Genomic DNA, 286,803 nt, shown 5'->3' on the forward strand with positions numbered 1-286,803 from the left:
TCCCGACCTGCCAGTATAGATGGCTCCCAAACTCCTCTGTGGAACAAGTCTTCCTCTTCTTCTTCTTCTTCTTCTTCTTCTTCTTCTTCTTCTTCTTCTTCTTCTTCTTCTTCTTCTTCTTCTCCTCCTCCTCCTTCTCCCTCTTCCTCTCCTTCTCCTTCTCCTTCTTCTTCTTTTTTTTTTTTTTAATAGAGTCTCACGCTGTCACCCAGGCTGGAGTGCAGTGGCACAATCTCAGCTCACTGCAACTTCTGCCTCCCAGATTCAAGTGATTCTCCTGCCTCAGCTTCCTGAGTAGCTGGGGCTACAGGTGAGCACCACCATGCCCTGCTAACTTTTGTATTTTTAGTAGAGATGGGGTTTTGCTATGTTGGCCAGGCTGGTCTCAAACTCCTAGCCTCAAGTGATCTGCCCACCTCAGCCTCCCAAAGTGCTGGAATTACAGGCATGAGCCACCATGCCCAGCCTGTTCTGGTTCCTCTCATGGCAACAGATGGAAGGTTCAGGACTCCAGACTCAGTCTTGCCAAACACAATGTGAGACAGTCTCAGCTTCCCACTGTGCCACCTTCAGCCTCCAGCCCAAAGACGGGCAGGAACCTTCACTTGCAGGAACGGCCTGAGGAAAGGGAGCCCAGAGCCAGTGGAGGCGGGGGTCTGCCTGCGTCCCAGAGCCAAGCCCCCTCCTCTTTCCTGTATCCTTGTTGCAGCAAACAGATTGGCACCTGAACCTCTCTATTAGCCCTTCTGGGGCTTAGGCTGTGGGCGCATGGGGCCATGCACTAAAAATGTCTTTCACCTTAGTTGGGATGCAAAGAGACAAGTTTGCCACCAATCTTTCGGTGGAGACACACATATCAAAAATCACAAGTGAGCACACAAGGCTTCCTGCAGGGAATTGCAGCCTTCCTGCTCCTCCCTCGCTGCAGAGGCTGAGCCTGACTTTCAAAAAAGGGCACGCAGCCCTTGGCAAATCTCGGAGGAAAACTCACTGCGAGTTGGTGCCAGGGGCCTCAGGCCCCCTTTGGGGATTTCCCCCATGGCCTCTCAAAACAAGAAGGAAGTCTGAGTTAAAAATGGAAAATGGAGAGAATGTCAAAGGAATGCAGCGTTGTTGATTCCTAGTGGTGCCTGCCTGAATATTAGATGCAAATAAGTGCTAATAAGTACAGTTGGGAAAGCTAATGGAAAAACCATCCTTCCCAGGAGGATCGCGGCACACAGATGCACAGTGTTGCTGAGATGGCTTGGCTCGCTCCACTCACTGGTCACGGCAAAGCCTGTATAGATGCATCCCAGGGAAATAAAGCCTGTGTAGACTTGTCACATGGAAGTACTCATGGTCCAGAGCCCCCTTTCCAGCTTTGAGGCTGGGCTCTGGAAATGGGAGCTCCTATTATCTCCCCATTGCAGTTAAGTCTCTCTTTCTCTCTCCGTGTGTGTGCATGTGCATGTGTGTGTGTGTGTGTACATGCATTTGCCCTCTGGAGTGTTCATGGTACTGAAGAGATTCTCTTGACCATCAGGCCTCTGTGGCAAAAGTTGTGTGCTCTGTTCCAGGCCTAACTGCAGACAGGGAGCTCATGGGCAGCTGCCCAGCCAAGCTATGGTCAGGACCTTGGGTGGCAAGAGGGGCTGCAAGTGTGGGGTAAGGGGACCACAGGGACAGGGATGGGGTCATTGCACTGTGAGCTAGTCCGGCAAGTGACTTTCTGCTCACTCTACTCTCCCCTCTCTTTGTTCCTACCTTCTCTCCTCCTGCTCTGCTCCAACAGCTTTGGGATGTAGGATGAATAAGGGTTCCACTGCCCTGTTTTTCCTGATGCTTGAGTCCCCTGGCCCTTGCACTCAGCTCCTCCAATCTGCACCTGACTGAGGTGGAGGAGGGTGATTTCAGACACACACACACACACACACACACACACACTCCCCTCATGCGTGCAGCCAGTGGAGTGTGCCTGGGTCCCAGCGCAGCCCCGGGCCTGGGTCACTCCGAGCCTAAAGTCCCGGAAAGGGAACCCCAGAACAAAGCCTATCCCAGTCTGGAATCATCACACCTGGGCCATTCTCCAGATGCGTGGAGTCCAGCAAAATGGTGGCATTTTTGCATCTCAATTCACTCATCTGTAATACGGGAGTGATAATGTCTACTCTGTTGCTGCAAGAATTAAAGGAAGACCATGATTTCTTTGTCATGCTTCTATTTATCTTCTTATCTGTCCGGTCTATTTTTGGATGCTCTGAGCTTACCTGGGGCATTAAGGAGGCCTCAGGGCCCTGGGGCTGAGGGGCTCCCTGGCCGTCCCCAGGAGTGGCTCTGCTCTCCGCCTGGTGTCCCCCACTCTGGTCAGTCAAGACCCATGGGCCCAGCTCACTCCCCAATTCCATCACTCACTCTAGGTCAGCTGGTAGGAGTCAGGCCAACCAGCCAGCAGGTACCATTAGAGAGGAGAGAGTAAGGGTCTTTCACTTTATTAAAGGCTTCTCTGCTGTTGTTTGAAAATACTGAGTGTCCCTTCAAGACTAACAGGTGACTGTGTGCACAGTTTCCTCCAGCTCCTGTGAGAAAGCAGTTGCCCCCCTTCCCAAGGCCTGCTTGTCCCCTGCAGGCTGGGGCTGCCTCTTCTTAGGAAGAACAGGGACCCGAATCCAGGGCCCCGTGTTCCTGTCCCTACTCTGTCCCGGTGCTGTGTGGCCGTGGGCCGGTTCCACCCTCCACGCTGTTTTCCCGAGTGTGTATGAAGAGGGTCGGTTGGCCCCGCTCTCAGGCTGGTGACCCGACACAAACTTCCAGGATGAAGTCCTGAAGGGAGCACCTGTTCGCAGGGCACTTTCAGCAGAATCTAGAGCCCCAGGGATTTGAGGATGGATGCGGACACCCGGGCCTGAGGCAGCTCGCGGCCTTGACCGAATTCCACGCGAGCTGAAGCCCAGGGATATCCCAGAATCTTCCTCAGGATCAATCTTCCGCCTTTCACCGGCCCTGCGCCCCCGCAGCATCGGGTCCTGGGCGCGCGCCCCTGCCCCGCTGTGGTCAAGGCCCGCCCCGGTGACGCCTGGTCCTTTTCCCGGGTTGGCGCCGCGTGCGACCCACCGAGGCAGTGGCAGCACTGGCCGCGGTCTGGAGCCTAGCGTCAGGCCGGAGTCCGGCTCTCCTGAACCGGGAGACCGGCGCAGCCCCAGCCACGACCGCTCCCACCCCCGCCGCCGCCGGACCGCGCCCAGCAGCGACTCTTTCTGAGAGCGCTGCCAGAGGGGCCGCGGGAGCCGCAGAGCGCGCGTGGGCGCGGCGCCCGCGAGCCCCCGGGAGGGCCGAGTGCATCGCTGGAGCGATCCCCGCCCGGACCGGCCACCGCCGTAGCCGCCACCACGGCGGGGCGGGGCACGGGCCGGGGGCGGGGCGCCGGGCGGGCGCGGCGCTATTTCCAGCCTCGCCGGAGGCTTCGCTCTCACTTCGCTGGGAGCCTTCCCGGCGCGCAAGCCGGATCCGGCAGTGCTGCGGGGAGGAGAGAGGACGAGGCGGCGGCGGCAGCAGGAGGTGGGGGACCGATCGCGCCGGGGGCCGAAGAGGAACGCCGCCCCGCGCCCTCTCGCTCCCGGCACGCTCCGGCTGCCGGCCCCACGCTGCTCGCCCACAGATCGCACTGGGTTCCGCTTGGAGCGGGCGGAGGCACCGGGCCCGAGCTGGGTCGGAGGTCCTCTCCGCCGCCTGCGCGCCCCAAGCAGAGGATCCGCCGCGGAGAACCGCTCCCGGACTGGAGGCGCCCGCGGCCTCGGGTTCGTCCGCTGCGCCAGGTAAGTGGCTGCGCCCCTGCCCCACCCCTGTTCCCGCCCTGCGCAGGCTCCTGGCCTGCAGAGACGCCAGGAAGGGGTCCCGAGCGGGCCCCGGACTGCACCGCTCGCCATCCCCGCCACCGCACGCGAATGGGAGTCCGAAGCTGCGGGCGGAGGTGGGCGCGCGGGGCTCGGGTCTGGTTGCACTTTGGGGACCGGCCCCGGTAGCGGGAACTTTAATTAGACTTTCTCTCCTTGGATCTCACTCGCTGCCGCGCTTCTGGGAACTGCCGTCCCTCCGGCCCTCTTGGTCCCTGCGGACTCCCGCTCCGCCTCCTGGCCCTCGGTGCTGCCCGCGGGGAGGCGGCGTCGGGCGCTGAGCAGCGAGCGCCGAGGGCCAGGCAGGAGCGCTCGGGGCGCTGGGGCTTCCTGGCGCGCTCGGAGCCGGGACTCCGGACGGGTTGCGGCGGGCAGAGACTATGGGGGAAGTTTAAGTGGCCTTGGCTTCCTACCCAGCGGCTCCGTCGCGCGCGTCCCCGACCCGCGACTCTCCAGGGCACCGGCCTGTGAGTGCTGGAGGCGAGTGTGCGTGCGTCAGCGATGGTGTGAAGGTGTGTGCGTGCGTGTGTCGGGAGTGCGGGAGTCGGAGCCTGGGGCGGCTCCAGGGGGCGGGGAAAGGATCCGTTTGGCCGCGGGACCGAGCCGAGCTCTGACGGCGGCTGCAACTCCGGCTACCGACTCTGCAGACCCGCTCTGGCCTCGCTGGAGGCCAGCCGGGCCAGGAGGGCGATCACGGGTTTTGGCAGTGCCCGATGCTGGGGCTTGGGTCTGATGTGACCCCGATTCCTTCTCCAGTGCGGGACTCCCGCCGCCCTAACTTTCGCGTACATCTTGTCTCCAGGCCCGCGACCCCGACCCGGAGTTGAAGCGGCTGCGGCGCCCTCGGCTGTGGGCGCTGCTGCCCGGCTGGCTGTTTTAACCCAGAAGTAGGCGCCGATCCTGGGGCTCTCTGTCCTGCAGTCGTCTCCGGCGTCCCAGAGGACTCTGCGTCCCTGGGCCACTCCCGCTGGCTCAGGAGCCGTGATCAGCTCCGTTAAGGGGAACGCGCGTCCCGGCCCCTCTCCATCTGCTTGGCGCGATCTGGCGCAGCAGCAGAGCACGTGGGAGAGGCGTTGGGTGCAGGGAGGTAGTAGCTGCTTTGGAGTGGATGGTGGAGAGGGGCGGGGGACAGAGGGGTAAGAGGCAGATCAACCCCCTTTTATTTCCCACCGCCGCCCAAGGCCCCCAGGAGCTACAATACCAAGCCCACTTTCCTGGGTAACCTTTCTCTTCTGAGTTCACCTTGACCCTTGCCTGCCTGTGGGGAAGTCTTTTCCTAAGTCCTGCCCTAGGACAGGGCACCCGTGGAGCAGGTGTGGCAGAGCCCTTAACATTTTCCAGCTGTCATGACCTTTCCTGCCCACCCTGTGCCCTGTCCCAAAGGCAAGGCAGACAGGCCACAGGAAGGACACTCATCCCAGCAGGAGATCCTCTTTTAATTTTAATCAGGACACCCCAAGCACAGAAGGCGGCGTGGGAGTTCATTCAGGAGCGTTCAGCAGACTGGCCTCTGTGAAGTGACCCACGGGAGGAATAACATTGGAACCCTGAAGAGAGGGACCTTTTGAGGGTCTGAATGTTGGTTCCAGTGGGATTGGCTGATCAATTATCCAATAGCATTTGAACACAGAAAAACCTCAAAGCCGGAACCTGACCCATTGCCTGGCCCAGTCACCCTGGGACACACAAACAGTGCAGCTCATTTATTTACTTATTTATTTATTAACCTGGAATCAGACTCGGCAAAAGTGAATTATGTTTCCCGGGTATTGATTTTTAAAAAGACCCCAAATTAAAAAGTCAAGGCTTTCTTAAAGCAAGGTCAAGGATTAATTATTTATCGAGAGGCCTCCATCAGGCAGCGTGGGGGCTCATTTATAAATTGCCTGAGCAGGCAAAATGAGCATCTTTTGATTTTCCTTGGCTCCAGTTGGGAGAGGAGAGCAGGCTCGTCTGACCTCTTGGGCTTGGTAGAACATCCCCCTCGGACTGTAACCAACGACAGAGGATGCTTTGTAACTCAGCCTGCTGTTAGAGATGCCTTTTTAATCTTGTAGCCAGAATATCACTTGGGAAATTTCATGCATATTTGCTGTGTTTCCATAATGAACATTTACTGATTACAGGGTATCCAGGGAATTTCATTTTTTAAACATTTATTCAAATCTCTGTTTATGTAAGCTAATAAGTCTGGGAAAGTTCAAAAACGACTTTTTTGCCGTATGGTTGTTGAGAAAGTGTGTCTGGTGGGCTACTCTCAGAATTTGCCTTCAGTTCTATTAAAAAGGGGAGAGTCAGATTTGCCTGATTGGAAACCCCGCGCAGGCTGCTCCCCTGCTCTGAGCTCTGAGTTCCTGCCAGAGGCAGCCTGATAGGCTTTTTGTGGTTTTGCTGATGGAAGAGAGGAAGGGGAGCTTTGATCATTGCTGATGCGTCTGGCTGGAGAAATTTTTAGTGAGTGCGGCTGTGCTTGTAGGGGCTGATGGGGAAGGTGTGGCCCAAGCTGAGGTCCCTGGCTGATGTCCCCATCTCCTGCCCGCTGCCTGGCCTGGAATCTGAGATCCCTGTCTTAGCTACATCTGCTGCTTTGCAGCTTGGAAAAACCTCCCTCCCTGATTTACTGGTGCGTGGCAGCCACAATGGAGAAACGTGGGGCAGCGGGGAACCTGTGAGCGGGAAAGAGGACACAGGATTATGGCAGCTTTCTTTCTTTTTTTTTTTTTTTGAGATAAAGTTTCACTCTTGTTGCCCAGGCTAGAGTGCAATGTTGCGATCTCTGTTTGCCACAAGCTCTGCCTCCTGGGTTCAAGCAATTCTCCTGCCTCAGCCTCCCGAGTAGCTGGGATTACAGGCATGCGCCACCACTCCCGGCTAATTTTGTATTTAGTAGAGACAGGGTTTCACCATGTTGGCCAGGATGGTCTCGATCTCCTGACCTCGTGATCCGCCCACCTTGGCCTCCCAGAGTGTTGGGATTACAGGCGTGAGCTACCGCGCCCCGCATGGCTGCTCTTTAGTGAGCAACCGTGGCAATTAGAGCCAATAAACACCATGTGGAATGAGTGGCCAGCCTTTCAGCTAACCAGAAGGTGACGAGTTATAAACTGGAGATTTATATAGTGCTGGCCCAAGGAGATCAATGTGACCCGGCAGTGGCACAGCAAAAAATGAAATAAATAAGTAAATACGTTTTTAAAAAATCGGCCAGACACGGTGGCTCACGCCTGTAATCCCAGCACTTTGGGAGGCCGAGGTGGGTGGATCACTTGAGGTCAGGAGTTTGAGACCAGCCTGACCTACGTGGTGAAACCCAGTCTCTACTAAAAAGACAAAAATTAGCCGGGCATGGTGGTGCTCACCTGTAGCCCCAGCTACTCAGGAGGCTGAGGCAGGAGAATCACTTGAACCTGGGAGACAGAAGTTGCAGTGAGCCGAGATCATGCCCCTGCACTCCAGCCTAGGCGACAGAGTGAGACTGTGTCTCAAAATAAATTTTTTTTTTTTAAATTGAGGTTGGTGCCTGGATGTAGATATGGCATCAGTGTCCTGCAACCTCAGAAAGTTGGCTGGGCATGAGCAATCTGCATGGTGACAGCGTGGTGACAGTAGGCTGTTTGGCGCTGTCTTTGGCGCCATATTCAGGGCTCATCTGACTCCAGAGCGGCTGTGTTCCCTCCAGAGGAAACCCATGGACCCAGACAACCCGGGGACAGAGCTGCATTAGCTCAGGTGCCAGAGGATGCGGCAGACGCCATCTCATTTCTTATCAGCTGGAGGATGTGTGACCCTGTGGTCAGTAAATCAGCATGGCAGATCGTGAGGCTTACAAATTGGTCATGGAAAAAAGTTGTGACTTTTACCCTGTACAAAACTACCTGTCATTTGTGATGTGGGTGTTCTAGCCTGCACTGGCTGGATTCATTCCCGGACCCTTAGAAACTCAGCAATGCAGCCTGGGCCACCGAGAGACTGGGGAAGCCTCCGTGCAGGTGGGTTGACACCAAGAAGCAGCCCTGGCCCCATTGCCAAAGCCACCTTTTAGGAAGTCAGAGAGTATCTGTGCAATAATTTGGATGTTTGTCCCCTGTGAATCTTACCTTGAAATGTGATCCCCAGTGTTAGAGGTGGGACCTGGTGGGAGGTAGGTCATGGGGGTGGCCCCTTTATGAATAGATTAATGCTGTTGTGAGGCAGGGAGTGAGTTCTTGCTCTATTAGTTCCCACAAGAGCTGGTTGTTAAAAAGAGCCTAGCACCTACCCCCCACCTCTGTGATCTCGGCACACACCGGCTCCTCTTCTCCTTCCATTTTAAGTGGAAGGGCACGAGGCCCTCACCAGATGCAAATGCAGGTGCCATGCTTCTTGTACAGGCTGCAGAATTGTGAGCCAAATAAGCCGCTTTTTTTTCCTTTTTTTTTTTTTTTCTTTTTAGAGACAGAGTCTTGCTCTATTGCCCAGGCTGGAGTACAGTGGTGCTATCATAACTCACTGCAGCCTTGAACTTCCAGGCTCAAACAATCCTCCTGCTTCAGCCTCTTGAGTAGCTGGGACTACAGATGCACACCACCATGTCCATTAATTTTTAATTTTTTTTATAGAGATGGGGTCTCCCTATGTTGTCCAAGCTCATCTTGAACTTCTTGCCTCAAGCAATCCTTCTGCCTCAGTCTCCTAAAGTGCTGGGATTGCAGATGTGAGCCAGCATGCCTGTCCTCTTTTTTTGGGGGGGGATGGGCGGGTGGGGTGACGGAGTCTCGCTCTGTTACCCAGGCTGGAGTGTGCAGTGGTGTGATCTCGGCTCACTGCAACCTCTGTCTCCCAGGTTCAAGCAGTCCTCCCACCTCAGCCTCCCAAGTAGCTAGGATTACAGGCATGCACCACCATGCCCAGCTAATTTTTTTTTTTTTTTTTTTAATATTTTTAGTAGAGATGGGGTTTCACCATGTTGGCCTGGCTGGTCTTGAACTCCTGACCTCAAGTGATCCGCCCATCTCGGGCTCCCAAAGTGCTGGGTTTATAGGCGTGAGCCAGCACGCCCGACCCTTTTTCTTTATATATTACCTAGCCTTAGGGATTCCTTTACAGCAACAGAAATGGACTAAGACAGTCCGTATGCAGGCCTGGGGCTGGGGGCAGCAGACACAGCTGTCCTCCCAGGTTGGTGGCCTGGGTCTTACATCCGCACTCCGCACGTAGAACACCATACATTTCTGGGAAATAGTATTTATTGGTGCTGGTGACTGAGGGCAAGATGCCCTTTCCCTGCCAAGCCATGGCCAGTGTTGGCCCTGATGAGTGACATTTATTTGAACTAAATTAGAATCATCAACATTGAAACCTGGAGCCAAATGATTCTCAGTCCCACACTCCTGGTGCCAGGCCCGTTGTCACTGTCCCTCACCCTGCCCCTGAATGTTTATGGAGCAGGTATTAGGTGTCTTGCACTGTACCAGGCCCTGGGGACATGAGGTGAGCAAAGCTAAGGGTGGTCCCTGCCCTTGTGAGTTAGATGGAGACCCTCCTCATTTATTCCTCATTCACTAATTCATTTTCTGCCAGACAAAGACATTAATAAAAAGAATGACTAATGTGTGATTCTAGGCTGTGATAAGGATATAAAGAATATAAAGAAATAAACACTCAGGTACTATGAGACCTACCAAAGAGCAATCTGACCTGCACTGAGAGGTTAGGAGGACTTCTCGGAGGAGGTGGCCCTTCAGCTGAGGTCTGAAGGAGGAGTGGGAACTAAGCAGGGTTGGTGGGGAGTGTGGGAGGAAAGGATGGAGAGAGAGAATCCAGCATGCCAGGCAGGCACAGGCAAGAGCATGCAAAGGGCTTCCTGTGGAGGGAATGTGTGAGAGGGCATGAGGAGCACCATCTGGGAGCTGTGGGAAGGCCCATGTGGCCAGCAGAGTGAAGAAGCAGGTGACATGTGGCTGGAGACCCATCTGTGTAGGGTCTTCACAACCAGGGAGGGACTTGGGACTTTATCCTATGAACTGCTGCAGAGTAGGAAGACCAGCGAGGACGGAGCTGCAGGAATCTTGCAGAAAGACCACTGTGGCCTTAAATAGGAGTGAATGGGCTTCCCCTCAGACATTGGTCTGGTCCATCAGGCTCTGTCTCCCGGAGCCGGGGTGGTTGAGCCTAATGTGCAATGGAGTCTGTCTACACTGGTTGACACCAGTGTGTGATGTAGGCAGTGCATCTACGCTGGTTGAAACTAGTGGGTGGTGTAGGCGGTGCGTCTACGCTGGTTGAGCTAGTGCACAAAGCAGGCACTGTAACACTGGTTGAGCCCCTAGTTCATGATGCAGGCCATCTGTTTATACTGGTGGATCTCAGCACACCATTCACGCCATCTGTCTACACTGGTCGAACCAGTGCATTCTGCAAGTCATTCTGTCTAAACTGGTACCCAGCTGGATTAGGTGTGGGAGGGGATGTGGTAAGGAGTGGTCAGGATGGTTACCCGTGGGACGCTATTGGGAGTTGTCTACTCCCTGAGACAGGGCTGCCCCCTGGAGTGCTAAGCACCTGTCCACTCTGGCTGAGTCACATCCTCCTAGGACTGGGTGGCCAGGCTGCTGGTTGTGTGGCCCCACCGTGCTCTGAGCCCTTGGTTCTTCCACTGCCTTCCTCTCTTGTCTGCTCACCATTCAGCCCTAGCACGTCCAGGGCACTCGGCAAGTGACAGCCCAGTGCCCATAGCTCCATGGTGGGGACAAGCTGCTCGACGGCCAGATCCATGGTCCTGGCCCAACTTTTGCCTCCTGACTCATTGAGGATGGGCCTCCACTGGGGGAATGGAGCTGACCACCCACTGTGGCTCGGATGCCCACTTCCGTCTGGAGCTGAGTGCTGGCCAGTGGTGGTCTCCATGTGTGTTTCATCCACTTAGCTTCCTGGACCCCTAGAGTTCCTTCACCTGCCACCTGCCTGATGTAACCTGGCAGCTGGCTGGCACCTGCCCCAGAAAGAATCCTCTCTTATACCCTTTTCTTGCTCTCAGCCCTCTCTCCTTTTCCTCCTCCCCAAGGGAGCCAGTCTCTACCTGCTGCACCCTCTGTGAGGGGCTCTGCCCAAGGCTGGGAGCTCCGCAGTGCCCTCTGATGTTGGTGAATTTCCTGTGGCTGTCTGCAGCACAGGTCGGGCCCTGGGTTCCCTGCAGACATCGGCCCTATCTACCAGGCTCTGTCCTCCAGAGCTGGGGAGCAGGGAAGCAGGTCTGTGAGTCACCCCATTTCCCGTTGTGTCCATGCTGCTGGCTGCAGGCCCTGAGCTGAGTGGCCACCGAGCTGCAGGCAACAGCCCAGGTCGCTGTCACCTTGTCCTCACTGTCTGGGCCTGAGCCAGCTCCTCCCTGACTGGGCCAGACTCGGGGACAGGAGGGAAGAGAGCTAAGCAGAGGATGCTAGGAGCTGCACACTACTCCTTGGTCCCCTAGGCCCCCTCCCAGGGCTGATTCCTTGCCCAGAGTGCGGCCTCTCCAGATGAGCCTTCCTGGGCTGGCCTGGCCACTCCATTCTGTCTGTTGCCTTCACCACTGTGGACCCCTGGACATGCCCAGATGCTTATCAGTGGGAAGCTGACACAGGAGAGTCCCTCTGCCAGCAGCCCCTAGCCCGGGCACAGACTGACTCGCACTTGGCAGACAAGTCGTCCCCACCTTCGAGGCTGCCTCTTTTGGGGGCTGACTCATCTCTTGGGACAAGACTCATCAGCCTAGGCTTGCAGCACTGAGACCCTCCTCCAGCCTTGAGCTGCAGGAGCTTTGCTTCCTGTGCCGCATCCAGGCACCCAGCGAACACTGACCCTGACCTGCCATGTGCAGAGCCTCGTACACCTGGCCCTGGAGAAGTTGAGCAAACACAAGCAGGTTACAGTGTTGGTGCAGATGCTGCTCTTTCTGGTTGTGTTGGCCAGGAGGAGCTCAGCATGGAGAAGGTACTGAGCGATTGCTTGTGGGCAGGCAGAGTGCATTAAACTGTGCAGTCTGTCTACTTTAGCATAGCCGGTGCGTGGGGAAGGCAGTCTGTCTACACTGGCTGGGCCAGTGTGTGGTGCAGGCAGTCTGTCTACACTGGTGGGGCCAGTGCATGGGGCAGGCAGTCCGCCTACACTGACGGAGCCAGCACGTGGGTCAGGCAGTCTGTCCACACTGGTGGGGCCAGTGCGTGGGGAAGGCAGTCTGTCTACACTGGCTGGGCCAGTGTGTGGTGCAGGCAGTCTGTCTACACTGGTGGGGCCAGTGCATGGGGCAAGCAGTCCGTCTACGATGACGGAGCCAGCACGTGGGTCAGGCAGTCTGTCTACACTGGTGGGGCCAGTGCGTGGTACAGGCAGTCTGTCTATACTGGTGGGGCAGGCAGTCTGTCTAACTGACGGAGCCAGCGCATGGGTCAGGCAGTCTATCTACACTGGCTAAGACAGAGTGTGGGGCAGGCAGTCTGTCTACACTTGGTTGAGTCTAGGGCATGAGCACTAGAACATTCCATGTAGTCTGTGCTTGCCCCACTCTCTGTGGGGTCTTTGCGCAAGGTTCAGAGCTCTCAAACTCTGTAGATTCAGTGGCTTTTCCTGTGGCTGAGCTCAGCCCGGGTCCGGGCTTCCCTTCAGATGTTGGCCAGGTCCATCAGGCTCTGTCTCCCAGAGCTGAGGTGCTCAAGCCCAGTGTGCAATGCCGTCTGTCTACACTAGTTGGAATCAGTATGTGATATAGGCAGGCTGTCTACACTGATTGAGCCAGTGCAAAAAGCCGGCGCTGTCTATGCTGGTTGGGCTCAGCATGTGATTCAGCAATCTGCCCACACAGGTTGAGCTGGGGCAGCCAGCCTCTCTCTGGCTTGCTGAGGCCAGAGCTCTTGGTTCTTTCTGACACCTTCCCTTTTTCCTATGTGATTCTTTCTCCCGGGAATATTCCTCCTTACACCTCCTATAGACATCTGGGTCTGATTTGATTCTGACTTCCAAAGACTCAGCTTTCGTGTGTCTGTTTGAATCTCCTTGGCAGAGGCTGACATGGGCTGGGAGTGGCACCGGGATCGCACGTGGATTTCCCCTCCCTGTTGCTGTGCCTGGGGCTGGGCCTGTGCTGGCGCAGAGGCTACCTGCTGTCAGTGGTCATCACTACCTCGCCATCCCTCGCGACAGCCACTCACACGCCTCTTTCTCACAAAAGTCATTTAGCGAGGATTACCACCTTGGTGTGTGTGGTAAATTGCATTTCTCCTGGTTGGGGCCATCTTGCTGTTTCCTGCTTAGATTTGGGGCCTCATGAGGTTTGGCCTCATCTGCAAATTTAATTTCATGACCATTCATCCCTGTGAAAGCGCAATCTATGCCTATTATCTCACTCTTCTTGATTCCCTCTTCCACGAGTTAATGTGTCAGCGCACAGCCATGGCAACCACTCCCCGCCCTCCCTCCGCCCCAGGCAGCCACCTCTAGGTTGCGGCTGAAGCTGGGACCTGGAGTCAGACCACCTGGGTTCAATCCTAGCCTTACCACTCGGTCACTGTGTGGGCTAGGGACCCAGTTTCCTCATCCACAAAACGGGGTTAACAAGAGAATCCACCTCCTAGAGCTGTTGTGCCTAAGAGTCCACAATCAGTGGCAGCTGCTACTGCTATTATTACTATTATTATTACTACTCCCGTTTTATCTTGGGTGTCAGGAAGCATATTGGTCAAGGGCCTTGCCTGGTGATGTGACAGAGGCTTAGGGGGCAGGCAGCCCCACTGGCCAGTGTCCCCTCAAGTTCTGCTTTTTCTTTTCTTGTCTCTCTCTTTTTTTTTTTTTTTTTTTCAGACAGGGTCTCCCTCTGTCACCCAGGCTGGAGTGCAGTGGTGTGATCTCAGCTCACAGCAACCTCCATCCCCCGGGCTCAAGTAATCCTCCCAGCTCAGCCTCCCGAGTAGCTGGAACTACAAGCTCCCATCGCCATGCCTGGCTATTTTTGTTTGTTTGTTTTTTGGTATTTTTAGTAGAGAAAAGGTTTTGTCATGTGGCCTAGTCTAGTCTTGAACTCCTGAGCTCAAGCCATCCACCTGCCTCGGCCTCCTAAAGTGCTGGGATTACAGGTGTGAGCTGCCACACCCAGCCAAATCATTTTTTTCTAAGCAGTTTGCTAATGATGTCTTCTTCTTGTCCTGCATGCACCATTGTACATATTTAAGCCTTTTATTCCAAGTGTAGTACACATACAGAAAAGCGAACAGATCCTACGTATACAATGCAGTGAATGTCTGCAAACTGAGTGTGCTGTGTACCTAGCACTGGAGCAGGGATCGGAACATGACCAGGACCCCAGAATCCCCCCATGACCTCTTCCAGTCATTCCCCTCCACCACAGAAAACCGCTCCCCTTACTTCTAACGATATGGGTTGGTTTTCCTTGTGTGTGTGTGTGTGTGTGTGTATGTGTGTGTGTTTGAGATACAGTCTCACTCTATCGCCCAGGCTGAAGTGTAGCGGTGCAATCTCGGCTCACTGCAACCTCCGCCTCCTGGGTTAAAGTGATCCTCCTGCCTCAGCCTCCCGAGTAGCTGGGACTACAGGTGCACGCCACCACACCTGGCTAATTTTTGTGCCTCAGCCTCCCTAGTAGCTGGGATTACAGACACGCACCACCACACCCGGCTAATTTTTGTATTTTTAGTAGAGACGGGGTTTCACCATGTTGGCCAGGCTGGTCTTGAACTCCTGACCTCAGGTGATCCACCCGCCTCGGTCTCCCAAAGTGCTGGGATTACAGGCATTAGCCACCACACCTGGCCCCTTGTTTTTAAACTTAATAGAAATGGAATCATGCAGTATGTATGCTCCCATGTCTGGGTCAGCATCTGGTTTCTGAGATTCATCCATGTTGTTTTGAGTTGTTGTTATTTGTTCCTTCCTCTTTGTACAGGATTCCATCATGTGGGTAGACCCTAATTTATTTTCCAGTCTCTTGTTGATTGGCATTTGGGTTAGAGTTTTTGGCTTTTAGGGACAGTATTGCTATGGATATTCTTGTGTGTGTCTCTTAGTGATATGTACACATTTTTTCCTTTTTTAGAGACAGAATCTTGCTCTGTCATCTAGGCCAGAGTGCAGTGGCGCAATCACAGCTCACTGCAGCCTTGAACTCCTGGGCTCAAGCCAGCCTCCCGCCTCAGCCTCCCAAGTAGCTGGGACCACAGGTGTGCACCACCATGCTGACTAATTTTTTATTTTTATTTTTGTAGAGATGGGGGGATCTCACTTTGTTGCCCAGGCTGGTCCTGAACTCCTGAGCTCAAGTGATCCTCCTGCCTTGGCCTCCCAAAGTGTTGGGATTACAGGCGTGTGTCATCACGTCCAGTTCCTGCACATTCCTGATGTACTTAGAAGAGAATTGCTGGGCCCCAGGGTGCAGGTACTGTCGAACAGTTTTCTTTTTCGTGTGTGTGTGTGTGTGTGTGTGTGTGTGTATTTAAGAGAAGATCTCACTCTGTTGCCCAGGGTGTAGGGTAGTGACGTGATCATGGCTCACTGCAGCCTTGACCTCCCATGTTCAGGTGGTCCTCCTGCTTCAGCCTCCCAAGTAACTGGGACCGCAGGTGTGCACCACCACCACTCCCAGCTTTTTGTTTTGTTTTGTTTTGGTATTTTTTGTAGAGACAGGGTTTCCCCATGTTGTCCAGGCTGGTCTCGAACTCCTGGGCTTAAGCGATCCTCCCGCCTTGGCCTCCCAAAGTCCTGGGATTACAGGCATGAGCCACCACTCCCGACTCCATTGCTGGACTGTTTTCTAAAGGGGTTGTACTGATGTTTCCACCTCCTCACCAGTATATGCATGAGTGTTCCATACGTAACTCTCCCACTCCACGTCCTGTCCAATACTTGGCATTGTGAGTTTTTCCCCATTTTAGCCATTCTATGAGTATGCCGAGGTATCACACCGTGGTTTTAATTTTATTTCTCAGATGACGAATGCAGTTCATTTTTTTACCAAGGATATTTTGGACCTGGAAACATTATTCAACAAATTTGAAAATTTCCTTTCGTCCCCAAATTGTAGAACTCACTTCCATCCCCACATTGTGGAAACGTCTGGCGGTGCTTCTGATTTCTTCTGGGCGGGTTTGAATCTCCCAGGCTGGAAGCCAAGGGATGGAGTAGACAAGAGTTTCTCTGGATGAGTCTGGGGAACTGGCCACCTGCCCCAGAATCACGTGGGTTGCTGGTCAGAGATGCAGGTGCTGAGCCCTGGCCCAGCCCCGGACTCATCAGACAGCCCTTGACCCATTGGTCCTTCTAGGGCTGTTTTTTTTTTTTCTTGTCACGAAACCAAAAAAAAAAAAAAAAAAAAAAAAGCATGGATGCTGCCCTTTCTGTCATGTCCACGGCTGTGTCACAATGCCCAGAATAGTCCTGCACAGGGCAGACCTGCTGGGTTGAAGGGTTTCCCATTGTTGTCTCCATCCTCTCCCACCCCAGCTGACTTGGCGGGGACTCGTTAGTCAACTGGGCTGCCGTGGTGAGGGCTCTGGAAGTTGGTTTCTCGCTCGCTGGGGGGTGTCCCATGTCTGAATGACCTCCTCCTTCTCCAAAGCCAACTTCCAACAGAGCTGCAGCCGTGCCCCCAGCAGCCTTGCTCACCCCCAGTCCTCTAGGCACTGGCCATTTGAGAGCCTCCTTGGGCGACCTCCTCCCTGATGATGCATGTGTTATTGGGTCCCTCTGGAGAAGCTTAGGAGCCCCCTGATCCCCCTAAAAGAACAGCAATCCATCCCTGCACCATGCGGCCCCCTGAGCTTTTCCAACACCGTCTTTTCATAGATGATGTGCCCTTGGTCAAACTAAGGCAGAAGGGCCATGCCTATCATCAGCTGCTCCACTCCTGCCCCTCAGCGTTTTCATGAAGACCGTGGTGAAGCCTCCTTTCTTTGGGTGTGGCTTGCCCCTCCCTCCTCAAGTTTAGCAGAACTACTGGGAAAGCAGGATGGCCTGGGGGAGGAGAGCTCTGGGTCAGACCCTTTGGGTGGTTTTGAGACCCAGTCACTGCCACAAGAGGAGGGAGGCAGTTTCGTATACACAACCCTGACTTAGCTAGCAGGGAGGGAGGGCAAGGGATTCTAGCTGGGATTCCTCCTGTAATGCCAGCTCTTTGGGAGGCCCAGGCAGGAGGATCTCTTGAGCCCAGAAGTTGGAGGCTGCAGTGAGTTATGATGGCACCTCCTCCACAGAGGAGGGAGGCCCAGGCTAGGCCTCAAAGATGGGTGGGGGGGTGACAACACCTCATGGACCACTCAGCATGAGCTCCGTCCCTGAGGGCCAGCAGTGGAAAAAATGCGGGCTTAGTTCCCCGGAGATACTGCAGTCCAGTTGACCCACCACACAAGGGCATAAGGCGATGGTCAGGGTTCACTGGAGAGCTATGGAAGGCTTCTTGGAGGAGGCGAGCTGGGGATTGCTTACCTCAAAGGCCAGGGGTGAGAACTTTATCTTGGTACAGTGGAAATTCTCTCCAAGCTTTGGGACTACGGTGCATGGACAGTGTGAGCCAACTACCGTTTGCTTTAAAATAGGGCAAAAATGAATCCATGGCACACACATTGTTTATGCGATGTGGAGGCGGGGGCGCAAAGACGGAAGAGCTAAAAGCAGTTTGGGAAAAACAACACTTTTTTTTTTTTTTTTTTTTGGTGGGAAGACAGATTAGAGAGGTTTATGCTTTTCTGTGATAACTAATATGAAAGGTTTATCAAAGTTAAAAAAAAAAAAACCTCTTGACGCTTTCTCCAAAATTGATTTGAAGACTTGGCAGATTTGAGGAATCATTCAGTAACGTTTTACGGGTCGATGCTAATTTGATGCAGCAGACCTGTGCATCGCGCCAATTTACTGCCAAACCAACATTAAGCACGGACCTCTCGCGCAAGGTTTATAGGCAGACAGCTCATAAAGATGCATGCTTGACAAGTATTCTGCTTCTCTTAGGATGTGGAATATGAAGTGTTTATCAAAAACCACCTAAATCGCCCTTGCCTTGACTCGTAAACAATCTGGCGGCTTCAGGCTTGGGTCCTATGCAGTATTTCACGTCTCACCACTACGGGTCCTGGTATGTGCGTGAGTGCCTGAGTCTTTGTCTCCAGAAGCCACAGTTAGAGGTAGAAGTGTTACAGGAAAGGGGTCCCGATCCAGACCCCAAGAGAGGGTTCTTGGATCTCGCACAAGAAAAAATTCGGGCAAGTACATACCGTAAAGTGAAAGCAAGTTTATTAAGAAAGTAGTCCGGGCGCAGTGGCTCACGCCTGTAATCCCAGCACTTTCAGAGGCCAAGGCAGGCGGATCACCTGAGCTCAGGAGTTCGAGACGAGCCCGGCTAACATGGTGAAACCCCATCTCTACTAAAAATACAAAAACTAGCCGGGCATGGGGGCTGGCGCCTATAATCCCAGCTACTGAGGAGACTGAGGCAGGAGAATCGCTTGAACCCGGGAGGCGAAGGTTGCAGTGAGCCGAGATCGCGCCATTGCACTCCAGCCTGGGCAACAAGAGCGAAACTCAGTCTCAAAAAAGAAAGAAAGTAAAGGAATAAAAGAACGGCTACTCCATAGACAGAGCAGCCCCCAACCACTGCTGGTTGCCCATTTTTATGGTTATTTCTTGATGATACGCAAAACAAGGGATGGATTGTTCATGCCTCCCCTTTTTAGACCATATAGGGTAACTTCCTGATGTTGCCATGGCATTTGTAAACTGTCATGGTGCTTGTGGGATTGTAGCTGTGAGGGCGACCAGAGGTCACTCTCATCACCATCTTGGTTTTGGTAGCTTTTGGTTGGCTTCTTTACTGCAGCCTGTTTCATCAGCAATGTCTTTATGACCTGTATCTTGTGCTGACCTCCTATCTCATCCTGTGACTTGGAATGCCTTGACCATCTGGGAATGCAGCCCAGTAGGTCTCAGCCTCATTTTACCCAGCCCCTATTCAAGATGGAGTTGCTGTGGCTCACACGCCTCTGACAGAAGGATCCCTGTGGGGTGTGAGATACCTAAAGAAAGGTTCGCTTTCTTTTTTTTTTTTTTTTTTTTTTTTTGAGACGGAGTCTCGCTCTGTCACCCAGGCTGGAGTGCAGTGGCGGGATCTCAGCTCACTGCAAGCCCCGCCTTCCGGGTTCACGCCATTCTCCTGCCTCAGCCTTCCCAGCAGCTGGGACTACAGGCGCACGCTGCCACACCCGGCTAATTTTTGGTATTTTTAGTAGAGACGATGTTTCACCCTGTTAGCCAGGATGGTCTCGATCTCCTGACCTTGTGATCTGCCTGCCTTGGCCTTCCAAAGTGCTGGGATTACAGGCGTGAGCCACCGTGCCCAGTCGAAAGTGAACCTTTCACTGGGTGTGGTGGCTCACGCCTGTAATCCCAGCTCTTTGGGAGGCCCAGGCAGGAGGATCACTTGAGTCCAGAAGTTCGAGGCTGCAATGAGCTATGATGGCACCACTGGACTCCAGCCTGAGCAAGACCTTATCTCTTAAGAAAAAAAAAGAAAGAAAGAAAGGTCCCAAAGTGTAGGATCTGAAGCAGCATGCCCTCTCTTCCAGGAAGGCTCAAACATCCCCTTCCTAACAGATTCTCCAAGGCTGCCCTAAAAGGAAATAAAGGCTGCGCCCAAATGAGATCTTTGGCCCCAAGGAGATAGATTTCTTGCTCTCATGTTTGTTTCCTGGGCGACTGTGTGATGGATCTTCCCTGCATAGCTCTCTCCATCCAAATATGCTGTCAGAGCCTCACCAATTTCAGGATATCACTCGAGCTTTGTTTTGCTGGTCGGAAAGTGTTTAACAATAAAAATTATCAAAACTCCTGTCTTTCACCACCGAACACCACCGCTGATGTTTTCCTCAAAGGAAAAGTGGACTTGTGTGGCATTATTCTACTGTATCTGTGCCTCCAGCCCCTCCAGCCTCCTCCCATGGCAGTGTTAATTACCCAAGCTTAAACGAGGAAGGTGGCAGGTGGGGGCGAAGCGTGCAGACCGCTGTCAGCACAAAGCCTCGTGGGTTTTCGCAAGGGGAAATTTGATCTCGGGCAAATGTCAAGGCGTTTTTGAAATCTGTGTTATGATATCAGCTCATTGCCAGTGTAGGACTTCATCTGAATTTCATAAATATTGTATGGGACTCCCTCATTGCCACCTTGGCCGGCCACAGTGCACGACAGCCACCCCTCAGCACACACACGCTCTCCATAGCAATTGCAATCTATCGCTGAGTTGTCATGAAAAGCCAATTGGTGATATTTCAATCACAATGTTCTTGTAACCAATTCCATTCAAATTCCGTCGGAAAGGGAGTTAAGGCTTCATCCTGCTGCTGGGAGAATGATATGCTAAATGTAGCTTCCTGGGGCCCTGGCAGCCAGCCAGGGCTTTGTAATTTATAGTTCACCTTCGTGGTTCTCCAAGTGACCTTGGAACCTGCATGCTGGTGGATTTTTTAGGTTCACAGGTTGTCCTCCATCCCCTGGTGAGATTGCTCCCCAAGTGAGTGCTCCCTGGTCCATCAGGCAAGAGCATGAGGGAGAGGATGTGGATGGGGGGCACCCAGAGAATGCATGGCTGGGGATCAGAAGATTTCTTGTTGCTGCTGACCTTTCTTCTAAAATTGCTGTCAGCCAGGAAACAGTCAAATATTGTGCTTAAAGGTGGCTTGCAGGTGACAGGAGCCTCTCTCCAGCCCCAGCACACAGCAGGTGATCCTGACAAAAAAAAAAAGAGGAGGTACAATATGCGATTACGTTCATCAGCTATTTTCGGCTGAGGAATAAACAAAATGGCCCAAACTGCTGCCGTTCGAGATTCTAGCAGGGGAGTGGCATGTAGAAGAGATTAATGTACAATTAAAACCCGTGTACGGGTAAATTACAGGGTGACAGCTATCTAATGCAAACACTGCAGATGTGTAATTAAGAGGAGTTACAGCGCTCGAGGATGCATTTGCTGAGGGAAGTGCTAGGGTGCTGTCTGGAGCCCAGGGGCAGGGGCATGGCACTGGGATGGTGTGGGGGCTGCAGAGGTGGCCAGGAGGAGCCCCTCAGCATCGGGGCAGCCTTGTAACCATAACAGGTCCATTGCCTGATGCACGCAGCAAGTCAATGTGCTAAGATGCCAGGTTGCGGCAGAAAAAGAGGATTAATGGTAAGGTCATGGAACGAGGAGATGGCAGACAACCTCAAATCCATCTCCCTGGGGAATGTGGGGTTAGGATTTGTAAGTTTTGGAGTGGGTGAAGTGTGGAGATCGTTGATGGGTGGAAGAGTGCAGGGTAAAGTCTTGGGACCGGGAGAGGAAGAAGCTGTGTTCTCAGGCTGATCCCCATCCTCTGTAGGGGGTCCTCAAACTGTTGGGGGCAATTTGGGGTCTTTTCAACATCTTAAGTGAACAAAAGCCTTATGATTCTAAAATCAGGGGTCCTGTCTATAGGGACAATGGAGAAGCAAATCAAATTTTTTTTTTTTTTTTTGAGACAGAGTCTCACTCTGTCTCCCAGGCTGGAGTGCAGTGGCGCGATCTCGGCTTACTGCAACCTCCACCTCCCTGGTTCAAGTGATTCTCCAGCCTCAGCCTCCCAAGTAGCTGGGACTACAGGCATGCACCACCATGCCTGGCTGATTTTTTTTGTATTTTTAGTAGAGACAGGATTTCACCATGCTGGCCAGGCTAGTCTCGAACTCCTGACCTCGTGATCCGCCCACCTCGGCTTCCCAAAGTGCTGGAATTACAGGCGTAAGCCACTGCGCCCAGCAAAGCAAATCAATTCTTACACCATTTTATGACCCTAATGTCAGAAATCTTACCTATAGGAGCAATGGGGGTGACCACGGCCAGGATCTAGCACCACGTGACTCCTTGCCAAAAGGAACTGGGCCAGAGTGCAGCCTGATTACTGCTTAATTATAACTATATTTCTGTCCAGAACCTAGCGTGCAATTCTTGCCAACCCTGTGAGGACGGTTTCAATCTGGGATGTGGTGGAAGCCATGGCTCCTTTGGGTGGCTCAGCCCACCTCTCCAGGTCTGTCCATTCCTGTTCCAAGCCTCCAGCCCTTTCTGGAGCTGCCCTGGTCTCCCCGACCTCTCACTTACCTTTGGCTCTGTGGCCTTGAGAGCCCATGGATGTCTTTTATGTTTTTAATTTCTCCTGCTTTGTCAGCTTTTTAAGGAATATGTTACATTATGTGGAAGTTGGATGCTAACAAGATTTGTATGAATAAATTAGACTCTTAACTTTTTTATGTTATTACAAAATTGAAATGGACTCTAATGACAGTTGGAATTAATGTTCTGTTGCCAAGAAATGCCGGGGATGTGACTGAATCTTCAGCACACTCTCCTCTTGCATCTCTGGCCCTTCCTGGGTGGTCTTGCCCAAGAAGGAACCTCCCTCCTCCTTCCAGCGAAGTGGGGTGCTCCACGACGCCTCCCTGCTGGCCCCTGGGTGATGGCCAAGGTGCTGCTCTGCCCAGGTGTGGGGGCTGCTGGGAATATCTGCTGCTGATGCTCCCAGGGGCGCCCCGGGATGGGAACTGCCCTGGGCCCCAGGGAGCTCCTTGCCCAAAGTCACACCCCATCCCACCGCCAGGGACTGCTACTGCTGTGGGATCACAAAGGCCCAGCCCCTTGTCTCCATTTGGGACTGCCCTGAAGGTCCCTCCCAGCGCCAGAGCACCTATGGGATGGGCTGAGTCCTCAGCTGAGAGGCACTGCTGTCGGCTTCTCTCTCTGCCTGCTCCTGCCCTCCTCAGCTCCTCGCAGGTGGCTGTCCCGAGAGCCCTCCCCTACAAACCTGTCTGCACCATCCATCCCAGAGCATCCAGGGAATTCAGCCCAAGATCCTGGCTCTTAGGGACTTACCTGTTCCTAAACCCATGGTAGGCTGGGTGAGTCCTCTTCTGCCAGGATCAGAGTCCTTGGGGAACAGGATTGCTGTTTCTGCCCTGAGACCCCTTCTTGAGGTCAGGACTGGGGGTGAGGCACTGACCAGGTTCTCAGTCTCAGCCTAGATCTCCACCCCACCACCCCCTGGGCAGGGTTTGAGAAGCAGCAGGGTTAAGGGCTCCCCCAGATCTGAGCTGCCACACCTCAGCGTGCGGTGGGCCAGGCTTCCGGCCCCGGGTGAGGAGTTTTCTGCAAGGAAACTTCTATCTCCCCAGGGGGCAAGGTGGAACACCCGCTGGGGATTGGTGGTATATTGAACTGGTTCCCATAGCTGAAGATGGAAGGGAAGAAGGGGGCTGGTAAAGTAGGGAGAAGGAGCCTCAGATAGCCCAGAAATGAGGGGGTTCTGGACAGCCCAGGGTGGAAAATTTAGCTACCCTTGGAGTCAGGCCTCAGGGCAAAGGAGGGGTGTGGTCTGGGATGTCGGGGGCGGTGTGTGGGGAGGGGGGACCTGCTGCTTTGGAAGGGGGCAGTAGGACTCCCGCTGTCATCGCAGAAAGGGATGAAGGTTTCCAGGGTGGCCAGGTATTCAAATATTCAAGAACAGAGGTCGATTTTTATGTGAAATCGCTTCCCCTCTGAAGTCTGAAGACTAATTCAGAATTTAAAACCAAAGTCCTACGCTGACCAAACCATATGTCTCTATATTACTTTGGCCTCTGGGCCTGAAGAATTTGGAGTCCAGAACTTCACTGACAAGGTGGATGATTTCTGCCTGGAGGATGAGGGCCTGGGGCCTAGTGTCTCACCAGAGCCCTGGAAAGGGACAGGAACCACCAAGACCACAGGCCATGGCTGCAGGGCTGTGGGGCTCAGCACCCACTGACTGTGGCCTTTGTTCTGGGACATCCTGTCTGCTGGGAAGGGGTCAAAGCCCTCGCCTCTGGGACTGCAGATGGGTGGGCGACTGGCTGGGCTCTGTGTGCCTCTGGAGTCTGGCCCACTCCCCCAGGACCCCGTGGATGAGTGGGCAGCAGAGGGGGCCTATGGAGGACCCCCCCACTCCACCTCCCACTTCCAAGGAATCTGGCCTCAGCATTCTAGCTTCCACCTTCATAAGTCTTTTTTTTTTTTTTCTGAGACAGGGTCTCTGTCGCCCAGGCTGGAGCGCAGTGGCACGATCTCGGCTCTTTGCAACCTCTGCCTCCTGGGTTCAAGCAATTCTTGTGCCTCAGCCTCCCTAGTAGCTGGGATTACAGACACGCACCACCACACTCGGCTGAGTTTTGTATTTTTAGTGGAGATGGGGTTTCACCATGTTGGCCAGGCTGGTCTTGAACTCCTGACCTCAAGTGATCTGCCTGCCTCAGCCTCCCAAAGTGCTGGGATTACAGGCGTGAGCCACTGCGCCCAGCCAGGAGTCTTAAAGATTCCCTGCGGAAATGCCTTTGCAAGAGCAAAAAGAAGATTAAAGTCTTACCGTCCTTTGAATCCTTCTGGCTCTGGTGTTGGCATACATTGTCCCAGAGAAGGGGCTACCTTACGTCTCTATCGCTTTATATACGTAAACTCATAAATCATTTTCATTTTATCAAAATGCAATAATCTTTATGCCTACCGCACATAACCTGTTTAATCACTTTGCATATCATGAATTCTTTTCCATGGTGATGAATCTGTTTCTGTCTTGCTTTTGACACCTACACGGCATCCCTTCCCATGAATTTATCATAATTTATAGAACCGGTTCCCTGTTGGACATTTTGGGGGTTTTCGTTCTTGTTTTTCAATTTTAAAACATGTTGACATGAACCTTCTTGCAGTATACCTTTGTGCCATCCCAGCATAAATTCCTAGAAGTGGAATAGTTGTCTCAAAGGGTATGCCCATCTAAAGTGGAATAGTTGTCTCAAAGGGTATGCCCGTCTTTAAAACTTTTAGTACTTGCCAACAAATCACCTTCCAGAAAGACCCAGCAGTGCGTAAGCGGGCCTATTTTTTCTCATAATCACAACTGCACTGGGAATCTTTGTTTTTTATTTTTTAAATCTGTGTCAATTAGATAGGTTAAAGAAGGGTGTGATTATTGCCTTTTTAACATACATTTTATTTTTACCAAAGTCATGCATGTGCATAGCTTAAGAAGGCATAAATAATAAAAAAAGGCTTTTAACAAATCTACCAGTTCTCTGCTCCCTCCCTCCCCAGCTCTCCTGAGCCCGTGTTCTGGAGGCAGCCACCTATGACTCTTCTAGCCATTTCCCCAGCAGGCACTGCAGTTCTGCCTCCATATTTCTAAATAACACACATACGCCGCAGGTGCGAAATGGCCAGCCAGTTGTACCAGCATCATTTATGGAACATTCACTCTTTGCTTGCTGATTTTTAAATGCCACCTTGACCATTTGCTTAATTCCTGTGTTAACTAGGGCCTCTTCCATACTCTTCTGTTCTAGCCTGACTCTTCTAGTCCCAGCACCCACGATTTTAATTATCGTAGCTTAGGAGCGCATTTCTAGTATCTTAGGAGGCAGATCCCCTCTATTATGATTCTTGTGTGATATCACATTTTTATGATTTTGGATGTAGGGCATCACATTTCAAATAATATCTAGCGAAGATTAGTGTTAGGATAGTGTTTCACTTACACATAAATTTAGGATAAGTTTACAATTTATCCTTACAAATCAGGATAAATTGGCTCCTTTACTTTATTTATTTATTAATTTTTTATTTTTTGAAACGGAGTCTCGCTCTGTCACCCAGGCTGGAGTGCAGTGGCTCGATCTCAGCCCACTGCAACCTCCGCCTCCTGGGTTCAAGCCATTCTCCTGTCTCAGCTTCCCGAGTAGCTGGGACTACAGGCACCTGCCACCACACCTGGCTAATTTTTGCATTTTTGGTAGAGATGCGGTTTCACCATGTTGGCCAGGCTAGTGTCGAACTCCTGACTTCAGGTGATCCACCCACCTCAGCCTCCCAAAGTGCTGGGATTACAGGCATGAGCCAGTGTTCCCAGATTTACTGTATTTATTATTATACTGGGTCTTCTGAGCTGATCCATGTACTCAACAAATATTTATGGAGAACAAAGTGTGTGCTGGGCGTATGTCAGGTACTGTTCTAGGCACTGGGGGATACAGCAGGACGTGAAGCAGAGGTGAATCCCAGCCCCCATGGAGTCAGTGTTCTGGTAAGGGCAGCAGACAGTGAACACTAATATACTTAAGTATATGATGGCCGGGTGCGGTGGCTCATGCCTGTAATTCCAGCACTTTGGGAAGCCGAGGCGGGAGGATCCCTTGAGGCCAGGAGTTTGAGACCAGCCTGGGCAACATAGCAAGACTCCATCTCTAAAAAAAAAATTTTTTTCTTTAATTAGCCAGGCATGGTGGTGTGCACTTGTAGTCCCAGCAACTTGAGAGTCTGAGGCGGGAGGATCAGTCGATTCCAGGAGATGGAGGCTGCAGTGAGCCTTGACTGTACCACTGCACTCTAGCCTGGGCAACGGAGCGAGACCCTGTCTCTAAAAAAATAAAAAATAAATGAATTATGTAGTGTTAGAATGTGGCACTTGCTTTGAAAAGCCAAGTAGGCTAAGAGGGATTGGAAGTGTGGGGTTAGGGAGGAAGGGAAGGGTCAAGGTGGGCCTCCCTGGGAAGGTGAGATGAGATTAGAGGCTGGGAAGATGTGGACCATACAGATGGTCTAGGCCAGTGGTTCTCAGCCTGGGCGATTGTATTCCCGGGGGAATTTGGCAACAGCTGGAGACATTTTTGATGGTCATGACTCAAGGATGCTCCTGGCATCTGGTGGCTACAGTCCAGGGACACTGCTAAACACTCTACAGTCTATAGGACAGCCCCCATGACAGAGGACCATCTGGCCCCAAATGTCCGTAGTGTGGAGGTTGAGAAATTCTGACCTGGGTGAAGATGAGTGTGGGCAGAGAGGGCACCCAGTGAAAGGAACGGCGAGGAAGTCAGGAGTTGGGGGACAGGGCCCGCTGGAGATGAGGCTGTATGGGGGCGGGGGACAGAGATGTGGGCCCTGCAGAGCAGAGTACAGAGTAGGAAATTCGACTTTACTCTGTGTGCGTGGGGAGCAATGGCAGGGTTTTGAACAGAGAAGTGCAATGATTGAAATTATATTTTAAAACAAGTTCCCTGTTGCTGCCATGGTAAGGGGCAAAGAGGCCTGGCAGTGGGAGAGGATGATCCAGCCAAGATGCTGGCAGTGGACGTGAGCAGATGGGTTGATTCTAGATATATTTGAAGGCAGAGCCAACAAGATTTCCTGATGGGTTAGATGGGGTGTGAGGAAGAGATAGCTTGGTCTGAGCGGCTAGAAGGATGGAGTGACCCACAGCTGAGGTGGGAAAGAGTGGGTGGAACAGCTGTTGGAGGGGCTTAGGCTAAACATTTGGTGAAGGACATACAGGATTTAGGATGTCCAGTACACATGCAATGGCAGATGTTGAATATTTGGTTGGATATACAAGTTTGGAGTTATGGAGAGAGGTTAGAGCTGGAGATGTTATACCCCAATGGGTTCTTCTTATTGGCTGCCCAGAAAAGCCAATACACAGAGAAGAGCAGGAGTATTACAGCAGAAAAAGAGTTTAGTGAGGGCCAGGTGTGGTGGCTCATGCCTCTAATCCCAGCACTTTGGGAGGCCATGGTGGGTGAATTGCTTGAGGCCAGGAGTTCAAGACTAGCCTGGGCAACATGGCGATACCCCCTCTCTACAGAAAATACAAAAAATTAGCTGGGCATGCTGGTACATGCCTGTGGTCTCAGCTACTCAGGAGGCTGAGGTGGGAGGATTGCTGGAGCCCAGGAGTTTGAGGCTGCAGTGAACTGAGATGGCATCATGGCACTCCAGCCTGGGAGACAGAGTAAGACTCTGTCTCAAAAAAAACAAAAGTTTAATAATTGCAAGGCAATTCTGGCAGTAGTTGGGAGATAAATTCTTAACCTGCCTTCCTAAAAATTTGGAGGCTAGAGTCTTTCAAGGATAGTTTGGTGGACAGGGGACTAGGGAATGGGGAATGCTGGCCGGCTGGGTTAGGGATGAAATTATAGGGGGTAGAAGTTATAGCTTCTTCATTTATTGTGCTATGACAGTTTCCAGGTGGGGGTCACAAGATCATTTGAGCCAGTTTCTTGGTATGGGTTACTGGTTCAGGTGGCACCAGCTGGTCCATGGGAAAGCAAGGTCTGAAAGATACCTCAAACACTAGTCGTAGGTTTTACAATAGTGATGTTATCTACAGGAGCAGTTGGGGATGATGTAAAATCTTTTGACCTTGTGGCTAATTTGTTAGTTTCACAAAGGTGGCTTTAGTCCCTGAGCAAGGAGGGGGTTAGTTTCAGGAAGGGACTATTGTCATCTTTGTTTTCAAGTTGAACTATGGGCCAGGCACAGTGGCTCAAGCCTGTTATCCCAGCACTTTGTGAGACTGAGGCCGGCAGGTCAGTTGAGGCCAGGAGTTTGAGGCCAGCCTGGCCAACATGGTGAACTCCTGTCTCTACTAAAAATACAAAAATTAGCCAGACATGGTGGCGTACACCTGTTTGTCCCAGGTACTTGGGAGGCTGAGGCAGGAGAATTGCCTGAACCTGGGAGGCGGGGGTTGCATTGAGCCAAGATCGCACCCTTGCACTCCAGCCTGGGTGACAGAGTGAGACTCTGTCTCAAAATAAATAAATAAAAATAAATAAAATAAAGTTAAGCTATGAACTAAATTCCTCCCACAGTTAGCTTGGCCTATGCCCAGGAATGAACAAAGACAGCTTGTGAGGTTAGGAGCAAAATGGAGTCAGCTATCAGATTTCTCTCGCAGTCGTATTACAAAGGTGCAAAGGTGGTTTCAGAGATAATACATTTGGGAGTCATCAACATATAGATAGTTTCTAAAGCCTGAAGACTGATCGAGGTCAGCAAGGGAGTGCAAATAGAGACACAAAGAGGACCAATAACTGAGAGCGGGAATATTCCAACGCGAAGACTCCAGGGAGATGAGGAAGACCCAAAGCAAGGCAAGAAGGGACCAGTGAGACAGGAAGAAAGCAGGAGACTATCACGTCCTGGGAGCCAAGTGAGGAAAGTGCACCACAGAGGAATGCATGGTCCCTTTTGCCCAATGCTGGTGGCAGGCCAGGTGGGTGAGGACCAAGGGCTGATCAGTGGGTTCTGCAATGTGCTCCAGGCAAGAATGGCTTTGGTGGAACAAAGGTCTGATTTTGGTGAGTATATGATAGAATGGGAAGAGAGACACTGGAGATTGTGAATAGGGATAACTCAAGGTGTTTTGCTGCAAATGAGGGCAAAGAAATGGGGAGATAGGCTTGGTGCGGTGACTCACACTTATAATCCTAGCACTTTGGGAGGCGGAGGCGGGTGGATCGCTTGAGGACAGGAGTTCGAGACCAGCCTGGCCAACATGATGAAACCCTGTCTCTACTAAAAATACAAAAATTAGCCAGGCATGGTGGCGTGCACCTGTAATCCCAGCTACTAGGGAGGCTGAGGCAGGAGAATCACTTGAACCCGGGAGGCGGAGGTTGCAGTGAGCCGAGATCATGCCACTGCATTCCAGCCTGGGCAACAGAGTGATGGTCCATTTCAAAATAAATAAATAAATAAAATAAAATAAAAAAGAAATGAGGAGATAGCTGCTGAGGGAAGAGGGGTTGAAAGGTTTTTGTTTTGGGGATTTTTATTTTTTTTTTAGGATTGGAGAAATCACAGTATATCTGTATGCTGATGAGACTGATAGAATAGAATGTGAAAAACAGGTAGTTCAGAGGGGAGAACTGCTTGAGCCCAGTCCTTGAGAAGCTTAGAGTATTGGAGCTGGTGGATGTGGGGGATTGGCCATAGGTAGAAGCACAGACAATTCTCCTAGGGTCAAAGCCGGGAGGGCAGAACAGTGGATGCAAATATGGTCACTAGGGTCTGGAAGTCCTCTCTCTCTCTCTCCTCTGTGTTTCTCTCTCTGTTAACAGCTTTATTGAGACATAATCACATACCTCACCATTCACCCACCTGAAGTGTGCAATTCCATGGTTTTCAGTATGTTCCCAGTGTTGTGCGCCCATCGCCACAGTCAATTCCACAACATTTTCATCACTCCAGAAAGAAACCCTGTGCTATTCACAGTCACTCCCCTTCCTTCCTGCCCAGTCCTAGGCAAACACTAATCTGTTTTCTGTCTCTATACATTTGCCTATTCTGGACATTTCATGTCAATTGAATCCTACAATGCGTGGTCTTTTTTTCCGCTTAGCATAATAATGGTTTCAGGGTTCAGCCATGTTGTATTAAAAGTACTCCCATCTCTAAAAAATAAAAAATTAAAAAAATTAAAGTTGACTGGGCATGGTGGCTCATGCCTATAATCCCAGCACTCTTGGAAAACGGTCTGGCAATTCCTCAAGAGGTTAAGCATAGATTTACCAAATGGCCCAGCAATTCCACTCCTGGGTGTATACCCAAGAGAAATGAAAATATATGTCCCCAAAGACTTTGTACACGAATGTGTACACAGCAGCTTTATTAATAATCGCCAAAAGGTAGAAACAACCCAAATATCCATCAATAGATGAATGGATAAAATATAATAATAAATGTGTATATCTGTACAATGCAATATTATTCAGGCGTAAAAAGGAATGAAGCACTTTTTTTTTTTTTTTTTGAGTTGGAGTCTCGCTTTGTCATCCAGGCTGGAGTGCAGTGGCGCGATCTCGGCTCACTGCAAGCTCCGCCCCCCAGGTTCACACCATTCTCCTGCCTCAGCCACCCGAGTAGCTGGGACTACAGGCGCCCGCAACTAAGCCCAGCTAATTTTTGTATTTTTATTAGAGACAGGGTTTCACCATGTTGGCCAGGCTGGTCTCAAACTTCTGAGCTCAATTGATCTGCCCACCTCAGCCTCCCAAAGTGCTGGGATTACAGACATGAGCCACTGCGCCCGGCCTGTCTATCCTTCTGATCACAGCCATCCTAGTGTTTGTGTGCTAGTATTTCACTGTGGTTTGGGTTTGCATTTCCCCAATGAGTAATGATGTATCTCATTGGGGATGCATCTTTTCACATGCTTATTTGCTACTTGGATGTCTTTGGAGATGTCAGCTGAAAAAACACATGATTTATAGACTTAGAAAGGAGAACTTTATTTCTTAAGAAGGGGTTCACAACCTACAGGCCGGAAGCGCAGCCTCCACCTGAAAACCGAAAGCAAGCACTTCGAGGGAGGGCAGGGTGGAACAGGAATTTATGCTGAACGGGCTGGCCAAATACGCATATTCAGCAAGTTACAGGAAGAACTATGAACATTCATGAGGGGGGTCTGGACGCATACCTACTGAACAAACATGCACGTTACATGCGTCCCATGTTTACCTTGTTTACCTTAGGTAGCAGACTTTGCATATAAATGCATTACAGTTAAACTCTACATGTCAAAAGGACATGAAGGTATTCAGTGCACAGCAGCCTCTGTAAACCGGCCAGAACCAGGCCATGGTGGGTAGTCTCTTATTAGGAGAAAGTTACTGAAATCAGTCTCTTGTCCAATCAAAGCTGCAGTTATGGCTGGTAAATCAGAGGGGTAGGGGGTCAGTTAGTGCCTGGCGGTGGGTAAGCTGCAATTGTTTCAGTATTGTTTATCTCCAAACCAGTGCTTGTTTAGCTGCTAGAGAAAAAGAAACTCCTGTGGCAGTTAGAGCATAGCTTACTTTTATTAATAGTAGTATAAAAAGTGTAGGGGTGTGTGACTTTATCCTTGCCTGGCATGGCCTTAGGTAATGTTTATAACTTGGTGTCTTACTGCCACAAAGAGTTTGTTCTGTGAGTCTTATGATCTCTGTGTTAATGTTCATGCTGGTCAGTTGTTGTGTCTAAACCACAAAAGGGATGGGAGTCCTGCTGTAGTCACTCTTAGGAGACGAAGTCTAACGGTGGTTAGCAAGGGAGAGGTGTGTGTCCAACCTCCCGTCCCAGCATGGCCAGGAACCCAGTTTTTAAGGTTTCTCTGGGTTCCTCTTGGCCAAGAGGGGGACTGTTTTTTCAGTTGGGGGACTTAGGATTTTCTTTTTAGTTCTCAAAGACTATCTATTCAGATCCTTTGCCCATAAATTAATTGAGTTGTGAGACTATCTATTCAGATCCTTTGCCCATAAATTAATTGAGTTGTTAAATTTTTTAAATTATCAAGTTGGAAGGATTTTTTTAATCTATTCTGGATACAAGTTTCTTTCTTTTTTTTTTTTTTTTCTTTTTTATTGATCATTCTTGGGTGTTTCTCGCAGAGGGGGATTTGGCAGGGTCACAGGACAATAGTGGAGGGAAGGTCAGCAGATAAACAAGTGAACAAAGTTCTCTGGTTTTCCTAGGCAGAGGACCCTGCGGCCTTCCGCAGTGTTTGTGTCCCTGGGTACTTGAGATTAGGGAGTGGTGATGACTCTTAACGAACATGCTGCCTTCAAGCATCTGTTTAACAAAGCACATCTTGCACCGCCCTTAATCCATTCAACCCTGAGTGGATACAGCACATGTTTCAGAGAGCACAGGGTTGGGGGTAAGGTCACAGATCAACAGGATCCCAAGGCAGAAGAATTTTTCTTAGTACAGAACAAAATGAAAAGTCTCCCATGTCTACCTCTTTCTACACAGACACAGCAACCATCCGATTTCTCAATCTTTTCCCCACCTTTCCCCCCTTTCTATTCCACAAAACCGCCATTGTCTTCATGGCCCGTTCTCAATGAGCTGTTGAGTACACCTCCCAGATGGGGTGGTGGCCGGGCAGAGGAGCTCCTCACTTCCCAGTAGGGGCGGCCGGGCAGAAGCGCCCCTCACCTCCTGGACGGGGCGGCTGGCTGGGCGGGGGGCTGACCCCCCCCACCTCCCTCCCGGACGGGGCGGCTGGCCGGGCGGGGGGCTGACCCCCCACCTCCCTCCCGGACAGGGCGGCTGGCCAGGCAGAGGGGCTCCTCACTTCCCAGTAGGGGCGGCCGGGCAGAGGCGCCCCTCACTTCCCCGACGGGGCGGCTGGCCCGGCGGGGGGCTGACCCCCCCACCTCCCTCCCGGACGGGGCGGCTGGCCGGGCAGAGGGGCTCCTCACTTCCCGGTAGGGGCGGCCGGGCAGAGGCGCCCCTCACCTCCCGGACAGGGCAGCTGGCCGGGCGGGGGGCTGATCCCCCCACCTCCCTCCCGGACGGGGCGGCTGGCCGGGCGGGGGGCTGACCCCCCCACCTCCCTCCCGGACGGGGCGGCTGGCCGGGCGGGGGGGCTGACCCCCCCACCTCCCTCCCGGACGGGGCGGCTGGCCGGGCGGGGGGGCTGACCCCCCCACCTCCCTCCCGGACGGGGCGGCTGGCCGGGCGGGGGGCTGACCCCCCCACCTCCCTCCCGGACAGAGCGGCTGGCCGGGCAGAGGGGCTCCTCACTTCCCAGAAGGGGCGGCCGGGCAGAGGCGCCCCTCACCTCCCGGACGGGGCGGCTGGCCAGGCGGGGGGCTAACCCCCCCACCTCCCTCCCGGACGGGGCGGCTGGCCGGGCCAGGGGCTGACCCCCCCACCTCCCTCCCAGACAGAGCGGCTGGCCGGGCAGAGGGGCTCCTCACTTCCCAGTAGGGGCGGCCGGGCAGAGGCGCCCCCCCACCTCCTGGACAGGGCGGCTGGCCGGGCAGGGGGCTGATCCCCCCACCTCCCTCCCGGACGGGGCGGCTGGCCAGGCGGGGGGCTGATCCCCCCACCTCCCTCCCGGATGGGGCGGCTGGCCGGGAGGGGGGCTGACCCCCCCACCTCCCTCTTCCCAGTAGGGGCGGCCGGGCAGAGGCACCCCTCGCCTCCCGGACGGGGTGGCTGGCCAGGCGGGGGGCTGACCCCCCCACCTCCCTCCCGGACGAGGCGGCTGGCCGGGCAGAGGGGCTCCTCACTTCCTGGTAGGGGCGGCTGGGCAGAGGCGCCCCTCATCTCCCGGACGGGGCGGCTGGCCGGGCGGGGGGCTGACCCCCCCACCTCCCTCCCGGACGAGGAGGGAGGACGCTCCTCACTTCTCAGACGGGGTGGCTGCCGGGTGGAGGGGCTCCTCACTTCTCAGACGGGGTGGTTGCCAGGCAGAGGGTCTCCTCACTTCTCAGACAGGGCGGCCGGGCAGAGACACTCCTCACATCCCGGACGGGGTGGCAGGGCAGAGGTGCTCCCCACATCTCAGACGATGGGCGGCCGGGCAGAGACGCTCCTCACTTCCCAGATGTGATGGCGGCCGGGAAGAGGCGCTCCTCACTTCCTAGATGGGATGGCGGCCGGGCAGAGGCGCTCCTCACTTTCCAGACTGGGCAGCCAGGCAGAGGGGCTCCTCTCATCCCAGACGATGGGCGGTCAGGCGGAGACGCTCCTCACTTCCCAGCGGGGTGGCTGCCAGGCAGAGGCTGCAATCTCGGCACTTAGGGAGGCCAAGGCAGGCGGCTGGGAGGTGGTTGTAGCGAGCCGAGATCACACCACTGCACTCCAGCCTGGGCGCCATTGAGCACTGAGTTAACGAGACTCCGTCTGCAATCCCGGCACCTCGGGAGGCCGAGGCTGGCGGATCACTCGCGGTTAGGAGCTGGAGACCAGCCCAGCCGACACATCGAAACCCCGTCTCCACCAAAAAAATACGAAAACCAGTCAGGCGTGGCGGCGCGCGCCTGCAATTGCAGGCACTCGGCAGGCTGAGGCAGGAGAATCGGGCAGGGAGGTTGCAGTGAGCTGAGATGGCAGCAGTACCGTCCAGCTTCGGCTCGGCATCAGAGGGAGACCGTGGAAAGAGGGGAGAGGGGAGAGGGGAGAGGGGAGAGGGGAGGGGGGGAGGGGGGAGGGGGGGAGGGGGGAGGGGAGAGGGAGCTCTATCTACCACACCACAAGTTTCTCTTTTTTTCTTTTCTTTTTCTTTTTCTTTTTCTTTTCTTTTCTTTTCTTTTTCTTTTTTTTTTTTTGAGACATAGTCTCTCACTCTGTCGTCCAGGCTGGAGTATAGTGGTGTGACCTTGGCTCACTGGTACTTTCTCCTCCCAGGTTCAAACCATTCTCGTGCCTCAGCCTCCCAAGCAGCTGGGATTACAGGCACCCGCCACCACACCTGGTTAATTTTTTTGCTTTTGTTTTTGTTTTATCTTGAGACAGTCTTGCTCTGTCACCCAGGCTGGAGTTCAGTAGTGTGATTTTGGCTCACTGCAAACCTTCGCCTCCCGGGTTCAAGCGATTCTCCTGCCTCAGCCTCCCAAGTAGCTGGGACTACAGGCATGTGCCACCATGCGTGGCTAATTTTTGTATTTTTAGTAGAGATGGGGGTTTCACCAGGCTGGTCTTGAACTCCTGACCTGAGGTAATCTGCCCACCTCAACCTCCCAAAGTGCTGGGATTACAGACATGAGCTGCCACACCTGGCCACAAGTTTCATATTAAATATATGATTTGCAAATTTTATCTTGTTCTGTGGGTTGCCATATTTTCTTGATGGTATCATTTGCAGTACAAAAGTTTTCAATTTTGATAAAATCCAATTTATCTTATTTTTGTTTGTATTGCTTATGCTTTTGGTATTGTGTCTAAGAAAGTCTAAACCCACCTAAGGTCATGAAGATTTTCTCCTTTCTGTTTTCTACTGATTTATGCTTTCTATTTAATTTTCATTTCTAGGTGAATTGGCAAGTATTTTCCGGACAATGTTAAATAACAGTGGGCTTCTCTTGTTCTATTCCTGACTTTAATATTTCACCATTAATCATGATTGTATCTATGTGATGAGATCTTTTAAACTTAAAAAAAAAGCGTCCTATATTACTAGTGTTTATAAATAATTGAGGACTCTTTTACCCCCAAATGTATTTAATCTATAGACATAAACATGTTTTTTTCTCTTTTGATCTATTTATGCAGCGAACCATATTAATATTTATAATATGGCTAATATTGAGCCATTCTGTAATGCATTTCTGAATTAAATCTTAATTTGTTGGTGTACATAATTATTTCATCATATTGCTTGTTCAATAGCCAATAGGTTTTATCATTTCCTTGTGATTCTTTGACTCATGAATTATTTGGATGCAAACACTTCAAGAGCATTTTTTTCTCTTCTGTTTTTGAAAAAACAAGTTTCTAATTTTATTGCATTGTGGTGCAATGCGATAAAATTGCAGAGATTGTGGTGTGCATGCTATTGATTATTTAATTTTAGTGGAGAATTCCTTTGTGTCCTGGTTAGTATATGATCATTTTTCTGTCCCATTATGTTGGAAATAATATGTCTCCTCTAATAGTTGCGTTCAGAAGTCTATATAGATCGGTACCTATATACATTCTTTAACTCAGTCTTGTATATTGTTTGTATCTTCTATATTCTTAAATTTTTTTGGCTGCTTAATTTATCAACATCAGAGTGAGATGTGTTAAGATCTCTCAATATGGTTATGAATTTGTTCATTTTCTTTGTAATCTTACCAACTTTGACTATATTTTTTTGTAAAGCAATGTTATTAGGTGCATATAGGTTCAAGATGATTATGCCTTCCTAGTGAATTATTTCCTTTTTCTTTGTGTAATAACTCTTTTAAATCCCATCAATGCTTTTTTTGGCCTTACATTCTATTTTACCATATATTAATATTACAAAACAACTCTGTCTTTGTTATTTTGTCTTTGGTATGTTGCTTCACTTTCAACATTTCTGTGTCATCATGTTTTGAAAGTGTCCCTCTAGTAAGTTTAGTTAGTTTTCTTTTTTTTTGTGGTTACTAGTTTATTTATATTTTCTCTCTCTTTTTTTTTTTTTTTTTTTTTTGAGACAGCTTCTTGCTCTGTCACCCAGGCTGGAGTGTAGTGGTGCAATCTCAGCTCGCTGCAACCTCTGCCTCCTGGGTTCAAGCAATGATCCTGCTTCCGCTTCCTGAGTAGCTGGGACTACAGGCGCCCACCAACACGCCTGGCTAATTCTTGTATCTTTATTAGAGATGAGTTTTCACCATGTTGGCCAGGCTGGTCTCGAACTTCTGATCTCAGGGGATCCGCCCACCTCAGCTTCCCAAAGTGCTGGGATTACAGGCATGAGCCACTGAGCCCGGACTATATTTTTTCTTTTTTCTGTTTTATTTTGTGTTTCCTACTTAACTTGCTTTTTCATTGTTTCTTTTTAAAATCTATCCTGCTTTCTAAAGGATTGATTGTATGTACTTTACTCTTGTTTTAGTCCGTCTGCTGGTTTGGAAGTTACACATTCTATTTTTTATTCTCCCAGTGTTTACCTTTATGTTGCTAATATACACACTTGGTTTAACCCAATATGATTTAAATAAAAATGTCTACTTTCCTCCAAAACAACATAATGATCTTGGAACACTTTAATTCTGATCATACTCCCATCCTATATCTTTCATTGTCTAATTATAGTACCATATTATTTATAAACTCCCCAATTTTAAAAAATCATTATTACTGTTGATTATTTCAACTTACAGCTGTTTACCAGTTTCTTTTCTCACTCTTGCTTATTGCATTCTACTCTTTTTTGTATGTGTGAGAGTTCCATTTTCAACTGCCTCACATAACCCCTTAGTAGTTCTTTCAGGGAAGGCCTATGTAAACTCTCTTGGACATTGTTCATTTAAATATTATTTTTCCCTGCATAGTTGAGCTGGGTATAGAATTCTGGGATGATAGTTATTTTCCTTTAGCTCTCTGAAGCCTTATTCATTGTTTTTGGGTCCCCTCTGCTCCTCAAAGAAGATGAGAGTTAGTGTGTCAGTGCTTTGTGTATAATGTCTTTCTCTCTGGTTATTTTTGTGACTTTTCTCTGTTTCATATTCTTCAGCTTCACTGAGTTAACTCTAGGTGTATAGTTTTATTTTTCCTACTTGGAAGTTGAGGCACTTATTCACTCTTAGGACTCATGGCTTTCTTAAGTTCTGCAAATTTTTTCAGTCATCATCTCTTCAAATAGTTCCTTGACCCTGTTCTCAATATTAGCCTTTGAAATGCAAGTCACATGTATGAAGGACAGTAAAGCACGGTGGTTAAGAACACGGACTCTGGAGATAGTTTCTTGGATCTGACTTCTACTCCAACGCTTAATAGCTGGGGAAAATTACTTAAACTCAGTTCCTCAGTTTACTCATCTATATAATGGAGATAATAATATTACCAAACTCTTAGGTTGTTGTGAGAATCAAATAAGTTGATGTATGTAAGGTGTTTAAAATGGATCCTGGCACATGGTCAGCTCTACGTAAGCCTTGGTGATTAATGTTCTCTTGAGTGCCCTAGAGACTCTGTACTGACACAGACACAGTTGCCTAGAAGTCATTAGTGTAAGTGATCCGGAAGGACCCTGCCTTTGTTTTAGTCCCTGGGGATGCATTTTGGCCAGAGTCTATGATTATCAGTTTTATTTTGGACCCTCTCATTCTATTCTCTTCCTTGGAATTCAGATTCATGTTTTTCCATGTTTGCATTCTGGGTGATTATGTTAGATTCACCCCCTGGATCACCTTGTCTCCTAGTTTACTAATCTGTTCTGAAATCCTAGCAATGAGTTTTTAATTTTAATCACTATATTTTTCATCTCTTGGAATTCTACGGAGAGTGTTGAAATCTACATGCTTGTTTCCTATAGTTTCCTGTTCTTTCATGCCTGTTTTATTATTTTACTCATTTTATAATTTAAAATATAAATGTTAACATAAACAATAGATAGATTAGCATAAATCAGGTTTCTCCCTCATCTTGGATTCTAGTCTTTCTGCTTGTTTATCAGCTTGTTTTTCCTCATGGCGAATCATTTCCTTTGGTAGATTATAATTTCTGTGCAATATTCTAGGGAAGCAAAAATTATCCAAACTAATTTAAGATTGTTGACTTTTAAACATTGGTAGCCCTGTGCTTCCTAGGTTGTGGAGATGTTGCTTCAGAACATTTCAAAAATTGTTTCTGCTGGGAGCCTCCGTGGGTTCATCAGTTTGGGACTTATTTTTCCTACCATTTCTAGCTCCATATTGGTCATGTAAATTTGAACTCCACAGCCACGGTTCAGGCTTGGGATTCTTTTCATTCCGGGAGGCTTCCCCCTGCCTCCCAGAATGAAAATATAAAAATATTTTCTTTTAGACAGGGTTTGAGTTTTCTAGGCTTCCATTTCACTGAGCCCTTCTAGAGCCCTAGCTTTGTGCAGTAACTCAGTTCTAGTTCCTCATCTTATGAGGGCCCTGACTGAATCTCCTGTGGGCACCAATGCCCCAGGCCCTGACCTCTAGGGTCTGCCATCTGTGTTCAGGACTTCTGGGGCACCTGCTGACAGTTCATTGTTCCAGCTCATGCCTGAGGATTTCCTTTTCTTTCCTGAAGTATAGCTTTGTATCTAATGATTTTTATCTGGTCAGACATGGTAGGTCAAGCCTGTAATCGCAGTGCTTCTTGAGGCTGAGGTGGGAGGATCACTTGAGCCCAGGAGTCTGACAGGGTCTGGCTCTGTTGCCCAGGCTAGAATGCAGTGGTGTGATCTCAGCTCACTGCAGCCTCCGCCTCCCGGGTATAAGCAATTCTCATGCCTCAGCCTCCTGAGTAGCTAAGACTACAGGTGCTTGTCACCATGCCTGGCTAATTTTTGCATTTTTTGTAGAGACAGGGTTTTGCCATGTTGACCAGGCTGGTCTCGAACTCCTAATCTCAAGAGATCTGCCCGCCTCAGCCTCCCAAAGTGCTAGGATTACAGGCATGAGCCACTGCGCCCAGCCTTCCATGTCCTTTTATTTAGGATTTTTGCATCTATAGTGACAAGCAAGATTTAGTCTGTGATTTTATTTTTGTTTCATCTTTGGCAGATTTTGGTACCAGGGTTATGTGTTATTCATAAAATTAATTAGGAAGTTTTTCTCTTTTCTTTATCCTCTGGAACATTTTAAATAGCATAGAAAATGTCTGTTCCTTGAAGGTTTGAAACTGTCTGAGGACAGTGCCTTTGGGGGTGGGGAGGACTGTTTTCCACATATATTTTCCATTCAGCTTCTCTACTTCTTAAATCAGTTTGTATCACTTTGCTTCCCTAGACTATCATACATTTAATCAAGATTTTAAAATTTATTAGCAGAGAATTCTATGTGGTATTCTTATATTTTTATAAATTTTTTTTGCATCTCTACTTATCTCTCTTTCTTGTTAATGTTGTTTTTTTTCTCTTTTCTTGGTTAGACTTTACCAGAGATTTGTTGATTTCATTGGCCTTTTCTAAGAAGCAGCTGTCAAATTTATTTATTCATCCTGCTGTTAAACTCTTTTAAAAATCAGGACTTCCTCCTATTATCTTTAATGACTTGTTAAGGCTTATTTTCTTGTTCTTTTTCTAATTTTTTAAGTTGAACGTCTGTCCAGGTCATGTATTATCTTTCTTCTTTACGAATAAAACATTTAAACTGATGACGCTTCCTCTGAGTACAGTTCTGGCCACATTCCGTAAGTTTTGGTATGCATAAATTGTCATTAGCATAATTTTTTGTAGTCTAAAATTGCTCATTTTATTTCCTCCTTGATGCAAGAGAGGTATTCAGGAGGGTGCTTTAAAGCTTTTTATTTTTTCTTTTGTTATTAATTTCTAGTTAGATAGTAATGTATCCCATACATTTTTTAAAAACTACCATATTTTTATAAAATCTAAAATGCTGTTGATTGTAATGGACTCCAATTATTTTTTATACCACTAAAGAAGGGAAAAAGAAAAAACCCATTGCTCATTAAACTGTAACATCCCATCAGTTATAAGAAGCATTCTGGTTTCAGAGATGATGTGAAAAAATAAAGTACATCTTAGAATGTGTGAAATAGGGAGATTATTTGTCCATCAGTGTGAGGGCATCGTGGTCAGAGAATGTGATCTGTATTGTAATAGTTCCCTGAAATACATTGTAACCTGGTATTTGATATGTGGTCAGCTTCATTTTTTTGGTTTTTGTTTTGTTTTTTGAGAGAGGGCTTTGCTCTGTCACCCAGGCTGGAATGCAGTGGTGCAATTATGGCTCACTGCAGCCTTGAAATCCAGGGCTCAGGCGATCCTCCCACCTCAGCCTCCCAAATAGCTGGGACCACAGGCGCACACCACCACACCAGGCTAATTTTAAAAATATTTCTGTAGTGACGGCATCTCCCTGTGTTGCTCAGGCTAGTCTCGAACTCCTGGGCTCAAGTGACCCTCCTGCCTTGACCTCCCAAAGTGCTGGGATTACAGACATGTGTGGTTAGTTTTTATAAATGTTTTATAGGTGCGTGAAACAACGTTTATCTATTTATAATGTATCATTATTTATCATTTATAATGTATCTTCTATATTTGCTAGTTACAGGAATATGTATATTTCTATGCATTCTATGTTATATATGCATATCACACACAGGCCTATGTAAAATCAGTGTTGAAATTGTGCTTTTCAGGTCTCATTGCTTGGTTTTCCATTACTGCACTGAGACCTGTTAAAACCTTCCATTTTGATGGTGGATTTGTTAATTTTCCTTGTGATTGCCACTTTTTGCTTTATTACACACACACACACACACACACACACAAACACACATATAGTTATACACACATACACATACACACATACATATACATACACAAACACACACGCATATACCCATACACACACACATATATATACACACATACACACACACACTTTTTTTTTTTTTTTGAGATGGACTCTTGCTCTGTTGCCCAGGCTGGAGTGCAGTAGCACGATCTCAGCTCACTGCAACCTCCACCTCCCAGGTTCAAGCAATTCTCCTGCCTTAGCCTCCCAAGTAGCTGGGATTACAGGCACACACCACCACGCCTGCCTAATTTTTGTGTTTTTAGTAGAGATGGGGGGTTTCATTAAGTTGACCAGGCTGGTCTCGAACTCCTGACCTTAAGCAATTCGCCCACCTCAGCCTCCCAAAATGTTGGGATTACAGGCATAAGCCACCACACCTGGCCACACACTTATTTTTAAGGGACAAAGTCTTGCTCTGTTGCTCAGGCTGGAATGTAGTGGTGCAATCATAGCTCACTGCATCCTCATCCTCCTAGCTCAAGGGATCCTCTCACAGCAGCCTCTCAAATAGCTGGGAATACAGGCACACACCACCATACTCAACTAATATTTTAATTATTTTCGCAGAGACATGGTCTCACTATATTGCCCAGGCTGGTCTCAAACTCCTGGGCTCAAGCAATCCTCCCACCTTTGCCTCCCAAAGCACTGGGATTACAGGCATGAGCCATTGTGCCCAGCCAACATACATACTTAACTATAAATTTTTTAGCAAGTCTAAAGTTATTATCTCTGTTATCCTCCAAAACAAGCAAGGACCTTTGCACACCAGAACTGTACACTGAGCATTCTCTCTTGTCTTCCTTATTGTTATAACTGAGAATTTTTCCCACCTTAATACAAAAAAGTATCATTAATATTTACAGTAGGGCTGGGTGTGGTGGCTCACGTCTGTAATCTCAGCACTTTGGGAGGCTAAGATGGGTGGATCACCTGAGGTCAGGAGTTCGAGACCAGCCTGGCCAACATGGTAAAAGCCTGTCTCTACCACAAATCCAAAAAGTAGCTAGGTGTGGTGGTGTGCACCTGTGATCCCAGCTACTTGGAAAGCTGAGGCAGGAGAATTCCTTGAACTCGGGAGGCGGAGATTGCAGTGAGCCAAGATCACACCACTGCACTCCAGCCTGGGTGACAGAGTGAAACTCCGTCCCAAAAAAACCCATATTTACAGTAGATAGTTAATTAAATTTACTTATAAATTATGCCAATGTTCATGTATTTTAAATCTCACTCCTTCTCTGTGAGTTCATTTTTCTTCTTGCCAAAATGTATCCTTTAAAATTCGATTTCAGGGCAAGCCCTCTTAGTTTTGGATGTCTGAAATGTCTTTAGTTTGCCCTCATTCCTGAATAATTGAGTAGGATGACCTTTACTTTCCCGCAGCACTTTATAAAAATATTATATTACTACATTGTCTCCTGGGCATCTCTTGATGCCAGAATGTTTACAGCTGTTCTAACTGTTGGTAAGTCTCTTTTCTTCCTGTAAACTTTGAGGTTTTTCTCTTTGTTTTGATATTCTGGAGTTTTACCAAGATTACGAATTTATTTTTACTGTTTAGCAGTTTATGTACATTTTTCTGGAACGTTCTCAGCCATTATCCTCTCAGTTTATTACTTTTTCTACCAGAACCCTGTTCTCTTCTTTTAGGACTCCATATTTGATGAATGGGGTGCTTTTTAACAATTGCGTCAGATTCCAGAGTGTGGATTTATTCATTTAAACATTTATTATTTTTAATAGTTTGACTATTCTTCTTCTAATGGAAATTTATACTTTTCTACTAAAAACAATGCTATAGCCAATGATTTTATTTCTCTCTTTTTGCTAGATTCTATTTTTATTGCTTCATGGTTAGGTAATGACTTTTTTTTTTTTTTTTTTTTTTTTTTGAGATGGCATCTTGCTCCTGTTGCCCAGGCTGGAGTGCAGTGGCACAATCTCGGCTCACTGCAGCCTCCGCCTCCCGGGTTCAAGCGATTCTCCTGCCTCAGCCTCCCGAGTAGCTGGGATTATAGGCAAGCGCCACCACACCCGGCTAATTTTGTATTTTTGGTAGAGATGGGGTTTCACCATGTTGGCCAGGCTGATTTCGAACTCCTAACCTCAGGTGATCCACCTTCCTTAGCCTCCCAAAGTGCTGGGATTACAGGTGTGAGCCACCACAACCAGCCAGGTAATGACTTCTATTGAGATTTTTTTCCTGTAGTCCAATATAAGCCCATTTTGCTAAATAATCTGTAAGTAAACTATATTCTGTTTGCTGAGCACAAAAATGTGAGAGGGAGTGCCAGATTTTGTCTGTTGAATCCTTAATAATCTCAATTTTGTTTGCACAATTTGTTCATTTAAAAAGTGTTAAGGCCAGGCACAGTGGCTCACACCTGTAATCCCTTTGGGAGGCTGAGGTGGGAGGCCTGCTTAAGCCCAGGAGTTGGAGAGATCTTGTCTCTACAAAAAAATTAAAAAAATAACCAGGAAAGGTGGCTTGTGCCTGAAATCCCAGCTACTCAAGAGGCTGAGGTGGGAGGATCACCTGAGCCCAGGGAGGTGGAGGCTGCAGTGAGCCGTGATCGCACCCCTGCACTCCAGCCTGGGTGACAGAGCAAGACCCTGTTTAAAAAAAAAATAAAAATAAAGAGTGTTAAAAACTTTATGTGTCGGGATTTATCAAGTCCCCTTCTTTTGCCCTAATCATTTGTTTTGTAGACTTGGAAGCTATGTTGTGAGACGTACAGGTTTCTGTTCATGGCAGTCACTCCACGGGGCTGATCCCTGGAATCCTCCTGAAGCTTTTGGGGACCTCACAACTGGGCCCTGGGCTCCACCAGGCTTCCTGGCCCCTGAGGGGCTGCCCAGCCTTCCTCACAGGCTGTCTGTGGTGGCCTGCAGGGCTCCTTGCTGTGTCTGACCAGCCTTCCTCTGTGGATACGGGCCCCACCCCTCACCCCATTTTTATATCTTTTTGCTCTTTTTGGTGGAAATTTGGGAGGGAGAGCGATTCAATCAATGATGCTAGTTGCCATTTGTACCATCTCTTAGATCCTCTCTACAGCTGCTTTTTAAGGCATGGAAGTTCTTTTCCTGACTCCTCAGCTTAACTTCCTTCCTTAGCTCCAGCCTCACGCTTACTGGAGGTGAATGTTGTCCATTCCTGCGCCGCTCTTGGAAGGAAAGAATGTTTCCAGCCTCCTTGATGCCGTTCGTGGTGGGGGCAGAGAGCTGGTGGTGCTCATGAGGTAGGAGATGGGCAGGACTCGTTTCTGGTCACAACCTTGCTGACCAAAACAAGATCTGGTCCAGACAGGATGAAGTGAAGAAACTGGTGGAAACCAGCAGATGGTGATGAAAGCAGTCCCGGGCTGCCCTCATTGCTCATTAGCATAAAACACACTTGCCAGCGCCATGACAGTTTACAAATGCCATGGCAATGACCCGGAAGTTGCCGCCCCTTTCACATCAGCAACCCGGAGGTTACTGCCCCTTTCCTGCAAAGCTCTAAATAACCCACCCCTTGATTTGCATTAACCTGCCTCCTTTCAATTTCAGTTTGCATGCAATCGAAAGTGGGTATAAATGCATATAAATACGGTTGTCAACAGCCAGTGCCTTGGGTGCACTGCCTGTGAGTTAGCCCTGCTTCACAAGGAGCAGTACTGTTCAATAAGATTGCTGTCTAACACCATCTGTTTACCTTTAAATTCTTTTCAAGGGTGTGTGAAGCCAAAGACCCTCCCAGGCTAGGCCCCAGGTTTGGGGCCCACCTGTCCTGCATCACTAGTAGCCTGGCCTGTGTGTTTGGTGGCCTGGGGTTGGAGATTGGGTTCTGGAGGGAGACTTCTTATGCCCCCTCTTGTCTGCGAGGCACGGGGACTTGGTGCACTGACTGGCTGGCTGACATGCCCAGCACTGGGTTGGGTTGGGCCCAGGAGTTCAGAAGACCCTGTCTCTACAAAAATAAAATAAAATAAATGAGCTGGGTGTGGTGGTGTGCACCTGTAATCTCACTTTCCAAAGTGACCTGTGGACAAGGGATCCCCTTTCCTGGGAAGAAGGAGAGCAGGTTACGGATGCTCAGATGTTTGTGTGCATTGAAATTGGACTTGGCAACACCTGCACCTTGGAATATTCTGGGCAGTTAAACATCACTATGTTATCTCATTCAGTTCTCACAACAAAGCCCTGAACTGAGGTTGAGCTCATGTATGCGACCCAGTGGGATTTTCACCCGAGTCCTCTGTCTCTGGTCCCCTGTGGAGGTTACCTTTATGGGGGTAACTTCTGTAAGCAAAGCTCCGCACTCACAGAACCCCTCTGTCTTTCCCCATGGAGGGTCCATCGAGCCCTTTGCACGGTGGTGGCCTAGCCCCCCATGGCTGGGCCATCAGGAAAGGGGTGATGCCCACTGCCTCACCACATTCTGCCCTGCAGGCTGCTCAGTTCCTGCCCCCACTGCACGGGGGACCCTTGCTCCTTTGGCTCCCCCTGAATGGGCAGAGGAGCTGCCTCTCACCTGTTCTTCACCAGCAGCTCAAGAGGTCTTTTTAAAAGGACAATTTCAGCCATGCACGATGGCTCATGCCTTTAATCCCAGCACTTTGGGAGGCTGGGGTGGGTGGATCACTTGAGGCCAGGAGTTCGAGACCACCCTGGGCAACACAGGGAGATTTCATCTTTACAAAAAAAAAAAAAAAAAATAGGCGGGTATGGTGGTGTGTGCCTGTAGCCCTAGTTACTCAGGAGACTGAGGCAAGAGGATCACTTGAGCCCAGGAGTTTGAGGCTGCAGTGAGATGGGATCGCACCACTGCACTCCAGCCTGGACAACAGAGTGAGACCCTGTCTCAAAAATAAATAAATAAAAGGATGATTTCTTTTTTTCTCTCTTTTTAAAATTTATTTATTTTTGAGACAGAGTCTCACTGTGTCACCCAGGCTGGAGTGCAGTGGCATGACCTCGGCTCACTGCAGCCTCAACCTCCTGGGCTCAAGCAGTTCTCTCGCATCAGCCCCCAGTAGCTGGGACTAAGACGCGCGCCACCATGCCTGGCTACTTTTTGTATTTTTAGTAGACATGGTGTTTCACTATGTCGCCCAGGCTGGTCTCAAACTCCTGGATTCAAACGATCTGCCAGTCTCAGCCTCCCAAAGTGCTGGGACTACAGGTGTGAGCCACTGCACCCAGCTTGAAAGGACAATTTCATACATCACTCCACACCCAGCTACATCCTTGCCTGGAAGTGCCCTCCCCTACCTACTGCCTTTCCACTCTAGGTCTCACCTTGATTGTCCTGGCATGGGGGCCTTCCATGGCACGGACCAGGGCAATGCTGTGGTCCCTGGCTCAGGGACTGTCTTTGCCCCACGGGGAATGCTGTGAGGGGGTGCCTGGAGTCCCAGCGTTACGCATTGACCAGCACATAGTGAGTGCTCAGTGAGGGTTCCTGGAACAAACGGATGAGGTAAAGGTGGAGGGGCAGGAGGAAGGAGGTGGTGAAGGGAGGAGGGGAAGAAGAGGAGAGGAAAAGGTGGTGGGGAGGATTGTTCCTGAGCCCAGCTCTGGGTTCTGCCTGTTCCCGAACGCCAACCTTTGCTGCACTGCTCCCAGTGGGTGCCAACTCAGAATGCCTGTCACTCCACAAAACTCAGCTTCTCAATCTGTTTTATATTTGCAAGGGCCAGATCCACATTCCTTTTTTAAAAGTCAAGCTTCTGAGACAGTCATTTATATTCACAGTGATTCTCCTTTCAAAGACTGCTTTGCATGGGGCGTATAGAGTCATGGATCTTAGGGACTCTGCCAGGAAAGGCTCAGGGTCACACAAAGACCCCGTGATGGTGTCTATGTTGTAGAGGAAGACCGAGGAACTCTCATATACCTGGGTGGAGGTATCTTCAAATGGACGGGATGCGTGGCCGGAGCCTGCCGTCCATCCACTGAAAAGTCACTTTCTGAAGTGACCCATGGACAAAGGATCCTTCTTCCTGGGAAGAACAGCTGGTTATGGATGCTTCAGATGTTTGTGTGCATGGAGATTGGACTTTGCAACACCCACACTTTGAAATATTCTGGACAGTTAGTTAAAAAGCATCAGGTGGCCCACACCTATAATCCCAGCACTTTGGTAGGCCGAGGCAGGAGGATTGCTTGAGCCCAGGAATTCGAAATGAGCCCCGGCAACATAGCAAGACCCTGTCTCTACAAAAAACTTAAAAATTATCTGGGCCTGGTGACTCGTGCCTGTGGTCCCAGCTACTCAGGGGGCCAAGGCGGGAGAATCACCTGAGCCCAGGAAGTCAAGGCTGCAGTGAGCTGTGATGGCACCACTGCCTCCGGCCTGGGGGACCTAGTGAGACCCTGTCCCCCAAAAAGGTTTAAAAAGCAGGAGGGGCCAGGTACAGTGGCTCACGCCTGTAATCCTAGCACTTTGGGAGGCAGAGGCAGGCGGATCACTTGAGGCCAGGAGTTCGAGACCATCCTGGCCAACATGGTGAAACTGTGTCACTATAAAAATACAAAAATTAGCAGGACATGGTGGCAGGTGCCTGTAATCCCAGCTACTTGGGAGGCTGAGGTAGGAGAATCGCTTGAACTCGGGAGGTGGAGTTTGCAGTGAGCCGAGATCCTGCCACCGCACTCCAGCCTGGGTGAGAGAGTAAGACTCCATCTCAAAAAATAAATAAATACATAAAATAAAAAGCATGAGGTAGGTCCATATGCACTGCTGGGAAAGATGTCTAAACAGTGTTGTTAAGTGAAAAAAAGCAAACCGTAGCACAATATGTACACATATACACCATTTATGGCGAAAACACACACAAAGCCACACTGTATGTCCTCTATTTACATATTTGTAAGCTCATATCTGAAAGTCTGAAAGGAATTATGCCAATGATCGCAGTTCGGAGTGGACTGGATTGGGGCGACTTTCAAAGGAATCTTCACTTCCACTGTATTGTTTGAAGTTTTTTCCTGTGAGAATGCATTCCTGTGTACTTGTGTAATTTAAAGAGATACATGGATTTAGAACTGGGAATCTATATGGTTTACCCTGAGCTTCTGGGATTTTCTTATTTATTTATTTATTTATTTATTTATTTATTTATTTATTATTATTATACTTTAAGTTTTAGGGTACATGTGCACAATGTGCAGGTTAGTTACATATGTATACATGTGCCATGCTGATGCGCTGCACCCACTAACTCATCATCTAGCATTAGGTATATCTCCCAGTGCTATCCCTCCCCCCTCTCCCCTCCCCCCTCCCCACAACAGGCCCCAGAGTGTGATGTTCCCCTTCCTGTGTCCATGTGTTCTCATTGTTCAATTCCCACCTATGAGTGAGAACATGTGGTGTTTGGTTTTTTGGGATTTTCATTTTTATTTCTTTGAGTGATTATGTTAAGTGGCTTACCCAAAAAAGTTCACTGGACATCTCAAAAGGTTATTTGACAGATGATTTTAAAAAAATTCTACTGCCATTTTTATGCATGTGCTTAAATATCTCAAATTGTTTTCTAAAATTGGTTGGGAATATATTTGCTTTTTTCCCCCCTTTATCTTGCCCCATCCCCTTCCCAGCCTCTGGTTACTGCCAATCTTGTCTCTGTCTTCATGAGATCCAATTTTCTGGTTCCCACGTATGAGTGAGAACATAGCGATATTTATCTTTCTATGCTTGGCTTATTTCACTGGACATAATGGTCTCCAGTTCCATCCATGTTGCTGCAAATAACAAGATTTCATTCTTTTTAATGGCTAAATACTATTCCATTGTGTGTATGTACCGTATTTTCTTTATCCATTTATCCACTGATGGGCACTTAGGTTGATTTCACATCTTGACTATTGTGACTAGTGCCGCAATAAACGTGGGAGTGTAGATATCTTTGTAATACGCTGGTTTCCTTTCTTTTGGATATATACCCAGGAGTGGATCATATGGTAGTTCTATTTTTAGTTTTTTTGTGGAATCTCCATACTGTTCTTCATAGTGGCTGTACTAATTTACATCCCCACCAACAGTGTACAAGAGTTCCCCTTTCTCCATATCCTTACTAGCATCTGTTATGCCAGACAGACTATTTATAAGTGAATTATATTTGTAGTTTAGGCCAGAGGTCAGCAGACTTTTTCGTAAACGACCATGGAGTAAATATTCTAGGCTTCATGGACAAAAAGGTCACTGTGGAAATCACTCAATTGCCATCATAATGTGAAGGCACCCACAGATGATACAGAACTGGCGTGGCTGTGTTCCAGTAAAACTTTATTTCCAGGAACAGGTGGCTGGAGGGTGTGGTCCACGGGCCACAGTTTGCCGAACACTGGTTTAATGGATTGCAAGACACAGATGGGTATGGAAATGGAGGAAGATGGCAAATGGAAATGTGTTGGACATTTAATCAGAACTAGCATGTCGAAAGGATTGTTTGAGTATCTTCAAAACTGAAAAAAAAAAAAAAAAGCTTTTCTCAAGTGCAAACCTGTAGCCTCTTCCTGCTGGACCAGGGTGAGGCTGGGGCCGCAGAACCCAGGAGCAGTGTCCCCCAAGGAACACTTCCTCTGTGACTCCTGATGGGTGGAGGGTGGAGGGGATGGGCAGGCCTTCCTCAAGCCTGAGTTTGCACATGGTTCACACTCAGTGGGCATCCGGGAAAGTGATCAGGGCCCCAGTGGCCCACCCAGCTCTGGGCAGGCAGCAGACAAGGTCAGACTGGGGTGGACAAATGACAAAATGACATCCTCAGGTTTGGGAGGGGCAAGTGGTGTCCCTGCAGCTGGAGGCCGAAAGGCAGGCCTCTGGCTCCGGGACGGGGTGTCGGAAACGGCTGTGCCCCACACAGCTTTCTCGTGGATCATGTCTGTGCAGGTGCCTTGGGGCCTGAGAAAGAAGCAACGTTGGCTGCACAACAGGAAAGGCCCATTAGTGCCTGTCGATGTAGGCCACGCTAATTAGTCACGTGGCTGGAGATGGAGCAGTCTTATCTGGAACTGAGCCCTTCATGCCCCACAGGACTGTGAAAGTCAGGGGGTACACGTAGGGAAGATGGGCTTTCTTCTCCCCTCCATGCCCGTGGAAGCCCTCCAGGCTGAGTGTGAGCGTGTGTGTGTGTGTGTGGACCCTGCAAATAGATGTGGCAGAGAAACAGTCACTAGCAGACAAGGACTCCGCTGTCTCCTCCTCCCAGCCTCACGGGGAGAAATCTGTCTGCCTCGCGTTTCTAGAGTCACAGTGATGACAAAAAGGAGGCAGAGCTCACGGATCCAGGAAGAGGGGATGGGGTTACGCGGAGACCAGCAGAGTTACACTGCAGAGAAGAGAAGGAACCGGAAGGTGGGAGGGCCTGGGGCAGGTGGCCGATGGAGCCCAGAGGCTGGGCATCAGGGAAGAGGGTGCCGGGAGAGGTGGGAGAGTGGGAGGAGAGGGGTATTGATGGCATGACCAGTGGAATTCCTCTTGTTAGTAAGATTTGAAGATAGACTTAATTAGAGAGTAGTTGTTAAGTGGTATTTTTCTTTTTCTTTCTTTCTTTCTTTTTTGAGATGGAGTCTTGCTCTGTCACCCAGGCTGGAGTGCAGTGGTGTGATCTTGGCTCACTGCAACATCTGCCTCCCGGGTTCAAGCAATTCCCCTGTCTCAGCCTCCCGCGTAGCTGGGACTACAGGTGCACATCACCATGCCTGGCTAATTTTTGTATTTTTAGTAGAGACCGGTTTCATTATGTTGCCCAGGCTGGTCTTGAACTCCTGGCCTCGTGATCTGCCTGCCTCGGCCTCCCATAGTGCTAGGATTACAGTTAGGTGGTATTTTTCTGAAAGGGACCCCAGAGATGCCAAAGCCAGCCTGGGGGCCAGCCCCTGTGTGATCACAGGCGTGTGTATGCATTAAGTGCCCATGAGAAGGCACCTAGGTTTGCACATAGTGAGGCTGCAGCCATCATCACCCCATCTTGAAGAATGGGGTTTGCAGATGGAGGGTGAAGGGCACATTCATCCCCTTTGCCTGTGTGCTGGCCAACAGTGGTCAGCCACAAGTGGATGTTGCCCAGAGACCCTTTCCTTGGGTCTAGGTTTCGCTGTGGGAAGGGAAGTGGGAGAAATAACGTAGGAGAAAGCCTTCCTGCAGCCCCAAATGGAATTTCCTCCCCTGCTTGAAGTCAGATCCAATTCACACCCTCGCGCAGCCCGACGGCTGGCGCTGGCTCTGTTTGGTAACATCGCAGCAAACGGCCACCTTGTCTCTATTTTGGTTCTTGCTTTGCCACTTCTCTCTGCACCTTTCAAGAAGTGTTCCTTCCTTCTGGAAGGCTGGGGTGGCAGGCTCCCCCAGCTCCTTCCCATTCTGGTAAATTAAGGAACAAACGGTGCCAAATTGTTCTTGTCTGTTTTGCGAGATGATTCGTAACCAGCTTGTTTTCTTTTCCTCAATTGAGCGAATGCATTAAAACTAAAATTAAATCATTACCCGCAGCACAGACGACACTCCCCCTCATAATTACATCCTCTTAATGGGCATTTGAGAGCCCAGCTCATTTTAATGCTTGCTGGAAAACGTCTCAGACACATTTGTTTATTTTTTTTTAGGTTTAAAGGTCAACAAGAATATCTTACCTTAATTTGACAAGTACGCAAGAAATAATGCAAGACTCATTTGTGTTCAGGTAATGCACAAAGAAATCTATAAATCAAGCTGAGGGAATATTAGATGATGCCATATCGGAACCATCTGCCTTCATTCTCAGAAGAATCGATACCACAAAGAAAGCGCCGAAGACGTAGATTTATGCCCTTGTGTCGGGGGAAAAATATCGGCTGTTTTTAGAGTCACTTCATATCCTAAAACAACAGGGCCTGAGGAAAAGAATGAGAGTGGGCCTAACCCCGAATGAATGCGTCAGACAGCACATCTGACACTCGGTTTTCGATTGTCTCTGCTGGAGAAAGAATGGTCCTAAGGTCCTTTCATCCCCATGACTCTGCCCCGTCTGCTATTGTATTTATTTGAGAGGCTGCCAGGAATGTTGAGATGGCGTGGAAGGGAATTAACTAAATTGCATCTGTGTGATTGTTGCCAGGGGGTGGAGGCTTGTAGAGCTCGGGGACCCTGGGTTTTCCATGCCGTGCACACTGCCTAACACTCTGCCCTCCTTGGGAGAGCCTTCGCTGGCCTTCATCATGGAGCTGGGGGAACATACAACCTCCACCATATTGGATGTTGGGCTTGTCCAAAGATGTGTCAAATGGGAAGAGCTGTCTGGGCTTTGTGAGGGGGGAAAGATAGCCTCCGAGCAATTAGGGTTTGGAAAAATAGGGTAATCATCTTACCACCTACCCCAGAAGTGGTCATGAAGAGCAGCAGCTCTCCAGGGAGGTGGAAGGGAGGAAGAACAGATCAGGTGACCCTCTGGCAAGTGTATGAGAATCTCCAAGGAGGGAAGGGAAGAGTTGTAAGACTTGAATATTGAATAATTGGAGAGGCTTTTTTTGTGGGGGGCTTCAAAATATAAAGTTATATTTTTATAATCAAATGATAGAAATAAAGGCTTTTCATCTTTTCCTGGGGGTAGAGCGCTGCAGAATTTTGAATAAAAGAGATTTGGAGATTCTGAGATTTTGCTTCGTGACACTCGTATTAGGATATATGGACTCTCGTTCGTGTGTGTCGCCATTTATACTGTGGTTCCCATCACGGGTCAAAAACAAGCATTTTCTGTTTGAACGTGAGGATATGCTTAGAGGAAGAAAGTTTGATTTTTGTATTTATAACAGAGTAGCACAAAAATGGGTCCGTGAGCCTCGGGAAACGTATTTGTGTTGCATCCTTAGTTTTATCCTTTCCAGGAGTTGAAGTTGCTTCTAATGTTATGAGAGGGAAATCAAAGGGCCCCCGCTAAGCAGAATCGTTCCCATCAGCCACAGGCACCAGTGCACTGTGCTCATGACCTTTTGTGCTAAACAAACCCACAGACACACATACGCATTCCTGCTTCTTGGAGCCCAGGTGTGGATGGATGCCTGACCTGCCCCATCACCCTTTGGCTACTGGCCACAGAGTTCACATTGTCACAGAGTTCACATTGCCATCTACAAACCAAACATGAACATTAGGACTCTCGTTTTTGCTTTCTTTGTCCCTTTTGGGTGTAGCTGAAAATGATACTTGCAGCTCATATCAAAGATGGATTTATGTCTATTGCAAAGATGGCGACGTGCACCTTCCTGGAGGTGCTGGCAAATTCCAGGCAGTGAAGCCAAACCACTCTCGTGCCTTAAATAATGTTGGATCAAGATCATGTGAAATTTATTCTAAAACCTGTGGTTTTTATTTCTTCCTGCAAAGCTCCATTCTCTGCTTCACATGAGAGAAATTAGCAATGAAGCACCTCGTCAGGATCCAAAACGCCTGCCACCCATCTGTGCAAAACCCTGGCAGTCCTGGAGGAGACAAATCCTCACCTTCCTGGAAAACTTCCATGAAACCTGCAGTGAGGGCAACCAGACCTTAACTTGGCAAAGAAACTGTGAAGGCAGCCTGGAGTGCCAAACTATTAACTTAGTGAGGGTGGCAGGCTTCAAGTTCTGCAGAAGCCCAAATCTATTATTTAACTATTAGTTGTGATGAATGGATGATGAAGGGAACCAACGTAGATATGCATGAGGCATGGCCGAAGATGATATCATTGAGGAAATGCTGTTTTCTTAAGCTTTGGTGACTAACTATAGAATTGATTATGTCTTTGAACTGGAGTCAAATTTCTTCTAAGTGAGCCGAATTGGAAAATAATATTAAACTTCCATTAAGGGTGTTCCAGAAATGCCGAATTCAAGACAAGGATTGTGTGCGTTTCTGTGTGTGTGAATACAAGGGGAAACCTTACAGATATTTGCAGAATATACTCCATCATTTCCTGCCAAGCATCAGCTTCTAGTATTTCGCCAAGTTTTTTAGAAGACTTCAACCTTGTTAGCAAAGTAATTAAGCAGAAAGAAAGAAAAGAAAAAAACAAAACCCACAAAAATGAAAACAAAACCCCAATGCATTGAATGCCTTGCTGTTTTTCTGATTCTGTGAAGTTGAATATCAGTGAATTCAAATTGCACACTGGGTTCTTCTGATATGAACTGAAATTGTCAAAGATGTTGGGTGAGTCTATGGGCTGAAGTTTACCGTATTTTTAATCATCTGAGAAAAGACCAACTGCACCAAACTTTCAAAATTGATCATTCTGCATAGTGCTTGGCATACTCAGCAGACATGATTGAAATAGTTTTGCAGACACAGCGTAAACATAAAATACCAACCCCATCACCTGTCCTGACACACACCAGCAGTGGTAGCCCAGGGCCAGCGCTGGCTGCAGAGGCATGGTGCCAAGATCGGCTGCTCATTTTCCCTTCTTGATGAGTGCTTATGGGCCAGTTTCTGGAAGCCCTTTCCAGGAGCGTCACATTTTTCTGTGGGTCTGCCTGCAGCCCGAGCTCCTGAGACATTTCCTAGAGACCTCCATTAGAAGCTTCCACTGCTCCCCTCACTGGCAGGCGTTCAGCCTTTGCCAACTGCAGGTTGATGGAATTGTCGGAGAGAGAGCATGTCAGGGGGCTCTGTTCATCTCCCCCAAAGTAGTCACTGACATGAACAACACTCCCTGTATGCCAGGCACTGCTCCCTTATTGCCCATTTTGTCCTCGTAATAACCTTGCAAGGTAGCCACAAGAGATTATTACTCCCATTTTGCAGATGAGGAAACTGAGGCATGAAGAGGTTAAGTAGCCTATGTAGCTGGTAAGTGGCGGAGCCAGAGTCTGGACCCAGGCATCCTGGCAGTTCCAGCCTCCTTCTCCCAGTCATCACTATATGTTCCATTGTTCCGTTTCTATTTCACTCACATATAACGAGCAGCTAAGTTTCCTGAGTTTTTGGATATGACAACAAGCAGCGGGGGCCCAGCTTACTGAGAAGAGTGAATTACAGTTTTTTCAAGATCCAGAATATCCACATCAGAAAAACTCATGGCCGGCAAGTGTGATATCAACACATGTTGATATCACAGCATCAAAGTAAAAACTATGTAATTTTCAACATCCAAATAAAGCCTTCTTTGAAAAGCACCAATTTTCACATGAGAATGGTGGACAGATTTCCACATCCTGGCCCGAGATTTCTCACCGATCCTGTTGCTGTTGTCTCTTCCCAGGCCACCCTGTTTCTGCCTGGCCTCTTCCTCCAAGGCCAAGAGGGGTCCTGCCAAAGTCCAGGTCAGAGAGTGTCCTCCCTCTGCTCCTGTCTCATTCAGAGTCAAAGCCAAAATCACTGGAGTGGCCCACATCACTGCCCCCCATTGCTTCTCTGGCCATATCTTCTTTCGTGCTTCTTTATGTCTCTCCAGACACACTGGGTGTCAAGAGTGCTGTCACCCCAGGGCCCTTGCACAGCCGATTCCCTCTATAACCCTTGGTTCACATGTTGCCTTCTCAGTCAGAACTCCTCCCACATACTCACCTTTGGCCTCAAGCTCTCCCAGTCCTCCTCCCCCTACTGTGTTTTTCTTCTGTCCTTAGTATTTCTCACCCTCTAAGGTTATATATAATCTGCCTCTCTCCTGGTTGGAGTGGAATTCTATGAGGGCAGGATCTTTGTTTTGTTCATGAATGGATCCCAGTTGCCTAGAATAGTGCCAGGCATGTAGTAGGTGCTCATTAAATATTTACCACATGTGTGATTTACCTCCAGAGGGGAGGAGGGTTGCAAAGGGAACCCCAAGTATTGGTAATTGTTTTATTCTTTAAGCTTGGGTGATGAATGTGCTGGTTCTTCTTTATGTTATTTACCTGTATGTATGTGTATGTATGTATATATATGTGTGTGCATATATATACACATAAATATATTCTGCATATCTGAAATGTTTCATATTAAATTTTAAAAAATCAAACAGGGTCAAAAAGTAAAAGAGGTGTATGGTTTATATAAGTGGTGGAATCCTCTTCTCCATTGAAAGTATTTCTTTTCTTTTTGTGTGTGTGTGTGGTGGGGTATAGAGTCTCACTCTGTTGCCCAGGCTGGAGTGCAGTAGTGCAATCTCAGCTCACAGCAACCTCTGCCTTCCAAGTTCAAGCAATCCTCCTGCCTCAGCCTCCCCAGGAGCTAGGATTACAGGCGCACACCACCACACTCAGCTGATTTTTGTATTTTTTGTAGAGATGGGGTCTCACCATGTTGGCCAGGCTGGTCTCAAACTCCTGACCTCAAAGTGATCCAACTGCCTCGGCCTCCCAAAGTGCTGGGATTACAGGTGTGAGCCCCCGTGCCTGGCCCCCATCAAAAGTATTTTTTCATCTTTGTGTACCATCTCATGTCAGCGACGGAAAGTGCAAGTTCTTAGGCAGATGTGTTTGCGATGGGGGAAGATGCGGAGAAACAGGAAGAGAAGCTGGGCAGGAACTCTGACTGGCCGGGCAGTCGGGGCCTACACAACCAGAGGAGCTGACTGTCAAAGCAAGAGTGTTGGGGAATGATGAGAAATGAGGTGGAGAGTTAGCCAGGATGAGACGGCCCTGGGCCAGCTTCCGAGAGCAGGACGCTTGGCGTGGATGTCTGACCACCCTTGGCAGGGGAGCCTGCATCTCTCTGACAGAGGAGAGGAAGAAAGAGAAATGACATTTTCTGAGCCACCAAGAAAGAAGAGGCCTGAATGGGGAAGGGCTGAGTTCAGGGACCTGGATGAAGACATCACGTGGGGTGACGCTGTGGTTGAGGATGGACCCAGGCAGGACGCGCCCAGGTCCACCACTCCCTGTGACCCCATGAGATTCCCCAAATCCTCAGAAGGGGAGACACTTCCTGGGTTTGCAATCACCTCCAGTTTATGTATACAACCAGAAGGAGTAGGAGTCCAGGCCATGTGGAAGCTCTGACCCAGCCCAGGGCTGTGTGGTCCGTGGGCGAGGTGAGCTGACCAATGTCCGGGTGTCGTGGCTGGGAGGACACAGCTGGTCCCTGTGACCACCAAGCAGCTTCCTAGACATCGATCAGTGCCTCTGGTGAGCATGACTCCTTCTGAGGAGTCCCATTGATCAGGCCAGATGGAAAACTAGTAGCTGTGATTGGGACGAGTGAATATTCATTTGGAAATGTCAATGAGTAACTGGAGATGATGCCTGCAGTGACTTGCCTGGCAGGATCAATTCCAGACATGAGGTGAACCAGACGTTGGCGGGGACCTAAGGTGGGAGCCAGGGACCCTGGGTGGGGCAGGGGGAGTGGTGGAGGCCAGAGAATGTGTAGGACAGTGAGGTCAGACACATTTCCCTGCCTCCCCACCCCCAGTTCTGAGGCTCTCTTGTCTGTCTGGGGCTTTTGTCTTCAAGTGTGGCACTCCCTGCACAGTGGCCACCAGGACTGAGGACGTCTGTGTGTGTGTGGAAGGGGTTGAAGGGCCCCAGGACGTGCACTTGCTGGAAGAATGCATGGGTCTGCTGAACCTGCCTTCCTCCTGGGCATGCTGGGAGGAGGGGCTGCAAGAAGGTCAAGCTGGAGGGGTCTCTAGGCTCTAGCTGAGACCCTTCTCCCACTTTTTTTTTATTTTTTATTTTGAGACAGTCTCCCTCTGCCGCCCAGGCTGAAGTGCAGTGGCATGATCTCGGCTCACTGCTACCTCCACCTCCTGGGTTCCAGCGATTCTCCTGCCTCAGCTTCCCGGGTAGATGGGAATACAGGCTCGCGCCATCACGTCTGGCTAATTTTTGTATTTTTAGTAGATACGGGGTTTCGCCATGTTGGCCAGGCTGGTCCTGGACTCCTGACCTCACGTGATCTGCCCATCTCGGCCTCCCAAAGTGCTGGGATTACATGCATAAGCCACCGCACCCAGCCTTTTCTCCTCACTTCTGTCAGTAGGTCCCAGTTGTGCACAAGTCAGGGCTGGGGCCAGGGGAGGCTAGGAGATTTTGGTTAGGGTCTCCTTGCACTAGGATGGAGGGATGGAGGGATTCAGCCACTTCACCCCAGGAGCTCTGGCCCTGGCTAGAGGCCTCCTGGACAGAGGAGGGAAGTCATCGCTGCTGGCCTGTGAAGGGGCCCTGTCAGCTTATTGCCAGGTGCACTGTCACCTAGGTGTGGCCTGCTACTTCCCCCAGTCCCAATTAACCATCTGCAGGAGCTGCCATCGGCATGGGGGAGGGGCTGGGTCCCACTCGTCTCTACAGACTGCTCAGCTAATGAGGGGGTCTGTGAAATTTTTAATTACGGCTCCCATGCCTGGCTTAATTATTTGCATATGGCTTTTACAAGTGGGAAGAGGACGATTGCATGCAGCGCAGCACTTCTCCTCAGCCCCACGTTTGACTTTAATTAAAGGCAGAACCTGAGGTCTTTCCATCACTAATGATCGTGGAAAATTAGCTTCCAATTCCCAGGGGTCTCCAGAGTGATGCACCCTGAGGCGGAGAGCGGGTGGAGAGGGGATGGAGCAGGGAGAGGAGCGGGAGGCACAGATGGCAGATGGTCCTGCTGGGCCGCCACTCTGGAGTCCCCCCAACCACAGGCCACCCTCCCACCACCTTCCCTCCAGGCTGCGTAGACAAGGGAGCCTCACTTTCCTCTGCCAGGAAGCAGACCTGACCTTGGGCAGCAACTAGGAGGAAGACCTGCTGAGCTGGGGTGAAGGTTGCCAGGGTCATTCTCCCGTTGGCCAGGAGCTGGGTGTGTTCCGGCTGTAGCTGGACTGCTCCCAGCTGGTGGCCACAGGCAGAGGAGTGGGAGTTTCTGAAATGAGTATACGTGTGTGCACACATGTCTACAGCATGTGCTCACCCAGGCACACAGATACACAGGATGGAGCCGTAGAGACACACCTGCATGCTCACACATGTGTGTGTACATATGTCCACTCAGGAGCAAAGGAGTGAATGTGTAGTGCGCCCTGTGGCCATCCCTGTGTCCCCATCCCTCTTGTCTCCTACTCACTGAGCTGGGAGGAGCTGACCCCAGGGCAGTTTCATCCCGCTGTTTCCAGTAGCCAGGCCTGCACCACCCCCAGCACAGAGCATCCCCTCAGCCCCAGGCACACTGGGTCAAGAAGTTCTATTGGCTCAGGATCCAGGGGCTTGTTCCCTTGTTGCGGATGGGGCTCCCTCCCTTCTACTGGACATAATGAGGATGCCTGTAGCTTGGACTATGTCTGTAGCCATTGAACCATGAAGGGAGCTCTCAGGATGAAACCTGCCCCAAGGACAGGAGTAGAGCCACTAGCAGAGCCTGGGTCCCCAGTGACACTGTAGAGCCTCGATTTCCCTGATGAGCTGGGTTTTCTGTTTCTCGCTTCCAAAAACATCCTGGTCTAGGCAGAGTTTGTGTCCAATGCGTGGTCTCACACTGCACGTGGTTGATGGCAACCACTAAACCACGCAAGAGCTGGTTTCCTGGCAACACCCCAGCCTCCTGCCTGCCCCACTGAGGAGGCTGCCCTGTAGGTCAGGGCTGAACCTTCCTGGCACAGGGGCTGAAGTCATCAGCCAGGGCCGCCGTAACAAAGTCCACAGACTGGGGGGCTTGAACAACCATGTTTAAGTGCCATCTGGTCACAGAGCTGTAGGAACCAGCTTCTGACCAGTGAGGCTGTAGCAGCCTCTCTTCCCAGAGGATTTTTCTCCCTCAGCTGATTTTGCACAAAAGTCCTTGAACCGGGAAGCATTGTTCTCATCCAGGGGTCACGTGCCTTTCCCTAATCCAGGCTCCTGGGTTGGGGGAGCTCCAGAGTGGCAGCCCAGCAGGACCATCTGCCTTTCCCCAATCCAGGCTCCTCCTTAAGCCTCATGTCCATGCTGGATTTGGCCTGAGGTCCACCCATTGCCTCCTCTTTCATCGTAGGAGGCTGAGGCAGGAGGATCACTTGAGTCCTCTTTCATCATAGAGGGGGCAATGGGTGGTGGACCTCAGGCCAAATCCAGCATGGACATAAGGCTCAAGTAAGTTTTTTTAAATGTGCATTGCTCGCCAATTTCAGAATCAGGAAATTTCAAGTTAAAAATCCAGTTTCCAAATTGGAAGGTCTAAAGGTCTGCATTGCTACAAGGGTCATCAGATGTGTCATTTAAAAAGTAATTTTGGGTCCAGTGCAGTGGCTTATGTCTGTAATCCCAGCACTTTGAGAAGCTGAGGCAGGCGGATCGCTTGAGGCCAGCAGTTTCAGACCAGCCTGGCCAACACAGTGAAACCCCATCTCTAATAAAAATACAAAAATTAGCCAGCCGTGGTGGCACACGCCTGTAGTCCCAGCTACTCAGGAGGCTGAGGCAGGAGAATCACTTGAACCCGGGAGGCAGAGGTTGCAGTGAGCCAAGGTCGTGCCACTGCACTCCAGCCTGGGCAACAGAGAGAGACTCCATCTCAATATAATAATAATAATAATTTTTGCCCTGGTGTGATGGCTTACGCCTGTCATTCCAGCACTTTAGGAGGCTGAGGTGGAAGGATTGCATGAGGCCAGGAGTTTAAGACCAGCCTGAGCAACATAGTGAGACCCCATCTCTATAAAAATTTTTGAAAATTAGCTGGGTGTTATAGCATGTACCTGTGGTCCCAGCTACTCAGGAGGCTGAGGCAGGAGGACCACTTGAGCCCAGGAGTTTGAGGCTGCAGCGAGCCATGATCATACCACTGCACTCCAGCCCAGGTGACAGAGCGAGACCCAGACTCTTAAAAAAAGAAAAAAAAAAAAAGAAATCCAGGTTTCCAAATAGGAAGATCTGAAGGTCTTGATCTGCTACCAAGGGTCATTGGATGTGTCATTTGAAACATAATTTTTATTATGAAAGTGTCATGTGGTTATTATAGGAAATGAGCTGCTTCAAACAGCTGCTCACTAAAGACCAATGACTGACATTTTGAGTCCCACTATAAAAACGCCTGTCTTCATTCCTCTTTAGAGCAATCACATAAGAAGTCAGGGCTCCAGCAACCCCTTGTGTGATCAGCCGGCAGGGGGGGCACTGGGGCATGAGTGTGGGGTCTGTGTGGATGCTCTTTTGCTTTAAGATGCTCCCAGTTAGCCAAGTGCTGCCCACATCCCTGCCCCACCTGCCCCCGCCTGGCAGACAGATGCCATGGAGCACCATGTACAGGGATCATAATGGTTTACACCTCTTCTGCCTGTGTCCTTGAGGCTGAGCGATGAGGGCATGTGAAACCCAGGATGGTAGAAAAGAGGCTGCAGGCTTAGGGAAAGAAACCAGAGAAACCAGACTCCCTTGGATGTTGTTCAAGATAAGCAAATAATTCAGCAGAGCCATATGGAAAGATGGTGAGACTGGCCGTGGAGGAGCAGGCACCCTGCAGAGAGGACTGGGACCCAGCAGCCTATTCCACCAGACCCAAGCCTGTTCCTCCACCCCAGGGCAGCATCCCACCACTGCAGGAATCTTCTCAAATAGCTCCATGGTACCAGTCCACCAGGGACCTACTTACTGGCTGGGAAAACAGGAGCCCAGATACATAGCATGAGGATGCCCCAAATCTCCCAGTGACAACATTGAATGCTGAGTGCTGTCTCCTCTGTGTTACTCACCCACAGTCCCCTCTGTCAGATAAAAGCCGTTAGTCTCTGGAACACAAGTGAGGGTGCCTCACTTGGCCTGGGGGCCATCAAGGAATGGTGAGAGATGAGACTGGACACGGGAGGTTGGCAGAGGCAGGATATTCACAGATCTGGTGGACCATGCTGAGACATTTTAACTTGGGTCACTGGGCACCTGGAGGGCTTGGGAGTGACCACAGATGTATTGCAGGACAGGTGTTGAGATGGGGAGCTGTCCAGGCTACAGGTGCTGAATCAGAGCCGCACCGAGGGACTGGGAAAGAAAGACAGGACACATGTTCAGAAGGCCAGATCTGCACTCAGGTGTCAGGAGAGGGAGGAAGTGTTAGTCTGGACCCACATTTCTGGCTTTCCAACACTCTGTGGGGAAAAAGAAGGGCACCAAGGGGTCACTGGGGTGGAGGAGACTTGGAACACAGGACGTTAGCTGGAAGGAGACCTGAGGCAGAGACTAATGGAGAAGGGATGTTCCTGTCCCATGCACAGTCACTCATTAGTGCTTCCAGGTCATTTGAAGCCCCAGTCACTTCCTGGTGGCCTAAATAAGACCTGTTTTTCCACAGAGCATCCAGGATAGGGCCAAGAGACTTTTCTTCTGCCATATTCTTAGTCTTGAGCCTTCACATTGGGAGAGACCAGCCTGTTTTGAGATGAGCTCCAGGGAAAATTATGCTGGACTGGTAGAGGTCAAGACTGTGAGGGTTTACCTGTAAACCCAGTGCTTTGGGAGGCCAAGGTAAGAGGATTACTGGAGGCCAGGAGTTTCAGACCAGCCTGGGCAACATAGTGAGACCCCACTTCTACAAAAAATTAAACATTTAACCAGGCACTGTTAAATTGAGTAGTCCCAGCTACTCAAGAGGCTGAGGTGGGAGGACTGCTTGAGCCCAGAAGTTTGAGGCTGCAGTGAGCCATGATTGCATCTCTGCACTCCAGCCTGGGTAATAGAGTGACACCCTGTCTCTAAGAAAATAAAAATAAAAAAAGATATTGGAGGTTACCCTTTGGAAGCCAGCCTCCTTCCAAAGGGTATGGCCATGCTTGTGTGCTGAGTGGACCCACAGAGCACAACCACTGGACTCCACATGACCCCAGCCCGAAGGACCCAGCTGGCTCCAGTGCAGGAGCTTCCTTTCACCTTCGTTGTCCTTTTACTAGCTTCTCTTCATTCGCCACACATTGCCCAAGCACCTGCTCTGTGCCAGGCACTGTTGGCAGCTGGAAACACAAAGACAAGTCCTCTGGGGCCTCCTTGTGCCAGCCACAGGGAGAGAGATTCCCTGGAAGGCAGCCAAGGCTTCTTGCCATTCTCTCCTCCTCAGAAGTCTATGGACTGCCTTGTGTGTCTGCACCCTGCCAGGGGCCAGGGCATTCCAGGTTTACTCACAGACTCCTCTCTGTCCATATTATACCCCAACTTTCAATTTTGAGAAGTAAATATGCAATTTTTTCCTCCCTGTAATTTTCCCTGCTGTGGCTGCGGATGTCAGAGCCGCTGGAAAATGTGAATAGCTCAGTGCTTTCTAGAACTGAAAGGAAGCTGGCCATGCCGCATCCTACATCCCCAGGTGCTCTTGGCAGGATCCAGCAGCTCAGCTGGGGAGAGATGCTCTCCAGGCTGTACTGTCGAGGGAACTTTTAACCCAAATAATTCATGTTCCCACCTTCTTCCATTAGCAACGAGATAATTGCCAAGAAGTAAGTGTGTATCCGTGTGAGTGTGCACACGCATGCGTGTCTGTTGCAGGGACATTAGCAGAGGAGGCGAAGTGAGTGTATTTGCTTACGCAGCCAAACTTTCTGCGTGTTCCTCTGGAGACTGTCAGACCTTCGTGTCTCAGTAACTGAAGGTCAGGACAGTCTGATCTAAGCTTTTGTTTTGGAAAAGCATGGCTGGGGTGGAGAGAGAGAGGATTTGAGTCAGATCTGGGGTGGCGCTTATTTCTTGTGTGTAACCTTGGCCATATTTAGTCTCTCTGGGTCTTCATTTCATCATCTGCAAAACAGAGTGGTGGGCTTGGAGATCTGCTGCCCAGATCTTCCTTCCAAGAAGGATTTGCTGACCACCTGGGGATTGTGTGATCAGCAGCCAGCCTCTAGTCCTCAACTCCACGAGGGGCTGCCTCATCTGAGATCACGCCCTTCTCTGGGCAACCCACATCCAGCTACTGAGTAAGGGGGAGGTGTAAGGGTCCAGCCCTATCTTCCTTCTGCAGGACACTCCGACAGGCTGAATCCACTCCAGAGCCCACCATCAAGGCCTACATCCCTATTCCACTTCTTCCCACTCCAGCTTCCTCCCTTTTCCCTTTGTAGGTATTGATCCTTAATAAACATCTTGCACCCCAAACTCCATCTCAGTATCTCCTTACAGAGAACGAAACCTGTGGCAAATAGGGATCATGATTTTTACTTCAAAAGGTTATTGTGTGAAAGCTAAATGGGATGTTTATGTAGTATCCAGCATCGTGCCTGGAACGTTAACAAGTAATGATAAATACCTGTTCCTTTTTCTTTTCTTTCCCTCAAAACTGTGACTCAAAATCCCATTCTGGGCCTTGAGCAGGTGTTTCTAACCTGTGCTCTGTAATATTGGTTTGGAAAAAGCCCAGCGAGGCAAGTGGCCCTGAAAATCTGTGCTGCGGCTAAATCTGAGATCCTGGCTGATGGCTTCAGAGCCATTCTTGTCCCTGTGAAGTTCATTATCCATGGATCACGTCAGCCCTCTTCAAGGTTCCTCACTGAAAAGAAATTGAGCATGCAAATACTCTTTTATCATAATCACCACGTATCCACAGGGTAATTCATAAAAGAGCTGGAAATATATTGAAATTCAATATTGTTTTAGTCCAAATCAATATTAATAATTGTTTGCATTTTTAAAGTGCAATTTGCAATTGAAAAGTGCACAAAGATCAACCAGTAGTTGCTAACACATCAAATTTTCCTATTAAAGGCACAGTCCCTTTAAAATGTTTCTTATACAACAGGGGCTGGAGCTGATCCATGGAAATGACTATCTCTTATTTACATGCACAACATTAGAATTGGCTTCCATTCTGCATGAGCTGAAAGGCCAGTCACTTTTATTTGTAAGTTTTGATTTCTTTAATTAAATTTTTAATTTTGAGATAATTATATATTCATATACAGTTGTAAGAAATAATGCAGAGAAATCCCATATATCCCTTACACCCTTCCCCCGATTGTAACAGTTTGCAAAACCGTAGAACAGTATTAAAACCAGGATATTGACATTGATACGGTCGAGATAGAGAACATTTCCTTCCCCACAAGGATCCTCGTGTTGCTTTCTTTGGATCTTTAAAAATTAAAGATTTTTGAAGGAAAAAGGACCCTGTTAGATTTATGCCTTGAAACGATAGCTATCACTAAATGAGGCACTGTCCCAGCTGGGCTCAGTGGAGTTCACACAGAGGAATGATCCCCTAGGTCAGGAGTAGCCCAGGTGGAACTCACCTCAGCCAGGGAGGCCTCAGGGGAGCACGGCTTTGCACATCAGAAAGAACCTGAGAACAGTTTTCGGTTTGACACTTGCAGTGTGGACTTTGATCCCTCAAACAAGGACAGGGTTGTCAAGAAGGGAAACAGCTTGGCTGGGCTCATGTGGGCCACAGGGGCCCAGTTATCCCTGGAACAGGGATAACTGTTCCTTTCTAGAGTGTAGAACTCTGGGGCACAGCCCTGGCAGCCTCCCTGAGGCCATGTCATGGGACCGACCCAGTTCCCTGGTGAGGGACAGGTGGCAGGTGTGGGTAAGGGGTGCCCTTGACTGAAGCCTACCTGGCATGCTTGAAAGTAACCCTATGCAAATGAAATTCACAAGGTGCCTCCCTGTTTCAAGACATTTGTCTCACACCAGAGCTGCAGGGAACTTGGGAACTCATCTACAGCAGGTATTTTGGATGAGGACTGATTCTGAGATAGGGAAACTCAAGTCCTGAAGATCAGACTTAAGTGGAGGGGAAGTCAGGCCAGAGAACCTGGGGTGCCCCGCTCTGAGCCTGATGGCTACCCTGTGACATCCAGATGCCTTGTTCAAGCTGCTTCCACTGAGGGTTTTGGGTTTTTGGTTTTTTGTTTGTTTGTTTGTTTGTTTTTACGGAGTTTCGCTCTTGTCACCCAGGCTGGAGTGCAATGTCGCGACCTCGCCTCACTGCAATCTCCACCTCCCATTCTCCTGCCTCAGCCTCCCGAGTAGCTGGGTGGGATTACAGGTGGCTGCCACCATGCCTGGCTAATTTTTGTATTTTTAGTAGAGACGGGTTTCACTGTGTTGGCCAGGCTTGTCTTGAACTCCTGACCTCAGGTGATCCACCCGCCTTGGCCTCCCAAAGTGCTGGGATTATAGGCGTGAGCCACGTGCCTGGTATGTGTGTGTGTGTGTGTGTTTTTGTTTTTTTGTTTGTTTGTTTGTTTGTTTGTTTTGAGACAGTCTCGCTCTGTTGCCTTCACTGGAGTGCAGTGGCGCGATCTCGGCTCACTGCAACCTCTGCCTCCCAGGTTCAAGCAATTCTCCTGCCTGGAAAACAGGCATGCACTACCACATGCAGCTAATTTTTGTAATTTTAGTAGAAATGGGGTTTCACTATGTTGGTCAGACTAGTCTCAAACTCCTGACCTCTAATGATGCACCCACTTCATAATCATTTTTAAGTGTACAGTCCAGTGGCATTAAATACATTCACATTGTTGGGCAACCATCACCACTATCCATCTCCAGAACCTTTTCATCATCCCAGAGACTCTGTACCCATTAAACAACTCCCTGTTCCTCCTTCCAGTCCCTGGTAACCTGCATTCTACTTTCTGTCTCTATGAATTGGACTACTCCTGGTACTTCACACAAGTGGAATTATACAGTATTTGTCCTTTTGTGTCTGGCTTGCTTCACTTAACATGATGTCTTCAAGAGTCACCCATGTTGTAGCATGTGTTGCTATCATTGACTTTTTGATCGACACATGCAAGCTGTAATTTTTTGGGGGGGTTCCTAGCATCACAATATATTTTAAAGGTTTGGGGATGCATTAGTCCACTTTTGTGTTGCTGTAAAGAAATACTCGAGGTTGAGTAATTTATAAGGAAATGAGGTTTAATTCGCTTGTGGTTCTGCAGGCTGTACAGGAAGCATGGTGTTGGCATCTGCTCGGCTTCTGGGGAGGGCTTCAGGAAGCTCACAATCATGGCAGAAGGCAAAGTGGGAGGAGGCAGGTCACATGGCAAGAGAAACGGCAAGAGAGAGATGAGGGGGGAGGTCCTAGACTCTTTTAAACAGTCAGATTTCACATGAACTGAATGAGAACCAACTCATCACCAAGGGGATGGCACCATGCCATTCATGAGGGATCCACCCTGTGATTCAGTCCCCTCCAACCAGACCCCACCTCCAACACTGGAAATCACATTTCACCATGAGATTTGGAGGGGACACGTATCCAAACCATGTCAGGGGTCAATCAGTCAATTTTGTGGCATCTCAATGGCGTGTGTCTTTTGTGTAAACATTGCACCTGTTAATGTGTATGTATATGTAGAGGGAGAATCAACATTTGTCTTTAAAAATATATTTGTCTTCAAGCTCTGTGATCTGAAATCTGTCATACTGACATGAGGAGGCAAAAGTGAGGTCCTGGTGGCGAGCGGGCCTCGGGTATTTCAAGCTTTAAGGCTCCATTGGGCTCCCTGGGAGCCGTTTCTTCCTTGCCTCTTCCTTGCCTCCTGTCATAGGATTGGGCTACTCTTTGGACCTGATTCCAAGGCAGCTCTGAGGAAAACAAACCCTCAGCTCCCTGAAACATAGATGACCTTTTTAAAATTCCAGGTTCATGGAGTGCCTCTCTCCAGATGGCCCCAAACACTTCCATCTATTAACTCGTGCTCATTCAACGTGCAGCAGAGGCTATTGATCACCTTCCCTGTGCCGGGGACTGTGCTAGGTGCTGGGAATACAAAGATGGGGAGAGGCCCCGATGCGATTCCCGATTCAGAGGCAGGTGGCAAATGCTTTTCCCACAGTGGGGGAAGGGCTGTCACCGCAATGGTGCTCTCAGGGAACCAAGGTTCACACATTCAGGGAATTCGGGGCACTGAGTCAGCATTCTGGACTCTGCCAGGATGAGGAGGAGCAGGGGACTCAGTTTCTCTACATACAGAATGACTGTCCCCTGCCCTGCCCCACTGGCATAAAATGTCCTCAACATGTAAGAAGCCCTGGGCAGAGATAGTGTCCAGGGTGTGGTCAGTTGACGTGGCCTGTCAGTCTTTGGCCACGCTCTCAGGCCCCCCTCGCTGTGGCTGTGTGTTTGCAGGCGCCCCTCAGACTCCACCTGCCAATGTGTCCGTGATGGTGGGAGGCCGGGCTGTGGTGCTCCTAGTAGGGCTATGGTGGCAAGCTTTAGGACCTTGTGAGCCTGATTCACCCGGTGATCTCCACCTCAGAACGCCCTTTCTCCCCGCTGCAGAGCATGGGGCTGGAGGGGAGTGGAGAGAACCCTGCCTTGTAACAGGGCAGCGGACAGCAGGTAAATTGCCTCCCCCGGGAGTAGCGTGCAGCCCGGCAGGGGCCTGGGTGTGCCAAGGCCAGGCTCTGGGGATTTCAGGACCCAGGCCAGCGCTCCCCAGCAGCAGGGCAGGAGGCAGCCTGAGAGTCTGCAGCCCCGCCTTGGAGTCTGAGCACTCGCGCCCATCCGTCATCCTTGCAGAGCATTGCAACTTTATGCCTACGCATAAAAACTGGAGGGACTCGTCCCAGAGTTTGCTGCCGCCGCCGCCGCTGCCATTAGAGCGGTTTTAATTAGCTGCAGGATTTTTAATGAGCTGAAATCAAGAAGAGCCCCATCTCAGAAGTAAGCGAGAGCCGCGCGCAGGGAAGAACTAGTCTGACAAAACAGAAGGAGGTGGTGCTCTCGGGGGACTGGGCTGTGGGCTCCCACCGATCGATCGGCGACGAGCAGATGAGTTCCCGAGGCCAGGAGGCTGAGGAGGGAAGCCAGGGCTCAGGGACCAGCGCCCGGTGCAGAGTCCCCGCTGCTGCCACCGCGGCAGAAGGCACGGTGCCGGATTCAAGGTGACGGCAGTGCCTGGCTCCATTCTCCTCAAGTTGCCATAGCAGCCTTTCTCCCAACAAGCAGCTTCTCCGGGAGCCCTCAGCCGGGAGGGACGTCATTGTTCTCTCCTGCCCGTGTGGTGCAAGGAGACCCACCGGACAGAGAACTTTCCCGAGCCCGGGGTCCGCTGACCAAGTGGGTGCACCCATGCTGCCTGGAGCCAGGCACAGGGACAGGTCCCCACGGCCACAGGGGATCCTCTGGGCAGCTGGGGGGAGCGTCCAGGCCCAGAAGCAGCTGCAGCCAAGCGTGTCCTTGGAGCCGTCCATGCGTCTGTCCGCCTGCTGCCGGTCGCCACTGGAGGTGCGTGTGTTTTGGCTGAATTCCCAAGTCCTTGCTTGTGCCCTGAAGTGAATTTCTTCAAAGAGACACATTTTTAAATCAAATAAATAAGGAAATGGGAGGAATCCTTCACCCTGCCCTGTGTCCCAGGAGGGGTTTATAAGATTAATTGGATCTTTTTTTTTTTTTTTTTTTTTTTCTTAAAGTAAAAATTGGTGACGCCATTCAGGCCTCGGGGAGAAAAGCCACCAGGAGGACTAGGAATTGTGAGGCCAGGCAGGAGCTGCTGGAAACTCGCTGGGGCTGTTTATTTTTCTTGCCTGAACCCTCCCTCTTCTCTGCCCCTGGCAGGCTGGATTTTCTTATTGTCTGTTGGTCTTGGGATGGGTGTAGGCAGGTGACGGCAGGTTTTGCCCTTGTCATCGGAGCTGAGAGTGATGTAGTCTGTGATGAGGATGGGACAGTCCCAGGTGGAGGCTGAGGCCTGTGACTGTGTTTATGCCTCACCCCCCAGCCTTCCAGGCCCCAGCCTGTGACAGATGGTGGTGTCCACTCCCCAGGCAGCAGCTGGACTCCCAGGAGAGGGAGACAGACAGCTCTTAGACCAGCAGCTCCTGTTGCCTTGAAAACAACGTGTGACTTTGAAGCCTGGGGTCCTCCGAGGAACAATAGAGGATTCTACACCCCCTGGAATGCCCAGGGATCTGTCGGTGACCACCCTCCCTTCCCACACCTTAGGGGAAAGGAGTGTTCTATAGAGTCCAGTTGGCCAGCCATACTGCTGGCCAGTTACCCAGGAGGGGAGGCACGCTGACCTTTTGATTCCTGTTTGCACGGAGCAGGGAGTTAGCTGGTCAGATGGTCCCCAGTGAGAACAAACACAGAGCTGAGGGTCCCAGAGGGAAAAGCTGGGGTCTGGGGCTTAGGGGCTGAACCCTGAAGCCACAGACGGCTCCAATGCCAGCTTCCCTGGGTATAGAGAGAGGGTGTTCGTGTTCTCTCGGGGACCAGGAAAGGCGGGGTCTTTGAAAGGGGAAACGTGAACAGATGAAGCTCCACCACCATGGAGGTGTGGTCCTGGGTCTGTGTCTTCTTCCCCTTCCTGGATCTGGGGGCATGGATCTGGTCCTTGCCCTGGCTCCCAGGCACATGGGTGGCTGGAGCCAGGCATCATGGGGTGGGTTTGGTTTGGGGCGGTTCAGAAACAAGTGAGGACAGGTCTTGGCAGCAGACCCATTTAGTCCTTGACAGTGGATGTCGGTACTGGCTCGAATGGAGACAGACTGGGGAGAAGAGAGGACCGGCCAGCTCTCTTGTAACCACTCTGCAGCGCCAGCTACTGAACAAATGAGATGATGATCACACATGCTCCCGAGTCCCCTTTGTTCATCAGGTAGAGCCTGATATTGAGGGACCCATTATTAGCTGTTTTATCGAGCAGTTCTGGGCGCTAGCCATGAACCTGTTCTCCTTCCTCTCTCCCTCCTTCCAAAATGTCTTGATGTTGGAGGCTACCCTAGGTCAAACTGGCTTCCTGGTGTCTGACTCAGGAGGCTGCAGGAAGCGCGCCCACACTGTGGCCAGCTTACTCAGGGGCTCGTGACAGTTGCTTTCCAGCTGGGGCCTTGCTGGGGACCATCGATGGTATGTGTGCAGGCACTGGCCGGCATGCACCCGGGCATGTATGCATATGCGTGTTATCGAACCTGCGTCTGCTTAGGTCCATGGGTGCGGTGCACATGTGAACACTGTCCCCATGACCGTGCAATAGCAGCTGCTCCCGAGAGATCTTGCATGTTCTTCCTGGTCCCCATCTGAGAGCCATGGCCCCCCTGTGTCGGTGCGTGACATCTTTTCCATTCTTCTAACTCCTTTCTATGACTGCCTGGGGCTCCCCCGAGTGAGGCTGGAGAGAACAGCTTTGCCTGCCTTGTCAGCTGCTCACTCTCTCCTGAGGCTTTGGGGCCAGCCCCGGTGGGGCTGGGACTCTGCAGTGCAGTGCTGTCCTCACGGAGGGAAGGGCTTGGGGGACGGTAGGGCATCGCAGCCTGCTGTTGGGCTTACACTGCTGCATCTGTGTCTTTGCAAGGCAGTGAACCCCAGGTCCTCAGGATGGCCTCATCCAGGGCAGCCATGGAGGGAGAGGCCCCAGCCCCGCACAAGGGGCTTTGAGTCTGAGCCCTTGGGGACACATGACTGTCCATTTCTACTCTCTGCAGGCAAGGCAGGGGTGGCCTCGGTGGATGACGGGAAGCAGCAGTTTGTCTTTGGGGCAGAGGCCATTGCAGTGAGGTCGGAGCCAGCCTGACACCCCGGAGCCAGCTCCAGAGGCAAAACAGGCCCAGCTCAGTGATTCTGTAAAAAGCTAGAAGGCCGCAGGAACCAACTGCTCAGCACAGTCCAGAGAGCCCAGCGTCAGGTGCCTTCCCAGTGCGGAGAGGCCTGGGGCGGGTTAATTAAAGTTAACTGAGTGAAAAAATAATTACAGAAACTGCAGAGGGGAGAAACCCAAACCTGCAATTTACCCTCCCTAGCCCTTGAACTTTTCAGAACAATCTGGTCGTGGGGAGTCGTGGGCAGGGGAGCAGGGAGAGTGCCTCTTCTCATCTGTTGTGCTCCATGGACTGGGTGTGGGGGCTTCTTTCCCCAGTGCCTGGGTCCGTGTTGGGGAGGAGTCACCTGGCTGAAGTATTATCCCTGGGCAGGGAGATGTCCTTGGGCCGAGCAGCATATTTGACCTGGGGCTTAAACAGCCACCCAGCTGTGGCCTCAGAGGCTACTGGGAGCTGCCTACCTGGCCTCACCTCCCTCAGGCACTGACCTGTGCCAGGGTGGGGAAGTTCCCTCCAGCGCTCTTGGGTGGAAAAAGGGTGATCCTCTCAGCCTAGCCAGCAAGGCCCGCTGGAAAGTAAGGGGACAGAGTGACTGAACTTCAAAGGGGGTGGGGGGGTCCCTGGGGTGCCTGCCGCCTGTGGCTCTCTCCCCCTGTACTCTGCCCATGCCCTCTCTACACACCACTGCAGGAACTTATATTCTTCCTTTGGGCAAATGGCCTTGGGGTGCCCCCATCCCGATGCACAGCCTGGCCCTGTTGGCGTGACTGGCTGGTATGTGGGGGATGGGGAATTTCTCTCCCTGCCCTCTAGGAGGAAGCGGGGTAAGGGATAAGTCACATGGATATACTCTGGGTCTGCAGTGGCTGGAGCAGTTAGTGCCCACCCCCAGGAACACGAGGGGGTGTTAGTACCCAGCCTCTGTGCCTCTGAGCTTGGAGTCTGTTGGACACAGGTCTAGCTGCCCCACCTCCACTCCAGGCCAAGGGCCTCGAGCACAGGGACTCCAGTGGTCTGGCCAGAGCCTCAGCTCCCTCTGGTGTGACTGTCCAGAGGGACCGACATACGCCAACCCATCTGTCAGTCCATCAGTGAGGACAGCCCTGGCTGGCACAGGGGAGTCTGTCTGTGCTTGAATATCCTTTGAGCCTAGCAGGCTCCTTCTCAGAGCTGCCTGCTCTATGGAGACCTTGTCCCCAGTGCCCTACAGAGAGAAGCAGGGTGGAGGCACATCCGAGAGCTTCTCTGCCCACAGGGCCGGGTACCAGGGACAAGGACCCAGGTTCCCGCCAGTACCTAGGCCCCCGCCCTGGGAGCACGCATGCTTATTTGGAGGCCTGGACAGTGCAGGGGGTGGCTGCTGGTTACTGACTAGGGGCCTGGAGGTTCCCAACTGGGCTCCCCAAGGCAGGGCCAGAGGGTGTCTCATTCCATGATTTGTCCAGAGGTGCAGATACAGGAGACCCTGGTGGAAAGCTAGCATTCCAGCCACAGGTGGGAACAGGCTTCCCTCAGCCTCCTGGGTGTGAAAGGGTGGAAAGGGCACCCCTGGGTAACTTGTAGAGGGCAGAGGCGTCCAGAGATTGCACTTGGATTGCTGCAGTGAGTGCTGCCTACACCTGCCTGGGTGCCTCGCGCCTCGGTGATGACTATCCCTCCTCTGCCCCGTAGATCTCGGCCTGATGGACGCCTGGTGTGGACGATGAGGGAAGAACGTGCCCCCCACACCCAAGAGGTGACCCCTGAGCAAGCCCCGGATGACCCCGCGACCTGGAACGATGCGGCTGGCCTGCATGTTCTCATCCGTCCTGCTGTTCGGAGCTGCAGGCCTCCTCCTCTTCATCAGCCTGCAGGACCCCACGGAACTCGCCCCCCAGCAGGTGCCAGGTGAGTCCTTGCGCTGAGTCCTGCCATCACTGCCCCCAGCTTTCCAGCCTGAAGCTCAGGCCTCCACAGCTGCCCTGGTGTGCTGGGCTTGGGGGAAAGGGGCAAGTCTGTGCCAAGACCCCCAGCAGGCAGAGTCCTGGCTTCCCGGGGAAGGCGTCAGTCTCAATGTGGGAGTGCTGTGTCTGATGCAAGACCTCCAGCCAGTGCCTAGCAGCAGGGTGGCCTCTTTTGGGAGTCATGGCAAGGCTGCTGTCTATTGAGCCAGTTGTTGCCTTTGATGAAACTCAGATTTAAACAGGATTCCGCCACCTCTCAGGCCTCTTCCACATTGTCAGGGACATCAGAAAGTAGACAACTTCTCCCTGAGCCCATGCCCCACAAGCAAGACTCAGTTTCCCTGCCCAGCCCTGGGGAATCTAGCCCCTCTGGTCTGGACAAAGGGGGTCAGGGTACCTCCTGGTTTTGTGAGGCCAAGACCCCCTCCGAGGGTCCCCCACTGCTACTTCCATTCCACCCCTACCCGGTGGCCCACTGGAGTCACAGAGGGCTGCTGGGAACAGGTGGGATGGCAGGGAGGCCAGAGCAGGAAGGGTGATTCTGGCATCTCAGGGCAGACGGAGTGTGGAGAGGGAGTTCAGGCAAGGTTTCTGCTGCCGGGACACGGTCCCCATCCCCAGAGATATGGAAGGACAGGAGGTCAGCTGGCAGCATGCCAAGGCCTGGGAGCTCTCTGCTTTAGAGGGAGAGGAGGGGAGGTGTCTCAGCAGTGGCCCCTGTTAGGGGCAGTTCCATGAAGCCACACACTCGCAGTCCACATGCTCTAGGGCATGGACAGGCTGGTGCACCCCCAGAGACACCGCTCCTCTGCAGGGACACCCACTCACTCTCTCTTGCTTGCTCAGTGCTGTGAGCCAGAGACAGGATGAAAGAGAAGGGGGCCAGAGGTGTAGGCAGAGGGGTTCCTGCACAAATCCCTGCCAGAAGCCCAGAGCACAGGAAGGGGTCTTACTCTGCAACTCCTCCGCCCCCATTATGGACGAGCACCCATGATGTGTGGCCTTTAGTGCAGATTGAGGGCCTGTGGGCACCAGGAAGGAAGGTGAAAAGAGCACAAGGAGGCCAGAGCTGGGGCCCTGGGTCTGGCAGCTGCCAGAGGCTCCCCATGGGCAGGCAAATGAGTTGAGAGTCAGAGGGAGGCAGCCAAGGTGGTGGCCTCCAGGAGATGGTGGGCGAGTCATCGGTGCTGACTCACGCCTGTGCCGGGCCCCCACAGGTGGTGGCTGTCAGAAGTGGGTCTGGCCACTCCCAGGCTTCTGGAGCAGCAGGTGCGCAGCAGAGCCGGCTCTCCTGTGGGAGCTTTGCAGCCTCACATGAGCCCCAGAACAGCTCATGACACTGCATTGGCAGAACAGGGCCCCTTGGGACAGCGCCACCAGGGCAGACAGTGAGCTGGTACCTAAGGTCGTGTGTTATCTGCATAGAAGCATAGTCAGGAAGAAGGGTGAGCAAACGCTGACTGGGTGTGTCCTTGGTGTGTGTGTGGTTGGGGGTGCATGTAGGCAGAGGGTCCAGGCGGCCAGTACCCACATTCTGCAGGAGGAGCCTGGGAGAGGAGGCATGAGTGTGCCTGTGATGCCCACCTGGGACCAGGGCCTGGACCCATCGGTGGGACACTCCTGGATGGGACTGTGGTTTGGTGGCTTCAGCTAGTGCCCTGCCCTGCCGCAGCAACAGCGCTCGCTATGCAGGTCCCTGTTGCCCTGCCCAGCTTCCTGAGTGCACATACGTGTGGATTACAGGTGGGCTGGGGACCCAGGGGACGGCTGGGATTTCTGGGAAGATCGGAGCCTCAGGCTGGCAGGGGGTGTCAGATGGCACGGAGCCGAGGCCATCATCCCTCTGCAGCTGGCAGACCTGGCAAGGAGCACACGTGGGTCTTCTGATGGTCCATGCAGCCAGACCACCCTCACCACGTGCCAGGTGATGGGCAGACTTGACGGTCTGGGTAAATCACACCAAACACAGTCATAAAACTTTAAGTAATGCTTACGTTACTTTCCCTGAGCAAAGTGCCTCTGACACAGGCTGTTTGTGTTGATTTGTTACTATTCATTTATTCCTTCCCTGTACTTCTCACGGCAGCCTAATTGTGATTCGGTACCAAGAAAGCAATATCAAAGTAATTTTCCACAACATTAGTTACAATTTTCTTCTGATCTTTCAAGTGAAACAATCCCATCCTGTTGGCTTCTCTGAGCATATAAACCTTGATTACATTTATCTGTTGGAAACCAGTGCTTACAAAGTGTATGTGTCCAGTTGCATGGCTGGGTGGCCCCAAGGGCCCCTGACAAGCCTTCTCCCTGTGAATTTCTGTTGGTGGGAGGAACAGATTCTGGGAGTTGCCCTGCCATCCCGATCAGGCAAACAGGCAGGTGTTGGGGTGGAGGGCTGGGAGTGGAGATGAGCGGATCTACGGAGGAAATTCCATACCGTGGCATGAACTGTCCTGGGGACGGAGTTCTCTGGGAGCTGCAGTTTGTGGCACAACAAATGTAGAAAGGGGATGGGGAGTGGCGGGAATTCTGAGTTGCTTGAGGTCCCTTGGGGCCTGGCCTTATTCACGTCCCTCCCACGCAGCCACCGGATATTAACAGCACCTGAACGTTACATGGATCAGCCAGCCAAGCTCACCTGGCTTAGGCAGTAGATGGAATTGTAGGGGGTTGCCAAACTTTTGTAAATCAAACCACATTTTAAACTTTTTTTTTACTACATTCCAAATCAAATCTTTGGAAACAGGCAGAGCTACCCAGTAAGCTATCCGCATGCGAAGATGAGGTTTTGTGTAACAGAGAATTCACTTCTCCAGTTATAGTTCTTTTCCAGTCTCCAGGATTGCCAGGCCCTGAGGCCAGAGCTTCTGCTTTCAGGAAATTCACTTTTTGACCCAGTAGACAAGACTTACCTCTTCTCCAAGAGAAAGGCTTGGAGACCAGGCCAGAACCAGGAATAACAAACACCAATGGCCAGGTGTGGTGGTGCGTGCCTGTAATCTCAGCACTTTGGGAGGCCTGGGTGGGAGAATCACTTGAACCTAGGAGTTCTAGACCAGCCTGGGCAACAGAGCAAGACCCTGTCTCTACAAAAAAAATAAACAAAATTAGCTGAGTGTAGCGGTGCACACCTGTAGTCTCAGCAACTTAGGAAGCTGAGGTGGGAGGATCCTTTCAGCCCAGGAGGTCGAGACTGCAGTGAGCTGATTGTGCCACTGCGCTCCAGCCTGGGTGACAGGGCCGGACTTTGTCTCAAACAACAAAAAATTCCCAATGTACTGGCTCTGGGGGCTGCAGAAGGCTGACTCCACATTTGGTTGAGCAAACTGAATTTTACGAGCTGCTTTCTTTGTGAATGTTTTATCATAGAGAATTTGGAACACATGCAGTAGTGGAGTAGGATAGTGCCATGAACACCACATACTGGGCACCCAGCACCCCCCACCAACACCAGGCTGGCCCCATCCATAGCACCATCCACTTCCCTCCTTTCAAGTGATTTTTGAAGTCTATACCAGACATCCTATCAATTCAGCTATAACTATTTCTTTTTTTTTTTTTTTTTTTTGAGATGGAGTTTCTTTCTTGTTGCCCAGGCTGGAGTGCAATGGCGCGATCTCAGCTCACCGCAAACTCCACCTCCTGGGTTCAAGCAATTCTCTGGCCTCAGCCTCTCGAGTAGCTGGGATTACAGGCATGCACCACCACCCCTGGCTAATTTTGTATTTTTAGTAGAGACAGGGTTTCTCCATGTTGGTCAGGCTGATCTCGAATCCCCAACCTCAGGTGATCTGCCCACCTCGGCCTCCCAAAGTGCTGGGATTACAGGTGAGAGCCACCGTGCCCGGCCTCAGCCATAAATATTTCAATATATTTCTCAGTTTAAAAGATAAGAACTGTTTTATTGACATCACCACTGAACTCATTCCTTAATAACATCAAATTTAATGATTCCTCAATAGCATCAAATAGTCAGTCAGTGTGCAAATGTCTAACTGTCTCACAAATATAATTACCTTTATTTCCAATTTGTTCCATCCAATATCCAGAAAAGGCCCTCACATGGCAGTTGGTGGATGAGTCTTTTAAATCTCCTTTAATCTGTAAGTTTCCTTCTCCATCTGTATTCTTCTCCCACTATTTATTTGAGGAAACCAGGTCACGGTTCCTATAGAACTTTCTGTAAATTGAGATTTGGCTGATTGGGCCTGTCTGATAAGGATTCACATTGTTCTTTGTTCTTTGTTGTCCCAATAAATTAGGTGAATCTTGAAGCTTGATCAGATACAGGTTTGGATTGGTTTTTGTTTTGTTCTAGGGGAGTTTTGGGGGACAGGAATTCACGGGTGGTTCTGTATTATTCCATCAGGAGGCTCCTGTCTGCCTGGCTGTCTTGTGTTATCAGCTGCCAGAGATCGTGCCTAGATCCAGCCATTCATTAGAGTTTACACAGTGGCAATGTTCTGATTTTATCACTCCTTCTTCATTCTTTTAAGTGGAATGGATTTTGTTTTAATGGGGCAAGGTGAGTCATTGTCAGTGACCCATGAAGCCAAAGTGAGTGGTGTGGATTGATTGGTTTATTCGTAGATATGTATATAAAACTACAATGTTACCATACAGATTCTGTTGTAGTTTATTCATAGATATATATATAAATGCAATGTTACCATACAGATTCTGTTGTAGTTTATTCATATATATATATATGAAATGTTACCATACAGATTCTCTTGCTGGCACACTGTAAATAGTTCGTTCTTTTAATGTTTGGCTTTTGCAGAGTGAGTTTTCTTTAAGTGGAGCCACCCCATGTTTCAGAGCCCTTTGCCTTTTCCTGGAGTCAAGGAGTTGTGGGTGGTGGTTCTGGGGTGCCCAGTGGGGAGGCAGCTGTGGTGGACAGCAAAGATCCCCCTCAGGGACCTCTGGCACAGACAATGGGACCGGACAGCCCCCGATGACTCCTAGGTCTGTGGCCTGTCTTGGGGCACTCCTGCAGGGCATGGGGAAATTTAACGATGAAGATAATAATGAATATTGACTGAACATTTACCATGGGCCAGGCCTTGTACTGAGAACTTTACTTTTTTGAGACAGAGTCTCGCTCTGTAGCCCAGGCTGGAGTGCAGTGGCATGATCTTGGCTCACTGCAACTTCCGCCTCCCAGGTTCAAGCGATTCTCATGTCTCAACCTCCCAAGTAGCTGGGATTACAGCTGTCCACCACCACACCTAGCTAATTTTTATCTTTTTAGTAGAGACGGGGTTTTACCATGTTGGCCAGGCTGGTCTCGAACTCCTGAGCTTCAGGCGATCTACCTGCCTTGGCCTCCCAAAGTGTTGGGATTATAGGCGTGAGCCACCACGCCTAGCTTTACATGTTCTAATGCATATAATTTCCCTTCCCTTCCCTCCCCTCTCCTCCCCTCCCCTCCCCTTCTGCTCCCTTCCCTTCCGTTCTTGAGGTAGGGTCTTGCTCTGTGGCCCGGGCTGGTGTGTAGTCTTGCCATGAAAGCTCACTGCAGCTTTGACCTCCTGGGCTCGAGTGATCCTCCTACCTGAGCCTCCTGAGTAGCTGAGACCACAGGCAGACGCCACTACACCCAGCTATTTATTTTATTTTTTATACAGACAGGATCTTACCATGTTGCCCAGACTGGTCTTAAACTCCTGGGCTCAAGTGATCTCCCGCCTCAGCCTCCCAAAGTGCTGAGATTACAGATGTGAGCCACCACAACTGGCTAGGTATAATTCTTACAAATAAACGATGTCTAGTTTGAGACAATGTGCCAGCACTCACTGGGGCAGACACAGAAGTAGCAACAATACTGATACTAGCTAATGCTCTCAGGCCCTCGAGATGAGCCAGGCACAATCACAAGCACTTTTCATATATTTAATGCTCATTTACTACTTTTAAAATTTCAATAGTTTTGGGGGTATAGGTGGTTTTTGGTTACGTGGATAAGTTCTTTAGTGGTAAATTAGGAGATTTTAGGGCACCCATTCGTCACCCAAGCAGTGTACACCGTACCCAATATGTAATCTTTTGTCCCTCACCCCCCATCCCAGGCTTGTCCCCTGAGTCCCATAGTCTATTGTATCACTTTATGCCTTTAGGTCCCCACAGCTTAGCTCCCACTTATAAGTGAGAACATGCAGTATTTGGTTTTCCATTCCTGAGTTACTTCACTTAGAATAATGCCCTCCCCATCTATCCAAGTTGCTGCAAAAGACATTATTTTGTTCCTTTTTATGGCTGAGTACTATTCCATGGTGTATATATACCACATTTTCTTTTTCTTTCTTTCTTTTTTTTTTTTTTTTTGAGATGGAGTTTTGCTTTTGTCTCCCAGGCTGGAGTACAGTGGTGTAATCTCAGCTCACTGCAACCTCCACCTCCTGGGTTGGAGCGATTCTCCTGCCTTAGCTTCCTTAGTAGCTGGGATTACAGGTGCCCACCACCACACCTGGCTGATTTGTGTATTTTTGGCAGAGACAGTGTTTCACCATGTTGGCCAGGCTGGTCTCAGATTCCTAACCTCAGGTGATCCCCCCACCTCAGCCTCCCAAAGTGCTGGGATTGCAGGCGTGAGCCACCGCACCCGGTCACCACATTTTCTTTGTCTGCTCATTGGTTGATGGGCACTTAGGTTGGTTCCATATCTTTGCAGTTGTGAATTGTGCTGCAATAAATATGCATGAGCATGTGTCTTTTTCATATGATGACTTTTCCTCTGAGTAGATACCCAGGAGTGGGATTCCTGGATTGAATGGTAGTTCTACTTTTGGTTTTTTAAGGCAGGGGTCTCCAACCCCTGGGTTAGGACCCAGGCCGCACAGTGAGAGGTGAGTGGTGCGTGAGCTATCAAAGCTGAGCTCGGCCTACTGTCAGATCGGCGGCCACATTAGAGTCCAGAAGAGCTCGAACCCTCTTGTGAACTGCACATACAAGGGATCTAGGTTGTGCGCTCCTTATGAGAATCTAATACCTGATGATCTGTCACTGGATATATTACATGTAATAATATATCCATGTATATACATTATATATTACAAAGTAATAGTAATAGAAATAAAGTGCACAATAAATGTAATGTGCTTGAACCATCTCGAAACCACCACCTCCCCACCCCCATCTCCCTTCCCCAGACCGTAGAAAAATTTTGTCTTCCACGAAACTGGTTCCTGGTGCCAAAAAAGTTGGGGACCGCTGCTTTAAGGAATCTCCACACTGTTTCCCATAGTGGTTGTACTAATTTACATTCCAACCAGCAGTGTAAAAGCGTTCCCTTTTCACCACATCCATGCCAACATTATTGTTTTTTAAGTTTTTTTTTTTTTTTTTTTTTTTTTTTGAGACGGAGTTTTGCTCTTGTTGCCCAGGCTAGAGTCCAATGGCACGATCTTGGCTCACCACAACCTCTGCCTCCCGGGTTCAAGCGATTCTCCTGCCTCAGCCTCCCAAGTAGCTGGGATTACATGTTCTAATGCCACCATGCCTGGCTAAATTTTTTGTATTTTTAGTAGAGATGGGGTTTCATTATGTTGGCCAGGCTGGTCTCAAACTCCTGACCTTGTGATCCACCTGCCTCGGCCTCCCAGAGTGCTGGGATTACAGGCGGTAACCACCTCGCCCAACCTGTGAGCCTTTTGAGAAATGTCTATTCATGTCCTGTGCCCACTTTTTGATGGGATTATTTGTTTTTCTCTTCATTTAATGCTTTATTTTTATTTATTTTTTTTTTGAGATAGAGTCTCACTCTGTCACCCAGGCTACAGTGCAGTGGTGTGATCTCAGGTCACTGCAGCCTTGACTTCCTGGGCTCCAGTGATCCTCCCATCTCAGCCTTCTGAGTACCTGGGACCACAGGCACCCCCTTCACGCCCATCTAACTTTTGTATTTTTGGTAGAGATGGGGTTTCGCCATGTTGCCCAGGCTGGTCTCGAACTCCTGGCCTCAAGTGATCCACCTACCTCGTGCTTCCAAAGTGCTGAGATTATAGTGTGAGCCACTGTGCCCAGCCTCATGTAATACTTTAAAACCCCTATGAGTGAATTATTATTACACCATTTGAAAAATGAGACTATTGAGGTAAGAGAGGCTAAGAACCATACCCAAGGCCACACAGCTTCTGGGCTTCAGAGCTAGGATGTGGCCTGGGCGGCTGCCTGTTTTTCACTGCACCACACTGTCTCCCCAGCACTTGGGGCACCCAGTATTGTTGTGTTCTGGACCTGGAGCAGAGCCTGGGCAGAGAGAACAGTGTGGATAAAGGATTGGAGTCCTGAGAGAATGCAGCATGTGGAGAACTTTAAGTGGTTTAGGGGCTGCAGCATGACCTGTGGATCTAGACTCCTGGCTGAAGACACAGCCGGCCCTGGGCCCAGCAGGCCCTTGCAGTGTGGTAGAGGAGCCAGCCTTGGCCTCTGGCAACAAAGAGCTCTGGGGACCCAGGAGTAGGGAGTGGTGCATCAGAAAGCTCATTCTGGGCTGGGCGCAGTGGCTCATGCCTGTAATTCCAACACTTTGGGAGGCTGAGGCGGTGGATCACCTGAGGTCAGGAGTTAGAGACCAGCCTGGGCAACATGGCAAAACCCCGCCTCTACTAAAAATACAAAAATAAGCCGGGCATGGTGGCATGGGCCTGTAGTCCCAGCTACTTGGGAGACTGAGGCAGGAGAATTGCTTGAACTCAGAAGGCAGAGGTTGTAGTTCTTTTAAAAGAACTACAATCCTTTATCCAGTGAGCTGAGATCACGCCAACTACAATCCTTTATCCAGTGAGCTGAGATCACGCCAACTACAATCCTTTATCCAGTGAGCTGAGATCGTGCCACTGCACTTCAGCCTGGGCGACAAAGCGAGACTCCGTCTCAAAAAGAAAAAAAAAAGAAATAAATAAATAAATAAAGCAAGCAAGCTCATTCTGGTGGCTGCCTGTTGTGTGGCCATGGGCAGAGAGCAGACAGGGAGATGCAACAAATGCAAGGAGATTGGGGGCAGCCAAGGATATCGCATGCAGTGTTGGAGACCTTTCGAATGAGAGGACAAGGAGGTGAGGAGGGCGGGGAGGGCAGTGGTCTTGGTTCAGAAGGACTCGGGTTTCTGGCTCTAGAGGAGGGAGGTTGGGGGTGCCATTCATGGGGCAGATGTGCCAGATGGGGAGAGGTCAGGGCGATGGGGCAGGAGATCACAGGTTCCATTTGGGGCTTATGGTGTCTGAGATGCTTGGCAGGTTGTGTGGAGTCTCCCTGTAGCTCCTCCACCGAGGGGTGTCCAGCCCCACAGAATGAAGGACCAGGCAAGACAGGCAGGAAGCCCCCACCATGCCCTAGCCCCTCTGCACCTGCGTCTCCACTCACAGGTCGACACACTCACTCCTTTACCCTCATACACCCCAGGCCTGGACGCTGGCACCATGCAGGGTGGGGAGGGCTATGGGAGAGCCTTGCCCTGGGAGAGGGGCTGGCAGCTCTGGACTCACATCTACTCCACATTTCCAGGCCAGGAAACCAGTATCCTGGAAGCTGTCCATGCTCCCTGTCGGGCTGGATGCCAGCATGGAGATTCATGCTTTTCGGCCCAAACCTCACATTGTCCTGGGATGGGACCTCCATGCCTGGGTCCCTGGGCTTGCCAGCCACAGGGAGAGATCTGTACGTGCCCATCTGTGTGAAGGCCCTGCAAGCCCAGCCGCTTAGCTGTACCGAGGCAGGGGAGGGGTGCACAGGGAGATGGAGACACGGGAGAAGGAAGCTCGGGTTCTGCTCTCGGGAGCTCACAATCTGTGGGGTCAAGGAAGGAGGTTATCCAGGCCTTTCCTTACAGGGTTCCCAATCTGGGGGCAGTGGAGGGGAGACCTGGCCCTGGCTCAGCGGGGCCTGGGGGACACTTAAGGCAGGTTGTAAACCTTTCTTGAGAGGTGAGTGCTGGAGGAGCCAGGAGGACTTTCTGGAAGAGGGGAACTGTGGGCTGCTTGTTTGTCCTCTCTAGTGAACAGGAGGTGCTGACCTCCAGTGGAAGCAGTGAAGCGGGCTTGGGTGAGATTCCAGTGGAGCCAGGGGTCTCCCTCTGCAGCACGTGCTGCTATGCGTCATGCCTAATATCTCACAGCTAGAAATGAATAGAGCCAGAAGTCCAATGCCCGCGGGTCTGCCTGATGCCAGGGCTCTTGTTTTGATGTCCTGGAGGCAGCGCTGTGTTGATTGGAGAAAATGTGGCCTTCACTCTGGGTCCCAGGGTTACCAGGGACACACTGCCCTGCCTGTGCCTGTTCGGACCAAACTGCAATGTCAGAAGGTCTGTCCAGCTCCTACAGTGACTGTCATGTTCTGAGTGTGTCCCCCTGGAGCTCTGAGACAAATGCCAGGACAAATGTCGTGGGTGGGCCAGGACCACAGGAGCGCCTGCTAAGAAGCTCTCAACAGCTCACCCAAAGGAGGGTGATAGAGGCAACAGAAGTGCAGCGGCCACCCCTGCCTGCTCTCTCTGAGCAGCTGGGCCAGGTTGGCTGCAGGGGAAATATGTCTACTGGCCCTCTCAGAGCGAGTCCGGTCCTCGCGCAGCTGGGCGTCTAAGCCCAGACTCCTTCCTGGGCTGGTACCCGCCCCTCCAGTTTCCATGGAGCCGGCTGCTTTCCCCGGGCAGGTGGGTTTTATTGGAACCCTCTTGCATCTGTTTCCTGAAACCATTTTCTAACGGCATTGCGGAACATCATATATATTTCCTACAAACCTTGGGAGGCTGACACATCCTTGTTGTGACTGTGAACATCAGAAGTGACATGTAATTGCAGTGATCCATCCTGTTAAGTAGCTGGCAATACATTATCTCAAAATCAGCAGGGCTGGAACTCTCAGAACCCAGTGTTTCTAAACAATGCACCTGCAGCTTCAAACTCTCTTCCTGAACAGCGCCCAAGGCTGGCAAGGGCCACCTCGCCCTCCCATGCCTCACTTTTCCTGGGCCACAGCAGAGACAATTTCACTCCAGGGAAAGCCACCTACTGGGTTTTCAGTACTCCTGGAGTGCCTCCTCCTTGTCACCTAATGCACCAGGCTCTCCGCCTCAGGGCTGTGGGTGGGGTCCTTGTCACCGTGTTTCTTCCAAGCATGGCTCTGGAAGTCCTGCCCTCCTTTTTTCTCATAAACTCCAGAATGTCTTCGTGGCGGTTCCTTCTAGGCCAGGCCAGCCATCATTATGCACAATTGGAGGTGGGGAGGGGCAGAGAGGGTGGCCAGAGCCCAGGGGCACAGAAAGCCAAGCCCCAGTTGCTACTTTGCACCCAGCAGGGACACACCCACACTGTGCTTTATGCTAATTCTGGGGTATGGTTCACATAGATTGCAGTGTGAAGGGTGTTCCCTGGAGTTGTGCAAAGACCAGTACTGATGGAGGGATGGACATGGAGCGCTCCTTACGTGTTGATTGCCCAAGTGCCAGAAATAGGCAGGGTCGGAACATGGAACCTTCAGGTCTGGATACCCCGAGCGTAGTGGGTTTGATGCGTCTGGGCGGTGCTAGCTTTGGGACCATCATTGAATTCTGCTGTTTGAGGGTGAGGGTCATGAAGGACCTTCACTGCCACACTCCCTGGGAGGCCCTGATTTGGAGGGGGAGCCCACTGTGGACCCTGTCTCTGCCGTGAAAGTTTCTCAGTTCAAGCCTCTCTCACCTGAGCCTGGGCCGTTCCCCTTAGCAGTCCCATCCTGTGTCTTCCCAGTCTTCTACGTGGCCACGATTTCCTGGGTTCCTCCACCCCCTGCAATTGGAGTGAATATTCGCCTCTTCCTGCAGAAGACACCCTGGGGGTCGCTAGCCAGAGCCTCACTTTCCTTTGGTACATTAAAATATGCTAAATGAAAAATAATGAGCATGTAGGAAGTAATAACAGGAATCACCTAATTAAATTAGGAAACAGACATCACATTGCTGTAATCTGAAAATTGATATTAATAGAAACGGTCCCAGAATTGTTATGCTAAAGGTTCCTAGGGGCGGGGAAATTAAAAAGGAGAGCAGAATAGAAAATTGGGACGATCATGTCCAATAAGAGTGAGATTTATGTTTTAAAAGGAACTACAGTAACATGCTAAAAATAGAAGAGGAGATCTAATGAAGTCATGGACAAAAGTGGCTTTGAAAACCGCAGAGCTCCACGCACGTGTATGATGGTAATTTATAAAATGAGACAATGTAATCAAGCTTCAATGTGCATGAAATGTAGTCAGGGTTATTGTTTATTGGGTGCCTGGCACGTGGTACTCTTTCTATTTTCCCTCGCCCTCCTCGGCAGGCGTCTTTATCCTCAACTGAAACTTAGGGAGATTCATTCATTTACCCAAAGTCCTGAAGCCTGCATGGCTCAGCCAGGATTTGACCCCAGATCTGCCTGATTCCAAAGCCTGTGCTCCCCCTTCTCTGTCCTTCTTTCCTTTTGCTATTAGTTAATGTCATGGTCTATATGCTTGTTTGTTTGTTTGTTTGTTTTTGTTTTTTGAGATGGAATCTCGCTCTGTCACCCAGGCTGGATCTCAGCTCACTGCAACTTCCGCCTCCCAAGTTCAAGCGATTCTCCTGTCTCAGCCTCCCGAGTAGGTGGGATTACAGGCATGCACCACCACTCCCAATTTATTTTGTATTTTTAGTAAAGACGGAGTTTCACCATGTTGGCCAGGCTGGTCTCAAACTCCTGACCTCGGTGATCCACCACAGGAATCCACCCGCCTTGGCATCCCAAAGTGCTGGGATTATAGGCGTGAGCCACCACACCCGGCCTATGTTTTGTTTTAAGGTAAGGGGTCTTGCTCTGTCACCCAGGCTGCAGTGCAGTGGCATGATCATAGCTCTCTGCTGCCTCAAACTCCTCGATATTTCTTTTCTTTTCTGATGTTATTCTACCATTTTTCTCAAAGGACATTTCTTGCCAACACCCAGCAGATTGTGGCAACTGTCAGCCCCCCAAACCGAAGCCCCAAGGCTCTTCCATTGGTTGAATTAATAAAACCTACAACAAAGACACCTTCTGAAATTTCAGTCCAACTGGAAAACTGGGTCTCCCATTATGTGGGGGCCTGGGCAGGGTCCAGGAGGGGCAGGCGGTTCCGATGCTTGTCCTGCGTCCCCAGGTAGCCCCAGTGTTGGGTTGCGTCTCCACAGTGGCCAATTGTTCCCCAGAGGACCCCCGAGGGGGATGAATCTGGCTCGTTCACCCGCCGTGTGAGTCACAGCCCAGAGGGCCCAGAGCAGGTCACAGGTGTGGGGTGACCCCGTTCCCACTCTGCCTGGCCCAGAATGCATTGGAGGGACCGGGGGAGGAGGAAGCGGAGGTCACAATCTGTGCATGAGATGCCTCAGGATTACCTCGGGTCTGGAGTGCTGGGACTGCTCCGAGGGCCAGGCATTGAGCCCAAGGAGGACTGAAGGCTGGGGGCTCGGGAGGGATGCCACATGGCTGGACTTCTTTTCCCTCCTCCTGTGCCAACACCTCCCCCACCTCTGTTCCCATTCACTGCCTGAGCATCTTCAGTGAGAGTCACCTGGCATCAGAGCCAAGCCTCCCGCACAGCCCAGGGCAGCTGCCGTGGAGAGGTGGAGGGCAGGGGAGACTCCACTCCCCAAGTGGCACCAGGCTCCAAAGAGGCCCGAGGTAGGGGGCCCTTTGCCTGGCTCTGTCTCCTTCCCCCAGCCTCACTTGGCCTGGAGTCTCAGGGCCAAGGGGGAGGGCCTGGAGACATCCAGTGGGTTGAAACGGGGCACACCCACTGCCAGCATGAAGAAGGGCCCGGTGGGGTCCCACTGTGTGCCAACCCTCCTGATGTCCTCGAGCCCCTGTTCCTAACACAGGCAGCAGGGAAGTGGTGAGGAGTCCACCCACGCTCCAAGGACAGGGCTGTTGCTACGATTGCTGTCCTTCTCCATGGCCACTGCGCGGGTTTTGGTTTTTTAAAACTCTGAAAAAGTTATGGTGGTAGTTATGACAACAGAAGCCTGGAGGTCCAGTTCTGGAGGCCAAATGGGTGGGTCCGTAGGGGCGGGCGTGGGCCCACACACCCTGGGGCTAGACGCACCTTCTGCTGGGCTCCAACTGCCTGCCGGTGGGGTTATCCCGCTCTTGCATTGAGGTTGACACCATTTGTGGTGCCTTTAGGGTCACTGAAGATCCCCCTCTCCTTCTCACAATATTTGCAGAAGTTGGGAGCCTCTGGGCAGATCTCATTTAAGCCAAAAAAGCTTCACCATTATATGCCTGCTGATGTTTTCATTATGAAGCTTATTTTCCAGGATTTGTGGCTCTGCAGTTTTGACTTGAATCATAGTGGAAGTCAGTGGAAGATTTGCTCATTTTGAAATTTTATTTTATGTGGGGAAAATAGCTGAGCTTAAATCGGTTCAGTTGTGCCCTCCGACAGCTGCCACCGGGGAGTCCCTGCACAGCGCAGGCTCCTAGTGGGGGGTGGAGGAGCTCCTGGGGGCTTCTCATGTTCGCGTCTGGGGTCCCAGAGGGAAGTCAGGGGCTGCCTGTCATCTTGCCCTCAGGCCTGGTTGAGGGGCTGCCTGTCATCTTGCCCTCAGGCCTGGTTGAGGCATTTTTCAGCCCTCCCCAAAAGGCCTGAAGACTTCTGAGAGGGTGGGCTGGCCCCATCCTAGCTCCCCACCAAGCTCTGTGCCTGGTCTTGGTTCTCCACCAGGGCGGGACTGCAGGGATGATGATCCATGAGCCCCTCACTACATCTGGTTGTGTCCAAAGGTGCTTCACCATGGGAAGGCTGCTCCCGGCATTCCTCAGGTCCTGGATGGAGTCCCAAGACCCCATCCCACCTCCTCCAAAGGCTACAGCCCTTTGTGAGTGCATTTGACCTTTGCCCTCAGGGTCTGGGTCTGCATTGGAGGGACGGGAATGAGGAGATGTCCATGGGAGCTGTGCAGGGTCACTGGGATCCATCAGACAGTAGGCCTGACAGAGCCACAGGGAGCGGGAGACCACAGGATGGGGGGAAGGGGATGGGGTGAGGGGGAAGTGGACAGACAGGCCCCAGGGCCAGGGGCCACCGCTGCTCCGCTCCAGCCCAGAGCTCTGTGCAGGAGTGTAGGTCCAGGGTGGCCAGGTCATCCTTTTTGTTTTTGTTTTGTTTTTTATAAAAGCTAAGAATCTGGCCAGGTGCAGTGGCTCACGCCTGTAATCCCAGCACTTTGGGAGGCCGAAGCAGGCGGATCACTTGAGGTCAGGAGTTCGAGACTAGCCTGGCCAACGTGGTGAAACCCCATCTCTACTAAAATTACAAAATTTAGCCAGAGTTGGTGGCAGGCACCTATAATCCCAGGTACTTAGGAGGCCGAGGCAGGAGAATAGCTTGAACCCAGGAGGTGGAAGTTGCAGTGAGCTGAAATCACGCACTACATTCCAGCTTGGGCAACAGAGTGAGACGCTGTCTTAAAAAAAAAAAAAAAAGCTAAGAATCGGTAACATACATTTATGTGGATTCTCCTGATTTTAAAGGGGCAGCTCTAATTTGGAATGTGTTTTTTAACGTTAGATAATAGGTGATGTCTGGCACCTACTGTTGGTTGGATGGGCTGGGAGGACTAGATCTTTCCAATACCCTAAACCCCCGTGGGGCTGAGACCTGCCCCCTCGGCCCTATTTGGCTCCATGCCTGCTCTCCCTATACTCCCTGGGAGGACACAGAGGAGGTGGGTCTCCTGGTGGGAAGGGGATGCTAAGAATTACTTCCAGCCCCATAGGACCCCCATGAAGCCAGACCCCAAGCGGTCCATGAGCAGAGCATCTCCTGGGCTCCGCTGACCAACAGTGGCTGCACAGAGCCCCTCAGTGGCATTGTTTGGTTCAGCAGCCGGGAGCCCTGCCAGATACCTGTTCACTGTTCAGGTCAGGCAGGGGACCTGAGGGGTCGGGGAGGTGACTGGTCAGCAGAGATACAGGGAAGGCAAGGGCCAGAGAGTGGGGTTCTGGGGAGCGCACCTAATTAAAACCTCCTTCATTTACGCACAGTTACTCACATGCAAATATTTGCACCCACTGACAAGCTTCTGTTGCTGTAGCAAAGGAAGACTCATTTCAAGAAAAGCTTTCCTGTGAGTGGGCACTCTCTCCAGTATCTACTTGGGGATGCGGGCGTGGGTGCCCGTGGGTGTAAATGGAGGAGGATTTCTGACTTGGCAGCCTGCTTCCCACAGTGATGGGGTGTGGCAGGCATGGCCACCCTGGCTCCCTTTCTGCCCCCCTAGGGCACCATGGCAGCCACACCCAGCAAGGGTCCCTTTGGAGAGGGGCCTGGCCTGGCCCAGCAAGGGACTCTTTGCAGATTCGCCTTCCCTGCTGCCTCTGTGTCACAGCAATGTCCCCGGTACTAGGAGAGGGACCCAAGAGTCCTGAGAGCATTCAAGGAGGTGGCATCCAGGGGTGTGGTGTGGGCAGTGATGATAGTGTGAGCACTCAGCGCCTACTGTGTACCAGGCACTGTGTTTTACATGCTTTACCAATATCCTCATGCCAGAGCCTCGCTGTACCCGTCTCTATTTTATAGATGAAAAAACTGAAGCACAGAGAGGCAAAGTCACTTGCCCAAGGTCACACAGCCAGGAAGTATCAGTGCTTGAACTAAAACCCGGTTCCTCAGATCCCAAAAGTCTGAAGTCTTCTTGGTGACCTGACAACCACTCAGGGCTGGGAGCAAGCACCACACTATGAGAGGCATGGCATTGGAGGGCCAGCCTGGGTTAGAGGTTGGGGGGCTGCACGGCACTGCCCTGCAGACTATCAGGGCTTGCTGCATTCCTGCTCACAGCAGACATGTTCTGGTTCTTGTGCACACGTGTGTGTGTCCTGATGAAGAGTGAGGTGCCCATGTGTGTGCATGTGTGTGTGCATCTGGCCCTCACCCGTAATCCTAGCTGTGTACAAGTATGTGTGCTCACCTCAGTATTACTATACACCCATGGGTGGACAGGTGCCTTACGGCTCATGTGGAAAGCACTTCACCCTGAAGTCTGGGCTGGCTGCTGTGAGCGTACCCTGACAATGTCACCTGCCAGGTCATGGGCCAGGCAGGGGCAAATGACTTGGGCCCCACAGGGTGAGTTGTCTGTCGGTTGTCAGCCACAGAATTGGGTGACAAATTGCCATTCCAGCAGGCACTCAGCAAAGCCAATTATTGTAACCCCTTGCCCACGACCCGCACAGACCAAATAATGAAATTACATTCATAATATTTCAGGTCGAGTGATCGCTGCTTGAATTAGTTCCTTCCCAGAACCCAGCCAGAAGTAGCGGCAGTAATTAAAGGATTTTCTGGGCCTAAATCAACTGTGCGCATCAAGCGTGTACAACACACAGGGCTTGCAAAATGTGTGCAGGCCTCGTCCCTTCACTGGGGAGTGAAAAGGACAGGCCGTGATTGTGGGAGGACCACAGGCCAGGAGGAGGTGTGTTATTCCTGCCAGGGAAATTTTCCACTTTCACTCACTTATTTTAGAGATGTTTACTGAAAGATCCCTGCTCCAATGGGGCCTCATAGTGAGTAAGGTGATGGGGACTTTCTGGGGTCCACCCTGACTCCTCCCAAGCAGGTATTTTAGCAGTGTTGCAGGGGTAGGGTGCTCTGTTTCCCAGACTAAAGTGCAGGTCAGAGTTCACTGCAGCTTTAAACTCCTGGGCTCAAGCGATCCTCCCACCTCAGCCTCCCCAGTAGCTGGGACCACAGGCACATGCCACTGTGCCCGGCTAACTTTCCAATTTTTCTGTAGAGACAGGGTCTTGCTGTGTTGCCCAGGCTAGTCTTGAACTCCTGGCCTCAAGTGATTCTCCTGCCTTGGCCTGCCAAAGTGCTGGGATTACACGCGTGAGCCACCTAGCCTGACCTAATTTTAGGATAATTCCATTGCCCCCGCCACTAAATCTTTTGTGCCCACTTCAATCACTCCCCATTTTCACCCTCAGCCCCAGGCAACTACAAATCTCCTTTTTATCACTATAGCGCTACCCTTTCTAAACATTTCATATCAATGTAATCATACACTGTGTGGTCTATTATATCTGGTTTCTTTCACTCTGCATGATGTTTTTGAGAGTCATATTTTTTGATATTTACTCATATCGGTTTGTTTCTTTTTATTGTCAAATAATATTATTCTATTACATGGAATTGCGGTTGATCTGTTCACCAGCTGATGGATACGGGATTGTTGATACTTTTGGCTATTAGGACTAATGCTGCTATGAACATTCATGTGAAAGTTTTTATGCAAACCTATGTTTTCATTTTTCTTGGGTAGATATTTAGGAGTAGAATGGCTAGGTTGTAATAGTAAATTTACGTTAAATTTAAGGGATACTGACAAACTGTTGGCTAAAATTGCTGTACCATTTTACATTCTCACCAGCAGGGTACGAAGGTTCCAATTGCTCCACATTCTCATCAAGACTTGTTATGATCTGTCTTTTTAATTATAGCTATTTTGGTGGGTGTGAAGTGGTGTCTCATTGTGGTTTTAATTTGCATCTCTCTAATGACTACTATTAAGCATATTTTCATGTGCTTATTAGCCATTTGGATATATTCTTTAGTGAAATATCTATTCAAGGCTTGGCCCATTTTAAAAATTGGTTTATATATCTTTTTATTGTGTTGTAATTATTTTCTAGATATAAGTATTATTCGATTTGCAAATAACTTATCCCATCTGTGGCTTGTCTTTTCATTTTCTTAATAGTGTCTTCTGGAGTGGAAAAGTTTCTAAATTTGAAAAAGTGCAATTCATCATTTTTTTCTTTGATGGATTATGCTTTTGGTGTTGCCTCTAAGAAATTTTTTCCTAATCTTAGTCATAAAGATTTTCTCTTATGTTTTCTTCTAAGTTTTTAAGTTTTGGCTGTTACATCTGTGTCTGCGGTCCATTTTGAGCCACGTTTTGTGTATTGTGTGAGGTCTGACTTCTTCTCTTTGCATGTGAATATCCAGTTATCCCAGTTCCCAGCACGTGCTGAAGACTATCTGTTCCCTATCGAATTGCCTTCGCACCTTGGTCAAAAATAAATTGACCATAAATTTAAGAGTTTATTTCTGGAATCTCAATTTATTTCATTGATCTGTATGTCTATTCTTTTGCCAATAGTGCAATGTCTTGATTAGTATAGATTTATAATAAGTTGTGAAATCAGGAAGTGTAAATCCTTCAGCTTTGTTCTTTTTCAAAACCATCTTGGGTATTCTGAGTCTTTTGCATTTCCATGTAAATTTTAGGATCAGCTCATCAATTTCTGCCAAAAAGAACAACACCTGCTGTGACTTGATAGGAATGGCATTGACTGTAATAATAAACTTGAGAGAATTGTCTTCTTAACAATATTGAATCTTACAATCCATGAACATGGAATGTCTCTCCACTTGTTTAAATCATCTTTAATTCTTCTTACCATTATATTGTAGCTTTCAGTATACAAGTCTTATCTTTCTTTAGTTAAATTTATTCCTAAGTATTTTACTCTTTTTGATGCTACAGTGAATGGAATTGTTTTTCTAATTTAATTTTGGGATCATTCATTGCTAATATATAGAAATACAATTGATTTTTGTATATTTATCTTGGAACCTGTAATTTGTTAGTTAATTCTAATTGTTTATGTAAATTCCCTAAGATTTTCTGCATACAGAATTATGCTATCTGCAAATAATGAGATGTTTACATCGTCATTTCCAACTCGAATGCCTTTTATTTCTTTTTCCTGCCTGATTCAACTGACTAGAACCTCTAGTATGGTAGGAAATTGAAGTGGTGAGAGTAGACATTCATGCTTTATTCTGGATCTTAGGGGGAAAACATTCCATCTTTCACCAATAAGTATAATGGTTGCTCTAGGATTTTTGCAAATGACTTTTATGACTTTCAGGAAATTCTCTTCTATTACTAGTTTATTAGAAAAAAAAAATTTAACCATGAATAGGTGTTGGATTTTGTCAAATACTTGTTCTACATTTATTGAGATGTTTATGTTGTTTCATCCTTTATTCTGTCAAAATGGTGTATTATATTGATACATTAGCCTCACATTCTTGTGATAAATCTCACTTAGTCATGGTGTATAATCCTTTTTATATGTTACTTAATTAAATTTGCTCAAATTTTGTTGTGGATTTTTTTTTTTTTTTTTTTTTGAGGGATAGTTGTAGTTTTCTTGTGATGTCTTTATCTGGCTTTGCTATCAGATTAATACAGGATTTAAAATGAATTGGGAAGTGTTTTTACCTCCTCCTACCCTATTTATCTGGAATAGTTTAGGGAGGATTGGCATTATTTCTTCTTAAATGTTTATTAGAATTTATCAGTGAAGATATCTGAGACTAGACTTTTCTTTGTGAGACATTACTTTTTTTAAAGATGGAGTTTTGCTATGTTGCCCAGGCTGGCCTCTAACTCCTAGGCTCAAGAGAACCTCCTGCCTCAGCCTCCTAAGTAGCTGGGACTACAGATACATGCCACTACACCTGGCTCCAGACTTTAAAATTTTAAATTTCTAGCTCAATGTCTTCACCATAGTTCTATTCAGGTTTTCTATTTCTTCTTGAGTCAGCTCTAGTAATTTATGTCTTTCTAGGGCTTTGTTCATGTCTTTCTAGGGCTTTGTTCATTTCATTCAAGTTGTCTCATTTGTTTAGCATAACAGTGTTCATAGTATTCTCTTATAATCACTAGTGATGTCCTCATTTTCATTCATGATGTTAGTAGTTTGTATTGTCTCTCTGTTTTCTTTCAAAGTCTAGCTAAAGGTTTGTCAGTTTTGTTGATCTTTTCAAAGAACCAACTTTTAGTTTCATTGTTTTTGTCTGTTGTTTTCCTGCTTTGTATTTTATTATTTCCTTTCTTTAGTTTGCTTCAGGTTTAGTTTGTCCTTTTTTCCTCTCTTTTGTTTGCTTTATTTGTTACTTCCTCTCTTTTGTTTGCTTCAGATCGTTTGTTCTTCTTTTTTCATTTCTTAAGGTGGAAGATTAGGCTATTGATTTGAGATTCTTCTTTTCTAATATAGACATTACTGCTATAAATTTTCCTCTAAGCACTGTGTTAGCTTTAGTCAACTTTAATTGTCTGATTTCCAGATCTTCTTATTAAATTTCTGTCTGATCTGATGATCTATTGGTTCTACCAATTTTATCACAACCTTGGGCTAGCTAAGATTTTTGAATTATTTTCAGCAACACTCTTGGGCATGGAATTTTCCAATCAATCAATGTTCATGCCTGATTCCCCTTGGTAGAATGTAAGCCCCCAGGGAACTGGGCAAGGTGATGAAAGCAGCCCCAGGCTATGATGCCATAACCTCACACTGTTCAGTAGATTTTCTTGAATAAACGCTTCTTGATATGTTGTATGCTTTTGGTCAATTTCTGGAGTTTTTTTTGTTTGTTTGTTTGTTTGTTTGTTTTTAAGGGATAGGGTCTCACTCTGTCACCCAGACTGGAGTGCAGAGGTATGATCATAGCTCACTGCAGCCTCAAGCTCCTGAGCTCAGGCGATCCTCCCTCAGCCCCCCAAGTAGCTGGAACTACAAGCATATATGACCATGTCCAGCTAATTTCTTTATTTTTTGTTGAGAGAGGCATCTCACTATATTATCTAGGCTGGTCTTGAACTCCTGATCTCAAGCAATCTTCCTGCCTTGGCCTTTCAGAGTGCTGGGATTACCAGTGTGAGCCACCATGCCTGGCCCAAACTTTTTAAATGGTGATGGTTGTTGTTTTTCCTGTTCCATCATTTCATTTTGGGAAAGAAGCTACCAGGCTTCTCACTCAGCTCTTTCAGAAGCCCTAAGTCTAGGACTGGGGTCTTGATATCTACACAGACAGGAGATGAGGTCTCTGACTCAACCACAGTGCTGAGCTGGAAGTGCAACTGCTCTGTAAATAGAGCCCTCAGAAGGTATCAGAACCTCTGGCCATTGGTGGAGTATGTTGGGACAATCCTAGTTTACACCTGTGGCCTGGTGTAATTATTATCAGTGCCCCCTTACTCTCAGAAGTGGGTTTATTTGATGATAAATCATATGGTCATTGTGTAGTATAAATTATTGTATACTTCTGTAAGAAGAAAATGCAACCAGAAAGAATGGATACAAGAAATAGTAGTAAGGAAATAAATTGTAGGAACATTGTTAAGTATAAATAAGTATTTACTTTTTTTGGTGAGACAGAATCTTTGTCACCCAGGCTGGAGTGCAGTGGCATGATCTTGGCTCACTGCAACCTCCATCTCCCAGGTTCAAGCAATTATCGTGCCTCAGCCTCCCGAGTACCTGGGATTATAGGTGCACACCACCACACCCAGCTAATTTTTGTATTTTTTAGTAGAGATGGGGTTTCACCATGTTGGCCAGGCTGGTCTCGAACTCCTGACCTCAAATGATCTGCCTGCCTTGGCCTCCCAAAGTGCTGGGATTACAGATGTGAGCCACCACACCCAGCCAATATTTACTTTAAAAATAATAAACACTAATTTTGCCAGTGTGTAAGGACAGCAACAACGTGGAAGTTTAGACAGGAAACCGTAATTGGAATGAAAAGGTCTATAAGATCTTTATGTTGTTAGGGAAGACAATAAGGATAGTAAAACAAACAAAGAAACAAAAACCAACTTTGGACTTTATTTAAAACAAGGCTAGTCACTGAAATTGTGATGTATATTTTCTGGCCTCTGCACTGACCCCTCCCAGTAGAGCCCACTCCTAGAGCTGGGTGGCTGTTTAATCACTTCCCGTTCACCCGATTGGTGAGGGGGGATTCCCATCCATGGTTATGGGGATGGCCAACACTCAACACTGGACAGAAGAGATCAACAGCAGTTTATTTGTTATTATGCCCAAGCCTGGGGGAGGAGGATTGCAGGGGTTGCACTCGGAAACAGGGTGGACAAGCGGGGGCTGTGGGAGGCAGGCTTTGTAGTATCAAGAAGGTGAGGTGACCCCTGGTTGCTGTGGGAGGATGTCATGGGTTTGTTTGAATAATTCCATGGGCGGGCAGGGAGTGAAACCTGCTACTTGTGAATCAGCAGGCACTGTGCCTAGTCCCTTGATAAGGAGGTCATTTGGCTGGGGGACTTATCCAAGCGAACAGTGGGGAGAGGAACTTGCCGTTAGTCCATTTGCAGCTGCCCACACTTGCTCCAGGTGTCAAGGTAGCACATAATTTTAAGGGTCTTAACTTTAGGCCTTGCACCACAGTGGCAGACTGTCTCACAGGAGCCTAAGGGTGGGAGCACTCTCTCTATCCTGAGTAGGGGCTGACCCGAGCCAAGTGAGTTGAGGAGGAGACTCCTTGCCCGAGTCTCAAAACCCCCACCCCCAACTTTGGTGCTGGGATCCCCTGCTCAGTGTCTGCCCTGATCACCCTCTGCCCTCTCACTCTGCCTGTCTGTATATTGGTCTCTACCATCTGTCCATCTTCACTTTCAGGGACATGCTGTCAAAATCCATAGCCCTGGGGCTCATTTGTGGCTCCTCCTTCAATGATGTATATGGAGGCTGGCCAACCCATGTGGCCCTCGCCCCTTGGAGAGCAGCTGGGCATCGTTGATGAGGTGCTGAGCCCAGCATCGGGTGGCTGGCACTCATACTCCCCACCAGCCATAGGCAACCCCAACCTCCTCTGACATAGGCCCCTCCATCCCTGACACACATGAGGGGGTCCGTAGCCTAGCAGTGCTCACTGTCATCCCAAGACCTAGTGTGATTCTGTGGGTGGGTGCAGGTGAAGTTCACCTGCTGCTTCTCCCCACCCACAGCAGTCTGTGGAGATGCCACATCTTCCTTTCAAGATCTGCAATCTCCTAATGGAGGAAGGAGGATTGGCTCCCCTGGTAGGCCACCATCGCCTGGGAGATGCAATGGTGCCCTCCCAGGGGTGCCAATTATGCAATGGCATGCTTGGTGAGTGACATTCTCATGAATGCCACTGCAGCCTGGGCAGTTGGCCAAGCAGCTGCCCATTTCCCTCTTTTCCTACAGGGTCTCCATTTCTCCTGGGAGCATATAGCTCTCAGGCAAAACCTGAGTATTCTGAGTTATGTCCACTGGGGAGGCTGGCACTGGGGCTTTTTTTGTTTTTGTTTTTGTTTTTTGAGACAGAGTCTTGCTCTGTTGCCCTGGCTGGAGTGCAGTGACACCATCTGGGCTCACTGCAACCTCCACCTCCCAGGTTCAAGTGCCCCTGTCTACCTCCTAAATAGATAGGATTACAGGTACCTGCCACCACGCCCGGCTAATTTTTGTGTTTTTAGTAGCAACGGGGTTTCACCATGTTGGCCAGGCTGGTCTCAAACTCCTGACTTCAAACGGGCACCCGCCTTGGCCTCCTAGTGTTGGAATTACAGGCATTGAGTTACCACACCCAGCCACTGGGGGTTTTGAACCTGCCACTCTTTTGAGCTGCAGAATCCCTGACAGAGCCTGGCTGAGGAGTGCGGGGCTGGGGGCAAGAACAGCCAGAACACTGTGGCTTCCTTCAATCTACCTGCACCAGGAGGGGCAGGCGTTGCTTAGAACAACAGTTCTCAACCTTGACTGCTTGTTAGGATCACCTGTGGAGGTGTTAAAAACCCCAGTGTCCTCTATGGAAAACAGTATGGAGATTTCTCAAACAACTAAAAGTAGAACTACCATTTGATCCCACAGTTCCACTACTGGGCTATCTACCCAAAGGAAAAGAAGTCACTCTATTAAAAAAAACACCTGCCTTATATTTCTTGCAGCAGTACTATTCACAGTAGCTAAGTCTTGGAATCAACCTAAATGTCCACCAAGAGAGAATTCGGTAAAGAAAATGTGGTACATATATACCATGGAATACTATGCAGCCATAAAAAAAGAATGAAATCATGTCTTTTGCTGCAACGTGGATGGAACTGGAGGCCATTATCCTAAGTGAAATAACTCAGAAACAGTCAAATACCACATGTTCTCAGTAAGTGGGAGCTAAACAATGGGTACCCATGGACATACAGAATGGTATGATAGACATTGGAGACTCAAAGGTGGGAGGATAGGAGGGGCACGGGGGAAGAAAAAACCTATTGGGTACAAAGCACACTATTTGGGTGATGGGTACACTAAAAGCCTGGACTTCACCACTAATATGGTTTGGCTGTGTCCCCATCCAAATCTCATCTTGAGTTGTAGCTCCCATAATTCCCACGTGTTGTAGGAGGGACGCAGTGGGAGATAATTGAATCATGGGGACAGTTTCCCCTATACTGTTCTCATGGTAAATCTCATGAGATCTGATGGTTTGATAAGGGGTTTCCCCTTTCGCTTGGTTCTCATTCTCTCTTGTCTGCTGCCATGTAAGATGTGCCTTTCACCTTCTGCCATGATTGCGAGGCCTCCCCAGCCACATAGAACTGGAGTCCATTAAACCTCTTTTCCTTTTTAAATTACCCAGTCTTGGGTATGTCTTTATCAGCAGTGTGAAAACAGACTAATACAACTACTATGCATTATAGCCATGTAACAAAAGTGCTCTTGTACCCCCTAAATATGTATCAAAAAAATTAAGGCCAGGCACAGTAGCTCATGCCTGTGATCCCAGCACTTTAGGAGGCCAAGGCAGGAGGATCACTTGAGCCCAGGAGTTTGAGACAAGCCTGGGTAACAAAGTGAGACTTCATCTCTAAAAATTAAAAAATGTAAAAGTTAGCTGGATGTGGTGGCACATGCCTGTAGTCCCAGCTACTCCAGAGGCTGAGGCAGGAGGACCGCTTGAACCCAAGAGGTCGAGGTTGCAGTGAGCTATGATCATACCACTGTACTTCAGCCTGGGCAACAGAGAAAGATCCTGACTCAAAAAAAAAAAAAAATTAAAGCCCAGTGTCTAGGCTCCACCCCAGACCAATCTCTGGGAGAGGACCCCAAGCATCAGAAGTTTTCAAAACTCCCCAGGTAACCCCATGGTGCAAGAAGATTTGAAAGCCATTGGTTCTGAATTCAGTTTCTCAGGCTTTTACATGACTACACATCACTTGCCTGTTGAAATGCAGATTCTGATCGGTAGAGCTGGGTGGGACCCAAGAATCTGCATTTCTAATCAGGAAGGGTTTCCATTCAGAATCCTACGACTTAAAGTGTGGTCTGCAGACCAAGAGGATCAGCAATACCCAGGAGCTTCCTAAAAATGCAGGCTGTCAGGCCTGCCCCTAGATCGACTCAATTAGAATCTGCAATTGATCAAGATTTTCTGGTGCTTTGAATGCGTGTTGAAGTTTGAGAAATGCTGGTTTTAGAAGACTTGAATGCCCCAGCAAGCCTGAGAGATGGAGAATGCTTTCTGGGACCCATCTAGGGTCCCAGATGGACATCTCTTGGTCAACAGATGACAAGGCCTAGGCTTAGGTCCTTCCAGCTTCTGACAGCTCCTTCCTCCTCTCACTGTCCTCTGTCCTCTGGCTGAGTTGTCTATTCTGGGTAGATAGCCTAGCTGGGTGTGGTCCTCCCTTTGCCCCTCCCGCAATCTTCTCCGTCCCCATCCCACCCTGATGTGGGTTCCTGAAGTCCAGGCCCCCAGCACCACCCCAAGTCCTCTGACCTTGAGCTCAGGCACCAAGTGGCCCTGCCCACCTGGAGGACAGTGCAGCCTACTGACTACGTAGTAGTCTCTCCAAACGCAGCATCCCCACTTGATATGGTTTTGCTGTGTCCCCATCCAAATCTCATCTTGAATTGTAACTCCCACAATTCCCACATGTCCTGGGAGGGACCCGGTGGGAGGTGATTGAATCATGGGAGTGGGTCTTTCCTGTGCTGTTCTCGTGATAGTGAATGAGTCTCATGAGATCTGATGGTTTTGAAAAGGGGAATTTCCCGCACAGGCTCTCTCTTCTCTTGTTTGCCGCCATGTGAGACATGCCTGTCATCTTCTGCCATGATTGTGAGGCCTCCCCAGCCACATGGAACTGTGAGTCCAATAAACCTCTTTCTTTTATAAATCGCCCAGTCTTTAGTATGTCTTTATCAGCAGCATGAAAATGGACAATACACCTCTGCAGCCCACCCTAAGAGATCCAGCCAGCCCCTCCCTCCACAGGCTCTGTCCCAGCACCATGGTGACTTGTCACTTCTCCCACCATTCCTGTTCCTCAAGATCACTCCTCCACACAATTGCTCTGTTCATATTTGCCCTGTTGCCCTCCAAGCTTCTCCAGACAAGAAAGAACTTTGGTCCTGCCCTTGACCAAGTCGCTTTCTCACCCTGTGCCCTGGTCCTCCCCTTCCCCACTCGCCCAGGGCTGCTGTTTGGTCAAGGTCATGGGCATGTGTGAATGCCAGAAGCTCCCAATCCCCTCTCTGGCTGTGGCATCACCTGCCTTGTCCTGCTGTCTCCAGCATGATCTCAGCCCCTGCTGGAGCTCAGACCCATGTGGGTAACATGGGGCTCTTGGCTGGGTGGTAGCAGTTTCTCCTGGAAACTGGGATCAGGGAGAGAAATCAGTGACACAGAGGGCCTGTTTCTGAACAGATAGATAGGATCAGACCTTGAGAGACAACTTGATAGGATAGTAATTTAGGAAATGGAAGGCAGAATTTCCTTGGGCCTGTCAGCTCTGCATCCCAGCATGCTTCTGGTTGCCTTGACAACTCAACAGGTTAAACTTCTTTTCTGGGCATCAGTGTCTGCTCAGGCAGGAGGTGACAGGACCCCTGGAGGTGTGCAGATCTTCAGCAGGCAGATGACTCAGAGCTCAGGCTGACCTTCACCTTGCTGGGCTAGCTGGCCTTGGGTTGTCCCTGGCTGCCTGCATGAGCTTACAGTCGTGTCCAACCAGCTGCCTCTGCCTCCTATCCCTCCTATTCATCCATCCATTCATCCATCTGTTTATCCAGTAAGCAGTCATTGAGCACCTACTGTGTGCCTGGCCTCATGCTAGCTTCTCCAGGCAGGTACATGAGTTCCTGGCCCTCTCTCCAGGTCAAACAGGAATAAGCTGGGAGGTCAGGAAGTCCATAGAGGCTTTACACCTGGCACATGTGTGGGTCCATTTAGAAAGATACTCTCAACACATGCAATGTTGCAAGCCTGTCACCCAACGTCTACCAGACCCTTCTTATAGATGCGTCATTTGCAAAAACAAAAACAGTCTGTTTTCTTTCACTTAACACTGCAGGGTGGACCTCTTAACCTCTTTCCATATCGAGACGGATTTTTTTCACCCATTTCAGTGGCTTTCAGTGTTCGTTGTAAAGATGCACCATTAGTTTATTTAGCCAGCTCCTTTGTGGTTCATATTTAAACTGTTTGTAGTTTTATGGCTATTCCTGAATTATTTCTGTTTCCTCTGATGTCATCTTTTTCTGTTTGCTTCTTTTGATGTCTCTTGTGGTGGAGGCTGTCCTCAGATGCTTGATGAGCCCTAGTTACCCATTCATAGTTGAGAGTGGAGCAATAAACATGTGATTGATTTTGTTTTGTTTTTGAGACAGGGTCTCACTCAGTCACCCAGACTGGAGTACAGTGGCACAATCATGACTCACCGCAACCTCCACTTCCTAGGCTCAAGCAATCCTTCTACCCCAGCCTTTTCAGTAGCTGGGACTACAGGTGTGTGCCACCATGCCTGGCTAATTTTGTTTCCTTTTTGTAGAGACAAGGTCTTACTCTGTTGCCCAGGCTGATCTCGAACTCCTGGGCTGAAGCGATCCTCCCGCACTGGCCTCTCAAGGTGCTGGAATTACAGATGTGAGCCACCACACCCAGCCACCTGATTTTGTAATTGGAAGGAGGGGGAAGAGCTTTTCTTCAGGGTATTCGGGTGAGGAGTCAGCCCTCTTGGTTCCAAGGGAGAATCATTAGTTGGCTAGGGTTGCCGTAACAAAGTGTTATGGACTAAGGGGCTTAAACAACAGAAATGTGTTTTCTCACAGTCCTGGAGGCCAGGAGTCTGAGATCAAGGCATTGGGCAGTGTCGGTTTCTTCTGGGATCTTTCTCCTGGGTTTGTAAATGGCCATCTTCTCCCTGTGTCCTCCCATGGTTTTCCCTCTGCCCCTGTCTGCATCAGAATTTCCTCTTTATAAGGACACCCGTTCTAGGGATCACTAGGGTACACTCTAATGACTCCATTTTTGATACCGGTGGGCTGGGGGAGGTCCTCGAATGCCAGTGGGGCCTCAACCCCAGCCAGTGTCCAGGCTCTTGACACCCTTGCAAGAAGGAATTCAGAAAATAGTGCAAGTATTGGGATTTATTACAAAGTGAAAAGTACATGCTCTGGCTGGGTGAGGTGGCTCATGCTTATAATCCCAGCACCTTGGGAGGCCAAGGCAGGCAGATCACCTGAGGTTGGGAGTTCGAGACCAGCCTGACCAATATGGTGAGACCCTGTCTCTACTAAAAATACAAAAATTAGCCGGGCGTGGTGGTGCGTGCCTGTAGTCCCAGCTTCTCAGGAGGCTGAGACAGGAGAATTGCTTGAACCCAGGAGGCAGAGGTTGCAGTGAGCCGAGATCACACCACTGCACTCCAGCCTGGGCAACAGAGCGAGACTCCATCTCAAGAAAGAAAAAAAAAGTACACGCTCAAGAAAGGAGTGCCGGCAGACTCAAGAGTCGTGTGGTGGGGTGTGGGGCTGCTACCTTTATGGGTTTATTTAATCCAGGGGTGAAATATTCATGAAAATTCCTGGGAAAAAAGTGGAGATTTCTTAGAACTGTAGTGCCACACATTTTTGCACCAAACATGGGTGGTCTCGGAACTGTCACAGCACTGGGGGGTGAGTGAGTTAGGATGTTAATGAGCATACAGCGAGGTCCTAGGAGAAACCGAGGTCATATCTAGTGCCATGTTGGGCCCAGTTGGTCTTAGCCAGCTTGGTCCACACCCTGTTTTTCAGGGTGTCATGTGAAACTACTGCCTGGAATTTTTATTCTCCTGTGGCCACCTTGTATTATTCCTGTCTCATTTTAACTTAATTACCTCTGCAAAGACTCTATCTGCAGTCACATTCAGAGGTACTGGGGGTTAGGACTTCAAGGTGGATTTGGAGGGGAATGCAGTTCATTCTATACCAAACAGACTTGCAGTCTCCATCCTGGCAGAAGACCCCTAGTGTGTACAGGACCGGAAGGCAGCCAGGGCTTTGATCACTCTGTCTGAAGCCTCCCAGTTAGTCCTCTGAAAGCAGTGCTCCCTGCTCCTCCTCCCAGCTTGGAGTCCATAGGTTATTTGCAGTATCCTCAGCAGGTACATCTTCCATCTCCCGCCAGGGGTGCAGTAGGGGATAGTTGCCTGGTCACTGGATTGTCTTTTTTTCTTTCTTTCTTTTTTTTTTTTTTTTAAACAGACTCTTGCTCTGTTGCCCAGGCTGGACTACAGTCGCCCAATCATAGCTCACTGCTGCTTTGAACTCCTGGACTCAAGTGATCCTTCCATCTTGGCCTCCCAAAGTGCTGGGATTACAGGCGTGAGCCGCTGTGCCCAACTGCCACTAGATTTTTAAGCCCACATTTCACCCCTGCCATCTGCCTGTCCTGGTGCTTCCAAGTCCTGCACTTTGCTGCATTCTGTGGGGCAAGGCAGTCTTCCCCGCACTCCTCTGCAGGCTCAGCTAGCATGTCCCCTTCACCCTGTAGAATCTGCTCCCACCCTCCGTCCCCTTCCCATCTTCCAAAATCATGTTGCAATCTGGCATCTGCTGCTGTTCCTCTCTAGCTCTCTTCATTACCATGGGCCCCTCTGTTTCATTCCTTCGCTGTCATTATGCTGGGATCTCAGGAGGAAGATGAGTTCAACGTACACGTTCAGTCCCTGTGTTTACCCAGAATCCTCCTGGCTTCTCCCCAAGAAGAGGTCAGAGCAGCAGCCTGCGGAGGAGGGTGTTGAGGCAGCTCAGCCAGCATGAGGCTGGCCCTGCTGGATCCAGTGGGGAGAGGTCACGGTCCCCTAGGGCTGAGGAGGGAGAGAGAGAGCTGTGGGCGGGGCCTGTGCATCTGTCCTTGGAGTCCTGAAGTCTTGAATCTCTGTTGCTACTGAGAGGGAAGGAGGCCTCCAGGTCTTGCTCTGCACTACAGGGGCTCTGGACTTGTTGGAGAGGTGTCTCTTCACTCCAGGGCTTCCACCCGAGACCTGGGCTCCCAGGACTGGATGTGCCCAGCCTCCTCTCCCCCACCCCCCTGCCAGTGATGTCATAGGTGTGACACTGCAGCCAAAGACCAGGCGAACCCAGGCGGGTGTCTACCACCTCCAAAATAAAACGTGTTTTCTAAACTGTTGCTGAAGCTGCTGAAATGTTTTGTAAAACGTTTACACCTCCCTTGATATAAGGCAAATACCTTCTGTCAGCCGGGGGTGGGCCGGGTGGGGGAGCCCTGGGCGGGGAGGCAGGATCAAGTGGCTCTGGTGTCACTGGCGACACCCATGTGTGTTCACTCCTGGTGGAATTTCTCCTCTCAAGGTCTCTCTGTCCTTGCTGGGGAGATGGGGACTGGGTCCTCAGACACTTCTGTTTTAGGAAGCCTAAGCTCACTGAGGAATTGTTCTAGGAGAAGTGTCTTTGAAGGAGGTGAGGCAGACACGAAGTCCAAAGCTGAGGGGATGGGGAGTTGCTGAAAATGAGTGTTCCCTGGAGAGTGGCAACCATCCCTGGAGGTGGCAGGCGCTGAGAGACAGAACTCAGGGGGACACCTAGGGAGACTGGACTGCAGCCCCAGGGCTGACTTCCCAGCCATCTGACCAGAGGGAATGGAAGGCAGAGATCCCCCAGACACCCCAGGCTGTCTGGGTCCAGGAAGCTTCACAGGGTCCTAAAGAGGGGGATGGGGACCTGGAGCAATTTACTGTGAGTTACAAAAAAAAAAAAAAAAATCACATGCAGTCGGACCTGAACCATGCACAGTGAGCCTGGCTTTACACTTGAGCATGACACATGATACCCACTGTCTCCTCCAGCAGCTCTCTTGAAGGCCAGGGAAGCCAGCCCGTCCGTGACCTCTGTGACAGAGCTACTGCTGCAGCCACACACTCAGTGTGTCAGGCACTAGATAGAAATGGAAAGGCTTCAGGCCACACACAAGGCCATGGGGCTCCAGCTTCCCCTCTGGGAGAGCTTCGGCACTACATGTTCTCTCCTAGGCAGCACTGTGGTGTTGGCAGCCCCGCTGTCTGTACACACAGCTCCTCCGCCAGGCTGGAGTCACCCTCTATGCCCAGAAACTCCCACGGAAGAAGGGCATGGGCAGCTCCTCATACCATGGGGAGGGACAGGAGGGACTGTGTGGGCCTGGTGGTGACATGCACACATGACATACACCCATCCATATATGTACCACACATACACACCCCATACCCCATACACATGCCACACATACACCACACATACACAGGCCACACACACATACACACTCCCACACACACATCACATATACACACTGCACACACACACCACACATACATACACACCACACATGCATCACACATGCATACACACATACCCCACATACACCACACATGCACCACACACCCCGCACACATGTACCACACACATGCACCACACATACACACTGCACACCACACACACACCGCATATGCTTGCCACACACACACGGAATGCATGCAGCAAACACACTCTGCCCATTGGCCTCTGTCCACCATCCAAAGCTTCTCTGCCAGCCCTGGCATCTGCTTACAGTGGAGGGGCAGCCCTTTTCTTCCTGGGGCTCCCACAGTAATCTGAGCAGAGCACACTGCTGAGAGCTGGAAGTTCTCCCCTCAAGACCATGGGGACACAGGAGGCAGGGAGCTGGGCAGGCAGTGGTATGCGGTGTCGGGAGCCTCCAGGGCAGGCCCCCACTCCCCTATCCTCCTTCCACTATGCAGTTCCTTCCCCTTGCAGGGATCAGCCTAGCCTGGGAGCTGGGGCCAGTTCAGGGGCTTCCATATCAGTGAGAGCCACATCCATCATTGCTGAAAGCAGAGTGGCCACCAGCACTGGCCCGACGTGGACGCGGGGAGGAGTGGTGCTCAGACCTGGCCCAAGCCAGGGTGGCTACAGTTTGATCTGACCAGAGATGCCCTGTCTGTCTTCAGCTTGCACCTCTGGCCATCCCAGATTCAGGTCCACTCATCTCAGCTCTGTCTTGTCTGTGGAAATAGGAAATCAAAGTCCATGTAATCACAAGGGAATCGTTCATTGGGAGGCAACTGGACCCAACCAGAAAGCTAGTGCTCTCGGGGACCCTCTCTGGGGGCCCGCAGCCATGCCTGGAAACCCTATTGCAGGGTCCTCGGAGTCAGGATTGGCTCCAGCAGCATGCGTTTGCCTTGACACCAGCAGATGGAGCCCTGAGCCAACTCACATCCCTCCAGTCCCCAGTCCTTCTCCATCTTCTGTCCTCTGGGATCGGGCATCCTCCAGGACAGAGCCCAGGTATCTTCCTGTCTCTGAACACCCACAGTCACCTTCCCACACTGCATCACCACAGTGTGTGCAGGGCCTAACACTGCTATGCTAGGTTCTTAACACATGTCTGTTGTGTGGTTGGATGGATGGACAGATGGATGCATGGATGGTGAGTGGGAAGATGGATGGATGGATGGGTGGATGGATGGATAGAGGGATGGATGGATAGATAGGTGGATGGACAGATTGATGGAAAGATGGATGGGTAGGTAGATAAGTGGGCATATGGATGGATGGATGGATGGATGGATGGATGGATGGATGAGTAGGCAGATAGATGGATGTGTGGGTGGGTGGGTAGACGGATGGAGGGATGTATGAATGGATAGAGGGATGGCTGGGTGGAAGAATGTATGGAGGGAAGGGTGGATGGATAGATGAATGGAAGGACGGACAGATGGATGGAAAGTGGACAGATGGGTAGGTGAGTGGGCAAATGGAAGTATGTGTGGGCAGATAGGTGATGGAGGGATAGATGTTTGTATAGAGGGATGGATGGATGGATGGATGGACAGATGGATGGATAGGTGGGTGAGTGGGTGGATGGATGGATGGATGGATGGATGGATGGATGGACAGATGGATGGATAGATGGCTGTTTGGATGGATGGATGGATAGATGGAAAGATGGACAGATAGGTAGTGAGTGGGCATATGGATGGATGGGTAGACAGACTGATGGATGAGACGGATGGATGGATGGATGGATGGATGGATGAAGGGATGGATGGATAGATGAATGGATGGATGGACAGATAGATGAGAAGATGGACAGCTAGGTGGGTGGGTGGGCAGATGGATGGATGGGTGGGTAGACAGACTGGATGAGCTGAATGAATGGGTGGATGGAAGGTGGGAGGGAGGGAGTGATAGATGAATGGATGGATGGACAGACGGATGGAAAGATGGACAGGTGGGTGGGTGCATGGGCAGATGGATGGATGGATGGGTGGACAGACTGATGGATGAGACGGATGGATGGATGGATGGACGGACGGACGGACAGACGGATGGGTAGATACATGTAGTAAAAGAAGGAAATACATGAGGGGAGGCAAAGATTTGTTGGTAGACTGAACCGTAGCCCCTTCTGGGGACTAAATTCTCTCAGGAAACAGGTTGAAAGCTCAACATCATCTCCAGAAGCTATTTTCTTGCAGTTCTCACACCCAGCATTCCTGTGGTCTTGTCATCAGGCTGCCTCTGGCCCTGTCTTTCTTACCTCTTTGTTCCTTGGTTGCACCCCTTCCCCCTCTTCCCTGGGGCTGGGCATTCTCAATTGGTAACACGAACCTGGAGGGGATGTGAATGGAGATGAGGTTTCTGGGGAGAAACAGCTGTTTCCCACCCCAAGCGTAACTCCCATCACGGGCCTTGGGAAGCTGGAACAGCCTAACAGCCACCCCCAGTTCCCCACCCACATCTCTCTTTTCTCCCTGCTTTGATGTTCTCCAGTTAGTCCTGGCTCAGCCTCTGCAGCTGCTGATATGAATACACTAAGTGGATCAATAACATGTCAGTCCTTTGCCAGGAGCAAGGGTAAGAGGGGGTCTGCATCTATCAAGTGCTGAGTGACAGCTAATCATTTTTCACCTGGCATTCACCCTTCCGAAGATAAGCCCGGCTCTGCTGGGAACAAGAAGACAACGTCAGAGGCTCCCCTGCTCCACTTCCTGCAGAGCCCAGGGCACCAGCCTGGCTCACATTTCCACTCCCTATGCATGATCCTGTGTTAAGTGTGGGGCTCAGTGGGAATGTGTGCACACCCTGGGTTCATGAGCAAATGTGTCTGTGGGTGGGATTGGATCTTTGTGTGTGCGTGCATGCCTGGAGGCTGAATACCTGTGAGTGTGTGTGTATCTGAGTATTTGTTTGAGAATGTGCATGACTGCATATGTGCAGATGTCTGTGTGCACATCCATGCAGATCTCAGTATCCATGTGAGTGTGTGCATGCACAGGCACCTAGGAGCATATGTTTGACCATTTGTGTGTGCACGTGTGTGTCTACACAAAGGTGTGTGAGGGGCCTGTGTTCATCATCAAGGTATTGCTGTATACGCCAACATCTGCATCTCCCTTGGTTACCCTTTAGTCCTCTCTCTAGGAGACAGGATTCCCTGCAGGCTGTCCTTCCCTGAGCCATTTCACTGCCACTCCCTGCTCAGCTGGTGCCTAGAAGAGAGGAGCGGTGGCTGGAACCCTGTGCTCACCTACCATCCCCCTTCCTGCTGGAGAAAGCAGGTGCCTGTAGAAGGAAGGCAGTCTGAGGGTGAAGGATCCTGGATTGGACAGGAACATTTTAATTGCAAGGGACAGCATCAGGTAGGGCTGTATCTAGGCTCTGCCTCGGTGGTCAGAAGTCAGCTTCTCCATTCCTTGCCTCTGCTTCTCCCCTCGTGGGCTTCAGTCCCAGATAGCCTTTTGCCAAGGGGTGGCCCTGGCATCTCTGGGCCTCCGTTGTCACCCCATTGTGTTACCTGATCATCCTCGAGCCAATTCCTTTGGCAGGAGGATCCTATGCCCCTTCTGGTGTGGGTGGTGCCACCTCATCCAAACCACAGGGGCTGAGAGTGGGGAGGAGTGGCTTCCCGTGGCGAAGGGGTGCTGGTGTGGTTGTGAAGGGGGAGGTTAGGTGGGCAGAAGCTGAGTGTGGGTACTTTCCTCCTGGGGTGAGGTCTTGCATCTCAGGCACTAAGAGGCTCAGCCTGCAGGCACTGGGCCTGGCTTCTCGGTGCCCTTGGCCCCACATGGGTGCTGTGCAGTCACTTCCATGCAGCCACAGGCAGCTGCTCTGGCCTCAAGCTTTAGATGAGCCTAGCCTCCTGACCAGGCTCCACCGGTTACCCCACACCCAGGCCCAGCCCCCTCCTGACACACCCTGCCCCACAGGCAGCTTCCATGCCCTGGGTGTGGGGCCTGGGACCTCCACCATCCTCTCACTGTGCAGAAGGGGAAGGTGCTGGGCGAGCCCCCACCTGGGGGTCAGGTGCTGCATTAGGGGCCTCACCTTCCCCAGTGTTCCCTCCACTTTTAGATGAGGATACCCCCGGCCCCCATCCGGGCTCAGCCAAGGAGCCGTAAGCAGTTCTGTAAAGTGTGGCTGCAGGGCTGCCGGTGGCAGGCGGGCTGCTCTTCCCAGGCTCCATGAATAATTGAAGCTCCATTAAAATGTGGGTCTGCAGCCTGGAGGACACGCCCTCCCTCACTGAGTGTGGGCGCAAGCCTGGACAGTATTGCCTGGGGCTGCATCTGCCTCGGAAGGCCCTGGAGGGGCACAAAGACCAGGTCAGACCTGCCACTCCTGGGCCCTGCCCCTGCCCCCTCTCCTTCCCTGCCTTCCCTTTTCTCCCCATCCTAGCATGCGGCAGGCATGGAGACCTGGCCCTGGAGCTCCCCAGCCAGGTGGCACAGAGAGGCCCACTCCGGGTGGGCTGGGGAGGTCCCCAGCTGCTCCACCTCTCCTTGGGCACTGATAGAGCCTGCTCCAAGGGTGGACTGTGGCCCAGAGTGGGGGGCCACACCTCGGCACACCCCAGCCAGGGACCAGGCCGCAGCTGCTCACCAGCAGATCCCTGGAGGATCGACCCAGCAGATGCTGGGGGTTGGGGAGGGAGTGAGGGCACAGAGCTCCCGGGAGCCATCGGCTGCGCACAGCTGTCATCAGGAGACCAGCACTGCTGTGTGTGCAAGTGTAAGCATATGTATCAGGGGGCGCTGTTATGAGGGACATGAGTGTGTGTGCACAGAGTGTGAGGGTGTCTCCAGAGCTGCGTGGCTGTGTGTGATTGTGGGGACACAACCGAGTCTCTACATCTGTGGCTCTATGTCTGCGCGTCACAAACCCTTGATCAGGCTAAGAGGTCCCCGTGGGGAAGGGCATTTCTCCTTGGCTCCTGACTGATGCCCCTCCCCACACACTCACCCCCCAGGGGCATCCTGTACCTGCTGTTGTGGGCCCCTCCTTGACTCATTCTGAGAGCTGAGTCTCAAGTCCTAATCCAAATCTGAAATTCCTGGTAATGAAATCTGTGAAAGGTGAAAATTAAAAACCCATGGCCACAATCTCCTGGTCCCTGCAGTGGCCCAGGGTCCCTGCTGAGCCCTGCGTGGGGCCTCGAGGCGGCAGTACCAGCCCTTTCCCCACTGCCCTGCCCTGAGCTCAGTGAGCCTTCACTCCCTCATTAGCAAGAAGGGTGCTTCTCCTGCCTTCACCTTCCTTTGCCCCAAATGCGACGCAAGCGAAAGATACTCTTTCTCCCTTGGCTCTCCCACCCACACCTTCCTTTGCCCCAAATGCGACCCAAGCGAAAGATACTCTTTCTCCCTTGGCTCTCCCACCCACTCTGGCCTCCCTGGTCCTCACCACTGGGACTCTGGGGGTCTCGGCACAGAGGTGTGATGAAAGAAGGGTTAGGGGCTGCCAGGGTGAGCCAAGAGAACAGAGCTGGAGGCTTCAGCCTCGGCCAGCCCCTTATCTCTAGCCTCATCTATATTCTCTCATCTGGTCGTGGTGGGTGCTTTGGGAAGGATCAGGGCAGAGTGACCTGGGCCGGAGCCTGACCAAAGGGTCTAGGTGGCTGGTATTTTGGGCTGAGCTGGACTTGCCCACTGGAGACACTGGGAATGGGGCCGCTCAGGGCTCTTGCCTGGAAGTGGTCCGGTTCCCCTTGGCCCAGAGAGAAGCTTTCAGGGTGGGGCATGAAGGTCATTGCCCGCTGCAGCAGGGGCTTCTTGCACTCTCCCTCTTCCTCCTGGAAGAACCGGGGTCTGAGTTGACCCAGTTCTATCCCGAGGCCTTCAGCAACTGGGCAGAAGGCCCTCAGGCCACTGACCTCTTGAGATGACTGTGCTTTGTGGCCAGGAGTGGAAGGTGTGGTGGTAGATGGGGCAGGGGACAGGGCCAGCCAGTCACATACCAGGTCCTAAAGGCCTTGCCATGCTGGGACCTGGTATTGATGTCTTTAAAGGTGAGTATCAGCTGGACACATTGGCTCATGCCTGTAATCCCAGCACTATGGGAAGCTGAGGTGGGAGGATCACTTTAGCTCAGGAGTTCGAGACCAGCCTGGGCAATATAGCGAGACCCCGTTTCTACCCAAAATACAAAAATTAGCATGGTGGCGCATGCCTGTAGTCCCAGCTACTCAGGGGCTTGAGCTCAGGAGATAGAGGCTGCTGGAAGTCCTGGTTGCACCACTGCCCTCCAGCCTGGGTGACAGAGCAAGACCCTGTCTCAATAATAATAATAATAATAAAAGTGTGAGCATCAGCTGGGAGGTGGGGAGTGAAGGGTGTGGGCACTAGAACTCCCTCTGGGTGGCTCACAGGATGGGACTGGATCGGTGTCCCAGGAGCAGGGAAAGCCACCCAGATGTCCCACCTCTCGACAGCAGTGCTGAACTCCAGACATGGCGAGGACAGGTTTAGATTTGATTCTTCCTCCTGACCGCCATAAAGAAGGGGGCTCCCTGGCAAGGGTCTAGGAGACGTGGGCCAGGGGCTGCAAGTAAAGGGGCTGAGGGGACAGTGCATGCTGGCAACCCAGCCCTCAGGGCCATCCCGAGTGCTCAGCCTCAGTGCAGCTGCTCCTGCTCCCCCACCCCGACCCGCACCTCTGCCGGCAGTGCTCCCCTCCCAGCTCCTGCACCTTCCCCTCCTCTGCTTGTATCTCAGTCCCACCCACTTTTCCAAGCCCAGCCCTTCCGTGCTACTTTCCCTGATGCCTGATCCTGAGCCCTCTCCTCCCCTTCCCAGGCCCTTTCTGTGCCAAAGATGCACTTCATCCACAGTCGCCCGGGAGCCACTTCTGGCCACGGGTCCTGCTCCCCAGGTGCGTCCTATGGTGGGGATCCTCTCCCACCACCTCCCTTTCTTCAAATGAGGCTCCCTGGCTGATCCTGTGTTCCTGCCAGGGGAAAAACTTGGTACCTTGGGCATCCCCTTCTGGAAATCTTCCATATGTCAGGCTTAGGACGGACAGGCAGCGCAGGACCACAACTTGTGCTGACCCAGGAGGCTGGACCAGCCTCCCGTGGTGGCTGCAGCACTGCCCAAGGAGTCCCCGTATGTGTGAACCCGTGTCTGTGTGTGTAGAGTGTGTGCTCCCGGCCCCTGAAAGCCTGTGGCCACTTGCATTCATGCACATGAGTGTCCACGCACATGTTTGTGCCACAGAGTCCCAGAGTGGGCTGTAGTGGAGCCGAGAGTCTGCCGTGGTCAGGCCATGCTTGGGGCTGGGGCCTCAGCACCGGATGGGGCTGTGCATCTTGTCGCGCCTGGCTTTATTAATCCGTTTTGTGAATAGACTTGGGAGTTCATGTTGGGAATCTGGCCATTTGCTCCCATTTCCTCCAGGCCCCCCGGAAGGAGGAACACATGTTAAATATTTGCGGTTTTGCTGCGTTAGGTTTTAAAGTTCAGCAGTAATTACCGTGACCAGGTACCAAGTGGATCTGCTCCCTGGAGAAGGCTCCTGCCATAGCGGGCTGGTGGCTGCATTCCAGGCCAGCCTCTGTGTGGCGTTTGCACAAACCTGTGTGCCTTGCTTACCGGCGCCTCTCTTTTTCGGCCTCCACTGACTGCTGAGCCCTTCACTCGGCTGGGCTGTGCCTTCTGTGGGTGGGTGCTCTCCTCTGGCCCAGCCCCGGCCCACACTCCCAAAAAGCAGGCTGCGGGCAGCTGAGGCACCAACGTGGGACTTTGGTAAGCAGAGCCTGGGGGCTCCAGCAAGTGCCTTCGCTCCCATGGCAGGTTCACGGCCACACCTGTGGCTGTCCACACACATGCCATCAGAGCAGACAGAACTGTATTTCCAGAGCACATGTTAGTTTTTAAATCCCTCACCCCAGCCAGCCCCATTTCAGACTACTCAGTTACTCTTTCATGTAAATTTCATCCAATCATGTTTTCTTGCACAAATTCAGCATCATTCACACATCCCCGTTGAGTTCACAGTTCTTTCTAGGCTCTGGCCTGGGCGAGTGGTGGCGTCTATGTCCTCGATGTGGACATATGCAGATGCTGCTTTTGGGGCAGCTCCTGCGGCCAGGGCGGTGCCCTCTGCTTCCTGGGTAGCAGCTGTGTCTCTGCTGGGCTTGACCTAGGACTACATGTCACACCCCTCAACAGTGATGTCTTTCAGGGTTGCTGCCAGATCAAAGGAAGAGTTGGGGGAACACAGTGCCAGCAATGCCAGGCAAAGGAAAAGGGGCACATTCAGCCAAGCCTCAAGTAACCATGCCCTGCAGGCCTCACACAGTCCCAAGAGAGAACCCCGCATGGCCTCTGATATTTGGGTGTGGTTTGATGAGCATCCCTGAGACAGCCACAGGCACCCAGACATGCACCTGCCCTCAACAGACTCCCAGCCCACTGGGAAGAGAGCCACACATGCTCAGAGTACAGGTGCTTAGGAGGGGGAGGTGCAGGGGAGCCCAGGCCAGGGAAGGGAGAGAGGGAAGCAGACCCCACTTCTTCGAGTTCCCTGGGAGGCCTGGGAGCCCAGGGCAGGAGGAGCTGGGGTCATCTGGGGAGAAGATGCAACACAAGGCAAGCTTGCCCAGTGAGGGAGACTCAGTCATGAGGACAGAGGTGAGCTCCATAGGGTGCTGCTGCGTTAGTCTGACTTCTGGCCCTGCCCTCTGTGGACCACATCTGAGTCCTGCGGGATGGGCTTGGAATAAGCAAGAAGAGCATCTAGGGCATGTTGAGAAAGACTCTGGCACAGGGAGCTGCTCTGCTGGCTTCTAGCAGGCGTGGGCAGAGAGGAGATGGGCACTCCCCCACTGTGCAACAGGATACCCTGCAATTTAGTAATCCCAAGACCTCCAGGCCTCAGTTTCCGGTAGAACTTAGAGGGAAATCCAAAGGAAGCCCACAGGGAAACAGACTGTCATTAAAGTGCAGCTGGGGCTGCAGTCTCATCTGACAGCTCAACAACTGAGGGAGGATCTGTTTCCAAGCTCAGCCAAGTGGCTGCTGGCAGGATTGAGTCCGTCTCAGGCTGTTGGCCGAGAACTCCCTCAGTTCCTTGCCATGTGGGCCTCTCCATAGCACAGTTCATGGCATAGGAGCTGGCTTCTTTCAGCATGAGCAAGCCAGAGAGGGAAATGAGACAGAAGTCGCAGCGCATGTGTAACTTAACCTCAGAAGTGACAGCCGTCATTGTAGCTGTGGTCTATGTGTTAGACGCTAGCCTCCAAGTCCAGCCCACCTGGGAAGGGATTGCAAGAGCATGTTGCCAGGTGGTGAGGATTGCTGGCACCATCTTGGAGGCTGCCTGCCGCAGGTGAGGTATGGTTGAGGTGCTTTCATAGGGAAATTGTAACCATCATAGGTCCACTGGCCAAAGCATACAGCAAGTCAATACACCCAAACCTGGTTGCAACAGAGAAAGAGATTTAATTGTAGGGTCACTGAACAAGGAAATGGGAAAAAACCTCAAATCCAGCTCCCCAAGGAGTTTGGGCCTGGGGTTTTTAAGGGTTTTGGAGTGGGCTGAAGGATAGAGATTGTCGATTGGTGGAAGAGTGCAGGGTGAAGTGCCAGGGGCAGTGAGAGGAAGAACCTGTGTTCTCAGGCTGATCCCCATCTTCTGTGGGGTCTTCAAACTAGTTTTGCTGGAATTCACAGTCTGAAAGAAAAACATCGTATATGATCCTTAAACAAAAGCCTATGATTTTAAGGTTGGAGATCCTGTCTATAGGAGCAATGGGGATGCCAATCAATTCTCAAACAGTCTTAGGACCCTCATGTCAGAAATCCTACCTATAGGAGCACTGGGGGTGTGCATCGTCAAGACTTAGTGCCATGTGACTTTCTGCTACAAGGAAGTGGGCCAAAGTGCAGCCTGATTGATGCTTAATTATAACTATATTCCCGTCGAGAACCCGGCGTGCAATTCTTGCCAATTCCGTGGGGACAGTTTCAAAATGACATGCTCTGCCTTCCACTGTAAAAGGGTCACTGGATGCTGTGAAGAAACAGTCAGAGGAAGCAAGGTTGAAGCAGGGAGACCTCTTGGGAGAAACACTTCACTAAAACTAGTTTCTCTCTCTGTACAATAGATGTAAGGTTAATCATAGAAGCTGTCTCAGGCGACATTGTAAGAATTAAATGAGATAATACAGGGACCACGCTAAGCTCATTCTTTGGTCTTTTCCCCTAAGGAAAGAAGTGGCACATGCCCCACTGCCTTTTCGAGAGTCTGGCGTATGCTGCTGCCTACTCGAGTTCATTGGATGTGTTACTGGAAAGGGGTCCCAATCCAGACCCCAAGAGAGGGTTATTGGATCTCACGCAAGAAAGAATTCAGGGTGAATTCATCAAGTGAAAGCAAGTGTATTAGTCAGGGTTTTCTAAAGGGAAAGAACTAATAAGATAGATGTATGTATGAGGGGGAGTTTATTAAGAAGTATTGACTCCCACAATCACAAAGTGAAATTCCACAATAGGCCGTCTGCAAGCTGAGGAGCAAGGAAGCCAGTCTGAGTCCCAAAACTTCAAAAGTAGGGAATCCAACAGCGCAGCCTTCAGTCTATGGCTGAAGGCCCCAGAGCCCCTGGCAAACCACTGGTGTGAGTCCAGGAGTCCAAAACCTGAAGAACTGGGAGTCCGATGTTCGAGGGCAGGAAGCATCCAGCACAGAGAAAGATGGAAGCCGGAAGACTCAGCCAGTCAAGTTCTTCTGCCTGCTTTATTCTAACCGCGCTTGCAACTGATTAGATGGTGCCCACCCAGATTGAGGGTGTGTCTGCCTCTCCCAGTCCACTGACTCAAATGTTAAAGTCCTTTGGCAACAGCCTCACACACACACCCAGGAACAATGCTTTGCATCCTTCAATCCAATCAAGTTGACACTCAATAGTAATCATCACAGCAAGTTTATTAAGAAAGTAAAGGAATAGAGAATGACTACTCCATAGGCAGAGCAGCAGCTTGGGCTGCTGGACTAAGGATACTTATTGTTACTTTGTGATTATATGCTAAACAAGGGGTGGATTAATCATGAGTTTTCCAAGAAAGGGGTGGGCAATTCCCAGAACTTAGGGTTTCTCCCCTTTTTAGACCATAAAGGGTAAATTCTAGGTGTTGCCATGGCATCTGTAAACTGTCATGGCACTGGTGGGAGTGTTTCTTAGCATGCTAATGCATTATAATTAGCGTATAATAAGCAGTGAGGACAACCGGGGGTCACTTTCATCACCATCTTGGATTTGGTGAGGTTTGGCCAGCTTCTTTACCACTGCCTGCTTTATCAGCAAGGTCTTTGTGACCTGTATCTTGTTCTAACCTCCTATGTCATTCTGTGACTTAGAATGCCTAACCTCCTGGGAATGCAGCCCAGTAGGTCTCAGCCTTATTTTACCCAGTATCTATACAAGATGGAGTCACTCTAGTTCAAACGCCTTTGACAGATGTGTTTTCGTGTATGCAAACAATGATTGAGATGAGGTTTGGGTTCTTCACAAGGAGCCCAGAGCCTGTGCCCAAGGCTGTGGCCAGATCCTCTGGTTTACACAGAGAAGATCTCAGGCAGAGAAAAGGTGTAAAGATGCACTGTTCTCCTTGCTGGCTGCCGGTGACCTCTTTTCCACTCCAAGAAGCTCATGGACTCAGGAAAACAAGACAGCCTGTCTCAATGGCTCAGTCCACACGGACAGAGATTGAGGTGCAAGGGGAGGGAGTCCCTTAATCCACACACTGCTCACACTGGGACAGCTGCGTCTCCACTTCAACCCAGCCAGCTCTGCCCTGCATGAGCTTGGCCATGTGAGTTCAGCTGCATACCGACTGTGCTCTGTTGCAATGCTGCCTCTTTCTTTTGGGCTCTGAAAAGCCGCCCCCTGAGGCTCATGATTGCCCTTACTTTAAAGATGAGGTCAAGCACATTTGGCCATCACTCAGGAGTTCCTCTTGTCTGGTCCTCCTACCAAGAATCGTTGTTCTGCACCAGCTGTTGCAAGGCTCATGCCTAATAAATAAGCCCGTGTTCTGTTTTATCCCCAGCCGGGCTGTACTACATACTGTCCTGACACTGACCACCTGGAGTTAGCACCAGACGCCACAAGTAAAGGACAGAGCCCTCCACAAGACTGACTTTACTTCAGACACTGGCCGCAAGTGGGGTCCCCAGGCCATCTGCACCGCTGGCCAACTGGCTACAGAGTCAGGTGTTCCTATGAATCTGTAGCCAGCTGGCCAGCAGTGTAGGTGCTGGGGCCCCTCCAGTTTGAAAATTTGTTTTAAAGATGCAGAACACAGGCAAGCACTATACTTAAAATTGCATTTTTATTAGAAAGGATACCCATAGATAGAATAGGGTCCGGGAGGGTCCCAAACACAATTTTCTCAGGCTCTGGGCTCCTGGTGAAGAGCCCAAACCTCATCTCAATCATTATTTGTTCACATGAAGACACATCCAATGAACCGAAGTGGGCAGCAGGGCAACGCCAGACCCTCGGAAAGGCAGTGGGGCACGTGCATCTTAGAGGAAGAGACAAAGCATGAGCTTAGCTTGATTCCTGTATCATCTCATTTAATTCTCACAAGGTCCCCTAAGGTAGATTCCATGGTACCTCCTTCATGGAGGGCATATCACCCTCCCAGCAGATCAGTGTGTTCAACTGGGAGCTCCTCTGAGCCTCAGTGTCTAGAGTTTTTATTAGGATTGCATTATGAATTGGGGTTTGATTATGAGTAATCAATGATTGATGATTGATTGGCTGCATGACAGAACTCAATCTCCAATCACCCTCCCCTCCTCTCTTCAAGTGGTTGGTCTTTCTGGTGACCAGCCCCTATACTGAAGCTCTCTAGGAGCCCACCAGGACCCATCTCATTGGCATAACAAGACATGCCTATCACTGTGGAAATTCCAAGGGTTTTTGAAGCACTGTGTCTGGAACCAAGAGACAAAGACCAGATATATTCTTTTTTTTTTTTTTTTTTTTTGAGATGGAGTCTTGCTCTGTTGCCCAGGCTAGAGTGCAATGACATGATCTTGGCTCACTGAAACCTCTGCCTCCTGGGTTCAAGCAATTCTCCTGCCTCAGCCTCCCAAGTAGCTAAGATTACAGGCCCCCGCAACCATGCCCGGCTAATTTTTTGTACTTTTAGTAGAGATGGGGTTTCATCATGTTGACCAAGCTGGTCTTGAACTCCTGAACTCAGGTAATCTACCCGCCTTGGCCTCCCAAAGTGCTGGGATTACAGGCGTGAGCCACAGTGCCTGGCCCAGATATATTCTTGATACCACAGCCCATTACCAAGTGAATACAGCCTTGTAAAGTACAACTTTCAAACTTACTTTGGGATCCATTTTATTATCTCTTTACTAGTTGTTCTTGCATCTGTCAGTTCCATTCTGATTTATGCCCTCATTTCTTGTATGGCATCCTAAACCCCCTCTCTGCATAAATTGGGGTGTAACAGATAGATTATTGCAGGCCCTTCCTTCAGCTCCGAAAGAACATGCAACATAAGAGCTGGAACTTCCTACATAGGAGCCACTGCCAGCCTCTAGGAGCCACAGCCAGCCTCTAGGAGCACTTTCTCAACGGCCCACACACCATCATAACTGCAGCCTGCTGCAGAGAGCTCTACAAACTTCCGTCGTTGATCTGTGATCTATGAGGCAAGCCTCCTCTCCCTGTGAGCAGACAGCGGTGTCAGAGGTGTGTAAACCAGAGCAACTCCATCTTGACTAGGGCCTGGGAAAAAAGAGGCTGAGACCTACTGGGCTGCATTCCCAGATGGTTAAGGCATTCTAAGTCACAGGATAAGATAGAAGGTTGGCACAAGATACAGGTAATAAAGACCTTGCTGATAAAACAGGTTGCAGTAAGGAAGCCGGCTAAAACCCACCAAAACCAATGGCCATGGGAGTGACCTCTGGTGGTCCTCACTGCTACACTCCCACCAGCGCCATGACAGTTTACAAATGCCATGGCAACGTCAAGAAGTTACCCTATATGGTCTATAAAGGGGAGGCATGAATAATCCACCTCTTGTTTAGCATATCATCAAGAAATAACCATAAAAATGGGCAATGAAGAATGGAATAGCCATTCTTCATTCCTTTACTTCTTAATAAACTTGCTTTCACTTTATGAACTCACCCTGAATTATTTCTTGTGCAAGATCCAAGAACCCTCTCTGGGGGTCTGGATTGAGACCCCTTCCCTATAACAGCAATGGGGACCCACACTGTGTGACACAGTGGTGCTGTCCCCCAGGTGGGATGAATATGAAGGGATGGGGTGGCAGCTCACTGGGCCAGCCCCCAGCCCCCAGGAGAACGCCCTGCCATCGTTGTCCCAACTGCAGGAGCTCAGGGAGAGGAGACGAAGGAGGGAGAGCACTTTCTCAGTGCCCAGGCCAGGAGGGGCATCACGAGTGGGGTCTGTTGGGAGTGAGGACCCACCTTCCTGATCCCAGAGCTGCCCACTCCCACTGGGCCCAGCATACCACCCTGGGAGCACTGACTTCCCCCAGGGACCTTCCTGACATGGGGACAGGGAAAGACACTACAGGGTGAGTTGGGGGTGAGGTTCTGTTGACAACCAAGTCTCCTGCACAGCTTGGTCCCTGAAACATCCCCTGACCCCAGCATCAAGCTGAACAGAGGGTAAACGGGATCTCTGTGTGAGGGTCCTCCATGCCATGGCCTGGGCAAGGCCAGAAGCTGCATCAAATGTCAGATAGGGAAGTCCCAGCCCAGGGAAGAAGGAGGCTTTAAAAAAGGCTTGTGTTTGTTGGCAAGCAGCAGTGCCAGGCCTGGCTTTTGATCAAAACATCCTAGCTGTTGGCAGAGACAAAGGCAATCCCTGGAAACAGCCTGGCTGGGGAGAGATGGAAGAGAGGGCAGGGTTGGGTAGGGGGGTCAGCTCTGGCCCCTCCCCAGCTGGCTCATAGCTTCCTACCCTCAGGGCCCGACCTTGCTCCTCCATGGGGAGGGAGGGGGCACTTGGAGAAAAGGCTTAAAATGCCTCACAGGCAGAGTTAGCAATCAGGTTTCAGGAGGAAACTCACAGATTGATGGGGAAGCCGTCAAATGCACCCCTGGCAGCAGGAGAGTGTGAATGGGACCGGGAACAGTGTCTGCCTCCAGCCAGGCTGCCCCCTTCTCCCGACTGCCCACTGCAAGGGCAGTCAGAGGATCTTAGGTTCTGACACACAGACACACGCAGACACACACACACTCTTCACTCTCCACTGCAGCCATACAAAATCACATTCTTGGCCAGTCATGGTGGCTCACACCTGTAATCCCAGCACTTTGGGAGCCCAAGGTGGGCAGATTACTGGAGGTCAGAAGTTCAAGACCAGCCTGACCAACATGGTGAAACCCTGTGTCCACTGAAAATACAAAAATTAGCCGGGAGTGCTGGTGCACACCTGTAATCCCAGCTACTTGAGACGCTGAGGCAGGAGAATCATTTGAACCCGGAGGGTAGAGGTTGCAGTGAGCCGAGATCGTGCCACTGCCTGGGGGACAGAGCGAGACTCCGTCTCAAAGAAAAACAGAAACAAAAACAAACCAAAATCACATTCCCCACCTTTTACCAGAAGGCTTGCTCACACCTGTAAATGGAGTGTGCCTCCTCTCCACCTGTTTCTAATTAAGGATGTGTATTTTCTAAGGCACCACCCGCCACCTGGCAATGTCCTTACGAAAGAGACTGCTCCCTGCTGCAGGGCCAGGGATGGCTTCAGCCCAACGATGCTAAGAATCCATGGTGACAGAGACAGACATGGGGCCAGGATCCCAGGCCCAGCCTGCCCTTGGAAGCACCTCTTGCCTCACTATGGTGTCATAGACCCTCAGCCTGGGAACAGTCTCAGGATGCTGTTGAACTGAGACTTGGACTGAGAAACGAGGCCAGGGGATAGACTGGAGGGTGCTTCCGAGTTGAGGTGTTGTCCTGAAGGTCAACAATGGAGGACTAGCCAGGAACTGATCACGCCAGATTCTATACCAGCCTGGAGCCCACCTGGGCTCTCCCGGATGCTGCTAATCAGGATGGAGGGTAGGGGTGCTTGCTGCAGGTATTTAGAAGGCTCCCCAGCTAACCGCTCCCAGGCCTGCCTCCCTGTGGATGATTTGCACCAGGCTGTTTTGTCAGCCTAGCACTGCCTTCCCCGGGGAATAGTGAACTCACTTTTGCAGAGAAGGGATCCCTCAGATGGCCCTTCCGAGGCACTCTCTGGTGTCTGCCCAAGCTCAGACAAGATGCATAGCCTGGTGCCTGCCAGGCCAATGGGGGTGACTACTTATCCAGCAGATAAGTGTGTGTGAGCAGCTCTGGGGACATGGGGCAATAAGGGGAGGTCTCATGTGTCAGGGGCAGCCAGGAAATGTTCTGTTTAGATGTCCTTTCTGTTCCTGAGATTTTCTAGCACCAGCAGACACCGTGGCCACCACCCCTCTCTCCCTACCCCATACTGCAGACGTTGGGAGTCTGCGGCCTTGTAGGATGCAGCCCACAGCTTTGTCCTCAACATTCATGAAGGAATGCATGGTGTGTCACTGCCATTCTGAGATAGGAGTTCAGCAGGACTAGTTTCCCAGGACCCTGATGAAAAAACAGGATGCAGTAGAGAAGCTGGCCAAAACCCGCCAAAACCAAAGGTGGTGATGGAAGCAACCTTCAGTTACCCTTACTGCTCCTAAGATGCTAATTATAATACATTAGCATGCTAAAAGACATACCCACCAGCACCATGACAGTTTACAGATGCCATGGCAACTCCTGGAAGTTATCCTATATGGTTTAAAAAGGGGAGGGACCCTCAGTTCCAGGAACTCCCAGCTCCTTTCCAGAAAAACTCATTAATAATCTACCTGTTATTTAGCATGTAGTCAAAAATAACCATAAAAATAGTCAACCAGCAGCTCTAAGGGCTTCTCTGCGTATGGAATAGCCACTTTTTATTCCTTTACTGTCTTAATAAACTTGTTTTCACTTTGCTCTGTCAGCTCACTCTTGAATTCTTTCCTGCACAAAGCCAAGAACCCACTTGGCCTTCTGGGCTGAGCCCCAGTTTTGGGGTTTGCCCTGCGACAATTCCATCCCTAGGTTCAGGGCCACTGAGACATGCATTCAGAACTGTCCCTAGCACTGGGTATTGGCTGCCTTGGTGACCAGGGCTAAGGGTTCACTGTGGCCATAATTAGAGCTGGGACAAATGGCCATTAGGTCCTAATTGTCAGCTTTTCCAAATCTGGAAAAAAGCCACGGGACAGAATTCCCAGAAGGGAATTGTCCCCACGGACTACTGGTGACCCTTCTCAAGGCTGTGGGCATCTGTTTGCGGAACTGTGTCATGGAAGCCACATGCCATACTAAGTTTGAAGTCTGAGCCAGGCTCTCCTCTAAAGCATGGCGGTCCTCCTAGGATGGGCATCCTGGCCACCCCTTCCTTTGATCTTCCCCCAGCCTTCTCCAATGTGTTTTCTGCCCAGCTAATGCCCCTTGCCTAACCCTGGACTTCTCACTCTCCTCCAAGCCCATTCCCTCTGCATTTGATAGCCACGTACCTGGCCCCAGGCTGTGACTCACTGTTATCTCCAAGCCCTAGAGAATTTTCTCCTGTCATCTTCAGCAACAAGTGGTTGCAGTTTTCATTGCAGTTTTCATTATAATAAGACCAAAAGAAAAAAAAACTGTAGCTGAGAAAATAGATATGTGCTTTCCACCCTACACTGAGAACATCTTGACATTTAAATCCAATTACCCTTTTCCCATTCTTGATGAGGATATGACATGCAGCTAGAACATTCTGCTAGATAAATATATCATATTCTCTGACTGCTCAAAACCTCCCAGGGGTGGATTTGGTGGATTTGGGGGTTCTGTGACCCCCGTTCACTATCAGCCTCTGTGAGAGGACAGGGTCGTGGACTGGCTGAGCTAAAGGGCCCTGAAAATGTTTGCCTGGAAAAATTTTGCAGCATTTGACCTCTGCCTTTCACTGAGTCATTAATTGGGAGAATGGAACAATTGCAGAAACAGGGGGACTTTTGTCCTTTGTATCAAATCTGTACACATTCAAACCCCCCATCCCTGGGCTTTCAGCAAAACACCACAAACCAGTAGGCCCTGGGCAGAGAGGTATTAATTAAGCACATTCCCATATTACTTCAAAATGTCCATCCTCCCAGAAGCAAAGAGTCATTGACTCTAAATGAAGCAGAAAGCCAGAAAGGAGCCCTTACAGCTATTATTCTGCTGTTAATATTAGTTCTCTTTTGACCTCTGGAGAGAGAGAGTGCAAGTTTTTTCTTTTTTTCTTCTTTTGAGATGGAGTCTTGCTCTGTCACCCAGGCTGGAGTGCAGTGGTGCGATCTCGGCTCACTGCAACCTCCGCCTCCAGGGTTCAAGCAATTCTCCTGCCTCAGCCTCCTGAGTAGCTGGGATTACAGGCACACACCAGCATGCCCGGCTAATTTTTGTACTTTTAGTAGAGATGAGGTTTCACCATGTTGGCCAGGCTGGTCTTGAACTTCTGACCGTGGGTGATCCACCCCTCTCGGCCTCCCAAAGTGCTGGGATTACAGGCATGAGCCACCGTGCCCGGCCGGAGTCCAAGATTTTTAGCAAGTGCGCATACTGTTCTGTGGCTAGAGAGGGAGATGGTGGGTGGGGAGGATATTGCCAGGATTAAAGCTGGGAGGACCCTGCATCCTTTGCCTTCCAGTAGGGTTCCCCAGTATGGGCCGCATCCACAGGGATCAGGCAAAACTCCCCCGCCCTCCTTCTGAAACCTGCTTACCATGTAAAGTTACACGGTTTTAACTTGATTCTCCATCCATTTCCACCTGCAGAGAAAGAGGAAAATGAAAGTTCTGGGAGATTTAGAATCTCATTGTAACTGTTAATTTCTGCCAGGATGGAATCCCTTTCCTATCCTTGTCCCAGCCATGACTATTATCATCCTCCGTTGACCCCTCTCCCCCTACCTCCACAAGATGAAGTGTTAACAAGCAGAGGAAAATTAGCTCCACTCCCCCAGCACAACGTCCCCTGCCCTGCAGAAGTCGTGGAAGCCAGAAGCCATCCCTCCCTGCCTTCCTCCCCCTTCATCAGGGCTGAGTGGCCAGTTGTCTTCCTCCCCTGAGGATTTCATCATCCTCAGATATCCCAGAGAGTGTTTGCAGTTGTTCATCCTAAATTACACTGTTGTTTTAGCCTGTTGTGTGCTCAGAGCTGATTAATAAACAGAAATTAAGTCACTCATTTACTTTTTGCTTCAAATCACAGTGTGCGACTCGAGTGGTTGATATCTCACTGATATTTGTGAATGCGTGGATGAGTGACTGGATCTGCTTGTGTGTTGAATGGAATTCAAGGTTCCTTCCATCAGTCCCAAAACATCATTCCTAAGAGCTCACATGTGCCTGTCAGTTTTTTTACAAAAACACCTTTTGTCTCTTCTAATAGTCCCTGAATGCTTAGGTAAGAGTGGAGAATGAGAGCTCTCTTCTCTGACATCCAGGCTCTGGGCATCTCTCAAAAAGAGATGGTCAAAGAATCTGATGAGGTCTGCTGAAAAGGAAGGGTGCCATAGAGAACCAGACCAGCCCCCATCCTGGTGAGTGGTGCCACCTCACACAAAAAGCTAATGGTTTGGGTTGGTGTGGTCAGAGGAGAGCAGCTCTCAGAGACAGAGGTGAGGATGGAGGCCCTTTCATTTTCCTGGTGAGTCTTTCCGTACTACTTTTTAAAAGAAAGTCGGTACTTTAAAATATTTTGTAAGTCAATTTGTCCAGGATGCCTGCAAGTTGTCCTGGAATTTGATGCAAATACGAGGCTATGCTAAAGCCATTCAGCAAGCTGTAGGAGCCCCAAGTGGAGAAACTCAAACTGGTTCACAGGAGCAAACTTCATGCAGCTCCCTCCAAGGCTACATCACTCGTGGGTTGTGGTGTTTCTTTGTGGAAGTCCCCAATCTCTTAGGGTGAGAGGGCTCTTCAGTGACGCCCAGGGACCTTTCTCAAGGCGGTGGGCATCGGTTTGCAGAACTGTGTCATGGAAACCACATGCCATACTAAGTTTGAAGTCTGAGCAACTGCTGGGCTGAGAAGATCTTCAGGTTTCCCTGTGGCCGTGCAGCCTGTGTGGCATCTGCCATGCAAGGAGGGATCTGGGACAAAGACAGCTTGCTGGACTGGGTCACTTCAGGGAATTCATGGAAATAGCTTTCCCAGGGAAAGGAGAATCACCCTGAAACAGACCCAGACTGGCAATATAAGTCGGACTGTCATACCACTGTGTTGAAACTGCAGCATGAAGTTTCTCTGCCTCTTCTTTCTCTGTTTCAGCTCTCCGTTTCAGGAGGTTCAGAAAGCCCTAAAGACCATTACCTGGCCACCTACCTATCTTCCCCACTAGAGAGTAAACCTCTCTAGAGATTAGTTATTTATTTTTGCATCAGCCCCCAGAACTGGCATCATATGGGACATTGCACACCCAAGTCTTGGTTTCTGAACTTATCAGGATCTTGGGGGGCTGTCCATGGTGTTGAGGCCCCATTGTAGTCATTTCAGTTAATCATATAAATGGCCAGAACCTCACGGGTTATCCATGGTGTTGACAGATTTCACACCTTACATTCCCCGGGTCCTCCTATCCCAGAGAACAGAACCTGGAGCTAAACCCTTAGAGGGGGGCGGGTATCATTGGGAGCTGTCCGTGGTTCTGAAAACAGCACTCCCTCTCCTTCCAGTTGCCTGAGCTGCTGCGGCAGGGTCAGAACTGTTTGTGGTGTCAGCCTCGTTTATTGCCAATTTTCTGCTTCTTGGTCCAGCTTAGACCCCAGCCAGAATCTGGCCTGCTGCTGCTGTCAATCATGCTCTGAGGTACCTACATGGTCCTGCTTGTATTGACTCTGCCTGTAACGTCAGTCCTGCCAGGCCCTGACCAAGGACTGGCCTCTGACTGCAAGGCTGTATTTTATTCCAGCGTGTTGTATGTCAGGTTCCCTGGAAAGCAGACTGAGGCAGCGATTTGCACTCAGGAAGCTTGTTGGGTTTATATTATGACAAAGAAGAGTTAAAATAACTTTGGAGAAAAATATAAGTGTCTGCTGTCCACTGCAAGTCAACATGAACTGTTTCTGATAGTCCTTTTTGACAGGGATGGAAAAGAACCTATTTTTCAAACCAGTGGTCACACACCACATACCTGAGGCCACAAACATCTTCCCTAGCAAATATACCATCATCCCACCAACATGGTGGTTGCAACTGGGGCTATATCTTGATAGAGTTTATGGGATTCTGGTGGGACTTGCGTGTCTTTTGTAGGACTGGACTGGTGAAATTCCATGGTGATTTGATGGTGATGACTACTCCTGCATCCTTGAGGTCTTTTATCAAGCAGAGTCCTGGGGATTTTTTTTAAAATTGTGCTAATCTCTATGATGCCCCCAGGAAGTAATATTACCTTTGATTTAATGTCTAGATTCATGGGAGAGGGTCACTGTCAAAGGCTGGCATTCCCTATGGTGATGGTCCTTATCCCACAGATCAAGGACATGGGGGTTTTGCCAGCTGTCACATCTATCTATTCAGATTATACATCTGGGAACTGGGGAGAAATGCTCACCAGATGGGAGTCTGTGAACCCAACATGAGCCAGGCTTGGGTCATTTATTACCTGGTACCCTATGTGCCCTCACTGTATCGGGGTGCTATGGCAACACTTCCAGTTCTCAGGGGCTAAGACCCCAGATGTAAATGTCAAAAAAAAATCTAGAAATGTCTGAGTGTTCTCCTTCCCCAAGTGTACACCTGTTTAAACAAATGGCTGTGGGTCCTGTTGGGGAAAGACTGAGAAAACATTCCCATGTGCATTTGCCATGATGCCATGGGGTTCTTCTTGGGGATGTGGTCTCTCCTTTGATCACTGAGTTCTGGATCTGAAAACTGGGTGTATTAGTTTGCATTGTGTTGCTATAAAGGAATACCTGAGACTGGGTAATTTAAAAGAAACGAGGCTTATTTGGCTCATCATTCTGCAGGCTGTACAAGCGTGGCACCAACATCTGCTCAGCCTCAGGGAGCTTTTACTCATGGCAGAAGGCGAAGGGGTAGCAGGCGTGTCACATAGCGAGAGAGGGAACAAGAGACATGCCAGACTCTTTTAAACAACCAGCTTTCATGTGAGTTGACAGAGCAAGAACTCGCTCATTACCATGGGGAGGGCAACAAGCCATTCATGATGGCTGAACCCCCATGACCCAAACACCCCACCAGACTCCACCTCTACATTGGGGATTTCATTTCAACATGAGATTTGGAGGAGACAAAACATCCAAACCATAACCGTGGGCAAAGAACTGTGCCATTTTCTTGGGACAGCTGATCACCCCTCCTTGATTTGTTTTTGTTGTATATATCAGCTTGTCGACCACCTGACTTTCTTGTTTTTTGGGATGCCATGTTTTGGTGACCACCTCCATAGCTCTCTGCAGATCAGCCCCTCTTGGCTGCTACACCAGCATTGCTACTCACTAGGACAAGTGTGCAGACTTTGGTTATGATGGCTAAGTACTACTGTGTGGTTTCTGTTATTTTACAATCCTATCGTCCCCCATCAGTCTCGGGGTGTCCAGGTCTGTAGTGGCACTGCCTACATTCAGCCCTGTCCTACAGAGGAGAGGCACTGCTGGGCTTCTCACTCATGCTGGTGCTTCCTGAACTCTCTGGGCTGCAGAGGCATTCTGCCCTCTGCAATATAGGCTGGTGGCCCTCTGTTCATTGAAGACACTACAGAGATCTCTGTCCTACAACACAACATATGGCCCCTGATCCTCCTTCCCCTCTCACCAGTGTATTCTATATTGCTTTAGAAAGGGGTGGGGGTATCTTCTAGGCAGTAATGGGTTTTCCAGCTTTCCCTAACATGTCCACTGTAGCATAACCACCTTTGGGAGCCTTTTGATCTCTTCCTGCACTATCTACCACAGCAATTCTTTTTTTTTTTTTTTTGAGACAGAGTCTCGCTGTTACCCAGGTTGGAGTGCAGTGGCGCGATCTCGGCTCACTGCAGGCTCCGCCCCCCGGGGTTCATGCCATTCTCCTGCCTCAGCCTCCCAAGTAGCTGGGACTACAGGCGCCCACCACCTCGCCCAGCTAATTTTTTCTATTTTTAGTAGAGACGGGGTTTCACCGTGTTAGCCAGGATGGTCTCGATCTCCTGACCTCGTGATCCACCCGCCTCGGCCTCCCAAAGTGCTGGGATTACAGGCGTGAGCCACCGCGCCCGGCCTACCACAGCAATTCTATCATCCCTGCTTCATTGAGTGTGGGCATTGCTTTCTGCACGTATCTGAGAGCCATCTAGCAGCATGTCTGCATCGTCTCCTGGGGTCGTTGCTGCACTGTCAGATCCTCTATCCCAAGAGAATCCTCCCCTATCAATTACTGCTCTATCCAACTTTGTGTTCTGCTTTTTTCTTTTCTTTTCTTTTCTTTTTTTTGAGATGGAGTCTCACTCTGTCGACCAGGCTGGAGTGCAGTGGTGCAGTCTCGGCTCACTGCAACCTCTGCCTCCCAAGCTCAAGTGACTCTCCTGCCTCAGCCTCCCGAGTAGCTGGGATTACAGGCACCTGCCACCACGCCTGGCTGATTTTTGTATTTTAGTAGAGACAGGGTTTCACCATGTTGACCAGGCTGGTCTCGAACTCCTGACCTCCGGTGATCCACCCGCCTTGGCCTCCCTAAGTGCTGGGATTACAGGCATGAGCCCCCGTGCCCAGCCTCTCTGCTCTCTTGTCTACCCCCGCACACCCTGCCCCAGCGTCAAGGTCTATGTGTACTCTCCTGGTTCCTGCCAATACCTGATTTCCGGATCCTTCTTTTCTTTTGGGGTATAATTCCTTTCTTCCCTTAGCAAATCTAGCACTTCCCCAGTGGGGACATGCTGTGATTTAACCGTAGTTATTGGTCTAGTGGAGAAAAGATGGGGGCAGATTCTGAGGAAGGCATGTGTTACGTTGCAGGACAGAGACCTCTGGGGTGTCTTCAATTAATGGAAGACCACCAGCCTGTATTGCAGAGGGTGGCGTGCTTCTGCAGCCCAGAAGATTAGAGGACATCTGGGAATTCAAGACTTTCACAGGCATCGACCTACAGTCCCCAACGCATTTCTCAGGGTCCTGTTCCTTCTCAGCCATGTGCCTACCATTGCCAAGAGTCACCCTTCAGAAGCTGGATACTCTTCCTTTCTCCCCTTCATTTTTTTTTCTTTAAGAGACAGTTTTGTTCTGTCAGCCAGGTTGTAGTGCAGTGCTGCAATCATAGCTCACTGCAGCCTCGAATGAACTCTTCGGCTCAAGCAATCCTTCCACCTCAGCCTCCTGGGTAGCTGCAACCACAGGTGTGCACCCCCACCCCCACCTAATTAATTAATTGATTTATTATTTATTTATTTATTTTGAGACAGAGTCTTGCTCTGTCGCCCAGGCTAGAGTACAGTGGCGTGATCTCAGCCCACTGCAACCTCCACCTCCCGGGTTCAAGCAATTCTCCTGCCTCAGCCTCCCGAGTAGCTGGGATTACAGGTGCCCGCCACCACACTCGGCTAATTTTTGTATTTTTAGTAGATATGGGGTTTCACCATGTTGGCCAGGGTGGTCTCGAACTCCTGACCTCGTGATCCACCCACCTCAGCCTCCCAAAGTGCTGGGATTACAGGCATGAGCCACCATGCCCAGCCTAATTTATTTTTATTTTGTGTAGAGATGGGCTCTGGCTATGTTGCCCAGGCTGATCTTGAGCTCCAGCCTTAAAGACCTTCCTGCCCTGGACTCCCAAAGTGTTGGGATTACAGATGTGAGCCACAGTGCCTGGCCTCTGCTACTCTTAAGTCTTGAGACCTGTCCTCTTGCTGGAGGTAAGAGTCTCCATGTAGGCTGCCACAGAGTTAATTGCCAGCCAATGCCATTGTTCCCAAATTACTATTTGCCCCATATTTCTTAGCCTCCAGATACATTTTTTTACATGCCAGGGCATTTTCTTCCGCTGGTGCGCCATCCTAGTTTATCATCAATAAACATTTTAACGGAGGCATTACTGCCTCTGGCCTTGTGCCACAGCTGCCTGTGCTCCACCTACCACCAATGCTGGGGACCTCCTTGCTGGCTGGTTGGCAGGTGATTCAACCCTAACATTTCTTCTTAGCATCTGCTCTCTCTGCCCCACTGGCACTGACTGTCGGGTTCCTGGGAAAGAGACTCTGAAGAAGTGCAGGAGGTGAATTGCACGGGGCTGGGAGGGAGGTGCCCTCTGATCAACACCTGTAAGGGAACAAAGGAAGCAGGAGTGTGGGCACCGGGTGGGGATTTAGTCTGCCAGTCCCACAGGGAGCTCTGGGGCTGGGATATTCCCACAGAATTGACCTGAATTGATGCAAGGGGGTTGTGCCTTTATACCACACATCAAATAGTGTCTGGATGCAGGCAGCCCCAGGGGAGAAGGTGCAACCTTGGGTGAGGGGACTTTGTCCAGCTGAGACCACTCTCTGGAGAGAGACCCAGCCGAGCTGCAGGGCTGTGATTTCACAATCTCACCTGACCCCAGCCTCCCTGCACCCTTCACCTCTGGCTCCCAGCCCCTGCTGTCCTGGCTCCTCCATTCCACATGGGACAAGGAGTGACTAAGGTTTACTTGACTGGGGCGGAGACAGTTTTTCCAAATTCCTTTGCTTATTCAAGGATCATTGAAAATTAATTGTAGCTGGTGTTATTGAACTCACAGCAGTCTTCAGTTTTATAAAAGCCTTTTCCTTCCAAGTGTTGCCATTTGGTGTTACTGAGATACAAGCAAGATTTCTGCAAAACTAAAATAGCATTTTTTTTAAAACATGGCACTTTAGAGTTCTAAAATATGTTCACGTCGTTTTTTATCAATTTAATTGAGGTGTAATTTATAAACAAGAAAACACATGCATTGTTTATCAAATGTATTCCATCACCCCAATTGGAGACGTGAAACATTTCCCCCACCCCAGAACATTCCCTCGTGTTCCTGCTCACTCACTCCCCGCACCGCCCCCGGCAACCACTGATCTTATTCCATCTCTAGAGATTCATTTTGCCTGTTCTAGAATTTTACATAAGTGAGATCCTACAGTGTGTGTTCCTTTATGCCTGGCTGATTTTGCACAGCAAAATGTTTGTGAAATTCATCCATGATCGTCATGTATATGAGTAGTTGGTTTTTTTCTTACAGGCAAGCAGTATTCTGTAGAATGGATGTACCATGTTCATTTATCAGTTTGCCTGTTGATGGGCATGTTCTTTGAGTTTCCTGACACAGCATACCTGGACACAGGCCATGTTGTCTTTAGTGACATTCAGGCAGGAGGAGTGACCTAGTCACAGCCATGCAGCCAGGAGTTAGTGGGAGGTGAGTTCTGCGAAGCAGGGGGCCTGACTTCACTCCATTCCAGCGTCACCTAACAAAAGACCCTAGAAAACAAGGATCTGGCCAGATAACTGGTACATTTTGTTCTTTTTTTTTTTCCAAGGCATTTATTTTTCCATAAGATGCTCTGGTCATTTTCTTTGGATGCTACTTGAGTTAGCATCCTGCCAAGCAATATGAATTCTCCTTTTTAAATCAGGGCGATGGTAATTGAGGGGCAGACCTGCAGAGCAATCCGTTTGGGCACATGCATGTCAAACGGACTATATATCATGACATCAGACATTTTGAGAAAATTGCTGTTCCTCCCTGAATGCCAAGTCATAAATAATTTCAGGTTGGGGAGAGCTCTGGTAAGCATATGTTTGACTCCAGGGAATGGCCTGTAAATACGGTGGGCCAGAGAATAAAGAACGAGGGGGCAGATTTGTGGGGTCACTTCTGGTCTGGACCTTGCTATAACTTGTTGTAGAGAAGCCATAGGTGCCCCACTCAGACACACTTCAGCGGGCAGGTGCGCCCTTCCCCTGCTGCAGTTAGTGGGGACAGCTAATTGCTCACAGCTGCACCCGTCCTTAGAGATCTGACCTCAGCTGATAGGATACTCCTCTTCTGGAAGGCGACACCTTCCCCCTGGAGTTGGCCTGCAACCCATTCACATGCTGGTAAACCCCTTCTCCAGGGAGGAAGAGAATAGAGCCCTGATTTGTAGCACTTGCCAATATCTATGGTGTAAATACTCCCACTGCATCCAGCTCTAAGCTACCATGTAAAAATAAACAATACGTTGCTTAGGGGATATAGACATATGCCACACACACACACACACACACATACACACTACTAAGAAGAGAAAGGAATGATAAACACAGAATTCTGTGAAGTGATTACCCCGGCAGGAGCAGGAGAGGGCTGTCCAAGAGGGGCAAAGAGGGAGCGTCAATGATATTGATAGAATTCTGTTTCTGAAACTGGGTGGTGAATACCTGGCTGTTTGTTTTCTTCGTCTTTACAGTGTTATATATTTTCTTTTGCGTGAATGAAATGTTTCATGACAAAAAACAAGTATAAGGAAGCCTTTTAAGCTTTGAGATTTTTTTTTTAACTGACACACAAGGGGGGTTCCTAGCTCTTTGTGGAGGCCGAGGAGGCGGCTCAGCGGGTCTCCTGGCTCCCCTGCACTTGCCCGCTGGGTATGATGACAAAGTCCACACTTCTAATGAGTTCTGGTGGAGAAGGAACATGGCCTGGGGAAGGAGATTTTCCTGTCCCTCAGGACAGGCAGGAAGAGGAGGTGGATGAGGGGCTGTCCACAGAGCTGTCCCATCCAGTGCTCCCTCCTGCCAAGGACCCAGGGGAATGCCACCTGCCACTCACCCAAAGCCAGGCTGTTCGCACTGTCTGATCCACGGCATCTAGGGCCTTAATCAATAGTCATGTAGCTATGCCCCAGGCACTCGCCAGGCCCAGGCACTCAGCTTCCACTGGATGGCGGTGAGCTCAGGGACCCTCCACATCCCCCATTATCATCTCCACTCTCCAAGGGCAGAAGTGCAGGACCTAATGGGTCCGAACCTGACCAAGGCCCCACACCTGGTGAAAAGTGGAGACACAGCTTCTGCCAGGACAGATGGGGCCTGCAGCCCATGCTCTGGCCATCACACAGGGCTACCCGCTCGTTGGTGCCAGCGCCGCTGGGCAGGCTCATGGCCGTGTCGCCCCAGGTTTCTTTCCCCTGAGCCTTCCTGGCCTGAGGTTCCACTTCTGCTCACAGCTTCTGCTGGGGTCCCAGCTGGGGAGGGGGAGATGAAAGGTCTGGCCCAGACCTGGGACCCAGGGTCTCTTACTGTCTCAACATGGTGTTGGGGGTGGCTCCTGCAGGTCCCTTCAGCAAGCCCACAGGCCCGGCTGCTCACCTTGTCCTCTATTGCAGGAGACGCACACAGCCTTGGACAGTAAGCCCTGATTTCCCATTATACAGATAGTGAAACTGAGGCTGCAGGCAGGTAAATTGCTGCCGCTCCTGGGCCCTTAGGAGGCTCTCACAGCTCAGATCCTCAGTGTCTAGGCCACTTTGCTTCATCCAGAAGCCAGTGCAGTGAGGAAGGAGAGGCCACACCATGGATAAGTGTGTGACAGGCCTTGGAGGAGAAGGCAGGTGAAGGCATCAGGACCGAAGGCTCACTCGGAGGAGAGCCTCAAGGAGTGAGGCTGGGAAGCTCCCACCCAACAGGCACACACCCCTGAGGGCATCAGAGGAATTCAGGACGCCATGTGAGATGAGGCCTGGGTGGTGCCAGAGGGACAGCAGCAAGGGGGGCCCCCAGCAGGAGAGGCCCTGGTGGGCAGAAGGGGTGTGCATGCCCCAGGGACGGCAGCAAAAGCAGCTGTGTCCGGGGCTCCCCCACCTCACCACAGGTCCCTCCTTGCAGCCATGAACAAAGCTCCGAGGGAAAGCAGCAGATGGCTAGGAGAGCACACCCGGAGCCAGGGACAACTGAGTTTGATCCCTGAGTTCAATCCCTGGCTCAGCCACTGGCCAGCTGTGTGACCTTAGTGGCTAAATATGTGTATATCACAGCTTCATCAGTGTCAAGCTGGGGCAAAATAACCTTTCTCCCACCAGCCACCCACCATCCTCCTACCATCCCCCCTCCATCCTCCTATCATCCCCCCTCCATCCTCCCCATCATCCCCCCATCTCCCCACCATCCCCCCACCAACCAACCACCAATCTCATGGCCTTCTGTAGGGGCCGATGCTATGAGCTCTTCACAACACGTGGGTGGCTGGAATCAGTGGGTGCTCAATGAACCCCATCACAGATGAAGACAGACAGCGGTGATGGGGCACAGGGCAGGGTCAGGCTCTGCCTCTCAGTCCCTGGGTGGTCACTAGGGCTAGTAACTTGGGCAGGTCCTGCAGCCCTCAGTCTTCCTGCTACTCACCCACCTCCCTCCCAGGCACTGTGGGTGCTAGAGGCGAGTGGGTGCACCTCCCTGAGGCCCCAGGCTGCTGAGCCAGGAGACCCAGGGTCAGGCTCCAAAGGGAGGAAGGACATGTGCCCTTAGCTATGGGTGGGTTGTATGTCACGTGCTGGGCGCTGTCCAGCTGGTGCACCAAGCACCCAGCTCATGAAAGGGTCCGGGTCGTGGCCCTCATCGTGCAGTAGCCATTGGCAGGTGCGTTGTGCCTTGCTTCCTGCCTTTCTCCTGTCCACAGGCTGCACTCTCTGAGTCCTCTCTGAGGCCTGGCGCCCCAGCTAGGTGTGGTCCAGGAAGCTGGCATGGCTGGGAGACCAAAACGCCCAGAGACGGGCCAGAGGCTCAGGCCTGGAAGGACCCTGAGAAGGCAGGGCCCCTCGCCAAGGGGGTGCAACAAGGTGGTCTGGAACCCAAGAAAGGAGGGTGACATAAGGGGGGTGGTGACAGCATGAGGTCACAGGGGTCATCAAGTGCTAGTTAAGCAGGGTCAGCAGGGTTGGGAGGATGCACTTTTGGGCAGGGTCCTATTACTTGAGTAGGGTCCTGGCTGAGTTCAACTGCTCCAGCCTCTCCTAACTAGCTGTCTGCTATAGGGGCTGTGGTCACCAGCATAGGCACACGCTGGGACAGACCTCAGGGTTTCCTGCTCAGTCCCCTCTGGGGCTACCCCCAGGACCCCAGGGCCTGGTTCTGAGAGCCATCCATCCAGGAGGAGAAGCCACCAGATTTAGCACATCCCTGTGTCCTGGGCCACTCTGCCTCTGCATCCCACACCCCGCCCCTGCATCCCCCACCCCTAAGCCTCGGGCTAAGCCATCCCTGAAGGCTGCTGGAGGTGAGAGCCACTCCCCAGCGTCCACCAGCAGCTCAGTTTCCCATCAGGGTCCAGAAGTATTGATTCTCTTAATTGGTTGCCCATAGGGAACCAAAGAATAAAACCAGGCAAAGCAAAATAGAGTATTCTTTTTCGTTTTCCAGAAGTGTGATCAGCAAAGCCTCACGGTTCTCTTACAAGGCCCCAGGCACCAGCCGCCCACCCCCAACGGAGGGAAGAGGCAGTGGTGGGCCCTGGGCCAAGCCTCTTAGCTGGGGCATCTGATACCCTTTCAGACCGAGCCTCTCCAGGCTCGGTCCAGGCTCACCACTGGTACCCCTCAGCAGCAGGCAGATGCACCCCCACCCCCACCCAGCCCTGCAACCCTCCCAGCCAAGCCAGGGAGGGCCTGAGGATTTCATTATGAGCTCAGATTATCATCAAGGACAAGGGGGAGTGATGGGGAAGTTACAAGCTCTCCTTTTAATAATGAATCCCATTTCCTCTTGCAGTTGGTTTTCTTGCAACAGATGCTGTTGCAGAAAATGGAACAAAATGGAAAAGATAAAAAGGCAAGTCATTAACGTGCCCAAAAAGCCTTCCCAGCAGATGTTGGGGATGGCGGGGCAGGGTGCCCACAGCCTGCCCACCGCACCCTCGCCTGGCCCGGCTGCCCAGCTGCCACGGCAGGGACCCATATGTTCTCAGGATTCACGGCTTGGCTCGGTGTTGGGAAGCACAGAGCCTCCCTCCCGCTGTTCAATAACTGATGACCATTTTTCTCCAATTAAACTGAAATTGAAGGATCCTCAGACGTAGACATCCAAGGGAAATAATTAGTGCTTAAAATGTTAATTGTGCTCAGATATGCCTGTGCTGTGGCGGCAGCTTGCCAGTGAGCAGGCATAGGTAGGTCACCTTCTGCCCTCAAGCAGCCCCCACCAGGCAGGCTGGTCTCCCCAGGGACCCAGTGTGGGCAGCCCAAGGCCAAGACCCTGGCAGCTTTTCTGATGGTGGACACTGGCTTAATGATAGTGAGACGTTCTGTGAACCCCCCAGCCTCCTGCCTGACCGGCCCACCATCCCCGGGCACTGGCAGGCAGCATCAGAGAGTGGTTACAGCAAGGACATGGAATCAGACAGCTCGGGCCTGGACCCCCCACTCTGCCAGCCTACCTGGGCAGCAATGTGGATGAGGGTGACCCACTTAACCTCTTTGAGACTCAGTGAGTGCCCTCATGCCAAACAGGGATAGTAAAACCTATCCTGCTGAAGCCCCCACGGGAGCGGGATCATTTCTCTGTCCAGCCTTTAACACCCCTCAGCATGGGGCCTGCAGCACCAGCTCCCAAATGAACGATGACAGAACGAGTGTCTTCCCTCCAACGGCGCCAGGAGGGGTCAGGGATCGGGGTAGCATCGTGGTGTTTCCCCCTTCTGGGCAGCGGAGGGGCCCTGCTTGGCCAGCCATTCAGACCCCACCAACCCTGCACCTAGGATTGGATGAGATTTCCTGCCCAGGGGTTGGAGTGAGATTTGCTGCCACAGCTGCCTGAGCCCCAGGACGAAGGGGAGGCTCCGTCTAGCGGGTATTGGACGCCCCAGCTGCCTGAGCCTGGGAGCCCTGGGATGACGTAGGGGCTGCCCATGCCAACCGCAGTTCCCCCAACCTGCCCGCCGCCTAGGGGGAAGCACCGCCCCCTGCCTGGGGAGAGGAATTCACTCCCACAGGGATTCTCCTGCTCATTACTCGATCCACGCGTGAGCCAGGCTTCGCTCTCTGCCGAGATGACACATCTAAGAGGCTTAGTCTTCTTTATGCTGTGGATCCTGAGGAAATCCACTTAGATATTCTGTGTTCCCTGATCCGCCACATAATAAGATTCCTTTATCTCTTGTTGTCATGGGAAGTATATATTAACTGATTAATATTAATGTGTTGGCTGGTTAATATTCATATCTGAACCGATTCGTATTTCACAGGCAACGATACTGAGGAGCGTGGCAGAGCCCAGACAGCTGTCGGTTTTAGGCAGTTCCCCGGGGAGTCGCGGAAGTCGCATCTGACCCTTCCCGCCGCCCCACGTTATGGACACCCTGTCATTAGCGGTGTCTGTCAGGGCTGGCATGCAAGTGTGTTTGGACTCTGATTGTGGCAATTAAAATCCTTGCCATCCAAGACAGCATATTTTATCATTTAAATAACATTTTACATTCTTCTAACATATTTCCCCAGTAACATTGTTAAGTTAGGTGATAAAAAGTTATTTTTGCTTCTGAAGTTGAAATACGTTACCATTATTCCTTATCTGCCTGGAATTAGAAAGGTTTCAGAATTAGTGTTCCAATGGTTTCATTATCAAAATTTGCCAGACTTTATAAAACAAACAACATTTTTTTTGCCCTTGTGTTCAACAAAGATGGGCAAAGGCTTTGTCTTCTGACATTGGAGATTGCTTTCAGCGTTCGGCAGAGAAAGAAGCCACAGCCTTCCCTGCAGCCAGGGGGGTGCACTGGGGGCTGGGGGAAGGCTCGCTTGCATTTGAATTGGAGCCACCACTGTCACCTGTGCCACTGCCTGGGCATCAGAGGCCACACAGGTCAGGGAGGTCACTCTTGCCCGTGGGGACGGCACAGCCGGAGCCTGCACCTTCACCAGGGGGAGCGGCCAGGAGCCTGCCTATGTAGCCTGCATGTAGCTTCTCCATCTCTGCTCCTGTCTCCCTCCAGCACCCCTTTCCAGCCCCAGCCCTTTCTAGGCCCCATCTCCAATCTTTTCGTCAGGACTTCTAACACCACCAACTGTCCTCTATCTACCTATTATCTTCCCACCATCTTACGACCATCTACCCACCATCTCCCCACCAACTTCCCACCTTCCCCCTACCAACCACCCACCTTCCTCCCACCACCCACCCTCCATCCTCCCACCACCCACCCACCATCCTCCTACCATCCCCCCTCCATCCTCCACCATCCCCCATCTCCTCACCATCCACCTGCCATCTCCTAACCATCCCCCACCAACCTCACACCATCCCCCCTCCATCTCCCACCATCCCCCACCAACCTCACACCATCCCCCACCATCCCCCCACCACCCACCATCCCCCCTCCATCCCCCACCAACCACCCACCATCCCCCCACCACCCACCATCCTACCATCCCCCTCCATCCCCCTCCATCCCCCATCTCCTCACCATCCACCTGCCATCCCCCCACCAACCACCCACCATCCCCACACCACCTACACACCATCCTCCTACCATCCCAACACCACCTACCCACCATCCCCCACCAACCTCCCACCATCCCCTACCAACCACCCACCCACCCACCATCCCCCACCACCCACCATCCTCCTACCACTACCCCTCCATCCCCCACCATCCCCCATCCCCTCACCATCCCCCACCAACCTCCCACCATCCCCCCACCAACCACCCACCATCCCCACACCACCTACACACCATCCTCCTACCATCCCAACACCACCTACCCACCATCCCCCACCAACCTCCCACCATCCCCCACCAACCACCCACCCACCCACCATCCCCCCACCACCCACCATCCCCCTCCATCCCCCACCAACCACCCACCATCCCCCACCACCCACCATCCTCCTACCATCCCCCTCCATCCCCCTCCATCCCCCATCTCCTCACCATCCACCTGCCATCCCCCCACCATCCCCCACCAACCACCCACCATCCCCACACCACCTACACACCATCCTCCTACCATCCCAACACCACCTACCCACCATCCCCCACCAACCTCCCACCATCCCCCACCAACCACCCACCCACCCACCATCCCCCCACCACCCACCATCCTCCTACCACTACCCCTCCATCCCCTCACCATCCCCCACCAACCTCCCACCATCCCCCACCAACCTCCCACCATCCCCCACCAACCACCCACCATCCTCCTACCATCCCCCCTCCATCCCCCCACCATCCCCCATCTCCTCACCATCCCTCCATCCCCCCACCATCCCCCAACAACCTCCCACCATCCCCACACCATCCCCCACCATCCATATACCATCCCCACACCATCTCCCCACTACCCTCTGTGTACCATCCTACCTAACATCAGTGTGCCCCCCGTGTACATCTCCCCATCATCAGTGCATCACATCTGACATGGAAGACACCCTTGCATAGTACAAACCCCCTCCTCACTCACACTTGGCAGTCAAGTGTGCTATGAGCCGGGCCTGGGGCCTCATACCTGCTAATGGACTGCTTTATCCCCGCACCTGGCATCCCCAAGTCACCCGGGTCCATGACCTCTTATGAGCAAACCGTCCTTGCTACAGCACTCTAGGCTGCGGGGCTCTTCCGAGAACACATTTCTCTCTAGAAGAAGCACACCAGGCAGGATGAGGGACTGTTCTGCTGGGATCAGGGGACCTTGCCGTGCATCTTAACCCTATGCCTGCTCTCATCCCCTTTCCCTCTGTTTTTGGTTTGATCCAAGGACAGGATCGACTTTACCAAAGAGGAGGCTCATCCTCTCCCAGACGTCCAACCAGGATGGAGCTTTAGCTGGACTGGTGGGAACAGTCCAGGGTGCTGTGTGGCAGCCCCTCAAGTGTTTGCCCACCTGCATGCCAGCTCCAGCCTCTGCCACGTCTCACAGGGACAACTGTCCCAGATGTCAGAGGCAGGGGTGACAGCCTCTCAAATAGACTAGCTAAGAACAGAGCTGGGAGAGCAAGGCTACCAGTTTCCTCCTGAGCCCAGGCTGGGGTCTATGCAAATCTGTTGTGGATGTGAACCTTGAAGTTGATTGCAGATGATGTGAACCTCTGAGATCCTGCTCTGCAGGGCCAGGTCTTGATGGAAAAGGATCCCTTTCTGCTGAGCACCTAAGTGAGAGATGCCGGCTCAGGGGCACCTGTCTGCAGCCTGATCCTCCTTCTTCCGAGCAGCTCAGCCCTGCAGAGCCATCCTAGCCTGGCCCATCCTTGTGTCTCTCACTTGCGGATGCAGCAGAGCTAAAGGCTGGAAATGACATTCTCAGGATGCCCACCACCCATGCACCCCCCAGGGGCTCAGGATGGTGCCTTCCTGTGGACTTCCGGATTTCCAAAATCCCTGCTGTCTGCAATCACAGATTTTCACAGAAGCCTCTGGCGCTGGAAACCTTCTGATGCCCCTGTCAAAGCTCCCACTGCCTGACACACCTGTGCTGTGCTCACCCCGCCCCATACTCCCTGTTACACAGCAGCCCTTCATTCTGTAATCAATTCCCAGACAAACAGAAAACATGCTAGCAGCCGTCGTAAGCATCCCCCATGTGATTTATTGCCATCATCACAATATTTTGTTTGGAGCTGTAATCCTCCGGACATAAATCAAGTCATTAGAAGGAATGACGTTTAATCCTGCAGAAGATGCTGTGGTGGGCTGAGCAGCAGTGAATCACCTCTCACTGTGAATTACCTCTCACCCTGCTAGTGAATCATTCATTCTAGAAAGAACGGCCCTCCACACACCTACCTGGCCCGCTCCTCATCCCTGCCACGCGCAGGCGTGAAAGACAGACGGCACAAGCCAGGCTTCTCTGTTTCCCAGAATAGCACATTTCACAACCGCAAAGAGGTGCCCAAAACACATGCCCGGTGCTCCAGACTGGAGCCTTAATTCCTCCGGAAATGCACGCAGCCTGGAGGGGCTGCCTCTGTGTCCGTGGTGGGCTCTCTTCGTCCCGAGAGCAGCTGCACTGGTTGGACTTCAAAGGAAGCAGGAAAACAGCTCAGATATCTTCTTTAGCTCTCCTTTCACAGTGACCCCAGCCGCCCTACCAACAGCCATTACATGGGAGCACATTCCGTTTGCAAAGCTGGCGGGTCTAATTGCAGGGCCTTTGGTGGAGATGTGCAGGCAGAGGCTAAGCAGAGAGTTTGAGGCCTTGAAAGGGGAATTCAGGGACCTCGGGCACTGTCTTCCAGGAGCCCAGTAAGCTCCTCCACCCCCACCCAGGCAAACACCGGCTTCCAGTTCCCTGCAAATGGCACCTCTCTTGGAGCAAGGAGACACCCCCAAAATGCTGGAGAGCGAAGAACGGGAAGGGGGTTGGGTCTTGGCTGACGGATTGCCTTAGAAGACTTCATGTTATTGAATAACGTGAATACTGTGATGATGGCAAATTCCAAGTGCGCATGAAGATCGTGAAAACAGCTATTTCCAGTGTTTACATCTACTTAATATTCTCGTGCTCAGAGCTAAAGAGGCTGGCGTTAGGCGGTGACGTGGGCCTGTTTGAAGGATGCTGGAAGTCGCGGGCCTAGGTTGCATGGTGTGTGTCTGGGCTGCCTCCCAAACCAAGGTATGTGGCCCAGATCTGGCTAATGGACAGTTTCACCCAAGCTCTGTCCTGTTTCCAGCTGAGAGCTGCTACCTGCAGGTGCTGCTCGAGTCTGTCTCTGGTTCACCATAAGCCAAGGTTGGGTCTTCTCCCCCAAGGGCTCCTCCATTCCCTGAGACCTCCCTGTCTGGGGGGTCCTGGCAGCATGCTATGGGAGGAGTCCTCCAGACATTTCCCTCACCCTCACCCCTCATACCCCTGACTCACCAAACCCTCTAGCCCTCTGGCTTTGTTGTTCTGCGAAATCCAACATTTCCTTTTCCTGCCCCCGCCCAACCTGCCTAAGTTCAGATGTCCCCACTCCTCACCTCCATCATAAGGTAAGAACCTGAATTTGTTTTCCCACTTCCTTTTGGGCCTCACTCTTCTCCAAGTTCCCCAGTCACCTCCAGAATGACTTCTGAACATGCAGCCCTCAGGAGTCTCTCCGCCCTCCCCACTTTCCCCAACCCTGCAGTCAGCACCCCAGGGCTCTGGAGGCTGTACAGGTATGAGATGCAAAGGGCCTGTGGTTTAGGTGTGAGTGTGGTATGGGGGTGTGGAGCCAGCCCCGTCTGGCATGGCTGTGAGGGGCAGTGGAAGACAGGCTGTCTGTGCTCCCATGATGGTCTGGGGCCCCCCGGTCAGCCCACATGGCCCTGTGGGGGCTCCTGCTGCTACAGGGTGCTGGGCTGGGCGGAGGAAGAGCTGGCCATTCAGGATGGGCGCAGTGGCTCATGCCTGTAATCCCAGCACTTTGGGAGGCCCAGGCAGGTGGATTGCTTGAGCCCAGGAGTTCAAGACCAGCCTGGGCAACATGGTAAAACCCCGTCTTTACTGAAAACACAAAATTTAGCCAGGTGTGGTGGCGCACGCCTGCTACTCTGGAGGCTGAGGCATGAGAATCGCTTGAACCAGGAGGTGGAGGTTGCAGTGAGCCAAAACCATGCCACTGCACTCCAGCCTGGGCAACAGAGTGAGACGCGGTCTCAAAAAAAAGAAAGAAAGAAAGAAAGAAAAAGCCAGCCATTCAGAAGGGAGCAGAAAGGGGCTCTTGGACAGGTATCCAGGGGAGGTGATGTCCCCACAGCCAGCCACTGACAAGCCCAAGATTGGCATCCATACTCAGGTTTGGTGTCTTTTTTTAAGAGATGGGATCTCACTATGTTGCCCAGACTCAACATGGGAGCTCAAACTCCTGGGCTCAAGCAATCCTCCTGCCCCAGCCTCCCGAGTAGCTGGGATTCCATGTGTGCACCACCACGCCAGTATTATGCTCAAGTTTGACCCCTCAAAGAAGCTGGTGTAATCCTCAGGCCAGAGCCTTCCAGAGCTTCTCTTGCCCCAGCCCTTGGCTGGACCTGACTCCAGCTTCAAGGCCCTGCCCTGGGAGATTCACCCCGGCTCTGAAATGTAGACTGCAGCTATCCAGACCCTCAGCAGGGAAGAGCCGGACTGACGGCCAGAGCCCCTGAGTGCTCCGGGCAGTCCCTGGCCTTGTCCCTGCAACCTGTGAATTGCCAGAGTCTCTGTTCTGTTCTGGTAGGGTGGGGTGGGGGGGCACACAGGATGACCCCTCAGCTGCAGCTGCCCCTCGGTGTTCCCTGAGATGCCAGAGAGAAGACACTGGAGATGTTGGTGTAGGGGTGGGGGTGGGCCTGGAACTGTAGCTGCCCATTCACTGTGCTTGAGTCAGGGCCGTCACCCAGACTCCGGGACCCCTGTGGGTACAGTCAGTGACCATCAGTGCTCAGCCGTCTGGGAGCTCTTCCAAGGATCAGAGCACCCATCCCTGAGCCCCTAGGCAGCCCTTTGCAGTCTGGAGCCCCACTCTCCCCAGGGTGTCTGCAGAGCCCCACTCAGGCCAGAGCGGCCTGCAGTGGGGGTCACTTCAAAGAAGCATCACTTAAGACAGATTCACTTTTGTGGCTCTTTAGAGTATCACAGCAACAGCTGTGACAGGCTTGACAGCTCCAGGCCAGCTCAGTAATTGACGTGGCAGCCAGAACAATGCATCCCAAGGCCGGCTGGAGCTGGACCGATCATTATCTTGCAGCTGGGCCACAGTGGTAATGAGGCTGCCGTCCTGGCTGCCTGACTCCATTCCAGGGTGAAGAAGGACGTGCTGCCCACGTCTGCCCCTGGAGGGCCTGTCTCAGGGCTGGGCCAGTGGGTAGGGAGCACTTTTCCTGTAAACAGGCATGTGTTAGCACATTCTTGCACTGCTATAAATAAATACCTGAGACTGGGCAATTTATAAAGAAAAGAGGTTTCATTGGCTCACGGCTCTGCAGGCTGGACAGGAAGTGTAGCCCCAGCATCCACTTGGTTTCTTGGGGGGGGGTGGGGTGCTCAAAGAGCTTTTACTCATGGCAGCAGGCAAGCGGGAGTGTGCGTGTCACTTGGTGAAAGCAGGAACAAAGGGTGAGACTTGGGGGCAGGCGGTGCCACACTTCACAACAACCAGATCTCATGAGAATTCATTCACTATTACAGGGATGGCACCAAGCCATGAAGGATCCCCCCATGAGCCAAACACCCCCCACCAGGACCCACCCCCAACACTGGGGATCACACTTCAACATGAGATTTGGGCGTGGACGAATGTCCAAACTACATCAAGACCGCCCCTTTATGGGGCCACCCCAGCCTCGGGCTCCAGCCTGACTCACTTGCTTCTATTTGCTGGTAACCCCACAATGGGAATTCACCATTATTTAGACCAAATGAGGTGCCTTCCTGCAGAGCTGGCTGGAGAGTGGTCACCACGTGCCATGTCAGCCAGACAAGAGGAGGCGTTGACATCCGTCCCGTTTGACCCACCAGGCATGGTGCTGTGAAGCCACGGCTGCTCAGAGCCCGGGGTGGGATCCCAGTGGGCCCAGAAAAGGGCAGCCTCCAGGCCCAGGCCCACTGCCTCTACCCCTCTTTCCCTGAGAAGTGCTGGTATCATGCCCCCACTGGCCCAGAAGAGCCACAGGTGGCTGAATGAGCTCCCACAGGCACGTCTACCCCCCGCACCTCTGACCAGCCACCCCTGATCCCCTAATTCCCTCTCCTCCAACTGCCCTCTGGATGTCTGCACTTGGGAGACCTGTAGTCAGGTCTCCTCAAAGTCCACAGGGATCTGTCCTCCTGCGCAGGGAATAGCATCAGCATTCACCACTGCTAAAGTCAGAAGCCAGCGTCTCCCTCTGCAGTCAGCCAGTCCCAGGTCCTGCTGATGTAGTGGCGAGTTCAGGCCAACTTGTCCTGGCCCCCAAGGGCCCAGCCCCACATGACATCAGTAGTTTGAAATCTGCCATGATGGGATTTCAGACCACGGAAATCAGCAAACACTGCAAACCAGGCTGCTCCCCGCTCCCACCCCATCACCCAGAAAGTCAGGTGTTCAACATTTCCCAGCACACCCCCATCTCCCGAAATGTTCTTCAACTCTCCCTCCACTGTTTCATCATCCCCCGGGTCCAGGCCTCAAGAGTCTCCTGCCTGGATAGTGACAGCAAGCCCCTGACCAACCTTTCTGCTGTATCTTTGACTCCATCCCAGAATGGTCCTTAAATTCAAAATAACTCCACACCCTAAAGCTCTTTGAGACTCTCCTGGGCCTTAGGAGGTAAGGTCTAGTGTCTTTGCATGGCTGTAAAGCCTCTTTCTTGCCAGCCAGCCATCATAGTTGCCCTTTCTTCCCTCCCTCTCTCCTTCCCTCCCTCCCTCCCTCCCTCCCTCCCTCCCTCTCTCTTTCTTTCTCTTTCTTTCCCTTTCCTCCCCTCCCTCCCTCCCTCCCTTCCTTCCTTCCTCCCTTCCTCCCTTCTTCCTTCCTTTCTCTTTTCTTTTCTTTTGAGACAGGATCTCACTCTGTCACCCAGGCTGGAGTGCAGTGGTGCAATCATAGCTCACTGCAGCCTCTAACGCTTGGACTCAACTGATCCTCCCACCTTAGCCTTCTGAGCAGCTGGGACTACAGGTGCCCATCACTGTGCCCAGGCTAATTTTTTCATTTTTTTAGAGATGGGGTCTCACTATGTTGTCCAGGCTGGTCTTCTGGCCTCAAGTAATCCATCCATCTTGGCCTCCAAAGCACTGGGATTAAAGGTGTAAACCACTGTACCTGGCCCTGCCTTTTCTTGACACTCTTCAGTCTCTGGACCCATCTCTTCATCCCAGGAGCCTTGCTTTCATGGTGGAAGGCCATGAAGCTCTGCCAGAAATGTCCTCATTACCCTCAGGTGCCAATTTATTGTCACGATCTTCAGGAGCTGTCACCTGCAACACTGAGCTAGCTAACATGTCAACTGTCCCACATTGCCTGCAAAGTCCTCCATGGCTGCCATCACACATGGAGTTGCTGGCCAGTGCCTCTCCTCCTTGCTAGACTGGAAGCTCCATGAGGGCAGGGGCCACACTATCCCATTCCCGGTTAAGACACTGTCATCAGTACCTAAGATGCTACTGGCCCGTATAGGTGCTCCATCAATGTGAAGTGAATGGATACATGGTGGCAGATGGCAGGATCATTCCATGTGGTGTGCTGCAAAGTGGAGGCCAGCCAGTTGGTCTTGCTGTCAACATCCCACGTGGGAAGCAGAGACAGGGCAAGCCAGGGAGCGACACGGGGTTGTGGGATAGGGCCACGCAGTTCGTTCTTTCCCATTTGCAGCAGCAACCACTAGCTCTGGCTTGTTCTTCCAGGCCCACATGTGTTGAAGGAAGACAAGCAGCCAGGCACGGTGGCTTATGCCTGTAATCCCACCACTTTGGGAGGCTGATGCAGGAGGATCACTTGAGGCCAGGAGTTGCTGGGCAGCATAGTGAGACCTTGCCTCTATGAATTTTTTTTTTTTTTGAGACAGAGTCTCACTCTGTCGTCCAGGCTGGAGTGCAGTGGCACAATCTCAGCTCACTGCAACCTCCACCTCCCAGGTTCAAGTAAGGCTCATGCCTCAGCCTCCTGAGTAGCTGGGATTACAGGTCTCCACCACCACACTGGCCAATTTTTGTATTTACTTAGTGGAGATGGGATTTCGTCATGTTGGCCAGGCTGGTCTTGAACTACTGACCTCAGGTGATACACCCGCCTCAGCCTCCCAAAGTGCTGGGATTACAGGCATGAGCCAGCACACCTGGCCAAAATATACATATATATATATATATAGTATAAAAATATGTATATATGTATATATTTTTTTAATTAGCTGGGCTTGGTGGTGCACACCTGTAGTCCCAGCTACTTGGGAGGCTGAAGTGGGAGGATCACTTGAGCCCAGGAGTTCAGGATTATAGTGAGCCATGACCACGGCACTCCAGCATGGGCAACAGAGTGAGACACTGTCTCAAAAAAGAAAGGAAGGAAGGAAGTGGGGGAGGGAGAGAGGGAAAGGATACATAAAGGAAAGAAGAGGCATGATCTGCTGTAAGCCATGTGCCGTGGACTCCTAGAAACCACACAGGGATGTGCACACAACCACACACTCCCCACCCAGGGCACGCTACATCACACACACAGGAAGCAGGCACCTGTGCAGCACAAATGTGTGCTGTGGTGCGTTTCCTCGGCATGCCTGGTGTGACAGACCATAGGACATGCACACCTGATCCCATGCGACATGCACATGTGTAAGGGGTGATGCAGTGGGTGGCGCGGGTGTGCTGGGGTCACACACACCCTGAACACTGTAGAGGTCACTGCAGGCTCTGACCGAGGGATGCTGAGAAGCAGGAGCTGAGGATCCCTCCCTGTAGACAGGCAGGGCACCAGCTCAGGACTCCCCTTCCCAACCCACTCAGTGATGGGCAGGTGGGTAGATGTGGCGCAGGCGGGACAGCCGTTGGGTTTGTAGACTGGCTAACCAGCTGACCGGCTGACTGACAGGCAACTCTGATGCTCGACTCTCTGACAGCTCCAGGGGAATTCACGGCCAAGGCTGAGCTGACAGGAACCACCCAGCTGAATCGTGGATCCTAATCACTAAGGCGAGGGAACAGAATCACTAAACAAAACAAGTGCGGTCAGAGCCGTCAGGCGCTCATCGGCCCGAGACAGGAAGATGCAGGCTCCGCTCCTCTGCAGATGCACCCCAGCGTCGCTGCGCTGGGGGTGGGAGCTGCGCTGCGGGAGATTCAGCCCCTGCAAAGGGAACCAGGTGATCAGCATGCCAGGAGCAGCTGACTTTCAACCAATGGGCTCTGGCTCTGCCCCGCTTCGTGCCCCATTTGGTGTGCACATTTGTGGATTTGCAAGATGCATATGTTTGGCACATTTTACCGATGAATTTTTAGCCCATTTTACCAATGAAACAGGTTCAGCAAGGTCAAGGCACTTGTCCAAGGTCACACAGCAGTGGGTGTGTGCGCTTAGTTTTCTCTTTTTTTTTTTTTTTTTTTTTTTGAGATGGAGCCTTGCTCTGTCACCCAGGCTGGAGTGCAGTGGCACGATCTCAGCTCACTGCAATCTCTAACCTCCACTTCCCAGGTTCAAGTGATTCTCCTGCCTCAGCCTCCAGAGTAGCTGAGATTACAGGCACCCACCATCATGCCTGGCTAATTTTTGTATTTTTAGTAGAGACAGGGTTTCACCACGTTGGCCAAGTTCTTGACCTCAGATGATCTGCCCGCCTCAGTCTCCCAAAGTGCTAGAATTACAAGTGTAAGCCACCACGCCTGGCCTGTCTTCTAATTTTTGATGTGCTAAGCCTGCATTAAAAACTACAACTCCACATGGACCCTCCAGGGTGGTCCTCCGCGTGGTCCACCGAGGGAGGGAGTAAGCCTTTGCTCTGGTCTGAGCCAAAGGTCACTGTGACTGAGTTTGATCATCTCAGAGCCTAGGGGAAGAAGCCCCCCACCCAGAGGCCGAAGCTGGAGGAGAGAGGCCAATACATGACCAGTCTGATGCAGCTCTCCGGCGTGTCTGGCCTGACTGCTGCCTCCCCTCGAAGTCCACACTCTGACCACAGAGCTGTCATCAGGGCCCAGGAACAGCCGGCACCTGTGCTGGGGCAGCCCTGCCACCTGGAACCCCACGTACCTGTCCCGTGTCCTAGGGCAGCAGGTGGCCGTGACTGTGACAGAGGCTGGTCTCCAGGCTGTGCCCTGGGGACCCAGCAGAGAATGTAAGAAGTTGGATTTTCCCATGAACACAGGTGAGAATTGAAGCCCTTGGGTGAGGCTTTTTTCCAGGCGTTCTGTGCCCAGGAGTCCAGGCTGCCCGCTCATTGCTGCATGTGTTGAAACTTCAGTTTTGCATCTAATTTGCATATGAGCAGCCTGCCTCAGATGGAGGATGCAGTTCACAGTGAGGCAGTCAGAGGCCCATGGGGACAATGTGTCCCTCAGCCCTGGGGCAGTGGAGACCTCACAAGGGCAGAGCCTGAGCCGGTGGGAGAGGAGCCAGAGAAGGTGTGGCCCGGTCCCAAAGCAGGCCCCGGCCTGGCGTACTGTGGATGGTGAAAGGAGCTGGCAGAGCCAGGCTTCATGGCCACCCAGCCAGGGCTGGGGGTGGACAGACTCCTCCAGTGGGATTGCCCCTGTCTGCATCTAGCCAGGGGGCTGGCACCTGCTGCCCAGATGCGTGGGCCCTTCCCAGCTGGGAGGCTCCAGCCAGAACCCTGGGCCCAGCTTCTGGGAAGCCCCATACCCTTCCTCATGTCCAAGGCCAGCTCTCAGTCCAGAAAGCACCAACCTTTCCACAGGCATTGATGAGCATTGTGCCAGAATGACACAGATGGACATGACACAGGCCCTGCCCCAAACACACCGAGAACCAACAACCCTTCACTACTGATCAGCAGGCGATCTAAACCAGCAGACGAGCTGTTTCTTCACCTCCTTCAGGCTATCCTGCCCTGTCTTCAGAACATCCAGCTGGGCGTGGTGGCTCATGGCTGTAATCCCAGCACTTTGCGAGGCCGAAGTGGGAGGATCATTTGAGCCCAGGAGTTCAAGACTGCAGTGAGCCAGGATTATGCCACTGCACTCCAGCCTGGGTGACTGAGCAAGACTTTGTCTCTTCAAACAACAAACAAAAAAACACTCTTAAAGCCCCATGAGATCACATGAGACCCTGTCTGTACTGGGTCAAATTGGGTGCCCGCCCCACGCTCAAAAAATGCTCAATCCCAGCTCCCTGTGCTTGTAAACTGTGACCTTGTAGGGTCTTTGCAGATGTAATCAAGTTAGGCCACTAGAGTGGGCCCTTTTTAAAAACATTTTATTTCCATAGGTTTCTGGGGAGCAGGTGGTGTTTGATTACATGAGTAAGTTCTTTAGTTAGCGGTGAATGGTGAGATTTTGATGTACCCATAACTGGAGCAGTGTACACTGCACACAATTTGTAGTTTTTTATCCTTCACCCCCTTCCCACCCTTTCCCCGAGTTCCCAAAATCCACTGTATCATTCTTATGCCTTCGCATCCTCATAGCTCAGCTCCCACTTATGAATGAGAACATACAATGTTTGGTTTTCCATTCCTGAGTTATTTCACTTAGAATAATAGTCTCCAGTCTCACCCAGGTGGCTGCAAATGCCATTAATTCATTCCTTTTTATGGCTAAGTACTATTCCATCATATATATATATATATATATATATATATATATATATATATATATATATCAGAGTTTCTTTATCCACTCGTCGATTGATGGGCATTTGAGTTGGTTGAGTGGGCCCTATTTTAATATGACTGGTGTCCTTATAAGAAGAGGAGAAGAGACACACGTGTGCAACAGCTGTGTGAAGACAAAGCAGAGATTGATCTTCTGTTGTTGCAAGCCAAGGAACGCCTGGGCTGTCGAAAGCTGGAAGAGTCGAGGAAGCATCAGCCCCCACCCAAGAGGCAGTGGAGGGAGTGTGACCCTGCTGGCACCTTCATTTCAGACATCTAGCCTTCGGAACTGTGAGAGAACACATTTTTGTCATTTTAAGCCTCCCAGTTTGGGATACTTTGTTACAGCAGCTGCAGGAACAAACCAAGGCACCTCCCGTGATGGTTAATTATATACGTCACCTTACCTAGGCCATGATGCCACAGGGTTTAGACAAATGCCAGTCTTTGTGTGTGTGTGTGTGTGTGTGTGTGTGTGACAGAGAGAGAGAGAGAGAGAGAGATGGAGTCTTACTCTGTTGCCAGGTTAGAGTGCAGTGGCGCGATCTCTGCTCACTGCAACCTCCACCTCCTGGGTTTAAGCGATTCTCCTGCCTCAGCCTTTCGAGTAGCTGGGATTACAGGCACACGCCACCATGCCCAGCTAATTTTTGTGTTTTTAGTAGAGACGAGGTTTCACCATGTTGGCCAGGATGGTCTTGATCTCTTGTGGTCTCGCGATCCACCTGCCTCAGCCTCCAAAGTGCTGGGATTACAGGTGTGAGCCACCACGCCCGGCCAGGAAGGCATTTTTTAGATGTGATTTGCTGTAAAATGTGTAGCCTTTGAGTAGAGGAAATGACCTTCCACAATGTGGGTGGGCTTCATCCAATTAGTTGTAGGCCTGAAGAGAAAAGAGTGAAGTTCCCCAAGTAGGAGGGAGTCTCGGACCTCCTTCCCATGCAAGCTGCAGCACCAGGTCTTCCCTGGGTCTCCGGCCTGCTGGCAGATTTTAGATTGCCAGCCCCCAGAATCACATGAGCCAGTTTCTTAAAATCAACCCCTCTCACTCTCTCCTCTCTCTCTCTTCTTCTTCCTTTCCTCCTTCTCTCCTCTCCCTATCTGGCTTCCCTCTCTCCTTCTCCCCTCCTCCACCTCTACCTCTCCCTTCCCTCTCTCTTTCTCTCCGTCTCTTTCCCGCCTCCATATATATCACCTGTGGGCTCTCTGTCTCTCTGATAACCCTAACTAGCATGCCCCCCCCCATTCAGAACCCTTCATACTTCCCATGGAGTGGAGCCTGGCATTTCCCTCAGGCCTCTCTCCCCCGACCCGCCCACCTTCTCTCCTGCCAGCACCCTGCACTCGGGGCAGGCCATCTGTAGCTCAGCACTGCACTGTCAGGTCAGGTGCGTGACCAGCTGTGGGGCTGCCCCAGGGCTCGGAGGCCTTTCTTGTGTGCACCTTAGGTGTGGGAGCTGCTTCTTCCTAATGGGGGCATGGAAGCAGCAGGGCAGAGGCTGGCAGCCTGGGCTGTCCGGACAACAGTGTTCATCCCACCAGATGCCACTGTAAGGAGTCCAGGTGGAGCCGAAGCTCAGAATCCGGGTACTGCACGTGCTGAGGACCAAGATGCAGTCGGGACCTTGCCTTCAGGGAACTCCCCACCCCCAGTCAGGCCAGCCTGAGCCAAGAGAAGCAGCCAAAAGCCCTGGAGGCTCCCTGGCCTGTTGGGCAATGGAAGTGGACGTGGAGTGGACAGCGCCAATGGGTGTGGGGCAACCTGCCAGCAGACTCAGCCACCAGAAGCCCTGGGCACATGGAAACGCGGCCACACAAACGGCCCCATCAGGAAATCCCAAAAGACCAAGAAGCACGACTCAAACTCCACCACAGACAGGGACCTGGGACTGGCATGGCCGCTCCTGCCCTCCTTCCCCAGTTCTCTCCCATGCCTGTCCCTCTGCAGATTTGACTCTTTAAGGACAGTCGCAGTGATGGGAGTGGCGGGACACTAGCATCATCGCCCATCAGGGCTCGGGGCTGGGACATGAGCAGCCAATGCAGCCGTCATTCTCCCAAGAGTGAGCCACCTGGGGCTGGGGGAGGCCAAGGGCTCATTCGAGGCAGTTGGGTCCTGTCCTCACCTGTCAGTGCTGCCTGTCTACAGGGCCTGACCAAAAGGCTGCTCCCCAGTTACCACCCTCCATGGCTCCTGGGCAGTGGGGATTGGGGCTTTTGTGTGGTACCCTGCAGGTCTTCCTCCTGTGAGCCTAGAGAGGAGCGGGCAAGAGACCCTTCTCCTTGGACATGCTGGTATAGCCTCCTCCCCAACTCTGCCCCAAACCCAGGCCTGATGACTAAGAAACTGGCCTCACACACTCATCAGCCTCTGCCTCTCCTCAATCAGGAGGCTTTTCAGCTAAACGCTGAGAACTTCAGCCAATGAAGAGTTCACACCGTGGAACACATTTGGCAGTGCCCATAACTCACGCCTTGTTTATTCTCACCGATGCTCTTATCATAGCGCATGTGTTCCAGCCACTCCACGCATGTCATCTGTCCAGAAAGAGAAAGTGCTTGTTTATTTCTTACTGTGCGGGGGGATGGAGCTCCCTTACAGATTGTGAACCTTATATTGAGAGGAGAAGAGAGGTAACTCAAGACACCGAAAGTGGGGTGTGCGTGGTTGGTCTTGGATTCTGTCGCAGGGGTGGAGGTGGGGAGGCAGGGAAGGTGCGTGGCAGCATTGGTGGCGTTGGATGGAAGAGGAGGTGGGTTGTGGCTGGAGTTGCTCTGCAAGGCCACTGATGTTATCTAGATTGTACGTTTTATTTGGGGGCTTGAGAGGGGCTGGAGGTGGTTATACTGAGGCCAAAACTCCTTCCCACCCATAAGTGCCCCCCACGGCACTGGTACCACTGACCCCTGGTGGCAAACCTTCCTCATCCTCGTGAGCCCTTAGCTGTCCTTCCCTGAGCGCTGATGGAGCTGTCCAGGGTCCTGACGTGCAGCCCACTTGGGGATGTGCAGACCCCTGCCCCAGGATACCTAAGGTTTCTCCTGGTTCTCACTTGCCCAGAGCCAGCAGTGGTCTTTGCTTCAGCCTTTATCTGACTGGTGCATGGAAGAGCAGTTTTCTTCCTAGTGGGGACGCTAGGTTCACGGCAAAGGGGAGGTCCCTTTAGATGTCCTTCATTACGTTTCTTCTTTATTCGAAAGTGAACTTGTAGCCAGGTATGGTGGCTCGCACCTATAATTCCAGCCCTTTGGGAGGCCGAGGCAGGAGGATTGCTTGAGACCAGGTGTTTGAGACCAGCCTGGACAACATAGCAAGACCCCATCTCTATTTCTAAAATAAACGTAAATTTTTTTTCTTTTTCTTTATTTTATTTTATTTTTTTGAGACAAAGTCTCACTCTGTTGCTCAGGCTGTAGTGCAGTGGTGTGATCTCAGCTCACTGCAATCTCTGCCTCCTGGGTTCAAGTAATTTTCATGTCTCAGCCTACTGAGTAGCTGGGATAACAGGCATGCACCACCATACCCAGCTAATTTTTTTGTATTTTTAGTAGAGATCAGGTTTCACTATATTGGCCAGGCTAGTCTCGAACTCCCGGACTCAAGTGATCAGCCCATCTCAGCCTCCCAAGTGCTGGGATGACAGGCATGAGCCACCGTGCCCGGCAGTAAATTTTAAAAAATGTTAAAGTGAGCTTGTGGGGATAGGTCTAATCTTTGCCTGATAAGCTGCCATAAGTCTAAGGGTTGGGAATAGCTTATGGCAAACTCAGGCTCTACTTAAGATGTTACTGATCTCTCTTATTCGCCACAAGGCAATTTTTCCTTTCAAAGGAGGAAGTTGCAGGCAGGTTGGCTTTATGGACACATGTAAACAGGAAATCAGGAGACTCGCCCAGCCCCAGGCTTTGTCTAGAAGGAACTTTTCCTCTAGTTAATGCCAAGGGCTCTAGCTCAGCGAGCATTAGAGTGGGACAGCCCCAAAAGCTTAGGCTCCAAAAGCTTAGGCTCAGAGTCCAGAGGTCCAGGAGACAGTGTCCCCCTGTCCAGTCCTCACAGGTAAAATGGAACAGGACCACAGCCCACTGCCCTCTGAGGCTGTGGGGACAGTGCCAGTGGGAGGTCATGGCCTTAGGGGCTGCAACCTCAACAAGCACATGGCCTTCCATCTTCCCCCCAACTGGCAGGATCCCTTTTGGAAGTGGCTTCTCAGCCCCACTCTTGGCCAAATCTGGCATGACTCATTTGCTCCAGAAAAGGAATATATAAGCACTGTCACACCTTGACGAGATGACAGGAGTGACAAGCAGAGTGATTTCCCATATCTGAGACTCTAAGGAGGAGAGGTGGTTTAGCAGAGCCAGCTGCCATAACCAGAAGAAAATAATTAAGGAAATCTGGCAGAGTAGAGGAAAACCAAGTGGTGCAGCGGGTCCCTTCTAGTGAAGGGAGCTGTCATCATCGGCTGTGGGAGAGAAAGGAGCTCTGGAGGCTCGTGCTGGGACAGCTGCAGTAATGATGGGATGGGGAAGAGGAGGGGGTGGCTGTCAAGGAGGGAAATAGACTCTGGGGATGGCAGGGGGTGGCAATGAGCAGCTTGATTCTAAAGACTCCTCTCTTAGGCCAGGCACCTGCTACTTACACCCCACACCCTGAAGGGTGCAGCCAGGTCTACTTGGAGCTTCCCCTCAGTCTCCAGGGAAGAGTCTAGAAGGCCTGTTTCAAAGATCCCCCACATGCACACATGTGCACATAAGCTTGGGAGTGCCCAGGAAGATGGGGACACTCTGCCCTTTGCCCAGGGGAGAGCATACCCTTGTTCCCAGCCCAAAGGGACAAGCGGAAGAAAGATGAAATGTGTCCCAGTTCTGCCTGCATTTCTGCCTCTCTTGGGACTTGAGGAAGGTTCGGGCAAGCTTAGGGAATTCAGGCTGTCCATTCCAGGGCTGACCTTGCATCTCCTTCCTGGCCTGCTAATGACTGAAGGAGACGTGCGGGCACGGCCTCAGCCTTAGACTGTCTGGGGCATGGCAGTGGCTGAGTCTGTAAAACTGGACCCCATGGAGAAATCCACAGAATCTCTGGCTCAGGGAAGACCTGGATATCCCTTCACCAGCTGGGCTTCTGCCACTGGACCTCTGCCCAGGACGTGGAGACAGGCAGGAAAGTGGTGGGACACTGGAACCCCCCTCCCGCAAGCAGCAGCCAGGATTTGCTCAGGTGTGGTCGGGCACGGTGCCCCGGCGCGCCAGCCAGAAGATCCAGCTCTCTCCTTAAGGGATAGCTGGCTCTGATGGTGACCATGGCTTTTGGCAGAGCCTCAGGATGAAAATGTCCACCCACATGGTACCAGAACAGAAAGAGCCCCTGATTCCTCGGTGGCCAGGTAGGGACTGGGGAAGGAGGCTCCAGCTTCTAAATAGATTCCCCCCAAAGGGAATCTCCTTGTCCTCCTGCGACTTTCCCCCAAAGCAGACCAAATGAGGTATGACACAGAATATTCTGCTCTGGCCAAAGGTTCACCTCACCAGAGCTTGCTTCTTAGGTGAGCCCAGCCCAGGCATGGGCCTCCTTGGTAGGCAGAGGGGGCGTTCCAGAGCATGGCCATTGATGCACTGGTCTCTCTCTGTCTTCCTGAGGTCATCAGTAAGTTAACCCTGGACAATTACCCTCTACCTGGGCACTGCTTAGGGCTTTGGGGGAGACCAGGGCGAGCAAGATATGCTTAGCTCACCCCAGAACTCCAGAGCCAGCTGAGAAGGCCAAGATCACAAAACAAATGCCCAGGTTAGAGAACTTCCTGTAGCAAGAGGAGAAGAAGCACGTTCCATTCCTAGGCCTGGTGTGTGCAAATGTGTGGGTGTGAATATGTCATATTCCAAGCATGGAGAATCCACAGTGGCCAGAACTGGAGCATGGCTGATGGGGTGTGGAGAGAGGGTGGATCGAGCTTTCTGAAGGGTCCTTTCCCTGTGACTTAATGACATGGTGGGGTGCAGGAGGAGGTGGCCTGTGAGAGTCCTGGCTGCTCCACAGGGCAGGTATGGGCACACCTGGGCAGGGTGCCTTTCCAGACCTTGTAGATCACATCAGGAGGCAGGCGTGATGCAGAGAAGAGAGCCTCAGCTGCGAGCCAGTGGGACCACATGTTTGCTGCGTCCCCATATTCTGCATGGGTAGGGGATGGAGGGGCTCCAGCACTGAGCCATGCCCTAAGCTGCCTTTCCCTAGAGCCTACCCCAAGATCCCTCCAGCCTGGATGTCCACAGCCAGCAGCCCATAAGCAGTTCCCTGGGAGCCATGTGGCAGATCCGCTAATACTGTCCTCTCCTCTGTTTGCTTTTCAGGAATAAAGTTCAACATCAGGCCAAGGCAGCCCCACCACGTAAGTTCTGAGAGTCAGATAAATCTCAGTGCACACAGCCCTTGGGAAACTGGGGAGGGCTGGGGAGAAAATTAGGAGCTCACATTGAATCCATTCTTGGAAAGAAAAATGTGTCCAGCCTTTCCCAGGAGCCTTGGGAACAAAGCCCAGGGCTCTGGACCCATGAATTTTCCCTTCCTTGTTAGAAGGCTTCTTTGCACGGTGCTAATAGAGGCCGTAAATCTGAGCCCGCCTGCAGGCCACCTATTCCCGCCACCCTCTCCCAGGCCAGGTTCCTGGGAGGACCGCGCCATCTTGTGGCCGAAATGACACTTACACCTCAGCGGGAGGGAGGCCTTTGGGTGCCGGGCCAGGGCTCAGACCGGAGGGGTCTCACCTACAGGGTCAGCCTGTCTCCCTCACGAGAGGGACAGGAACCCCAGCCGTGATGAGAGTCTGACCTGTGTGGCCCTCAGTGCCCAGCTGTCCTTTCCACTCAGATAACCACTTCTCTTCTTGCCCCAGGACCTCCCACCAGGCGGCTCCCGGGATGGTGACTTGAAGGAACCCACAGAGAGGGTCACTCGGGACTTATCCAGTGGGGCCCCGAGGGGCCGCAACCTGCCAGCGCCTGACCAGCCTCAACCCCCGCTGCAGAGGGGAACCCGTCTGCGGCTCCGCCAGCGCCGTCGCCGTCTGCTCATCAAGAAAATGCCAGCTGCGGCGACCATCCCGGCCAACAGCTCGGACGCGCCCTTCATCCGGCCGGGACCCGGGACGCTGGATGGCCGCTGGGTCAGCCTGCACCGGAGCCAGCAGGAGCGCAAGCGGGTGATGCAGGAGGCCTGCGCCAAGTACCGGGCGAGCAGCAGCCGCCGGGCCGTCACGCCCCGCCACGTGTCCCGTATCTTCGTGGAGGACCGCCACCGCGTGCTTTACTGCGAGGTGCCCAAGGCCGGCTGCTCCAATTGGAAGCGGGTGCTCATGGTGCTGGCCGGCCTGGCCTCGTCCACTGCCGACATCCAGCACAACACCGTCCACTATGGCAGCGCTCTCAAGCGCCTGGACACCTTCGACCGCCAGGGTATCTTGCACCGTCTCAGCACCTACACCAAGATGCTCTTTGTCCGCGAGCCCTTCGAGAGGCTGGTGTCCGCCTTCCGCGACAAGTTTGAGCACCCCAACAGCTACTATCACCCGGTCTTCGGCAAGGCCATCCTGGCCCGGTACCGCGCCAATGCCTCTCGGGAGGCCCTGCGGACCGGCTCTGGGGTGCGTTTTCCCGAGTTCGTCCAGTACCTGCTGGACGTGCACCGGCCCGTGGGGATGGACATTCACTGGGACCATGTCAGCCGGCTCTGCAGCCCCTGCCTCATCGACTACGATTTCGTAGGCAAGTTCGAGAGCATGGAGGACGATGCCAACTTCTTCCTGAGCCTCATCCGCGCGCCGCGGAACCTGACCTTCCCCCGGTTCAAGGACCGGCACTCGCAGGAGGCGCGGACCACAGCGAGGATCGCCCACCAGTACTTCGCCCAACTCTCGGCCCTGCAACGGCAGCGCACCTACGACTTCTACTACATGGATTACCTGATGTTCAACTATTCCAAGCCCTTTGCAGATCTGTACTGAGGGGCGCCACAGCTGGCCGGGTCCGCCCTGCCCCGGTCACTCACCTGTGCTCCCGGGCATCCTCCTGTCCCTGGCTCCTCATCCTGGGAGCAACAGGGCTCTGAGGACGTGAGGAGCCATCGCTGTGGGAGGCAGCTGGCCCTGGGTGGGGGGCAGAGGCACCCAGCCTTGGATGGGGACCCCAGCCCCTGGCCTGTACCTGTTTCCTCATTCCTTGGCTGAGGGAGAGGCTGAGAACTGGGCAGACACCCCTGGAGCTCAGCCGACAGTTTCGATGAGCAGGGAAGTCTGAGGCCCAGAGGACGGGGGCCCCAGCGGTAAGGGATGTCCCGCACTCCCTTAGCCATTGCCTTGGACCAAACCACGTGGTTTGCAGCTTTTCTACGAGCCAGGGGGGGAGGTTCCCTTGGATTAAGGTTCCAAATAAAGCACATGGTTTCCAGAGCAGCGGTGTGTACTCTGTGGTGGCGTGGGAGCACGTGGACCCTGGGCTGGGCTTTCTGGGGCTCTTTCTGCCTTCCCGGGGCAGCTTGAGCCAGGTGCTGCAGGCCCCACTGCAGAGAAGTCCAGTTCAGGAGCAGCTTCCTGGGAGAAGAGCACAGAGGACCCAGCGGCTCTCAGCCAGGACCTGCAGGCGTCTGAGGCTAGGTCCCAGTCAACTGGGGTGCTTCCGTCTCAGTCCTGGCACATTAATCCTGAAAGGAAAAGATAGGCCTGTTCCTATGGGGGCCTCCTGGGGTGTCTTCTTATCAGTGCACCTTGCAGGGGCCTCTGGGGACTGCCAGAGCAGTAGCCAGCTCTCCAGGCAAGCTGCCAATCAGGGCTGAGGCTGGAGCCAGGGGGCACGGGGCATGCATCTCGGTGGGTGTGGTACTCCCAGCAGGAAGCAAGGCTGTCCCTGGCTTTCTGCACCTCTGAGCCAAGCAGGACTCTGGCCTGAGGCTGTCATCTGCAGACACTCACCCTGATCCCTGGCCCCAGTCACCCTGATCCCTGGCCCCACTCACCTGACAAAACCACCTCAGGGCTGTCAGGATGCACATGCTCTGGAGGAGGAGAGGAGAAGCCATAGAGGAAACTTCTCCAAAAGCATATATGTTCACACCAGAGAGGGCTCCAGAAGTGTCAGCAGTCAATGTGGTTCTGGGAAGGTCTGGGAGGAGGTGTTTGTTGGAATGTTGAGTGTGGGCATGAGTGTGGCTGCATTTGGGTTTTGTTTGTGATGGGAAGGGCTGCCTGACTCTGGAGTCTCTGCCCTCTGTCAGCCTGTCTGCAGGAGCCTCTGCATGCCCTCCTGGGTCGTTCTGTGGGTTACTCTGTGGGCCCTCCCAGGAGGCTGCCCTCTGTCTGTCCCCACTTGCTAGGGGAGATGCTGCTGATTCTCCGCGTGGAGGTGCCACTGGATCCCTGGGTGGACCCCCAGGTGGAGGCCCTGCTGATTCCCAGGTGGAGAAACTGCCGGATCCCCAGGTGGAGGAACTGCTGGATCCCCAGGTGGAGGAACTGCTGGATCCCCAGGTGGAGGAAATGCTGGATCCCCAAGTGGAGGAACTGCTGGATCCCCAAGTGGAGGAATTGCTGATCCCCAGGTAGAGGAAATACTGATCGCCAGGTGGAGGAGCTGCTGATCGCCAGGTGGAGGAGCTGCTGATCGCCAGGTGGAGGAGCTTCTGATCCCCAGGTGGAGGAGCTTCTGATCGCCAGGTGGAGGAGCTGCTGATCCCCAGGTGGAGGAAATACTGATCGCCAGGTGGAGGAGCTTCTGATCGCCAGGTGGAGGAGCTGCTGATCCCCAGGTGGAGGAAATACTGATCGCCAGGTGGAGGAGCTGCTGATCGCCAGGTAGAGGAGCTTCTCATCCCCAGGTGGAGGAGCTTCTGATCGCCAGGTGGAGGAGCTGCTGATCCCCAGGTGGAGGAGCTTCTGATCCCCAGGTGGAGGAGCTTCTGATCCCCAGGTGGAGGAGCTTCTGATCGCCAGGTGGAGGAGCTTCTGATCCCCAGGTGGAGGAGCTTCTGATCGCCAGGTGGAGGAGCTGCTGATCCCCAGGTGGAGGAGCTTCTGATCCCCAGGTGGAGCTTCTGATCCCCAGGTGGAGCTTCTGATCCCCAGGTGGAGGAGCTGCTGATCCCCAGGTGAAGGAACGACTGGATCCCCAGGTAGAGGAACTGCTGGATCCCAAGGTGGAGGAGCTGCTGGATCCTCAGTTGGAGGCGCTCCTGTATTACTAGTTGGAGGTGCTTCTGGAATCTCCCCAGGCTCACACCAGCCTGAGCTGCTCCATCTCCTTTTCTGCCTCCATCTTGGACCCTGGAACCTTGCAAAGGGGAACAAGGCACTGAGCCTTCCTCCTGCCCCTTTGGGGTAACATCCATCCAGGAGATCTGAGAAGCAGGGAGACCTCCCTCAGGTTCCAGCTGGAAGCGGCTTGGACCATCCGACGGAAGTGACCCAGAGGGGCAGGGAAGAGGCTGTGGTCAGGGCCTGGGGAACTCTTGGGACCCGTGGAAGCTTAGACAGCAGATGCTGAGGGGCCCAGAAAGCCAGAGCAGCTGCCCTGCACCTTGGCCAGGACCAGGGTCCATGTGAGAGGAGACAGGGAAGTGCCTGGCTGAGGACAACCTAAAAAGACGTGCCCTGGGTCCCGGTGCTCAAACGTGAGACCATGTTCATGTGCAGGAAAGTGTCCCTGGTCATGGGTGCATTTGGTGAAGCCAGAGGCAGTGCCCCTATGGCATCTGCTCAGCAGGGAACACCTGAACTCTCTGCTGAGGCAGCATCTGGGAGCAGCTTGGAGACAGTGAGGATGACACAGCCCCTCCCCTGGGTGAGCGTGTGTGTGCGTCTGCATGTGTGTGTCGGGGGAGAAGGCACATGCACCTGTATCATCTCTCAGAGAAACGCCGGCTCAAGCTGGACAGACGTGGACACACAACGCATCCATCAGTGGGGGGCTTTTGTTGCAGGTGGTGATGACAGAAGACAGGTGCAGGCAGTGACCATGATCACCACTTGACGGCCCTGAGAGTGACCTCCAACTGAAGGCCAGAGGCCCAGCCTGGAGACCACCCCAGCTGCAACCCCCAACCCCAGCCCCAAACCTCACAGGGCTCAGGAAGAGCGGACTCAGTGCAGTGGTAGGGAAGTATTTGTGTGTGCGCGTGTGCATGTGTCTGTGTGTGTGTCTGGGTGTCTGTGTGGGTGTCTGGCCTGTGCTGTGGGGTGGGTGGATGTGAGCGCGTATGTGTCTATGTGTGTGTCTGGCCTATACTCTCCACATGTGTGTTAGTGAGTGTGTGTGTTTGGCCTGTACTGTGGGTGGGTGTGAGCATATGGATCATGTGGGTGGGTGTGTTTGTGTGGATGTCTGGCCTGTGCTGTGGGATAAACGGGTGTGGGCATGTGGGTGTGTGTGTCTGGCCTGTGATGTGGGGTGGGTGGGTATGAGCGTGTGTGTGTGTGTCTGTGTCTATGTCTGTGTGTGTGTGTGTTTCTGCCCTGTGCTGTAGGGTGGGTGGGTGTGAACGTGTGTGTGTGTCTCTGGCCTGTGCTGTGGGGTGGGTGTGAGCATGTGTGTTTTTGTGTCTGTGTGTGTCTCTGTGTGTATGTCTGGCCTGTGCTGTGGGGTGGGTGGGTGTAAGTGTATGTCTGTATGTGTGTTTCTGTGTGTGTCTGGCCTGTACTGTGTGAGTGTATGTTTGGCCTGTACTATGTGGATGGGTGTGAGCATACAGGTAATGTGGGTCTGTGTGTCTGCGTGGGTGTGTGTCTGTGTGGGTGTCTGGCCTGTGCTGTGGGCTAAATGGGTGTGAGTATGTGGGTGTGTGTAGGGGGAGGGAGGTACCTGGCCTGTGCTGTGGGGTGGGTGTGAGCGTGTGTGTGTGTGTGTGTTTCTAGCCTGTGCTATGGGGTCAGTGGGAGCATGTGTGTCTGTGTGTGTGTTCCTGGAGTGAGGGGTGTGCATCATGTGTGAGCCCGCGTCCATGCCGGGTGTGGGCTGTGTGCAGTCTGAGTCCTGCCCGTCTCCAGGACCATCTCGTGCACCTGCTCCTCGTCTCTCCCTGCCCATCCGCTGGCCATTTTGTGGATGTCACCTGGAAGGGGCCATCTGATCAGAGACCCTAGAAAGGGCCGCTGGCAGCTCCCAGGGGCAAAGGAGGCCCATTGAGTTGGGAGAAGAACAGCCCAAGCCCCAGGGCCCTCCCCAGCTTGGTCCGCCTGTGGGCCCCTCCGGGCGGCCCCAGGGAAGTCCCTGCCAGGCCTCTGCCCTTGAGTGGCCGAGACCTCCTGGATGGGAGCCCCACTCTCTGAGTGGTGATGAGAACAGACGTCCCAAAGCCTAGGGTCCCTCCTGGGGCTTGGGAGCCCCAAAGGCCTTGAGTATCCTGGGGAGATAGGATTCAAGGTCCACACAGACGGTCAGGTGGGAAACAGGCAGCTCTGGCCCCGCCCCCCCCCCAGCTCCCCCTCCTCCCTGCTGTCTCAACAGGGTTTGGTGGCCCATACAGGGCCTGTCCAAGGGGCCCAGGACAAAGTCAGGTAGGCAGTGGACATCATCTTCCCCATCATCTTCCCCTACTCTCAGGCAGGGTTTGCCAGTTTCATCCTCAGGGCTGAGCCCCTTGGTGGGGGACAGGAGCCTGTGGAACCCATGGTTCTGAGGCCTGGAGGCAGCCTCACCTCACTGCCCCTATCTCTTCTTGGCCCCTTCCTCTTCAGGGAGCACCCGTGGCGAACCCAGCGAACATCCTGCTGGCGTCCCTCACTACTCCACTCCCTCTACAAGCCCAGGGGACCCAGAGCTGGGCACAAGAGGCCGTGTTGAACCACGGGATCCAGAAATGCGCAAAGGTGAAAGTTGGGGGTGGGGTAGTCTGGGCTCAAGTAACACTGCCCCTACCTCCAGGGACCCCCAGCTGATGGGTACCATGACTCCTGAATGAGGAATAGGCAGGCGCCCCGGGGAGCAGGGTGTGGGGAGAGGACTGTATGTTAGCCCCACTGCCCTGCCCGGGCCGGGGAGGGGGCGTGGGAGCCCTGAGCTGGGTTCTTCACACTGCCCTGGCCTGGCTGCTTGTTGGCCCTTCTCACTGCCTAGGGCACGCTTTGCACAAGAGGCTCTGTTGGGAGATGGCAGCAGAGGGGGACCCGGGGTCTGGGCCAGGCTGGGGCTACTAGGGGACTATCCTCCTGCCTCTCCTTCACCCTGGGCTGGCCTCAGGAAAGGAGGAGCAGGGGAGCAGCTGGAGGTGCCAAGAGCTCTGGAAGCTAGGGAAGGGGGCAGGGGGCAGGGGCAGAGGGCAGAGAGAGCCACTTCCTGTCACGGGCCTGGGCGACCCTTCCGCGCCACCTGGGTATGCCAGCCTGAGTCAAGTGGACAGTGAGTGCTGAGCGTGGAGAAGTGCAGGTGCGTGCGCGAGGTGTTTAAAGAGGAGACCAAGGGACTGGGACCCTGAGTGTGTCGGGGGTGCAGGTGTCGGGGGTCACTCGTGCTGGGTGCTGCGCTGTGGCCTCGTGTGCGTTGCCCAGTGCCCCTCTCCCAGCGGCCCTGTCCACTTATGCCTCGCTCTACTGTATAGGTGAGAAGACTGAGGCACAGAAAGGCGTGGCCAGAGCTGTGCAGCGCAGGAGTTGGAGCTGGGATTGCGCCCAAGCGGCCGGCAGGGGCTCCCTCGCGTTTGTACCCACAGGCGCAGAGCCGTTCTCCGCCGCCAGGTGGGGCTAAGTCCCCGCTCCCGAGCAGCGGCTTGGGGATCCCCGGCGGGGCCGCCAGGTGGCAGCAGCGCTCTGGCCGCGCGGCTCCAGCTCCCGGTCGCCCCGCGTCCCCAGCCTCCCCACCGCGCAGTCGGCTCCTCTGTCACCTCGCCCTCCCAACCATGGGGTCACGGGGCTCCCGCCCCTCCACTGTCTGCGGGCGGCCTCCAGAGGTTACTCTCAAACCCACCAGCTCCAGGGGACCCGCCTGTGCTAACACTAAGCCCCCAAACAGCCGCAGCGCCCCTAAAGCAGTGACATCCACAACCTCCCCGGAGGCTTGTCCTGCACCCTCCATCAGGGTGATGTCAGGCCTTCTCCAACCTCAACCACAACACGAACGCACACGCGCAAACACAAATGCATGCACACACAGGCACAGACGCACAGACACACACAACCACACACAGACACACAGACACCCATCCTCACAAACACACACCCAGACAGATATGCAGACACACGCATGCACACAGACCCAGATGCACGCGGACACACAGACACACACGTAAACACACAGAAACATGCACGGCTCAGGACGGGGCCTCTTGCTGCATTGAAATAAATGGGAAGAACCGGAAGGTCCCTCACTGTCTCAGCCAAGTGCATGCACTTCCCACGCTGAGCCCTGTCCTCCACTTCCCCTCCTGCACTGGCCAGAGGTCACACACACACACACACACACACACACACACACACACACACACCAGATCCCAGTCCCTTAGCCTGCTCCTTAAGCACCTCCCGCGCGCACCTGCGCCCTCTCTGCACACACAGCAGGCTTTCCCATCAGCAGAAAACAAGCTGTCAATGCCCCATCTTTAAAAACGGGGAAGCCGTAGCCAGATGGCCCCTGCAGCGCCTGCCGATTTCTCTCCTCTCCTTCCTGGCAGAACCCACCCCTCAGCCCCCATGGCTTCACCTCCTTTTCCACTCTGGACCCCACCCTGGCCTGCCTTCCAATCTTGCCACCCGCAGAGTCCGCTGACAAGGCACCTTCCACTGCCGCACGCTGGCAATCCCAGGCACTCTTCTGCCTACACACTCCCTGGGCGAGCTCCACATCACCCCTGTGCTAGACTCCCGGATTTGCCCCTGCAGCCCTGATCGGTAGACCCCCATGGCCAGCCGCCTCACCCCCAGCTGTCGGCACGTCCAGCGGGTGTCTCCACTTGAACGTCTCACCTGAGCCGCACACCTTTCACACCTCAAGCCCCTCCTCTCCCGGCTTCCCGGCTCAGCCTTCCCTACAAGCCCTGGATTGTCCCTTTCGCCCTGCCTCCCAAGGGCATACTGAATCCATGTCCATTCTCCCTCTCCAGGGCTGTCATTTAACCCAAGCCATTATCACACTAGCATCTCCTGCCTTGGCACCTAAAGTAATAAGTAACTATGGAATTTACCGGTTTACCAGGTACTGCTCTAAGTATTTCATATTTTTTGTACCCTGCCCCTCGCGATCCCGGCTGACTGCAAACTCCGCCTCCTAGGTTCAAGAAATTTTCCTGCCTCAGCCCCCCGAGTAGCTGGGATCACAGGGGCCTGCCACCACACCGGGCTAATTTTTGTATTTTTAATAGAGACGGAGTTTCACCATGTTGGACAGGCTGGTCTCAAACTCCCGACCTCAAGTGATTCACTCGCCTCGGCCTCCCAGAGTGCTGGGATTACAGGCTTAAGCCACCTCGCCTGGCTAGCGTTTCACATATATGAGCTTATCTAATCCTCACTACAACCCTGGAAGACCGTTATCATCCTCCCCATTTTTTGCAGATGAAGACATTGAGACACAGAGAGGTTAAGTAATCTGCCCAAGGCCACACAGCTATAATGGGGATCTTCCAGAATTCAGAGCCTGATGGTTTGGCCCTGGCTCTGTGTGCCCATGAGTGCACAGTTCTTACTGGCTCTCTGGTGTTCCAATGGGGTAGGAGGTTTTGCGACAGCAGAGAAGGAATTGAATGGTCACTAGGGCAAGGGAAAGACAAGCTCTCTGGCGAAAGAGAGGGAGTGTCTCAGGCATTGCTTTGCACCCATTTGCAGTTTATGATGGATGTGCAGGGCACCAGCGTGCCTTCCTGCTGCAGCATGAGCAAGGTCACAGCGGGGCTCCTCCTAGACCTGTGTGACAGAGGAGTGAAGGACACAGAGAATAGTCACCCAATCAGGACAAGGCTGGATGAGGAAGGGCATCAAGACAGGAAGGGCTGATAGGCAGAGAGAAGGCGCTGGGGTCTGCGGAAGAAGTGAGGCGGGAGTTGGGGACCTGTGACCTTGGAGATGGTGTGGTTTCCTGTGGTGACAGGCAAACTGTGGCCAGGGGTGGCAGTGGCCAGGATCACGATGATGACTTTCACCTCTGCCCACCATGATGATCTCCTGGATGGAGATGACCTCGGTTCCAGGGCTTGTGAACAAGTCACGCCCCACAGAGGGACCCTCTTCAGCCTCCTCTGGGGTCTGGTGACACGGTGGTCCTGTACCTGTGCCTGCATCTGGCTGCATCAGTTCACACTTGCTACCTGCCCGCTTACCTGCCTGCTGTCACCTGTTCCAGCCTGTATCCACCTGCCTGTGACTACCTGAGTTTGCCTGTGACCACCCGCACCCATCTGTCTCTCTCTGCCTTGGTGGGTGGTGGTTTTGGGGCTACAGGTCAGCCCCCTCCTCCGCGTGCAGGGCCTGAGAGCAGGGGCGTGGGAGACGGAGTCTGCCAATCTGGCCGCACCAGCTGGAGATGAGCCCAGGACTGCTGACGCCTCCAGCCTGCCTCTGGGGAGACCATGCTGTGTGGATGACAGTCCCCTAAGACCCGGAAGCGAGCCACGTCTGGGAGGATGAGATGGGGTCGGCAAATCTGGGCCGGGAGGGAAGGCTGCATTCTTGCTCTCCAAACCGATGTGCTGAATTTTACTTTTCCTTTTAGTTATTTCTTCTTCTTAAATCCTGTTTCTCTCCCCGAGGCAGCTAATCTATTATTTAACATCGGATTGTGGGATTGAAACTCCAAGGCAAATTGAAAATTATTTGTGTTTGAGGTTTCAGGCGTGAAGCTGAGGCAACCATTTCTGAGAGATCCTGAGAACCCGGGCAAAGGTAGCGAACCCACAGCACTGTTCCTGGAAGGGGCTGGGAGGACTGGGGTGCAGGAAGTGGTCCACAGACCCGTCAGGCTGGGGGGCCCCGCTACGCTCCAGCCTTGCCCACCCAGAGCCCGCAGCTCGGGGGTCATTAATCTCCATGTGGCATTTCACTTGGGAAATGCTGTCAACACCTCCCACTGGCCAAAGTCCTCAAGAGGCTGGGCAGGTGCCATCAGTCACCCTGGGCCTGTGCCCACCCTGGGGGAAATGCCTCGGTCATGGGAGGATTAATGACACAAGGAGAAGGGCTCGTCATCATTTTTCAAGGTTCGGCTCTCTGTAGACCTGCAGGCAGGATTGCTGGCCTAACAGTCAGTGGAGAGTGACCCAAGGCTCTGGAGAGTGACCAAGGAACACGGCTGAGGGTGGGGGGCCCTGGCCTGGACCCCCGCTGAGTGCCCGAAGACTGATGGAGCATGCGACCTCCTAGCGCTGGCTCTCAGGACATGAATCGGGACCAGAAGGAGGAGCGGGCTTGAGCCCAGGGGAGCGTGAACAAACACTGCGTGAGCCCCACATAGACATCTGCGGATCACGGAATGGGGGAACTGGGAGACGCCAGGTCAGGGAGATCCTTGGATTTTGGATAAGGGATAAGGAGATTGGATTTTGTGCTGGAAACAGCGGAACCATTGAAGGAGGGGTGTACTACGGTCAAGTTCCATGCCCAGAAGGATCCAGAATGAGGCTGAGGGGCTGTCTTCATGCATCTTAGTCTGTCTGGGCTGCTACATCAAAAATCCCATAGACTGGGTGGCTCAGACAACAAACAATTTCTCACAGTTCTGGAGGCTGAGATCAAGGTGCCAGCAGATGCAGTGTCTGGGGAGGGCTGGTTTCCTGGTTCATAGGGGGCCCTCTTCCTGCTGTGAACTCATGGCAGAAGGGGTGAGGAGCTCCCCAGGGCCTCGTTTATCAGGGTGCTAATCCCATTCACGAGGGCTCCACCCTTAGGACCTAATCACCACCAAAATGCCCCACCTCCTCACACCATCACTTTGGGGTTGAGGATTTCAACATAGGACACAATATTGTCAGGGGACATTCAGCGCATAGAAGAGGCTATCAGCACACCTCCATCCAACACTTAGAGCGGTCACACGTGTCAGGCCTTGTGCTAGACCTGGGTGATGGCACCCTTGTGCCCCCAGCTCGGAACAGAGCTGAGCATTGAGGATCTGGGACCACAGAGAAGTGGGAGGAGTCTCTCACAAAGTCCTCTGCCACCCAGATAGTCACTAGATCTTCCATGCCCCTGCAGGAACGCCAGCCTGCTGCCAGCCTCAGCCACAAACCCTGGAAGCTGCACAAACTCTGAAGCCGTGCACCCCTCAACCTCACAGCAGGCAGCTTTGTGCAGCAACACCCACCCTCACTCTGGGCCACATCTCTGCCTGCTGCGTCCACAGCGTCTGGCCCCAGGACTGAGCTGCTGGATGCACTCACCCACTTCAACCTCCATCGTGCATGTGAACCCCTCCCCTGCTCCCCATTCCTCCCTCTCTACCATGATTGGAACAAGAGCCAGGCACAGAGACCCAGCCTGTTCCAGGGCCGAGGCCAACAAATGGGCTCAAGCTGATATATGTGTATTTTCACATAAATAGAGCTTTGCAGCCGGTAGAGAATGTATCATTGTGTTTGTCTGTTTGCATTGCTATAAAGGAATACCTGAGACTGGGTAATTTATAAAGAAAAGAGGTTTAATTGACTGTAAAGTTCTGTGAGTTGTACAAGCATGGTGCCAGCATCTGCTTCTGGTGAAGCCTCAGGAAGCTTCCAATCATGGTGGAAGGTGAAGGGGGAGCAGGTGGATCACTTGGCAAGAGCAAGAGCAAGAAAGACAGGGAGGAGGTCCCAGACTCTCAAACAACCAGCTCTTGAGTGAACTAATAGAGTGAGAACTCACTCATTACCACGATGGGGGCACCAAGCCATTCATGAAGGATCCATCCCCATGACCCAAACAGGTCCCACCAGGCCCCACCTCCAACACTGGGGATCATATTTCAGCATGAGATTTGGAGAGAATACACATTCAAACCATATCAATCATTTATAAGAGGCCTCTGGAATATATATAAAAGTTTATATAGGCTGGGCAGGGTGGCTCACATGTGTAATTCCAGCACTTTGGGAGGTCAAGGTGGGCAGATCACTTGAGCTCAGGAGTTCAAGACCAGCCTGGGCAACATGGCAAAACCCCATCTCTACAAAAAACACAAAAATTAGCCAGGTGTGGTGGCACACATCTGTGGTCCCAGCTACGTGGGAGGCCGAGGCAGGAGGATCATTTGAGCCCAGGAGGTAGAGGTTGCAGTGAGCCGAGATCATGCCACTGCACTCCAGCCTGGACGATGAGCCAGACTCTGTCTCAAAAAAAAAAAATTGCCCCATCTAATGATGGGGCTGCCAGGGCTCTGCCTACAGCTGTTGCCAGGCAGACAGGATAGTGACCAAGCTCCAAAATCTCAGCATAGCCTCTGCCTTCTCAGGCTGGTGCAGGTCACGTTCCCTGGGAGTGCAACTTGATAGATATCAGCATGTGGGACATTATAAGGGAGGGCTCCCAGGATCAGCATCTGCGGGACGGAGGGGGTCTGGGCAGCAGGATTAGGCAGAGGGAGGGGCTGGGCTCTGAGCCTGGATTAGTTTCCTCTTGCTGCTGTGACAAATTTGCACAAATGTACTGGCTTAGAACAACACAGATGTATTATCACAGGGTTCTAGAACCCAGGGGCCTAAAATAGGTCAGCAGGGCTGTGCTCCTTCTGGACGGTGCTGGGCTCAATAAAGGAGGAAGAACTATACCCAAAGGAGCTCCAGGACCTACCTTGCCCACATGCGTAGCAGGAGCCAGGAAAGCACGGGGAACTGCATTTGGAAGGTGCTTGATTCAGGAGGGATGGCATATAGGGCTGCAATAGGCTGTAGAGTTTATCAATATGAGAACAATTTCCTGGCATACAGGATTCAATACCTGGTGAGGACCACAGAAGGTGGGCCATCCTAGTGCAAGACTGCTAGGTTAGCCCTTAGAAGCACAGAAAATGTAAGGCCGGGTGCAGTGGCTCACACCTGTAATCCCAGCACTTTGGGAGGCCAAGGCGGGCAGACCACCTGAGGTTGGGAGTTCGAGACCAGCCTGACCAACATAGAGAAACCCCATGTCTACTAAAAATACAAAATTAGTGGGGCTTGGTGGCACATGCCTGTAATCCCAGCTACTCAGGAGGCTGAGGCAGGAGAATCACTTGAACCTGGGATGTGGAAGTTGTGGTGAGCCAAGATCATGCCACTGCACGCCGGCCTGGGTGACAGACCAAGACTCCGTCACACACACACACATACACACACACACACACACACACACACACACACACAAAGAAGCACGGAAAATGTAATGGTCCATACCGAGTGAGGTGGGAATGTCAGGATTGTGGCGTTGGTGGTGGAAATGGGGGATACAGGGCTCAAAGAAGTGGGCATGCTATAAGGCCAGGAAGAAAGCAAAGGGCCTGTTCTCCAGGGGCCTGCAGGATACACCACTGACCAGGGCAACAGGGAACGTGCTGGTGAGGGGAGCAGTGACATCACCGAGGGGTTAACTGAAGGTTCGCTTCTGTGGGCCAGGGTGCTGGGAACAGAGGCTCTCGTGGGACTTGGATCATGGGCAGCAGTGAGGGCAAGTGAACCCCAAAACAACAGAGGTCCAGGGGTGTTGTTTAACCACCAGCAGTGAGGGGGATACAATTATTGTAATAAGTGGCAAGGTCAGAGGGGTAGCCAGGGATACTTGAGCTGCAGGGAGCTTTGGAGATGGCTAATGGAACAAGGCATTCCCAGGTGGCAAAATGGATGAGAGCCAGCACCTGGGGTACTCAGTCTGTGCAATCCAAAGAAATCAAGAATGGCAATCACCTTGATTTAAAGAAAAAAAAAAGTCATGATCTCTTGCCCAGTTTCCAGACTTGAGCCAGGGAAACTTGAGCTGCAGAGAGCTATGGAAATAGCTAATGGAACAAGGCATTCCCAGGTGGCAAAATGGATGACAGCCAGCACCTGGGGTACTCAGTCTGTGCAATCCAAAGAAATCAAGAATGGCAATCACCTTGATTTAAAGAAAAAAAAAAAAGTCATGATCGCTTGCCCAGTTTCCAGACTTGAGCCAGGGAAACTTGAGCTGCAGAGAGCTATGGAAATGGCTAATGGAACAAGGCATTCCCAGGTAGCAAAATGGATGGGGAGCCAGCACTTAGGCTACTCGGTCTGTGCAATCAAAAGAAATCAAGAATGGCAATTACCTTGATTAAAAAAAAAAAAAAGTCAGGATCCCTTTCCCAATTTCCAGTCTTGATCCAGTTTTCAGAGCAGGAACCCAGTGACCAAAGGAGAGGTCAGGTCACCAGGATGACTCTGCAATGCCAAAACAAGTATGTATAGTAATCAACACTCCAGTCCTTCTCCAGTAGGTACACTGGGAACAGGGAACACTCAGACAAATTTAGGACTGTTGGGGAGGGTCTGAGTTGATATAGACACTGTGAGATCTCATGTGTCATGGTGGTGTTCCACTAGAGTTAGGCATATGCTAGCCCAAGTCTGGCTTCCAGATCCATGGTTCCACCCACCGGCCATTTCCCCATTCCCCAAATGTATAATTGAAGTAGACATATTAGTGGTTGTCATTATTCTTATATTCACTTCCTGACACCTAGGGTAAGAGCTTTGTAGTAGGAAAGGCAAAGAGGAAACCTCTGAAACTGCCCTCTGACCCCTACCAAGATAATAAATAAAAAGCAAAAACAACATTGCATCTTGGGTTGGGGGTGGAGATAGCAGATATTGGTGCTACCCTTTAGGGCCTAAAGGATACAAGGGTAGGGTCCTTGTTATATCTCCATTGAAATAATTGATTTGGTTCCTGCAAAAACCAGACAGAACCTGGAGATGACAGTGGAAATTCAGTGAAGTGGTCAAAAGTACAGCTGCTGTGCCACATGGGCATCCTTGCTAGTGCAAATTATCAGGACCTCAATACATGATATTTGGCTATTGATCTGGCAAATGCATTCCTTTCCATCCCTATCACAGAACAGTTTGCATTCACTTGGAATGGATAACAGTACACATTTACAGTCTTGGCCCAGAAGTAGGTTAACTCTTCAGTCCTCTGTCCCATTATAGTTCAAAAACACCTGGATTACCTGGACTTCCTGCAGAACATCGTATTTTTCTGCCATATCAATGACCTCATGCTAGTCAGAATGGATAAGCAAGAAGTGGCTAGCACACTGTAGACCTTAGTGCGACCCATGTACTCCAGAGGGTGGGAGGTAAGCCCAGTGAAGTTTCAGGGTCTTGTCACATCAGTACAAATATTTGGAGCCCTTGTGGTCTGCAGCATGCTAAGACATCCCAAATAAAAGACAAATAATGACATATTGCACCTCCCACCTCAAAGAAGGAAGAGCAATGCTTGTAGGCCTTTGTGGGTTTTGGAGGCATTGTCCACACATGGAAACACTCCCTAGACCACATCTGAGGATACAGGAAAAGCTGCCATATTTGAGTCAGCCCAGAGCAGGACTGTAGTGCAAGAGGTACTAACTCCTGGACCATACAACCCAGAGGACCTCATGGTGGTAGAGGTGTCAGTATTGGGGAAAGACACCACGTAGAGTTTTTGGCAAGCCTCAAAGGAAGAATTACAGTGCAGACTCTCAATGTTCTGGCACAAAGCCATTCCATGCAGAGAATTATAAACCTTTGGAAAAGCAGTTCCTGCCATGCTCCAGGCCCTAGTATAGACAGAGTTTCTGCCTATGTCTATTAGTCTGTTTTCACACTGCTGTGAAGAAATACCTGAGACTGGGTCATTTAAAAAGGAAAGAGGTTTAAGTGACTCACAGTTCCACATGGCTGGGGAGGCCTTAGGAAACGTGCAATCATGGTGGAAGGGGAGGCAAACATGTCTTTCTTCACATGGTGGTACGAGAGAGAAGTGCCGAGCAAAGAAGAAAACGCCCCTTATAAAACCATCAGATCTTATGAGAACTCGGGATCATGAGAACAGCATGGGGGTAACCACTCCCGTGATTCAATTATCCCCCATCGGGCCCCTCCCATGACACATGGGGATTATGAGAACTACAAATCAAGTTGAGGTTTGGGTGGAGATACAGCCAAACCATATCATTCTACTCCTGGCCCCTCCCAAATCTCATGTCCTCACATTTCAAAACACAATCATGCCTTTCCAACAGTCCCCCAAAGTCTTAACTCATTCCAGCATTAACCCAAAAGTCCAAATATAAAGTCTCCTCTGAGACAAGGCAAGTCCCTTCCACCTATGAGCCTGTAAAATCAAAAGCAAGTTAGTTACTTCCTAGATACGATGAGGGTACAGGCATTGGGTAAACGCACCCATTGCAAATGGGAGACATTGGCCAGAACAAAGGGGCTACAGGTCTCATGCAAGTCCAAAATCCAATAGGGCAGTAATTAAAGTTCCAAAATGATCTCCTCTCACTCCATGTCTCACATCCAGGTCACGCTGATGTGAGAGGTGGGCTGCCATGGCCTTGAGCAACTCCACCCTATGGCTTTGCAGGATACAGCCCCAGTCCTGGTACCAATTTACTGTGTTAGTTCATTTTTATGCTGCTATGAAGAAATACCCGAGACGGTAATTTATAAAGGAAAGAGGTTTAATCGACTCACAGTTCCACATGGCTGGGGGTGCTTCAGGAAACTTACGATCATGGCAGAAAGGGAAGCAAACACGTCTTTCTTCACATGGCAGCAGGAGAGAGAAGTGCCGAGCAAAGGAGGAAAAGCCTCTTATAAAACCATCAGATCTTGTGGAACTCACTCACTATTACAAGGACAACCACCCCCACGATTCAATTACCTCCCAGTGGATCCCTCCCATGACACGTGGGGCTTATGGGAACTACAATTCAAGATAAGATTTGAGTGGAGACACAGCCAAACCATATCACTGTGGGATCTCAATGAAACTGCAGCCATAGCTGCCCATCATGAACTGGGTCCTGTCAGAACCACCAAGTCAAAAGGCCAAGTGGACTCAGCACCTCCTATCAAAAGATAGAAGTTGGCCAGATGCAGTGGTCACACCTGTAATCCCAGCACTTTGGGAGGCAGAGGCAAGAGGATCGCTTAAGGCCAAGAGTTTGAGACCAGCCTGAGCAACATAGAGAGACCACGTTTCTACAAACAAAAAGTAAAAAGTCATCCAGGTTTGGCGATGCACACCTGCAGTCCCAGCTACTCAGGAGGCTGAGGCAGGAGAATTGCTTGAGCCCAGGAGTTGGAGGCTGCAATGAGCTGTGATTGCACCACTGCGCTCTAGCCTGGGTGACAGAGTAAGACCTTGTCTCTAACTAGTAATAATAAGATAGAAGTGGCACACCCAGGATCAAGTGCGAGCAGGGTAGGAGGACACAAGTGAGCTGTGTGAGCAGGGAGCCTGGGCCCCTTGGGATCCCCACTGCTGCACTGAGACCTCTCCCTCAGTTTACCTCTGAGGCCATATGGTAAGGGGCATGATCAGCTAATGAAAGAGGAAAAGGCTAGAGCTTTTTTCACAGATGTGTTGGCTTGTGCAGAAGCAGGTAAAAAGTGGATGGTGGCCAGGCATGGTGGCACATACCTGTAATCCCAGCTACTCCACAGGCTGAGGCACAAGAATCGCTTGAACCCGGGAGGTGGAGGGTGCAGTGAGCCAAGATCGTGCCACTGCACTCCAGCTTGGGCGACAGAGTGAGACTCCATCTCAAAAAAAAAAAAAAAAAAAAAAAAAAAAAAAAAAAAGTGGATGGTGACCAGGGTACAGTGGTCACATCTGTAATCCTGGTACTTCAGGAGGCCAAGGCAGGAGGATTGCTTGAGGCTAGGAGTTAGGCAGGCCTGGGCAACACAGCAAGACCCCCATATCTTTTTTTTTAAAAAATAAAAATTCAAAATAAAAGCTGATGGTGTCTGCACTGCAGCAGTGGATGGTGTGTGCACCACAGCTCCACCCAGGAGTGGCCTGGAAAGATGGTGGTAAAGTGAAATACTCCCAGTGGGTAGAGCTTTAGACACTGGTCATCCACTTTGGTGAAAAGGGAAATGGCCTGAGTTCAGAATATACATGGACTCATGGGCAGTGGCCGATGGCTTGGCCAGATAGTCAGGAGCCTAGAAGGAGAAAGATTAGAAGTTAGGAGACAAGGGGAAGTCATGTGGATGGGACTTGGCACAAAGTGTGACGATGTCTCTCACATTAGCACTCATTGGAAGAGGCACCAAGCAACCAAGTAGGCAGAACTACTTGGGTATGCAACATCAGCCAGCTTCTGTCATTGGCTTCTTCACTGCTGGTACAAAAAGCACACGCAAGGAGGACGTGGTGACAGGGATGGAGGCTATGCATGGGTCCAGCAACAGGGGCTCCCACTCACCATGGTTGATCTAGCTGCTGCTATTGCTGCTGCCAAATCTCCAATTCTCCAGTAACAGAGACCCACGCTAAGTCCCAAATGCAGCATCATTCCACGAGGACACCAACCTATCACTTGGTGGCAAGCCCACCACACTGGATCCCTTTCATCCTGGAAGGAGCAGTGATTCATTTTGTCAGGAATAAACACAAAGTCTGAGGATGGGTTTGCCTTTCCTGCCCACAGGGCCTGAGCCAGACCACAAGCCCAAGGGCTTACAGAGTGTCTGATGCACGGCGCAGCTTCCCACGTGCCATTGCATCAGATAAAGGGACTCACTTTACAGAAAGGAGGTGCAAGGGTGGGCTGGTCATATCATCTACCGTATCCCTCCGAATCTGCTAATCTGATAAGCAATGGAAGGGCCTGTTGAAATCACAGCTTTTTGCAAAGATGAGGTGCCGTTCTCCAGATGAAAGTAGGTACCTTAAATGAACAAAAGGTGGACATGGGTCTACCTGGGTGTGGTAGGCAGAATGATCACCCTTTTCCCCCAAAGCGATCTGCATCCTGACTCCCAGGACCCGTGGTTATGTAATCTTACATGGCAAAGAGGACCATCTAGACAGGATGTGATGAAGCGAAGGATCTTGATGTGGGGAAATTATCCTGGATTACCTGGGGGTGAGGGGCGGCTAATGTAATCACAAGGGTTCTCCTAGCTGCAAGAGGAAGGCAGGAGGGTCACTGTGGGAGTGATGCAGTGTGAAACGGACTCAACCAGCCTTTGCTGGCTTTGAAGACAGTGGGAGCCATGAGCCAAGGGAGCAACAGGCCCCTTGAAGCTGAGAAAGACAAGGAAATCATTCCTCCCTGGAGCCTCTAGAGGGAATGCAGCCCTACCTACACCTTAATTTCCACCCTGGGAGACTCATGTTGGACTCCAACTTCCTGAGCTGTAAAGGAATAGATTTGTGTTGTTCTAACTCACCAGATCTGTGGTGGTTTCTCACAGCAGCAATAGGAAACCAACACCCTATGCCCTAGGTAAGATGGGTCTGGGAACCAAAGAGTGGATGCAAGAGGTCCTGCTTACCCTCATGCTCATCTACCCACTTGGAGAACGTGTGCTTCTTGTTCCCACAGACCTGGGCTCTAAGGATTTGGAAATCCTGCTTCCCACATGAGCTATGCGTCTATCAAAGAACACGGCAAGAGTCCTGTGGAACTGTAAGCTGTGGCTGCTGCCTGGACACTTTAGACTGCTTGGGCTAAGACACCAGCAAGCAAGATGAGTTGCCCTCTTGGCAACTTAGCTAAGTGACATCAGCCAGCTTCTGTCATTGGCCTCTTCATGGCTGGTACAAAAAGCACACACGAGGAGGACGTGGTGACAGGGATGGAGGACGTGGTGACAGGGATGGAGGCTATGTATGGGTCCAACAGCATGGGTTCCCACTCAGCATGGCTGACCTAGCTGCTGTTGCTCCTGCCAGATCTCCGATTCTCCAGCAGCAGAGATCGATGCTAAGTCCGGAATGCACCACCATTCCATGAGGACACCCACCCTTCACTTGGTGGCAAGCTGACCATACTGGATCGCTTTCATCCTGGAAGAAGCAGTGACTCATTTTGTCAGGAATAAATACATATTCTGAGTATAGGTTTGCATTTCCTGCCACGGGACCTGAGCCAGACCACAAGCCCTGATCATCAGCAAGAGGGAGCATTTTTATTACACAGTGGGGCTGGGAGAAATCTATTTGGTGCCTGGTTAATCCACTTGGATGCTTTTCGATACTCCCTTGCCCAGTTTTGACAGCGAATGGGCAAGTGCAGCAACTCTGGTCTGAGAAGGTGATGTTGGCCAGAGTCTCAGACCCCTCAGGGATGAAGATCTGGTTTCTCCACCAGGTAAGCCCCTGAGACCAGGTTGCTGTTCGCTGAGGGTGCAGGAGTCCTGAAGAGATAATAAGGAGGAGAGAAGCTGAGTATCTGTTGCAGCTCCAAGACCAACTGTGACAGTGGAGGCTGTAATCTTTTTTTTTTTTTTTTTTTTTTTTTTTGAGACAGAGTCTTGCTCTGTTGCCCAGGCTGGAGTGCAGTGGTACAATTTCAGCTCAGTGAAACCTCTGCCTCCTGGGTTCAAGCAATTCTCCTGCCTCAGCTGGGATTACAGGCATGTGCCACCATGCCTGGCTAATTTTTGCATTTTTAGTAGAGATGTTGTCCAGGCTGGTCTCGAATTCCTGACCTCAAGTGATCCACCCACCTCGGCCTCCCAAAGTGCTGGGATTACAGGTGTGAGCCACTGTGCCCAGACAGCTGTATAATCTAATCTTCTTCTAAGATCCCCCAGGGAGAGGCATACCAGAATCCTGGAGGAGCTGGGTCCCTTTTCTCTCCCTGCCTCTCTAGAGAGGGTTCAGCCTGGTCAGGTGGACAGCCTGCTGGAATTGGGGCTGGTTGGCTGGGACTTTGTGGTCACTTAGGTCCAGAAAAGCAGATCATGGGGACAGGCACCAGGGTTTTAAGGACATCGTTAAATACCTCACAAGACAGACCCTGGCTGCATGTCTTCTAACCCATGATGGCCTCAGCTTAACAAGTCCTAAGAAAGAACTAGCCCTCCTTAAGTCATTCCTAGAGTTCTTCAATAGCAGCCAAACTATACACATGAACCAACCCCTCCAAACAGTGTGGCTATGCAGCAGGTCAGAAGAGAAAGGCATGTTGGACTTACCACTGGGCTTTGGGGGGAGCTGCTTCACCTCCCTGGGCCTCGGTTTCCCCATGTATGGAAAGGGCCAGTGATATGGTCTGGATCTGTGACCCTACCACATCTCATGTTGAATTGTAATCCCCAGTGTTGGAGGGGAGGCCTGGTGGTAGGTAATTGGATCACAGGGGTGATTTATCATGAATGGTTTAGCATCATTTCTTAGTGCTGTTCTCATGATAGTGAGTGAGTTCTCCCGAGATCTGGTTGTTTAAAAGTGCGTAGCACCTTTCCCCCTCACTCTCTTGCTCCTACTCCAGCCATGTGATGTGCCTGCTTCCCCTTCACCTTCCGCCATGATTGTAAGTTTCCTGAGGCCTCCCCAGCCATGCTTCCTGTACAGCCTGCAGCACTGTACAGTGAGCCAAGATCTCTCCACCTCTTTTCTGTATAAATTACCCAGTCTCAGGTATTTCTTTATAGCAATGCAAGAATGGACTAATACAGCCAGATCTTCCCAAGCCAGCACATTCCAGCACCCCACTCCAAGGAATCCAAGAATTCCAGACCGAACCCGGTCTTCCAGGTCATTATGAGGGTATATTCGTCAAGGTGGGAGAATATAATGTATGTTATTAAATAGTTGCTAGCTTGATTTACACCTTTTAGGTATTTAGACATATGATACGTGGATCTCTATTTATCCTCTTCTTCTCAGCCCTGAAAATGTTAGGGGTGGGCCAAGATATGTAATACACACACATGCAGAATTTTATATAATATCTATAGTATATATAACATATGATTATATATATTATATAATTATAAATAATAGAGTAACACGTATATCATCCCAGTCTAATTCATGTATGGATGTGTATACACACACACACACACACACACACAGATATATAGTTTATAGCAGTCAGCTATTGCCGTGTGACAAAGACACACACAATTTCAGCGGCATACAGTGATAAGCACGAATTTCTCCTGTGTCTGTGGGAGGCTTATGCAACCCCACTCTGTGTATGTCACTCGATGGCTCCAGTCTCCGGCTGCCTGGAGCTTATTCTTATGGCCACAGCAGAAACTCCAAGTCCAGCCACAGAAGCACACTTAAAGCCTCTCCGTAAAGCCACTACCTGCTAACTCCCACTTGGTGAAGCCCTGTATCAGGGTGTGGAGAAGTTATTTCTGCCAACCACGAAGCTGTAGCAAGGGTGTAGTTGTCTCTAGGTACTACAGGGCAGGGGAAAATTGGAATCAATAATTTAACCCATCACACATACCAAACAGAGGTTCCCTAGGAAGAAGAAAATGAGATTGCCAGGGTGTGGGGGATTAATTTGTAATTAGTTCTAATTACTAAAAGAATCGATGTTTTAATTTTTTACAAAGTATCTGTATTCCCATATTCTTTCTGTAATAAAGCAAAAATCAGGAGCCCTCAATTCTCCCCAATTCCAGTTAAAATCCTAATAAATACAATTGTTACGAGTTGATTCCTTTGGAAGACTGCCTAGCCATTTTGAAAAATAAATTCTTTTTTAGATACAGACCTCAAACCATAGGCAGAAGTTAATTCCAAAAGGATGAGAGACCTAGATGTAAAAACAGAACTGTAAAAATTCAGAGGGTGATAATACTATGAAATATATCAAAACGCTTTTTCTTTTTTGCACTTCCTTGGGTGACCTTCTAGCTTTTCAGCCAGAGGCTTGCATTGCCTAGAGGTGGTGGCGGATGGAGGGAGGGAGACGAGGACGAGGGAGGGAGGGAGGAGGGAAGGGGGAGGAGGAGAAGAAGAAGAGAGAGAAGACAGGGAAGGGAGGAGGGAGAGAAGGGTGACAGGGAGCTGGTTGAGAGAGGGGACACAGAGCAGGAGACAGAGGCCCCATGTGGATCAAAGGAGTGACAAGGGAGGGCGCCTCCCATGCTCAGTGATGTGAGAACAGCAAGAGGCAACAAACAAGATACAAAAGGATACACACTTCCATCCCATTCATGTACAAGTTTAAAGCCTACACAAATGTTACCATTGTTTATGAACATATCCCAATGTTGCAAAAAGTATAAAAGGGTGCACAGGAGGGATACAACTGGCTGGGGAGGAAGGGAGGGGTTTAATACATCTGTATCATTTCGTATTGTTTTTTAAAGAGGATCTGAAGCAAATATTCAAAATGGTTTGTTACATTTGGGTGTCTGTTACATTATTTTTTACATTGTGAAATGCATGCATGATGGAGGAAAGGCAGGCTGTGAATCAGTATGAATAGGTTGATCCCATACTTTAAAAGCACACGTGTGAGTGCCTGTGTGCACGTCTGTGTGCTCAGGTGTGTGTGTAGGTGTCTTTTTACCTATGGCTCTGTTCATGTCTGTGTCTGTAGATTATGTGTGTGGGTGTGGTATGGGTACGTGTGTGTCTCTTTGTGTCGCTTGTGTGTGCATGTGTCTGCGTATCTGTGCAACTATATGTCCGTGTCTCTGCATATTTGTTAGTATGTGTGTCCATGTCTGTGTCTGTGCAATTGTGTCTATAGTTATGTTTCTGTATGTTTGTCATTGACTGTGTGTATTTGCACGTGTGTGTGTGTGTAAGTGTGTTTTGTTTTGTTTTGTTTTGTTTTTTGAGACGTAGTCTCACTCTGTCACCCAGGCTGGAGTGCAGTGGAGAGATCTTGGCTCACTGCAATGTCCACCTCCTGGGTTCAAGCAATTCTCCTGACTCAGCCTCCCCAGTAGCCAGGATTACAGGTGTCCGCCACCATATCCAGCTAGTTTTTGTGTCTTTAGTAGAGACGGGGTTTCATTATGTTGGCCAGGCTGGTCTCGAACTCCTGACCTCAAGTGATCTGCCTTCCTCAGCCTTCCAAAGTGCTGGGATCACAGGTATCAGCCACCACACCGAGCCACTGCATGTGTGTATCTGTGTGAGTCTGTGTAGTTGTGTGTCTGTGTGTGCCTGCACACCTGTGTGTATATAAATAGAAAAAAAACTAGATGGACAAATATCAAATCATTGACACAGTTCTTTCTGGGAAGGGGAGACAGAGGACTTTTGTTTCCCTTTCACACATTTTATGGTGATACATTATTTTTTGATGATGAAAAGACCGTACACGGAGGCCGGGCACAGTGGCTCACACCTGAAATCCCAGCACTTTGAGAGGCTGAGGCAGGCGGGTCACTTGGGCTCAGGAGTTTGAGACCAGCCTGGCCAACATGGTGAAACCCCATCTCTACTAAAAATACAAAAATTAGCCAGGTGTCATGGCGCAGACCTGTAATCGCAGCTACTCAGGAGGCTGAGGCACGAGAAACGCTTGAACCCGGGAAGTAGAGGTTGCACTGAGCTGAGATTGTGCCACTGCCCTCCAGCCTGGCGGGGAGAGTGAGACTCTGTCTCAAAAAATAAAAATAAAATAAAAGACAGTACAGAGTTTCACCGCTTGAAAAATAAGAATTTACCAGCCGACTCTGCACTCTGCTCCAGGGCTCCTCCCTTGAGCAGCACTTTGCTTTGCCTCCGGGGCCTGGATCATCCATCCCACCCACCTGCAAGGGCCCTGGGGACAGAGGAGCCTGGGGACACTTCCCGGCCCAACCCCAGGGGCACAGCCCAAAGCAATCATGACATTTCTCTGGAGTCTTGTATTTTATCTTTAAATGTTAGGCAGAGTTTACGTTCTCCCCTGTAATGTATACATGTTTGTCTTGCTGACTTGTTTGTCGATTCTGGAGTCGAGGGGGCACTCAAATGGACTCCACTGGGCACTTGTCTGTAAACCCAGCACTTTGGGAGGAGAAGGCAGGAGGATTGCTTGAGGTCAGGTGTTTGAAACCAGCTTGGGCAACATAGCAAGACCCCATCTCTCTACTAAAGATTTTTTTTTTTTAAGATGGAGATTTGCTCTTGTTGCCCAGGCTGAAGTGCAATGGCACAATCTTGGCTCACCGCAGCCTCTGTCTCCCAGATTCAAGCAATTCTCCTGCCTCAGCCTCCCGAGTAGCTGGGATTACAGGCACATGCCACCATGCCCAGCTAACTTTTTGTATTTTTAGTAGAGACGGGGTTTCACCACGTTGGCCAGGCTGGTCTCGAACTTTTGGTCTCAGGTTATCCGCCTGCTTTGGCCTCCCAATATGCTGGGATTATAGGCATGAGACGCTGTGCCTGGTCTACTAAAGATTTTTAAATTGGCCCCTGATGTAGTGGTGCGCGCTTATAGTCCCAGCTACTTAGGTGGCTGAAGTGGGAGGATTGCTTAAGCCCAGGAGTTTGAGGCTGCAGAGAGCTATCATCATGCTGCTGCACTCCAACCTGGGCAATGGAGTCAGCCTCATCCTCTTAAACAAACAAAAAAAGTGAAAGGGGACTCTGCTGTATGTGCCTTCCTGTGCTCCTGTGCACCTCTTGTGGGTGGGCTCTGGGCAACGGTACCTGACGGGTGGAGCTGAAACCATGGCTTGACGGGAGGCATGTTGGAAGAGGAAATCAGCCATCAGCTCTAAACAACAGCTGCTACTTACAGAGCACTCACACTGGCTGGGCCGAGTTCTTTGCTTTGCTGTGTTCTCCCATTTAATTCTTCCAGCAACCCCACCCGTTAGGTCCTATCTCTGTTCCCACACTACACAGGAGGACACTGAGACTGGAGAGGCAAAGCCCAAGGTCAACCAGCTGCACTCAGATTCTCAAGTTGATGCCCTGCACAGACTGTCTACTGCAGGGCAGGCCCAAGGAGAAGGGATTGCCTGTCACATGGAAGGGGCTCCATGTACTGGGCTTGGGTCCAAGGAAGGAGAGCCCTGGGTTTCTGACGGAACAAAGGCCACTCTCATTGTCTAAACTTTTTTCATGGGAAAAACTCCCTTGGACCCTTGCAAATGTATCTGCAGAGCCTCAGGTGGTCACTTGGAGCCAGAGTGGCAGCTACACACAGTCACTTGGGGCAGGATTCTATGGAAAGCCATTCTCCCACGGATCCCGTCTGGGCTTATATTGATTAAGTGGAGGACTCCCCCGACCCCCCTGGAGAGGGCCTCCCTGGCATCCCTTGACTGCAACAGCCTAATCTGTTCCAACAATCTTCTCAGCGCTGTTGCACAAGAAGGGCTACGGGTCCCTGGGAGTGCTCTTGAACTTTCCCCAGTGTCAGGCCAGCTCAGGGTTCCGTGCTTAAAACATTCAGCGGCCCAGCCCTCAACACAGAGTCCATCCTCTCCTCCCCAACCCCCACCCCCCCGCCCCACTCCCACCCCCAGGGAAAGTCTGACTTTGCCCAGTACCGACTTCCCTCCCAGGGGTTCAGGGCAGCGGTCCCATTGGCTTGCAACTTGGCATGTGACCCAGTTTTTGCCAATAGGACGTGACAAGGAGGACTGTGGGAGCCACTAGGATAATTCCCTTGTTTACTATAGGTGTCCAGGCAGGTGTGAAGCTTTGAGCTCTGTTCATTTTGAGACCAGAGAAGTGCTGGCATGAGAACAGGCCAACGTGCTGAGGATGGCAGAGGAAAGTTGGGGAGAGCTGGTCCTTGAACAGTATTCCAATCCACTGATTCACCTCCAGGCGCATTCTGTGAATCAGGTGTTCTATCATGAAGCTATTCTGTTGCAGCCTTTGCTACTTGCACCCAAATTCATATAGCATTTGAGAATTTGATGGAAAAGGCTCAAATGCAGTTTTGAGCAATTTAGGGGGCTGCTGGCTCCCCCACAGGCTGCAAAAATGTTAAAATTCCTGGTCAGGAGGTCTTAGTCTTGTCTCGTTCTCACCCCAGTGCTGGCTCCCAGGGCCGGCAGGGTTGGTTTGGTTCTGAATGGCACACCCAGGCTGTTGGCAGAAGGTAGAAAGGCAACCCCTGCCTTCCTGCCCACTAGGAGTCCTGAGTGCCCACTGAGCGTGGTGCCAGGGACTGGGCAGGGGCAATTTGGGTGAGGGGACAGGTGAGGGGACTAACAGTCCCATGTTTCATCACTCCCTTTAGTCTCCAGATTCTCTGGGGTCCTAACTAGGAAGGAAGATTGGGGGGATTCCCAGGGTAGAGGTGGAAGCCAGGTGCCTAGCCTGTACAGGAGCCATCTCTGGAGCCTGAGGTGAGCACAGATCTAAGAAGGACTGACCAGCACCCCAGGAAGCCTGGGGGTGGGGGAAGAGACAACCCGGTGCCAAAACCCCAGTCCTCCCTCCCAGAGACAGCAGCAGGCAGGTCTCTCAGTCTGTTCATCTGCTTGTCTGATTATAGCCTTGCTGAGAAGGTTGGGTTCAGCAGAGTCTGTGATCTCATTTTGGGTTCATTTTCCCTTCCTTATTAAGATCCTAATTTTTAAACATAGCCTGCAAACAGGAATAGCAACAAAGAACAACATCACATTGGAAGCCACCTTGAAACATCTGGAAACCTGAGGTCTTGCCATGGGTTTTACATCCTGCAAACGCCCCGCTGTGTGAGAGCACAGGTTTGAATCTGCTTTTTAAACTATGAACTGTAATGACTTAAGTGCCAGTCAACTCTTAATGATAGAGCAAGTTCTGATTGGACTCACGTCCGATGTCATCTCTTGAACCACAGTAATGAAACAGGATGTACTCCACGAGATGTTTCAATATGTTCTCAGTCCAAATTCTACATCTTTCAATTAAAAAATGCATCACCATTGCATTATATACCACAGATCATTAAATACCTATCACTGTCCATATCCAAGTCTCCCAGTGGAAGAGATGGCTGACATTTAGCTAGGAACTTTTAAAACACTTGAGAATAAATTATGACCCAAACTTACTGTTCTTAATGACACGTATAAAGTTCAGCTCTTAACTAAAAGGATTCAGGAATACAGAAACAAAGTCCCCAGCCGTACTAAGGAAATAAAAGTCGTCCAGTTCTTGTTTCCACTAAATTGTACATTTTTATTATAATTGGTATAAAGTGAAACTCTTAAAAAAACACGTAGGAATTTAAAATAAAGTAGAATATCCTATTTTCAGGGTCATCAGTACCATGGTGAGATTTGTCTCTTAAACAATGACACTTAGTATCTCTGTAGTTCCATGAATACTTTTGAAGTGTCATATTAAAACCAATCTCATGGCCTTGAGGCAAAGAGAAGCAATTAGTCTTGGAGTTGTGAATAAATAAAAATCCATTTATACACCCGTCCTTGACATGTACCTTGCAAATCTTAGAAACTTCATCTAGTGGGAAAATAAATGTTAAATCATGAATACCCATACTAATCACATTGCCATGTGGCTTCCTAAAACAGTTTCGCTTATACCGATCTTTCAAGTATTAATTTATATGTATATATTCACCCATATTGAACACGAAACAAAGGCGTTCCCGCAGCCACCTAGGATGAGGGACAAAAGAGGTGCGAGGGGCGCTGGGGGCCACAGGAGCCATGACAAGCGGATTTTCAGTGAGTCCCTCATCCTCCAACACAAGCCTGCTCCACTTTCCCTGATTCCACCCTCCTCAAAGGCCTGGGGCGGGGGAGGACGTTTCTGTCCATGAAGTTGGGGGCACCCACACACACAACCTCGTCCGATTGTGATTCTAGCCAGCATTTAAGGGTGGATACGGGAGATCAAAGTATTTGAATACTTGCTTCACTTTCTATTTGTGTCTGGTCCCTCAATGCTGAGTGGGATGTGCATTGATGGAGGGCTTTGCTGTTCCTATGTCGTGCTTGGGACAGTCGGCCACAGAGCTGGGCTGACCTCTCGGGCCGGGCCGGGCCTGGCCAGCGTGCCGAACGCGCAGAGAGCGCGCTGCTGAGCCGAAGCTGGGAGCTGGAAGCCCGGAGGTACCGGGGCGTAGGGAGCAGAGTGGGCAGCCCTTGGGCCTCGCGGGAGCCCCTCCCAACCCCTGCACAGATCCCTGACCTACTTCCAGGGCCTCTTTCTGTTCCAGGAGCAGCTCAAAATCCATAAATTAAGGAAATTAACTGATGGGGCCTGCGGCATCTTTGTAAGCTATTTAAATCTATAAATTTACAACATCTTCTGCATATATCAAATAATTGAACTAACTGCAGGGATGTAACTTTAATGAGAAAATTTCCCCCTTTTTCCTGTAGTTCGAACTCGAAAATAAATAAATAAATAAAACCTTCCCTTAGGAGGAAAGTTTCGGCTGATTCCCGCGTAAAGAAGTTACGGAAGCGCTGTCTGGACGCTCTCTCCACGCGAGCGAGGTCCTCTAGTCGAGGGAGAAAGCCCCCCCCACTTCACCTTCCTCCCACTGGCACCCCGAGTCCCCCTCACCCCAGCTCCACGCCGACCCCGAGCGCCCCCCACCCTGGGAGTGCGGCCGCTAGGGGGCGTCCAGGCCCGGCCGGAGCCGGCGGTCGGGGCCCAGGCGCCGTTCCGGCCCGTGCGCACCCGCCCCGCGGTCCCAGCCGGTCTCCGGCCCGGGCGTCCCTGGAGCCAGGCGGGGGCGCAGTGCCGGCCAGTCGCGCGCTCCGTTTCCTAGGAGCGGGGAAATGGTCGCCGAGGAGGAGGAGGAGGCACGGGCGGGGCGCAAAGGAAACAGGAGGAAGAGGAAGGGGAGGAGGAGTGGGAGTGGGAGAAGAGGAGGAAGGGGCGGCCGAAGCGGAGACTGGGGAGGGGCGCCCGGGGCGCGGACCTCGGCCGCGGGGAGTCTTGGCTGCCGCCGTCTCCATCGCGCCGCGCGCGTAAAGGAAATGGCGCGTCTGGCCGCGAGCGGTCGGCCCGGTGCCCCAGCGCGTCCCTCCCCCGCGGCGGCCGACCGCGTGTCCGCAGACGTCACGGGAGAGGGGCAGCGGGGCAGGGACCCTGGGAGGGCGGCCAGGGAGCGGGGGAGGGGCGGCCTGGCCCCCGGCTCCGCTCCAGCCCCGACCGACTGGCAGCCCAGTTTCTTCCCAAGTCCCGCCCCCAGCCCCGGGCGCCGCGGCGGCGGCTGCTCTCCTCTTTGTAACCGAGGAGTCAAGAAATGTGAGAAACGTGCCCTGTGTTACTTAGTTGGGAGCCGAAAATTTATGCCCAGCTGAAAGCGCCCGGGGAAATATTACATCAGATGAAATGACAATGATTAAAATCAGCCTCTCCCCCGCCCCCTACCCGAGCCCGGAGGAGGCCCGGGCGCCGCGTGGCCGGCCGGCGGGGGGCGGGGGGCTGGGCCGCGGAGGGCGCTGGGGCCTGGGCGCACCGCTCCCGGGAGGGTCCTGGCCGCGGCCCCGGCGGGAAGGCGCGGGCTTCGGGAGAGGCGGGTGGGGATCGCCCGGCGAAAGGAGGGGAAACGGCGCGTTTTTGTCGCCAGGCGCGGGCGCGCGGAGCTAATTGCGACTCTAATCCTCTGCCCCGCGGCGCAGCCGAGCCCCGAGCCAGGAGTCGCCGCGCGCGCCCGTTCGCGCTGGGTAATTTGGGGCCGGATCGCTGCCCTTTGCGTCCGGGCTGGGCCGCGGCGAGGCGCTGGCTAGGGGCTGGAGTGGGGGGCTGGTTTTCTCTCCAGCAATCGAGGGAGGCCGCCGGAGAGAGAGGAGGGAGGAGAGGAGGTGGGAGCGGCGGGAGGGCAGCCGGAGAGCGGCGCGAAGAGGAGGCGGCGGCGGCGGAGGCGGCGGCCGCGAAGAGGGGAGGAGGCGAGGCGAGGGGAGGGTGGGGAGGGGAGGCCCCGGCGCGCCGCGCCGCGAGGGGCCGCGCGAAGCGGGGGCCGGGGCGGGAGGGGTGGGTGGGGGGAGGGTTGGGGGCGAGAGAGAAAGTAACTCCAGGACGAGACCGGAGCGACCCGCGCAGCGAGCATAGGCGGCGAAGCTGCGCCCGGCGCCCGAGACCGGCAGCTGCGTGGGGCGGGGGCTGCGCCCGAGCCCGATCTGCCGCTCCGGCTCCGAGGTAAGCTCAGCGCGGGCGGCCACCGCTCAGAGCCGCGCACCCCTGCCCCGAAGTGGCTGCGATACCGAGAAAGTCGCCCGGCCAGGGTTCGGACCTGGGCGGGGGCGGCCGCTTTGTCCCTCTGCTGGGCGGCGGGAGCTGGCGGCGCGGGGGCGCCCAGCACAAAGGCCTGGTGCAAGAGTGGGGTTGCCCACGTGGGCTGGTCCTGGCCGCGGGTGGACCCTCCCCACGCGGGCGGTCTCGGAGCTTCCTGCCGCGCGGTGTGTGTGTGTGTGTGTGTGTGTGCGTGCGCGCGCGCGCTTGTGGAGGTCCCCGCACTCTGGCCCCTGTTCTGGGCCGAGCGCCCTGCAGTGCTGGCGAGTTTCCGGGGTCAGAAACGGGCTCACGCAACTGGGGCTTCGGGATGCACAAGGCCCGGCTTGGCGCCCAAAATCAGAGAAAGAAAGTCTCCAGTGGGACAGATGTGCGTCCTCTGACGCCCACCCCACGAGTCCGAAACCTGGCAGGAGGGGCTGTCGCGCTGGTGGTGGTCCCGGGCGCGCAGGGTTTGGGGCTGGGAGAGGGGCCGCGATGAGAGGGATCGCCGCCTGTAGGTCCGGTTCCCCGCTGCCCGCCCGCACCCCCTGACCTGGACGCGCGCACCCGGCACACACTCGCAAACACACCCGGGGGCGGACCCCCGCCGCTGCAGCGCCTTTCTGTCTTCCGGCGGCCCCCACCCGCGACTGCAGAAAGATAAGCTTCAAGTTTTCGCTCCGTATCTCAAATGTGCATGAAGGAATTTAACTGCACGAGTGAATAACAGCATTAGTTTCAATTAATTTTTTTTTAATCCCGGCAACAATAAACTTTGAGAACAAAAGCGCTTTTACGTCCTTAATTAGGCGAGCTTCCCATCTGTGGTCTCCAAGTGTCTGCCTCTTGATTTAACTTTGTCCCCGCCCCGCCTCCGCGGCAACCCCTCCCAGCCCAGCCCGGCGCTTCGGGTGCCGCGGCCACCCCGCCCCGCGGCGCCTCCAGCCTTGGCCCAAGCCGTCTCCCGTCGCCCCTAAGTTCACACCGGCCGGCTGGCTCCGCGGCGGAGGCGGGGGGGTGGTGGGGAGGCTGGCGCGCACCAGGTGGCCCGCCTGCCTCTCCGGGGCCACCCCTGGGACAATTGTGCAGGCCCCCAGGACTTTCGCCCCGGGCCAGCGCCCTGAGTGCGGAGCCGAGGGGAGCTCGAGAGGCGCCTTCTGTTTACCTTTTATGGTTAAAATAATAGCTTAGCAAAGAAGCGACTTCACGAAGAAGCGATTTAGTGAAATCGTCTCAAGCTGCCGCAGCTCAGCCAGTTTAATCACCCCCAGAGAGCCGAACAACTGCGAGCGCAATGGGACACAAAATCATTTTGTGTGTAAATGAGCGTGGCATTCTGCTCACTTCTCTCTGCTCGGGCGGGCGGGGCTCGGCGGCGGGCGGGCAGGGACCCGGGTCTCCCGCCGCAGCTGGAGAAGCGGGTCACTACCGGGCCAGTTTGGAAACCTGTGGGCCCTCCCGACCGCTATCGCTGAGGCCCCTGCAACAGGCGGGCCAGGGCGCACTGGGGCTGGGTGGTGGGTTTGATGCTGGTGCTGGTGGAATGAACTTGTATCTCTCACTGCACCCGCTTTTGTGCTTCTGACTTAAGCAGTGGTCTCGGAAAGAGGGTCGTGGTCCCGCACGGATGCGCTTGTTGGGGGAAACCTTGGAGATTCACGGCAAGGCGTAAAGCCTGGGGCTTCCAACGGTAAGTTTCTGGCTTGCCATGAACATCAGGTTGTGCTTGGGAGGGAAAAGGGGCTAGGAACAGAGTGGAGCGGCTTCTGTGATGCAGGCTTGGTGTTCACGTCACTTTGGAATAGTGTCCTGGTATTGGGGAAAACATCTTGCAGTCCGCTTTGATAGAATTTCAGCCAGAATTCCTTCCTGTTCAGTTTATCCTCAGCGCGTCTTCCCTTCTGACTCCTCCCCCAGCAGAGCCTCCTAGGGCAGGATAATCCATTCCTGAGGTCTGTTTTGGTTCTCAGAACTCCTTGAGCTAAGTGACCTGGTTTTGTTTTTTTAAGCTTCTAGAACTCAGGAATGCCAAAAGCAGTGGATTCTGAGTCCACAGGCCCCAGTGAGGGTATATATTAAACATCACTGTCTGCCCATTGCAACCTCCCACCCCAGTTTTATGTCAGGAAACTTGCCTGGGCACTCAGGGAGAGCAACCTTGCTTACATTTGCAGGATTTGATTCTCGTTGGATTAAAATTGGATATTGAATTTCAAGGCACAAATTTTGATCCCAGAGTTTTAATGGGAAAAAGCAATCCCATGGGTCCCAAGAATTTCAAGTGGTTTCTCTCTTAAAGGTTAAACCTTCGAGAGACGTCCAGGGTAGGTTTGTGGAAGCCAGTGTCTGTGGATGTGTGAAGGGGGGTGACTATTCACGTGCAAATCTCCTCTTTCCTCCCTTTTGAGACAGCTGTAAATCAGTGAACGGGGCTGCAGAATTCTTCCCCTCCTGCATAGGGCCTGCAAAGCGCCCCTGGGTGTGGCTTCCAGGGACTGAGGGACAATCTTATTTCAGGTGACTACGGCACAGAGGAGAGTTACTGAGTGCCTCTGGGGAGCAGCAGTAGAAAGGGTCCATTGGCTGATCTGCTTGCTCTGTGCTTCCTCCTGGCCATCTCCTGATGCCTCGGGGGTATGTGATCCTGAGGGGTCTGGAATGCATTAGGCATGGACAACACCACTCTGGGAGTCTGGGGAGAAACTGTGAGGTACAGACTAGGCAAACAAAGACAGGTTTTCTCTGCTATTGGGAGCCACAGAGAAGAGGTGGCTTCCCAAGTGACTTGCCCTCATCCGTGTGCCTGGACTTCTGCTGAACGGCTTCCCTGTGTCTGGCCAGATGCAAGCTGTATCTTATCACCATGGGGATGGTATTAAGAGAGGTCCTAGGTTCCCTGGCCCATGGAGGGTGAGGGGTGCTTTCTGAGCCTTGGTCCACAAGGCTGTTGCAAGAGGAGACACGCTTGGTAACATGGCTTGAAATGAAAATACCAGGAAAATCTGATTTGTTCTGAAATATTTTGGGGCAATAATGGTGAGCATATGTTTCAGTGCTGTCATTAGCCGAATTAGCAGACATGGAGCTGCCCAGAAAACACATGTGTGAGTGTGACTGTGTGTGTGTGCATGTATGTGTGTGTCATCTGCTACAGCCTGGAGGCCTGCTTTGGGGTGTGGAGACAGATAGAGAGATAGTGGCGGTGGAGTCAATCAGGGAGGGCCGCATGGACCTCGCAGGGTCTCAGAGAGCATGCAGAAAGGACAATTCTAAGTGTCTTTGACCCCATGGTAGATGACTATGAGGAATAAGCCTTCTCTGGTTTTGTCGATGCCTCCCGCAGATACTCTGGGCAGGGATGGAAGCCTAGATGCCTCACCGCAAGGAGCGGCCGAGCGGGTCCTCGCTTCACACACACGGCAGCACCGGCACCGCGGTGAGCCTGCAGGGTGGGCTCTTTCCCTTCTTCCCCAGCGCCTGTTTACTGGCTGTCCTTCCTTGGGGCCATGACACTCAACGTGGCTGTTGACTGGCTGTAGGATTATGTATTTTTGAAACAAAAATGCTCTTAATTTGATGTGAAATTTACTACATGTTTAAAACTCAACGCCTTAGGTGCTGAGGAAGTCACTAATTTAGAGGTGTCTCGTTACTGAGACAAACTTGCAAAAAACCCCTGAATCCCAATTCACAAATTGGTGATTCGTTTGTCAGGGGATATTTCACATCTAACACATAAGCCCACGACCTTTAATTAGAATTTTGCAGTTTGTTTTATGCCCCTGGAGGCTGACACCTTGAAAATTTTTTTTTCTTGATTTTTTATTGCTAATAAGCATCTTTCTTTTTCCCTCTGGTACTTTGAAGAAAATGATGCAAATACACTTAATTACAGTGGTGGCCATAATTTGTCAGCTGAATATGTGATCAGGCACGGGCAGAAGTGATCTGATTAGATCTGTGATCACACTCTCAATAAAGGGAGTGCATGGCTGTGTTGTGGAGAAACTCTTGTGTTCCGCTTTGTTTCCATCTCTAGGAGGGAGGAAACATGTCCCGGCTGTCTCTCACCCGGTCGCCTGTGTCTCCCCTGGCTGCCCAGGGCATCCCCCTGCCAGCCCAGCTCACCAAGTCCAATGCACCTGTGCACATCGATGTGGGCGGCCACATGTACACCAGCAGCCTGGCCACGCTCACCAAGTACCCTGACTCCAGGTAAGAGTAAGCCCCTTGAAACATCAGGCATGTGTGGGTCAGGACAGTATCTGTAATCTGCTGCCTAGGGGGTGGGGTCTCTCCCCACTGTCACTCCACCCACCAGGGTCTCCAGGGTGCACAAGCTGACACAGCCTGAGGGAGCTAGGGTTGGGGAGTCCAAGTCTGACTGTTGAAAGCTGCTATGCACAGAGGCTTGTGACCCTGACTTGGCGGCATTGGTAGTGCAAGGTGGAGCTCCTGACCCACCTGCAGGGGACTAGGGCTTATTCAGAGCCAGCCCAGCCTGAGCCTGCCGGCAGCGGGCAGGGGAGTCTCACGTACAGCGTGCTGGGGAGTCTCACGTACCTTCAAGTCTCACGTGCAGCAGGCTGGGGAGTCTCACGTACCTTCAAGGTTCCTCTGGAGGGAGACTTAGGCCTGGCCCCTGCAGGGGGTCATTTGTGAGTGATACTGAGTAGGTAAGTCTTGGGGGCATGGGGGTGGGTATTTAATCCTATTTTCTATTCCACCCCTGGGAAATTCACAAGGGGAGGGAGGAGGAGCTGTGGTGAGCTGCAGTGTGCCATCTTTGTCATTTTCGGTGGCCACTGCTGGGCCCTAGAGGCTAGCAGCAGGCTTCCCTTGGAGCTGGTGCTGCAGTGACTAGCTAGGAATGAATCACATACCTCATCAGTGGATAAAGGGTCTCTGGCCAGGACCCTGGTTGGGGGCTCACAGGCACCCTCCATGCTGCTGAACTTACAGGCTGCCCAGGCCCTTGGGCCTGCGAGAGGTTTGGGGTGCTGGGTGCTGCCAACTCTCCTGCTCTTCCCTGCAGGGTGTTTCTCTCCTGGGTGAGGGACCTGCTTTCCCCGTTGGCACGGCAGCAGGGCTGACCCGAGTAGGGTGGGTCTTGAGCAGCTTGCTCAGCCGAGGATGTTTGCTCCTGGCACAGAGAGGCGGTCATCGCTCCCCTGGGGCTGCTGAAGGCTGAGCGTGGGAGGGCCAAGGCTGTGGGCATCACCCCTGTGTTATGCATTTGAAATAACAGGAGGAGTTAATTAATCCCCCAGATACTGAGGGATCATCTCTGGGGAGCATACACGGCAGGCTGCATTGTCACCGGTGTGGTTCCTCAGAGCAGGGAGGATGGTAGTGCGTGGAGGTGGCTTTCCAAGCCGTTGGGGCTGCAGGGGCGCCTGTGCAGGGGCAGGCATGGTCCCTTGAGGAGGAAAAACTGGAAATGGGTGCAGTGTCTAGTTCCAAATTCGGAGAGTCTAGGGTACAGATGGTGACTGGTGTTCCAGTACCCCAGGTGGACAGAGACTCAGCCTGGGGCCCTGTGGCCTTGGGGCTTGTGGGGTGGGGACAAGAGTCAAGGGGCCAGGTCAGCAGTGTTGGCCTGTGTGCTCACTCACAGAGCCCTGTCTAGGATGGGAGATAGATTCTGCTTATTTAATTTCCATTTTGCCTTCTGCGGCATTTCTGAGTTGTTTGAGATAGATCATCCCTTAATCGGTTGACGACGTTTGTGAGTGAAATTCATAAAACCTTTGCCCACAACCCTCTCTGAAGAGTTTCCTGAAATCAGAGAGTTGCCTGTCTGGAGTAATCACAGCCCAGGCCCTGGGGAAGGCGGGTGGGAGAGGCTTCTCATTCTGGGCTCTTGGCTGCTGCCTGAGAGCAGGAGGGCAGGGGGCCATCTCCCCCCACCCAGCCCCACTGTGCTGCTCACCCATTGCTTTGTTCTGCTGTGGGATGTGCTCTCATGGGGAGCTAGGGCCCCTGTGGCCCTGTGATCTGGCACTTGGGACCCTCCTGGTGTGCCCAAGGGGTGGCAGTCTATGTTCGTTCTTCCCCAGGGCTGGGGCTCAAGGTGAATCTGTTGTTCTGCCTGGATGGCCTCTGGCTGCTGTGGGGGTGCTCTGTAGGCCTGAAGCTTTGGACTAGAGGTCAGGGATGGCTGACCTGCAGGACAATCAGGGGACAGGGGGCCAGGGGGGCCTGAGAAGTGGGTCAGGCAGCTGTGCTGGCAAGAGCCCCTCAGATCTCTCTTGTCCTTCTTGTAGTGGATTATTATAATATAAGCAGTTTTCTACCAATTCTGGAAAAAATCAATCTCACCTAGTGTCACTGATCTAGGAGACACCTGGAGATGGAGGACTAAGAGTGCTGTGGTCCTCAGGGGGTTTCTGGATGGTGAAGATGACCTGCCCTAGGCAGCATTGTAAAAGCTGGGACCTCTACCCTCGGCTCCCCTGAGAACTCTGCCTGAGCCTCTGGGTCTCGGCGATTGGGGTGGCCTGGGTGCTGGAGAGTCTCGTGCTGGGTGACTCCTCTGGTCTGCCTAGGAGCAGTCACTGGTCCTCACCTGAGACAGCCGAGCACAGCCGGGGCTGGGAGTGGATTCCCTGGGCCGGCCCCCTTGCTGGTGTCCTGCCTGCTTGACCCCCGTTAGCTGCCGCCATGACAGCCACACTCTGACATCCATCCTGACTATGGGAAGCATCAAATGAAGATGGCCGGGAGCTTCAGAACTCTTAAAACCTGGTGCCTGAAACAGCCAGGAAATTGGAGCCAGAGCTTAAAAAAAAAAAGGAAATAAACAAGAAGAGGAAGGCCATCCTGATGCTCCCCCTTGTGCACCCAGGGCGGGTGGTTGGAGGCATCTTTTCTGCCCCTGAGGGTCCCACCTGCTGCAGCGTGAACTGGCCACCTAATTCCATGGAGGACTTCGGAAGCCGGCCCCTCAAACCCTGCAGCCTCTCTCAGAGGGTGGCCTGGGCCATTTTCCACAGGGAACGTGGAGCCCCTGACAGAGCTGGGAACTCATACCTGCAGGGCTGAGAATGGCTGGGGGCTCCTCCATGGTGATTATCCTCACCTTTCCTCAACCTGCTAACGTCCTTGGCAGCCTCAGACGCCGAGGGCATGAAAGGCCTCTGTCCTGGAAGAGGCAGTACAGCTGCCGCTTGATCCAGGAGCCTATACTGAACCATGGAAAGATCTAGAATCAGCCTGTCCTGAAATAAGGCAGATGGAAAACCTTCTAAACTTGGACCGATGAGACAACCTAGAACCCATCCAGCCCTGGAATGTGGGTGCATCAGGAGTCTTCTAGACCCAACAGGACCAGCTAGAGCCTCAGCCAGACCTGACGTCAGAAGGGTTGGGAACTCAGCCAGGCCTAGAATGCTGCCTGCTTACATGGACTTTGGAGCTCCACTGGGAAGGGTGGGGAGAGTTCCCAGGGAGGCCGAGGGTTTGGATCTGCTGACTCACCTTGGATGTAGCTCTTACTTCCCACCGGTGCCGCACATGGACCTCAGCCACCTGCCAACCACTGCCCATGGTATCTGGCAGCCTGGGCCAGACCCATCTGTCTCCAGGAATGCTGGGTGGCCCTCACTCTGACATCTGGACGCCCACGCTCTGCTAGGCCAGGTCCTAGGGCCTTTGTAACTGGAGCCAGCTGTGGAACCCACAGCCTTTCCAGCAGGGGCTGTGACCTGCAGTGCCATTGTCACCAGGCCTAGGGGGTTGACAGGGCTCATCGGCCTTTGGAGCTCTGAGATGAGTTGTATCTGGGTGGCTGCAGCTCTGGGTCCACAGACTCGGGCTCACAGCAGACTCTGACCTCCCCATGCCCATCCACGAGACAGCCTTGCCCTTTTCTTTCTTTCTTTTAAGCGACAGCGTTTGTCTTTCTTGGCCAGTCTGGAGTACGTGGTGTGATCTCGGCTCATTGCAACCTCAAACGCATGGACTCAAGTGATCCTCCCACCTCAGCCTCCCAAGTGGACTACAAGTGCATGCCACCATACCCAGCTAATTTTTAAATTTTTTGTAGAGATGGGGTCTTGCTGTGTTGCCTAGGCTGGTCTCGAACCCCTGGCCTCAAGCAATCCTCCACCTTAGCTTCCCAAAGTGCTGGGATTACAGGTGTGAACCACGGTGCCCAGCTAAACCGTGCCCTTTATACTACCCTGCTAGGACAGAAACCTGCACCGTGTTCCCAGAGACTCCATACCCGGGCAGACCATCATGGCTGATGCATTGAGTGTGCTGGGCCATCAGAGCATAGGATGGTGTGGACGGGAGGCCCTGAGGGCAGACTTGGGGGCTCTGACTCCCTCAGCTCCTGCCCAGCTAGTGTGTCCTGGGTGCAAGTGGCAGTGGGGCAGGGCCCTGGAGGCGGCTGACTTGGAGTGGGCAGAGGAGTGGGCTGCTGTTGGAACAGGGGGCATCCCTGCAGGGGTCCCTGCTGGTGCAGGCAGAGAGTGAGGGGCTTAGGCTCCAGATTGTGTGCAGGCCGGGCTGGGAAGCCTAGGTCCCAAGTTGGAGCTACTGTTCTCCCAGCTGTGCAGAGAAGCTGCCACCTTGGCAGGGTCCAGCTGGGCAGGAGTGTGGCCCTGCCTGCTGAAGGATGTGGTTGGTGCTGCCTTTGGGGAAATGATGCCAACTTCCCTCCTGTTCCCAAACCAAGCCCTTGGCTACTCCCACCCCTCTTTAGGGTTCCTAGTTATCCCTAGCTCGACCTGGGGTCTGCCAGGGCAGTTGCCAAACCAGAGCTGGCCACCCTGGGCACTGGGGAGGTGGTATCAGCCCTGGCTCTGAGGCCTGGCTCCTTCTCCCCGGAGTGGACAGGGACAGGCATCAGGGGCTCCCCAAGACCCTTCTCCTGGTCTTGCATTTGTTAGAACCATTGCCCTTCAGAGGACAGGGTACCGGCACCTGCCTTCTCTCCAGTCCCCATCCGCCACCACTAGGTGTGGTGTGCATACGCTCTGGCATGTGTGCACATATGTATGCACTGTGGTGCATGTGTGTGCATGGTTTCTGTGTGCGTACACACTGGCGTGTGTGTATGCCTGTGTTGTGGCATGTGTGCAAGGGCCCTGTTGCATGTGTGTGCTGTGGACACTTGCCATCCCTCCTGTCTGCCTCTGTTTCTCCCTGTGGGCTCCCTGAGTGAGCGGCAGGGGGGGATTTGTGCCGTCATGTCTCTGGGTGCCTGGTGTTGACAGGTGTGTGTCCTTTCCTGGATGTGTCTGGATCTGCGTGATATGTGTGTGTTGGGAAGGAAGGGACCATGTGACCCTGTGCCTGTTGCACAGGCCTGTTGTGTCTCACACTCGTTTACATGGGTTGGGTGGGGAGGATGTATGTCCTGGCTCGTTTACTGGGTCTGTGGCTGTTGGCCGGGGTGTTGGATGGTTCATGTGCATTTTCTGGATGGGTCTATCTGGCAAGGGTGTGTGCACCAGGCGTGTGACCAGCTGGTTTGTGTGTAGGGGATAAGGTGCCTGTGTCTTGCTATAGCTTTCCAGGCCTGTAACATAACGTGTGTTGGCAGGCTGGTGTGTACAGCTGGGTGTGTCCCTCTCTGGCTGTGACTTGCGGGTGTAGGCAGGATGTGTGGTGTGTCCTGTTAACTGTAGCCTGGCTGCCCCAGGTGTGTGCAGATGTTGTCAGGCCTGGAACAGTTCCAGAGTCACCCATGTCAGGTCCCTCGCCCCTCCAGCCGTGTGGGCCCTCAGGAGTGGGGGCGGGGTGTGGGAAGACAGGCAGACTTGTCCCCATCCCTTCAGACATCCCACCTCGCCTGTCTCTCCCAGGATAAGCCGCCTCTTCAATGGCACTGAACCCATCGTCCTGGACAGTTTGAAGCAACATTATTTCATTGACCGGGATGGGGAGATTTTCCGCTACGTCCTGAGCTTCCTGCGGACGTCCAAGCTGCTGCTTCCAGATGACTTTAAGGTAAGTCCGTGGCTGGTGGCCCCCCTGCACTGCCTGTGTGATGGCATTACACAGGGGACGCTGTGACTTAATAAATGGACCCCTGGTTGTCATGGTAACCATAAAAAGTTAAACGATGAAGCCGAGGGCTAAATCAGTTTTTCTAAACTAATTTTGTTTTCTCACATTTTTAGCTTATTTATCAGGGTATATAACAACAATCAAGCTGCAGAACGTATCCCAGCTGAACATTTGTCGTGTTTAAGGATGGGCGCGTGCCAGCGTTGTAGTAGTTAGAGGTTCATAAATCTGTTCCATCGGCTAGGTGCAGTGGCTCATGCCTGTAATCCCAGCACTTTGGGAGGCCAAGGTGGGTGGATCACTTGAGGTCAGGAGTTCGAGACCAACTTGGCCAACTTGATGAAACCCCATCTCTACTGAAAATACAAAAATTAGGCCTGGCGCGGTGGCTCACGCCTGTAATCCCAGCACTTTGGGAGGCCGAGGCGGGTGGATCACCAGGTCAGGAGTTTGAGACCAGCCTGGCCAAGATGGTGAAACACCGTCTCTGCTAAAAATAGAAAAATTAGCCAGGCATGGTGGCAGGCCTGTAATCCCAGCTACTCGGGAGGCTGAGACAGGAGAACCACTTGAACCCAGGAGGCAGAGGTTACAGTGGGCCGAGATTGCGCCACTGCACTCTAGCCTGGGTGACAGAGCAAGACTCCGTCTCAAAAAAGAAAGAAAAGGACGGCTGTAATTAGACTTCAAAAAATAAAGTATAAAAAGAAAAATGCAAAAATTAGCTGGGCATGGTGGCGGGTGCCTGTAATACCAGCCACTTGGGAAGCTGAGGCAGGAGAATCTCTTGAACCCAGGAGGTGGAGGCGGAGGTTGCAGTGAGCCGAGATCACGTCACTGCACTCCAGCCTGGATGACGGAGCAAGACTCTGTCTCAAAAAAAAAAAAAAAAATCTGTTCTGTGTTGGGCAATTTGCAGGGAGAAAAGCCCTGATGACCAAACAGATACCCTTTAAACAAAAGGTTAACTCCCAGGTCTCAGGGTGAGCCCGTCAGGGCAGGTGACCTCGTTCCCTAGGTCATGCCTCAGTGCTGAGCACCTCCCACATGTCAGGGACTCTGGGAGGAAGGAAACTCAGGCCTGGGGTACACTGGCATGTATTAATACTAGCAAATGTCTGTCCTTCCTTCCTTCATTCCTTCCTCTATCCAGAGGACCAGTAGCCCTGGGGCCTTGTCTTTCATCCAGCTCAGTTACTGAGTGCCAGCCTCTGAATTCAGGCTGAAAACAGTGAAACACACGCACTAGGACCTGCCCCACAACACTTAACAGTCTAGCGGGCAGACAGATACTGAACTTGAAGTCCATGTGACCTGGGCTGGGCGGGTTTGAAAGAAATGATGTTCATCTGGGTGGTGAAGGCAGAACGGGGCCAAACAGGTGTGAGGGCCTTGGTGCAGGGGATGGAGGTGGCAGATGGCTTGATGCATTCCAGAACTGGAAAGAAGGTGTCAAGCCTGGAGCTTTATGGACTGGGAGGGGAAGGTCAGGAAAGGAGGCTGCTGTTTGATGTCAGGACCTTGGCGGGTGGCCCAGTGCCTGGCATTTAACTCTGAATGCAGTGGAAGGGGTGTGTGCAGGGGAAGGGCAGTCAGATCTGCAAATTGGGAAGATCTCTCTGGCTGTTGGGTGGGGAAGAAGGCAGAGAGGGGTGGGGGTGTGTGCAGGGGAAGGGCAGTCAGATCTGCAAATTGGGAAGATCTCTCTGGCTGTTGGGTGGGGAAGAAGGCAGAGAGGGGTGGGGGTGGGTGCAGTGAGGCAATTATGGATGAGGCCCCTTCCCCAGGCCAAGGGAGGCTGGGTGGAGGCTTTGGATGGACCAGGATGGAGATAGAGAAGATGGAGCAAGGTGGCACATCAGACTTCTGTTTACTACTGGCACAGTGGCTCACTTGGTCATCCCAGCACTTTGGGAGGCCGAATGGGGAGGATCCTTTGAGGCCTGGAGTTCAAGACCAGCCTGGGCAACATAGCGAGATGCTGTCTATACAAATTTGTTTTTTAATTAAAAAAGGCCGGGTGCGGTGGCTCACACCTGTAATTCTAGCACTTTGGGAGGCCGATTTAGGTGGATCACCTGAGGTCAGGAGTTCGAGACCAGCCTGACAAATATGGTGAAACACCATCTCTACTAAAAATACAAAAATGAGCCGGGCATGGTGGTGTGCACCTGTAGTCCCAGCTACTCGGGAGGCTGAGGCACGAGAATTGTGGAGTTTGCTGTGAGCCAAAATCGAGCCACTGCACTCCAGCCTGGGTGACAGAGAGAGTCCATCTCAAAAAAAAAAAAAAAAAAAAAAAAAACTGAGACGCTCAGTTAGTGAGGTATAGAGGTTTAGAGGTCTCAGGGCAGGTTGATGATGAAGCTGAAAATCTGACCCAGGCAGGCCTGGCTGGAGAAGAACTTTTTTTGCTTCCGGGTAGGCTGTGAGCTCCTAGGCCCGGCTGCCCTGTGCCCAGCATGATCTCTTCTCTCGGTGGGATTCTAAGGCAGCAGCAGGTCCCCAGGCATAGGCACAGCCTCGTCCTTTAGTGGAGCTTCCAGGTCTTTCCATGGGGAGGCTTCACTGCCCAGTGCCTGGGGCCAGATGGAAGGGCTCAGGGGGGCTGGCACAGGTGCACATCAGCGGCTGCCCTTGGGACAAGGCTAGGTTCTTTATACTTGCAAACCACTCAGTTGCCCCATCTGTACAATGGGTGCAACCGGCCCAGTCCACACAATACCCTGCGAGTCGCAGTTCCTGCAGAATTGGTTGGAACCGGCAGGCCGCCTCCCCTCTCCCCCTTCCCCCACCGCTCCTACTCCGACACCTACATCAACACCCTGTGCGCCTGTCCCCAGGACTTCAGTTTGCTGTACGAGGAGGCGCGCTACTATCAGCTCCAGCCCATGGTGCGCGAGCTGGAGCGCTGGCAGCAGGAGCAGGAGCAGCGGCGCCGCAGCCGGGCCTGTGACTGCCTGGTGGTGCGCGTCACGCCCGACTTGGGCGAGCGGATCGCACTCAGCGGCGAGAAGGCCCTCATCGAGGAGGTCTTCCCCGAGACCGGAGACGTCATGTGCAACTCCGTCAACGCCGGCTGGAACCAGGACCCCACGCACGTCATCCGCTTCCCGCTCAACGGCTACTGCCGGCTCAACTCGGTACAGGTGAGGGCTGCACGCTGCCCCCTCCTCGCCGCACCCCTGGCGTCCGCGGAGCCCTCCAGGGGCGGAGTGAGCTGGAGGGAGGCGCGATCCCTGAAATGGTGAAGCCCTCCGTGCCATCCTGCAAAAAAGGCAACAATGTGTCGATGCATAATTTATGTCCCTCTCATAATTAAATGATGGCGCCTGGGGGATGGACTTAAAAAAATCGATCTGTACTTTCCCCCCCCCCCCCCCCCAAAAGGATGTTCTATAAAAATGGCCCAGAGTATTTTCAACAAAGCGTGCTTCATTTGACACCCAGAGTCTGACTTTGGATTCGAACTAAACCCAGGCAACAGGCGAGGCAGGACAGAGGCTGAGTGGAAAGGTGGCCTGGAGCCCCTTCCCTCTCCCTGCTGACCTGGGAGTCGCAGGCACCCACCAGCTGCCAAGAGAATCCCTGGACCGGCTCTTCCTGGATGGGTCCAAGAATTGGACAGCTCAGATGGAGTGAGGGCCTATTTGCCAACAGCTCTTCGCAGACCCAAGAGCTTGGCACATTTCCGGGTTAGGGTGGAATGGGCTTTGCAGGGAAGAGGGCCCCCTGTGCACACATTCCACAGCCTGTCGGTCAGAACTTGCTAGTTGCAGGAGACGGGTGTTACACGCAGTCATCAGACCTCACCCTCACAGAGGCACAAACCCACATAGTTGTGGACGCCTGTGACTTGCTAGTTGCAGGAGACGGGTGTTACACGCAGTCATTAGACCTCACCCTCACAGAGGCACAAACTCACATAGTTGTGGACGCCTGCAGAGACTCAAATATTGAGAGGACTTCTCCTTTTTCTCTCCCTCCAGAGCTCCCACAAGCTGATGCACCCCCAGGCTTCAAACCACCTGGAATGCACAGCTCAGGGAAGCTGGTGGATGCCTAGAGGCTGAAGGACAGGGAACTCTCCATTATTGGGGCAGGACTCAGGGAGGACACTTGGGGCCATGTGTCTGGAGAGAGGGCATAGGTTACACCCTACAGAATAAAGAAGGGACCCAAAGCCTCTTTTTGCCTCCCGGAATCAAGGCCCTGAGGGCAGCAGGATGGTGGCCTGGGTGGGGTCGTCCAACTAGGTTTGCTAACCGGAGGGGTCACTGGGCCTGGCCACTTCTGTCCCTCTGGTGGTGGAACCCAGCACGTGGTTCTGTAGGGACCTTTGTCAGTGAGCAAGACTGAGATCGTCACAGGAGAAGGTGCCCTTGCTGGCTGCCCCAGCAGGCACCCACCTCCCTGCCAGGCCAAGCCAGGTGTCCTGTTGCAGCTTGGCCTTGATGACCTCTGTTTCTTCCTGGGCAGGTCCTGGAGCGGCTGTTCCAGAGGGGTTTCAGCGTGGCTGCATCCTGTGGGGGCGGTGTGGACTCCTCCCAGTTCAGCGAGTATGTGCTTTGCCGGGAGGAGCGGCGGCCGCAGCCCACCCCCACTGCTGTTCGAATCAAGCAGGAACCCCTGGACTAGGCCCTGCTTCAATGCCCACCTGGGCCCCCCCAGGGACCTGGAAACAGTGCTGGGGAGTTCTGCCTGTGTATACTTGGCCGTGGGCATGAGACCGAGGGTGAGGCTGGAGGGTCCAAAGCTGGCCCAGCGAGCACCAGGGTCCCAGGTGTCATGGCAACAGAACGTGGGATGCCGGAGGCATGCCTGCAGAAGGACTGTTGATGTGACCCAAAGATACAGCGGTGGGATCTCTGCTGCCAGCTCTCCCAGCCCCTCAGCTTCCCAGCCTGGCGCAGCATCCTCTGAGGCCCCGGGGCCTGTTGGGGCGGGGTCGGAAGAGCCGTCTGCAGCTACTTCAGAGGAGCTGTTTATCCCTCTCCACGCGGGGCAGACTCTGGCGGGTCTCCTAGCGTCCGAGATGGCTTATTTTTCTACAGTATTTAAAATGGATGCAGCCCTAACTGCAAAAGTCAGAGAGGCTGACAAGGACCAACGCTTCTTTATCTGGTGCTCAGTTCTCAGTCGGACGTGCAGCATGGCTGCAGGGTGGACCAGCTGCCTGGCATTCAGGCCCAGATGCCTGCAGGGCTGGGGCTCTCTGGACAGATGCAGGGATGTGTGCTGCAGGGCTGCTGGGAGGAGAGTGGTGGGGGCCTGAGGGCTGAGTGACTCTGTAACCACCTGAGACCTTCACGTTTGCTGCCCTTGGGGGCTCAGGCTGCACTCCCCGGGTCACCTGACCTGCTGCCCAGGGGCTTCCGGTCCTGTCTGTGTGGACTGGCACCTGGGCTGCTGGAGAAGTCTCCTCCCGTTTGGACCAGCCTCAGGGCTGCACCTTACCTCAGGAATGGGCCCCACCATGAAGGGGCCCATCTGTCAGCAGCGTCTTCTAGGTCCCCAGCTCAGGGAGCCATCCCCAGCTCCAGTTTTCTCATGCGAATATGCACAGTTTTAATTAACGTTGTTACACTAGCCTGCCGATGAGACCCAGACACAGGCAGACCTGGCGCTCTTGACCCCCGATTCCAGTGAGGACTGGCCCTGAGGAGTCCTTGCAGACCTGCTGCCTCCCCCACAACAGGCCCAAAGATGGACCCCCCCCTGGCCTTGTGACAGCTCCCCAAGTGTTCTCCGGTGGAGAAACTGCAGAGGACTGGTGGGCGGGGCTCCCCAGCCATCACCATCCTGTGTACAATGGCTGTAGACTTGTATATGGCTCCTTTAATATTGTAAAGATGCTGATGTACAATTGTCGTGCATTTGTGTGAACACATTGCGTTCCCAGTCCATGCCATAAATGATGCTCTCAAGCAAAAGACTGGAGGCTCTGTCCTGTGCAGAAGCAGCAGCCAGACTCCCGCATTCGATGTTGTGCAGGGAGGTTTGGGGGCGGAACGGATTCTTCCCTTGGATCCTTCAGTTCCCATCGAGGAATAACCCGCAGCAGTGGTGGAGGAAGGTCAGTGGCTGGGTCCTGAGCTTGGTGTTATTTATTGCATTTGGGTGCCTGTCCCCTCAGGGCAGCACAGATTCTGAATTCTGATTCACAGTCCCTAGCCAGATGGGAACTGGGAAAGAGACAGAAGGCGTCTGGGTGCTTTTGAACCCTGTCTCAAATGTTTGGGATTTTCTCTCTCACTATTCTTTGGTTGGGGATGATGTCCTCTTTAGACCCCCACGTAATGGTATGAGAAGGTGGCAGGCAGTGGCTCAGCCAGCCAGGGGGCACCGAGTCATGCAGCCAGCGTGAGACCTGCAGTTCACCTAAGCACAGAACGAGATCTCAGTATGCCTCCATGTAAACAGATTCACATAGGCCTCCAATTTCAATGAGACCTTTTGCATTTTTTCTCAAAGCCCTTATGTTCTAACCCATGAGAACCATTTTACCTGCCCTCTAAGGGCCACCAGCTTCGACCTGCCTCGGGACAGCAGCACAGACCAGTGGCTCCCTGTCCAAGGCCGCAGAGCAGACGCCATCCCACTGTACAATCGAATTTGCTGGACAAACTTGATAGGTTTCTCTGCTTAGCAACGAGCCTATAGTTAGTTGGCACATCTGCGTTTTGGCATCTGAGGCTCCCATCTGAGTGGAGGAGAAAGTGTTTATTAGCAAGGAAGTCTTGTGAAAACAGCTCGCTGCTGTGTATGTTTATGGATTTTTCTGATATAACAGCCAGCATGGTTACCGAGTGGTAGAGATTCTCGAACATTCTCAAACTCTCTTTTTGGGTAAATGATTGTGCTAAAAATAAAATTTATTAATAAAGAAGGGGAAAAAGGAGTAACTCTACCTGACTAAATGTTACTCTAATTTATTTATTTCTTTACTAATTAAGTAAAACCAGGAAGTATGATTTTACATCAACCAGAGAATTTCTGAATTTATAGGGAAACACTATGTTCCCATAATGATGCTATAATTCTAATATATCTAGTCCCCATAAACAGTAAGTACAAATTATCATTCCTTTAAAGCATTTTTACACTTCCTGGAATGAGTATATTATAAGCAATCTTTTGTCAAATGCCAGCCGTATAAATGTTACTTCTGCTCTTTGTAAACCTCAAAACTCATTATTCTTGATTATAAGCAACTGGACAGAACCATGCCAAAGCTTCCCAGTTTCCCACCAAACCCCTGCCAGTGAGTGCAGAGAACTCGCAAAGCCACAGCAGGCGGTCTCAGCCACCGTCCCGCTCACAGGGGCCCAATGCCAGGTCACAACACTAAGAATATCTTTCAAAAAATGTGTCTTTTTTTTTTTTTTTTTTAAAGCTACTGCTTGACTGTTCCTTAGAATAAATAAAGGATATTTTATAAATTACAGCTCTAGCCCTTGGTTTGTAATTCACGGAAGCAGCCACAATCAGGTACTCCAGCATTGGTCCTCGGGAACCACCACTCCCCACACTTGGGACCTGGTGTGGCTACTGAGTAGGACCTTAACATCCCAAGTCCCAAATCCCAGAGCTTCCTGATTTGAGGACCGACCAGAGAGCAGCAGCGTTGTCTCTAGGCGCTCAGTGCACATGCTGTTGGCAGATCTGGGGGCGAAGATGGTACAGGCATGGCCTCCCTTTACCTCTCCAGACCCCCAAGCCTGGACTCAAGTGTTCAGGCTGTGATGAGCATGTTGCACTATGTTGGTATTGCATACATATATATCTGTGGACCAAACCACTAACATTCAAAAGAAGGAAAGTGGGCGGGTCACAGTGACTCATGCCTGTAATCCCATCACTTTGGGAGGCTGAGGCGGGTGGATTGCTCCAGCACAGGAGTTCAAAACAAGCCTGGGCAATTTGGTGAGACCCCATCTCTACAAAAGAATTTAAAAATAAGCCACTCATGGTGGCATGTGCCTATAGTCCCAGCTACTCAGGAGGCTGGGGTGGGAGGATCACTTGAGTTCAGGAGGTTGAGGCTGCAGTGAGCCATGTTCACACCACTGCACTCCAGCCTAGACAACAGAGCAAGCCCCATCTCAAAATAAATAAAATTAAAAAGAGAAAGCATGGCTGGGTGTGGTGGCTCACACCTGTAATGCCAACACTTTGGGGCCAAGGTGGGTGGATCCCCTGAGGTCATGAGTTCAAGACCAGCCTGGCCAACATGGCAAAACCCCGTCTTTACTAAAAATACAAAAAAAAAAAAGGATTAGCTGGGTGTGCTGGCATGTGCCTGTAGTCCCAGCTACTCGGGAGGCTGGGGCACGAGAATCGCTTGAACCCGGGAGGCAGAAGTCACAGTGAGCCGAGATGGCACCACTGCACTCTAGCCTGGCGACAGAGCGAGACTCCATCTTAAAATAAAAAAATAATTAATTTAAAAAAAAAGGGAAGCACAGATGTGAGAAATGGGGAAACTATATCCATTGAGCCACTGACCAAGATAATATTTAACTTGACTAAGCCTAGCAGAGCCTGCCCACTTCCCCTCCCTAGAGGCCAACCCATGTTCTCGAGGCAATGCTGTCTGCCAAGATGGCCCCATCCCATCAAGCCCTGCCTTCCCTCCTGATTCTCCAGAGACAGGAAAATGGCTGCATTGGCCCTGGAAGATACTCAATTTCTCCTAAGTAGATGACAAGGTGGAAAATACAAAAATGGGAAACTGCCAGGGGATATTCAGTTGGAGGCAGGAAATCTGCCTCAGTTCAAAACAATAGGGAGGTCTAGACAGAGCTAGAGGGACAACTGATGGCCAGAGAAGGCAGCCGCTGGCCTGGATGGAGTCTGACATCTGGGCTGATGTAGCTGTTGTAGGAAGTAGGATGTCACAGGTTGATGGCCATCTCAAGGGGGGTAGGCAATGTGTTTAGCCACAAGGCTCAAGTCAGCCAAGTAATATTGGTCTTGTCACATGTGTGACGAGAATGTGGGTGGCTCTCTTTGCTCACCCCAGCCCCGCCCAAAGGAGGAGTTTCCTTGTAGAGAGAGGGCTTGCCCTCACCTGGAGATCAGGGGCTGGCAGCTGTCTTATCTCTGATGGGAGATTTGATGTGGAGTTACCTGCACTGAAGAGTCTGGGTCACTGTATAGGGTAAAAGCCCACATCGTTAACTGCCACAAATTTTAAAATTTTCTACAAATGGATTTGCTTAGAATGAATGGTAAGAATAGGGTCAGGTGCAGTGGCACACACCTGTAATCCCAGCACTTTGGGAGGCCAAGGTGGGTGGATCATTTTAGGTCAGGAGTTCGAGACCAGCCTGGCCAACATGGTGAAACCCTGTCTCTACTAAAAATACAAAAATTAGCCAGGCGTGGCGGTGCGTGCCTGTAGTTCCAGCTACTCGGGAGCCTGAGGCAGGAGAATCGCTTGAACCTGGGAGGCAGAGGTTGCAGTGAGCCGAAGTCTCACCACTGCACTCCAGCCTGGGTGACAGAGTGAGACTCCTTCTCAAAAACAGAAAAAAAAAAAATGGTAAGAATAGAAAGATGATATTAATGCATATGTGTCAAAAGCAGCTCCTGCCTTTATTAGTGAGAGGTTTCTCATTAGATCAAATGAAGTTTCTTGTCAGTATCCAGAGAAACCTACAAAGGCATCACAAAGATAAAGCTCTAATGTCCAACATAAAGCCCGAGACAAAAGATGGTCTAGAGCACCTGCTTGGAGGAAGGTGTATCCAGGAACAACTGCATTTAGGTTAAACTGCTAAATTCACCAACTAGGGCAGAGAGGCACAAAAACATTCCCTCCAGAACCCCTTTCCACTAAGAGTTCACTCCTGTCACCACATTCTAGGCAGCCCCGATATTCTCTGGAGGACCGGTGAGGTAAGGTAATGCTTTGTGGACTAAGAGAAAGAAAAAAGTGTTGGTGACAGCTAAGGGCAGCTTCCTGCCAGCACCAAGACTAGCGCTGATGTTCTCTTAGAAGCACCAGAGTTTTCTAAGGTGACCCAAATGGAACACAACCCCAGGGAAGGTTGAAGGTCAGAAAAGAAGAGCGCGTCTCTGCTCTTTCTGGATCTCACAACCAGCGAGTTCTCGCAGCCATGGCCTCTGTAAGCCCAGGGACATTTCTCTGTGAGCTTTCTTTGGAAGGGAAACCCCAGCCCCAGAGAAGCCTACCCCGCCACATCCCAGGCTAATCCCTGGATCTGGTTCAGGAGCTCTCTTCCTGCAAGCCCCAAAGCTAGACAAGCAGAGCCCTGCCGGGCCCATGGTGAGCTCTGCAGACCTAGGAGCTGCAGGCAGAGTTGGGGGCTCGTTCCTGGGGAGGGGCCCACCCCTGAGGTTGTGCATCCAGGCATGACTGCCTGTTGGTAGCTGTTTACCCTCAGGGAAAGAGAACCTTCTGTGTTTTTATCTCCACCCCCAGCGGAAGGATATGTTGAATAGAGTTTTTGCTTTTTGAGGAAAAGTCATGATTTGGAAAGGGGCGCTGATGTATCTGTTGAGGCTTTGGATGTTGATTTGCAAAGGGTCCCTGCTTCCCTGCAAAGATCCTTATCTTCACAACCACCCAAGAGCACCATTTATTGGTGGCCAGCATATGCCAAGCACTGCAGGTGCTTGGGAGGGCAAGATAGCTCATGAGGCTTGGAGCAGACATTTGTTTATGCACAGGAATTGTTCACTTTTTTTCTTCTCCTTTTTTTTTTTTTTTTTTTTTTTTTTTGTGAGACAGGGTCTCACTCCGTTGCCCAGGCTGGAGTGCAGTGGTGCAATCTTGGCTTACTGCAACCTCTGCCTCCTGGGTTCAAGCGATTCTTGTGCCTCAGTCTCCCGAGTAGCTGGGATTACAGGTGTGCACCACCACGCCCAGCTAATTACTGTATTTTTAGTAGAGGCGGGGTTTTGCTTTGTTGGCCAGGCTGGTCTTGAACTCCTGGCCTCAAGTGAACCTCCCACCTTGGCCTCCCAAAGTGCTGGGATTACAGGTGTGAGCCATTGGGCCCGGCCAGGAATTGTTTACTTTCAATTGTGTACTTGAAGCTCTGTAAATTTAACAGGAAGAGAGACCACATTGCAGTTTTCCACTTCGTCATGACACTGAACATGGATTACCCCAAATGCATTGATTTGCATGTAGAGAGAACCACCTCTCAGGCCTCAAGACTAGCGTCTCCGTAGCAAAGGAAGCTTCTGTGAAATTCTAATGAGAGACCCAGAGAAAGAGGCAGGCACACTCCCGGGGAAACACAAAGGAGAGGGGTTAGGGGTCAGCTGCATTTGGGGTTTTGTCTTTATTTCCGTTACACAGAACAGCCAGTCCTGACAGCGCCCAGGCCCCACAGGACAATGCTGTTCCTGGACCCGGAGCCATGGCCGTGGAATAAGAGCTAGGTCATCAGGGCCTCCTCCTAGGATCCTTCTTAACACAGAAATCACAAACCAGGCCAAAGTCTTAAAAAGCAGAGCCTGGGAGGGGCAGGGACGCCTAAGCCACGCTGGGGCCCGGGAGGCCTCCCGTCCTGCCCGCGGGAGAACCCAGGCCGCGCATCCCTGGCTGGACGGCGTCACCAGCCGTAGCTGGGCCAGGCCTGCTGCTCAAAGCCCGTGTCTAGGATGTCACCAGAGCTCCCTTTTCTGTGTCCTGGACCCGGTTCAGGGCCCCCGAGGAAGCTGCGGTTTGGGGCGAGCCGATTGCACCAGCAGAGCCGGGCTGCTGCTCCCGGGGCTGACGCGGGCCACGCCCTCCTGGACGCGGACACACTCCCATTTCCCCGGGCCCACAGAGCCACCCCTGGCCCTGCAGCCAAACAGCGGGAAGGCAGATTGGTACGAGTAGGTACAAGGCCCTGGAATTCTCGCCCGGTTGCCACACACTGCACGGAGCATAATTGGGGGAGGTTGTGCAACTGCCCGGGAAGCCGGGGCTCGCAACGAGGGCTCTCTCCAAGTCCCCATCACAGGCCTCCGGGGAGCCTCGGGACAGAGCCTGACGCCACCTTCGGGTAACATCGATGGCCTCGCTCTGGCAGAGGAGTAGTGTGGCTCTGCCGAGAACTGGGGAGCCCGGGTCCCTGCAGGGCCAAGGGGAGGGAGGGCTGGCGGAAGGGGCCGCGCCCACAGCCCCAGGTGGCAGCAGCGGCGGTGGCGGTCCCGACTGGCAGAGCCTAACGAGAACAGGGCCTATCCCCAGGGGCCCCGGGCTGGACGCAGACCAGATCCCGCGGGGGTGGGCTGGGAGGCGCCCGCCGGAGGCCGGAGGCTGACAGTGCCTTTCCTATCCTATGGGTCTATTGTGGGCCCGCGGAGCCCCCATGGGTGGGTCCATCCCCGGGCCCAGTGAGTCACTTCCCCAGGCCCCGGAGGCCTTCGTGGAAGGTGCCTCCCTTTCCGGCAAAGCATCCTTTGTTCTCCTGCTGGCTTTGCTTCCCAATCCTCTCTGAGTTGCAACCTTGAGGGTTTTAGGGGCACCAAGCTCCCAGGCGCACAGAGGTGGGCTTGGGTGCCACCTGGAGAGCGGGCTGCAGAAGGCTGCAGCTGCTTTTTTGCTTCCTCAGTTCCCTGCCCTCTCAAGGCCCAGGCTCTCCCACCTCCCCAGACGTCTGGGGAAACCCACACTGCCCTGCATAGGTTGTGGTGTGCAGCCTCCGGACCGCAGATCCTGGACGCGCATCAGGAGGGAGGGAGGTTTGGAGGCTCTCGCCCTGGCCAGCACCGCTCTGAGCTGCTGAACTGGCCTCGAGGCTTCTCTTGCATCAGGGAGAGGCTTCCGGCACCACCACTGGCACTCCTCCTTCCCCCTCCCTTTAGCCTCTCCCAGTTCCCATGCCCAGGTGGAGGAACCCGTGTAGAAGCCCAGCCCAGGGAGGGAATTCATCAAAGCACCTTCCCACACAGCCTTTAGTTTGCCTCCTCTCCACTCCCACCTTCCAGCCCCAGCCTGGCTAGCCACGTGGGGGGCTCCTGTGCCAAGGAGTCCCCAGCTGCCGGGTGGGTGAGCAGCCCTGCACAGGAGGCAGCTGACTACCATACACATTACATGTGTGGAGAGCACCAGCCTTGCAGCCTGGCGAGGCTCTTGCTTTGAAGAAATAGAAGACTAATTATTTTATTTATTTATTTATTTATTTTTGAGATGGAGTCTTGCTCTGCCACCCAGGCTGGAGTGCATTGGTGTGATCTTGGCTCACTGCAACCTCCGCCTCCCAGGTTCAAGTGATTCTCCTGCCTCAGCCTCCCGAGTAGCTGGGATTACAGGCGCCCACCACCACGCCTAGCTAATTGTTGTGTTTTTAGTATATGTGCTGCTGAAGTGAGCATGAATTTTTGTGTTTTTAGTATAGATGGGGTTTCACCATGTTGGAGAGGCTGGTCTTGAACTCCTGACCTCAAGTGATCTACCCTCCTTGGCTTCCCAAAGTGCTGAGATTACAGGTGTGAACCACTGCACCCAGCCAGAAAACTAATTTCAAAACAAAAACAAAAGCACCCCTGTATGCACAGATTCTGAAATTGTATTTACTATTGGCAAAGAAAGGAAGGGGGCCCCTTAGTGTCCTAAAACCAGGAGAGATGAAATCGATTATGGAACATCAGTTTATGAAATACATTTATCCTTCCACAAATACCTACTGAGTGTCTACAATCAGCGTGGTTACTGGAGGCCAGGCTCTGAGTCGTGAGTGTCCCATGAATCACCAGTTCTCCAAACCCTGACATCTAACACCACCCAGTTCCCACCCTCCCCAGGAAGAAACAATATTTAATAGTTTCATTTACACAGAAAAAGAAGGTGCAAGCTCTCTCCCTAAGGAAGAGCCAAAAAGCAGCCTCAACTGGCTCCAGAGCCTGTGCTCCTGGATTAAGAACAGAGATCAGTGTATTGGTTTCCTCTTGTGGCTATGACAAGTTACCACCAATGTGGCTTAGAAAAATACTAATTTTTTTTCTTTTTCTTTTTGTAGAGACAGGTCTCCCTATGATGCCCAGGCTGGCCTCGAACTCCTGGACTCAAGCGATCCTCCCACCTTGGCCTCTCAAAGTGCTGGGATAACAGGTGTGAGCCACCATGCCTAGCCCAACACTGATTTTAAGATGATACATTTTCATCTTACAGTTCCAGATGTCAGAAGTCTGACATGGGTCACACTGGGCTAAAATCAAGGTGTCAACAGAGCTGCTCTCCTTTCTGGAGCTCTAGGGGAGAATCTTTCCTTGTCCTTTCCAGCTTCTAGAGGCCGCCCTCATTCTGTAGCTTGTGGTCCCTTCCTTCATCCCCAAAACCAGAAGTGTAGCATCTTTAGATCCCCTCACCCTTGTTTTTCTGGACTCTGGTGATTCCATTGCCCACCCTCCACCCCGCAGATAATCTCCCTATTTTAAGGTCTACTAATTCACCTTAATTCCATTGGCAATCTTAATCCCCTTTGCCACATAACCTAAGATACTCACAGATCCCAGGTTTAGGATGTGGACATATTTGGTGGCATTATTCTGCCTGCCACATCTAGGTAGCAACTTTATCTACTCAAACAATTGTTATTGAACACATGCCCTCTTTCAGGCACTAGGATATAGTAGTGAATGAATACAGAAAAGCCCCAATCTTGTGGAGCTTACACTCCAGTGAAGAGAGATGGACAAGAAACAAAAGTAAGGCTGGGTGCAGTGGGTCACACCTATAATCCCAGCACTTTGAGAGGCCCAGGTGGGAGGATCGCTTGAGCCTAGGAGTTTGAGACCAGCCTGGGCAACATAGGGAAACCTCATCTCTCCAAAAAAAAAAAAAAAAAAAAATTTGCCAGGTGTGGTGGCATGCACCTGTGGTCTCAGCTAATCCAGAGGCTGAAGTGGGAGGATTGCTTGAGGCTGTTGAAGCTGCAGTGAGCTATGATCACGCCACTGCACTCCAGCCTGGGTGACAGAGCAAGACCCTGTCTCAAAAAAGAAAAACAAAAAATAAACAACAAAAACCCAATAACAAAAATAAGTCAAATCTGTCATAGGTTAAATAGTCCTAAAAATAAAGCAAGAAAGGGGAATAGGAGTGTGTGTGTGTTGCTATTTTGGACAGTATGCTGGACATCTCCCATTTACCCCGCCCCCTGCCCTGGGCCTGGAAGCTGACATTGTGAACAGTGTGAAGGGGCTCCCTTACCCTCTGGCTTCCTGTTGGGCATGGCTGATGGGAAGCATCTTCAGGAGACTGGAGGGCAGAAGGCAAGTCAGCCTCTCTCATCACTCATCTAAAGACCTCAGCCCTGGGCCAGGCCCAGTGGCTTATTGCCTGCAATCCCAGCACTTTGGGAGGCCAAGGTGGAAGGATTGCTTGAGTCCAGAAGTTGGAGACCATCGTGGGCAATATAGCAAGAACCTGTCTCTATTTAAAAAAAAATAAAGAAATATTTCTTAACGGGTATGGTGACATATACCTGTAGTCCCAGCTACTTGGGAGGCTGAGGCAGGAGGATCCCTTGAGCCCAGGAGTTTGATGCTGCAGTGAGCTATGATCATGCCACTGCATGCCCACTGCCTGGGCAACAGAGCGAGACCCTGGTTCTAAAAAAAAAAAAAAAGAACATAAATAAAATAAATAAATAAATACCAAAGACTTCAGCCCCTGCCAGAGGCTTTTCTCCCACAGCCCACCCGGCTCTGAGAAAACCTCTCCATTCTCCCCTTCCAGCCTAGGGATGGTAACTATGGTTGGCTATACTACCCCTGAGAGGACTCATTACTCCTGATTTCTATATACCCTGCCCTCACCTTTGTAAATACAGGTTGAGTATCCCTCATCTGGAAATGCTCGGGACCAGAAGTGTTTTGGATTTTGCTTTTTTTAAATTTTGGAATATTTGCAAATTTATATGTAATGAGATTTCTCGGGGATAGGACCCAAGTCTAAACACAAAATTTATCTCTTTTATATACATCTTATACACACAACTGGAAGGTAATCGTATAGAATAGTCTAAATAATTTTGTGCATGAAACAAAGTTTGTGCACATGGAGCAGCAGAAAGCAAAGGTGTCCCTATCTCAGCCACCCGGGTGGACAATCTGTGGTGGGTTGGCATCACCACCATTCCTTTTTTTTTCTTTTAGACCAAGTCTCACTCTGTCACCCAGGCTGGAGTGCAGTGGTGCCATCTTGGCTCACTGCAGCCTCCACCTCCTGGGTTCAAGCGATTCTCCTGCCTCAGCCTCCCGAGTAGCTGGGATTACAGGCATGCGCCACCACACCCAGCTAATTTTTGCATTTTTAGTACAGACAGGGTTTCACCATGTTGGCCAGGTTGGTCTTGAACTCCTGGCCTCAAGTGATCTGCCTGCCTCAGCGTCCTAAAGTGCTGGGATTACAGGCATGAGCCACCGTGCCCGGCCATTCCTGACTCTGAATTTATATGCTATCAATAAGTAATCCATTTCTTGCACCTATTTACACATAAGTACTTAACAGTAAAAAATTTGGTATACCATTCATAAAATGAAAAAAATAATGTATTTAGGGTACCTAAGCAGCATGGTAGCATCACAGGAATACCGCATCAGTGGTTAAACAGCAGAGACCAACAATGGCAAAGCTTTCAGTCTCTTACCTCCGATGCTGCGTTTTGATTCAAAGGTTACTATATTTGCATTCAGCAGGAATGGGGTAAAGAAAAAAAGATGAAATATAAATTAATTTTACAAAAGTAAATTTTAAAAGGTTACTATACATTCTATTTTTAAATCTTTATTATTATTATTGAGACTGAGTTTCGCTCTTGTTGCCCAAGCTGGAGTGCAACGGCGTGATTTTGGCTCACTGCAACCTCTGCCTCCTGGGTTCAAGTGATTCTCCTGCTTCAGCCTCCAGAGTAGCTGGGATTACAGGCATGCACCACCATGCTTGGCTAATTATTACACTTTTAGTAGAGATGGGGTTTCACCATGTTGGCCAGGCTGGTCTCGAACTCCTGACTTCAGGTGATCCACCCACCTCAGCCTCCCAAAGTGCTGGGATTACAGATGTGAGCCACTGTGCCCAGCCATATACATATGCATGGTGTATATATATATATATATATATATATATATATATATTATATGAGTAATGTCTTGGCCCCACGTGAGACATTCTGAGGAACCTGCCGTTGGTGCGTCCAGCCTGAACACGTGCTGTTTTATTACGCTTTGTGGGCGTGCTTGTGTGGGGATCTGGGTGAGTGTGGAAAAGACATACTGCCGCTGATGGGAGCTGGGAAGTCTGATTCCTTGGAGACAGTGAATAAACTGTGTGTTGTGTGCTCATGTTTTGGCTCCAAACCATTACATGAAGTCAACTGTGGAATTTTCTACTTGTGACATCAGGGTGGCACCCAAAAAGTTTCAGATTTTGAAGCATTTTGGATTTCAGATTTTCAGTTTAGGGATACTCAGCCAACAGTACTTTATTAATTGGCGAGTGCTGTCTGTTTTCACCAGGAAGGCCTCGCTGAGCCGCATGTAAAATTTAAATAAAGCCCCAAAGAAAGTAAGGCAGGAGGCTGGGCGGGATGGCTCACGCCTGTAATCCGGCACTTTGGGAGGCCGAGGTAAGTAAATCACCTGAGGTCAGGAGTTCAAGACCAGCCTGACCAATATGGTGAAAACCTATCTCTACTAAAAATACAAAAATTAGCTGGGCGTGGTGGCCTGCGCCTGTCGTCCCAGCTACTTGGGAGGCTGAGACAGGAGAATTGCTTGAACCTGTGAGGCAGAGGTTGCAGTGAGCCAAGATGGCACCACTGCACTCCAGCCTGGGCGACAGAGCGAGAGTCCATCACAAAACAAAATAAAATAAAAATACAAAAATTAGCCAGGCATGGTGGCTTGCACCTGTAGTCCCAGCTGCTCGGGAGGCTGAGGCAGGAGAATCATTTGAGCCCCAGAGGCAGAGGTTGCAGTGAGCCAAGATGGCGTAACTGCACTCCAGCCTGGGTGACTGAGCGAGACTCCATCCCTGCCCCCGGCAAAAAAGAAGAAGGTAAGGCGGGAGAAATGCAGATTTCTGGCGGAAGAGCATTTGGGGCAAAGGGGCTGCAAGTGCAAAGGCCTCGAGGTAGGAGTGTGCATGATGTGTCTCAGAAACGCAAGAAGGAGGTTATGTGGCTGGAGTGTGAGGGGCTGGGGAGTTGCAGAAGGTGAGGTCGCAGGGGTGCCTGGGGTAGGAGAGAAGTCAGATCATGTAGGGTCTTTGAAAAACGTGTTGCCTGTACTCCACCCATTTCCCCTTAGCACTTGCCTTCAGGTGCACACAGACCCTATGGCTTCCTACTGCTCCTGTAGCTCTCTGCCTGAGGGTCTTTGTTGGCGAGGAGTGCAACAGCTCCTCATGCGTGGGGCAGGCCAGGAAGTCAATGCCCCCTTAGCTCTCTACTATTGTGGAGATGGCAAATAAACACCCAGGTGTCTTGCCTTTTGCGTCTGACAATGGGGAGGTCTGCTCTAGGCTCTCTCAGGGGCCTCCAGTGGGGTTAGAGTGCAATGGCATGATCTTGGCTCACTGCAACCCCTGCCTCCCAGGTATAAATGAGTCTCCTGCCTCAGCCTCCCAAGTAGCTGGGATTACAGGCATGCGCCACCATGTCTGGCTAATTTCTGTATTTTTAGTAAAGATGGGGTTTCCCCATGTTGGCCAGGCTGGTCCCAAACTCCTGACCTCAGGTGATCCGTCTGCCTCGGCCTCCCAAAGTGCTGGGATTAGAGGCGTGAGCTACCATGCCCTGCCTCATTTGTTACTTTTTAAGGGCCAGGGTCTTGCTCTGTTGCCCAGGCTGGGGTGCAGTGGTAGATCATAGCACACTGTAAAGCTAAACTCCTGGCCTCAAGCGATCCTCCCACCTCAGCTTCCCTAGTAGCTAGAACTGCAGGCACATGCCACAGTGCCTGGGTAATTTTTTATATTTATTTATTTATTGAGACCTAGTCTTGCTCTGTTGCCCAGGCTAGAATACAGTGGCACGATCTCAGCTCACTGCAACCTCCACCTCCCGGGTTCAAACGATTCTCGTGACTCAGCTTCTCAAGTAGCTGGGATTACAGATGTGCACCACCACACCCGGCTAATTTTTGTATTTTCAGTAGAGATGGAGTTTTGCCACCTCTACTCATTGACCAGGCTCATCTCAAACTCCTGACCTCAAGTGATCTGTCGGCCTCTGCCTCCCAAAGTGCTGGGATTACAGGCATGAGCCATTGTGCCTGGCCAATTTTTATTTTTGTAGAGGTGGAGGTGCCTTTCTATGTTGCCCAGGCTGGTCTCAAACTCCTGGCCTCAAGTGGTCCTCCCACTTCAGCCTCCCAAAGCACTGGGATTACAGGCATGAGCTGCCGTGCCCAGACAAGTAGCTCCCTTACTAGCCTTCTCTCTCTTGGCTTCCTTCCTTGCCCTGTCTTACTTCCCTCTCTCTCTTCCTATGTACCAGGAATCACCTCCCAGTGAATGCTGCGTTCAAGGTCTTGTCTCGGCATCAGCTTCTGGAGCATCCCAATCTAAAACACTGCCATGAACCGTGATTGGGACTTGGGCTTCTATTTTTATTTTTATTTTGAGACGGAGTCTCGCTCTGTCTCCCAGGCTGGAGTGCAGTGGCACGATCTCGGCTCACTGCAACCTCTGCCTCCCGGGTTCAACTGATTCTCCTGCCTCAGCCTCCCCAGTAGCTGGGACTACAGGCACATGCCACCATGCCTGGCTAATTACTTGTATTTTTAGTAGAGATGGAGTTTCACCGTGTTAGCCAGGATGGTCTGGAACTCCTGGCCTCCCAAAGCGCTGGGATTACAGGCGTGAGCCACTGCGCCAGGCCAGGACTTGGGCTTTTCCTGAGCTTGAGAGCAGTGGCCACTGCCCAGTGGTGAGCAGAGGACGGAAATAGACTGAAGGGGGCTGGGGAGGAGCAGGGAAACCAGTTGGATGCGACCATGATCCTTCAGAGCGAGCTGAAGGTGGCCTGGAGCAGGGTGAGAGACGTGGGAGTAGGGAGAGGCAGTTCCATCCTGGGTACGCTTGGAAGGAGGAGCCAACATAACTTGATGCCTGCTTAGATGTGAAATGTGGGAGGCAGTGAGGTGTCTAGGGTGGCTACAAGGGGTTTGGCCTGAGCAAAGGAAGGATGGAGTTGCCTTTTGCTGGGATGAGAAGATTGATGGTGTTGGGCAGATGGGGCAGGCTATTGAGATGCCTGTTAAGCACAGGACTGACAAAGCTGGGCTGGGAGACAGGCAGGTACTTGGGAACTCAGGAGGGAGTCCAGGCTGCAGGTGTACGTTGGAGGGTCCTCACAAGTTAGACAGCATTCAAAGCCAAGACTGGATAAGGTCTCCAAGGCAGTAAGTGTCAAAAGAGAGCAGGAGACTGGCTGGGCGCGGTGGCTCACGCCTATAATCCCAGCACTTTGGGAGGATGAGGCAGGCAGATATCTTGAGGTCAGGAGTTCGAGACCAGCCTGACCAACATGGTGAAACCCTGTCTCTACTAAAAATGCAAAAATTAGCTTGGCATGGTGGCGGGCACCTGTAATCCCAGCTACGTAAGAGGCTGAGGCAGGAGAATCTCTTGAACCCAGGAGGCGGAGGCTGCAGTGAGCCGAGATCGTACCAGTGCACTCCAGCCTGAGCAGCACAGCAAGACTCCATCTCAAAAAAAAAAAAAACAAAAAACACACACACACACACTAAAAAAAAAAAAAAAAAAAAGGAGGTTTCCGGGATGAGCCCTGGGCACTTGGTGTTTGGAAGCTGGGAGAGGGAAGAAGGGTGCAGCAGAGGGTTTGGAGAAGGAGTGGCCGCAGGGTGGGAGGAAAGAGAGAACAGGAGAGAACTGGAAGCAAGAATGGACCACACTTGATGGAAAATTATCTGATAAAATATTTTTAATTAATTTTGGTGTATTTTGAAACAATCACAAATTTACCAAAAAAAATTGCAAGGACAGTACAAAACTGTTTTGTTTGGTTTTACCATGAACAAAAGTATTTATTTAGAATGAGAAAAGTCACAACATAATACAAATTTAAAATACCACAAAATGGCCAGGCATGGTGGCTCATGCCTGTAATCCCAGCACTTTGGGAGGCCAAGGCAGGAGGATTGTTGAGCCCAGGAGTTCGAGACCAGCCTGGGCAACGTAGCAAAATTTAGCTAGGCATGGTGGTGCATGCCTGTAGTCCCAGCTATTCTGGAGGCCAAGTAGGGAAGATCCCTTGAGCCCAGAAGGTCAAGGCTGCAGTGAATTGTTGATCATGCCACTGCACTCTAGCCTAGGTGACACAGCAGGACTCTATCTCTAAAAAATAAAATAATAAAATACTATGAACATCACAAAATTCAGAACAATACCATATTAGTATTTCATTCCTATATTATTAATCAACTGGCTGATGTAACACACTTCCTACATAATTTAGCTGTCTACCCTGATCACTTCTTCAAATAGCAACAATAATATATGTTTTTATAGAGAGAATAGAAAGGCAATTTTGCATTTCCTCTAGAGTGATTGATCCAAAATTGTGATTTTTTATTATCAATATTGGAGGAAGCAAAACTTCTTTTTTTTTTCTTTTTTTGAGATGGAGTCTCGCTCTGTCACCCAGGCTGGTCTCAAACTCCTGGGCTCAAGCAAGCCTCCTGCCTTGGCCTCCCAAAGTGCTAAGACTACAGGCGTGAGCCACTGCACCCAGCCCAATACTATTTTTTGATGAACCATTTCATATTGTTACTGACATGATGCCCCTTCACCCCCAAAATAGCTTGTGTTTTCTACAAACAAGGATATTCCCCTCCATAACCACATACAGTCATCAATACCAGGAAACCACACAACTGCATTACTAACACCTGCTCTTCCGACCCATACAGATTTTACCAATTGTCCTGGTAGCATCCTTAGTAGCAAAGCATCCAGCCCAGGATCAACACATTTAGCAGTCACATCTCTTCAGTTCCTGGGTCTTTCCCTGACTTTCATGACCTTGACACTTTTGATGATTACAAGCCACTTATTTTGTAGAATGTCCCTCAATTTGGGCTGGGCTGATATTTTCTAATGATAAGGTCATATTATGTGACCCAGCAATTCCATTCTTAGATACATACAAAATAACTGAAAACAGGTGCTGAAACAAATTTTTTTCTTTTTGAGGCCGAGTTTTACTCTGTCCCCCAGGCTGGAGTGCAGTGGCATGATCTCAGCTGACTGCAACCTCCTCCTCCCGGGTTCAAGCGATTCTCATGCCTCAGCCTCCCGAGTAGCTGGGATTACAAGTGTACATCACTGTGCCTGGCTAATTTTTGTATTATTAGTAGAGACGGGTTTTCACCATGTTGGCCAGGCTGGTCTCGAACTCCTGACTTCAAGTGATCTGCCTACCTCAGCCTCCCAAAGTACTGGGATTATAGGTGTGAGCCACCGCACCTGGCCTCAAATACTTCCACACAAATGTTCATGGCAGCGTTATTCACCATAGCCAAAAGGTGGAACAACCCAAATCCCCATCAAAAGATGAATGGATAAACAACATAAGGTATATCCACACAATGGAATATTTAATTCAGCTATGAGAAGGGATGAAGCGCTAATACATGCTACAACATGGGCAAACTTCGAAAACATTGTGTGGCCAAGTGCGGTGACTCACACCTGTAATCCGAGCACTTTGGGAGGCCAAGGCGGGTGGATCACCTAAGGTTGGGAGTTCGAGACCAGTCTGGCCAACATGGCGAAACCCCGTCTCTATTAAAAATACAAAAATTAGCCAGGCATGGTAGTGGGTGCCTGTAATCCCAGCTACTTGGGAGGCTGAGGCAGGAGAATCGCCTGAACCCGGGAGGCAGAGGTTGCAGTGAGTCGAGATCAGGCCACTATACTCCAGCCTAGGTGACACAGCGAGACTCTGTCTCAAAAAAAACAAAAATAAAAATAAGCCTGGATCAGAATACAAAGTTCTTCTGGATTTTAAAACTAAAACTTGAGTTCTGGTTCTGGAACAAGATGGTACTTTTCCTTGCTCCTCCCTTTGGTATAAAGGCTCACTCCCATGTGCTACCTTACATCTGGTAAAACCAGGAGGGCCTCAAGTGGCCTAACTGCAACTTTCCCTCCTCACTCTGCTCTCAGTGATAGGGTCCTCTAGCCAAACAGCCCTCCTCATCAGGGACACTAGGAGCAGTTCTTGTTTGTCCCTGAGTATTGGGTTTTGGTCCCCGTTAGCCCATGGAATTGTCTAAAAGGACCAGTCACAACCTCCCTTGGAAACCACGGAGGACCCCACTCTCTTGATACTGCAAAGCCTGCCTCCCACAGACCCTGGCTGCTCCTTCTGTCCCCAACACCCATGTGACCCTGTGGGGCGTGTGGTGCTCTCCGCCCCCAGGCCATGAGTATATGTGACTATTAAGTGTTGATGTCATCTGTCCAGTCTCACCAGTTGTATGTTTGACCATCCCCACAACCCCAGGGCAGGAATTCCTCTCCTCCCCCACCAAGGGGGTGAAGAGGAGGCAATTAACACACTCCCCTCTAAACAGAACTAAATATCCTGGGAATTATTTAACAGACAGCAATAAAAATGACTTAAAGCTGCAAAGAGAAAGGTGAGCTAGCTATGGAAAAATAATGTAGTGAGCTCCCTGAAACTTTTTTTTTCTTTTTCTTTTTTTGAGACAGGGTCTCACTCTGTCACCCAAGCAGGAGTGCAGTGGTGTGATCTCGGCTCACCGCAACCTCCACCTCCTGGGCTCAAGCAGTCGATTCTCCTGCCTCAGCCTCCCGAGTAGCTGGGATTACAGGCATACACCACCATACCCGGCTAATTTCTTTTTATTTTTAGTAGAGACAGGGTTTCACCTTGTTGGCCAGACTGGTCTTGAACTCCAACCTCAAGTGACCCACCTGCCTCAGCCTCTCAAAGTACTGAAATTACAGGCGTGAGCCACCATGCTTGGCCGTGTCTTCTTCTTGTAATCTTCCATATACCCTAGACCAGGTGCTGAAGATTCCCACAACCTAGAAATTCCATTAAGCACTTAAAAAAAAAAAAAGATAACAAAATCTTGCTCTCTCTGGACAAATGGACAAAGAACAACTTAAGGAAAACCCAAAAGATGCCTAGTGGGGAGTCCCATGCCCCCTCCACAATGGAAGCACTGGCAGGCAGCCTGACCCACCTGCAATCACAGCCTGCAGGGGCAGCGTCAGCTTAGCTCTGTGTCTACCTGCCCTCCATGCAGTGGCATAAGAAGACCCAGGCCCTCTAAACCATTTAGCAGAAGAATGTAGCCCACCAACACCAAGCAGCTCAGGGAAGTGCCTTCTGCCTTAACCGATGACATCGACAGAGATGGGGCAGGGCTAGAAGTAGCCCCAGCAGTGCTAGAAGAATCAAGCAGTTCCAAATCACATTGAAAGTGTTCTGATGGGCCGGGCGTGGTGGCTCACGCCTGTAATCCCAGCACTTTGGGAGGCTGAGGTGGGTGGATCACCTGAGGTCGGGAGTTCAAGACCAGCCTGACCAACATGGAGAAACCCTGTCTGTACTAAAAATAGAAAATTAGCCAGTCGTGGTGCCGCATGACTATAATCCCAGCTACTTGGGAGGCTGAGGCAGGAGGATCGCTTGAACCTGGGAGACAGAGATTGCAGTGAGCTGAGATTGCGTCATTGCACTCCAGCCTGGGCAACAAGAGTGAAACTCCATCTACAAAAAAAAAAAAAAAAACAAAAAAAAAACAGAAAGAAAGTGTTCTGATGATGACCAAACTGCCCCTGGAACTAATGCCTACAAATATATGTCAGAACCTATATACTAAAGCTAAATAGAGTGACTGCCTGCTAAAACATATTAAAAAACAATTTTTTAAAAAAGGCCGACTTGTTCTGTCATCAGGCTGCAGTGCAGTGGTGCAATCACAGCCCACTGCAGCCTCAACCCCCTTAGCTCAAGTAATCCTCCTGCCTCAGCCTCCCGAGTAGCTGAGACCACAGGTGCACACCACCATGCTTGGCTAATTTTTGTCATATTATTATTTGTAGAGACAGGGTCTCGCTATGTTGCCCAGGCTGGTCTCAAACTCCTGGGCTCAAGTAATCCTCCCACCTCAGCCTCCCAAAGTTCTGGGATTATAGGTGTGAGACAACGCACGCAGCCCTAAAACAGATTTAAATAGGATCAAGAGTGTGCTAACATAATATCCAGTGTCCAGAATACAATTGCAAAACACTCATCATCCCAAAGAACCACAGTTCGAATGAGAAAAGACAAACTGTCTCCAAAACCCAGATAAATCAGATGTTGAAATTACCTGACAAGAATTTTAAAGCAGCCTCATAAAAATGCCTCAACATACACTTATAATGAAAAAAACACTTATAATGAAAAAAAAATGTTTAAAATTCTTGGCAAAGAAAGAGCAGTAATTTAAACAAAGAACCAAATGGATCTTATAAAACTGAAAAATACAATAACTGAAATTTTTAAAAATGTACTAGATGGACTCAATAGTATAAAGGAGATGACACAAGATAGAAACGATAAACTTGCAACAGATCAATAGGATGTACTCCATCTAAACAACAGAAAGAAAACAGACTGCAAAAAAGGAAAAAGAGCTTCAGTGTTCTGTGGGGCAGTAACAAAAGATATAATGCTTTTGTATATAATTCGAATCCCAGAATGAGAAAAGAGAGTGTGGACTAAAAAAGTATTAAAAGAAATATGAAAAGAAATCCACCCCAAGATATATCATAATCAAATTCTGAAAACTAAAAACAAAGACAAAAATCTTAAAAATAGCCAGGCAGACAATGTGTTCCCTATAAATGAATATCAATTCAAATGATAATGAATTTCCCACCGGAAACCACGGAGGCCAGAAAGAAGTGGCCCAACTTTTTTTTTTTTTTTTTTGAGACAGGGTCTCACTTTGTCACCCAGGCTGGAGTGCAGTTGTGCAATCTTGCTTACTGCAGCCTCTGCCTTCTGGGGTCAAGTGATCCTCTGACCTCAGCCTCCCAAGTAGCTGGGACTACAGGTGCATGCCACCAGGCTTTGCTAATTTTTTAAGGTTTTTATGGAGACAGGGTCTAACAATATTGCCCAGGCTGGTCTCGAACTCCTGGGCTCAGGAGATCCTCCTGCCTTGGTCTCCCAAAGTCCTGGGATTACAGGCATGAGCCACTGTGCCTGGCCAGCCCAACATTTTTTAACTGCTGAAAGAAAAGAACCTCCCACTGCAAATCCTCTATCCAATGAAACCATCCTTCAGGAATAAAGGGAAAATAAAGTCATTTGCACACAAAGGAAAACTAAGAGAATTGTTGTTAGTGGATCTATCCTTAGAGGAAGCTCCCTAAACAGAAAGAAAATGGTAACAGAAGGAGGTTGGAACATTTAAGTCTTATGTTAGAAAAAAGGAAAAAATCTCAAATCAATCATTTAAGCTTCCTTCTCAATAACGTAGAAAAAGAAGAGCAAATTAATCCCAAAGCAAGTAGAAGGAAGGAAACAATAAACACAAGAGCAGAAATCAACAAAATTAAAAAAAATAGAGAAAATTAAACCAAAATCTGGCTCTTCATAAAGATCAACAAAATATATAAAACTCTTGCAAGATTGACAGAGAGAAAAAGGGAGAAGACACACATCATCAATATCAAGACTGAAACGGATGATATTGCAATCGATCCTGCAGCCATTAAATAGATACTAATGGGATACTATAAATAACTTTACACTCATAAATTCAACAACTTAGAAGAAATAAGGTTATTCCTCAAAAACCACAAAACTGGGCCAAGATGAAATAGATAACCTGAATTATTCTATAACTGTTAAAGAAATTGAATTTATAATTATAAAACTCCTGAAAAAGGAATCTCTATGACCAGAATGTTTCATTAGAGACTTGTACCAAACATTCAAAAATGAATGTTTCAAAAGATTCATAAACATCAATTTTGCACAATGTCTTTCAGAAAGCAGAAGAGGAGTGAACACTTCCAAACTCATTTTATTGAGGCCAGAATTACCCTGATACCAAATTTTGACAAAAAAGAAAACTACAAGGCTGGGAGCGGTTGCTCACACCTGTAATCGCAGCATTGTGGGAGGCCGAGGTGGGCGGATCACCTGAGGTAGGGAGTTTGAGACTAGCCTGGCCAACATGGTGAAACTCTGTGTCTACAAAAAATACAAAAATCAGCCAGGTGTGGTGCCTTGTGCCTGTAACCCCGGCCTCTCAGGAGGCTGAGGCAGGAGAATTGCTTGAGCCCAGGAGGCAGAGGTTGCAGTGAGCCGAGATCATACCACCACACTCCAGCCTGGGCAACAGAGCGAGACTCTGTCTCAAAAGAAAAAAAAAAAGAAAACTACGGACTAATATGTCTTATGAACTTAGAGACATTCTCGACAAAATTTTAGCAATTGAATTCAACAATGTATAAAAAGAATAATACACAACAACCAAGTGGAATTTCTCACAGGTATGCAAGGTTGGTTCACTATTCAAAAATCAATCAATGTCATCCACCAGATTAACAGGCTAAAGAAGAAAAATAATATGATTATGTCAACTGATGCATTTGACAAAGCATTTGAAAAATTCAGCACCCATTCATGATAACAACTCTTGGTACACCAGGAATTGAAGGACACTTCTTCAACCTCATAAAGGGCATCTACAAAAAACCTAAAGCTTACATCATACTTCATAGCAAAAGACTGCATGGTTTCCCCTATGGTCAGAAACAAGATAAGAATGTTCACTCTTATCATTTTTATTGAACATAATATTGGAAGTTCTAGCCACTGCAATAAGGCAAGGAAAAGAAAGAAGCATACAAATTGGAATGGAAAAAAGTAAAACTGTCTCTGTTTGCAGATGACATGTTGTCTACAAGGAAAATCCCAAGGAATCTACAAAAAACTCCTAGAACTAATTAAAAAGTTCAGTGAGTTCAGTAAGGTTGCAGGATACAAGATTAACATACAAAATCAATTGCATTTCTATATACTGACAGCAAACAAGTGGAAATCAAAATAAAAAACACAATACCACTTAAAACTGCTCCAAAGAAAATCAAATCCTTAGCTGTAAACCTAACAAAACATGTATAGAATCTGTATGATGAAAATTACAAAATGGTAATGAAATAAATAAAAGTAAACCTAAATAGTTGGAGAGACATACTAAATTCATGGATCAAAAGACTTAACATAGTAAAAATGTCAAGTCTCTCTAAATGATCTATATGTTTAATGCAATTCTTACCAAATTCTCAGCAAGAATTTTGTAGACATAACAAGCTTATGCTAAAATTTAGGCCGGGCACGATGGCCCATGCCTGTAATTCCAGCACTTTGGGAGGCCGAGACAGGCGGATCACTTGAGGTCAGGAGTTTGAGACCAGCCTGGCCAACATGGCGAAACCCTGTCTCTACTAAAAATACAAAAATTAGCTGGGCATGGTGGTGCATGCCTGTAGTCCCAGCTACTCGGGAGGCTGAGGCAGGAGAATTGTTTGAACCCAGGAAGTGGAGGTTGTGGTAAGCCGAGATCACACCACTGCACTCCAGCCTGGATGCTGCAGTGAGACTTTGTCTCAAAAAAATAAATAAATAAAATAAAATAATAAAATTTATAGGAAAAGATACAAGACCTAGCTTGGCCAAAGCAATTTTGAAAAAAAAAAAAAAAAGGATATGGTGGAAGGAAACACTCTACTGGTGTTAAGATTTTAAGATTTTACTACATAGCTACAGTGAGTAAGACAATGTGGTACTGCCTAGGGATAGACATATGGATCAATGGAACAGAATAGGGAATACAGAGGCAGATTCACATAAAGATGCCTAACAGTTGACAAAGGAGCAAAAGGAATTTAATGGAGGAGAAATACACTTTTCACTAAATCTGCTGGAGCAATTGGACACTCATAGGCAGAAAAATGAACCTCAACTTGTCTCACACCTCATACAAAAATTAAAAATGGATCACGGACTAAAATGTAAAATGTAAACTTATCAAACATCTAGGAGAAAATATAAGAGGAGGCGGGGCACGGTGGCTCACGCCTGTAATCCCAGCACTTTGGGAGGCTGAGGTGGGCGGATCACTTGAGGTCAGGAGTTCAAGACCAGCCTGGCCAACATGGCGAAACCCATCTCTACTAAAAATATAAAAAATTAGCTAGGCATGATGGCAGGTGCCTGTAATCCCAGCTACTTGTGAGGCTGAGGCGGGAGAATTGCCTGGACCCAGGAGGCAGAGGTTGCAGTGAGCCGAGATCATGCCACTGCACTCTAGCTTGGGTGACAGAGGGAGACTGTCAAAACATATATATATATACACACACATATATATATGTATGTATATATGGAAATGTTCAGAATCTAAGATTATTATCTATAAAAACATGATCCATAAAAGGAAAATTTGATAAACCAGACCTTATTAACATTAAAATGAAAAACTTTTGCTTTGCATAAGACTCAGGATGAAGAGGCAAAACAGAGACTATGAGATACTATTTGCAAATCACATATGTGACCAAGGACTAGTATCTAGACTGTAAAAAAAACCCCTCAGAATTCAATAGTAAAAAATGAAACAAAACAAAACTCTCAAACAATCCAAGTTAGAAAATAGGCATAAAATCTGCACAGACATTTTGCTAAAGAGGATATACAGATGGCAAATAAAGATGCTCAACATCATTAGCTGGTAGAGAAATGCAAATTAAAACTTATCGAGATACTACAGCACACCTATCAGAATGGCTAAAATAAAAAAGTAGTGATAACACTAAATGCTGGTGGGCGTGTAGAAAAACTGGATCACTTATACATTGCTGATGGGAGCACGTAAAATTGTTCTGCCACTCTGGAAAATGGTTTGGCAGTTCCTTTGAAAACTAAAAGTGAACTTATCGTATGACCCAGCAATTATACTCTTGGGCATTTTTTTTCCAGATAAATGAAAACTTATTTTTATGTAGAAGCATGTATATAAATGTTCATAGATGCTTTATTCATAATAGCTCCAACTTGAAAACTACCCAAATATCCTTCAGTGGGTGATGGTTAAACAAGCTGTGATAGATTCATACCATAGAATGCTACTGGCAATAAAAAGGAATGATCTACTGATACACACAACAACATGAATGAACCTGCAGAAAATTATGTTGAAAAAAGCCAGTCTCAAAAGAATAATACTGCATGAGTCTGCTTGTATAACATTTGTAAAATAATATAAAGATTGAGAATAGATTCCTCGTTGCCAGGGGTTAGGGTTGAGTGAGGATGGGGAAGAAGGAATGGGTATTTGTATAAAAGGGTAGTACTAGGAATCTTGTAATGGCACAGTTAAGTTTGTTTGTTCGTTCGTTTGTTTGTTTGTTTGTTTGTTTGTTTTAAGACAGAACTTTGATCTGTCGCCCAGGCTGGAGCATAGTGACGTGATCCCAGCTCACTGCAACTTCCGCTTCCCAGGTTCAAGCAATTCACCTGCCTCAGCCTTCCAAGTGGCTGGGATTACAGGCACCCGCCACCATGTCTGGATAGTTTTTATATTTTAGTAGAGATAGGGTTTCACCATGTTGGCCAGGCTGGTCTTGAACTCCTGACTTCAAGTGATCCACCCACCTCGGCCACCCAAAGTGCTGGGATTACAGGTGTGAGCCACCATGCCCAGCCATTAAATATCTTGATTGGGGTGATAGTCACACAAAGCAACATATGTGACAAAATTGCATAGAGCTACCTGCACGCACACATGCATGCACATGCACAAAGGCATGGATAATCAGTAAAATCTAAATAAACTGTTCATGGCACCAACGTCCATTTCCTAGTGTTGATATTGTACTATAGTTATATAAGATGTTACCATAGCAGGGAATTGGGTGAAGTGTACACAGGACATCCCTATACATTTATTTGCAATTTCCTGTGAATCTATAACTATTTCAAAATAAGCAGTTTTGAAAAATAAAGCTTGAGGCCCAGCAGTGGTGGCTCACACCTGTAATCCCAGCACCTTAGGAGGCTGAGGTGGGCGGATCACCTGAGGTTGGGAGTTCAAGACCAGCCTGACCAACATGGAGAAACCCCGTCTCTACTAATTATACAAAATTAGCCGGGCATGGTGGCACATGCCTGTAATCCCAGCTACTCGGGAGGCTGAGGCAGGAGAATCGCTTGAACCTGGGAGGCGGAGGTTGCAGTGAACCGAGATCGCACCATTGCACCCCAGCCTGGGCAACAAGAGCGAAACTCCATCTCAAATAAATAAATAAAGTTTGAGACTTTGAGCCCATGGAGGACTTCACTTTGGACTCTGGGAGGCCGTCTCTGTGCTTTGCTATCCCTCTGGAACAGGATGTCAGTTTTATTATATGTCCTTACACAGTGCCTGACTCCTATGGGGTGCTCAATGAATATTTGCCCAACAAGAATGGTAAGGAATAAGGACATTGGGACTCCTTAGGGAGAAGTGGGAGCCCAGGACGCCCAGCTCCCCAGCCTGTGTTGGCCTTAATGTGTGTCTATACCAGGGGTCACCTAAATAAGCTCTAGGTATGGAAGAGAGCTTGCATTATTCCAGCAATGGGTACATGAAATGACACCAAGCTGGAGTTCGTTTATTCCTTCAGTATCTTCAGTAAAGGCAGGAGGTGAAAGGACCTTACAGCTAAGGTGCAGGGGATGTGGAGGGGCCATTCCCCATCTTTCTGTAGGGCACATTGAATAGAGGTTGTTTTGGTTGTTGAAGTGCTTTAGAAACCAAGTGAGGGCAAAAACACAAGTGTGTCAGGAGGCGTGGGTAAGAGAGGGGCATTCAGAGTTAGGTGGGCAGGAGAGGAGGCAGGGAGGTAGAGACGGTGGAGTCTGTCCCAGCATGGCCACGAGAGAAGCCACAGCCCTGGCAGGTGGGGCTGTTCACACCTCTGAGCCACAGGCACAGCCCCAGGTGGGGCAGCCCTCATGCCTCCAGTCCCCATCCCCTAAGCCTCAGGGCTTACGCCTTGTCTATGGGTGGCAGGGAAGTATTTTCTGCATTCTCTCTGTTCTCTTTCTTCCTCACAATGGCATCACCTCCTGTTCTCTCTTCTCTCACTTACATAACACGAGCTCCATTTTCTCACAATAGATGTGAGTAGATACTGAGCAGGTAGGAGTAGAAGGTCTTGAGGTAGGGGGTGGGTTTCAACTCCAGAGGTGTGGCTCAGATGCTGGACCAGATTGAGGACTAGCTAAAACAGGGATGAGGTGGAAGCAGCTTTCCATAAGACACGCCCACCAGTGTGCCATGTCAGTTTATCATTGCCATGGCAACATCCGGAAGATACCCCCTGCCTTTTCATGGCAATGACACAGTGACCCAAAAGTTACTACCTCTTTCCTAGAAATTTCAGCGTAAAACACCCCTTAATCTGCATGCAGATAAGAGTGGGTATAAATCTGACTGCAAAACTGCCCTGAGCTGCTACTCTCTGCCTATGGGGTTGCCCTGCTCTCAGGAGCAGTGACAGAGCTGCAACAGGGATGGAGCTGCAACACTGCTGCTTCAGGAAAGCGTTTTCTTCTACCTCTGGCTTGCCTTTGTTTTATTTGTTTTGTTTTGTTTTGTTTTGTTTTGTTTTTATTTAGACAGAGTCTCACTCTGTCGCACAGGCTGGAGTGCAGTGACGCAATCTCGGCTCACTGCAACCTTCGCCTCCCAGGTTCAAGCAATTCTCCTGCCTCAGCCTCCCGAGTAGCTGGGAGTACAGGCACCTGCTACCACACCTAGCTAATTTTTGTATTTTTAGTAGAGACGAGGCTTCACCATGTTGGCCAGGCTGGTCTCGAACTCCTGACCTCAGGCTATCCGCCTGCCTTGGCCTCCCAAAGTGCTGGGATTACAGGTGTAAGTCACGGCACCCAGCCTCTGGCTTGCCTTTGAATTATTTCCTGGGCAAAGCCAAGAGCCCTAATGGGCTAAGCTCCAGTTTGGGGCTTGCCTGTCCTGCGTCAATCTGAATGGACATTTCGCATGGGCCCAGCACACAGTGCCTCCCAAACTATAAATCAGACCTGTTCTGAGGACCCTGTGCTCTCATCTCAGTTCTTGGCACCCAATGTGGGCCTGTCTCTGGCTAAGAACAGTGACTAGGAGCATGTCACCACCCTCCCCACCCACAATGACTGTTTCAGAGATGGAAGTGTTACCCAGGCAGCTCCAGAGGGAACTTTACTGTGTGCATGGGATCTCCCGCTTCTGCTGGAGCTGACAGCTACTTTCTCACCTCTAGGAAAGACCAAGAAGGAAACAGACGCCCAGGACAGACAAACAGAGCTGAGGGCTGGGGCAGGAGACTGGGCCCTCCAGCTACCCCTGAAACAGCCTGCTTCAAGACCTCTGAGCTTTTCAGTTTATGTGAGCAAATATGTTTCCTTCATTGGCCTATGCCAGTTTGAACTGGGTTTTCTCTCCCTTGCAATACAGAGTCCTCACTGTATTGAATGTGGAGGGGCCATTCCCCATCTTTATATAGGGCACACTGAATAGAGGCTGTTTTGGTTGTGGAAGTGCATTAGAAACCAGGTGAGGGCAAAAACACATGTGTCAGGAGGTGTGGGTAAGAGAGGGGCATTTAGAGTTAGGTGGGCAGGAGAGGAGGCAGGGAGGTAGGGACAGTGGGGGTGATAAAAGGATGATCTATACTCACATTGTCACAGGCCTAACATGTGGATTTTCAGCATCACATCTGCTGTTTAACATGATAGGGAAAACTCCCCATCACTATGAGAAACTAGGAAATGGCATGAGACTAGCCCATGATTCCTGCAAAGGGAAATCTCATCTGAGGAGGCGATGGATAGCAGAGTCTAGCAGAATGATGCTAAGACCTCAGAACTTCAGGAGCTGGGGATGAGGGTGAGCTATAGGGCAGTTATTAAACCCTCTAAGAAGTATATTGGACTCTGGAAACCCCAAATTTAGGATTTGGGATGACCCCCACAGTGGTCCAACAGAGATATGCAAGAAAGAGTAAAATTTGTAAAGAATCTAATTCATATTCACAATTTTCAGAGGTAATTGCATCTAAAACATGAGAGCAAAAAAAAAATACACGAAAATGGAACAATCTAGGGACAGAAATGTTCTCGGAGATGAAAAAGTTGATCACTGAATTTTCATATGCAAGAGAGCTTGAATGTCAAATAAAAAAATAAAATGCAAAAGAGGCAGGAGGCAGTGAACAACAGACTCGATAATGAAAAAAGAAAACTGAGGCAGTGAATTAGAACACAGGATCAAAAAATTCTCCCAGGGAAAATCCGAGACATATAAAAGACTAAATAATACATATGAAGTTTGACTGAAGGTAGCTCTTAGCTAGACAAAGCAGAATCACTGGAAAAGAAATGATTGTCAAAAAACCAATATAGAGCCTTCAATCCCAGCACCATGGTGGGCTGAGCTAACAGAACCCCCTGCTCACCACACACATACAGAAACATTTGGTAAAATATAATAATACAGACTGGGTATCCCTTATCTGAAATGCTTAAGACCAGAAATGTTTTGAATTTCAGTTTTTTTTTCAGACTTTGGAATGTTTGCATTGTGTTTATTGGTTCAGCATCCCTAATCCAAAAATCTGAAATCTAGAATGCTTCATTGAGTATTTTCTTTGAGTGTCATGTCAGCACTCAAAAAGTTTGGAGCATTTTGAATTTCAGATGTTTAGATTAAGGATACTCAGTCTGTAGTTAATAATAATTAATAAAGCATTTTTAAATGCATGGCAGCTGGGCATGGTGGCTCAGACCTGTAATCCCAGGACTTTGGGAAGCTGAGGCAGGTGGATTGCTGGAGCCTGGGAGTTCGAGACCAGCCTGGGCAACATGGCAAAACCCATCTCTACAAAAAATACAAAAAGTTAGCTAGGCATGGTAGCATGTGCCTGTGGTCCCAGCTACTTGGGAGGCTGAGGTGGGAGGATTTCTTGAGCCCAGGAGGTCGAGGCTGCAGTGAGCTGTGATTGCACCATTGCACTCCAGCCTGGGAGACAGAGTGAGACCCTGTCTCAAAAAAAAAAAAAAAAAAAAAAAGCATGGCGGATCATGAAAGAACAAAAGAAATTTAAATCCCTGAGTACCAGAACTGGAGCAACAACTCAAGGCCAGAGAAGTGAGTTCATGGCAGAAGCTGAAGCAGCTGTGAGCCTATCAGACTAGATGCAGAGCCAGGGACCAGGGGCTGGGGGGTAACATCTGCCGAAATAAAGGACAAGGACACGGACAACCCCAGGTGGGGAGCTGGAACCACAGTATGTGTGTAAAGCTGGGGCTCTGGAAAGGCTCTTCCCTAATGTGAGAAGAAACTAGAGAAATACCACTGGAGGGAGACAACAAGAACGTCTGTCTTTGCCTGGACCTCTAGATGGTTAAAAAAAAAAGAAAAGAAAAAAGAAAAACAAACAAAAGAACAAACCCCCCACAACCTCTCATGAGAAAATAAAAACCAAGAATATATATGTGTAGGTACTGGATCCAAATTAATACTACGCACATTATATAAGCCCCAAGGTAAGGAGATTCAAAACCTAGCCCACAGTAGTGAAACTTCTGGACTTTCTTGGCATTAAAATGCATAGTTCAGGCCGGGTGTGGTGGCTCACGCCTGTAATCCCAGCACTTTAGGAGGCTGAGGCAGGAGGATCACTTGAGGTCAGGAGTTCAAGACCAGCCTGGCCAACATGATGAAACCCTGTCTCCACTAAAGTACAGAAGAATTAGCTGGGCATGGTGGTGTGCACCTGTAATCCCAGCTACTCAGGAGGTTGAGGCACGAGAATTGCTTCAACCTGGGAGGAGGAGGTTGCAGCGAGCTGAGATCGCACAACTGCACTCTAGTCTGAGCAACAGAGGGAGACTTAGTCTCAAAAAAAAAAAAAAAAAAAAAGCATAGTTCTGTTCTGTGGCAACACTGCTGTAACTCCAAGTACACAGAGCTTGATTCCATAGACAAAGACAATCTCCACTGAAGATGAGCTCACAGCTCTAAAATGTACATGTGTGAAGAAATAATTCATCCTGAAGGAGAGTCAGCAGACTCAACATACAAAGGAGTATCACCCCGAGAATTCAAGACAAAAGAACAAATTAAAAGGGACCAAAATAATGCTGTAAAAGAACAATTTGAAAGGGCTCCAAGGGTGTAAGACGATAAGAGATAAAAGGACTGGGAATTATAATAAAGTAATTAGAGTCTACAAGAAAAAAACCCCAGCAAGTTTGAAAAAGAGAATAATTTTATTTTATTTTTTATTTTTATTTTTATTTTTTGAGAGGAAGTCTCACTCTGTCACCCAGGCTGGAGTGCAGTGGTACAATTTTGGCTCACTGTAACCTCCACCTTGCAGGTTCAAACAATTCTCCTGCCTCAGCCTCCCGAGTAGCTGGGATTACAGGAACGCGCCACCACGCTCAATTTTTTATGTTTAGTAGAGACGGGTTTTCGCCATGTTGGCCAGGCTGGTCTCAAACTTCTGATCTCAGGCGATCTGCCCGCCTCAGCCTCCCAAAGTGCTGGGATTACAGGCGTGAGCCACTGCTCCAGGCCAAAGAGCATAATTTTAAACATACGAAATTAGCAAACTTGGAGACATGGCAACAGAAAACATAGAAGAGAAGCAAAGTGAAGAAGAAAGATAAAAGACTTTAACAAATGAACAGTCTCAGTGACATATGAGACAATATGAAATAGTCTAAAATACGTAAAAAAGGAGATACACAAGGAAGTGGGGGAGATTTTTCCCAAGAAATAAAGGTCCAAGATTTCCCAGAGTTGATGAAATATTTGCACTCATAGATCAAAGAATGTTGACATCCTAAAGCAGGATAATCACAAAGAAATCATAATTAAATGGTTGAAAACAGGTAATAAAGAGAAACTTAAAAGCAGTTATATTAAAATATTTTAAAGGCACATTACATACAGGGCTTACAAAGATAAGAGTTAATGCTGACTTGTCAGAAACAATGCAATCAAAAAGATAGTGAAATAGCATCTTCAGGTGTTAAAAGAAAAAAAAGATCTCCTTTGCTGGATATAGAATTACTGGTTGACTTTTTTTTTCCTTTTAACACTTGAGAAAATATGTCACTAACTACCTTCACCTCAAGGAATAGCAAAGAAAGTTCTTCAGGCTGAAGGAATATGACACCTTGGATCAAATCAAATAAGGAAACTTGGATCAAATCAAATAAAGGGCCAGTCGTGGTGGCTCATGCCTGTAATCCCAGCACTTTGGGAAGCTGAGGTGGGAGCATCACCTGAGGTCAAGTGTTTGATACCAGCCTGGCCAACATGGTGAAACCCGGTCTCTACTGAAAACAAAAATTAGCCGGGCGTGGTAGCAGGCGCCTGTAGTCCCAGCTACTCGGGAGGCTGAGGCAGGAAAATGTCTTGAGCCTGGGAGGCGGAGGTTGCAGTGAGCCGAGATGACACCACTGCACTCCAGGCTGGGCAACAGAGCGAGACTCTGCCCTGCTGCCCCACCCCTACTCCCCCAAAATAAAAATCAAATAAGGGAAGGGAGGTGGAAATGGTAGATAGGTAAATAAATTTAAGCCTTTTCTTTTTTTTAACTTTAAAAATATATTTGATTATTTAAAGAAAAACAGTAAAAATGCATTTTGACGTTTAGAACATATGCAAAAGTAAACTATATGGTGGCAAGTATACAGAGAGCAGGAGGTAAATAGAGTATACTATTGTACAGTTATTATACTATACATGAAGTAATATAATGTTACTTGGAGGCAGACTATGGTAAGTTAAAGATGCATAAAGTAAACCTTAGAGCATGACTAAAAGTAAAATGAAAAAGTATTGCTAATCAGCCAACATAGAAGTGGAATAAAGAAAAAAAATGTATCTAAAAGAAGGCAGAAAAGAGGAGCAAAAGAACCATGAAAATGGAACAAAAAGAAAATAAACAAGACAGTGCACCAACACTCAACCATATCAATAATTAATTTAAATGTAAATGGTCTAAATGCCAAAAGGTGGAAATTGTCAAACTGGATAAAAAAGTAAGAGGAAATCATATGCTGTTTAAGAAACACTTTAAGGTAGAGCACAATGGCTCATGCCTACAATCCCAGCACACTGGGAGGCCAAGGCAGGAGGATTGCTTGAGCCCAAGCAGTTTGAGACAAGCCTGAGCAACATAGTGGGACCCCATGTTTACAAAAAGATGTTTAAAATTAGCTAGGTATAGTGGCACACGCCTGTAATCCTAGCCACTCAGGAGGCTGAGGAAGAAGGATCACTTGAGCCCAGGAGGTTGAGCCTGCATTGAGCCATGATTGTGCCCCTGCACTCCAGCCCACAGAGCACGACTCTGTCTCAAGAAAAGAAAAATAAATAAATAAATAAAAATAAAAACACTTTAAATAAAAAACACAGATAAATGCGAAAAAAGGAAAAATAGATATCATATAAATACTTATAAGAAAACTGAAGTAGCTATATTAAAATGTTACAATGTAGACATCAGGATAGAGTATTACTGGAAATAAACAAGAGCATTCTATAATGATGAAAGGCTCAATTCATCAAGAAGACATTAAAAACCTAAAATTTTATGCACTTAATAACAGAGATGCAAAATGTACAAAGCAAATAATAACATAATTAAAAAGCGGAAACAGATACAATTACAATCATGGTTGGAGATTTCCAGAATCCTCTTTATTAATTGATCAAATAAGTAGACAGAATATCAGTAAGAATATAGAAGACGTGAACAATTTTTTTTTCTTTTTTGAGATGGAGTCTCACTCTGTCACCCAGGCTGGAGTGCAGTGGCACAATCTTGGCTCACTGCAACCTCCACCTCCCAGGTTTGACCAATTCTCCTGCCTTAGCCTCTCCAGTAACTGGGACTACAGGTGCACGTTACCACACTCAGCTAATTTTTGTATTTTTAGTAAAGACAGGGTTTCAGCATGTTGGCCAGGCTGGTCTCGAACTCCTGACCTCAGGTGATCCGCCCGCCTCTGTCTCCCAAAGTGCTGGGGTGACAGGCATGAGCCACCGTGCCAAGCCGAAGACGTGATCAATATTATCAGGTAACTTGTCATAACTGACACTTACAGAACACTACACTTAATAATGGTGAAATACACATTTTTTTCAAGTGCACATGGACCATTTGCTAAATAGATTGTATACTGTACTATAAACAAGTCTCAATACATTTAAAGGGATTGAAATCATAGAGTATGTTTTCTAACCATAAACTGTTAACTTAAACATCAATAAGATAGCTATTAAATCCCCAAATATTTAGAAGTTAAACAATACAGTCTTAAATAATCTATGAGTCAAGAAGAAATCAGTCAGAAAATTAGAAAATATCTTGAACTGAGTAAATGGAACTGCAACACACTAATTTATTAGTACACAGTTAAAGTGGAGTTGAGAGCACCAAAACAGTGCTTAAAGGAAAACTTAAAAACATTTAGAAAAGAAGCAAAGTCTCAAGTCACCGTCACCAGTGGGGCCTGATCTAAGCTGATCTAAGCTTCCATCATAAGAAGCTAGAAAAAGAAGAGCAAATTAAACCCAAAAGAAGTAGAAGGAAATAGGCCGGGCATGGTGGCTCATGCCTGTAATCCCAACATTTTGGGAGGCTGAGGTGGGGGGATCACGAGGTCAAGAGATCGAGACCATCCTGGCCAACATGGTGAAACCCCATCTCTACTAAAAACACAAAAATTAGCTGGGTGTGGTGGTGCAGGCCTGAAGTCTCAGCTATTCGGGTGGCTGAAGCAGGAGAATCGCTTCAACCCAGGAGGCGGAGGTTGCAGTGAGCTGAGATTGCACCACTGCACTGTAGCCTGGCAACAGAGCAAGACTCCGTCTAAAAAAAAAAAAAAAAAAAAAAAATTGAAGGAAATAATATAAATCAGGGTAGAAATCAATGAAATTGAAAATGTACAAATAATAGAGACAATCAAAGAAAGAAAAACCTGGTTATTTGAAAAGATCAATAAAATTATAAACATCTAATTAAAATGATCACAAAAAAGAATGAAGACACGAATGACCAACATCAGGTATGAAAGAGAAGTCAGCACTAAAGATCCTATAGAAATTAAAAGAATAATAAAGAAATATTATAAACAAATGTATGCAAATAAATTGATAAACAGATGAATGGACAAGCTTCTTGAAAGATACAAAGTATCAAAACTGACTCAGAAAGATGGTTGACTGGATGCATCTGGTATTCGTCTCTTCCATGGAGAGGAATCAAAATAGCCCACAGATAATCACACTTTGGATAGATCATCTAAGAGGGAATACTGAATTCAACAGAGTAGCACTGAAAGCAAGGGAGGAGAAAGAAATGAGGCAGCCTATTCAGCTGAGATTGGCTAGAAGTCTGGAGCAGCTCTCTAATGCAGGGAAAGGTAAGTGAAAGACCCTAGATCCACATTCCTGCTGTGGACTCCTATAATCCTAGCCAAGGGAGAGCCCCTCGACCCTTGCAGGACCCAAGATGAGCATAGGGAGCTGCCTAGAGACTATGCAAGGGTATAAATCCAGAAAGATAACTCATGCTGGGTCCCACCAACTCCTGAGTCTTGAGCAGCTGCAGCATGGCACCATTTTGAGAGCACAGGCCCCACCAGACTAAGTCCTGCCCTGGCACTGTACTGAGGCAGGAGCCACAGGCAGCAATCCCACCCCCCTACCCCCAGCAGAGGGACGACTGCACATCTTCATGCACCCCAAGGACAAATTCCACTGCTTACACCACTGCCACTGAGGGCTGCCGGGGGCCAAGGCATGAGTGTGAGCAAAGCCTGTACACTGCCCCACAGCTGCCTGCCTATGGCTGCTGCCAGGGAAACCAACCTCATCCTCCCCTGTAGCAAGGCCACAGTGCAGCAGCTGATGTCCCGACCTGAGCTTTCCATGAGCATCCTGGGGATCACCCTACCTCTGCCTACCACAGCCAGAGATTGCATGCAGCACTGGGGGGCCTGAGGACAGGTCCGCCAAGGCCTGTCTTCACCAACCTTAAAGTATCCAAGCATGCCATCCAGGGACCTAGGGATCACCTGTGCACACTGTCCAGGGCCCTGGGGATTGCCCAGCCTAGTCCATCACTGGTGGCACCTGAGCACTCCCCCTGGGGTCTGAGGTCATGTTCACTCAAGCTCCCACTACTGCCACAGTTGGTACTCATCTGCATGTGCCATCTGTGGGTCTGGGGACCAGCCTGCCCAACCCGTCACAGCCATTACCAACTCCCGTGTGGACTGCTTGGGTCCCAGAGGGTTGTCTCACCACACTGCTACCTCCATTGCTCAGGGGCTCAAGAGCCTGCCCACGCATCTGACTGCTGCCGTTCCTGGCACCCAAGAAAGCCAGCAGGAGGCCCAAGAATCAGCCTGCTAACACAAGTACCAGTGTATGCCACCCTGAGGCCCAGGGACAGGCATGTTCAGCCCATTGCTGTCACCACTGGGGACTGAAGACTGGCCCATTTAGCACCCCAGTCCTCAACAAAATTTCACCACAGCCTCCATTAACAACCACACCCTAAGCCACTGAAGAAATTGCAGACACCACTGGCAACGTCTACAGCCAAAGAAATCATACAGAGACTACACTACTGTACACACCCAGAATTTAAACCGAAGTGCCCTACCTACCAACACCATAGATACCTCTTAAGGAAAAAGTCCTCCCCGATGAAAGCAAATTCAAAAAAATAAAAAGGAAGCAGCAATTGTTACACCAGATGTGCACATATCAATGTATGGACACAAGAAAAATGAAAAATGAATATGACACCTCCAAAGGAATACAAGAAATCTCTAGCAACAGATCTCAAAAATAAATTAATGAAATCCCAGAGAAAGAATTCAAAATATTGATACTAAAGAAGTTCAATGAGAAACAAGAGAATTCTGAAAAACAACACAAATCAGGAAAACAATTCAGGATATGAATGAGAAATTTACCAAAAAACCAAGCAGAAAAAAGAACCAAGCAGAAAAAAGAACCAAGCAGAAATTCAGGAACTGAATAATTTATTCAATGAAATACAAGATATATTTGAAAACTTCAACAATAGACTAGATCAAGCAGAAAAAGAATCTTAAAATTTGGCTGGGTTAGGTGGCTCACACCTATAATCCCAGCACTTTGGGAGGCCAAAGTGGGCAGATCATCTGAGGTCAGGAGTTCAAGACCAGCCTGGTCAACATGGTGAAATCCCATCTCTACTAAAAATACAAAATTAGCTGGGTATGGTGGCGCATGCCTGTAATCCCAGTTACTTGGGAGGCTGAGGCAGGAGAATCGCTTGAACCCAGGAGGCAGAGGTTGCAGTGAGCTGAGATTGCGCCATTGCATTCCAGCCTGGGCAACAAGAGCAAATCTCTGTTTAAAAAAAAAAAAAAAAAAAAAAAAAGAGGAAAGAAAGAAAGAGAGAGAGAGAAAGAATCTTAGAATTTGAAGATGGGTCTTTTGAAATAACCCAGTCAGATAAAAATAAAGAAAAAAAAGAATGAGCCAAACCTTCATGACATGTGGGACACTATAAAGTGAGCAAATATTCAAATTTTTGATATCTCAAAAGGTGAAGGAAAAATGAAAGGGTTAGAAACCCTATTTAATGAAATAATAGATGAAAATTTCCCAAGACTAGCAAGAGATTTAGACATCCAGATACACAAGGCTCGAAGATCCCCAAATAGATACAATTCAAAAAGATCTTCTCCACGTACCATTATAGTCAAACTGTCGAGAGTCAAAAACAAAGAGAAAATTCTAAAAACAGCAACAGAAAGTATCTAGTCACCTAGAAAGGAACCCCAGTCAGACTTACAGCGGATTTCTTAGGGGGAAACTTACAGGCCAGGAGAGAATGGGATGATATATTTTAAGTGATGGAGAAAAAAAACAAAAAAAAAAAAAACAAAAAAAACCTGCCAGCCCAGGATACTCCACCCAGCAAAATTTTCCTTCACAAATGAAGGAGAAATAAAACCTTTCCCAGACAAGCAAAAGCTGGGGAATTCATCACTGTTAGACCAGTCCTACAAGAAATGCATAAGGGAGTCCTATACCTGGAAGTAAAAGATCAATACTAGCATCATGAAAATACACAAAAATATAAAAACCATTGGAAGAGCAAACACACAAACAAGAAAGAGAAAAAAACCTCAATTGTTATGACTATAGAATACCACAAAACCATAGTGATAAACAAAAAGAGAGAAAGAAAAGAACAAAGCGTATAGAAAACAAGCAGAAATCAAGTAATAGAATGACAAGAAAAAGCCCTTACATATCAATAATAACCTTGAATATAAATGAATTAAATTTTGGCCAGGTGTGGTGGCTCACACCTGTAATCCCAGCACTTTGGGAGGCTGAAGGGGGTGGATCACCTGAGGTCAGGAGTTTGAGACCAGCTTGGTCAACATGGTGAAACCCTGTCTCTACTAAAAATACTAAAAAATTAGCCAGGTATAGTGGCCAGCACCTGTAATCCCAGCTATTTGGGAGGTTGAGGCAGGAGAATTGCCTGAACCTGGAAGGCGGTGATTGCAGTGAGCCAAGATAGAGCCATTGCACTCCAGCCTGGGCAACAGAGAGACTTCATCTCCCAAAAAAGTATAATAACAATAAAATAAAAAATAAATAAATAAATAAACATGGCTTAAATTTCCACTCATATAGACTGGCTGAATGGATAAAAAAAAAACATGACCTAACTATATGCTGCCTACAAGACTGAAAACAAAGGAATGGAAGAAGATATTTTATGCAAATAGAAACCAAAAGTGAGCAGGAGTAGCTATACTTATATAAGTCAGACTTTGTGTCAAAAATAGTATAAAAGAGACAAAAAAGGTCACCATATAATGAAAAAGAGATCAATTCAGCAAGAGGATATAACAGTTCTAAACATATATGCACCCAACACTGGAGCACCTAGATATATAAAGCAAATATTATTAGATCTAAAGGGAGAGATAGACTCCAACACAGAAATAGTTGGAGACTTCAACACCCTATTCTCAGCATTAGACTGATCATCTAGATAGAAAATTAAGAAAAAAATTGGATTTAAACTGCACATTAGACCAAATGGACATAACAGAAATTTATAGAACATTTCATCCAACAGCTGCAGAATACACAGTCTTCTCATCAGTACACGAAACATTCTCCAGGATAGACCATATGTTAGAACACAAAACAAGTCTCAATAAATTTTTAAAAATTAAAATTATATCAAGTATCTTCTCAGATCACAATGAAGTAAAACTAGAAATCAATAACAAGAGAAACTTTGAAAACTGTACAAATACATGGAAATTAAATGACATGCTCTTGAATGACCATTGGGTCAAGAAAGAAAGAAAGAGGAGATTTAAAAAATTTATGAAATAAATGAAAATCAAAACAGAACATATCAAAACCGAACATATCAAAACCTTTGAGATATAGCAAAAACAGTGCTAAGAGAGAAGTTTATAGCAATAAATGCCTACATCAAAAAGTAGAGAAATTTAAAATAAATAATTTAATGATGTGCTTCAAGGAACTAGAAAATCAAGAACAAACCAAACCCAAAATTAACAGAAGAAAATAAATAATAAAAATCAGAGCAGAACTAAATGAAATAGAGACTTAAAAATTACAAAGGATAAATAAATGAAAAGTTGGTTTTTTGAAAAGATAAACAAAATTGATAAACCACTTGCTAGACTAAACAGGAAATAAAGAGAGAAGGCCCAAGTAAACAAAATAAAAAATAAAAAAGGAGACATTACAACTCATACTACAGAAATACAAAAGATCGTGAGAGACTATGATGAACGTCTATACACTAACAAACTAGAAAACCTAGAGTAAATGGATAAATCCAGGACACATACAACCTACCAAGATGGAATCAGGAAGCAACAGAAAACCTGAACAGGCCAATAATGAGTAATGAGATTGAATCAATAATTAAAAGTCCAAGACAGGATGGCTTCACTGCCAAATTCTACCAAGATTCCAAAGAAGGACTAATATCAATTCTCCTCAAACTAATCAAAAAAATTGAAGAGTAAGGAATTCTCCCTACTCATTCTATGAGACCAAAATTACCTTGATACCAAAACCAGACAAAGACACAACAACAAAAGAAAACTACAGGCCAATATCCCTGATGAACACGATTGCAAAAATTCTGAACAAAATACTAGCAAACCAAATCCAGCAGCACATGAAAAAAAAAAAAAAAAAATAGGGCCGGGTGCAGTGGCTCATGCCTGTAATCTCAGCACTTTGGGAGGCTGAGGTGGGAGGATCACCTGAGGTCAGGAGTTCAAGACCAGCCTGGCCAAGATGGTGAAACCCCCCCATCTCTACTAAAAATACAAAAATTAGCTGGGCGTGGTAGCGGGCCCCTGTAATCCCAGCTACTCGGGAGGCTGAGGCAGAATCGCTTGAATCCAGGAGGCAGAGGTTGCAGTAAGCTGAGATCGCACCATTGCACTCCAGCCTGGGTGACAGAGTGACACTCTATCTTAAACAAACAAACAAAAAAATACACCATGAAAAATTAGCCGGGCATGGTAGTAGGCACCTGTAGTCCCAGCTACTTGGCAGGCTGAGGCAGGAGAATCGCTTGAACCGGGGAGGCGGAGGTTGCAGTGAGCTGAGATTGTGTCACTGAACTCCAGTCTGGGTGACAGAGCTAGACTTCGTCTGAAAAAACAAAAACAAAAACAAAACGAAAACAAACAAACAAAAAACACCATGATCAAGTGGAACTTTGAAAACTATGCAAATACATGAAAATTAATCCCAGGGATGCAAGGATCATTCAACATACACAAATCAAAAAATGTGATACATCATATCAACAGAATGAGGGACAAAAAAACCCATACGATCATCTCAATAGATACAGAAAAAGCGTTTGATAAAAAACACTCAATAAACTAAGCATAGAAGGAATATAGCTCAATATAATAAAGGCCATATATGACAAAACCACAGCTAACATCATAATGAATGGAGAAAAGGCAAAAGCCTTTCCCCTAAGAACTGAAACAACACAAGGATGCCTTTTTTCACCACTCCTATTCAACGTAGTACTGGAAGTCCTAGCCAGAGTAATCAGACAAGAGAAAGAAACAGAAGGCATCCAAATTGGAAAATAAGAAGTCAAATTGTTGATCTTTCCATATATATATATAAACAGGGTCTTGCTCTTTCACCCAGGTTGGAGTGCAGTGGTGCGATCTTGGCTCACTGAATCCTCCGCCCCCAGGCTCAAGCGATCCTTCCGCCTCAGCCCCCTGAGATATATATCTCTCTCTATAAATATATATATATATATTTATATATATATATAGTTTTGAACAACATGGCAAGACCCCATCGCTACCAAAAATACAAAATATTAGCCAGGCATGGTGGTGTGTGCCTGTGGTCTCAGCTACTCAGGGGGCTGAGGTGGGAGGATCACGCCCGGCCAGGCTACTTGATTTTTGACACAGGTGCTAAGGTTATTTAGCATCAGGAAAATGAAAGTCTTCATAGAAAATGGTCCCAGACACTTGGACATCCATAGGCAAAAGTGAACCTCAACCTTTATGTCTCACCTTACACAAACATTAACTTGAAATAGAGTAGTAGACTTAAATGCAAAATACAACATTAAGAAACTTCTATGTGAATAGAGGAGACAATCTTTGTGAGCTTGGGATAGGCAAAGATGTCTTAAACAAGACATAAAAGCACTAATCTTAAAGGAAAAACTTGACAATTTTTTTCCTTCATCAAAATTAAAAAAAAAAAACTGCTTTCTGAAAGGCACTTTAAAAATAAAGTCTTGAAGTCAGGATTTGAGACCGGCATGGGCAACATGGTAAGACTCTGTCTCTACTAAAAATGCAAAAAATTACCCAGGCATGGTGGTGCATGTCTGTCATCCCAGCTACTTGAGGGGGTGAGGTGGGAGAATTGTTTGAGCCTAGGAGGGTGGAGGTTGCAGTGAGCCAGGATCATACCACTGCACTCCAGCCTGCGTGACAGACAGAGGCCCTGTCTAAATAAATAAATAAATAAAGTCAAGACAAAGGGTATAAGACAATATTGTCAATACACAGCTCTTACAGAAAGACTTGTATAATATCTTACAAAAGATTCAATAAGAAGAAGACAACTGAATTTTAAAATGGACGAAAGATTTGAACAGACATTTCACGGGCTAAGAAGCACATGAAAAATACTCCACATTATTAGTCATTAGGAAAATATTAATTAAAACTACAATAAGATATCAATAAGCATCCCTACTAAAATGGGCTAAAACGAAAAAGACAGATAATTCTGAGCTCTGGTGGAGGAACTAGAGCTCGAATCCCTGGCTGGAGGAAGTGTAAAATCGCTCAGCTCCTTTGCAAACAGTTTAGCAGTGGTTATAACATTAAACGTATGCTCGATAAAGAAAATGTGATATATATATAGCATGGAATGCTACTCAGCCATAAAAAGGAATGAAATAATGGCATTTGCAGCAACCTGGATGGAATTGGAGACCGTTATTCTAAGTGAAATAACTCCGGAATGGAAAACCAAACATTGTATGTTCTCACTCATAAGTGGGAGCTAAGCTATGACGATGCAAAGGCATAAAAATGATACAATGGACTTTTGGGACTCAGAGGAAAGGGTAGGGGGGTGAGGGATAAAATACTCTACATTAAATACAGTGTACACTGCTCGGGTGATGGGTGCACCAAAATCTCAGAAATCACCACGAAAGAACTTATGCATGTAACCAAACACCACCTGTTCCCCACAAAACCTATTGAAATAAAAAAATAAAAATAAAGTTGAACAGGAGAAAAAAAAAATACACTCATCACATGATCCAGAGATTCCACACTTAGATATCTACCCAAGAGAAAGAAAAACATATACCCATACCGAGACTTGTACACAAATGTTCATAGCAGCTTTACTCATAAAAACCAAAAACTGGAAACAATCCAAACGACAGATAAGTGAAAACACAAATTGTGGTATATCCATACAACAGAACACTATTCAGCACAAAAGAGGATAAACTGCTGGTATGTGCAATGGCATGGCTGATTCTCAAAAGCATAAGTGATCTCTCAAAATGATGCCTCAGCCAGCAGAGGTGGCTCATGCCTGTAATCCCAGCACTTTGGGAGGCCGGGGTGGGCAGATCACTTGAGGCCAGGAGTTCGAGACCAGCCTGGCCAACTTGGCAAAAACCCCATCTCTACTAAAAAAACAAAAAACAAACAAACAAAAAAAATGAGCCAGGCATGGTGGTGCATACCTGTAATCTTAGCTACTCGGGAGGCTGAGGCAGGAGAATTACTTGAACCCAGGAAGCGGAGGTTGCAGTGAGCTGAGATCACACTACTGCACTCCAGCCTGGGCAACAGAACAAGACTCCATCTCAAAAATCAAAAAACAAAACAAAATGATGCCTCAAAAGTATGATGCTGGGTGCAGCAAACCACCGTGGCAAACCATGTAGGTAAACATGGTACAGGTTTACCATGTAACAAACCTGCACATGTACCCTAGAACTAAAAAAAAAAAAAAAGAAAAAAAAGAAAAGCAGCATGATGCCGGGCAAAAGAAGCCAGATACAAAAGAGTATGTGCTGTACTATTCTGTTGATATGAAATAGAAATAGTGACAAAAAGCAGATTGGTCACTGCCTAGAGCAGGGGCTAGGAAGGCAGGTTATCTACTAGGCAGGAGCAGGAAAGCAGCTATAGGTGTGGAAACGTTCTATATCTTTTTTGGGTGGAGGGTGGTTACATGGTTGTATACATTTGTCAAAATGCATGGGTGCATTTTATTTTGTAAAAATTATGCCTCAATAAGTTGGAATTAAAGAAAAAAGAAAGAAAAAATATTTTTATGCCATTGGGGGTAGAGAAAGTTCTTTTTGAATAAGATATAAAAACTATAAACCACAAAAGACAAAGAGAATTCTACTACATTAAAATTTACAACTTCTGCATATCAGAAGACACCAACCTCAATATTAAAAAACAACCCACAGGCTGGGCGCGGTGGCTCACACCTATAATCTCAGCACTTTGGGAGATCAAGGCAGGTGGATCACCTGAGGTCAGGAGTTCAAGACCACCCTGGCCAACATGGTGAAACCCCATCTCTACTAAAAATACAAAAATTAGCCAGGCGTGGTTGGTGGGCATCTGTAATCCCAGCTACTCCGGAGGCTGAGACAGGAGAATTGCTTGTACCTGGGAGGCAGAGTTTGCAATGAGTCCAGATCATGCCACTGCACTGCAGCCTGGGTGACAGAGCGAGGCTTTGTCTTAAAAAACAAAAACAACAACAACAACAAAAAAAACTCCGACAGACTGGGAGAGGATATTTACAACCCATGTAACAACAACAACAAAAGATTGGTGTCCAGAATATTTTATAAACTATTATAAAGCAATCAGAAAAATACAATCTAATGAAAAATGGCTGGGATATCACTGGGCAAATCATAAGTGAAAAAAATCAAATCATCCACAAGCATGTGAGAAGATGTCAACTCACTCTCAACCAGGAAAATAGAAATTAGAAATCGCAAAATGTGATCGTCAGATAACAGACTGTGGGCAGGGATGTGGGGAAATGGGATCCGTTTTGTGTTCCTAATGGTAGTGTATCTTCAGAGAACAAATTGATGAGGAATTTGGCAAGAGCTAGGGAATTTGAAGATGCACATCCCCACATCATCTGACATTTCTTCATTTAGCTATCTGCCCTGCAATGCTCAAGGTTATGTGCACCAGGTTAGGTGCTCAACGTGTGTTGAGCACTGCCTTGTTTTTTTGCCTTTACTTTGTTTTTTGACACGGATCTCGTTCTGTCGCGCAGGGCTACAGTGCAGTGGCGTGATCACGGCTCACTGCAGTCTTGACCTCCTGGGCTCAGTGATCCTCCCACCTCAGCATCCTGAGTAGCTGGGACTACAGGCTTGCTCCACCATGCCTGGATATTTTTTGTAGAGACGGGGTCTCATGGTATTGCCCAGGCTTGCATTGTTAGCCCCGAAGTGGGAATATCCTAAATTTCTAATAATTGAGCAATAGGTTAAAAAAAAAAAAAAGTATAGATATGCAGTGGAATACTATTGAAGAATCAAAATGAATAAACTAGATCTAGATCTATATGTATCAACACGGTGAGTCATATATATATATGAGAGAGAGAGAGAGAGAGAGAGCCGTATAGCAAGAGAGAGAATGCGCTACAGAAGGATATATACCGCCCAGAAAGAGAGGTGCTCAGCAGGACCCTAAGAAAGGGTTCCCACTGCAGCCCCATAAAAGGGGGCAGTGTTGGAGCAAGTGGACAGCTGAAAACTGCCTGCAAATAAGGAGTTTCCCAGACTCTGGGGTGTCTCTACAGAGACCCAATCCCCGGCTCTCTGACAGCGATGCAGGTCTTTTGAACGCCTGGGCTGCTGCTGCCCGCGCGCCTCCCCCGTGGCAATAAGCTATGAACAGGCGCTCACAAGCGCTGCGATCCCACACCACCTGCGCGGTGCAGAATGCGAGATGAGCGAGCCCACAGGGCCTCCAGCTCTGTGCCGCATCACAGCCTCGCCTGCGTCTTTCTTCTCTGCTACCATCCCACTCACTTTGGCTCCACAGACTTGCTTTGAGGTTTGGCACTTCCACATTTTTAATATAAACTCAGATTCTGAAGACTCCAGCATCAAATCCTTATTTAAAAAAAAAAAAAAAAAAAAGACCCCCCAAAGAAACTGACTTCCTAACTTTCCACCTGCCCTTTGTTTTCTAAAGAACAGGTGTTTGAGTAGCTTGTAGGTCGTAACCTTTTTTCCCAAAAAAGAAATCTATTTTCTCCTTCCCATGCACTCTAACCTCAACAAACCCAAATCAGTTTGGAGATGGAGCCCTGCTTGATTTTATTTTATTTAGAGAGAGGGTGTCTCTCTATCACCCAGACTGGAGTGCAGTGGCACGATCACAGCTCACTGAAGCTTCCAACTCCTGGGCTCAAGCGATCCTCCCACCTTGGCCTCCCAAGAAGCTGGGACTACAGGTGTGCACCACCATGGCTAATTTCTTTATTTTTTGTAGAGAGGGGGTTTTGCTGTGTTGCCCAGGCTAGTCTCTAACACTCAGCCTCAAATGATCTTCCTGCCTTGCTTGGCCTCCCAAGGCCTTGGGATTGTAGGAACAGCCACCATGCCTGGCCATGACTTCTGATCTCCCTTCTGAGATTTGGTTGTAGGAAGGTGGGGGATGGATGGATGTGTCCGAGGTCTGCCTCTAACCACATTTCTTTCTTTTTCTTTTTTTCTTTTTAGATGCAGTCTTGCTCTGTTTGCCCAGGCTGGAGTGCAGTGGCGTGATCTTGGCTCACTGCAACCCCTCAAGCGATTCTCCTGCCTCAGCCTCCCAAGTAGCTGGGATTATAGGTGCCCGCCACCACACCCGGCTAATTTTTTTGTATTTTTAGTAGAGATGGGGTTTCACCATATTGGCCAGCTGGTCTTGAACTCCCGAGCTCAAGTGATCTGCCCACCTTGGCCTCCCAAAGTGTTGGGATTACAGGCTTGAGCCACTGCACCCGGCCTCTTACCATATTTCTATCTGAGCCTGCCTTTGCTTGTCTTCGGTGGGGGAATTGAGAATCCATTGGTATCTGAGCTGGAGAGGATCAGCAAAGCTGTATGAAGCCCCCTTGGTACAGATCAGAGAAACCTGCTGAGAAACGAGAACCACTTCCCTGCCTTCCCTTGGAAGCCCAAGTGTTTCCTGTGCCTTTCATATCCGCCCTCAAGGCTGGCCCATGTGGACTGCATCAATGTCTCCCTTGCCTCTGACTTTTAGTTGGATCTGGCTCCTGGGATTCTCTGGCCCAGGATGGGAATGGGAGACGATAGGGAGGAAGGCCCTTTATTCCCTCCAGGGCCACCCTCCTTGAAGGTCACAGCCCAGAGGGGCTATCACATGGCCTTTGGTTTTTTCCCCATCCCACCCACAACCAGATTTTCGTGACAGTATCCGGAGAGTGAAATAAACCTGCATTGCCATTTTCTCAGCAATTTCCGTCTCCCACTCCCTCTTCTCTACCAATGCACTCACAGCATCTGTGTGCAGTGCCTTCCACATTCTAGACGCTGGAAGGATGCTGCCGGGCGAGGGGTGGATGTAGTCCCTGCCTTCGAAGAGATGTTGGTGTGTCCAGAAGAGGGAAGTGCAGGCACAGAGCTGCCAGTGCCAACATGAGGGCAGAACTTCTGACCATCTGACCATCTAAAAGGCAGCCTCTCGGGCTTTCCTGTATCTCTTTACTAGATAATCTTTACTAACCTTTAATAGAGTAAAGATTAAATGACAAAGGTGGCCAGGAGCAATGGCTCACACCAGTAATCCTAGCACTTTGGGTGGCCGAGGTGGGCGGATCACTTGAGGTCAGGAGTTCGAGACCAGCCTGGTCAACATGGTGAAATTCCGTGTCTACTAAAAATACAGAAATTAGCCGGAAATCGCTTGAACCCGGGGGGGGGGGCGGCGCAGACATTGCAGTGACCTGAGATTGTGCCATTGCACTCCAGCCTAGGCAACAGGGCGAGACTCCATCTCAAAAAAAAAAAAAAAAAGGCCAGGCACAGTGGCTCACATCTGTAATCCCAGCACTTTGGGAGGCTGAGGCGGGTGGATCACCTGAGGTCAGGAGTTCGAGACAAGCCTGGCCAACGTGCTGAAACCCCATCTCTACTAAAAATGCAAAAACTAGCTGGGTGTGGTGGTGCACCCCTGTAATCCCAGCTAGTGGGGAGGCTGGGATGGGAGAATTGCTTGAACCTGGGAGGCGGAGGCTGCAGTGAGCTGAGATCGTGCCTTTGCACTCCAGCCTGGGCAACAGAGCAAGACCCTATCTCAAAACAAACAAAAAGATTAAACAAGAAAGATGATCGATAATAACTTGGCATTTATAAGTACCATCAGTCACTCAAGATTTTCCAAGCACTTTTCACAGGGGAGGCCTGTGTTAAGTACTCCAGCACTGAGGGCAGGTGTACAAGGCAGGGTACCACTCCTTTTCTGCCCTTCCTTGAAGAGTGCAGTCTTTTGGGGGAACAGGTGAGTGAGTGGTCAACGTGGCTGAGGGATTTCTGGTGAGACAGCGGCCAGTGGGCCCTGGGGTGAGTGAGGAAGGTCTTGGAACAGCAGGGATTTCACTAATGCTCTCCTCCTATGAGGAAGGGGCTCATTGCGTCCAAGTCCCCAAAAATGCTTACAGAACAAAGTGGTTTAAAAAAATCTAAATCACAACTGCTGGACTCTTATGTCATCTAGTGACTAACCAGTTCCTGACCAGGTATTTGAACTGCTGGGAAGTTGCCATCTTGAATGGATGCCTGGCAGCAGCCATCTCAGTTTTCCCAGGGGACCTTGCGAGCAGCTCCACACACAGGACCCGGGAGTGGGCCCGGGGGGATGGATTCAGGTCGCTTTGTAGAACAGCATGCCCAGCTCTTCCTTCCTACTAACAATAGCAAAACCCCTCATCACCCTCATCACAAGCCAATCTGCCAACAAGTGTTCATTCAATAGCTGCTGTCTCTGCCCCTGCTGTTACCCCAGCTGTGGTGGTCAGTGGGGAGGAGTGAGCTGTTTGCTGAGAAGAGGTGAGATGGTGAGTAATAGTAGTAATAATAATAACAATAATAATAAAGACAATGGGCCAGGCGAGGTGGCTCACACCTGTAATCCCAGCACTTTGGGAGGCCAAGGTGGGAGGATCACTTGAGCCCAGGAGTTCAATACCAGCCTGGGCAACAAAATGAGACCCTGTCTCTGAAAACAAATAAAAAGGTAACGTATCTTCTAAAATTATCCTTTCTGGACTTTGTGTAAGACTGAAAAAAATGAAGCCAAGCACACAATGGCTCACACCTGTAACCCCAGCACATTGGGAGGCTGAGGCAGGAGGACTGCTTGAGCCCAGGAGTTCAAGACCAGCCTGGGCAACATAGCAAGACCCCCTCTCTCCAATAAATAAATAAATTAGCTGGGTGTGGTTGTATGCATCTATAGTCCCAGCTACTTGGGAGGCCGAGGCAGGAGGATCACTGGAGGCCAGGAGTTGGAGGCTGCAGTGAGCTCTGATTACACCACTACACTCCAGCCTGGGCGACAGAGTGAGACCCTGTCTCTAAAAATTAAAAAAAGAAAAAAGAGAGAGAATGCACAACAAATGTTATCTGTGTCCTAGGCCAGCTGAGGGCTTCCCGTGAATTTTCTCACTAAGTCCTTGCTGGAGCCCTTTGGAGGAGGCATCAGCATCCTCAATTACAGATGAGGAGACTAACAGGGAAACAGCATGTGACCTGTCCAGTGATTCAAATGTGCCTTCTCCACCGTGGTGCCAGACTGACCTGGGAGAAGACACTGACCAGAAGGCATAGCAAGGGTGACAGCTGACCGGTGCAGCTGGAGGCCAGGCAGGCTGGAGCAGGGGCCTGGAGAGGGGATGTGGGGTGGCAGGGAGAGCCTCTGCTGAGGCCTTCCTGGGCTAGGCCAGGGGGTCAGGGCTGCAGGGGGAGGGTGGAGAGGGGGAGGAGGTGGGGGTGGAGAGAGCCCAGGAGGGGAGCCTGGCCTGCAGTGGTGCTTCAGGCAGAAGCGGCCCTCCCACCAGCCCCTTTCCAGTCACATAAAGCTGGGTTTGTTTCCATTTATCTGCTTGACTTTTCAGCCAAAATGCTGTTTGAAAAACATATTGCTCTAATTTAATCCACATGTGCACCCCCAGGACAGAGTCTAAAGAAAGCTTCGGTCACGGCCCCAAAGTCTCAGCCTCATGGAGGTGGTAGGGGTGGGCCTTGTGGGTGACCCCAACCCACCTTTAAGGGCCCACCCTAAAGCCAGGGCCCACCCTACTTCTGTCCTGGACAAGCGGGTGGGGGTGTTGGTGGGACAGGGGACTCCCAAGGTAGTGTCCATGGCCCGCTCCCTGCACCTGCCTACAGGGGAAGGATGCAAAGAGGAGGGGGCCAGCGGACACAGTGGGCATGGGCTCGGGGTAGGGTTGGTGCATGAGGGGGTTTGACTTTTTTTTTTTTGCAATGGAGTCTCACTCACTCTGTCGCCCAGGCTGGAGTGCAGTGGCATGATCTTGGCTCACTGCAACCTCCATCTCCCAGGTTCAAACAATTCTCCTCCCTCAGCCTCCCAAGTAGCCAGGACTACAGGTGTCCGCCACCATGCCTGGATAATTTTTTTTTTTTTTTGAGACAGAGTCTCGCTCTGTCCCCAGGTTGGAGTGCAGTGGTGCAATCTCGGCTCACTGCAACCTCCACCTTCTGGGTTCAAGCAATTCTCCTGCCTCAGCCTCCCGAGTGGCTGAGGTACAGGTGCATGCCATCATACCTGGCTAATTTTTGTATTTTTAGTAGAGATAAGGTTTCACCATATTAGCCAGGCTGGTCTTGAACTCCTGATCTCAAGTGATCCACCCACCTCGGCCTCCCAGTGTTAGGATTACAGGTGTAAGCCACAGCGCCTGACCCGGCTATCTTTTTTTTTTTTTTTTTTTTTTTTTTTTTGTATTTTTAGTGAAGACAGGGTTTTGCCATATTGGCCAGGCTGGTCTCGAACCCCTGACCTCAAGTGATCTGCCCACCACGGCCTCCCAGAGTGTTGGGATGACAGGTGTGAGCCACCACACCTGGTCAAGGGGGGTTTGACTTCTAATCAGCTCCTTTCCCTCCCTTCCTCAGATACAGACCCAAACTCTGGGGCACACAGTGGTGACATAAGGCAGTTTATCCAAGCATGTGGAGTTGGGAGAGATGCTGTCTACAGGGTGGAAGCCAGGATGAGCCAGGAGCAGGGCTCTGAGATGGGGCACAGGACCACCTACGATCTCGCCTGAGCGCCTGGCTGCATATGAGGTGAGTTTAGGAAGCTTGTCTCACAGCCACACCCCACTGGCAAGAAGCCAGCAGGGATCAAAACCAGTATGTTCATTTCAGTATTCTCTCCCAAGTGTGTGCCTGTCACATATCTTATTTTGAATCAAATTATGTACATTATTTGGAGGGATTGATTGCCGAAAATGAGAAAAGCTAGAAGGACCTGTCTCACACAGGTTTATTCAGAACTGAGACCAGAGATACAGCACTAGAGCATAGAACTGAAATGTCTGACTTTGATTCAGGGCCTAGGACCCTTCTGGTGTCCTACGAGTCAGGATCCTGGTGCCCTGGTCCATGCAGAGATGACACTTCTCTTTCCTTCTAGAGTCATTCCCTCCACTCCACAACTCATGGTCCGCTTGGACTAGGCTGGATTCCTGAGCAAAGAACAACGCAGGAGGATTGCTTGAGCCCAGGAATTCAGAACCAGCCTGAGCAACATAGTGAGATCCTGTATCTACAAAAAATTTTTAAAAATTAGCCAGGCATGGTGGTGCACACCTGTACTCCCAACTACTCAGGAGGCTGAGGCAGGAGGATCACTTGAGCCCGGGAGTTGAAGGCTGCAGTGAGCTGTGATCACACCAGCCTGGGCAACAGAGTGAGACCCTGTCTTTGAAAATTAAAAACAGAAGAAAAAAAAAAAGATAATGCACAACGAATGTTATCTGTGTCCTAGGCACCACGCTAAGGTCTTCCCATAAATTATCTCAGTCCTTGCCCGAGCCCTGTGGAAGAGGCGCCGACATCCCATCTTATAGGAGAGGAAACTGACAGTGAAACAGCCCTTGACCTGCGTGGCGACTCTGTAACGTATTCTCTCTGCTGCGGTGCTGGACGGACTTAAGAGAAGATGCTGGCCAGAGGGCACCTTAGAACTCCTGGTTTGTTCTAGCCCATTTTTGTGTCACTAAAAAGGAAGACCTGAGACCTGGGTAACTGATAAAGAAAAGAGGTTTATTTGCCTCACAGATCTGCAGGCTGTACAAGAAGCATGGCATCAGCACCTGCTTCTGGTGGGGCCTCAGGAAGCTTCCACTCATGGCAGAAGGAAAAAGGGAGCTGTGTGTCACATGGCAAGAGAGGGAGCAAGAGAGAGGGGAGAGAGGTGCCAGGCTCTTTTAAACAGCCAGATCTCGCGGGAACTCAGAGCGAGAATTCACTCATTCACCAAGCCATTCATGAGGAATCCATCCCCATGACCCAAACACCTCCCATCAGGCCCCCACTCCAACACTGGGGATCACATTTCAACATGAGGTTTGGAGGGGACACACACCCAAACCATATCACCTGGCATTTGTAGAAATCAATGCCTGGGGCAGCTCCAGAGTGTCTATATAAGCAGCGTACATCTGGGACCCTCAGAGACTCCATGCCCCCTTGTGGCTTCTAAGAATTGAGTTCAGGCCAGGCTCAGTGGCTCACACCTGTAATCCCAGCAGTTCGGGAGGCTGAGGCGAGCAGATCACTTGAGGTCAGGAGTTCGAAAACAGCCTGACCAACATGGTGAAACCCTGTCTCTACTAAAAATACAAAAAAAAGTCAGGCATGGTTGGTGCATGCCTGCAATCACAGCTACTAAGGCATGAGAATCACTTGAACCCAGGAGGTGGATGCAGTGAGCCGAGATCACACCACTGCACTCCAGCCTGGGTGACAGAGTGAGACTCCGTTTCAAAAAAAAAAAAAAAAAAGAATTGAGACCCCCTCTGCTGGGAAGGACCAGGAGCAGCCCTCAGAGCCCATCTGGGTGGCATCTCAAAAGATGCTGCTGGAAAGAAGGAATCTGGGCAGATTATGGGGTTTCTGAAATGCACTAATGTATTTCTATCAGAAATGGCAAAGAAGTTGAAAATAGTATCTGAGAAGGTCAGAATGGAATGAGTTTCCATTGCTGCCTGCTAACCAGAGAATAGCTCTTGTTCATGTCTGTGACTGGGCAGGATTCTCGGGGCTGCCTCTGCCAAAGGCCGAGTATAGGGGTCTCTGGGATCTTACATGGAAAGCTTTGGAATTTCCCAGGCTGCAAGATACTCCCCTTTGTCTCAAGACAAGCGCTCAGCTGTGCAGCCAGGATGCAGCCATCAGGAGCTTCCTTGATGCTGGGAAGGGCTTGGGAGACCCTCCTGGGGCATGGCCGTCTCCACAGATGGGCAAAGGCAGGGAGGACGTCCTGCATTTTTCAAAGATGGACATCCATGCCAGGTCTGAGTGGTTCTGGTCCTATGGGGGTATCTCCTGGCCAAACCTTTGGTGAACCCCACCTGAGAAGCCAACAGGCACTTGCATGGCAGAGACACTTAATGAGAACCCAGGGTCGGTGAGCAGGCAGGCAACAGAGGGCTGGAACGCTAGGTCCACAAATATCAGTCCTGTTGCTTGCGGGTACCTCCAGAGGAGGAGGCCACAGTGAAGGCCTAGGACTCCACGGCTCCTGCTGTGGAGGGAGGGCAGGATGGGAGTTGAAGGTAGGGAGGCGCCCAGATACACAGGTCCAGTAGCAGATGCTGGCCACTACACACAGGCTCCAGGGAGGAAATCTGGCCAACACAACAGTAGAGCACCTCTTCTGTAACCTCTGCACTTTGGGAAGCCGAAGCGTGAGAATCGCTTGAGGCCAGGAGTTTAAGACCAGCCTGGGCAACATAGTGAGACCCCCATCTCTACAAAACATAATTTATTTATTTATTTATTTATTTTTTGAGACAGAGTTTCACTTTGTCGCTCAGGCTGGAGTGAAGTGGTGCAATCTCGGCTCACTGCAACCTCTGCCTCCCAGATTCAAGCGATTCTTGTCCCTCAGCCTCTCCAGTAGCTGGGATTATAGGCATGTGCCACCAGGCCCAACTAACTTTTTGTATTTTTAGTAGATATGAGGTTTTGCCACGTTGCCCAGGTTGGTCTTGAACTCCAGAGCTCAGGCAATCTGCCCATTGCAGCCTCCCAAAGTGCTAGGATTACAGGTGTGAGCTACCGAGCCCAGCCAAAACATAAAAAATTTAAAACAGTTAAAAAAAAAGTTAAAAAGGTTTTTGTTTTGTTTTGTTTTGTTTTTTTAAAGTAAAGCACCTCCTTCATTGGGCTGGGCATACATTTTGGTTTATCAGATTGGTCTTTTCAACTTCCAGTGACCAATTAAGATGAAACTGCCTTTCACCATTCACTCAGTTGATAATGGCAGCACAAACATGTACTAGGTCCGTGGCTCACACGGCCAAGGGTCACAACGGCTGCCCATGTTCTCCTGATGGAAACTTTTTTATGGTTTTACAAAGATTTGATGTGATTCTTTTTTCCATGAAGGACTGGGGCTCTCGACACAACGCTATACAGTAACGCTGTAATCTTGGGGCTTAATCAAAACATATTCCAACAACCTATTCTGGTGCCACGAATGAATGTTTATTTTAAACAATTTGCTACAGCTTTTTTTTTTTTTTAAGAGAGAGAAAGAAGGGAATTTCTTGAAGCCAAATTTCTCCCTGCCCTTAAGCTTGTCTCTCCACTCGAAAGACTGTGTCAGACGCCCAAGTCGTAATTAACCACAGAGCTGTTTGGGAGAAAGGGAGACCGAAAGGGTATTTGACAAAGAATTAACAGATGTCATTTCGGCAGCGGCTGGCCCACTGCTGCTGGGCCATTTGTTGGATGGAAGCTGATTCGGCTGCTGTTGTAAACAGAGAGTAGTAATAATTATATCCAGGCTGCATTAAGCATAGCAGATTGGATTATAACATTCTGTTAAAAACCAGCTCCTCTCCTGTTTCTCTCGAGACACAATGGAGACGACCCCCAGTCCCCAGTTTTGAAAGTCGTCTCCAAGGATCCTGACAGACTTTCCAATAGGGAAATAGGTCATGTTCTTTCATGGCTAATTCTGCTGAGGTTCCTGGGATGGCAAAGGGATCTGCTGAAAAGCGAGTTCCAGGCACACTTCAGTAAACCAGCCACACCGCACATCGCAGAGCTGCCTTTTTCCATTTGAAAAATGAAAGAATTAAATTCAAAACAAACAACTTCAATTTAACACCAAACTACAGGATAACCAATCTTAAAAATGTCACAGCGTAATGGATCTTAATACCCATAGAAAACACAAAAACAACACCATTGTTCCCCAGCAAATGCAGAGCAACCTCGCAGAATTTCAGTGAAGGAGAAAGAAGGGAAAAACACCTTATTACTTCCAACCCCTGCGAGCCATTTTGGTCTCCAAAGGTTTTAGGCTGCCTGAGGCCGTGTGTCTGCAGTGTTTCGGGAAATGACTTGCCTTAGCACGAACGCTGCTCTGTTCTGCAGCGACGCTGCCTGCCCGGGAGCGGTGCCGCTCCATTTCTGGTTAACTCTTCCTTCCCGGGCCTGCCGCTCGCAGGAGCAGTGCGGGCAGGGCCCAGGGACGCCACTGCAACCCAGCCTCCTGCAGGGCAGCCGGGCTGGCACCTCTAGGAGCAGCTTCTCCAAGAAAGTGGCTTCAGCAGAACAGCCAGCTACCCCCACCGCTCTGGAGAATCTGTTCTCAAACCAAGCTATAAAGCGACTGTCATCAAAACGCACAACACAGCTGAAACCAGGGGACAGAATCGGGGTCTTGTGGGCCAATACTGGCCGATCCAGCCTCTCAGGGTGCCCTGCTGGGGACAGCTTCCCATCTCTGCCACAAAACCAGGAAGGACACTCTTCTGGTTAGCAGGGTACAAGCGGAGTCCAGCCAGATACTAGGGCACAACTTGGGCCTGAGGACATGGGGTGAGGGAAGCACAGGGACAGAAACGTTTTCGCCACATATCTGAGCTGAAAGATGACAGAGAACCACTTAGCACTTAAGAGGTTAATACAATTCCTAAGTGTTCAGCAATCATGGCAATTTAGTGCCATTTCGATTATTACACAATAAACAGACCATGTTGTCTGGAAGCAAATTTTTATGAGTATAGCTGAAGGGGCTGCAACTTATTTAGCTGTGGAAACTCGAAGGGAAAGAGACTTCCAAATGCTAACACCACGGAGCAGAAACACAGGTAGCAAAGAAAGGTTATTCTCAGGTCACCGCCCTGGCAAGTCACCACCATGACCTTCAAAATGAGTATATCCTTAGAGGGAAATCAAGTTCACCAAAGGGTTCTTTACACAGAACCATTTGACTGATGATATTGTTGAGTTTCAGCGCGAAAGATTTGGGAATTTCCAGAAACATGTTATGTTCGGCAAAAAAAACATGATGTTAACATGGGATGGGGATGTATACAGGGTTTTGGCCACTTGGAATATGCATTGAATACAAACACCAGCAAGACAGCTCATTCATAGACACAGGTCGCTGCTGTAGCTTATAGGTACTTGGGTACGATGATCACAAACCTGATCAAATTCCTAATACAACAAGAAAATCAAATATGTAAACAGAATTGTGGGAGATGCTGTAACTCTCAAAGGTTCTGCAAAATTTTATGGCACACTGAGCTCCAAGAGACACATTTTTCCTTTAAGGCACACGAAGGTTCGGATTTGGGGGGGAGGACAGCCTTGCCCCAGCTCCACCAATGGAGGAAGGAAATCACCCCAGAGGTACTTCAGGACTCAAGGTTAACATGTGCACGTGTGCATCTATACCTTTATGTTTGTGCATTTTTAGGCTTGCACAAGGCACTCACATTCATGAGGTGTCTGGAACAACCAAGCTGCCCTCTGCTGAACAAAGCAAAGAGGTTGTTATTTTTACCCCATTTTACAGATGAGCGAACTGAGGTTCCACCTAGGAACCTAGGGCCCCTTCCTGAGGGGAATTGGACAGTCTTGTAGTTAGCCTTTGTGCACAAACTGCAGACCCAAAGAGGTTGGAGGACTTTCTCCTCAAGGGTCCCTGGGACACATGGAGCTGGCTGTGGGTGGCAGTGGAGTGGAGGGTGGGGGCAAGATAAAGCTGCAAAGATGCACCCTGCTTCCAGGGTGTGAAGAGTAATCCTGCTTTGGGTAGAATTGGGTGGGGGCTGTGAGAGCATAGCCTCTGCCTGGTGGCATCCACCTACCCACCCATCCACCTACCCATCCATCCATCTACTCAATCATCCATCCATCCATCCATCCATCCATCCATCCATCCACCCACCCACCCATCCATCCACATACCCACCCATCTACCTACCTACCCACACATTCACCCATCCATCCATCCACCCACCCATCCATCCACATACCCACCCATCTACCTACCCACCCACCCATTCACCCATCCATCCATCCACCCATCCTCAACCTCATGTTGAGGAGGGCTGGGCTGGATCCTGGGGCTGCCATGGCTAATGCAGAGAGCAAAAACGTCTCAGCTGCCAAGATCAAGTAAGACTTTCTAACCCATCTCCAATATACCAGCCTGCCTAACTCCTGAAAGCTTACCTGTAGAAAAGCAATGATCTCAAACAGTGGAATGCACAAGAGTTAACTGGGGTGCCTATTGAAAACGTACATTTCTGATTCAGTAGGTCTGCGGTGCTGGGGCAGAGCTCATGGACTCAAATGAATAGGGAACTCAGGTGATTCTCTCTCTCTCTCTTTTTATTTTTTTTATTTTGGAGACAGAGTCTTGCTCTGTCACCCAGGCTAAAGTGCAGTGGCATGATCTCGGCTCACTACAGCCTCTACCTCCCAGGTTCAAGCAATTATCTTTGCCTCAGCCTCCTAAGTAGCTGGGATTACAGGTGCCCACCACCACACCTGGCTAATTTTTGTATTTTTAGTAAAGACAAGGTTTCGCCATGTTGGCCAAGCTGGTCTCAAACTCCTGACCTCAGGTTATCCGCCTGCCTCAGCCTCCCAAAGTGCTGGGATTACAGACGTGAGCCACTGCGCCCAGCTTCAACTCAGGTGATTCTCAAAACAGGTAGTCAGAAGAGCACACCTTGAGAAACCTTGATTTTGGGTCACATTTCTCTGTGCAAAGTAGTCTTCTTAGGTCTTTCAAAAATGCTATGTTCCTCGGAGGTGCAGCATATTTAGTTCTTAACAGGAATTTATAAGATACTGTTGACCGCCTTCCAGTCTGTTCATCCATCCACCCACCCATCCACCCATTCTTCCTCCCACCCACCTACCCACCCATCTACCTATCCATCCGTCCATTCGTCTATCCACCTACCCACCCACCCATCCATCCACCCATTCACATATCCACCCACCCATTCACCCACTGTATCAGTCCATTCTTATGCTGCAATGAAGAAATACCCGAGACTGGGTAATTTAAAAAGAAAAGAGATTTAATTGACTCACAGTTCTGCTTGGCTGGGAAGGCCTCAGGAAACTTACAATCATGGCAGGAGGGGAAGCAAATATGTCCTTCTTTACAAGGCAGCAGGAGAGAAAACTGCCAAGCAAGCAGGGAAAAAACCCTTATAAAACCATCAGATCCTGTGAGAACTCACTCACTATCACAGGAACAGCATGGGGGTAACCGCCCCCATGATTCAATTACCTCCCATTGGGTCCCTCCCATGACAGGTGGGGATTATGGGAACTACAATTCAAAATGAGATTTGGGTGGGGACACAGCAAAACCATATCGCCCACCTACCCACCTGCCCACCCATCCACCCATTTACCTGTCCACTCATTCACCCCTCTACTTATCCATCCACCTACCCACCCATCCATCCACCCATTCACCCACCTACCCACCCACCCATCCATCCACTCATTTGCCCATCCAGTCATTCCACTGAACCACCCACTCACTCATCCACTCACCTACCCATCCATCCACCTACCCATCCATCCACCTACCCACCCATCCACCTACTCATCCATCCATCCATCCATCCATTCATCCATCCACCCACCCATCCATCCATCCACCCACCCACCCATCCATCCACTCATTTGCCCATCCACCCATCCACTCAACCACCCACTCACCCATCCACTCACCTACCCATCCATCCACCTACCCACCCATCCACCTACTCATCCATCCATCCATCCATCCATCCGTCCGTCCGTCCGTCCGTCCATCCATCCACCCACCCATCCATCCATCCACCCATCCACCCATCCACCCACCCACCCATCCATCCTTCCATCCATCCACCCACCCATCCATCCATCCACCCATCCACCCATCCACCCATTTATCCTCCTACCCATTTATCCATTCATCCATGCTTCTGTGCAACAGATCTTTCCTGGACACTGATTCCATGAAAAGCCATGTTCTAGGTGCCGGAATGGTAGAAGAGGTCCCAGCAGGCACATGAAGGGGCAGACCCTAAAGGGAGCTGGTGACTCAGAGAGGGGACACCACTGTGGGATGCCCAGAGGTAGATGGCTTCATCACAGTGGTACACACTCCTGGCCATAGCCTTAGGGTCCCACAAGCAGATGTGACGGATGGCTTACAGCACATTTTGGGCCCTGAGGGCACGAATCATCTGAAAGGGCCAAATTCTTTTCCCCTCAGAAAGAAAAATATGACTCATGACTGTTACACGGTGAGAAAGAGGAAGAGGTCTGGACATGAAGGAAGAGCAGGAATAGAAGGAGAATGACAATGGCAGCCACAAAGAGCATGCAGATAAAAACACCTGAGGCTTCTTTAGAGACCCAGGCAAGGCCTATTGAGAGCCCAGAGCCGCCCGGCTTAGAGCTTTTGTGTCCCCATGCTCAGTCTTGATTTGGAATTCTCTTGGAAACATTGTTTATAATTGGCCATTCAGAACAACCTTAGTGCTTATAAAGCTGTCACCCATGTGGTCCAGTCTCAGGTCAGTGTCTCAGACAAAGAAACTGAATCCATCAGCTTAAATGTAATTTCAAAGTCAGACAAGTTCAATCCTGCCATTTCTCAAACACTCTGAAGGAGATACAAGATCACAAGTGCTGCCTCTTAAACCTGTCCCTTCTCTCCTGCCTCTTGTCTGGAAGGCTGCAGTTGCTGGTCTTTTCAACACTCCGCAGCACTCTTCCCAGGTCTCTCCCTCTTGACCCTGACCTTCCCTCCCTCCCCTTTGTTTCCAATCCTGCTGCACACAAACCCCAAAAGGGCTGGCCTTGTTGGCCAAGGAGGGTAGTGACTGGGTGATTGTGAGCCCCTTGGACTTCTTATCTGAAAAGTGGAGACTATACTATGACCTCATGGGTTTGTGATCCATTAAATGAAAGAATATAAATAAAACATTTAGCCTGTAATCCCAACACTTTGGGAGGCTGAGAAGAGAGGATGGTTTAAGCCCAGGAGTTTGAGACCAGCCTGGGCAACATGGCGAAACCATATCTCTACCAAAAATACAAAAATTAGCTGGGTATGGTGGCATGTGCCTGTAGTCCCAACTACTTGGGAGGCTGAGGTGGGAGGATGGTTTGAGCCCAGGAGATGGAGGTTGCAGTGAGCTGAGATCATGCCATTGCACTCAAGCCTGGGTTACAGAACCAGACCCTGTCTCAAAAAAAAAAAGAAAAGAAAAAAGAAAAGAAATTAATGAAGGCATCAGGCATCAGTACATGGTAGACAATTAATGAATATCACTGTTCTCACGGGAAAACCTAAAATAGGGAGGAAATCACAGATTTTATTATTTCAGAATTTATTATTTCATATGGGATGATTCTATATCTTATAAAAATAAATTTATAACTTTTGGAGAATGTTTGTCTAATTTATGGCAAGGAGAAGTGGAGTGTAAAGTTAGTATTATGCAACATTTTCCCCAGATAATTCCCATATTGATATTCTAATGAAAATAGGCTCCCCAAATTCTGCATTTTTATCGTGTGTGTCTATGCTAGCATTTATGTTATATTCTGAATTAACAAACTTCAAACGCTAAAAAATTACATATGCAGAAAAATAGGGAAAAGGGATATGCATCTTTTGTAAGTCTCAGTGGAACGCAGGCAAACCTCTAGCCCTATCTGATACTCCTAGCTTAAACCACATGGTAGTTTTGGAATGGGAGAACATTAATGACTACAAAACAATAAGAAGGCTGTTTAGACATGTGCAAAAAAAAAAAAAGAAATCTTTAAAATCAGGCTGTGTCCTTATCATTGAATGCCTACTAATGAATATCATTCTCAATAAAGAACCTTCTGGCTCTCTCATGTTCTGTTTTTTAAAATAGCATCCAAGACATTTTCTATAACGTAAACTTAATGCAAACCCAAAACAAAATAAAAAGGAAAGAATGTCAAAAGAACAAACTTTTAAAACTCTGCACTTTTTTTTTTATTATTAGATGCTATTCCTGACTTGTTAAAATTGATCAAATAGAAAGCTGTGAAAAGAGAAAAAATTAAGCCAACTAGAAAAGTGTGACTTGGATTTAATATTTTATAATTGCCAAGGGACATACTGAGATCAATGAATTTTTGCCTGAAATGAACGTCAGAAAGAGATGTACTTCAGTCTTTTAGGGAACATTGGTCTATTTAATTCTTGTGTCTGATGCATGTGAAATAGGCCTGCCTCGGCCTTCTTTCTCTGCCGGGGGCGTTGCTGGCAGCGGACATTACCACTTTTAATAGGCCGCTGTCTGAGGAGTGGCAAGGGAGCCCATAACCCATCGACTCTAATGGATCAGCCTGTTTATTCACTTACACCTTTTTTTTTTCCCAGCTAATTTTAGTTTTGCATGCTGAGTTGTTTCGCTTTGAATTAAATGAATAGAAACAAAGGGAAAAGCCTGTGCAGCTAATAAACCATGATGATGTTCACGGCCCTCTCAACAGGCTTCTCCACATAGCAGGTATCCCATCTGAGAACAGATTCACTGTGGCATTTTCTCCACTTGTTGACGAAATTAACATTTTATACATGCTCACATTCAGAGGAAAAAAATTAAATTATTCAAATTGCTTGATCGAGAATGCACCGTTGTTTGGAGTAGACCTACGCACCCAGCCTCAGGCCACCGACATCCTCAGATTTCAGACACCGGTCAGTGACTTTTTCTGCCTGGGGGGGTCATCCCAGAGCTCTCCGTGGGGTCACACAAACAGGAAAAATGCCCCAGTGCTTTGCTTTGTCTAATGAAAAACCAGAGAGACACAAGGAGGCTATGTCTGCGTGCCCTTCAACAGAAATAACAGGAGTCAGTGGTTTAAAAACATCCCCCTCCCAAACTCCCTCTCTATGCCCAGAGAACTTGAAGAAGGTTCCAGAAACCTTTTAGGTCAATAGCTGCCAAGGGGTATGAGAGAGACAAGAATGTCCAATATAAGAGAGAGGGGGAAAGGGGTCAGCTTCCCCTTATCTTCTGAATAGGACCCATTTTCCATTTGGGGTTTGGAATTGTCACAAAGACCCCAATGGCAGAGGAGGGGGCTGCACCCGCCTCTTCCCCATTGGGAACTCACACCGATTCCCTGTGGTCCCTGCAGGTTAGAGGGGCTACCATGTCCCCACCACCGGTAAAGCCTAGGAAGGGGGCTAGTGGCCTGAACTCCAGAAAAGGCATTCTCCACTTGTGGGAGAAACAATATTCCCCAAAAGACCACCCCAGGAGGTGGAGATGAGAGGATCGCTTGAACCCAGGTGTTGGAGGCAGCAGTGAGCTGTGATCACCACTGTGCTCCAGCCTGGGCAACAGAGCAAGACCCAGTCTCGAAAAAAAAAAAAAAGAAAGAAAGAAAGAAAAAGAAAAAAAAGAACCACTCCAAAAGATTCACCCTCCAAACAGTTCAACTCCAAAGGTTACTGCCCTAAGGGTGGTGCCATACGGCATGGCTGTGTTGTCTCCTGGCAAAAAAAAAAAAAAAAATTAAATAAAGTTGTTGCTCAGTCAGAAGCTAAGATAACTTGCAAAGTAATCTGGAAAATATTGAGAGAATTTAGACTAGCTGGGAGAAATAGAACGTGCTCTGTCATTAAATCAAATAAAAATAAAAATAGGTCTCTCTGAGTATTAAGCAGAATGTCAACAACTCTCTGAATGAAATCTATTTTAGACACAACAATAGTATGATACCCTACTTTTGCCCTCATGCAATTAAAATAGGGTAATTTTTTAGACCATTTCTTGCAGCTATAATCTGTCACTAGGAGAAGAAAGCCCTTAGCACCCCAGCTGTATCCAGTTTCACACATGGCTTTTCTTTCCTTTCTACCCCACAAATCTCAATAAACCAGAAGTCAGTCAGCTCAAACTCCTCAGCCCTGCCTTTTTAGGACTCACATTCCTTAGCTGTGCTTTCTTCCCTCAAAACCCCAAGTCACCCAAATAGCATTTTCTCCATTCAGCAGCATCTTTTTTCTTTTCATTTCCTTTTTTTTTTTTTTTTTCCTCTGAGACAGAGTTTTGCTCTTGTTGCCTGGGCTGGAGTGCAATGGCACGATCTCGGCTCACTGCAACCTCTGCCTCCTGGGTTCAAGCGATTCTCCTGTCTCAGCCTCCTGAGTAGCTGGGATTACAGGTGCATGCCACCACACCCGGCTAGTATTTGTATTTTTAGTAGAGATGAGTTTTCATCATATTGGTCAGGCTGGTCTCAAACTCCTGACCTCAGGTGATCTACTTGCCTTGGCCTCCCAAAGTACTGGGATTACAGGTGTGAGCCACCGCACCCGACCATTCAGCATTTCTTATACAAATATGCACTGACTCCTACCATGTGCAAAGCACTGAACCTGACGTTTAATCGTTGGCATGGAGCTAAGTAATGCACATTTCTTTTTTCTTTTCTTTTTTTTTTTCTTTTGAGACAGAGTCTCGCTCTGTCACCCAGGCTATAGTGCAGTGGTGTGATCTTGACACACTGCAATCTCTACCTCCCAGACTCAAGGGATTCTCATGCCTCAGCCTCCTGAGTAGCTGGGATTACAGGCATGCACCACCACGCCAGGCTAGTTTTTGTATTTTTAGTAGAAGTGAGATTTCACTACGTTGGCCAGGATGGTCTCGAACTCCTGGCCTCAAGCGATCCACCCACCTTGGCCACCCAAAGTGCTGGGATTAGAGGTGTAAGCCACTGCGCCTGGCCACACGTTTCTATTTGTTAAAGAATGAAGAAATGTGGTGGGTAGGGTCCCTAGCGGAACTCCCTGCACGGTGTCCTTCAACCCAGAGCCTGACAGGCTCTCTCTCATCAATACGCAAGTTACAATAAAATAATTGATGGGCCCACAATGCATGCCCACAGGATGGCCGTGAGCAAGAAACTCTCACCGTGCAAGAAACCATACAGTCACAGAATAATTCTGCTTCCCCTTGATTTGTGTGCCTGGACCCAGATCCCCGCTCTCAGACCCAGTGTGCAAAGCGGAGAGGGAACAACAGACTCAAGTTGGAAGTGATTTACTTCATTAGCTGGGATTACAAGTTTAACTTACAAACCAGAGGTCAAAATTTCTCATTAACAAGGGGGCCGTGAATCGCTGCAGGCTTTGGTTCAAGAGGAGACCACTCTTATTACTAACTACACATTTCAATCTGTCTTTGATGTTCTCCTTCTTCCCTCCTCCCTTTTATTTTTTGGCAGAGGAGCTGATTTTAATTGTGGCACTACAACAAGGCTCCCTCCATCCCAGGGAGCAGCCTCCCGTCTGCTGCTGCCTGGCGAGTGAGTTTGCAAGATTGGGTGCAGTCTATCGCTCAGGGCACATTTTAATGGCTCCCCTCTCCTACAAGGCTTGGATTGTTTTCCACGTGATTCTGGTTAATTTCGCTGCGGGAAAGGGCATTGGTTTTCCTTGTGAGCTTCTGATCAGTCTGCCTCAGAGAGGTGAAATAGATTAAAACAGAGAAGGAAGCGTTGTCATTCCAACTTTCCGGACGCGAGGACCAGACCCAGCACATCTCCAGCACTCAGAATAGAGAGAGGAGTTTGACAGAGACCGTTATGCTACAAAAAGCGCTCTTTTGAGAAATCAGCTTTGGTTGTTTACAAAATACTCAGGTTGCCTTCAAGTGCCCCTTCCCTTCAAAACCACCACCAAGGGTTAAAAGAAGCAACTCAAACGAGATAAAACCTCTGCAGGGTGCACTTATCCTGAGAATCTCAGAATCCCGCACCGCAGAATCGTTTTCCAAATAAAAAGACCAGGAAATTATAGCAGCAGTTATGTATTATTGTCCAGCACAAATAAAAGTGCTTAACACGCACTGTTTCTAAAGACCAAGACCTGCATGCAGGTCACAGTGGCACAATGGCCAGTGTCACTGAACCAGGGCTTCAAATGGAGTCACTGATGGAAAGGATTCCACTATCTAATTACTTAGAAGTATAGAGTATAGCCGTTATTGAAAATAACTAAATTGTTATTCCGGTCTAGTCTGGGAAGAAGGTCACATTCAAACCGCATAAGCTCTAAATATTCCTCAGTTGCTATTCATGCGCTGTGAATGTTTGTTCTCCCTGAGAAATGTTTTCTTAGTTGCTGGGTGAAGAGCCCGCAGGTAGCACAGAGGCTGTGGATGGGGGCCAGTGCCCAGTGCCCATCGGAGAGCCTACTAAGCTGACTCCATTGCAGAGAGTAGAGGCAGCTTCCAGCAACCGGGCTGGCCTCCTCGGCTGCACGGGACTCCCAGCATGTTCCAGGTGTGGCAGCTTGCTGTGGAAGCCACGGTGCCAGGGGGACAAAAACTCCTTGTGCAGGACCAGCACAGTGGCTCATGCCTGTAATCCCAGCAGTTTGGGAGGCTGAGGCCAGAGGATCCCTTGAGCCCAGAAGTCCAAGACCAGCCTGGGAAACATAGGGGGACCCTGTCTTTACAAAAAATAAACTACAAACAAACAAACAAAAAATTGTCCAGGTGTGGTGGCGTGCACCTGTAGTCCCAGCTACTCAGGAAGCTGGAGTGGGAGGATTGCTTGAGCCCAGAAGGTCCAGGAGGTTGAGGCTACTGTGAGCTGTGATCACACCACTGCCCTCCAGCCTGGGTGACAGAGCAAGGCCCTGTCTCAAAACAAAACAAAACAAAACAAAAAACCCAAAACCACAACTCCTCATGCAAAACAAGCAGGGGTGGCTGCAGTGTCCTGCCCAGCTCCCATCCGGAACCCCCAGGGGAAGTAGGGGGCTTCTCATCCATGGAGAAATTACTGCCTTCTTTGCTTTATATTATTATTATTATTATTTTGCTGCTAATGTTTAGTTTTAGTCCCTTTTATGTCTCCAGTTCCCTTTAACAAAAACACTGATTAGAACTCAAGAATCCATGTGACCTGGAAGTGAAGAGCGGTTCTCAGCTGGGGACAATCATCAGGCTCAGACCCAGGAAGCATCAGTGGCTCCGGGTCACAGGGGCCCGAGGCAACCCGGCCATCTGGGCCCTCAGCCACTTCCTGGCGCCACCCGAGGCACCCCAGGCCAAGCCAGGCAGTCACCTTGACCGGGCTGCTGGGGCGTCTCACCCGCGCACTGTCCCTCCCCGTTCCCACCCCCTCCCTGGCAGGCAGCTGTTCAGCTCCAACAGGGGCCTATCTTAACAACGAGACATTTTAGAAAGGTCCTTATTGCTGGTCTAATTTCAAACAGGCACCACAATGAAGAACTGTCTTTGTATGGGATTAATTTTAAAACCTCAGGATTTGATGTCAGTGGGAAAAAAACAGTGTGGGGGTCAAACTGCTGCCTTCTCCTCCTTCTGGCCAGCCCGGGGGCTCATTTCTTAGGAGATGAAAACTCTGACAAGCCCTTCAGTCAAGCTGAAAGCAGGCAGCGGTCCAGCCACAGCCACAGGCCTCCCGGGCATCCTGTGACCCCTCCGAAAAGTCACATTCACTTTGCTCTTGAGAAAAGAAAAATCATGCTGGAGGCATTTTATTTGAAACCATGTGAAATAAGGAAATGTGAAGATGTGAAAATGAAGTGAAAAAAAAGTTAGAATTCATTTCCGTCCTTGCAATGGCTTAGAAGCCGAACTGGTTCATTTTGAAAGCGTGTAAAAATCTGATCCATTCACCAGTAGGCAGAGACTACAAAATGCTTAAGGTAAAATATGTAAATATGTAAAATTATCTGTTGAAAACCATCTCCTTTTGTGCTTGAAAGAATTTTTTAAAGCATCTTTATTTCTATTCTGCATTAATATACTATTGAGCAGAAAAGTTTCTTTTGGCAAAACAACAAAAAACCAAGATGCCGCAAAATTTAGTGATTCTGAAATGAAGTCCATGGGAACAAAGGAAGGACAAAAAGGATTTCTATCTTCTCGTGCACTTGTATGGCACTTTTTTTGTGTGATAATTTAAAGCATATCATTAATATAACAAATTATAGAATTCATTTTTTAAAAGCATTGTTCACCTGAAAACTTGAAACGAACCCCACCTTCAGGCCTCTGCTACTGTCTCTTTTGGAAGTGGGCTCCCTCTTCTCCCTGGGTGTCCCCTGCCTCACCTGACCCAGCCCCCGCTATCCTTGATAGATCCAGGGACCTCCCAGCAGTGTGTTTGGACCCATACCACAAATAATTGGTCACAAACAGTTTATCTTATTTCTAGATATTTCCAAATTAATTTTTTTGAAATATGGAAAAGAATGGCCTGATATATGCCTATAGCTATGTAATTATCATTCATTCAGTTGGATTTGAATCCATTGTATTGCAACAAACGTGGTTTCATCACACAACTTGCAACTTCCAGAAATAGGGGGGTTAGTGGTTGTTGTTTTTTCCTTTCCCCTAATCCAATTTCTTCTGGAGGGGGTTCAACCAAGGAATGTTTTGTCTCATAAGCCAACACCTTGTAGGTAGATTGCTGTCATTTCTTGTCTCCTACTGAGGGAGACCTATCACTGTGGACTGGGCCTCCAGCCCCACTGGCCAGGGTTGGAGGGATGAGCCTCAGATTGGGAAGGGGTGTGCCTGAAACCAAATCCACTGAGCTCTCGAGCCAGATGAACAAAACCCTCAGATCCTGGAGGGGAAGACAGTGTCTATACTTGGCCCTGTATGTATGGCAGCAGCATTGTTTGGGGAAGGTGAAGGTGCTTAAAACTGGAAAATTGTTCTTGGTTTTGCAAACCCTTGGGTGTTTTCTGAAAGATCAGACAATGGAAAGTAGAAAGCTTTCTCTAAAACAATTTTCAAATCTGTTTATTCTACTAGACACCCTCATATTCCTAGCGCTTGTTTCTACGTTTTCTTTTATTTAAATCTCTTATTGTCTCAAAAAGGTTATCAAAAAATAAAAATAAAAAAACGCACGTGCACACACACACACACACACAAGATTGTGTCCAGAAGACTTTCCAAGGGCTGGGAGTGGTGGCTCACACCTGTAATCCCAGCACTTTGGGAGGCAGAGGCAGGAGGATCGTTTGAGGTCAGGAGTTTGAGACCAGCTTGGCCATCATGGTGAAACCCCGTCTCTACTAAAAATACAAAAAAATTAGCTGGGCATGGTGATTTGCACCTGTAATCTCAGCTACTCAGGAGGCTGAGGCAGGAAAATCACTTGAGCCTGGGAGGCGGAGGTTGCAGTGAGCTGAGATCACACCACTGCACTCCAGCCTGGCTGACAGAGTAAGACTCCGTCTCAAAAAAAAAAAAAAAGACAGTTTTCCCAGCTCATCCCCACAAAACCTACCTCCCAGCTCCCTTCCCGTAGACCTAGGCAGAGAGAGACCAGCTCTAGAAAACTCAGGAAAGGTAATGTTAGAAACCTGAGAACTGACAGGGTCAGGAAGATAGCCTGAGCAGCAAGAAGTATGGTCTAGTATGGTGAAATTTTGTTCATCTTAGATTTTTTTTTGCATTAGTTTTTATTTTTAAAATATTGCATTAAAATAGTATCTATTTATTACTGGGTTATTGGGCACCTCCTGAAAGCCTGCCCTCAGGCAAGTGCTTCACTGCCACCATCCTGGTCCTGGCCTTGCCCTGGGGAAGAGATGCCTGCTGACATCCGCTTCAGCTTCGCCAGCCTCCAGCCTGGACCAGCTAACATGGCTGTGAAGGAGCCACTTCTCTCAACATGCCTCTGTTAGGGAGGAGGAGACAACTTCTTTTATTTTGTTTTATTTATGTATTTATTTTTATTTTTTATTTTTTATTTTTATTTTTTGAGATGGAGTCTTACTCTGTCACCCAGGCTGGAGTGCAGTGGTACGATCTCAGCTCACTGCAAGCTCCGCCTCCCGGGTTCATGCCATTCTCCTGTCTCAGCCTCCGGAGTAGCTGGGACTACAGGTGCCTGCCACCACGTTCGGCTAATTTTTTGTATTTTTAGTAGAAACGGGGTTTCACCGTGTTAGCCAGGATGGTCTCGATCTTCTGACCTCGTGATCTCGTGATCCGCCCGCCTAGGCCTCCCAAAGTGCTGGGATTACAGGAGTGAGCCAGCGCGCCTGGCCTATTTATTTATTTATTTATTTTTTGAGAAGAGGGTCTTGCTATATTGCCCAGGTAGGTCTCAAACTCCTGGGCTCAAGCTATCCTCCTGCCTCTGCCTCCCTAGAAACAACTTTTTTACTGGCCATTGGCAAGCCAAGTTCATTGAAGTCTCCCTCCTAAACTTTTACAAAGATTTAGGAAACAGATTAACAATAAAACTTCAACAAACCCAGGATGGGAGAGTTACTGAATTAAATTAGAGCTTTTCTCGTACATCACGCTAAAGGTAAATTATTTTGTTTATTCGAAGCCACATTCATATTATAAAAGGTTTGCTTCTCTCTCTCTCTCTCTCTCTCTCTCTCTCTCAAAGAGATGAGGTCTCACTGTGTCACCCAGGCTGGAGTATAGTGGTATAATCACAGCTCACTGCAGCCTCCAACTCCTGGGCTCAAGAGATCCTCCCACTTCAGCCTCCTAAGCTGCTAGGACTACAGGTGCACATCACTACCTCTTGCTAATTTTTTAAATTTTTTGTTGAGACAGGATTCCGCTATGTTGCCCAGGCAGGTCTGGAACTCCTGGCCTCAAGCGATCCTCCCACCTTGACCTCTCAAAGCACTGGGATTACAGATGTGAGTCACCACACCCAGCTGGTTTGCTGTTCTGATAAAGGTCTTGAAAAGACAAGAGGAGATGTATTTTATTAGCATCATTATCACTAACTAGCACCATTGCTTACTGAATGCCATGCATGGAGCTGAGAGCTCTACAATATACATTATTTTGCTTAGTCTCCAGCAACTGCAATGGCAAATTTGAGGCTGCACAAAGATACACATGCTGGCCTCAGGGCTGAGCCGGGATGTGAAGTCAGATCAGACTCCAGAGCCCACATGCCATGGAGCCTTGGAGACAGGTTTGCTTTCACTCTGTTATCTTGCACAGGCCTAACTCTGGGCAGGGATGCTGAGCCCAGGGCTGAGGCTTGGCCAGGCGGCTGCAATCGCGGATGAACCCTGTAAGCCTGAGGACCCGCAGCTTCCGTGGGAAGGTACAGACCTCCTGCCCTGCTGCACAGCCCTGGGCAGAGCAGGCATGCCCAGGACCACACTCCACTTCCTCCGGATGGTGCCTTCAGTGGAGTCAGCGGCAGGACCACTGATTTTTCATTCTAGGTCCCTATGCAAAAATAATAAAGACTTCCCGTCTGAGCAGTAGGGTAAAGAGATCTTAGCTAAAGGGAGGGGGAGGGGTTGTGGGAAGAACCTCTGTTGTCCCAGCTGGAAACTTAAGCACCAGGAAATGCATTTCCGCGTGTTCCCAGCCTGCTGAAAAGTCAGGCACACCAAGGACAAAGCAATCTCCAATGCCTGGCCCAAATTTGGCTTTTCCCCTTCCCCGCCTGCTCCTCCAGGCTTCCTGGGTTTTTCACTCTCCTCCGTTTCCCCTCTGGGCAAGCCCAGAGGGTGTTTGTTTAAAGTACCTTTCACTAACATTCCTTCCCAGCCATTCTCACAGCTTTTCACTTTGCATTACGCCCAGAGCCCCTAGATGCAGTCTCTTTACCCAACCAACCCTCTTTCAAAAACTAACCTGTATTTTACATGGGGAACTTTAACCCGTTTGCCTCCAAAAAAAACCCTGTAACGTTACAGAGACGCTGAAGTCTCCTTGGACCTCTAAAAATCCATGGCTACCCCCTTCAGCTCCCCAACAGGTTAAGCACTGAAGCACTGACTTTGGAATTTTTTTTTTTTCAGAAATGTTTCCTGTTTTTGCAACATACATTGGACTTCATTAAAACTATGGCGTGTGAATTTTTTTATTTTTATTTTTATTTTTGAGACGGAGTCTCGCTCTGTCGCCCAGGCTGGGGTGCAGTGGTAGGATCTCGGCTCACTGCAAACTCCACCTCCCAGGTTCAAGCGATTCTCCCCCCTCCGACTCCTGACTAGCTGGGACGACAGGCACCCGCCACCATGCCCAGCTAATTTTTGTATTTTTAGTAGAGACGGGATTTCATCATGTTGGCCAGGCTGGTCTTGAACTCCTGGCCTCAAGAGATCTGCCCACCTCGGCCACCCAAAGTGTGCAGATTACAGGCGTGAGCCACTGTGCCCGGCCGAGGCATGCGAAATGTTATTGATGAGTTTGGTTACTTTTTTTACACATACACTGTTCTATGCATTTTTTTTTCACTCAACAATACCTCTTAAAGATCTATTTGCATACACACAGATCCAAGTCACTTAAAAAATTTTTTTGTATAAAGCCCCATGCTGTGAACTGCTTCTATCTACTGAGGCATTTTGATATTGATGGGCATTTAGGCTTCTGCTATTTCCAATGCTGCTTCAGAGACGCTTTCTTCGTGCACATATACATTTCTCGAGGGTAGATAAGACAGAAGGGAAATTGCTGGGTTTCACGGTATGCACATTTCTAGCTCTGAGGGCATCCAAAGTGCAGCTGTACTGATACATGGGGCACCAGCATCCTCTGGGAGCAGCGCCCTTACAGGCCTGCTAGTACCTATCGGACTTTTAAATTGCTGCCCTTGTGATGGGTGACAAGTGTTGCTTAATTTGTATTTCCCTTAAGATTTGGTAGGGTGAAACTTTTTTTTTTTTCGGTAATACATTTTACAAATCCTTTTTCATACCTTTTCTGTGAATTACCTGTTCATATTCTTTGCCCCTAAAAAAAAAAATTGAGTAGTTTGTCTTTAAAAAAAAAAACACTTTATGGATCTATGATTGACATGTAAAAAGCTGTACATACTGATGCATACAACTTGATGGGATACTATACACAGCCATGAAACCATCACCACTATCAAAGCCATAAATATATCCATCACCTCCCAAAGATTCTCCCATTCCCTTTATTTATTTATTTATTTATTTATTTAGAGCCAGGGTCTTTTTTTGTCACCCAGGCTGGAGTGCAGTGGCACAATCACAGCTCATTGCAGCCTCAACCTCCTGGGCTCAATCAATCCTCCATCCTCAGCTTCCCAAGTAGCTGGGACTATTGCTTTTGAGATGGAGTCTTGCTCTGATGCCAGGCTGGAGTGCAGTGGCGTGATCTCAGCTCATTGCAACCTCCACCTCCTGGGTTCAAGTGATTCTCCTGCCTCAGCCTCCCAAGTAGCTGGGACTACAGGCGCACGCCACCACACCCAGCTAATTTTTGTATTTTTAATAGAGACGGGGTTTCACCATGTTGGCCAGGATGGTCTCGATCTCTTGACCTCATGATCTGCCCGCCTTGGCCTCCCAGAGTGCTGGGATTATAGGCGTGAGCCTCCGCACCCGGCCAGGATCTCCTTTCTTAAGGCTGAGTTGTATTTCATCGTGTATATACCACATTTTCTTTATTCATTCATCCATCAATGGACAGTTAGGTTGTTTCCATATCTTGACTATTGTGAATAGTGCTGCAATGGACATGAGAATGTAAGTATCTTTTTGAGATACTCAGCATTGCTGGATCATATAGTAGTTCTGTTTTTATTTGTTCCAGTAACCTTCACACTGGTTTCCATTATGGCTGCACCAATTTACATTCCCACCAACAGTGCACCAGTGTTCTTTTCTCCACATCCTTGCCAGCACTTATTGCCTTTTTTTTTTTTTAATTTAAATAATAGCGATCCGAGCCAGGTGCAGTGACTCATGCCTGTAATCGCAGCACTTTGGGAGGCTGAAGTGGGTGGATCACCTGAGGTCAGATGTTCAAGACCAGCCTGGCCAACTTGGTGAAACCCCGTCTCTACTAAAAATACAAAAACTCGCCTGTTGTGGTGGCGCATGTCTGTAATCCCAGCTACTTGGGAAGCTGAGGCAGGAGAATCGCTTGAACCGGGAGGCAGAGGTTGCAGTGAGCCGAGATCATGCCACTGTACTCCAGCCTGGGCAACAGAGTGGGACTCCATCTCAAATAATAATAATAATAATAATAATAATAATAATAATATCCACCCTAAAAGGTGTGAGGAGATACCTCATTGTGGTTTTGATTTGCACTGCCTGGTGATTAGTGATGTGTACTTTTTCATGCACCTATTGTATGTCTCGTTTCTCTTTTCAAACTATTGCTGCTTCCCTGCTTAGGCACACACAGGTGCTGGGGACATGTGGGATCTCAAACCACCTAATTCACTTTGGAGATGGGTGTAGGCTGCAGCAGCTGCAGGCTACCCTGTGAATGCACAGAGCTCTGCAGCCGCAAATGGGCTGGCCTCCTGCAGGAGCCTCCGCAGTGAGTGCCTGCTTTACCCAAGTCCTAAACAAGCACAATTGCCACTTCCTTTAACCCCACGATGCTGACAGATGCCAACACCTGGTTCCAAGAGTTGCCCCAAACCTCCCAGTGGGGCCTTGGGAAGACTGGGATTTGAATTCAGATCAGCCTGTCTGCAGTGCCCATGACCCTGGCTGAGCTGAGCCGGGTTGCTCCCGGACACTGAGGAGCGTGTGGGTGAGTGTGGGCAGGGCCTGGCCTCAGGGCCCTGTACTCTTAGGCAACACCCATGCTCTCCCTACCGGGTCAGTGCCCTGGTTCATCCCCTGAGCCTCTGGAGGCAGAGTACTAGGCAGCTGGGCTTCTCAGTGAGAGGAACCCTCCCATTCCCCCCTCCTCACAGCTCCCACCTCAGAGGATCCTGGGTAACAGGAGCACACACACAGTGTCCCCCAACCCCCACCAGCTGAGAAAACCTTGGTGAGGGCCAGAGGCCCACACACCCTGGGTGCTCCTGCCCCAAGAGGAGAGAGAGAGAGAGAGAGAGAGAGAGAGAGAGAGAGAGAGTGAGTTGGGGGAGGGGTTCCTGCAGGTGAACAGATCAAGTTTTGGTCAAATTCCAATAAATTCTCACTTAATTTTAACATTTAATGTTGAAAAATCCTAACGGTGACCTGATTCCCTCTTTTGAATTCCAGCCCTCCCAGATAACCTATCTCTCGAGGTGACAAGCGGGTGCCACCTGAATTCATTACTGCCTGATTAATTATGCTGCCTTTGTACCAGGGAAACAGGGACTTCAATCAGCCGTGGCCGCCATCCCCTGGACGTCGCCTCAACAGGCCGGCCGCTCTCAGGGAGCCTGGCCCCTCGCCCAGCTCAGGGTTGGCTGAGAAGCTGGGTGCAGTGGCTGGTGAGATGTGGCTGCCTGCAATCAGAGGGCCTGGGATTTGGGGTCCTTTCTGGGCAGTCAAGGGAGAGAGGGGTGAGCCAGGTCAGAGGCTGCAGAGTGGAGATTTCTGCTCTGTCCCTGGAGAGGCCTGACTGGGAGGCCCTCCTTGGGGCCTTGAGCTGTCTGGACATACCAGTCGTCACTAAAACTGGGCATTGTCCCTTCAGGAGGAGGCACTGGGTCTCAGAAGGAGCTATTTCAAGCACATGCATCCCGTGAGATACATGATTACTTTGGCAAAGGGGAAGGTTTTCTGGCCAGCTACCTAGACCCGTGTGTGGGCACAGCCCTCACAGACATCTCTGCGGAGCTTCAACATGGTGTCAGGGAGGGTCAACTCCAGGCACTGAGGCCAGGCAAGAACCAGCACCCTCAGCTCTGCTGGTTCATTAGCCCGACGGGGTACGGCTACAGTGGCCTTTGGTCCTGTGCATCCTGCATTTGTCAAGGTCCACAAACTTGTGAAACCCAGTCCCATCTGCAGAGTGGCAGATGATGTATTTTTTTCAAAGAAGAAGAAGATGAGATTGCTTTTAAAATGTGGGTTCTCTGCCCCTACTCTGAGCCTACACAGCATGGGGGGACCACAGAAGGGGTACCCCCTAGCCCAAGTGCCCCATGAGCCTTGGCCTCAGCAGGTCCGGCTTTGAATCCTACTCCGTCATGGATGTACTGTGTGACTATGGCCAAGTTACTCAACCTCTCTGAGTCTGGGTTTTCAGAGAGACATCACTATGTGTCCCACAGGGTGGTTATGAGAGAAAAATAAGGAAACACACACAAAGCCCTTTATGTTGCCCGGAGTGCCTTCTGACATGGGCCAGCTTCACGCAGCTGCTGTGGTGACACTTTGTCTGGGGTGAACAGTCAAAAGGGCAGGGTTGGTTTCGTTACTTGGCTGTGTGTGAACACATCATCTGGGACTGAACCCATCCTTGACCCCCGTCCCCCCATGAAGCTTCAGCCCCTGGGAGAACATGTATTCTTGTGTTTTTTTGGTTCTTGGCGGAGGGTGGGAGGGTTGTTTTTCTGTTTTGTTTGTTTTTTTTTTTTTTTTTTTTTTTTGAGGCGGAGTCTCACTCTGTTGCCAGGCTGAGCGCAATGGCGCCATCTCGGCTCACTGCAACCTCCACCTCCTGGGTTCAAGCCATTCTCCTGCCTCAGCCTCCCAGGTAGCTGGGACTACAAGCATGTGCCACCACGCCCGGCTAATTTTTTTTTTTTTTTTTTTTTTTGTATTTTTGATAGAGATGGGGTTTCACTGTATTAGCCAGGATGGTCTTGATCTCTTGACCTCGTGATCCACCCGCCTCAGCCTCCCAAACTGCTGGGATTACAGGGGTGAGCCACCGCGCCATGTTCCCCCCCCCTCCTTTTTTTTTTTTGAGACCAAGTCTCACTGTGTTGTCACCCAGGCTGGAGTGCAGTCGTGTGATCTCAGCTTACTGCAACCTCCGCCTCCTGAGTTCAAGCAATTCTCCTGCCTCGGCCTCCCGAGCAGCTGGGATTACAGGTGTGCACCACCACACCCAGCTAATTTTTGTATTTTAAGTAGAGACAGGGTTTGGCCAGGCCTGATCATGTTGGCCAGGATGGTCTCAAACTCCTGACCTCAGGTGATCCACTTGCCTTGGCCTCCCGAAGTGCTGGGATTACAGGCACAAGCCTCCGTGCCTAGCCGAGGACATGTATTTTTACTGAGCGATTTTGCAAAACCCCATTTCTAGGCCACAACAGGGCCATCCACACCACCAGCTCTGCCGCAGTGCCCCACCCAAGCGGCCCTTCCTCCAGGCTTGACTTGGCCTCCTTCTAAGCCACCTGGCAGGTGTGATCAGAGAGGCCTGTCCCACAGGGCAGGAAGGGAGAACACAGGGTCCAAGAAGGCCTAGGACAGTTGCTCATGTTCTGGGGTGTAAGTGGGCAATGTGTGTGCAGAGGGAAGGCAGGGAAGCCATAGGGAGTCCGGCAGTGGTTCCTGGACACAGGGAAATGGGAGAGGGGACATTGCCAATCAGAAGTCAAGACCAGAGTTCAGTCAAGGGAAAAGTCTGAGTCCAGGCTGTTTGGAAATGGTCTTAAGTCCAGCATAAGAAATCTTCAGCCCATGGGAAGTCCTGGGGCTTGGGCTGGTGTCCATGGTGCAGATCCCGGGGTGCAGAAGCAGAGTCAGAGCAGGGCTGAGGCGTCTAAACCTGCATTCGGAGCCCTGACTTCACCTAGAGCACACAGGGTGAGGTCCTGCCAGACACTGGTGGCTGGGTCCCAGAAAGAAAGTTCTAGTTAGTACCTGAAGTCTCCTGAGGATAGGAGGGAGGTGGCTGGGGCAGGGAGGCTGAGGTACATATACCCAACAGAAAATGGGGCAATGGCATCTGTAAAATCTCTTTAGCAGCTGAACCTGCAAGGTTCAAACTTTAGAGGTTTAAAAAGAAGCAAATTTGGAAGGATATAAAAGATACACAGGCCACTTAATCAATGGCTTCACCTTCAAGTGGGGGCAGTAGCCACCTTCTTTGGATTCCGGGTGCCTAGTCCAAGTTCCTTGGAGGAGAATCTTCCCTCCCCACCCCCTACCCCACTGAGCTCCCTGGGGAAACAGCATGAAGCCCACTGGAGGGCCATTTTTCTCAGTAGGGGAGGTTAGCACTTTCCTGGTGCCCAGGTGTGACTCTGCCAAAAGGCTTCTGAAAAAGAGAGGACAAAAAGCAGACAGCGGGGCAGGGGCTCCTACTCACTACCCCTTTAAAGTCATAATATATGGCCAGGCGTGTTGGCTCATACCTGCAATCCCAGCACTTTAGAAGGCTGAGGCAGGTGGATCACTTGAGGTCAGGAGTTCGACACCAGCCTGGCCAACATGGTGAAACCCCACATCTACTAAAGATACAAAAATTAGCTGAGTGTGGTGGTACATGCTTGTAATCACAGCTACTCTGGATGCTGAGACAGAAGAATCGCTTGAACCTGGGAGACAGAGGTTGCTGTGAGCTGAGATCACAACACTACACTGCAGCCTAGGTGACAGAGCAACACCCTGTCTCAAAAAAAAAAAAAAAAAATTGTAATATGCCCATTACACTGGTAAGAGATTAAGGGATTTGCCCAAAGGCAAAAACCCAACTGCTATGTACTGAATTGTGTTCCCCTAAAATTCATATATTGAAGACCCCCCAAACCCCAACGTGATGGCATTTGGAGACAGAGATTTTGGGAGGTAATTAGGTTTGGATGAGGTCATGAGAGTGGGGCCTCATGATGGGATTAGTGCCCTTAGAAGAGGAAATACCAGAGAGCTCTCTGCCATGTGAGGATAAAGGAAGAAGGCAGCTGTCTGCATGCCCGGGAGGGAGCCCTCACCTGAATCTGACTGTGCTGGCATCCTGATCTTGAACTTCCCAGCCTCTAGAACTTCTGTGATTTAAGTCACCCAGGCTTTGGTATTTTATTATGACAGCCCAAGCCAACTAAGACACCAATGAGCAGTCTTCTCTTCTCTCTTCTCCCTGTCTAGCTGTGGAGTCACATTGTTGGCCAAGTGGATCAGGAGAATACCTTGCTCCAGCCAAAGAAGCCATTTTACATAGACACCAGTTCCTAATGAGTATGTGAACCTTCCAGAAACTGTCAAGGGAAAGCCAGGACCATAATGGCCAGAGGATCCCCCACAAGGACCAAGGCCTTCTGCCACCTTCCCCTGCTCATCCTATCACCTGCCAGGAGATGAAAGGCTGGTGCCGAGTCTGCAGGCAGGGGGCCACAGGGTGAGCAAGGGGTGGGGCAGGCTCCAGCTTTGAACCCTACCTGGGCCATCTCTACCCATCAGGAGAGCAGACACAGAGCCTGAAATGTGTTCCCCTGGTCTCCCCAAATGCCACCCCCAAGCCCAGGAGCTCCACAAGTGTGGAAGAAGATCTCTAGGAAGCCCACCTCTCAGCTGCCTAGTATGCTGGGAAGAGCAGTAGGCCAAGAGTCAAAAGACATGGCATCTGTAGGTCACCTCCTCAATGTGTAAGCTGGGATCTCAGGGCAAGTTACTTCACCTCCTGGTGGCTTAATTTCTAATCTCTAGTGTATCAACACTCCCGCATTGGGTGATTATAGAGATCAATGAAATCAAAAATAATAGGGGCTTGGCTGGATGTGGTGGCTCACGCCTGTATTCCCAGCATTTTGGGAGGCAGAGATGGGTGGATCACTTGAGCTCAGGAGTTTGAGACCAGCCTGTCCAACATAATGAAACCCCATCTCTACTAAAAATACAAAAATTAGCCAGGTGTGGTGGCTGGTGCCTGTAGTCCCAGCTACTCAGGAGGCTGAGGCAGGAGAACTGTTTGAACCCAGGGGGTGGAGGTTGCAGTGAGCCGAGATGGTGCCACTGCACTCCAGCCTGGGGGACAGAGCGAGACTCTGTCTAAATAATAATAATAATAATAGCTCTCTAAAGGTGCATTCCCTTTCCCCTTCCCTCTTTTTTCTTTCTTTCTTTCTTTTTCTTTTCTTTTTTTTTTTTTTTTTTTTGAAACGGAGTATCACTCTGTCATCACCCAGGCTGGAGTGCAGTGGTATGATCATACCTCACTGTAGCCTTGAACTCCTGGGCTCAAGCCATTTTTCTGCCTCAGCCTCCCGAGTAGCTGGGACTACAGGTGTGTGCCACCGTACCTGGCTAATTTTTAGCTTTTTGTAGAGATTGGGGTCACATCACATTGCCCAGGCTGGTCTTGAACTGGCCTCAAGTGATCCTCCTGCCTCAGCCTCCCAAAGTCATGGGATTACAGGCGTGAGCCACCGCATGTGGCCTGTTAGCTCTTAATTTTGTAAGTATTTCACAAAGATCAATAACTAGGAAGAAAAATCTTCCCCACTCACTTTTTTTTTTTTTAAGATAAAATCGTATTTTGGAAAGAATATGGGCCTAAAGTCAGGGGAAAAAAAACAAGCTAAGTAGAATAGTTCCTGCTACCACCTAAGATCTCAGGCAAGTGAACTGTTTTCTTCAAAGCTTCAATTTCTTCATCTAAAATATGAGGGAATGAATCCTACCTTGTAATGTGGCTGTGAAGAACAAGATGTTACTAGGTCAAGTGCTTTAAATAAGGGCCTGGAAGAGAATGGTAACAGTTACAGTAGCTTATTAAATGAATCTGCAGATGGAGATAATAATGACGCCTAACTCTTGATGTTATAAAGATTCCCAGAGTTGTAAACTTGTAAACTGTTTAGCAGAGTCCCCTCTCATTTTCAACTGTTAAGCAGTTTTTCAAAGGAAAATAGAGTTTCAGCCATCCAGTTGTAGGGGTACTACTACTTTATAATTACATGAAAATCATATTTTTCATCTATGAGCAAGGGGTTTATCATTGAAAATTTTAATGATGAAGGCATCTATTTTACAATCTCTGCAGAATTATCTGCTTTCTCTCCCAGTGTGCTAAAGATTACTCCATTAGTGAGATTCATGTCTAAGATTTCTCTTCTGAGTCAAACATCATAACTTCAAGACAACAACAACAAAAAAACATTTCTCTGGACAAAAAGGTCTCTTTTGACTAAGGTAAGGTATGATGATGATTTTGCTCTCAGGGGTTTGCTGGCCTTCCGCAGGAAGTTTCCTTTTCTTTTCTTTTCTTTTCTTTTCTTTTTTTAATGGAGTCTCCCTTTGTCACCCAGGCTGGAGTGCAGTGGTGCGATCTTGGCTCACTGCAACCTCTGCCTCCCGGGTTCAAGCGATTCTCATGCCTCAGCCTCCCGAGTAGCTGGGATTACAGGCACCCGTCACTGCACCCAGATAATTTTTATATTTTTAGTAGAAATGGGGTTTCACCATGTTGGCCAGGCTGGTCTCGAACTCCTGACCTCAGGCGATCTGCCCACCTTGGCCTCTCAAAGTGCTGGGATTACAGGCATGAGCCACCATGCCCAGCCTCTTTTTTCTTTTTTTAAATAGATATGATATCTTGCTATGTTGCCCAGGCTGATGTTGAACCCCTGGGCTCAAATGATCCTCTCACGTTAGCCCCCAAAGTGCTGGGATTATAGGTGTGAGCCACGGCCCCCAGCCTCTGCAGTAATTTTTTTAATCAGGAAGAAAATGAGGCTGTCCACGGCCTCTCAAAGACTCCTACCCTGAGAGGGGAGAGGCAGTAGTGCAAGTTCATTCCTCAATGCTAAGCAAAGAGAGTCTTATTCCCGAATGTTATTTGATTCATGATTCAAGCCAAATGGGGTGTGAAACTAAAGGTGGATCCTCTCCAAATACCCACAGGTGACATGGTCCAGGTACAGCCAACTCCCAGGGAAAGGTGTCTGGAAAAGGGATACCACACTGAGGTTCTCACACAGGAAGCTTCCTCAGCTGAGAGGGGACAGAGAGATGTTCAAGGGAAAGGCTACCTGCTGAAGAGGAAGAGAAGCCTTGGCAGGGGGCACCCCTGATCTCCCAGACAACAGATTCTGGTGTCACAGATTGTCACTCCCTGGCCGATTCCTGAACCAGGCCCAACAAACTGTCCTTACCTCTGCATCCACTCCCAGCGCCCCACTGCAATGCTGTGCACACGCCCTGCCCTTCTGCATCCACTCCCGTCTCCCCACTGCAATGCAATGCACACGCCCTGCCCTTCTGCATCCACTCCTGTCTCCCCACTGCAATGCAATGCACATGCCCTGCCCTTCTGCATCCACTCCCAGTGCCCCCACTGCAATGCCGTGCACATGCTCTGCCCTTCTGCATCCACTCCCGTCTCCCCACTGCAATGCCGTGCACATGCTCTGCCCTTCTGCATCCACTCCCGGTGCCCCACTGCAATGCCGTGCACACTCTCTGCCCTTCTGCATCCACTCCCGGTGCCCCACTGCAATGCCGTGCACACACCCTGCCCTTCTGCATCCACTCCCAGTGCCCCACTGCAATGCAATGCACATGCCCTGCCCTTCTGCATCCACTCCCGTCTCCCCACTGCAATGCCGTGCACACGCCCTGCCCTTCTGCATCCACTCCCGGTGCCCCACTGCAATGCCGTGCACATGCTCTGCCCTTCTGCATCCACTCCCGTCTCCCCACTGCAATGCAATGCAATGCACACGCCCTGCCCTTCTGCATCCACTCCTGTCTCCCCATTGCAATGCCGTGCACACGCCCCTGCCCTTCTGCATCCACTCCTGGCACCCCCACTGCAATGCCGTGCACACGCTCTGCCCTTCTGCATCCACTCCCGGTGCCCCACTGCAATGCCGTGCACATGCCTTGCCCTTCTGCATCCACTCCTGGCACCCCCACTGCAATGCCGTGCACATGCCCCTGCCCTTTTGCATCCACTCCCGTCTCCCCACTGCAATGCCGTGCACACACCCTGCCCTTCTGCATCCACTCCCGGTGCCCCACTGCAATGCTGTGCATACACTCTGCTCTTCTGCATCTGCGGCTCCCTTGCCAGAAATGCCTGGCTGTTTTCTATTCCTCTGCAGATACCTTTTCACATTCTTAGAGCTGGCTGAAATGTCACCAGCACCAGAAGGTGAGCTCCATGGCTTTGTCTTCTTCAGCATAGAACCCACTGTACCTCAAACAACGCCTGGCACAGAGTAGGTGCCCAATACATATTTGAGGAAGGCCAACAGGAAGGAGAAAATAGACTCTCCAGGAAGAGCAAGTCGCTCGGTGGTCAGGTTCCTGGGTCTTGGGGACAGTGCATGCTCATTGATTTGGAGTCCTCTCTGTGCATGTCTGCCTCTCTCTGGAGCTGTGAACTCCACCAGCTTCTGCTAGTATGGATGGCTCAGTGGACAAGAAGAGTGTGACCCTGTCTTTGAGCTGCTATATGAAAATGAGTGGCTTCACAA

At 50.2% G+C, this 286,803-nt stretch overlaps 2 protein-coding genes across 8 annotated transcripts; both read left to right on the top strand.

Moving 5' to 3' along the window:
* Nucleotides 1–3,442: 3,442 nt before the first annotated feature.
* On the top strand, nucleotides 3,443–159,794 carry CHST8 (carbohydrate sulfotransferase 8). Of its 4 annotated transcripts, XM_001153658.4 has the most exons (5): nucleotides 3,444–3,794; nucleotides 52,005–52,081; nucleotides 73,431–73,646; nucleotides 157,702–157,739; nucleotides 158,244–159,794. In XM_001153658.4, exons 3-5 carry the CDS (start codon nucleotides 73,517–73,519, stop codon nucleotides 159,348–159,350), a joined length of 1,275 nt encoding a protein of 424 aa, XP_001153658.1. In that variant the 5' UTR covers nucleotides 3,444–3,794; nucleotides 52,005–52,081; nucleotides 73,431–73,516; the 3' UTR covers nucleotides 159,351–159,794. The 4 variants fall into 4 exon arrangements, with proteins under 4 accessions (XP_054529248.1, XP_001153658.1, XP_001153717.1 ...); XM_054673273.1 differs by lacking the exon at nucleotides 52,005–52,081 and having other exon boundaries at nucleotides 3,443–3,794; XM_001153717.5 differs by lacking the exons at nucleotides 3,444–3,794; nucleotides 52,005–52,081 and adding an exon at nucleotides 68,386–69,447.
* Nucleotides 159,795–189,092: 29,298 nt separating this feature from the next.
* On the top strand, nucleotides 189,093–206,821 carry KCTD15 (potassium channel tetramerization domain containing 15). Of its 4 annotated transcripts, XM_009435251.4 has the most exons (8): nucleotides 189,130–189,281; nucleotides 190,951–191,046; nucleotides 191,874–191,990; nucleotides 192,700–192,792; nucleotides 193,396–193,571; nucleotides 199,172–199,316; nucleotides 202,220–202,525; nucleotides 203,856–206,821. In XM_009435251.4, the coding sequence occupies exons 4-8, from the start codon at nucleotides 192,727–192,729 to the stop codon at nucleotides 204,012–204,014; spliced, it is 852 nt and encodes a 283-aa protein (XP_009433526.1). In that variant the 5' UTR covers nucleotides 189,130–189,281; nucleotides 190,951–191,046; nucleotides 191,874–191,990; nucleotides 192,700–192,726; the 3' UTR covers nucleotides 204,015–206,821. The 4 variants fall into 4 exon arrangements, with proteins under 4 accessions (XP_009433522.1, XP_009433526.1, XP_001154150.1 ...); XM_009435247.3 differs by lacking the exon at nucleotides 191,874–191,990 and having other exon boundaries at nucleotides 189,093–189,281; XM_001154150.6 differs by lacking the exon at nucleotides 191,874–191,990 and having other exon boundaries at nucleotides 189,141–189,281; nucleotides 190,948–191,046.
* The last annotated feature ends 79,982 nt before the right edge of the window (nucleotides 206,822–286,803 follow it).

The sequence above is a fragment of the Pan troglodytes genome, chromosome 20 (genome assembly GCF_028858775.2).
Source record: "Pan troglodytes isolate AG18354 chromosome 20, NHGRI_mPanTro3-v2.0_pri, whole genome shotgun sequence".
NCBI classification, from domain to species: domain Eukaryota; kingdom Metazoa; phylum Chordata; class Mammalia; order Primates; family Hominidae; genus Pan; species Pan troglodytes.

Coding starts and splice junctions, on each gene's coding strand:
- CHST8 (XM_054673273.1), top strand. CDS start 73,517: ATGACCCCGCGACCTGGAACGATGCGGCTGGCCTGCATGTTCTCATCC. Junction 73,647..157,701: donor CGCCCCCCAGCAGGTGCCAG/GTGAGTCCTTGC, acceptor TTTGCTTTTCAG/GAATAAAGTTCAACATCAGG. Junction 157,740..158,243: donor GGCCAAGGCAGCCCCACCAC/GTAAGTTCTGAG, acceptor TTCTTGCCCCAG/GACCTCCCACCAGGCGGCTC.
- KCTD15 (XM_009435247.3), top strand. CDS start 192,727: ATGCCTCACCGCAAGGAGCGGCCGAGCGGGTCCTCGCTTCACACACAC. Junction 192,793..193,395: donor ACGGCAGCACCGGCACCGCG/GTGAGCCTGCAG, acceptor TTCCATCTCTAG/GAGGGAGGAAACATGTCCCG. Junction 193,572..199,171: donor ACCAAGTACCCTGACTCCAG/GTAAGAGTAAGC, acceptor TGTCTCTCCCAG/GATAAGCCGCCTCTTCAATG.